The sequence below is a fragment of the Netta rufina genome (genome assembly GCF_964035555.1).
Source record: "Netta rufina genome assembly, chromosome: 2".
Classification (NCBI taxonomy): domain Eukaryota; kingdom Metazoa; phylum Chordata; class Aves; order Anseriformes; family Anatidae; genus Netta; species Netta rufina.
This window is the reverse complement of record NC_140124.1, coordinates 125,020,752-125,309,109: the sequence shown is the minus strand read 5'-3', so window position 1 is coordinate 125,309,109 and position 288,358 is coordinate 125,020,752. Positions and strand designations below refer to the sequence as shown.

Genomic DNA, 288,358 nt, shown 5'->3' with positions numbered 1-288,358 from the left:
ACAGATTTTTTGAAATGGAAATAAAGACTTATTTTTTTCACAAAGATACAATGAATGTCATATATGATGCCTCAAACATTTTATAAAAACTCATATGGAAGTGTTTAAAGGTTTAGAAGATTAAAAAATCTACCCTGAAGAATAAATGTATTAGATATGGAGCTGCACTAGTTTTGTATGTTGACCTCAGATCTCTAAAACTGACTCTCCATTGCTAGTGTAGACATATCCATAATAAATTTTATATAGAAATTTGAAAAGGTTCTACATTGAAATACTAAATTATTATATAGTATAGAAATATGGATTTGACTTTACATCTTTTCTTACAATGTAGATGTAATTTAAGGTTCTTTTCTCACCACTGGAGCTTTCAATTTTACATTAGAATAAAAAAATCTAAGCATTTTTTCCTCAGTATTATTAAAATCATGTGCTTCTGAAAGGTTCTTGAGGTTCATATAACCTGCTGGGGAAAAAAAAAAGGGGGGGGGCACAAAGAAATTCAGTGGTGTTGAAGCTACACAATGTCAGTGGGAACTTCTGAGACAAAGTATGGGGTGGCTTTCAGGAGGCTAGCAGTACAGTCTCTCTTCTCAGACCAGTCACTCTTCAACCTTTTTCACTTTGTAAGGTTGCTGAGACCTACCTCTGTAATGTCTTATCCCATGTTGGACATTGCAAATGAAGGTGGTGCTAAAGTCCCACATCTCTCTGAAGGCAGCTCCCTCTTCCTACAGGACTTGCAGTTCCTCACTGACCCCACACATGAGAATGACTGGAAGCAGCGATTCTCCACTATTTGATTTGAGGAGTGAATTAAGAAAAATAAAATCCAACCTGTGAGCTCTGATTTATTTCAATAAAGTTGTAGTAAAAGCCACAGGCTAGGTATGTCTGTAAGCTATCATCCCAAGAGCAACACTGAATTCCACCAAACCTACCACTCCAAATTCAAGGAAAGAGCGTTGCTCCCTAAAAAATGAATTCTTCTTTGCTCAAAGCTAATATATCACCTGCTTCATATGTCCTCTAGGGACTCGCAGTGCAACAAGCTTAGGAAAGCAACTGTGAATGGTGCTCACAAAGGCTAAGCAGACTGAGGCCTCCTTCTCACAGTTGCATCTGTTGTTGTGAAGAATATCTGTCACGGTTCTTTTGGGCATCTCAAATTTACAGGAAATCTGTGGATACAAATACTGAATATGTATGCTGTGAATGAGTAGTTTCTTATTGCTTAGGCAGAAGACTGGTGCCTGACAGTACTTCATGTCAGTAAGTTATATTTTACATTGCATTCCTACTCATTTTGGAAATTAAGGAGCAGTCTGAAAAGTAACAATTAAAGCAACAACATGGTGAAAAATATTACCCACTTTAGATCTACTTAAAGTTGTCACATTCAGTAAACATAGTGTAGAAAGAAGAGCTAAGAAATGTAAATAGTTCTGCAGTAAATTTATATTAGTCCAAACAGCTCTTTCGAATGAGGTCAGTAGGGCGTATTTTCCATTTAAGAGAATGATCCAGACTTAACAGAAGGTACTATACACACACTGGATCTTTCAAAGAACAAAACATTGTTGGCAGACAATTTAAACAAACACTAGATTGTCAGTTAATCCTTATAACTGCATGTCAGATATTTATTGTAAACTAGGGATCACTCTAGTTCACATTGTTTATACCTTATTTAATATTAATGTTTTTAATACCCAAGTAGCACTGGAACACAGACTGAAGAGTATATGTAGTACTTATCTGCATAAGCATCTGTGTCAATTTTTGGACTAGGAAATATACCACTACTTCAATTCTGCCATGAACAGTGGGTGGTCAAACAAAAGGCTTGGTGGTATTAATGCATTTAAAATTAAATCGTTAAACTGGCTTTAACTTAAGTGGCTAAAAATCACTAATAAACATGTAAAGTCAAGATATTGGTGTAAATTTGGAATAGCTCCAATTGGTTTAAGTGTATGGCTCAGGTTTACATAACTAGAAATGGAAGCTGAATGTTGCCCTGGTCTTATCATAAGTGAATGAAGAATCTGTTATTTGCCTTCTCTCTACAATAAAGTATTCCCAAATTATACCTCCTCAGATAAAAAATTAAAGTTTAAACTGTCAAGTCTCCTCTCACATCTGGGTAATATGCTGCCACTGTCCCCTACTCTGTGACCTCCAGAGGCATGTAGGCAGTGAGAATAACATTATTAAGCAATGTAAAGTGGAATGAAAAATGGAGAACTAGGTGATCACCTCTGGTGTGGCAGAGTAGGAGAACAGGAGCCAAAGCAGATGTGCAGGAAGAATTGCACTCTTTGTATTTGGGGAAGTGTGTTCTTCTTCTCTGTCTAATCCCCATGCAGCGTGTGTTGTGAGGAGGAAGTGTATGAGGCACAGGGCTGCATGAGAGACTGGGGAACAGCAGGGCCATGTCCTGGGGCTGAGTACTGGAGTTTCCAGACTCTGGACACCCAAAGAATATATGGAAGTGCAGGAAGTTAAAAGTAATGGATTTTAGTGCATACAGCTCATAGGTGCAGAGAGGTACATTATCTGTCCCCTGGAGCTCTGCAGAGCATTCTTCTGTAGGGGCAGCTGCAAACCAACTGCTGCTTCTTCTCTATCATTCTACAGCATCCACTGAATGTCTTTATATCTGAATTGTGTTTCTACAGGAGTTCCCACAGTGAAATAATGAACATTGCTGCATAGCTGTCTTTTCGTGCTTTTTAACAGATGTTTTATGTTCTATAAATATCACCTCATACTCTGCCCCTTTTCTATAATGCCACTAGTTTATTGGGAAATCTAAAGCCCCATCAGTCCTTTAACTCCCTTTTTACTCCAAATCCAAAGTAAATAGCATTGCATTGAGAAAGATTGTTTGAAAGATTAGGTTACTCAATTAGAGGGATTTATTCTACCTTACTAACTTCCTTATAAACATTTTCATTTGGATTTTCTCGAACAGAAGTCCATTCTCATAACAGGCATGAGCCAAGCTTCACATGCAAAATTGAAAGCTTCTTTTTATCAAGTCAAGAGCTATCATCAACACTAATGTAGACCATCATGGAAAGCCCAGACAACCTAGATCTCTGTCAACACATTTACACATCTACTTGGACTCCAGTAATTATGTGCTCTACATATAAGTAAATGTGAAGAGTAGGTGCTGCTGCTGTCTGGAGAGGGAACAGATCAATATTGCTACCCAGATTTAAGATAAACAAATTCAGTCTGAAAAACAGTGACATGGGCATCACAAGGTTGGTTATTAAAATTCTTCTTGTGTGATGGCCATCATGCCCTGGAAACCAGTGTTCAAAGATCAAGACAGCTCTGACCTGAACAATATTGTGCAGAGCTCCCTGAACTAGCTAAGATTCCTAATGATGTCTGTATGTCTTTCTTTATAGTTATCATAGATTTATAGATTTCAAGGTCAAAAGGGAGCACTGTGGTAGAATCATCTGACTTCCTTTGCAACATATGCTACAGTGCTTCCCTGTACTAATTAATTGTAGTAGATGACAGTAACTTAATCTCTGTTTGCACAGTTAGCAGTCAATAAATAACAAAATGTAATGCCTACAGTAGATGAGGAGAGAAAGAGTCTCCTGCCTGAAGCATGACTGTAGGAGCCAGCAGTCCTGAGCTCTATTCCACTCCCAGCTGCTAAGAACTTCCTACATGTCCTTCGCAGCCTTTGTTTCTCTCTCTGCAACAAGTCCCTGAAAAGCTTCTCCAGACCACAGGGCTCTTGCAGCCTTTCAAAGTAGAATCATAGAATCATAGAATCATAGAATATCCTGAGTTGGAAGGGACCCTTAAGGATCATCAAGTCCAACTCTTGACACCGCACAGGTCTACCCAAAAGTTCAGACCATGTGCCTAAGTTCACAGTCCAATCTCTTCTTAAATTCAGACAGGCTCGGTGCAGTGACCACTTCCCTGGGGACCCTGTTCCAGTGTGCAACCACCCTCTCTGTGAAGAACCCCCTCCTGACGTCCAGCCTAAATTTCCCCTGCCTCAGCTTAACCCCATTCCCGCGGGTCCTGTCACTAGTGTTAATGGAGAAAAGGTCTCCTGCCTCTCGACACCCCCTTACGAGGAAGTTGTAGACTGTGATGAGGTCTCCCCTCAGCCTCCTCTTCTCCAGGCTGAACAGGCCCAGTGACCTCAGCCGTTCCTCGTACGTCTTCCCCTCCAGGCCTTTCACCATCTTCGTAGCCCTCCTCTGGACACTTTCCAACAGTTTTATGTCCTTTTTATACTGTGGTGCCCAGAACTGCACACAGTACTCGAGGTGAGGCCGCACCAGCGCAGAGTAGAGCGGGACAATCACCTCCCTTGACCTACTAGCGATGCCGTGCTTGATGCACCCCAGGACACGATTGGCCCTCCTGGCTGCCAGGGCACATTGCTGGCTCATATTCAACTTGCTGTCTACCACGACCCCCAGATCCCTCTCTTCTAGGCTGCTCTCCAGCGTCTCATCGCCCAGTCTGTACATGCAGCCAGGGTTTCCCCGTCCCAGGTGCAGGACCCGGCACTTGCTCTTATTGAACTTCATGCGGTTGGTGATCGCCCAGCTCTCCAACCTGTCCAGATCCCTCTGTAAGGCCTTTACGCCCTCATTTGAGTCCACAACTCCTCCAAGTTTGGTGTCATCAGCAAACTTACTCAAAATACCCTCTATTCCTACATCCAGATCGTTTATAAAAATATTGAAAAGTACCGGCCCTAAAATGGAGCCTTGAGGGACCCCACTGGTGACCGCCCGCCAGCCTGACGCAGCCCCATTTACCATAACCCTTTGGGCCCTGCCCGTTAGCCAATTGCTCACCCATCGTATGATGTTTTTATTTAGCTGTATGGTGGACATTTTGTCCAGTAGGATCCTATGGGAAACCGTGTCAAAAGCCTTGCTGAAGTCCAAAAAAAATCACATCAGCTGGTTTCCCTTGGTCCACCATACGGGTGATCTTATCATAAAAGGAAATCAGGTTAGTGTACATTTACACTAGAAGTACATTTTAGACTTCAGAAAGAAGGTGCCAGGAAAGTGCAGGGCACTCATTTTCAGACAGTGTGCCTTTCAGAATAAACTAACATCATTCAAGAGGCTTCCAGTTAAAAGAAATCTGAAACATTTGATTTAAATGATGACACTTTTTAGACACTTGTATGTAACTGGAACATGAAGTATCTAGAGTATCCAAGAGTATTCTGTAATATAGTATACCAATACTATCCAAGAGTATTCAGAGTATTCTTCTTATTCAAATAAGTGTTTAGGTTTAGCTTTTTTTTTTTTTTTTTTGTTTTTTTTTTTACCTAATAACACTAATTCACTGCCCTTTATATTTTGACAATGTACATCATATCTAGCTGGCAGGCCATTAAAAAGGTCTGAGAAATATTTTACAGAGTAGTGACAGAGTATTTACTAAGGTGTCAGTGTCAGTTTTCAGTGTGAATTGAGCTGTCCTTTGCTCAGAAGTTTCCATCCTTGTAAGAATTAACGACAGAAGAGGTTCTATGAAATATACCGGTATTCTGTATTGTATGCCAAAGAGGCTGAATAGATCCAAGCAAGGAAATGTCTTGAATAGCCACATTTTCAGGCAGTTTACTACCAAGGGTGGCAAGAATCATTGGGAGTCTTGTTTCCTCTTAGGCTCTTCTGTGATCCAGAGATCTTAAGCTGCATGGATTTGTTATGGTACATGTGGTAAAGAAAAGTCAGAGAAAGAGATAGAAGAGACAGGCAAGGAGAAATGGAAAATAAAAGAAAATCCTTTTGCATTGCCAGCCAGCCTAACAGCTAAACAATACTTGCCTTTGCATCTCCTCAAAACAAGAGGATTTGTTTTACCAATCAAGTAAATTACACAATTTGGGTTAACCTTAGTCTGGTGTTGATACAGTGTCATTGCTCCTGTATTAAATGTCCTGGCATTGCTATTTTTTTTATTTATTTTTAATTTTGGTTGGAAAGATTTGTGGTAGATTCCTTAACCATCAAAAGAGTGTTGAATAATGACCATCTATGTGTGATGTGTCCACTTTACTGAACTCTGAACCCAGTGGACATCATATCAACAGAAGAGAAAAAAGATACATGGCTCTCAAGGGAGCACTCACATGCTTGAAGGTAAGCATGTGTATAATGTTTGCATAGTCAGGAGCTTACACAGTAAAAACAATTATTTTAGAGTTAAGATAGGTCATCCATTCAAGGTTTAATTAACCTGTCATGGGGAGAAGCCAAATTTGCATGTAATTTTTGGGATAGCAAGGTTCTCCATAATAGCAAGCCCATTTTGACTTATTTCCAAAAAATTTTCTTAAAAAATTGTAGTTGGCTTTGCATTTTCTGCTTATGAAAAGTAGTTTCTTCTGCTCATTCTTACACTCCCATCACCCACTCAAAAACATAGGACTTTCCATATTGTTTGTACCAAAGATCTGCTAACTCAGCAGTGTCTTTAATAGTGTCAGTTGCAAATACTTGAGGAAGAGTATGTAGAGTACAGTCACTGGAAACAATCCACCCAAGAGTATATTTTCATAGTTTACAGGAATTAAAAATTTAGAGTTTTCTGATTCTATGTTTCAATATAAACTATTATATTGATTGACTTAGCTCCCTAGGAACTTGTCTGGTCCCTTTGTGAGCCAGTTCAGGCCTTTGGCTTTCTGAACATCCTGTACCAATGAGCTCCATAATTTAACTACACTGTAGGTAAAAACATTCCTTCTCTAATTTGTTGCAAACATCAAGCCCAATAATTCCATTAAGTGCATTGGTATGATAGAAAACTATCATCCTTCAATTTTTGATGGGATGCCAGGAAGCAGAGAGTATTCAAAAGATGGGAGCATAGAGGATTTGGCATAACTGGGTTCTCTGCTTCTAATTCTTTCTCCACAATTAGTAGCATTGTATGGCATTAATACCAGTCCTCAACACTAAGTTGTTTTATTCATCTGTCAAATAGTTACTCCCAGACTTTTCTCTTGACTGCTCAAAGCTAGTTTAGAGCTTTTGTATGTACCATTCAGGTTGTCTATTTGAATATGGACAGCCTTTGCAATGTTGATTATATCTGCCGTGTTTCCAGGTGTGACTATGATTAAGGTTTGCAGCCTTATCCCTGTAGGAATTGGGGCCACAACTCAGGGACGGAAGAAAGAAGAATCATTTGTCTACACCATAAGGCATATATGATAGTTACCTGTCTGACCTGCTATTTCACGGGTCTAGGACAAAACATCATCTTGAAGATATTTTGAGATATCAGAATGTGTCTAAATTTTATGGCTATCATAGTTAATGTTCTCTGACATGCTGTACTGTTGGGACTTTTTCCTGTAAAGACCTTAGCTTTGGGTAGCCAAACGCTTTTTGTTGATCTTTGGGGCATGCTACAAGCCTACTTTTTTTCTTGGGCATTTGTGGTTTTCTGAGAAGCTGCAAGCAGTTAGAATGAGAGGAATGAGAACTATTAGTGGGTTGCCTTCTCTATTTTGTAATGTGGATCTTGGTTACTTCAATCTGTATTTTTGTTATTTTTTGCTGTTCATATGGGGTGATACTTGAAAATGCCCAAATTACTTGGAACATTACAGTGGCAACTCTTTCAGTCTGAACAAGTAAGGATAAACAAATAAACAGAACCTGGCCTACTACTTTCTGTGCTTCCTTGACATCTGGGGTTGGAGTTAGCAGGCAGCACACCAGGGGCTGGCCACACTGACCACCCCACCTTCACCAGAGCTGGGAAGTTGTCCCAGGGCCAGAGCTAGCAGGGTTGGCATTGGACACCATTCCTCATTTCTGTTCAGCCATGTCCCTGAGGGCCGTGTAATAATCTCCAAGAGCACACTACTTTGGAAATAGATTGGCATGGCAATGGATCTTAAGGCTTTCTTTGCTTGAACACTTACACTATTATTGAAAAGCTCCATGTTAAAAAGAAATATTTGTCTTGAAGGAAAAACATTTTACCGTTCCTCATCTGTTTTTACAAATGTACACTTACTCTGGCAAAGATATCCACTGTCATTTTAAATGAAAACTGACTGAACGTTACATCAGTTTAAAATTAACTCATACTGCAGTTAGAATTTATTGTAAGGCAGATGGTTTTTATTCTTATTTTTTGAAGAGAACATATGGATTATGACAGAACCTATTAAATATCTCTGGAGTGTATCGAGGAAGCTGTGTCACTTTACTCTCAGCTCTATCATTGAATTTCTGTCTGAACATCTCAGTCTCCTGTAGGCTCCCATCAAGTCACAAGAAGATAGAAACCAGAAAACCCTTACTTCAGCATGCTTGAGAATATGGGTGGGTGAACGGCAGAGTTTCCTTGTTCATTTTTTGTCTTACTTGCATAGGCAACATTTGAAATTAGTCCAGGCTGTTCTTCTTCTTGCCTCAATTAATCCAGATGACATGTGCACAGTAAAATGTGTGAACTGGGGATCATCAACTTTTCACCTCACCTTTGTGTTATCTCGTGCAGTGGATAACCTACTACACAGGGCTATCTTTTGTAGAGATTAATGGCCTGGTTTACAAATGCTTTTATTAGATTGCTTGCTGTTCCTAAAGTTTATGGCAAATATATTTCTGTCACTTAGTTCATTTTATTGTGTTATGGTAGCAGTGTTTTCATATTCAGCAAAGCAAAGAGCACTAAGACAGAACACAGCTGTCATCCTGCAGTTGGAACACCCTTGAACAGTTTCGGTGAAGGGGGGGAGTGAAAATAGCTCAGTCAGTTGAAGCTGGGTGGGAGATTAGGCAGGCTGAGGGCAATTACCTGGTGAGGAATTTGTTGAGGAAGCTGCGGTTAGTGCCCCTCCTCTTCTGAAAAGCACACAGGGTCTTTAGCAACCACAGTGGTCAAGATTTCAGGTTTTACTTTAATTACCAGGAGTTGTTCTGCACCTTTACAGCATGGGGGGAAGGTGAAGTAGAGCTCAGTTTGTATGTTGTGTGTGTTTTAAATGCCATTCAATAGGCTTTAAAAATCTGTGCTGGAGCAGCTCAGATGCTTCCTTGTTCAGAAAAAGTGGGAAGCAGAAATTGTGTTGAAAGAAAATTTACTGGAATACATTAAAATCTTTCATTTATTAACAGCTGACATTATGAATATTACTAATTTTTACACAGAAGGAAATTCAATCTTTCTTTTTAAATTGCAGAATTAGAGCATTAGTCTTACTTGCTGCACTATTAAAATATACTAAACTCTTTTACTATGTTTTATTATATGGTATGCTTTCCATTACTCTCTGGTATTGAAGACACTGGGTCTATAAACACAACCTTCACAACCTTTTTTCCTATGAGTTTCTACTGCATTTTTTAGTGTGCAATTTTAACACAATACTTAGTAATACTAAAGACAAATATTCTTTAATTATGAACTATGATTATGAAAATTTTTCATTTTTAACAGTGTATAGAGTGTTATGGGGGAGGAGGGAAAGGGGGGGGGGAAGCACAATTTGATTGCTATGTTCCAAGTTATCCAAGTTATTTGCAAAATAGGCAATAAAAATCACTTTCAGATTTAACAATATGCACACTCTTGTTCTGTGTGTTTCTGAAATTAATAATAATAATAAAAAGATATTTCTGAAAGAGAAAGCAATTTTCTAGTGCTGACTTTTAGGACAGTGGTAGTAGAACAAATCATCGGTTCATGGAAAAAGAGATGATTAGAGAAGTAGGAAGCAGTCAGAAGGAAATTAGTGACAATCTGAATATATGAAGTTTCTCTGAAAATGAAGCATTAGTGAAAGATTTCATCACACTGACCTGTCAACCACCACTTTTAGTACTGATTACATGTTTGTGATTTGAACTGGAGACATAAATCAGACTACTGCTGACAAATTCAATTAATTTTGTGATCGCAGAAAAGCAGCATGCCTTTCTGGCACAATTTGGAAATGCAAACAGAAAGGCAGAGAGAACCAGCATGTCTGGAAACTTACTTTTGCAAATTGAATGTACTTCTGAAGACCTACAAAGAGGAAATAGTTCTTAAATTTGCATGAAGAATAGCAGCAGATGAAGGATTTTTTTTTTTTTTTTCTTAAGGAAAAATATAAAGCCATCTTAGAAATGATACTCTAGGAAACTGGTGTGTTAAAAAAGAATTAAGGGTCCTATATACTAACCTATATGCGGTTAATAGAAATTTTACTGTGGGATGAAATCTCTGAATAACACTATTCACATTTGAGGTAATACTGTTCAGAATACTGTTCATATTGTATCAGTGTTTAAATGTGGTGAAAATAACTTTTTTGTTTGTTTGTTATGCCTCTGTAAGAAGCTCATTTTCTGCAGAGATTTCAAAAGTCAGTTTTATCCTTAAAATATTTCCTACTGTCTTTTACTGATATCAGTGGTCCAGAGTTTCAATGAAGGCCCAACAGACCAAGGTTTACATGAATGCAACAGTTGGTTATTCCCTCCTCATGATCAGGTGATGGAAAAGCATCAGGGAATTTATAATGATAAATCTTATGCTCTCTTTAGAGAAGCAAGGGTACCACTGCACAAGATACAGAATGATGAAATGAGGTGTTTCACATTTTGCAGTACTGCAAATGCATTCAGTTACCTAGAGTACAACATCTGCTCTCCCACCACCTTCTTCAATACCAGACCACCTTCCTAGTCCACCTGTAAGGGAAAGAGAAAACTTCTTGTATTCCAAAAAGCAACAAAATTTTGGATGTTTTTTATAGATCCAAAAATTGAAAATATTTTAATACAACCCCATCAAGTAATCCAAGCACCAAACACATTCCCAGTCCAAGATCACTCAGTGTTTTTCAGTCACAGCTCTTTGTTCCCTCTTCTATGAGCAAAGCATTCTCTACTAAGTGAGGGTGAAGACAACTTCAGAAACAAAGAAAAAAAGACATCATTGCTCTCTTGAGCTGTCTTTGGACCAGTGAGAAATAGGGGGTTTGAAAACCTCTCTTGCTTCGTCCAAAGTTACATATAAGTATCCATAACCTTCCCCATTCTTTGTAGCTTGCCTTTTGTAAGGCAGTTTATATGGATGCAGTGATAGAAATAGAACAAAATTGGATGAAGAAAGCAATTGGGGTGTGGATAAAGGAGCATTTTCATTCCTCAGTAAAATTAAATTACTCTTCAAATTGCTTCAGTTCATTACATCATACGTTTTTTTTAATTAATTAATTTATTTTTTTTGGCAATTGGTATTGATGTGTAGAAATATTTAAATTTTTGTTTGTTTGACACTGAGATGATTGTGTAAAACAAACAGGCACATGTGTGAGATGATAATTTTCTGAAATTGCTTTTAATCTTCTCCCTAATAAAACATTCTCTAAGAGAAATACAGAATGAAATTCAGCTTTGGCACGCCAACTGGAGTTACACCAGTGCCAAAATGAGCAACTTAATCTGTGAGTCTTAATTCCATTCTAGCTGTTCTCCAAGTGGCTTTCCATGCCACAATATGTGAGCGGACAACATAAGTAGAATGGGATAACAAGTCTTAATCCCTCCTCACTTACAGTATGAATTTCTATTGCTTTCCTTGTGGGCTCTTATGTGTCTACTGAATTTGTTAGCCCCTTCCCACTGCAGCTGTAGGGATATAGACAAGACCTAACTGAATTGTGTGTTTATTAGATGCAGTCCGTCTCCCAGGCTGTCTTTCTGACACATACTTCACTGTGGATCTTAGGAAAGGCTCTGTATCGTGGATGGGGAAAACAGACTGTTACACATATTCTTTTTTTTTTCCTCTCTCTCTTTTTCTCTCTCTTAGACACAGTGGACGTTTAAAAATTGTATCAATAGGCCTCTTAGGAGTTTTTGTCTCAATCCAAAACTAAGCCTAGCTGTTGTACTTGCTAATTCTCAGGGCAAAATCTCATTTGTTCCACAAGACTCTTTTTCTTGTTTGACATGTGTTTTCCAGTGGGAATTCTATCACCCTTTGATTTAATTCTTCCAGATGTTTCATGCATCCTATTATGAGCCTCTTCAAAGAAGGAATAGTCACTGGTCTAGAAAGCAATTTCATTTTCATTGTTCCAGGGAAGGTAATAATTTTATGTTAGGAAACAGAAGCAAAAAGTGTAGAAGGTAGTTGAACATATATGTGTCTATATGTGTATATATAAATCAGTAATAAAGAACTCCCTAAAATCTTGTCAGTTAAACCCAATGGAATTATACTACATTTAAGCAGTAAATACATACATAAAAAATACATTCTAACTGAAGGTAACTCTATCCTTGGGAATGGAAGATTTAAGGCTTTTAACTTCTCCCCTTTCCACATAATGATTTGCTTTGTGTTTATAAAGGGGTGTTGTTACAAAAAGGGGGTAGTTTATTGCACCTGAAAGCCGTAATGCCCTCATGAAAGACTGTAACAAAATAGACATTTGTAGAACAGATTTTAAATTTCAGCATTTAAAGTGTTATTACACTTCAAATAAAAAAGTCAAAAGCACAGCTGAATTTTTGTGCTCACTTAGAACTGAAAAAGTAATGAATTTTGAATGTTTCCATAATGGCTATTTGTATCTCCTACTGTCAGCAAATTCAGTATCCATATCATTCCTCTCCTACCACAAAGCTTACCATCTTCGCTATGTATCTAATGCTTGGGGATCATTACCTCTTTCTAATTCATTCATGACCTCTAGGTTTGGGAGGAAGGGTTAATTAGCTACTTTTTCAAGGATTTTTTGACAACATGTTATGCCTTGCCTGTTCTTTCAAATAGAAATCACAACCTCGTTTCTTGTCCTAAATGTATTTTGAGTACATTCAGCTCATGACCCCTCATAATTCACTGGACCACACAGGTTCAGATCATTGGTCTATTTATTAATTATTTTGAGGATCATCTTCAACTCAAGTTTCTATTCCTCTAGGGAATCCTGGAAAGACACAAATGTTCTCTGTAAACACCAAAATTTCTGGTAATAATTTATATCATACAAACTGTCTGAAAATAAAATTTTTCTTCTGCTGTTTTCAAATAATAATAATAATAATAATAATAATAATAATAATAAATAGGGTAGATATTCATTACTGTAAGTTATGTTACCCTGTCCTCTCTCTTTCCAAATTCAACAATATTCTTCCAATAACACTGTCTCAAGAGTATAACAGGGCAGACGTTGTTGTCCAGGAGTTTCACCTGCAAAGCAGTTCAAATTGTACTGGATACATGAAATTATGGTTAGATTTTTGTTCAGAATCCCTTATAACCTGATGACTTTACAAGCAGAAAATGTATCCTTCATTTTTATGTTTTGCTGTAAAAGGTGCCAAACTTGTAGTAACTGTGGAAAAGATATGCTGGAACAATTGCATTCAGCCTCCATCTCACTATCTACAGGTCACCCTGATCCTGTCCTCTGGGGTACAAGGAGGACCCACCTTTCAATCAGCACTATGAGAAAGGCAAAACTGCTGAAAACCACAAGTCTAAATATAACATAATACACAATTACACAAACTTTGTTATTTTAGTGCTGCAGTTCTACTGAAAATGGAACATGAATGTTTTTGGCTATCTGGCATTTACTGATGTAAGCTTCATGCTATGCATATCGATCTTCCTGAAAGGTGGTATACATGCCAGACATATAATTGTTCCCATAGAAATATATCAGAAAGAAGAAACATTTTTATTTAACTAACCTGAAAAAAATGTCTATAGAACAGCAGCTGGACACAGCATCTCTAGATAGCCATGTCTAAAATAATGTGCCCAGGGTCTCACAGAAGGTTCAGCATCAATTAACTGTTTAAGTATCAGCATTATTCTGTCTGTAAAAATTTGAAAGTAAAAATAAATAAATAAATAAATAAATAAATAAATAGATAAATTCTTTGTCCTCACAAACTATTTTGTAGCAGAATAAATAAATAAATAAATAAATAAATAAACCTTTTAGAAATCCTAAGTGAGTACACACTGTGTCCCAGCAATAAGTCAAGGTTGTGGTTTGACAATTATTGACTTAGATAAGGGAGGAGATGACTGAAACCTTCCATGTGTAACTGGCAGCTAGATTGTTATGGATTATTAGGTTCACAAAAACAACTAGATCACAATCTGTAATTACTTACACGTGGCAATAGGGACCTCTTTAGTCTCCAAAACTAGGACATAATATAAATATAAAATGGCTACAGGTGGGACTAAAATTACTTTTTAAGTGTGTAATTGCTCCCTGAAGCAGAATAAGGAATACGGTCTTTGTCACATGAAGCCTTTCAGCTGAACATCGTTCTTCTTCAGTCACAAGTTACTGAGTTTGATAATGTTCATTTATTTGAGTGCTGATCTAATCACTGTCAATAAGGGTGACACAAGGGAGAGCAATTCTTTACCAGAAAAGAATGAAATCCTGTCTTCTGGAAGGAGCTGCCAACTAGACTGCTCAACACATTCGTCCCTTCTGAACCTGAAATTTATGTGTGTAACCCATATTCACATTGACTTATCTGAAACCAATTTTACCACCAAAATCTTTAAAAATACATTTTATATTCACTGTATATGTCTGTTTATATGTATGTATTTACATACCCTAGTTATGGGGGGGGGGGGGGGATAGGGGAGATACTGCATTAGAGAACTAAACACTCTTTAGTTCAAATTCTTTTATAATGTAATATTAGTTCCAAAATGTGAATGTTGATATATTAGTGATTAGTTGTGGTGTAACTGTGATGATCTAACTTCTCCTCACTAACCTTGCTTCACATTTGCCATTCTCTTCTTGCCACTAACAATACTTTTATTGTTTAACTTATAGAAAATTAATGTGATGTACCTAGTTTTGGTTTGATATTCAATATCATGTATTTCTTCTTTTGGTAATAGTTGCATATTTCCTTTGTCTTGTTTTACTTTCTTTGCAGAAAGAGACTTTTTTTCCCAGAACGCCAGAATAATTAGAAATGCTATCACTTACAGCTTAGAGTCTAAATATGTTGGGGTTCCATTTTGCAAAAACAGAAATCTTTTTATAGAGGGCCGATGGACTAAATATTGAGTGGGCATAACATGTGCTGGTAAAGTGAGAAGAAAGAGGCATGTCACATAAGTGGATGGTTGCTTTCTTGAGAAGGACAAGCAGATCTGTACCAGCAATCCCCAGTTGTCACTTGTCCCATGTGTATTCAAGCCAGTGACTCTTTCTTGATCCCTCTGTGTTAGAAGAGGTTTACTGGGGCACAGAAAGAGATGGGATGACCTAGTGTGAACTGAGTAGGGGGTAAAATGAGTGACACAAGGATTCAGCAGTAATTCTGCATTTCCTTGATTTTGTCAGTTTAAAGTTAACCTCTTAACATTAATGTAGATTTTGTCATTTATTTTTTATGCCCGGTGTACCTACCTTAATACAGGGACAACAGTTCATGCTGAGTGTTTTATACATAATTTATATCCAGTACTAAAACACTTTGTACTGTTTTAAGGGGTTATAAATTCACTGCAGCCTAGCGGAAACGTTAATGCAAAACTGAAAACTGGCCTGCACATTTTACTTGAAGTGAATTGTCTATGATTTTCCACCCTAGACATTTTGACAGCAATATATATATATAAAAGTTACAGAATATATCCATGAGCAATAATAAAGACCTCCTTCCTGCGAATATTCGCTTCTCTAATAATTATTATCCAGCAACGTTTGGATCAGATATTCGTTGTTCACATTTTTTATTATCCATGAAGAAGCGCTGTTTCCAAGACTTGTACAACATCCAAAGATGTGGTTATAGAGAAGGGTAACAACACTATATCCAATTTTATTATTCCATCATACCAAGCTAACATCATGAGAGTTCTGTTATATTTTGTCTTGTTTGTTTACACTTTGGTTATGATGAGATAAATATGCTATTATGATACACTAAAGGCAGTGTATGAGTATTCTATTGGATTCTGTGAAATTGGAGCTAGAAAATACATTCACTATATCTTCACTGCCCTATTTATTATTGGCCTTCCTATCTTCATTCAAAGACATCAGTGGTTAAGATACTTTCTAGATGTGAGAAGCACAGCCCTTTCCCACAAGATCTTGTACTTCTAGGGCATGATTCTACAGACTGTGCCCTTGATGTACACTAGTTTTCGGAAGTTTTCAACACTAAATCTTAAATTATGACAAAGTATTAAAAAGAAAAATAAGAAAAAGCATGTGTAGAGCCAAGGTGAAGCTATGCATACTATCTAAAGGAGTTACAGTTGTGCACTGAGAGTTCTGGAGAAGATACTGGCACACATCAACATGCATGTATTGAAAGTATCATTTCTGTCACAGAGACACATAATCACATGTCAGACCTGGTGTGGATGTAGGGAGGTAAAGTGGTTTTAAATGGAGGCTGGAAAAACAACAATGAAAGATGTGGGAAACGAAGCTGTGTTGCATGTAACCATTTTGGTTGTGTTAAGATACTCCTTTTGTAGCAAGACCTCCTGGTGCTCTAGCTCCTGCTGAAGTTAGACAGATGAGATCAGAGTGCCAATCCAATCTCTGTGGCTACCTGTTTCCCCTTCCTCCTTGAGCTGTTTGACACTGCATAGGATCACAGCCTGCCTGTGTCCTTGGGGACAGCTTGGTCCCCCCCAACAACCCAGCTGCTTCTCCTAGAGAGGGAAAATAATGAATCCAAGAAAGTTGCAAGGGAAACTCAGGAAGCCAAAGCAACATTACTGATGTTATAGTTTCTTATGAAAGGCTGCAAGGGATCTTTAAGGTTTAAAACAAGCTGTCAGAGCTTCAGTTTTACATTCAAATAAAATAAAACAAAAATGAAATGAAAAGGGGATTTCCTTATGGACACAGCTTCTCTTGAAACCACACATGAGCTTTGATCAAACGCAGTCTGGAGAAAGTATGCTGTGCTGTGGACATTTCTAATAGGCCCCAAACTTTCCTTGGCAGTCTCTCCTCCAGGTGCTTACCAACGCAAAAACACTTCCGTTGTGTCTCCCAAGCTCCCAGTTGGTCATACCAAGGGTACAGACCTTTAAGAAATATATAAATCTGATGGGTAGGTGGTACAGAAACATGTCCAATCTTCCAGTGTTCTGTGTTCTGTGACTTGTAGTAACATGTGTACAGAAAAGCAGTCATTGAGCACAGGGTTAAAATAATATTGCTTTTTTTTGCCAGGGAAATTGTTTGTTTTTCTGAAGGGCAGCACAATCGTGAAGGCTGTTGTAAACTGAATCAAAATAGATTTCAACAGAGTTATATTTCATTGAATCATTTGTGACTGCTTTGATTAATCACAGATGTGCTAATCAGATTTTTTCAATTTCTTATTAACTACAGTACCTTTTCTGGGACCTGATTTTTCTTTTTTGCTGGTGATAATGTAAACCTGACCTGAAGGCTGGCTGTATTCCAATCTTGGCAGTTTGCAGTAACTGCACACAGGAACAGGTAGCCTCTGGGTCTTTGTTTGTTTTAAAGTTTTTGTGATGATTGCAATCTGGCAATAAGAAGGCAGATCCAGGTCTCATTTTATACAACTGCTATAACACAGGGAAATTTTGTAAAATCCCTTGAAGCCAGTGATGAAACAGGATGAACTTCCTCTGTCATTACACCTCACCAAACACCAGAGAAGATCAGAATCTGTCCTGTGTGTTTAGGAAGAACTCCCCCTGAAAATTAATTAAGACCTAGGGTTTTAAAATGTCACCAAAATATATATATTCAAGAGATAAAAGGAAAAAATGACTTTGAGGTTACAGTCAACACTTAAGTTAATTTAAGTCAATTCTGTTTATTTTACTTACAGGCAGTGAGGTGTATCAGATTTCAACACATCACACACCTGCATCTTCAGGGTTTGTTTGCTTTCTATCCCATGACTGCATTCAGTAGACAATAGTAACAGTCAGTAAGAGTACAGTATTTTCTAAGCTGAAATGAATGAAAATCCACATCTTAGTTTCTAGAGTTTAAATAAACATTAGAGACCATGGGGGAAATTTAGGATATTGCAAACACCTCGTAGTTATGCCCTCAGGTTGCGCTGAAACCACATTAGTTAACACCAAGTCATGATCAGTAAGCACTGATGTTCACCATTGGTCTGATGATGAAAGTCAAGTTGTCACCTTTAGGTTTCTGTAATCCTGCTTTAAAATGGAATTAAAGGAAATTTCAATTTTTTTTCAGGTCAGAAAAAAAAAAAAAGTCAGCAAGTACTAATAGGTTTTTGTTTCTTTTCCCTCAAATTGCTTTTGTATGAGGCTTGATCTCCTGAAGCCAGTAATAGAACTTTTTTTTTTTTAATAAAGCTTTGAATCTGCCCACATGAGCTGCTGAACAAGAGGGTACAGCACAAAAGTTCACAAGTGCAGGCATTGCCATGACCAGGAGAGCTTGTGTGTGTGCACATGCAGTTGGAAGATGTTCTTGGCCTTCATTTGCATTTTTGTTTTTATTTTTTTTTCCTTAAATGAGAAGGAGTTCTGCATTTCAGTCTGAATGTTATTCCTCAACGTAGCTTTAAGACAAGTAATATAAACAGTAATGAAACTTAAATAAAAAATTGTAAACTGTTCAAATCATTTCTGACTATTTGTAAAGAACTGAGGTCTGTTAGGAGGAGACTTCCACATATTTATCTATCCTTTTCAACTTTAAGTTAAGCTGCTTTCCAAGCAGTCCCTCTTCATCTCAGAGACATCTTGGATAGTACCACTGAGTTTCTATGGCATGCAACAGCAACTGACCACTACATGTTACAGCTGTTTAATGCAAGTACCTGTACATTCCCTTTTTGTTTCTACTTTTTTTTTTTTTTTCCCCCATAAAGTAGTTGAAAAATGTGGGAAACAGCTAAAAATAGAATGCGGAAGTAATTTCAAAAGTCTGACTTTAAGATTGTAAAGGGTTCCCTGGCCATTACAAGAGTTTCCAGAAAGATACATGGGAAGCTTCCCCTGTTGGGAGTTCATTTTTAATGTCTTTAAGCTGAAAATTTTATGAGTGTCTCTTTAGAAGGAAAAGGTTTGTTTTCTTGGCAGGAAGGGCAGGAGAGCAAATCCTCTAACACCCATGAAGCTGAAGGATCAATAGGGCAAATGAAGAACTGCTTGACTCTGGACTCCTCTGACTGCTGGCATCAGAGTTTTCCTTGGAGACGTGCTGCCACCAGCAGATAATGGCTTGGAAAAGGAGCTAAAATTCCTGTAAGGGTCTGAGAGATGTTGTCTGAGTCTCCTGCTACTCGTCATATAACATATTTCCTCCTCTCTGTGCTTCGTGGAGCTGCCAAAAGCATCGAGGAAGAAGGCACAGCATCTCCTCCTGTGATGGGTGCTCAGAGCTTTCCCTTTCTTCTAGCTATCATGTATTCATCAGTCCAAGACTATAGGGCCCAAAGAGAGAATACAATTACACAGAAATGAACTTCAAAAGCAAAATTGTTTAACCATTTTTTTTCTGTATGAACTTGCCATGACTTGTATGCAAGATATTTTCATTTCCTAAAATGTAGAACAAAGAAGACAAAAGGAACAGTTGTAGTGGAAACATGCAGTTCATTTTCTTAAATTTTAGTTTAAAAACAGACCAGAAAGGAAAGAGTTGCATAGGAAACAGTCATTTCTCAATCTTATCACCAAAGCCAAAGAGTATTGCATTGCTCTGAAATTTACTGGAGGGTTTGGTTTGTTTGTTTCCAAACAGCAAATAGAGATGTTTACATTTGAAGAATTTAGTCATTCAAAAGATGAACAGAATTGTGAGTACCTGTGTCTGACTTTCTGCAAAACAGAAGTTTTTGAGAGACAGATTCTTCTGCCTCTCTTTTCCTCTCTCTCAAATCTCTTTCTGATTCTGTTTGCCTAATTCCCTTTACTTCATTTTATTTTTTTTGCAACTGCATGGATGGAATTTAGCATTTCTTTTCCAGACAATCTTTGATATTTTCCATAGGAAGCACACCTTTTCTCTTTCTCATTTTGTCATGACAAAACATCTTACATGATCTCAGACCTGTCTCTTTCTTGCTAACACAAGCTATTGTTACCAAGAAAACTGAGTTTCCAGGTGAGAAGTGACAGATTTCAGCAATGTGTTTTAGACAGTGGATCTAGTACACGTTAGACCCAGATAAGGATATTTTGTTGAAGATTATCACAATGGAAGTCTGAAGAGGACTATTATCTAAACAGGAAATATTTACAATATTCATAACCAAGGCTTGATTTCAGCCACTTCTACTTGAAAGATTTGGGTTTTATGTTGGCAATAAAAAGAATATGGTCGTTATTTTAATTCTCTTATTGAACATTGGAAATTTTATTTATGGGAGACAAAAAAATATATCTGAACTTTTCCTCACCTGTACCTGTTCCACAGTTACTTAAATTCCTCACATTAGAAGTAAGCTGATAGTCTTGTACAAATATGTAAAAAGAATAAGAAGAATATGGATACTGGAGGATGCTAAGATATTCAGATGTATATAGACTTTTGATTATCAATCGATTATCCATCTTTTATTTTTATCCCTAGATTACCTCAAAGTTTTAGTACCATCAATGATGGATGATATTTTTCTGAATCTCTTTTACCTCTGCTATGCAGTAAAGTTCAGCCAATCTGCACAAAGGTTAGACCCAGTTAAAACAGCCGGTTAATTATTTATGAGACAGCAAGAAGACCAATGGGACTTTCACTTGTCCTTCTGGAGAAATAATGACACCATTACAACCTATTTAACACCATGAAAAACAATATCCACAGGTGACCTTCCAGAATCATTGCCAAGTTGGATTTATGGCCATCATGCACTGTCATCAAGTAAGCACATCAAAGATGAGGCTTAAAGTTAAATCGGCACTTCAAATGCCAACAGTACCTAGAGGTTTGATAATATTAAAATTTATTAATTTTCCATTAGTATATATAAGTGAGTAAATGTCTCTCACGGACCAGATCTGATAACCAGCATTGTTTTTTTTTTCAGTTCTGGGAACCTATCATATGCTTTCAGTAAGTGCTCTGATACAACAGAATGATAGTGGCTGAGATATAGCTATGTCTGTTAAAATGGTCAAAACTTCTGTACTTCAAGAAAAACTTCAGCACTCCATTACTTCAAACATACAGTCTCCCTGTTCAGTCCCTGGAAGTAATGTTGGATCTTGAAAAATTGAAAGCTTTTTTACTAGTACTTAGGTCACTGGTGTATAAAAAATAAAATATCATTGTCATCTTCAAGGAATGTTAACTTAAAAATTACTATACTTCAAGCTTTCTGTTTAATGAGTGACTAATTCAAAGGAAAAATATGGTTTGCCTGTGCTTAATGGTAGTAGATTATACCGAGGTAGATATAATTTCAGTCCCTAGGTGGGTTTGAAAAGACATGTACATATATCAGAATGGTGATTATAGGAAGAAATAATAACTTAATCTAAATGTTGTTGCTGAACAAAAGAGCAGCATGTAGGACACATGCAGCTGTGAAACTGCAGATGGTATAACATGGAAACAGGAGCTAACTGTGTATCTTGAAACAGATGTGAAGCAGAGGGGGCATGCTCCAAATAGCTGATTAATAATAATAATAATAATAATAATAATAATAATAATAATAATAATAATAATAATAATAATAATAATAATGCATTGAACTAATATAATTGATTACTCACTTTTTAAAACATACAATAATTACTGACACAGAATTTCAAGAGGTAGACATAGTTCTGGTCTAAATGACTGCACAACAGCATGGGTGCAACTTCTTCATACGATAAAAGAGAATGAACTACTCATGCTAGAGTAAGGGAAGCCAGACTGGCATTGAAGGAAAGCTGAGTGCAGGCAGAAGGCCCATGGGTAACTATATGATTATTCACAAGCATCTCAGTCATAGGATTTTCTTGGCCAAAGTAGCACTGTCTTCACCTTCTCCCTTATCTATCCCTTTCTTCTCCACCAAAGTGGTAACAGTAATTTTCTCTTCCCTCACAGCAAGGGAACAGTGAGAGAAGTTTCTTCATTATAAACTTCTGGTTATAAGAATTATTTCTCCTTTGATGTCAGAAGCCACTTCTTTGTGTTGTCTTAGACTTCGGATATCGTCAGCACAAACCCTTGGAGACTCCTCCTTTGTATGTTAAATAAGCCATCTGCCTATGCAGTTGGACTGCTTCAGCTGTCACTGTTGATGTTAGCTGTTGTGTTCCGGACTTGTCTTCTTAACCCTACCTGTAACACCACCCACCTAGGCCTTTGGTCAGTCCCATTCAGCCCATCAGAAAGGCTTGTACCCATGATTGGTGTATTATCTATAAATAATGATACAGAATTTAATTTCCAAAGCTTAAACTGCTACATGTCAATAGGCTCAGAGGAATTTTTTTGTGCCTTTTTTGCTACTGAGCACTTTCAAAACCATCACACCTTCTGGAAGTGAGGTGTTTATTGAATTCCTAGCCAGAAAGTGCTTCACAAAGAACGTTCTGAGAATAGAATTACCAGATTTTGCTTTCAGGCAACAGAACCTGTATTCCTGTTTGCCCTTCAGAGTTCAGAAGCTAGAACAACTGCATATCCTCCCATAACTCATTAGCAGTAAGGAAATTGTAAAATATTTTATGACCTTCTCCTTGCTCTACTTTTAAAATCCTTGAATTCTGCATTCTGGATTATTTTTTTATTTTTTTATTTTTAATACCACAGTAAATGAACTGGAGACTGCACACAAATCAAATATTAAATACACTAATATCCAAGATCACCTAACTCCTGAGAACAATGTTGGCTGCTTTCCAACTAAAGAGCACACAGTATGTGCATTTTTTCCAGTTCCCTTTCAGAGCTCTGTTAAATTCAGTGTATTCTGGTGGTCTTATACAATTCAATTTTTCAAGTAGTCAGCATATATTTTAGAAAAAAAAGTGAAGCAGAGAGATGCTTATTTGTTTCCTGTCACAAGCACTGTATTTGTGAACTGCTCTTGAAGCCCCCCCACATTCATCCTCTCTCTTCCACCCTCCTGAAGAATCTGATACACCATGTCAAAAGCAGAGCCAATGTTTGAGGAATAGTGTATCTGTCTAAATGGTTTCATCTGAGTTATCACTTTTGGTATGTAGAGTACCTGCTGACAGGGAGCAGATTCCTCATTTCCTGCTGTTCAACATACAACTGGATCGTAAATGAAGCTCTTGACATTGCCTCTAAAATCTGGCTGCATCCTCCCATCAAGTGATGTCTTCCTCAAGTCCTCATTTATCACTTTGATATTTCACTTTGAAAGAAACCAAACTTCCAGGGACCAAAGGACCAGAAGGGAACCATTAGGGGAGGATGTTTGGGGAGCAAATTATCCACACAGACCATCAAGTTTCGTCTATTCATTTTTATAGGTTCAAGACAAACCTTGATCAAAGAGACCCTCCCCACCCCCACCACCCCAAACTACAACAGAAGCAATTTATAAGGAGAAACTGATTTTTTGAAGGAATTTTGCTTGTTTATTTTAGAGGGACCACCACAAAATAGAAGTTCTTCAGAGGCCCCTCCAGTTTCTGCTTTGCTTATTCAAACCAGTGTTCTCACCAAAATCAACTACTATGTATTTTTGATCTGCCAGAATTTTCTCCTAAAGAACAGGGAGCTGTTCTGTCTGAGCAGGAGCAGCCACCCTTTCTTTCTAAGTAGTAGATACATGCTTTCAGTAATTGAATGCAGCTGCTTTCCTTTCTGTCTCTTTTTTAGCTTTTGAAGGAAATCCTGTTCAGAGAGATATCAGTGCCTTCAGCAGGGATGAGAGAAGGCCAACTGGAAGACCTGCCTTTGTCTTCCAGGGCCAGATACTGTATGACACATTCTTAAATCACAGCAGAGAATGTAGGTATGATATTACAGGAAAATATGATTTCACTGCCTGTCTTTTAGAGTCTATATAGATAGCTGGGTTTTCTTTAGAAGATGGTCTTCCCCAGTCTTCTGTTTTCTCGCATGGAGATATAATAACTTTTGCTAGTAGGATAATGTATCTGAAAAAAAAAAAGACTTCTATAGGCATGGCATTATCCCAATATGTGTTTTTGCTGTTAAACACCTTGTTTTTTGTCTTTATAAAGATTTCCAGGGACTAGAAGTGAGGGAATTTTCAATGGTTGAACCTTGAATCTATGTCCTCTCGGGTGAGCAACCAAATACAGCCAGAAAAGGAAAGAACAAGAATGAACTATAAAACTTACTGTGAATATAATTTCATGTTTATAGTTTTATATTTAGATGACACTTTAATGTGAGCCTTGGGCTTTCATATATATTTCAACACTGTAAATTTTGGGAACATGCTTTTAGAACAAAAGATAGATTTCCCATAAAAACAAATGAATATATTGTAGCAGATAATGGAAAGTGCAAAATTAATACAGAGAATTAAGTCTCAGGGAAGTTAATAACAATAGCAAGGCTTCAATGAATAAATAGCTGTACTCAAATTGTGCGATTCTTCACAGATATGCTAATGCAAGCATGAGTGACAAGGACAGTGGAAGTGCTATAACTTCTTAAAATGGATCTTAAATTAAATACATAGATAGTTTCATTCTCTCAGGCTACAGACACAGGATCCAGTAGATAATGTTCAAAGCATAAACCCAGATCAAATCTCACTGCAGCAGCAGTATACAAAGGAGCAGAGAATAAGCAATGAAAAGCATGCTGACCATGCATTGAAGAGACGGCACTTGAAAGCCCCTGTTTACCTTTGTTTCAGAGAGGGGTACAGTTCTCAGTGCATGGGTGATGCAGAAATAACTCTGTAGGATTGCATCAAGCCTCCATCCACAGAATTTTAAATAAAGATGAGCTGACGTGCAGAAGTTTGTAAGATTGTAAGCACTGTAACCATGTGTGCAGTGCTCAGTGGAGTGAAGAACAGGGGAGAAAAAAAAAAAAAAAGAAAAAGGCAGGGAAAAAAAGTTATAACTTTAACAAAAAGACACATCACCAGTCCAGTGAATCTGGATACCCAGAATTTCACATTGCTGAGGTAGGTCTGGCTTAGGCATCACACTACACAGGCTATAGCTGCTCAGTGTGTGCAGCATGTGTCTGTAGTCCTAAAGGAAAATTCTTCCACAGGTAGTCACTGATAGTTTTACTGGGTCAAAATGAGCCTGGGTGCCTGCACATCACTGCTGAAAGAATTTTGCCCCTGAATCTAAAAGCCAAATCTTCTGTAATTAGAAATCCAGGAAGAATTAGGGCAGTCTCTGAAGAATGAGGAACTTTCATGGCAGCTGCCCTCAAGGTTTTACGGACATCAGGGAGACTGCACAGCCCTAGGTGAGGAAAGATCACAGCTCTTGAAAACTTATTTATGGGAATAGAGGGAGAATCTGTGAATATAACAGCAGTACTTGGCCTCCGCTAGCACAAATGTTCTAAATGGCTGAGAACGATGCCAAATCACAGAAGCCAGAAGTTCTTGAAGGGAAATAAACATTTTTCCACTGTCTTTTTTTTTTTTTTTTTTTTTTTTTTTAACAACCTTTGAGAATCTTTTGGCTGTGGCAGCAAAACTGCAGGGGAAAAATTTACTAATTCCTTCTGTTTAAACTTTGGCATAAACTTTTTAAACCTTGACTGTCTTTATTACATTCTGAATTAAAGTATTTCTGCTGAATGTAGTGATTTATTTATATTTTTGTTGTTTCTGTTGGCATTTTATGTTCAGACATTTTTTGAAGTACTTAATATAAAATAAACTCACATGCAGATAACTTTGGAGCAGTGCAGTATTTTAAAAACCACATGTTTACAATAAAACAGTGAGAGCTTTGAAATCAAAGTTAAGCTCAGGATGAAACTCTGGGGAAAAAAAAAAAAAAAAAATGTTTCTGTATTCATGAGTTTGATTCTGCTCAAGTTGAGCCAAAATTCTTCTCTCATCAAAAATGACTTAAATCTGGACTTTCCCCAGTAAGTCAATGGAGATACTTCATGTATGCTCGTCTCAAGAAAAGCAGAATCAGGGCCTCTGTTTCCACTTCTGCTTTATGCAATGAAAAATGCCAAAATCTGAAGAAATTGGGTCCGCATGGATCAAAGATAGCCATCTGAGACTGAAGGTTTTAATCTATTCACTCAAAATGTTTTCACTGCCTCTATTCTTGATTTCTGGATGCTTTGACTTTCTATACTTTTTGTATGTGAGAGGAGACTTTAAAAAACATATCATCCTGGCTGCATGCAAAATAGGAAGTAAATGGTATCAGATCAACTCTGAGCTGATAAAGAACATTTTTTCCCCTTACATTTCTGACAAATTTATATTGTGTTTTAAAGCTGAGAAAATTACTGAAAAATGGTAAAGAAAAAAAAAAAATCTTTTATCAAGCCAGATCTTTCCTGGAAGATACAAACTAAACTAGTGTTCTCTGAAGATTTCATCTTGCTTCAATTATATCTTAACTATATTTTAGCTGCTTAGTTTGAGAAAGATGAGAAAAGTTAGGTAGATATCAGCTCAAAGATGCCTCACATTTTTAAAATGAATTGAATAATTAATGAAAGGCATATTGAGCATGCAGCTCTCCTAATTTTCAGTTACCACCACCTCCTTCATACAATTTAAAGCTTGGCCTGTGTTCTCTGTTCTGGCCACTTGAGGGAATCAGTCTGTAGCTGTGGTCCATAATTTTTGCTTCTACATTAAGGGAGTAAGAAAAATTATATTTGTTGCAGAAAGTTTTCCAACTTTACTTCAACATTAAAGACATCACAAAGCACCGGCTCAGAAATAAATTACTCCCTACATACTAAATATCCAGGAAGAGAAAAAAAAATGTTGATAAATGAGAGTCTTGGGAGTTGCTAAGTGAGGTCCCGGCACACAATTTATGATCATGCACTCTTGGACTTCAGAATGATTAATACAGCTAATTCTCAGTAGAATAAGAGCTGTTTTAGCCCAGGAGAGAACTGTACGTTATTGTTTATAGAAGCAGATAACATCAAAGTAGCCCACTGCTTGTGTTAAGCAAATACAGAATTCTGGGTCAGTGCAAATTAATCCTAAAGGAGTAAGAAAAAGTTCTTAATGACTACTAGATCAGTGTGTTATCACTTTTCATACAACTGAAAATGGTGGAACTGTTGATGAGAGTTACAAATGGCCTTGCTCACCACAGCATGCTGGCAGCTGTCTGTTAGCACGGTCACCATTAAACACACTGGTAACCTGTACACATGAAATTTGCTAATGAAGTATAGAAGACGTACATAATTTTCTGAGATAGAGCTTTTTCAAAATCATCTTTTGCAACAAACATGCAAAGTGTTTTATGCTACAGTTAGCTAGGAAGACTGAGAGCCCTAAAATTGTTATCTGCTATTCATGAAACAGGTAAAAATAATTTAAAATATGGTTTATAGATACAAATAAATTGAATTTACATGAAGTCACTGTGGGAAAGAAATGTTGTTGATTTATTAACAAGTATCTATTAACCTGTCTTTTCTAGCTGAAAAACATAGAAAGCACATGGTTTAGCTTTCTTTAGAATAAATAGGATACATTTCACGGACTGTAGTTAACTTTGCAGTACTGTCACATTGCCTTAGAAACATTACTCGGTTCCCTAAAGGTATAGTTTAATAGCTAGACCACAAGCAGGTCTAGAAAATAAACTTCCTTTATTTCTTTCTGGGAGGTTGTTGGAGTTTTATAGGAAATGATCTGCGCACCTCTGACCATATCCCAGGACACTTTAATTCTGTGCCAGCTGTGACCTACACCCCACACCATAGGCTGGGGCAGAGCTGTTGGCAGGGAAGGAGGATGAGCAGGCTGTAAGGTGCCACAGCCTTGAAGCTGTGGGCTCTCAGCTCTGCTGACCTCATGGAACAGCAAAAGTCTCCTCACTCTCTGTTGGTAGGTCTGAGTCTGCCTACAAGTCATTACTGACTATGAATACACACTCTGTAGGCAATTTAACTATCATAGTCATTGTGCAATTATTTGTCTGTGACGTTTGTTTTCAAATAATTTGTCTTGTTTCATGAAGGACCATCACACTAACAAACATTTTCAGTTAATTATTAGGTCCTCAGCTATATTGTCCTCTGACACAGTTGTCACTTGTCGTGGTTTAATAATAAAGTTCATGCACACATTTCAGTGCTTCTCTGAATAGTTGACTATAAAAACAAATTATTTTCAAATGCTGTGACAGAAAGAAATGTGTTCCCCTTTTGACTTGTGGCTTCCTTTTCTACTACTTCATATCTGGGGTGCATATGGAGACATATACTGATATAAGCCAAAGATGTGAAATTCCCCTGTGCAAAGGGAAAATATTTGTCCTTCACAAGACACCAAATCTTATTTTTGCCCCCATGACAGTGCTACATGGGAGAACTCTTTGCTTGGGTGATGAGACAGAGCTGTAGCAGCCTTGTTTTGTTCTAGTATCAAACTTTCCTGAAGATCCCCAAGATCTCTTTGTACATACCTGGGTGAAGGAGGACCCAGGTCCCTACGTATGCTATGAGGTGAGTCCGCTTGGGTAACCTAGCCAACCCTTTGGCAACACACAGATGGGTTCCAGGCCTTTGTCAAAAACTATGGTTGGTGGGAAAAGCTGCTGACTTCTGAAATTAATAGCCTCCCAAATCAGAGTTTATTAACAAGGAAAGAAAGAAGGAAAAAAAAATATATATATATCTTTTCTCCTCCTTAGCCTTCTCTCATGGTTTCTTTTAAGGAAAGTAACCAGCTTTCCCCATAGTACTAGGTGTACTGGGTAACATGGTCACTTGGCTGGGAATGCAGGCTGCCTGGAGGTGCATTGCTCAAAATTGCACAGCCTACAGTCTTTGTTCTACCTCATTCTGCAGGAAAGTGTCTGTAGGTGGCTCATTGCCCCATCATTGCTTAACCAAACCACTTGTATTTCATTTTTTAGTCTTCTCAGAGGAGTCTGTCCCTCCTCCCCTTTAATCATCCTTAATGCTTCTGTCTGAACTCCCTCCAGTATGTCTACACTTTTTGCTGGTATGTATCAGGAGCTAAACACAGTGTAATGAGTGCAGAACAGAGCTACAATGTAATAGGTATTCAAAATAAATAAATAAATCTGGATTTTGGTAACTACTGTGTAGCAGAGTTAATTTACAAAGTTTGTCTGAAAAAAGCAAAATATGCTATTTTTCATTTGCAGATAATCTTCTGAAACCTTCCACCTCTAATTCCTAGAAAATAGAAGAGCAAACGGAAACTAGTGTGAGCCACTGTTTCTATTTCAGTTCCACGGGGTCACATCTACCTGTCAGGACTATGCACAGACCTGTTAAAATGCTCTGCGGAGTTTCTTGATGCCTGGCTTATCCAGCTCACCCTTTCTAACATCATGCTACTATTGTGCTGTGCAACTGGCCACTCTGACAGCTTTCATGATGCCGAAGTTTATGGCAACTGTAAATCTATTAAGCCACAATTTGCACTTAATAAAATGAAACAGCAAGCAGTTAAATGAAAGCTCGATCCTAAACTGGAGAACATTTTTCAGGAAAAGTCACTGGGGCTGCTGCTGCTACTGCTGCCTGCCTTTGAGAAATTCAATCGTGCTGATTGAGGAAACCTGGAGGGAGCTGGCTATTCCTTCCTTCAGTTCGTAATTGCCCTGTAGACCATTTAATCATCTGCGGATGAAACAAAGGCTGCGCTGTGGAGTGCCGGATGCCAAGGTATGTGCTTATCAAACCCTTCCTACCCACAGAGCAGGGTGCGGGGCTCATCTCCATGTTTCAGAGCAGTCCTGCTGTCAAAGCAGAAAGCTGAAAGCAGGCTGGCTCTTCCTGCTGTCACTACAGTGGCCTTCCTGAGCGTCTTTGTTTTAATACAGTAAAGCCTGCACAAGCTCTCAGGAGCTGAGCTCAGAGCAGAGAATGAAGGTCTTCCTGCTGGGGACTGCAGCCAGGCACCGAGGCACCTGCCAGGAGAAACCTCTGGACGCTGCCTTGACAAGAAGAGATAAGCACTGGGAGTTAAAGGAAAGGAACGTGGATTTGCTGGCTTCTGTAAAACAAATTTCTCTGTCAATGTTAAAAATGACATTTTTCATATCCCTGTCCTTGTCTTCATTCCATACTGAGGTATTTCTGGGTGACCATGTGGATGGCCCTGGTTCATAGATGAATGATCTGGTCAGAAACACTATGCCTGGTTTCATTAATTAAACAAAAGCAAAAACCAACAAACAAACAAGCAAACAAAAACCCGGGGAGGCACTGAGAGCTCGAAAACCTGATCCAGCATACTAATTGGTTTGGAATATTAGCCTTTAGTTGAAATTTGAAATCCATTTCCTCCTGAATATAAGCAATTTGCCTGACAGTTCAGGCACTACATGTAAGTTTGACATGACACCCTTCATCCCTAGATCATGTTTTCCGGAATACACATTCAAAATAGTTACAAGAGCTGGTTATTCCTGGGAGGGTGCCTCTGTCCCCTTCTTATAAGTATTCCTCCTGACAAAAGTTTTAGGATTCGTAATTCACAAAAACTGCTCGCTGCTAACTAATGCATGCCAATTAAGTTCGCCCCTTGAATCAACAGTTTCCTGTTACCTGTTCCTTCAGGTAGAACAGCGGCTGATACCCCTGCCCTTTCCCAGGCTTCTGTGCAGGGACCTTTCCTGCCCGAAAACAGTGGGGACACCTGTTTTCCGAGCATGGAAGGCCAGTACCTGAAATCTTAGGAATGGGCCTGCTATTGAAAACAGGGGGCTTGATAAGGCAGCCACTGTGATAGGCAGCGGAAATTTGATGATGAAAGGAGATGCCTAATAGATTAATCTGGTGTGATTTGCCAAAACACAGGGTTTTCTGGAAGATTATCCACACTCGCAATAGGAAGCCCTTTGTTTTGTGAAAGTCCCCACTTATCATGGTATTCTTTATCTCAACAAGAAACATAATGGTTTACTTGTTTACATGCATGGCAGATATATTCAGAGCTGGGCTTAGGAACTGTGAACTCCTTTTCATTTGAAACGTTTCCAGCAGGCAGGTTATTAGCTGAGGGGGAACAAGCAGTTGGACACACATAAAATTTAAATCTGCCTTGCTTAGATTGGCAAAAATGAATGTTATTTCATCCACTGGGAAAATGTTTTACTTCCTGCTCAAATACTTTTGGAAGAAAATCACAAGCTCATTTGTAGCCATCATATATGTATGTATATATTTTCTTAGAGTTAAGTGTTATGTCTACAGAAATGTATTTGTTACTGTATACCGATTATTTTCCACTAATATTAATTATTTTATTAGCTTGTCTTTACTTCTTCAATTTTACTTTGCTTACTATAAAATGTGACTGATGGCTTTACATTATTTATACTGAATGTGTGGCTGGAATCTAGCCCTTGATGTACCTTGGATAGAACTTCTTTGGTTTCTGGAATTGATTTTTAAATACCTTACACATCCAGGACTGCAGAACTACCAAAGCACTGTGTTCTTGAACTCTGAAAATAAACAAAAACTACCATGTTAGAAAACAGTTTTATTAAAGCCCTTTTTAGCAACCTTGTACCAAAAAAAATTTCAGAGTGCAGTATTAAGCTTGCTAGATACACAGTGTGCATGCTATACAAAAGTGTGCACAGCAAGAAGATGCATTGTGTTAACAGAGCTGGGGCGCTCAAAGTACAGGAGTCTGACAAGGTTATTTTTCTGCAGTCCTACGCAGTAGCATATTGTCTGTACCATACAGGATATAAATTTTCTGCAGAGGCAGCCAGTTTCCACACTGGGATAAGTAAGTGGTGGAGGGTCACTTCAAACAAGGCTGAAAGAAAGGGAAGACCAAAAAAAAAAAAAAAAGCTACTAGCCCTGGTGCCACAGAATTAGTTATGTGGCCCTACCTAGGTATTTTGCTGCAGCCAGCACAAAAGCAAGGTAGGAACTGAAATTAAAAAGAAGGGGGGAATAGGGCTGGAAATCTGATAAATCCATCAAAAAGAATAGATCTCCAAAGATTTGTCTGTCTAGACCAGTGGACGGCTACAAATAAGAGTTAGTGGCTCATGCAAATGGATACAGTGTAATGAAAAATTACTGTGGAGTAATACTTGGCATAGACAAAGGATTTTATTTTACTTGTAGGACATATTTTATGGTTTATGAAGACATTGGAAATCTACTTTCTGTTTTCTTCTTCCATATTCATAGTTTACATTACTTATTTTACAATGTGTTCAGGCACACATCGTACTTTTTGCTGTCTGTTCTATACCTTCCTATAGTTCAAACAGTACTTAAAGCCAAGTCTTGCAATTCAGAGTAGTCAACATACAGCTGAAACTGAGAAGTGTGGAGAAAGCCTTCAGAATTTTGTTGGAATTAGTGTAAATTCATTACAATATTTTCAAAGTTTCTTCTTCACACTCACAGGAGCTCCAGAACAGTGTCCACAGCATCTCTAATGTGAACGCACCAGACAGAATCAAATATGACCCAAAATAATGATAAAGTAATAATAATGCTTTATAACGTAGTTTCCTCTTGTCAAGTTTGACACCAGTTTTACACAAGTGTCTGTATGCTGGAAAATAACAGCATCTTCTGGCAACGATCGATGGGACTACTTTCAGAAGGAAAGCACTGATCAGTAGTGGCTGAGATGCAGATGCACCTTAGCAAAGCAAGAGTGACAGCTTTACTATTAACCATAGCGGTCCTGACAAAAAGTAATTTCTTAATCTATTTCTTGGTTCATACCCGTGTTTCTAATTCCATTATCTTGAAAATATTACCACAGGCTTCTAAAAGTGTCATTGATTGATTTATTTTTATTTTTTTTTGGGGGGGGAAGGGAAGGGAGAAAGATGGGAGAGGGAAGACATAGGATTTTTTAGATTTTTTTACACCCAATTTTTGTTTGTTTGTTTTTTAGAAACTTATGATTCCATCACCAAACCTTAACAATAGGATATTTCATTTTGAATTGTGCTCCAGGACTGTACTCGATACACTCCAACAGCTAACAGGTATCTAACAGTTTCCGGAACCAGACAGCACGAAGAGATTTGCTCCACCAATCTGCTCCAGGTGATAGACCTGATACTGTGTGCACAGGTTCTGAGACCAGTGCTGGTTTTGCCATACAGGAGGAAGTTTACATGAGTAGAAACACAGTGGCAGATTTCAGATCAGTTGAAAGTTTCCTGGCTCATGAAGAAGCATTGTATGTTGAGTGGATGGTTTGTTGAGAAGTGAAGTTTCAGTTGAAGGAAAAAAAAAAAAAAGTGTCATTTTCTTGTGAACATCCTTCATGGGGAAATACCTATTAAAAATGCATGGAAAGAATTAATGGAAAAAAAAAAAAATAATAAAGAAAAGATATGTATAATGACAAAGTAGCAAGCAATGTCTCTAGATAGTGACACAGGACCTTCAGCATTTCTGGTTTTCAATCAATGAAGCACCAAGCAGACCTTTGTTCCTGGAAGCTCCTGGGTTGCTTTTGTGTTTTGTTGCTCCAGTTATGTCTAGTGAAAGACACTACCTTTCCTTACAAGCCTTGACTTGGTTGTAAACTTAGATCATCCAAGCTACAACAACAGGACAAACTCTGCATAGTGCAAATGTAATTTGCAGGGTCAGCATGAAACTGATCCTAGATCTTGGATGAAAAGTGAGCTATATATGTTTTGTCACATCCATGGAGCTGCCGGCACCTGCTAAGAACCTTCAACATGAACTGAAGCCAAAGTGAGCTGAGGTCACGCTTCAGGCACTCCAGCATGCATGAAGTCATTGTGTTCAGCAACCCTGGCTAAATGTAGTGGCAGTGTGTACATGTACATATTGCAAAACCATGGTCCTCTGTCCATCCTTTGTTCCTGTTGCCCTTGGGTCTGCTTCACATAGGATGTGCAGAAAGGTAGACTTTGAGCTATACAAAACAACCACAAAATCAAATTCTATGTTGTTGCGTTAGGTGCAGAATTCCTAAGCCAGAATTTAGCCCATCACATATTTCGAGATTTTGCAGAAGACAATAAATATGCCTAATATTTATCTTTGAAACAAAACTATGAAGCATGTCTTATGTTTTCAGTTTTACTGACCTCCCTAGTGGAAGACAAACATTGCAGAAATCCTTGCTTAAAAGAAAGGAAGACTTTGGCATGTCAACTCTCCACCAGTGGATCTGCGGCAACAGAACATTTATCGTTTTCAATTCTCTGCGATTTTTAATAGAAAATCTTGGATTTTTGGCAATTGAAAATAAGAGCTTTCAATTCAGACAAAAGAAGTGTTGTTTCTGGTATTAGTCCAAAGAATTAATACAACATAAAAAGTAATATACTTCTGTCTGTACCTTAATGACAATAAAGTGGGTACTCTAATTTTTTCCTCTTCCTCCTGTTCATATCTGGCTGGATTTGTCATCATTTGTGTCTTTGGTCTTCTTCCCTGCACCACAAGCAGGCCTGGTGTGTGGCATCCCAGCACTCTCTCATTTGGCTATACACATCCAGAAATTGATACTGTAGCAAAAGGTCAGCAGACCTATAAATTAGTATGATCTTTGTGTAGAAACTCATACTCTTTCACATTAGAAGGACAGCTTCCATTATCTAGTTCGGTGTCCAGCATACCATAGAAATAAATGCAGCTGATTCATTTTGGAGCCAGTAGACAGTTCCCAGCAGCAGCAGCAAAGACAATTTGATCCATGATATCTGCTTGTACCCTCCAAGTGTCTCTCCTTTTTCCTGACACTGACCTATCCATCTTGTCTATGTCCCATCACTATCTATGAAACTAGATGGAATTATTCTCAGTTATTCTCTGGAGAGGAGTCACCTTCCTGATGATCTTGTATATCTCTTCATTTAGAGACAGGTTACCACTGATAAATTGTTGGGGTTTTTTATTTGTTTTGTTTTTATTTTGTTTTGTTTTGTTTTTGTTATTATTATTTATTTTTTTTACCTCTCTATTCTATCCTGTGCAATATTGAAGGCAGAAGGATCTTGATTGTCTTCTGCCAGTTCAAACAAAGGCTGTCTGGGTGGAATGAGCATTCCTGTTGCCATCCTTCCCTCCCACACAAATGATGATCATTTATAGCAATTTACAATAATACAGCTTTGGAAAATATATATTGGAAGAGAAAGTGTTGTTTTAAGAACTATGTGGAATTTTCAACATAAAACTAAGAAAAGCACAGGCAATTTTTAGTGGTAAAATATTTAAATCCCTGCATATTTGACAGATTATTCCATGTGAATGATAATGATTTGTTGTAAATGTCACCATAGCAGCTACATATAAATATATTCAGTCTAGTCTGCACTTCAGGATAAAGCCAGGTTTATCTTTATTACCTGTTATGCCACCAGAAATAGAAACATCCCCCTCATATTCTTGAGAAAGGAGAACCAAGGTATGTCTTTTTTTCTTCTTCTTCTTTCATTTGAATAGTGAGAAAACTGTAAAGAGACCTAGCCAGAAAATGTTGGCAACTGCACACTGGATTAACTTGAGGGGTGAAATCTGAGAATCCCAGAGGCAAAAAAGGACATTGTCAGGAACAGAAACTTAAACTTGGTAGCCACCCTCACAAAGATGGTAAAGAAAAAAAAAAAAAAAAAAAAGCCACAAGAAGGAGCTAGTTTGCCAAGGGATGAGATGGAAAAGCAGAAAGAGAACAATGAAAGAAGAAAGCCTTAAGAAGACTATGAAAGCTCTGAAAGGCAGAGAGAGGAAACACAATAAAAGGAGCAGAAAATGTAGGAAAGAAAGTACAGGGCAGCTCCAGAAGCATTAAGAGGTCAGAGGTGGAACTAATTCAGTTGTCCAAAAAAAACAAGTGAACACAGAAGAGAATTTATGGAGAAGCAGCAAGAGAAATCCTCTTGGAGAAAGTGGTGATTGCCTTCATGAAAGCACTGCAGTAAAGCTGATTCAGGGAAAGACCAGCCAAAGGCTAGTCCCTGAATCAGGCAGCAAAGAGACAGAAAATGACAGAGACCTTGGTGGAATCACTGTCTGCTCTGCAAGTGGTCATTCCACCTCTGCCCCTCTGGCATGGGCTCCACGGAGAAGCGATGCTATAGTGCTCAGCTGTTGTGCAGCTGAAGGTCCTAACCATGTTCTTTAAGAGAGAAATTAAAATTATTTTGGTCCTCCTTGTGGGGAAAAAAACTCTTCTTACATTGTTGTGGTTGTTGATCTAGTGCTAAGGATGCTCTGAACAAGCTTCTTCATCACTTAAGCTATTTACACCATCCATCTGAAGGCATTTGAATGTAGTGTCTGAGTAGAGCTTTGGTCTCTCCAGTTTCGCACAGTCAGCAAAACAAGACAGATTGCTCTAGACAGCAGTTCAAGGCTCTGAACACAAGATCCTTTCCTTGGCCTTTGGAAGACACTTTTTCTCTCCTTAGTTTACAGAGGGGACCTAAGGTGTCCAACCTCCCAACAGGGTGGTGCTCCACGTCTCCCAAAACAGTTCTAGATTTCTTATGCTGAAAGCAAAATCTACAAGTAAAGACATGTTAAAAGCTTAACCCTGTATGTCTATTGGGATTCTTTTCCTTTTTTTTCTCTATTTACTTTTTTTTTTTTAATGGGTTATTTTCTAAAAATTTTTCATTCTAATTAAAAAGGTGTACATACCAAGAGGTTCTTAATTTGAACAATGAATAATAACACAGGCAAAATAGTAGAAAGAGTTGTAACAATAACACATGCACTCTGCAGTAAAAGATGTTTTTAAACATAAGTTTAATGTTTTGCCCTTAAAAAGAAGCTGATATATGTATTGGTGTGGAAATACCACAGATTCTGTTTCAATTAAATGCCTTCATTGAAAGAACCATAGCATAAAGATTGACTACTACTATTTATTGAAAGTAATAAATTATCCAAGGATTATAGCTCATAAACATGGGACTCAACATGTAAAAAAATGTAATAACTATATTTAAAAAACACAAGCTGTTCTGTGAGTAACTAACAGAGCCTGATCCCTATGCATGTTTGTCTCATAAGCTCTATACATTACTGCTGCATTAACCCTATCCATCTCTCACATTCCTACCTTATAATCCCTTTTGGCAAGAGGGAACATAGCCTGAGGTCAACCCAAAGCTATGGGCTTACTGATTAGCTGGACAATACGTGTCAAGGAGCATTCATTGTGCATCTGGCCACTGCCAAGCAAAAGCAAAGCTGACTGAACAAGGGCCAGGTTACCTGGAGGAACAAATACGTTTCTTCTCCTCCATCCAACTACAGATTTTCATGGCAGTTTTTGGAACTTAACAATGTTTGGGAATTCTCCTCCTCTCAAATGTGGTTGAAATTGGCTCTTTTTTTTTTTTTTTTTTTTTTTTTTTTTTTTTTTTTTTTTTGTGGGGCAGAAGAGCTGGGGGAGAGAGTGAGAGAGAAAACAGGGCTAAAAATACCATTTGGATTTTTCCAGACCCCTCATCCTGGAATATTAGAAAATTCAATATGTAAAATAATAACATTTTGTCGTTGTTGTTCAATAAAGACACAGAGTAGCAGACATAAATTGGTTGTTTTTTATTTTGATCCAGTAAACTCTTTCATACATGCTGACAGCTGCATTTTCTTCAATTCAGAATGCACACACTTTCAGCTCTGCATTTTTTGATCTCCCAGAAGGACAGATAACACACTAGGGAGTCATTTGGCAAGTGGGGGGTAAGAAAACTTTCCAGCGTGTAGATTACTATGGAGATAAATCCACAGCTGTGTGAGGAGTACATCAGTAGAATTACATCTGTTTACATCAGCTGAGGATCTATCACTTATCAGCAGTAGTATGTTTCCCAAGACAGCTTAACTGATTTGGACTTAATTCTTGATTACATGGTTATTTTGAGAACTCTGCAATAGCCCATAAGAGAAATCCTACCGTCTTCAGTAGTCTTATCTAATTTATATTCTAGGCCCAACAACTATTACTGATACTATGTGTTAACAAACTAAAGGGAATGTTTTGAATAGTCTGTGCCGTTGGCTTCACACTGTTCATCGGTAAGGATGTTTATAATTTTGAGGAGTTAACAAACTTTATTTGAAGTAACTGGACTCAGAAGACTGGTCCACAGGAATAACTGACAGTACTCAGGGGGTGGAAAGAAATTTGAGTCCTACATGCCAATGCCAAAATCAAGATACAGTAGGTCCAGGACAGCCCCTGGACTGCTTACTGCTTTTGGTAACCTGATGTCATGAATAAATACCAGTTATTATTTTCAAGTTCATATTTTCATACCAGTTTCAATTTGGATGACTGCATCTTAATTACAAATCTCAATTACAAATGGTTTCCATGCCTATCTCCATGGAATCCGATCAAATGCTACTGAGGGTGCAAGACACCAGATCAGTAGTGTCTGAGATGCAGATGCACCTTGCAAAGGCTTTGCTGTTATTTATGTTGCAATGTATAGTTTTCATCAAGTGTCACTCAAAGGAAGTATGTTTATACACAGACACATTTATCTCTGCTTTTCCTCTTGTCCCTCTCCCCTCCGCTTCCCCCCCCCCCCCCCCCCCCCCATTTTCTTTTCTTTCTTTGTCTGTTTTGTCTATCTCTTCTGTTCTTCTCTTCTTGTTTCCTTAAAGAATGGCACCATTTTATATGTTTAGACGTGTATGGAGAAAGAAAGCAAAAGAAAATTGGTTGGTGTAAACATTGCCTTTGTAGAGTACTGTAATGGGTAATGGCCAGGGAAATTCGTCTACAAAGTCACTGAAAAAGCCAAAACTCAAAATTCTATGCCTCCAACTCACATCAGCCTAATGTTCACTTCATCAGAGAAAATATGGATAACTTAGAAGTCCAATTATATTGACCTTTGGGGTGATTTTTATTTTCTGTCACTCCAAAGCCAGCAATAAAAAATCTCCAGATATGATCTTAGTGCCTATAGTCCCTTGTTCTTATTTTTAAAAATTAATGATAGTGTTTCTGTCAATAATCCAGATCGCAAGATGCCAAATTTTTCTTCTTTTTTGTTCCCACAGGAATGTGAGTGGATGCATGGATTGGGCTGAGAGTTTTGTTCAGATCAGTTTTTTACATATACAGTTTCACATTCAAAAAACAATTAAGAATCATATGTGTAGAGAATGAACAACTTCATAGTGAAATAACTGTTTTGTCTGTTCTTAATTTATTATATATTCAATTGCTTTCTGAATATATCATATGTGCTGTTGTACTCCAAATACACTTTGTAGACATCTACCAACACAATAATCAGCTTTGCTTACATTACAATCAGACTTAAGTCATGCCTGTAAAGTCATCACATTTTATGTATTTACACACAGACTTTCTCCCGGCTCTTTCCCTCAACAGACCACATAAAATGTAAGGAATGGTGTCACAAGTCCTGAAGTCAAATCTGCAAAAGTTACAAAACAGGGTAAGGCTGCTGCCTGAGCTAGAAGAAATGATAGTTGGCATTAGAAGGTGGTCATCCAGGGACTGGCTCTGGAGGAAGAGCTGGGGTGCTCTGCCATGGCCTTGTCACACTAGTAGTAGACAACAAAGAAAATCAGGTGGTGACCCTCAGGAGCTCCAAGTCTCATCCCAGGCTGTTGACCAGGCTAGGAAAATTGTTTTTTTCATTTGCTATAAATGCCAAAATAAACAAAGTTTCCACTGTTGTTATATTTTACATAGACAATGTGTTAAAATCTCTACCGATTAACATAAGGCTCAAACATGCAGCATCGGGAGCAGAGGTTCTGCTACCTGTACTCCAAATATCTGTCAGCTGAGTTTCAACACATTTACAACTGCAGCTCCTGCTATATGTGAACATGTTTGCTTTTGCAAGTCTTTTAAAGGTAAAAATTTATGAACAGGAATTTTTCATGAAATTTGGATAAAGTACCATTTGGATAATTTAATAATAATAATAATAATAATAATAATAATAATAATAATAATAATAATAATAATAATAAAAGATCAAAAAGGCAAACTGAATGAAAATAATATAAATAAATAAATAAATAGATTCCCTGAGGTACAGAGAGCAGACAAGACACTTGACATCTGTGTCCCTAGTCCTGCTACAGTACCCTGTGTAGCTGATGTGGAGGAACTGATATTTTTTTTTACACAGCTCTACAACAGTGTTATTTGGTGACTTAAAAAATGGGGAAAACATGTCACTTCCTCAAACACTTCTCCATCTATCAAGAAGTCTAAGAAATTTGACTCACTGTTCAGCAGCATACTAAAGATCCTGTGCCTTTTTAAACACAAGTGATCCCACTAATTTGTTTCAAAGCAAGAGGGAGAAAAAAATCAAACAGGCAAAGACAGTAAGAGTTCACAGGATTGTGAATTCAGTGGAAGTTATGTAGAGATTGAATTTAATTGGCAAAAACTACATAGTTTTTTCATGTTTAATTGTGCCTCATCATGCTGAAAATATAAATGCAATGGTATAGTAAAAATAAATAAATAAATAAAAATAAAAATATTAAAAACCATCAACAACAATAACTAAACAAATAAATCTAATAATAATAATAATAATAATAATAACAACAACAACAACAAAAAACTGCAGTCGGGAAAAACAACACCAAGACCTCCCAAGGAGATATCTGGCAGGAATGTGCTAAAAGAAACACTTTGCCAAATACTTGTTGGCAAGGACAAATGTTGTTTTCACTCAAGTCTATAAAATGAAAAAAAAAAAAAATCATTCCAGGACATATTATTTGTAGCTGTGTTTCCTCTGCAAACTTTGTCAGTATGTAAGACATCATCACTTTGTTGATTATCATTTTAAATTGGTGAAGTCTGGATTTTCTTCCATTCTGCTATGAACTGATGCTGGAGAACACTCGATGATTTTTGTCTGTGACAGAAAGACTTTTGATGAAAAGTAAGCATAAAGAGTTTAAGAACACAAACATCACAAAATGATAATTAATCTATGTAAAAAGCCACACTAGAAACACATCATAAAATTTTAGTGCTGTGGTGAACATATTTTTAAAAAATTAACACTTACAGCAGTTATCTTTTTTTTGTGTGTGTTCTCTAAATGTTCTCATTTAAAATTTCAAAATGCTTTCCTATGTCAATGACAATCTTAATAGAGTCCAATTAGTTCCACAAGGCACTTTCTGATGCACAAGCCTCTGGCTTGATTGCGGTGAATGGTGGGTATTTCCTGTGTTTAAGTCCACATATGGATTGAGTAAGGCAGTGGCAGAGAGACTACTGTTTTCCTTCACTACATCTTCATTTCTTTTTCACAGGCTAAGCCTTTTTTGTTTTTCCTGGCTCTGTTGTCAAAACATTGACCAGAGTTTTGGCTCATGGTCTTGGAATACGAGGCCAAAACAATCCTCTGGAAACCAGTGTGGCAAAATGTATTTTAAATCTATACATTCACCATTCAACCATGTGAGTAACCACGCCCACTGCCCCACTCTGTGGTTTAAAAACAACATGGGTTTGCCCCCAGAACGGTTTGATTTATTTGACAAGCTTTTTCAAGCTGGGTATATCAACATTTAAACTGTTCTGAGGCTTGGCTTCTTACGTCACTTGTACAGCAAGTATTAAAACACACTCTAATCATTTTCTGCCTCTATTAAACCAGACAAGGTGAATGCATTGTGCATTCTGCAGGATTGCTTTGAATGTCTCCAAAGACAGACGAGGTACAGTGATTCTTTTATTTTTCCCTCAATGCCATAGAATTAGGACCTTTTAAATATTATCTTTGTTACGACCTCTTTGGAAAATGCATCTTTATATGCAGCTTCCTCTTGTTCCCAACCTACAAAAATCCACTGCAAAACAGTAAGAGATGACAGATTTTAAAGGTTTCTTCCAAAAATGTAGCATAATGCACAACCACGTGGTGACAGTGCAACTTATTTACCTTCATTGTCAGGTTCACGAATGGACAGTCATTTCTCAGGGCTAACTGAGAACACAAACTGAAACTCAGCTGTAAAACTGAAATCAGGACCAAATTTATTCACGGAATCAGGAAAATTAAAGTACAGGGATGGTGTGTGGTAGATTAAATATTCTATCCAAACATAATCTAATAATTTAAGTACTGGGATGTCATTCCCCCGAACCAAGAATTCCTGTATGATTTATTTCCAAATTTTTCCTTCCATTTGTTGTGTATTATGTACCGCAGCATTGAGCCGGGCCTCTTTCAGTGTCGGTTGCATGGATGAGACCTACAGAACTATATGCGTAAGCCTAAATTTGGGGGAAAGGATCTGCTTCTACCTTGACCAACCTATAAATTATGTATGTGACACTTGAACCAGATTTAAATATCCCACCTGGATTTCCTCCCAAACTGCACAGCAGGAACCAAACAGCAGGCCAGAAAACGGCTTTCAGCATTCAATAAAACTTAAACTTCTCAGCCAACCCTGCTTCACTGTGCAGAAGGGGAAAGAAAAAAAAAATTAAAAAATCTGTAGATGTGGGGACCCGTTGCACCGTTGCCCTTTTACCCCTCACAGCACAGGACTTCTCTGCCCCATTTTCACCCCGGTGCGTGCTGGGGGAGCAGGAAAGTGCGCAGGCATTAATTGGGAGAAAAGCCACAGCAATTAGTGAGGGGGCGGGAGACGCTGGATGGGCTGCTGTTGATGGATCGCCCCTGGAGGTCGCGCCCAGCCTCTGCCCCGGCCATACCTCGGGCCCCAGAGCTGGTCGCATCCTCCGCACACGCGGTGCCCGCCCAGGGTACTCACCCTCACCACCTCCAGCATCCTCGCCGCCTTTTTTTTTTAATTCCCGTGCTTTTGAACGTGGTCCCGTCGGCCTGCATCATGAAAAGTGTAAAACCCCATCGCTGTTTTTTTCTGGAAAAAAAAAAAAAAAAAAAAAAAAAAAAAAAAAAAAAAAAAAACACGGAGGTTGGGGAGTGTAACAGTAACATAAGGCAGCGCTTCAGCAAACCCTATAAACTCGAGATGCAAGAGCTAGAGAAAAGGGGGAGGGGGAAAGGAAGAGGAGAAGCTTGAAAGTATCCGCGCAACTAGCAAATAGCACCCTTTTGAGTCCCAGACACCATAACTTGTTTTACGATTAGCGATCTGTTTAAAGATTTGTCCTGGAAGTACTTGCTATTGGGTTACAAAAGGTGACGTTAATTGCATTAAGCCATAATGACCCGTGAAGAATTGCAAAGATTTAGAGAAAAACACGCTTTTTCTTAAAATAACAGTTAATTAATTAATTATTAATAATAATTAATAATAATAATAATAATAAAGAGAGAGCGCATCACAAGAACGGGTTGGCCGGGGATCCCCGGAGGAAGGAGTGAAGGAGGGGGGGGGAAGCAGCCCCCCGGCCCCGACCCCGCTGGATGCTCTCGGCTGCTTCCTGGCCGCACCGCACCGCTCCGCACTGCACCGCACATCACCGCGCCGGCAGGACGCGTGTCAACTCCGGCAGCCGCCGGCGATGCGGTGCGGAATTAAATGTGTCTGCTCATAATCTATAGTCTCCCTCGCCGTGGCAGAGCAGGCAAACAAAATTGTCATTCCAAATGAAAAGAAAACACTATTTCTTAGAAGTGTTTAGGAGGGTGCACAGCGGGGCATATTTTCTTTCTTACTGGCAAGAGTTTGTAACTGGATCCTTTAACATTACTGAGAACATGAAAACATGAAACAAAAGTATTGATCCAAGAATTCGCAGAAGAAAAGTATCCAAATACACACTGGTTTGTTTGATTTTATTTTTTTTTAGGTTACATCAGATGTTTACTGGGTGAAGCTGAAGCTTGCGATATAGCCCTGCATGAGCCATTCAAGCATACGTGGAGGAAAGTGTTATTTGTGTTGTTAAATTTACATTATGTTCACTTTAATTGCATCAGCTGCTAGATAGACCTAGGAATAATGGCATTTAAGAGGGAAATAGCAATCATCTTCAGAAGACTGCAGCATAATGGAGGAACCTAATTAATTTAACCTTGCAGTCTTCCATAATGGCTGTACTTTATCATTTCCACAGATGGAGCTTGAAGGAATTAACAGTATTGTTTATCCCAGCAGACATCTCTGACTGTGGTTAGCCCATGGCAGATTTCCCACTTAAAGATGCATTTCTTCACTTGAGGGAAACCTATTCGAGTACTGGCAATAGCTGTCGAAACTTGCTAGTGTTATATGTGTGTGGCATATTGGAAAACTCTGAGAAAATGCACAATATCGGTCTCTTTATGGTCTCATCAAGTGACGCTGGAAGAAGATAGAGTGTTTCCTTGCCTACCAGAGCCAAGACTTTTCCAACATCATTTCAATTTCTCTTCCTTTACTTTTCCCCTTCACTATATTTTTCTTTAACGGCGTGTTCTTCAATTCTTTTTTATTATTATTATTAAAAAAAAAAAAAAAAAAGCAGTACGTGTCTATTTCTAGATTTTCAGAATTCAACCCAATACTTCATGAAGATGATTTGCAATGTTTACAGACTTGTTATACTTGGGAAACCTGAGTAGACCTGAGGTAAGCACTCCTCCACCCACAAAAGACAGCAAAAGCCGGATTATTTGAACAAGATGATTGTTTACTCTTTCAGGAAATAATGCATTTTCCACATCGTCGTATCCTATGGTGCACACGCATGCACACACTCAAGACTTACGTGGGTGTCACCAGAGTCGGGAAGGGAGAAATCCACCGCTTTGCATATTCTGGCCGTCAGAATCCTTGATACTAAACTGGGCATAAACTATAGGAGTAATATGTTCTGTACTTTTATTTGCATAGCTGAGAGAGTGTCGTTTGGCAATTTTGAGATGGGTATTTGTTACCTCACATGTGAAGAGTTAGCCATAGAAGCGAACAAGCATATCAGACAAGCACAGTCTCAGCACATTTCTCTCTCCCCGCTTTCGTATTTTATTCAGAAACGTTTGTTGGTGCCTGGAGGATAGTTCAACTTTCTATGTACAGTAACAGTGCTTCTGTGTTCTAAGATAGATCTTAAACTATTTTTTTTAAGGTTTATTGGTATCTGCTGTTTATTGTTGCTGTTGCCTTTTTGCTTTGTTTTTGTTTTGGTTTGGTTTGTTGGGGTTTGGGGCTTGTTTGGTTAGGGTATTTTATTGTTACTTTGATTGTTGCTGGGTTTGAATTTCTTTGCGCGCTTCTGAGTGTCTGGCAAGCAAAACCCCCTTCCCTGACCATGGTCCTTGCCGCAAATGATAACTTGAAACCATTCTAACACCCTAACACAGAAACTGCCTTTTCTATTCTTCCTTTGTACGAAGCATAATGCAATAGAAAACAACGTACGCACGGAAGAATGGGGTCTGCTCTTAAAATTCTTCCTATTATTTACTATAAAACGATAAAGGTGAATCTCAGCCGAGGAGCCACCCTGTCTGCTTGCGAACCGCCACCTTAGGGCGGCTTTGGATCCAAACCCCTCTTTGCTCATCCTGCAGGTCTCTCCGCAACCAGCCATCGGTATGACATTAAATATCTACACCGGATTAAACACTCCGGTGCGGCTTAGGTTCTCTCGCTGGCGGGCTAAGAAAGCCGGCAGCTTCCTTAGGGGAGCAGCGCGGCGAGAGTGAGAACTCAGTGATTTGGACTGATGACGTGAGCTGTGACGCTGCCAGCTAATGGGGAGCTAATGATGCCGCTTCGTTAAACAAAGGAGGCTACCCGCTTCGAAACCCTGTTCATTGGCCGCCTGGAAAGAAGCGTGTGCGGCTGTGTGTATAAATTCCCCGTGGAAAATGGGATACGAGAAGGAACCAGCCTGGAGAGCAGCGCAGAGGAATTCAGGCTGCGAGAGGTGCGCTGCTGAAGGCAACGCGCGGGGCAAAGTGTAAGGCAATGGACCGCTCTCTGTGGAGCACGGAAATCAGTTAAATCATCCCCAAATGCCCGGAAAAATAAATAAATAAATAAATAAATGACACGGCCGGTGAAGCCCGCGCAGTCACACCGACACAGTAGCTCCTGGGAGCCGGGAACACCTGCTTGCCCCGCCGACCCCCCTGCGCGCCCTCTCGGGCGAGCCAGCCCCGCGCAGCCCCGCACAAGCCCGCGCAGCCCGGAGCGCTGCTTGCAGAGGAACCCCTGGGTGCAGCCACGCACTGTCTGTGCCCGCACGGGGCTGGGGGGAGCCCTACACAGGGCAGGGAGTCCCGCCATACCCCTATGACGAGGTCGCTCGGGGATTTTAGGTTTTGCTTCAGGATTTAGGCGGAAGCGCCTTGCGAGAATGTGCTCAGCTGCAAAGCCAGCCCTTGTGAACGCGGCTTTTCAGCCCCCCAAAATTAGTGTATTTACAATTATAGTTTCTTTTTTTTCTTTTTCTTTTTTTTTTTTTTTTTTTTCCAGAAAACAAATATAAAAAGCGCACAGTGTCATTAACAAAAAGACAGAACACAACCCCCAGGGGGAAGCCTCATGTTGCCAGACCCCCCTCCGAGGAGGGGAAGGACCGCTGGGCTCCTCACCGCGGATGTTCCCCACGACCTCCGCGCCCCGCGGTGGCTGCGCGCTCGGCAAGGGCTGGGGTTTGGGGGCAGCCGGAGGGAGCTGTGCTCCAGGGCCCGGGCTGAACGGTGCTGTTGGCAGGGAGGCTGCAAAAAGGTCGCCCCGAGAGCTCCCCGTCGGCTCCGCTGCTCCCTCCGAGGGCGAGCTCCGCCGCAGCGCCCGCTTGTAGCACCGAGATCCCGTAAACCTTCAAATCTCCTATGAAAATTAATAAAAACATACGAAATCCTAGACGGTCCATAGCAACTGATTTTTATCTACCGTTTTACGCGCTTCATTATCAACCTAAATATAAAACTCCCGCGATTTAATGTAGTTTAAGGAGACCACAGGCATTTTTGGCTTTCCTTCGCCTTTTCATTCTAGCGCTGGCAATGGGCTGCCTGCAGACTTCTCTCGGGAGCCGAGTGGGATGAGACCAACGAGGGAGAAAACGACTGCCCCCACTGTACTTAATGCCTCTCCAAATCTACCCGGGGACCCCCAGGCGCATCAAATGCTACTCTACTGCGCATCTCCCCGGGCGCTCGCTCCCTGCCACCGTTGCGCCCCGGCAAGGAGTTTTTCTGGAAGCTGAAGACCTTGGCCGGGCTCGGGGGAAGGCGGGGGTTGGCTTTAATCAGCATCGTCAGAGAAGCAGAATCAGGTGTGGATTTGTTTCAGGCCATGTTTACATCAATCAGTATTTTCGTTACAATCTTGTCAACGGTTTTAATTCAAAGCGTATGCTAGAGCAGGAGAAATTAAACGGTACAAGGGAGAGCGTTATTTCTAGAAAAATGCAATTAAGCACACTGGCGTGGCCGAAATATGTTGATTGCACCAGCGGAGAACATATACATATATATATATACATATACATATATATTTATTTTATTTTATTTTCCCTAGTTTTATCAGCAAGGAGACGGCTCCATCCAGTGCCCCAGTTTTGGCGAGCTGCGGCCGTGGCCTGGCGATGCGGCGCAGCAAACGGTCTCCTCCTCGGCAGTTCTCCGCTTGTCTTAAATTACGCGCAAACACAGACCTGGGTTTTCAGCAGGCTCTGACAGGGGCACAGGAGGAGTGCAGGCAGGAGGGATGCTTCCAGCACCCTCTGCCCGCCCGGAGCCGCGCAGCCCCTTGCGCGCCTTGCGCTGGCTGCGCAGCACCCGCGCAGCACCCTGCGGTACGCCGGGGAGCGGCCGAACAAGGCGCGGAGAGATGCGCGGAGATGCGCGGAGCCGGCTCTCCGCCCTGCCACTCCTCCAGGAAGGCTCAATTCACCAGACGAAAGGCTAACCCGCCCCAGATGCGTTCCTACCTGCGCTGTATTTTTGGTTTAGCTACTTGCAAGGGGCGCAGATCGTCCGGCGGTGCGGGCGCCCTGCGTGCGTCCCGGCGGCTCTTTTCGCTCCCTCTCTCCGCCATCCCCGGCTCACTTTTCACATCAAATAGGCCATTAACTTTTGATCCTCGCTGTTACATTCCAGGTTTCCCAGTGATGTTTCCTGCACACCGAGCCCCCCCGCCCCCGCCGTTGTCCCACCTCGCATTTAAACACGGTCCGGTGGATCTTAATTTCTGCCGAAAATGTAATTTTGAACACATGCACTCATTTCGTCTCTCCGCACTTGGCCTCACGTTGAATTGCCTCTCGGAGGACGGACCTAACGTTTTAGATGCCCCGGAAGAGCGCTGAATTTTTGGCTTTTCTAAATCCTGCAGCAAGCGAGCCAGAATGAGAGCTATTAAAATACCGACTAATGCCTGCGAAGACAATTTCCATAACTTCAAAGCCCGAACGCTCCCATTGGCAATCGCTGCAAACAGTGAATCAGGGATCAGGGGCACATTAGATACTCGTGTCTGGGATATTACTGAGCAGGAGCAATGACTCAGTTTCCAGCCGAAAAGGTGGTTTTGTGGTTTTTTATTTTGTTTGCTTTTTTGTTTGTTTGTTTGTTTTCCCTATTTCATCTCCTAGTTTTCTCTGTGGCGTAAGAAGCCACTGATTGTAGTGCTCCAGTAGCAGCCCCCCCAAGGTGCTACCGGACATTACCTCTGCCAGACCACGGGATCGGCCCGGGTTGTGTGAAAACGGATAATTTCCCGGAGTGCCTGGTTGCCACCCCCAGCTCTGCCGCCCAGTCCGGCTCCGCGGCCGGGGTGAGGTGGAGGAGCCCCTGGGCTAGAGGCAGGGAGGTGGTGGCCGTCCCCAGCACATCCCTCCGGCCTCCCGCCCCGTCCCCGTGGCCGGTGCGCCAAAAAAAAAAAAAAAAAAAAAAAAAAAAAAAAAAAAAAACACCCCCCAGCCCACCCCCAAACAAATAAAACAAACGAAAAACACAAGAGAACTCTGCCGGAAGCTCTTTTGCCCAGCACAGATTTTTTTTCCCTGTTCCCTAGTTTGTTCCTAGTGCACTTGCAGGCTCCAGTTGGATCATGGGATCATTAACTTGGATCATTGACTTTTAAAAATTCACCGTTTCGTTAAATTTCTTCACTATTAATTCGCTTTCTGGAATAACTCCAGAAGTGCGCCGAGAAGAGACCTGAACAAATTCTGAAAAGGTAATCTTAAATTCAAACATTTTCCCCCAGACACCTGAGGATGTGTGTTGTTTTCCTTTTTTTTCCTATTAATCTGTCAGAAATGTGCTGCAATGACTTCATATCCTTTCATTTATTAAGATTACACTGTTCTTTTATTTTCTGATCATTACTAGAAATACTTCCATTGTAAATTTATGTTTTCAAGGAGTTTTGCAGGCAAAATGATAAAATCATTTGAACACACTTTTATAAACACAATTTTCTCGGACATACCATGCAATTTTCTTCCTGAGGGTATATATAATCTTTCTGAGGATACAGTAATGACAGATAAGCAAGACTTAAATCGTAAACAAGATGATTAAATTATACAGCCCAGCCTCTTGGACTGTTAGGAGTTAAATGGAGACATAATGTTCTGAAGAAAATGAGGTACATTAAACACAAAGAAGTTTTCCAAGATTCCAGATAAGGCACCTTTGATTGAAATCCTGTGTTTGGTAAACTGCCGTTCCAAATTTGCCTTAGTAACTGTGCTAGACTGCTTCCATGAGTAGTCTCACACAAAACTGATGTACAAGTCCATGTTTGCAGAATATGACCTTAAACAAGTGGCTTGTCACTCTGAACAGTTCAGCTTTCCATCAGTATCTTTGTTACATACACAGGCTTCTAATTTCAGGCCTTTACTGCTGAAGAACCTTGACTGTGATCACATTCTTAAAGGGAGGAAAGCTAAGGGTATTATTCCATTTCACATGCAGTAGTCAGCTTGAAGATCTTAATGAACATCAGGAAGAGCAAAGACACAATAAAAATCAGCAGAAATTTTAAAATATAAAAGGCAATAGAATAGGATTTCATTGATAATCTACTCTATAACATGGTTTTAGACAGTTATTTCATGGAAGGAACTTCTGTAAATCTATGTACTCAGAACTAGGTCCATAAACTGTTTCACTAAAATCACAAACACAAGTGTTTACAATGGTGGGTCTTAGAAAGCAGATGAATTTACAGACACTGAAAAAAAAAAAAAAAAAAAAAAAGTGCTCAAAATTCACCAGAACTCAGAGGAAGTAACAACTGCCTCAGAAAGCCTCAGAAAGGTTCCCATGTTTCATTAGAAACTCTCTCTTTGAATCCTGTATTTCTTCTATTAATAAAAATTCCATGTGTTGGACTTAGCTTTTAGTTGCATCTAGGTGTAGCTGAAGACGACATCTGAATGGAACTGAACGGTTTGGTTTTACTAGTCTACTGACTTGCATTGGTCATCATGTTTACACTCAAGGCAATACTTTTGTTCATAATGACTGTGCTGGGACAACATCTAGCTCATTCTCATACATTGTGCAGGGGGCTAGGGGCAAAAGCATGAAAATTTCCGTTCTATTTCGGAAAGAAACCAAAAGGACTCTGAGGCAGGCAATAAAACACTTACTAAGGAGGTTCCATTTTTATACTCCCTTTCCAGCATGAAAGTTCACTTAAGTAAAACAATGAGTATTTTAGAAACTGAGTGTATGCTCAAGTTGCTTCTAGAAAGTTAAACCGCATGATGGGCTGAGTGCTGTTGTTTTTACTGTTCAGGGCAAGGCAAGCAGCATGCTACAGAAGATCTGACACAGAAGGAAAAACATACAGATAGGCACAATAATGTCTATGGTAATGAACTCAAATCCTCAAGTCTGTAAAACCACATTGTGTTCCTGAGTGATGAATTTTGTATTTGGATCACTAACTTAGTTGAAAGAAGTGTAAAGACAGCTCCCTACTGGCAAAGTATCTGAGGAGGTTACAGAATGCTGTTTATTCCAGCTAGTGTCTGGAATAAATTATGTTCAAGAAATTGGCTCCTGATACTCCTATTTCAGATGAGAATTTGTACAGTGTGCTAAGTCCTAACACTTCTAGCCAAACCAGATCCCTCATTAGGATTTGCCGTTCATCATACCTGCCAGGAGCTCTCAGATCTGGAGAGGTGCTTGTTTTGAGGAGTGAAAGAATAACAGAAAAGGAACCGTTTACATTGGAGCTCCTGTCAGCTCTCAAAGGCACTGGTATTCTGATCTGCAGGACTCTGAATTGTCAGTCTGAATAAATTTTCTCACTATTCCTACTTAAATTCTTTAGCTGTATAAGAAAGCCCCAAATTGTTTTTAGATAAACTATAGGTTGTAGTAACCACTTAACATTTCAAAGGTTTCTACTACAGATAAGGGGGCGAATTGCAGCAGGTTACATGACAGCTTCTGGAAAGGGAAGGAGCATAACTTGTTTTTATTCCAGTGGATACAGCAGATGCTTGACAACTCCTGAGGCTGGACTCTAGGAAGTAGGAGGGCAATATGAGTGCTATTTTGAACAAAATTTAAACATTTTGATCTATAAAACATGTTTATCAATCAACCAGTGTGAATGATATTTATGCTGATTTTTAACTTAATGCTTAAAAATTATATAGGTTTCACTTGATTCTTCTTACAACATGAACAACTGTCAAACCTGCAGAAGGGGAAGGCTAACAGAAATACTGTAAAGTCAAACCTAAGGAGATCCAAAACACTTGCCACCACATTGTCCAGGGCAACAGAAAGGAGGTCTACACTTTCACTTTGATAAGCAGTCTCACACCTCTCAAGAGAGCATAGTCTTCTCTGGGGCTGTGTTTCCAACATCCTCACAGGTCTATGTAACACTTATACTTCACTCTGGAGCACATGCTCATTTTTTATTCCTAGGTTTCCCACACTAAAGTAAGTGCACCCCATGGGGTCTTAGATGTGCTCTGGCAAAGACTTTCTTATGTATTTTGGACACATGTAGGGTTGTTGCATATTCTACTACTTCATCAAAATTAGTAAATGGAATCTGAATCTCTGAGTTTGTAGCAGCTAAGACTTCTAGGTGAAAAAGGAGAGAATTTGGACTGATGCCCTACACCTGACTGTTAGGAAAGGCTGTATCACTGAGTGGATATTCAACCATCTGCTCAGTCAAACGTGAATTTCTGAAGAAATTTCTCCATACAATGTAGAATTTAGGTTGCAGACATCTATACCACGAGTCCAGAAGATAGGATGTTACAGAAGTCCTGTTGTCCTTCTTGCTTCCAGAGCTTTTTATAGGCCCATATGTGCTCTTTTCCTTTTCATGTTCCGCTAGAAGGGAGAAGGTAGACATATCATGTCACCTTCTCTTAAGTGTGGCTATAGACCACAATTTTTACAACCTGTAGATCACATTCTCCCCCCAGGTATGTTAGAACAATCTGTTCTGCTTCCCTGCTGTATAAAAATGCTCACCAAAGGTAGGGTGATCTTTTATTTCTTAGCATGATCCCATTGTCATGGATCAATGTGACTGCAACTACCGGATTTAACGTGAATTAGAGTAAGCTCAGTTTAATATCTTAAAATTGTGTTGAACTAGATATAGTTTAATGAAAAATAAATATATATACACATAAAAATATCCAGTATCTAATAAGTCAAAAGTATGGCCTAATGTATTCATTTATTAAAAAAAAAAAAAAAAAAAACCTGCACTTTGTCTCAGCTTGTCAGTGTGCTTGTACATGGCCCCATACTTGTCATTTTACTTCACCCTTTAGTTGACAGGATGGCTATACTAGAGAAGAAACAAGTGGGGGAAATCCCATAAAATCATTAAGAAGGGAGAATAGATTCCAGTTGATTGGTATCCTTTAAGAAAAACAGCTAGATATTCTATTGATTTGAAAGATGTTGCTTGTGTACCAATGGTTAAGGTACACATTATAAATGTTTGTGGGGACAAGATCTCACTTTCTCTATAGTCAGAGAGATGTTTTGTACTTTCTGAAATTGTCATAGAAATGGACTGTGAAGATCTAGAAAAGGAAAATAGCTGAGCAGTATGTACTGAAGACAAGGAAATGCTTCAAATATGTGGAAGAGCTTGAAGCAATGGCAACTTTATTATTATTATTATTATTATTATTATTATTATTATTATTATTATTATTATTTTGCTTGTCTAGGGAAGCACACCTTTCACTTCAGGAAAGAAGAAAGGCAGAATGAGGCCTGGACTGCAGTGCTGGTCTTTAATAGTACATGTTAAAAAATCACCAGCTGTGTTCCTTCCTCAGGGACCAACCTGCCGAATGGAAGAGGGCACTCATTAACTTTAGACTCAGATGCCAGTGCTTCATGCTGAGTTTAAGTTCATACCCCCTGCACGGACAAGCAAAAAGAATGTTTCACCACTGCTTTGCACTGACTTCGTACCTGAAGTACAAGACCCGGAGAATCAACCCCATACTTTCTCTCTTCGCAGGTACTGAGCAGAGGATGCTGCGCACCATCTCTGAACTTGGGGATAACCCGAGGGGTCAGGTGCCACGTTCATCACAACACAGCTTCCTACACTCTTCCCATGCTGTCCTTGCTCCCCGGACTCACTCTTCTCCTCCATCAGGGACAATCTTTCCCAAGAGCGGTGCATCCCCACCGGCCGGGGATGCTGCGGGTACCGCGGCGGGGCTGCACCCACGGCACTGCGGGAAGCCGGGATCCTCCGGTGCCCATCCTTCCCTTCCTCCGCACTACCTTCCCTTTCAAAACACCACTCATAACAATAAAAAAAAAAAAAAAAAAAAAAAAAAAAAAAAAAAAAAAAAAGCGGCTGACTATTTGCAGCCTCGGGAACGGAAAGCGGCGGCAGCGCGGCGCGGCCGGGCAGGCGCGGTGCTGCCGCCGGGCGAGGCGGCGGCAGCGGCGGGAGGAGGAGGAGGAGGAGGAGGAGGAGGAAGAGAAGGAGGAGGAAGAACAGGAGGCGGGCAGTCGAGCTGCACCGCTCCGCTCGGCTCCGGGGAAGTTTCCTCGGCGAAACCCCTCCCCGCCCAGCGCGGCTCCTCGCCACTTACCGCGCCTGGGGAGCCGCCGGGCCCGAGCCTCCACCCGGGAGGCCCCGCGGAGTAAGTGCGTGCCGAGCCATGCCGAGCCATGCCGAGCCGTGCCGAGCCGTGCCGAGCTGTGCCGGGGGCTGCGGGGGGCTCCGCGGGTGCGCAGCGCTGCAAGACTGGAGGCGGGGAGAGGCGCGGCTGCGGGAGCCCCGGTGGGAAGGGGAGGACGGGTTGGGGGTCCGGGGGGACCCGGGGGGCTTGGCTTCGCTGAACGCGGGTTTGCGGGCAAAAAAATCTGCGGGGGCTTCGGTGCGGTTCGCACGGCCGCCTTGCGCACTGTCCCCCGGCCTGCCGGCTCGGAGCGCGGCGAGTGCCAGGGGAGGTGTCCACGGCTCCTCCTCCTCCTCTTCCTCCTCCTCCTCCTCCGACGGACCGGGAGAGGCGGCCGGTGCCGGGCCACGACGGCCGAGCGCCGCGGCACGGTCCCCGGGGGCTTGGGCGGCCGCTGACGGCGCCCAGGTGGGCCGGGGGAGGAAGGGGGCGAGGAGGGGTGAGGGGGCTCCCCCAGTTCGCTGCCCTCCCCGCTTTGCCCAGAGGCTCGTTCAGGGGCAGAGGAGGCAGGGACGGGGGCTGCACCGCGGGCATCCCCCTCCTCTGCTCCCCTGCGGAAAGGTGCTTGGATGCGGCTGGCTGCGGGGTGCTTTCTGGCTGTTCTTAGTTCCAGGAGTCGAGGATTACTTTTGCTGGAAATACTTTAGAATTTCTTCGATTATTAAAAATAACATTGTTTTGGTTAACATTAGTTTGGTGGTTTTTATTTTTATTTATTTATTTATTAAGGCTCTGAGGAACATAGTGATGCATTTAAATTGCAAAGGGAAGAGTAGTACACATTTGCTTCTCGCAGCAAAATACTTTCATGGCCTCACATGCTCTAACAAAATGCATTAGAATCACATAACCATAGAATTATTCAGGTTAGAAAAGACCTCCAAGATCATCTCGTCCAACCTTTAACCTAGCACTGACATTACAAATGGCATCATTGCAGTCTCTGCCTTTGAATACTCACACTTTCCATAGTGTTTTTAAATAAATGAAAAAGGCTATAAGGAGAGAAATCAGTCATTCAGTGCTGCGAGGACTATGATTTCCCTCTTTTTTTAAACAGAGAATGTGGTGTGTGGAAAGTCCCTACGAAACAATTTCCAGATTAGAGCTGTTCATTCTCTGCCAAGAGCTGTGTAAGCATGAACCACAATGAGTGCAGTTGTAGGATCACAGAGCAGCCATGGAGCAGGTTGTCTGCACCAGAAAATAGGAGGCAGAAGGACAGTATGTATGGAAATGTCCCTAACTGAGGACTACAACTCATAGACAGAGCTGGCCTATTTAAGATTAGTCAGGACACCCCCCAGACCTTTGCGCTAGTCTGGAAACATCTTATTCTGCTATGGATTTGAGTGTAAAGTAAACTGCAGGTATCTGTGCCCTTGAGCAAACTTTCAAAATGTATAGATTAGTCTTAATGAATGGTTCAGCATCTTCAGCTCCCAGGCAGTACCCTTAAGCAGAATTTGTAATAGAATCACTAAAAATGTTTACAAGCCCTCTAAGCAAAAACTAAGTCACTGGTAACTGACAGCTCTGTTATTTCTTCCAGGCCTGACATTTCATTTCTAATTTCCTTCAGTATCTGCATGTAAACTGTGTCATAAAAAAGTAGAAAGAAAAAGGAGGAAGCAGGCCACTCTTTCTTGTTGATGGGTCTACCCTGCTTGTGCTGCAACTCCTGTTGCTTGGTGCTGGGTGAGGGGTGGGCTCCTGTGGCAGGAGAATTTTTAAATCTTTGAAGGTCATTGGAAAAGTTCTTCAAGTCAGACAGAAATTGGGGCCTCCTGCATCCTGTGCATTTAGAGAATTTGAGGCTATTTTCTCTGTTTCTTTCATTCAATTACCTAATTACAGAATCCATAAATATTAATGCTCAAAATAACCTTTCCTTCTAGATTTAGAGAGGGAAAGTGATATAAAATTAAGGGATTAAATTGGAGTAAGAGGCTAGAGTTTTTCCTTCCTTTCATCTCTATTCTTTTTATCTTTCAGTGTTTAACCTAATATATCAAACATCACTTGATAATGATTTCTCAAATGTCTAGACGCTTTTAATGCCATTTTACATTTTTAACCTCTTTATGACACAGCATCACTTCTCACTCTGTCTCCAAGTGCTAATCATACCACACAACCATGGAAACAGTAGCAATGAGTTTACCATTAATTTCTATGAATCAGGCCAAGATATCACCATCTCATAAAGAAGGCTTCAGACCAATGTTTGACCAGATCTGGAGATGTGACAGCAAGCTCTTGAGCTGTCCTGTGGCATGTGGGACGATTCCTGTGGCAGCCCAGGGGGTCTATGGGCAGTGGGGCCCTGTCGTGCCAGGCATCCCAGAAAAATCACTGGGGTGAGCTCCCAGCCTGGGAGGTGGGTCTGCATTTTTGCAGCTACCCTTATAATGAAGTGAGCTGTGAGAAAGCTCTTTTTATTCACATGAACGGAAATTGTGTGTAAAGTCCTTAAAATCAAACAAGCCACAGCTGGGTACTTCATATGCTTTTTAAAACTTTTCCAACTCTAAGTTGTTTCTCTGTCCTTCCTATGTTGTTTCCATAGCAAGTCACACCTACTGACACTTAGGGCAATTGGCCTAATTCCTGAAGTTTCTGACTTGCAATTACTCAGGCTTGAGTTCTTTGTCATTTAAATATTGAAGAGGATTGCATGGTATCGTGTAGATAAATTTATTATTTTGAGTTTCTATACAGTTCTCAAAGGAAAAAGAAACATTATGCTCAGGATTTTAATGCAATACATTCTTTACTTTCTCCTTTATTACAAAATACTATTTTATATAATTTATTTCTAACATTATTTGATAAATGAAGCAGTAATATTTTATAACAAATTGTACATCTAATATCATATGGACTAAAGCTATCCATCACCTGCTATGTTTTTCATTTGTAGTGTGTTACTTTAGCCAGTGATATATAACAATAACTGCAGTTTTATCATGAACTGTGATGGTAGAAAAGATTACAAGAGTATTAGGATAAGCAAACTTGTTATAAGTGTGGCTGTTGCTAGAGGAGAGGTTGATTTTAATGGCTTGAAGAACTTCAGTTGTGTTTCTCAATTTGTCATTTTTTCACGTGTGTACGTAAAAGTAATTTGTGTTGACCAAAACAGTTTTGAAATGTGGAGAGTGGGAACTATATACTGCCGTTTGACTAACCTGGTATATTTTGTGCTAACCAAAAACACAAAATACATCATTGTGTAGTTATGTAAGTAGAACCTATTTATCAAGGTTCCTAACTCTTAAGTTTTCAGTTTTTATTATGTTAAAAATGATGATTTATTGAATTCATTTGCATGAAAACAGAATTTGGCAGAAATCAGAGGAGCAGAACGTCATCTGTCAAGCAAGAAATATGACAAAGTTGTACAAACCATCATTTATAAATATTTTTAAGCATTGTTTCCCAAGGAACTGGGAGTCCTACAAATGCTCTCACAATCACTTCCTTCTCCTCCCCTCTAATATTCACACCAATTGTCCAAATTTGGCAAAGATTTATTAGTGAGGTTTTAGTTTCATAAGAAATGACTGCTGGCCAGGGAAGAGAGCTCCCAGACGGTGCCTCCACCCTGTACCCACTCAGAGCAGGGCAGCCCCACAGGCAGCTCCTTCGTGGCTCTGGACAAGGGACAACGGTCACTGCCACTGCCTGGGCAGCCCAGATGGGACTGCAGAGATGTGATGCGGATGGAGCAGGGCTCTGGGATTGCCTGCTGAGAGGCGAGATCCAAAAGTCTTAGCAGGAGGATCTGAAGGACAGCTTGCATTGCCGTTAGGTAAATATAACATCACCAATGTTTTAAAGATAACTTTTTAGTTAGTGGATTGTTGGTATTTCTGGTCACCATGGGTCAGGCTTCTATAGGTATTTAGGTAAGTAAAGGCACAGCTGGGTGCTTAATGTTATTCATAAGGGTTCTTGCAGTGCAAATAAATAAATAGGGATAAATGGCCATGGATGTTTAACTTCCCAAGGTGCCTTTAAATATCCCACTGGACTTCATGTTGACAACTTTGACAGTTCAGTGATACAGCCTTCTGGTTTTCACAGGCTTAGGGCTGTTCATTCACTTTCAATTGGACTTTCACAGAGATTGAAAGAGAAAAAATAATAATAATAAAATAGAAAAAATGTCTTCCTTTTTCCATTTTCATAGGTGGGTCCAAATGGAGAAAATAGGCTTCTTCCACCTACTAGTGAAACTCACACCCACTGTAAATAAAGATAGAACTTTACTGCATGATATAAAGTAGAAATATCTGTAGTTGAAAGCATAAATTCTAGCATTTGATCTGTTACATAGATTGCAGATAAGATGCTTTTTGCGGTACATGAAAGTTGTGATTTAGCCATGAACATTTGTCTTGACCTTGAGAGACAGTGAACATCATACAGAGCATGTAGGAAGGTAAACAAAACAGCAGCATCCTCAGCCTTACTCATGAATATGTAAGGAAGGCCACTGGTGCTTATGTTCACCTGAATCTCAGTTGTTGGTTGGTCCAGGGTGGATGCTGGAAGTGGCGTGCATGGGGGGACACCTGTGTTAGTCCCATGGGGAGGCAGCTGGGGTTTGGGTGGGCTAGGTAGCCCATGTGCATACATCTATGCTACTCCCAATGCCTGAGTGAGCCCCAAAGCAATATGGCTCCAGTCCAGTGCTTGGGTCCCATGTGCTGGGACATGCAGTGACTGGGGCACAGTCACCTCACCTGTGAGTTTTCTGGTTGAGTGTTAGCTTTCCATAACCAGCATGACTCACTAAAACACGTTTTCTCTAACCCATCCTATTTGGGTATATTCTTCTGCTTTCTGGGTATATTTCTTCTGCTGTGGCTTTCACTGCTGAAAATAATGCTGATAGTGTTCCTTACTTAAATGCTTTAATTAGAATGGTGGAAGCTTGGGCTTTAATGTAGGTTATTGTGATTTCAAATCCAAATCCATCTGATTTATTTTAAAAAATGAATAGAAGTTAAAAATATATCTATATTATTATTAAAAAAAATAAGGAAAGAGAATTACATTTAATTGCTCTGTGTAAGCCTTACAACTTTTACATGTGACTTGTGTTAATTATAATTAGCAAATCCTTACTTGTTTGTACTGTGATGTGCAGTAGTGGTACAGTTGTTTGTTGTTAGGCCACAAACTTTTATAGACTTGCATATATTTTACAAACTACTTTAAAAGCATGTGTAAAATAAGTAATGCTCTACCTTTAATCTAAATTTTTAATGGGTGTAGAAAGGCTTCCTAAAGTACATATATAATTATTACTTATTAGAAACACTGCACAGAACCACACAAGTTGAAAGTAAACTTTGTATGTGAAGCATCTTGCACTTCTTTCCTTAGCTAAGCAAGTATTCCAGTTGCATATTGTGGTTCGTAGCTCAACATTTAGCATGTGTGTATTTCATATTCTTAATTAACCATGATACTTAGTCTAATAGTTAGTGATAATCTACTGGCTTTTTTAGTATATTTGATACATAAAATGCAGAAAAAGATTCAATTGCTCGAAAACCTCACAAGCTAAGTAATTGGCTATTGCATTCTCTTTTTGTTCTCTTTATTAGTAATACATTGAAAAATCCAGGAAAAGTAGGGGCTCTTGTCATTTTTGGTAAGATCCCACGGATGCTTAGAGCAAAGTTATTTAATCCTTGTTTGAGGGACAGAATTTGGGTTGTAAATGGCGATTTTAACAATTTTTAAAAGCATAAGTGTCCCTTATGTTTTCATCTAAAAAGAATATTCTTTATTTCTCACTCTAAACTGTTAGTGTTTTTCTTTGCTGAACAGTTTCAAACTACATTTCAGATACAAATAAAGTCGATCCAACTGGGTAGTATAAACATCATATTAATTTTGTAAGTCATTAAAAAGAAATCTGGCAAGCAAGTTGCCAGTATAATTTTAACATTGTTTCACAGTTAGACTTTCATATGTATTCAGTGTTCAATGAAAAATATGATCTTTTGCTATGTTTGGAGAGCTCTACTTTTAGAATAACATTATTGCTTTAAAATTATATATGTATGTGTCTCTCTCACTTTGGCTCTTTGTGGAGCTTCTTAACACAGCCTGCCTGTTTGGTGCCTCTTCCAAGGAGATGCACGAGGCAGTTCTGTCATCGTTGGCACACATTTTGATACCTGATGCACATATTCACTAGGATCTCATTCCTCTTGGCAATTTAAACCATTCCTGGCCATTGTAGATGAAGCAATCAGAACTAAAACTTTATCAAGACATTTGCTGAACCAGTTGTATTTCAGTTGTAGAACTTGTAAAAAGAGTAGTAAAATAATAACCTCACTTTTGGAATTTTGCCCCACATTTTGCCCCTCTCTGATGTTCTGGCAGTTTTTGTAACTATTTTGGGGGTGTTTCTCTCTCTTCCTCAGGAGCAGTTTCTTTGTGTTTGACTAAGTCTTTTCCAACTTTAGGAGACCAGAGAGCTTTCATGAGCTTGCTGAAATTAGCAGTCAGAATTCCATTCTTTGATGAACATGCCATCTTGTCTGCTTATTTCTTCTGGAATAGAAGAAATTTCTTCTAGAAATTTTACACTATTCTAATTCCAGTTTCTTCAAATAGCTTAGTTTGAATAAGTGCGCTAATCAGGCACAATCTTTTTTTTTTTTTTTTTTTCTGGGTCTTTTCCACTTGAATGGAAGATATTTCAGGTTATCAATTTAAATCAGCAAATTATTCCTCAGCAACTGAAGTGAATAACAGTGAGAGCAGACTGTGAAGAACTATGCAAGGACATTATGAGACAAGTCACTAGCAAATACAAAGACAAATAAAATTATGTGTAGAGAAATGTAAGCTGCTAGACCTTGAGCCAACAGCTGTAGATGTACATGAAAAGTGATGTGTACTGAGTTGACCCTCACCATTCAGGAATGTGATCTAAGCACCAAAGATAGTTACAAGAAAAGAAGATTGGTGCTCAGAAATGCTCCTGTTCCCTGTTCCCCAAGAGTGAATGTTCAGATTTGTTAGGAATCCAAAAAGTTTACATGGGATCAAGAGGAAGACAGACGAGAGAGCTCTGTCAAGGGTGTCAGGACAGATAACTACATCAGGCTCAGTAAGTTCTCTGAGCTGAAATAGCAAGAAGATGGGAAAATATAGGGGAAATGACATATGCTTGTTCTGTTCTTGATCTTCTGTGCTCATTGCCAGAGAGGGGACCAGAAGGATTTTTGGTCTGAACCAGTATCTTGGTCCTTGTATTCTCAAAGCAAGCTTGTTAGACATAATGGGAGAAATGTAACACTAGGTCTATTGTCAAATGTTTTCAAGATATCCTTAGGGTACTGTATTCTAACAATTTTGTAAATATAACCTAGATTTGAAATGTAGTACAGTTATATTTCCCAGTCTGTCACTAATATAATTTGCCTGGGTTGCATTCCTTGTTTTCATAGTGCTCCTTTCCCATTTTCTTTCTTGCTGGTCCTCTGTCTATTATTTTGACCCAGTAACACAAGCTGTATAGGTTGATGAGACCTCATGTGTCTTCAGAAGTAATGTTTGTTTTTGTTGAGATTAAAAACATTAAGAAAACACCAAAATTTTGGGGTTTAATTTAAAATTTCTCTTTATTTTAAAGTTAAAAGGGATTCACCCAGATAGAAAAAAAATATCTAGATGTCTAATTTATAGTACTGACTCACAAAGAATGAGATTATTTTGCTACAGACCCAGATATTGCAGCAAGTGTTATTGCCATGGGATTAACACATGCCTGACCAGGGCACTGGAAGTGTTTATTCTTTGTTTAGAAAGGAAAGCTTACCAATAAACCAATAACATTCTATTTTCTCAGCATTCTTCTGTCGAAGTTTATGCCAGCCATGAATGCATTTCATGCATTTCTGGTCAGGGTTACTGGAACAAAGGTGAATTGAGATGGACGTGGATGTTTATGGGCATGCAAAAGCAGTGACCTACCTCATGTGCTGTTGTAGGGTGTTACCTGCAGGCTGCATGTCCATAGAGAGTTTTGAAGCTGGCCCAGAGTCTGCACTTAGGTCAACATCAGCATTGCAGATGGTGCGGGATGTCTTCCAGCAGATGTGCGTGTTATGTCCTGCACATCTGGGCACCTCTCTGTTTTATTGTAGTCCCTGAGGCTCACTGGAAGGGAGGATGCTGTATTGCATCTGCAGGAGTTCCAGGCTGAATCAAAGGTGGTCTTCAGTCCAAGCACTGGATTTAATTGTTTATAAAGCTGCTGAAATGTCTCTAATTTTTTATTTCTTTATTTATTTATTTTATAATATCTTTCCCTCTTCCTCTTTATTTCCTTTCTCTCTCACACACACTTTTTTTTTTTTTTTTTTTTTTTTTTGGTTTTTAGCTGTTACACTTGGCAAGTTACTTTCCTTGCATTTGGAAATAATTGTTTTCTAAATACTACGCAGTATATCTGCCAAATTTAACACCTTAAAAGGAAGCGGGAGCAAGAGACCTACCTGGGAATGTAGTAAATGTAGTGATCCTTTACCAAGTGCTAAAAAGGAAACTTCCCAAATATAGCACCTAAAATCAAAACCATCAAGTTCCCAACATTAACCATAAAATATCACAGGCTATCACCTAAGTAGTTAAAAATAAAAACTAAAAAAAAAAATCACATTTCACTCAGCCTTATAACTTCCTTCTTTCTTTCTACACACAATGATAAAACATGTGTGGCTATTATTTTATTATTCTCTTTTAGCAAATGAGTATGGTTTGGGAACATGCAATCTTTATGTAGTCAGTAGCAGAAAATCCTACCAGTTCATGAGAAAGCATGATTAGTTTGGCAATTTAGAGAAAAAAAAAAAAAAAAAAAAAGAAAAAGGAAGCAAAACGAAAAAAAGAGCACAGCTAATACTAAAAGTGACCTCATCTTGGAGAGTTTTGCAATGGCATGACTAGCCAGGAGGTTCTGCATCAGAGCAGCTCTACCGCTGTCACAGGAAAAGGGAGGAATATTTAATCTCTCCTTCAGGCGTTCTTGGAGATGGGAATTGGAAGGTGGCTCAAGGTATCGTTGTGTTCCTGCTGTTTCTGATTGCAGTTAGTTTCCGTAGAGGCTCACTGCAGCTGAATGTGTGTTATGGCAGCCCTGAGACAGCTCTGAGATGCATATGTTAATGGGAGAGTAAGGCTTGCATGGGAAATGCAAAGCTTTTATGGAGAACAGCTCGGCAAGCATAAGAAATCGTGTTAAGTATCCCTAAACATCAGCATTGGTAAGTGCTGGGAGTAAGCCATGGCAAGATACTTTTTGGTAAAACCCTTACTTTTATTGACATCTCTGCAAGACGTCATCTCCACCGTCATTGCCCAGTCCTCAGAGATTATTTCAGTGTGTCCGGAGTGTGCTTAATATTTGGTCAGATGTGCTTGGTTTGGTCAGATTTCCAGGTAGGTGATTAGCACACAGCAGAGGAGTGGGGACAGGGACAGCCGTTATGGGACAAGGAGCTCAGTGAAGCTGCTGGCCCACCTTGGCAGCCTGGACAGGGAGCTTTGGGCAACCTCACTGTGCCTGACTGCAAAGGCAGGCATTATGATCTGTGCATGCAGAGACAATCGTGCGGTGTTGGATAGCGTTTCGGAAAGAAGGGAATAAAACCCACAGTGAGCCGCTTTGTGTGCTTCTTTGCTCTCTGTTTTTATTCCCCTTAAAAATGGTAATAGCTGCTTGGAAAAGGGGGATGCTGGTTATCGCGCCTGGTGCATGAGTGGTCCTTTATCTGGTTGGACTCCAACTGCTACCATCATGTATTTAATAATAATATTTAACCAAGCAAATGATTTCAAAAGTAGTAGAGAAAAATAAAAGGGGATATATATGTTCATGACTTCCCTTCAATTTAGATCTTGTCTTTCTCAATAATTTGAGGTATTTTCCCTCATATTCAATGGCATATTTTGCATATAACAACTTCTCTGTAATAGATACTCTATGTAATTTAGATGTAATTTTTGATACATTAACAACCCAAGGGAATTTAATTAGTTTTCATAAAGCTTTACTAAGAGTTAAGAATAACCCAAAATGACAATTATAATAGGGATAACAAAGTTGCTCTTGTTTAAGTTTAAAAGTTGATTTTTTTTTTTTAATCAAAATTACTTAATTACTTTGTAAATCAGCTGTCCTGCATTAACGTCTAAACCCTCATGTTAATGCTATCTTGATTCTGCTGCCAGAGGTCTCTAGTATCTGCCGAGGAAGACAAGTCTTTGCCCCTAAAATGGGGAGGGAATATATAGGACCATTTCTCAAATCTCCTTTGTAATGACTTGGAGGGGCAAAATATGCCAGAGAAATAGTGGACTCTTTTGATGCTGATGTGTTATAGGAACCTCTCCCAGAGAGAGATAATGCTCCCCCAGCAGCTTCTGCAAGTCACGTTGTCTAATTACAATTGAACTACAGTATACACTAAAGAATATATGCTTTTTCCTTATGGGCTTTAATAGTAAATGCATTTTAAATGCAGACGATTACCAGTCTTGGTAAAGTTTTCTTTCCATTAGTAAAGAGAGCATTGCTGATCTGAAAATCTGTCAGGTCATCCACATACCAGCATTACATCAATTGACTTTTGAATATTTTTCCATTAGAAAAGGCTCCATTTTATTCCCTCGCTGAAGTGGCAGACTTTCAGCTAGTGCGGTTTTTCCATTTATTGAATTTTGCAATAAAAGAGTTTTTGAAACAGATGTCAGTCATTGCTTAGGAGTGAGGCATTGTCAGAGATCTGTTTTCTTCTCCTCTTTGCTATTTATTTATTTTTTAAGTTAAAAGAAATTTTTCTCTTTCCCCCCATAATTGTAATTGTCACTTTTCAAAGCCCTGAATCATTTTCTAACCTATTATCTGTTGTCAGAACAAATATGAGCACCAAATCCTGATCTCACTGAAATATTTCAGATTAGCCATTGTTCTCAGCAGGAGCAGGACTGGATTAGTCTCTCAATTGTAAACCAGAAATAAGGGAGTGGACGTGTTACAGAAACATGTTTCATATTAACATCTTCCTTAGGGTGTGGATTGGACCTGTTAACACTTTCTTAATGTTTAAATTTTATAAAAGTAGCTGAATTTGTGCAATGAATAGCGTCTGGTATAAATTTATACTGCACAGAACAACTTGTCCTGAAGGGATTTTTCTTTCTTGCAAAAAATCCCATTCAGGAAGAAAGATGTAGAATAACATTATGGATCCTGATCCTGAAACATACATGTATCTTTAATATGTAAGGACAAACTGAATATCTGCAGGCTATCAGATCGTCCATTGTCATAGACGAATAAAATGCTATAATCAAATCTCTGAGTACACAAGATTAAAAAAATAATAATAAAATAAAATAAAAAGCTTTACATTTTGATTATCCTTTAGCAGACTTAATTACCCCTATTAAAAAGTGACATTTTGTCTAAAGAATGTTTTTGTTAGATTTGATTGATTTATTTGAATGATTAGTTCTAAATTTTAGGAAGGTCACCTTGTATTATTCTAAAGAAAATAGTCTCTGTAAGGAAACTGTATTCTGAGCTGATGTCTGTTGAGGGGAATAAGCATTTATTAATTTACTTTAGTACTTCACTGTTATTTTTAACATCAAAGAACATGGTTTCCAAAGGTGAGAGAACACAAAGCATCCGGTATTTATAATTTACGGGGTTAGGACTATAACCTAATGTAAACTTGAAGAGATTTAGTATAATAATATCCTTTGCTTGAGGGTAACGTTTTGAAAACTTCATGGATTTTTTCTTTTATCCTGGCTCAATCTACAATCATATTTCTTTGATATTATTTCCTCTTAGCATTATAGTACAATTGACATTTATAGATAATATGGAGAAGCTGAACTTCACAGAAAGAGGAAAAAATAAGCCTTCGTGTATCATTGGCACAGAAATAATGGCCATGGAGGAGTTTCTGGCTGACTTTTATTTGTCTGCTGACAGCAAGCGCAACAGAGCTCTTGCTGACTGCTTTTGGCTCCTGTAGATCTGTAATAAACAGCTCAAGCGTATATATTTATTCTATAGATTAATCCAATTCGTTGAAGAAATCTGCTCCTAACTTATGAATATGTGCTAGTTAATGGAAATTTTTAGATGGAATTAATGCCAATTAATTAATACAGCTGTGTGGTACTGTCTTTTCCCCAGGTGTGGAAGGTGACAGTTTGAACCTCACTGTAACTAATAGTCCGTATGTAATTTGGAAGAACAAATCTTCAATGGAAGATCCCCAGGGAATAAATGGGAAGTCTGTAAGTAAACAGCGTGTCAGTCCTAAGAAAAAAGTGATTGCTTTTAAAGTAGTAATTATTTTTGTTGCAACCAAGTCACTGAAAGGCTTTAGAAAGCTGCATGCACTTTTAATGATTGGAAGCAGTGGATGATGAAATTATTTCAGTGGTGGAGGCCTATGTGAAAGCTACATTGCTTAAGAAAATATGTATAGATTTAAAAATATTTTTCTTCAATAGTTCACATTACAAGGTGATGATTATTGCTTTCTCTAAGAAATATTCAGGTTGCTGCATTTATATAATTGTTAACATTTCGATCTGTTAGGGTTTTCACTCCCTTATCTGAAGTTATTTCATTTTGCCTATGTGAACTCTTAGCTGCAGTCATGTGTACCATGGCAATTTTTTTTATCATTAAAAGAATATATATCTTTAGCATCTTTGTTTTTTTCATGTCAATGCCTGTTTAGAAAGTCGCAATGGTAATAATTTTTGAAAACTATCAGACATGGTTAATACCATTTTAAAATAATACTTCATGCACAGTCAAATGATTAGTGTATGTTATGGATTTGTTAGTTTAGTTTGTGATATCATTCTTGGCACTCGGTGAACATTATAATGCCATATAGATGGTTTTATGCTGGATTGTTTTAACAGAAACAGTACACATTAAAACTGCCCTATTTTTATGAGTTGTAAAATAACTCCAACAACTACTATTTGGTAAATTTGATTAGACTTATTTCTTGCATTTTTTCTGGCTTATTTTCTGCATTTGACAGTATTTTCTGTCATCTCTCACTGTTTCCCTTGTATAACCAGTTTCCCCAATGCTTGTGTTAGTTTTTCACATAGCAACAGAGTAGAAAGAAATCAGCCACCTAATAACAAGCCTGCTGTGTTGTGTTTTTGTTGCACTTCTCGTCTAGTGTCATTTTTACTGTCTGAAGCAATATGGTTTTGATTATTTTCCAATGTTCATTTATTCCACAGTCTGTCTCTATGTGTACATTTGGGTATTTATCCATCGCTGCTACAGCAATGTGTGAAAGGGACCAATTCAGCCCTAGAGAAAGGAGTGGCCATGGTTACTGAGTAGTGCTAAACAGGGATGGTCCTTGCTGAAGTTGCAGGCATGGAGCTTTCAGCACCACCCAAGCCCAGTCCTTGTTGTATCCCAGATCAGGGTTTTCTCTGTGCATGAGAAGCCTTTTCCTGAAGCCAACGGGGTTTACTGCGGCTCCCACTGCAGTTCTGTCCCTCTGGATGGCCAGCAGAGCCTGTGCTCCTGGTGCTGACGTGGGCTTGGGTCTAGTAATCATCTGCTGGAGCCATACGTAATGACAAATGTAACTGTCACTCTGTCACTTAACATAACGGGAGTATTAAGGGAAATATTTGTTCATGGTTTGGCACTACCAGCACTCCTGTTGGGGTTATTCATTCCATTCCTTCTTTTCACCACTTAGTCCAGAGAGCCTGTAAAACACTTCATCTGCTCAGAGTTTCCCCTCACATTACCCAAGTGGGTGGTAGTCATGAATGCTATCAGGATTATCAAAATCTAAAACAGTAACTGCTGAATAGACTTGCTGCATCAAAAAGCACTTAGGCTTTAGTAACTGCAAGAACCAGACAGCCCAAAGGTATATGACCCAGGGCAGGATTACCACTGTGGTATTTTGCCTATGGGCCACTGTGACTTTTCTTACTGCCTAGTCATTAGATAGGCTTAAAATTGGGGTAGTACACTGGTGGATCAAATCCTGCAATCAGGTCTCTCTTTAATTCATTCCTAATTGGACAGGCTGCTACTTTTGCAACAGTCAGTAGGTAAATGTGGAGATTTCTTAAAATTGGTAGTCAGAAGTGAGAATATTTTCTGTGAAAATGAAGACAATGGTGTGAACATTGTTTTTGTTTATTTTGCTCTTTGTGTGTGTATACACAAAATACAGAAAAAGACTGGGAGAGATAAACACTCTGCAATTACAATACACAAACCAAAAGCTGTTTGTGGCTTTAGATCCCTAACACATATAGCCACTCCTAAAGCTTCTTGGTAGTCTACATGAAAAGAGGAAATCTTTTCTGTGAGTGCCATTTGAAAGATACTTTGATTATGGAACTTGCAAATGCAAACTTCCAATGCAAATTTTGCTGTGGAAGCAATTTGAGGTACACATAGGTAAGGGAGGAGCTTTATTCAACAACTGAGAACTGAAAGTATGTAATGTTTTAGGAAAACAGAGCTAGATGGACAATGGGGGAAGTAGCAGAAGATGGAAAAAGAAAAGGAAAAGGAAAGAAGTTTATCTGGCAACACTGTGAAAGAATATATGAGTAGATACTATGACAGTTTCTTTGACCAAGATCTCTCTGTTAGGTACAAGACAGGATGGTGTTTCACCTGGGAATGCAGACTGTTAGTACTAATGAGCACAAGAGGATACCGCACACAGTAAGTCCAGTAGGCTAGATTCTGCTCCCTGTTATATTCATACAGCTGAGAGGGTATTTTAGTATCTAAGCAACACTCTCATCACCTGAAGAAGTGGTCCTAATGGTACTGTAATGCATTTGGTTCATGTTCTGTAGGAAGTGCCTGGCTAGTGCATCATAATGTGCTTGTAAACTTGAGTGCTGCATCTGCTGCTGCCTTTCTCTTACTAGGTGCCTGAGAAGGAAGCCCAATGCAGATTTGACGTTGCCTAGACAGAGGATATCAGTGTATTATCCTGCCTGAAAAGGTCACCGATGTTCAGTTGCTTTCTTTCCAAGAAAGAAAAGGCTTTGAAACAAAACCTTTAGTTACTCTCATGGAAGGAAAGAGTGTTCTCTTCATGTTTTTGCCCTTGGTCCATGCTGTTACTGTGTAAGGCAAAAGGTAACAGCAAAACAAGAAGTTCTGAAACATTTCTGTCAATATACGTAGTTTATATCCAAATGATTGATTAGTAATAAAAGAGGTACACAAGGAGTATAGTCTTAAGTCTACATCTTATTGACTGGAATTGGATATGAAAGTAGAAGCTCTACAGCTCATGCTTTAGCTGTACCTGTTCTTCCTGAGAGCTCCTCTGGAGAAACACTGCTACTGGAACATGCAAGCGAGATCAGGTTTATTGTTCAGCTAGATGGTCTTGTTGCCTGTGTCTGATATATGAAGGATAGGTTCTCTTAGGGCTTTGTCAATGGAGGGAAGGTTGTTTGCTGATTATATATGCATCTATTAAGGGTGTTCCATTCATGTTTTATCAAGCAAGAACTCTCAAATCTTTATTCAAGAACTCTTGAATCTTTAAAGTTTTCTATGGGTTATTTTTTTATTTGCGTCTCTGTATTAATAAACTGGTCATTAATTTCAACCCATTTTTTCAGTGAAGCAGAGATCTCAGTGACAACTAATGTCTTGAAAATTACTACAGTGGGGCTGCTTCAATGACTGGGCTGTTTGATCTCAAAAAATGTCAAAGTGCTTTGCTGCTCACTTTGCTGATCTTTCTGTGGATCCACCTCTCCAGCTGATTGAATCTGTAGCAAACATTAACAAAATAACATAATTTAGCTTGGTACTGAAATCTGCAAGTATTATACATAGTCAACATGGTTAAACCTTGAAGTTCCATGCATAGGGTTGAATCCCATGACAGATTTGCTGTACTAGTGCTTCAGACTCTGAGTTTGCAAACATTGCTCTTCACGGTGGCTCATCCCTGATCCTGCCAGTTACTTGCATTAAGTCCCATTGCTCATACATACCTAAGAAGAAAAAAAATCACACATCCTGTTTAAAAGTTTTTGTGATGAAAATTTCAGTTTTGGTGTTAGACAAATTCTGAATGTAAGGAAACTGAGAATGGGTCATTGCATACTAAATTGATTTCAAAAAATTGATTTAAAATTATTGTGGCTTACAATTGTGGTAGACTAAATCTCTACCAGTCCCAAATTTGGCATTGCTATGAATACTTTGCTCTAGAAACCCTAGAAGCCTCAGACACGTGACAAACACTGACAATCCTAAGATTCTGTTTTGATATGCTTGAGATAGACATATACCTGTATTAGAGGTACCTTGTTAACAGCCTTTTAAAAACTTGCAAAAGGGCATTGTGGAAGTAAGGAGGCATTTTAAGTCATTTGATTTGTCTAGTGGTTTTTTTGTTTCGTTTTGTTTTGTTTTTTAAATGCTTATTTTTCACGCAGTTGTAAGATTCAACACAAGGAAGTTTTCACAAGTAAATATTAGCATGTTTTCAGAAATTACTAGACCCTGTGGGGATATTTTAGAGTGTACTTCTTCCCTGTCAGTTGTCTTTGGTAGCAATGTTAGGTTATTATATGTAACATACAATACCTTTCATTCCTACCTATCCTGTCCAGGCTCAGAGTTGAAAATACTCATTGCAAAATTGTACTTCAAGAAGTATTTTCAGTGTTGAGTATTTCTGATGATCAACTTTGCCCATCTGGAAAACAAAGCGAAGACTCTGAGGCCCTCAGCAGTCAGGTTAGATCCCAACAGCGTGCACCCAATGAGCCAAGAAAGGAGATGCTCGTAGTCTGCTTCAGCAGTTAGTCTTCTCCAGTTCCCTCTGCAGCCCCCAAACCTCAGCTTTCAGTCGTCACTCTGGGCAGCCTGACTGCATACTTCCAACTTCTGGCTTCTCCTAGACACTGCTCTCCTGGTTGCCCCAGGCTGCGCAGCGGTGCCATGTATCACGGAACGGCGCTTGCATGGCAAATTCACTTCATTGCTCTGCTAATGGAAAGATGCAGAGCAAGTAGCTGGTTTCAGCAAGAAAAAGGAGAAGAGAAAAACAAAACAAAACCAACATCCAGCACCTGGCTGCAGCAAAATAATGAATTTTGCAGCAAACTTGCGAGATTCTATGGAATCTTGGAACAACGCCAGACTCCACAACCACAGAAATGCTGAGTCTATGGGGCCCAGAGAGAGATGGCTGGGGCAGTTCACATCTCTCTGTCTTTGTTTCAAGCTCTTTGCAGTCTTTCAGAGGCATCAGATTACACTCCCTTCACATTTTCAAGGTTATCTTTGCTACTAAGAGGGCTAGAAAGTTCATTTTGTTTGGAGGTGAGCTGAGGTTGGGAAGGGAGGCTTTCTAGGGCTCCGCTAGGGAGCAGTTGCAGAGGACACTGTCGCAGTGGTGGGTGACAGCCAGACACGGCCCAGCTTTGAACAACACCTTTAACAGCACACATACTCCTGTTACCTGTTTGGCACCTTGGGGGACAATGTCTACTAGGAAAACAAGTGAAAATACAAGTATTTTAACTTCAGTTGAAAACTTGTAGCATTGTCTCCAGCAAAGATTATGTACATGTATGTTCATCCTACCTGAGTTTGTCCCCAAGTATGACACAACACTGTGTCCTCTTCTGCCTTTCCTTGCTATTCTGAAGAAATATAACATGCTTCCTTTTTGGAAAGATCTTCAGGGCAGTAACCAACAAGCACCATACAATTGCAATCTGTAACTGAGACTATAAAAATGTAACTGCCTTCACCCTTCCCATTCCCCATCGCCTTGCTATCTGAAATTGGTCGGATATTGGAGACACAAGCCACAAAACCAACTTCTAACACTCAGTAAGTGTCAAAAATAACGAACAGCCAGAACTAGCTGATGTATACAAGTTTTAGAAATTGAAACGAGCAGCTGTTAGGCAGCCTGTGGTAGCTGTTCAATCAGGAACAATCATCAGAATTTTTTTCTTCAGAAATATTTTAGTGAAAATGCTCATGAAAACTGTAATTCTTTGTGGACAGTTTGTAGACAGAGAAGTATATCTTATTCATTGCAAACTATGCTGGGGTTTGGGATAACACCACAGAGGAATTCTTGTTACTTAAGACATGCTTTCCCTTATCTGTGGCACAAGTCCTGCAGTGCTGTAAGCAGCAATGCTTGTGTCACTGAAAAGTGTAGTTCTACTTACAGTTCGTAGTGTCATGCATACTCGTAAGTCATTGTGGGAGCAGAGCAGAAACACAGCATTCATCATACCTCTTATTCTTGTGTTTTTCTGCTAATAATAATTCTTAATAATAATTCTAGTTAATTCTTAGTGCACGCACATCAGTGCTGACTTTACGGTCACAGCTTTAGGAGGGAGATAGAGGCCTTGCAGGGGTTTGGTTGGGGTCAGTAAACACATATCATTGCTGGTTTTAGATGTACCTACTCAGAGAGATGCATCTTTGTCTTTTTTATGGTGCGAGGCATTTTTAGATTGCTTTATTAAAAATTGATATATATATATGTATGGTATATAATGGTACATATAACTAAAAGTATAGAGCTCATCTGATTCTTTCCAGCTGCTATATATGCACTATATATATGTGTGAAGTCTCCCCTTGAAAATCTTGATGAAGCTGTAGCTTAGCCCTTACCAGTAAAAAGCAAACTGCCAGTGAAGTTTATTTTCTTTTTTACTAAGTTTTCTGGACCATTGTTCCGCTCGAGGAGCCATGTTTGTTAGTTTTGGCTCTCTGACTTTTCTTCCTTAAGGATAAACTCTCCTTAGGCAGTTGTACAACTATGCATTAAAAGACTGCATAACAGTTTATTCACAGCCTAAGTTCCAGCAGAATTCAACTGTGTGACTTCCTGGCTTGAGCGGGGGTGCATCTGTAATGTAAATACCTACTTGATTTTGTGGAAAACCAGGACGATTTTTGTTTGTTCTTGTAAAAGATTCCTGCTGGAAGCTTAACTTTAAAGTTGGCATTCAGCCTTCTGTGCTGTGACTCGGATACTGATCTGATTTTGTGCTTTCATGGACATTTTTATATTTTAAAATTTTTAATTCAACATTAGCTTTGCTTACAAGCTACAGAGCAGAATAAAATCGCATTACAAACATTGTAGTATTAGATTTTATCACCATTTATTTCTTCTCGTCTGCCCAGGGATTTCTACATGTTCAGTAGAACTAATTTGCAGTCAGACACTGAGGTCTTCTAGAAGGCCAGCAGGCTCCACAAACTAATTTATCCAAATAACCAATCCCTCATAGGCCAACCATAGAAGGACACCAAAATGGCCTAAGCAGGCAAAGCCCCCTTTTGAAGTCTGGAATGTTTTGACTGACTTGAAACAGGCGGCAGGAATGAAGGGATAATTTTCAGTGACCCATGGGACTTTTTTGCCATTTTCAAATATTAGGTAAAACAAAGAGAAATTGCTTGTTCTAATTTAGAAAGACTTAGCAACCCGGAAGGTAACCAGACTCAGAATGGAGTACTGAGGTATACAGCTGAAGTTTACTCGGTGCATCAGGAGCTTGTGTCTAGCTGTATAGTATTTACACATGAAAGCACATGCACATGGCTCTATTTATTCATACACATATGTAAACTCATTTTTGAATTTCATTTTTATAACAAAAATTTGTAAGGAGTATGTCTGTAGTAGTGAGAGAACTGCCTATGCCTATGTACTGTTTTTCTTGAAAGGATCGTTTTTAATTAGAAGGACATGTTGCTTCTTATAAGGCTGGGATCTTCATTCAGCAGAAAATACTTCTGTGCCATACCTGTTTTCTCATACACCCTCTCCTAGTGCCATTCAAATAAGCACAGAATTTATGTTAAATTTTAAGTAAGATTCCTAGTCTGAAGTAGTCTCACAGACAGAAAGGGGAAGCATTTTGATGTGTATGTAAGAACATAATTCTTTACGGACAGTTCTAGGGTGAGAAAGATAATATGAATATTCAAAAACAAAGTTAAAACATTACAGATAAGTACTTCATGTCTATCTATTTAAAGGTACATGTTGAAGAAGGTGTGGGGGCAATTTCAGCAACTTCACAGATTTCAGCTGCTTTTTTAGATGCACACTCCTAGAAATTTTTTATTAAATTTGCCATGGAGATTTAAGTGATAGGTCCAATTCTGTATTTAGCAACACTAATGGCTCAGACCGACTACAGCTTTGAGCTTTGTCCCCATGACATTGATTCATAGATGAGATGGGGCTTCCTGGTGAAAAGAGTGTTGTCTATACAGAGGAATCACTAAGCCATTAATCAGGTTTCTCTACCCATGCTTAATAGAAATATGTTTCCTTAAAACAGTATTTTGACAAGAATACTGGTCACCAGTTCACTCTTGTCCTTCAGATATCTTTTGTGGCTCTTGGGAGCCATACAGAATATAACACTCATGGGTAAGGCAGATGCTGAACACCGTTCCCTATGTACTCATACTGATACTGCAGGCTTAGGGGTCTGCAAAACATCACTGTGGGGCACTTGTGTATGTCCTGATAACTTTACAGGTAGCAATTTTAATCTGGCAGTTTACAGTTGGGACTCTATGTTGCTTGATTGAAATACAGCTGGTATCTCTCCTACATGCACAACAAGCTCCTAGTTTTAGTTTGTGAGTTATTTTACAAGGCATATTCATATATAAGTCCCCCCTGGTTCCAGATTTCTCTAAAATGTTTGTGCTTAGTGTTGTGCCAGGGTAACAGACAAATGTGGTAGAATGACAGAGAAATCCTGTTTAAATGCAGCTTTCCATCTTATATATACTGTCCTCAGATTAGTGGATTTCAGAAACATGATGTTTAAATTAATGTTATTTGGTGTGAGTGTATATATGTGTGTCTGTGTGCATGGAATGTATTAGATTAAATTAGGTTATGTTCCAGCTTTTACTTGAGGAATATAATTTTGTTAGTAGTTAATAACGTTAATGCCAAGATTTTCTTGTATTATGTTTACATATGTGGCTAAAGTAAAATCAAATTATATTTGCTGGGGGTAAGATTATTCAGTCAAGAACCTGTTTAAAACAGGAGAAATTAAAAATACAGGGGTTGTAGGAAAGAGATGCTTCTCTATTTCTTTCTACTTTGCTTTAACTGTGTTGTCTAGACTGTCCTGGAAGTTTTAGACTCACCGGTCTTGTGGTCTGTGCACATAGCACAACAGCAGCGTCTGGCAGGGAGCAGGGAGGCTTCTCAGGGATTTCTCGTTAATCACGTAGAATTTGTCACCATGACATTTTGGTATTCAAAGCCTTATATTTTGCCAACAGCATTCATTCACACAGAGTGAACTTTCCATTATACCAACAATGCACCTATACAACCATGAAGCACAGCAGATGGGAAAAGACTTCTTTCCAGGTTCTGTGATGATCAGCTCATAGCCTGAAGCATGGGATTTGATTATTCTGATTATAATTTACAGAGCTATAAATGTTGTTAATAGTCATGAGTCAATGAATGAAATTGCTTGAAGACAAAAGTTGCTTATTTTTTCTCAATCTGTTTTAAAGGGAGTGAGTAGGAAAGTAAGTCATTTCAGACATGCTTTCATGTTACTTTCGTGCTGCAGAATTATTTTTAAATATAATCTGTTATATTTGGGCAAAATGAATGGGGATGAAAAAATACAGAACTTCCAAATAAGCACTACCTGCGTACTTGTAGATTCAGGCATTTGCTTTTGCTGAAAGTGGGTTTAGTACTTTAGATATTTTTAGGAAAGTAAGCATGATCTATATTTTATTTTATTTTTATTCTTAATATTGGACATATTTTTCATGTTTGACCACCCTTTCAGACCTGTAAATAATTTAAAAGATCTAAAAGTATCTCTGTATTCAGAATCAACTAGTTAAATGCTTATATGCCTTGCTTTCACCTTCTGTTATTTGTACATGGAAAAAGAATCTAAATTTAAGGCCTGTCTCACTTCTATTTTTCTGCTCTAGTCTGAAGCATAATTTTTATTTGAACAAAGAATATTTAGTGGCAGGCTGATAGGTGCATCAGATTTGTGTGATTTGCAACAACATTTTGGAAAGGGAGAAAGTGTAAGATTTATGTTTTATTTTTTCTCTGTTTTTAGCAAGACATTGTAAAAGCTAAGTGGCACATCAGGCCAGTTTATTTAGTGCACACACTGCATAAATCCTCTGTGCAGTCCCTGGAAGGGCTGTGTACTGCCATTATGCTTTCTATAAACAGAAGACAAGCACACTGCCAAATCTTTGCAGCACTGGACACCAGCTCATTCTGTTCTTAGCTTGTCTTGTTTATTGTTGCTCATAGACTATCTTCTATCTGCCAGTATTGCATCCGCTTTTGATCATGAGGAATAATGAGTGTCTTGCAGTTTTGATAGCTGGGCTCTCCATCTTCTCAATCTCTTCTCTATCTGCAATTATGTATAAACTGATTGCATCTGATTAATTTGACAGTATTTTGGTCTAACTAAAGACAGTTAAGTAGCTACTCAGAAGCAAACTCTTCTGGGGCTGGACAAGAAAAGAGAAGCCCTGTAGCTTGAAGAACACTCAGTTTTGGACTGGCAGAGAAGACCAAGAGGTATGTAAGTGCCACTATGTTGAATTGGACAAGATAAATCAGCTTGCTGTTCTGTATCTAACAGGGACCAGAAGCAGAAATTTAATGAGAGTAGGAGAAATAAAAGAAATCCTGCTTTTGATATCACATGCTTCCTGGGAATGGGCATTTAGGGGAGTTGGTGGATGGGAGTTACATCCAAACCATTGCATCTAATGCAGTCCTTCATGAAATTGTTTTTATCTGAACATGGTTATACTTCAAGATTCTGTAGCAATGAGTTCCACAAGTTAGTTACACATTTTCTAAGAAAGCATTTTTCACAGTTTTTTGTTGTTTAAAGCTTGCTGCCTAGTAACTGCAGAAAAGATATGGGAGTGTTAAGCGCCTATGAGATGAGAAATATTGAATTTTCAACTTCTGCTCACTTCCTACAGAACCAGTCATTATTCTATAGACTTCTGTTGTATCAGCAATGCTGAGCTCTCTCTCTCAAGCTGAAGAGCCTAGGATTTTCCTGAGGCTGGTGATGAGCTTTGTATGAGAGATGCTAGATGTGAGCACTCTGACCTTATGTTTTCTGTTTTACTCTGTTTCGTTGCTTCCATAAATATATTATAACCTTGCTGTTTGCCATTTTTTTCCAGGGCATTTATGGATATGTTTAATAGAGCAGGTCATTTTGGAATTCCACTGGTAACTTTGTGAAAACTACACGCTTATTCTATCACATCTTTTAAATAGTAATTCAAGACAGACCTTTTATTTTACCTTTTGACAAATTGTTTAAGAGCTTTTGGCTTGTGGGAGCTTTCCAGAAATCTAAATATACTACATTAACCAAATCATCCTTATCCAAATAATCATTAACTCCTTACAGAAATGTTAGTAATCTTGAAGCTATGACTTCCCTTTACAAAGCAATGCTTTCTCTTCCCCATTACATCATGTTCCCATGTGCCAACCAATTCTCTTGTTTATTATACCAGCTGATTTGATCATGCTTCCATTGTTTTAGACCTCTTGGGTGAACTCTTGCGTCTGGGTGTTTTGTGCCTCTTCATTTTATCAATCTGCATCAAAGCTTCCTCTGCTAATACCTTGGTTTAGAGCTGTTAAGATCTTCTCTTTTTACATAATGAGTACCATGCAAATAATTCATTTAGCTTTTCTGCAGTGACTGTGTCTTGACTGAAAATTTCTGTATTACTACACGCAAATATTGGCTTTTAACACATTTTTGATGATTTTTCTTTTTTTAACATTTATCTGTGCCCATAGTGAGTGGTTATTCAGTGATGGTTTTGTTGTTTTTTACTTTGACCTGTTTGTCCTGGCTTTGCATTTAAATCTACAAAGTTTAAGTCCTTTTCCTGTTTCAGATATTTAGCTGAAATGTATAGCACTCAACCTATATAACCCTCAGAATCTTCTCCAGGGAAGCCTAGGTCTCTGTGCAGGTCACCCAACCCTGTGCAGGTGTTTAGGTTGTGTAAAATAGCACTAGAAGCCTTGTTCGGGCATCAAAATTGTTTCCAGTGTATTTTTATTTTATTAGTCTTTTATCCCACAATTCAGTCTTCTTGTAGTCTTGTAATCTTTAGAGCATATAGAGAGAATGTACTGTTGTAATGTTGATCATTCACCTCTTACAAATGTTGTTCACTATTTTGTATATATAAATCCTTGGGTTAGCAAGATCTATGGATCACATGCATTTTGTATAAAAATGCAAAACCAGAAAACGGGTGGATTAATTGCATCTTGACTTCCAGGATATGCAGTTGTGACTTACGGGCCACCCTCCTGAAATTATATATCTAAAGTGTTCCTACCATGTCAATTGCCAGTACTTTGAGTATGTCTCATAGCATAGCCAAATGCATGCTTGCACCTTTGGTGCCTCTTCTTATTTCTTAGGAGATGAAGAAATATTCCGGGCAATGAAATATAATACTTGGTTATTAACTTTTGCTGGTTTATACGCTATGGGAGTCCTGGTATTCAAAGCTCTGCTATTGGAACTATTGGTCTGATTCTTTGTTTGTTGTTTAATTATGTGTTTCAGAAAGTCATCTCCCATAGAGTCTAGCCAAACTTTTAACTAGAAATCTACAAGTATCTTTAGATGGTCTAATACACTCTTTGAAATATTTTAGTGATTTGCTTCCTATAGGTGGGCAGCCATAGTTTTGCCCATGTCTAAGGTAGAAGGGGGTGGCAGTTTCTTGCACTCTGCCAAGGTGTTCTCAGGGCTGGCAAGCTCTTCTAAACTAAAAACAGAAAATTGGGTCATGCAGGCAATGACACTTTTCTTTCTCTCAAAGCTAAAACAACAAGAAAAACAACAAGATGTTTTGTATTTTGACATCCGTGAAGCATTTTTAAAATCCCAGAGTGAATAGTTTTTGAATTTCATCCTCCTGCCTTTTTTTTTTTTTTTTTTTTTTTTTTTTTTTACTTCAGGGAGAATTAAATCACAAAACTCTAGTATGTAGACAGCATTTTTGAGACCATTTCCTTACAGCATAAATAACCATTGAAGTGAAGCTGCAAAACAAGCAAAGTATACTTTTTGTTATTTGAGGCAACTGGCTCTCTTTATGAATCTCCTGTTTATGTGTGAGATTTTCCAAGTTTTTTTTGTTGTTGTTTCTCAAAAGTGTTCTGCATGAGACAAGAGTGCCCTTTGACGATGTGTAAAGCTTTTGTATTATGTGCCAATGACTTAGAACAGAACTTACTATCCCCCAGCAACTTCTACAGTGGGAGGTTTTATAATCTTTGCAGATGTGATGGTACAGCAGTTGTGTCAGATCTGTGCAAATCCTTTTGTTGTTGTTAGAAAGCATTGTTTGAACATGTAAGCTGAATCACCAAACATTTAACCTGAATCACCATTAAGCTGTCACCAATAGAGATCCCTTCTGCAGCTGACAACTGAGGTGACTGAGGTTTTCACATGATACAAAACATATTTGATACATGAACTGAACAATAGAGCTCATTATAGTGGATAATATGAGTGTTGTTATAGCTGTGATGAGCTAAAGAGGTAATAGAGATTTGCAGGAAAAAGTCATGTAATTTTCTAAAACGATGGAATAAGAGGGAGGAAAAATAAAATTGATTTTAGGTGCAAAACCATTCAGAATCTTTTTCACTGAATGTATTCAGTTTAAAAAACAGCTTTGAAATGGAAGCTTTCTGAATTTGTGTTGAAATGGCATTAGCAGTTTTAACTAAAAGCCAGGATCCTGGGGTGCTGGCATCAGTAGCAAGTTGTGAAGATGTCATTCCCCTGGCTTTTCACTCTGTTCCCTGGTAATGGTGCCGTGGGATGCATGGTCATGACTGATGGCTTGGGTCAGAGCAAGGAGATGAACCTCATGCTTGCTCTAGGCAGGCAGAAGTAGGGTTTAAAATCTGTTTTGCATTCTTTGGATTATAGAATAGCTAGGGTGGTAAGAAACACCATCTCTAACCACCTGTCCCTCCTTTCTTCTGTGATACCATCTTTTTGTCAAAGATATGATGAAAGAGTAAATATTACCAATGTGAGCCCATCTACTCAAGCAGCAGCTACTGAGAGCTGAATTACTTAATTTTTTGAAAAAATATTTACTGTTTTTATGAAAAATAAATATAATCAATATTAAGAAGTAAATCAGTGACTATTTTTGCTTTTCTTTTCACTGAACCGGTGCAGTAATTGAAGATTGGCTCTAATACAGGGCTTTGTTCCAGTTGTTGAGCATCACTAGTCAGTGACATTTATTGACCCTCAGGCCTCAAGTAGTTCAGCCACCTTGGCTTCAGTGTACTGTGTGTCTTTGGAGATGGTGCGTGCTGCAATGTCACTGGTTAAATCTTAGAGCTCAGAACAGTCTTTCTGGGGCAGAAAATAGAATCTGCATCACCACCCCTATCCTCTGTGGCCAAATACCAAACAAGTCTCTTGGAGTTCAAGATGTGGGGTTCTACTCTTAACTTAGCAACTGCTTTTCCTTCCTTGCCTTTATTCCTCATCTTTCCTATCTCTTACCTTATTTTCAAGAAGAACCTGTACTAAGTAACCAACATGATTTCTTTAGCAAATCGCTGTAAGTCCTTGAGTGGCAAAGCTTCTAAAAAATGACCATTTCATTGTCTGTTACCAGCACAGTTTGGTCAGTCTGAGAACAGCTGGTAAGGTTATGAGCTCAATGCCCCTCGTTCAACAAACTAGAATTAAAAGTGTGCAGGAGATACAGGAGTTATGTTTTTATCTTAACTGTGCTTCCCTCCCCTTCTGTATTTGCTTTGTTTAAACTTCAAGAATGGAAGATTGGACACCAGCTATGCAGCACCTCTGAATCTTTTTTTTTATTTCTACCCCTTCCTTGGTCATCTTCTGGGGAAGAGTTAATCCAACAACATCTGGATGACAATGACACCACATAAAGTTTTTACCCCACTCAGGACATTCCCCCTTAAATAGTAGAATGTACACGTACATGTAAGTAGAAAGAGAATAAGAAGTGTTATCACAAGGAAAGCAGTATGTAATACCTCAATGTTTTGAAAGCATTAACTCTTCTTCCATTTTAATTTATTTTTATTTTTATTTTTATTTTTATTTTTTTATTTTATTTTTGTTTTATTAAAAATTCCAGACTGTCTGCATGGGGATCATTTCCATGGTGGTATGATGGTTTGTCTGTACTTACAGTGCCAAGCTGTATTGACTGCTTGTCACTGTGTAATTGAGAAGGATCAGGCTAATGCTTTTGACTCCCTGGTCCTCTTTGTCCACCTTCATTTTTAATAAATGACGTGATTTCAAGAAACCTCCTATACAGAACACACCCATTCTTCTGTGTTTTACAGCTGTTGTCTGCATGTCCAGAGTCTTGAGCAGGGGGAGGCGGTGCTGAGCACGGTAAAGGTGGGAACTACCCTGTGTACATGAGTAGGTCGTGAAATGCTGTGGAAAATGTAAGGAAGGCAAGTAAGTTTGGAATAAAAGGACAAGTCATTTGATCCCTCCTTTTACTTCCAGATGAAAGTGTTCCTGCATCCAGCTCCCCTTCCTAGCCTTTGCCTTCTCTTCTTTGTTTTCACATTTCACAGCACAGTGCCGTCATTTTATTAGTTGAGGTTAACACATGACCAAGGAACATAAGTCATGCCTGAAAAATGATTTGTGCCTCTGAGCTCTCAGGTCTTATATGACCTGTCATAAAATGAGAAATACTTGTTAAACATTCTCCCAGAAATAAATTTGAGAGGTATTCATTATATACCTATCTTCTGCTGATAAGCTTTTTGACTATTTGCTTACTTCACACTAACGTCAGATTTAAACTGATGGTTTTTAGGTCACCCTGAGTCCTTTCCTTCAGTGCTGGTACAGCTTTGGCTTTCCTCCCATTCATCATGCTAATAATAATCTGTGGATTTCAGCTGGTTTTGAAAAAAGGCCAATGCTCTTCTTGAGATTTTCTTTCTTTTTTTCCAGCACTCATCATCTTCAGCCACTGATATTTTCTGCCACTCTAGTTTCTCGTTGTCAGTGGCTAAGTAGATAAACGTTATTTCCTCCAATCTCTGCAGGGGGCACATGGCATTAGAGGCAACTGCTAGAAATAGAACTTGTGTCCTTGGTTTTGCTGAGCAGTTGTTGATTGTGTCAAACTGACTCCTAAGTGCAAGACTTTATGTAGTTGTTACTGCTGTTACCTAGAAAAGATTATAAACTCTTGCTGTTGTCTCTATTACAGACGGGATGTACTGTTGCGGAGTTCTTTTCTTAGTATTATTTCTTTTTAGTTCTTAATATGGGGTTATTTGGCAAATGTTCCATGCTTAAATACCTTTAAGCACAAATCCTAGAGAGATAACTTGTTTAGTGTGTTTTATTACTTTGTCTGCAAGCCTTTTTACCCCAGTGAGGAATTGTGAGTTATCTTTGTAAGGCAAAGAGAATCATCAGAAACAAGTGGCACTGAAAAACCTGCTGTATTTTATAATGTAATATTTGTTTTCTCTAAGCCATTTGTTGGTATAAAAGTAAGTGAATTAAGTGCTAAGAAGTGTTGCACAGGACATGTGCAGGTCTGCCAACAAAAATAAACATGTGATGAAGTGTGTGATGCTCTTAGGGGCATGCTAAACAAGAACTGTCAGGATCACAAATAAGCTGACTGTGTAGAATACATGTGCTGGGCTTCTGAACCAGGGGTTATTTTCTTTCAGCACAGCCATTCAGTTTAATGTTCACAAAGGAGTTTTAAAACTTTATTATTTTTAATAGCCCTGAATCTGTCAAAACTGAAGGACTGGGTTAACTGGCTGTTACATCCGATGTGTTTCATACAAAATCTTTCTGTTATCCTACTGTGCCCAAGTTTTCACTAGAGATATCATGATTATTCTGGTGATGCTTTTTAAAGATTTGAGACTTCAGTGAGGAAGAAATTAACTTTATTTGCTTTGAGATGTCCTTGTCTGACTGAATGTAATGTTTAGGTACACGGAGGGTTTTGTGGTTAAGACGCAAACTTATTTGGGAGATTTGGGATATATGAATCCATGTCTGTCCTGCAAACTCTTTCCAATAGTGACACCATGCCACCTGTCTCTGCCTCTTCTTTGTCTGAAGAATGGGGTAGTGATGCTTTCTCTCCTGTCAGATTAGTCTAACTAATTTAGGTTAGTTGTGGTGAGGTTGTTATGTATACAAGTTGCGCTAAGCACTGTCTTCCAATCCTGAGTATTGAAATTGTGTTCCCTTTTGAAAGCTGTGTGAGAGAGTGCCAACACCAGTGCTGAACTTCTCTATGCTTTTGCTTTCAGTAATAAAGATGAAGAAACTCAAAATATTATTCTTGTGGACATTTCTGTGTAGATGCTCATAGCAGCTATGTTGCAGTGGACAAATCCAAAACACACAAGGAGTGACCCTATGCTTTGCAGTGATAAATATCTGAAGTCTAGATTTGGACACTATAGTCTGTCCCTGTGGGGGGAGTGGGAGTTATGTGTACACGGTTAAAACTGTGAATTTGATCCAGATTTCCTATACTCTCAAAACTCAGTAATTTTCCCTTAAAACATATTCTTGTGTATTATTTCTTCCTCTTTGTAAGTACATACACATTTTACCTTAAGACTGTTTTATAGTCTCCAGACTACTTGTGAACTATTTGATTTTTAGAACAATTACTTTCTCTATCAGACTTTGACAATTTTAAATACTGAGCACATATTTAATACACACTGTTCAATTCTTACACGTCTTTATTCTTATCTGGTCAGAAAGTTATATGGGAATATTTTCTGATAACCCAACATTGTAGTTTCTGATAACCCAACAATGTGTTTGGTAGTTTTTTAGTCTACTGAGTAGTTTGCTTAATACAAAGTGGTGCTGACAGATGAATGAAGGAAATGTCAGGATAAATAAAGCAAAATTTAAGCTTGATCTTCAGCTCTTTCTAAAATAAGACACAGTTTACTTTGTCTTACTTTAGTCATCTGTTGTTGCTTCTATGTGCAATAATACTACCTGACCAAAAGTATATGTGATACAATTTTAATAGTGACAAGAATCTATTATCTTGTAACTTGATGGCTTTTTCAACAATGCAAATTTTAGAACAAATATTTTTAAAATGATAAATATAAAACTGTTTGCCACATGTATTTCTTATATTTATCTTATCTTTGTCTTATATATAGCTGTTTTTCCTCTATTAATCTATGTTTCAAACATTAAATGCCTTCCTCGTGGCAGCTGTCTATTCAGTTGTACTATAACTACTGGCATGTTAAATTCAAAGTGGAATGTCGTGGAGAACGCAGATAATATATTTAGTTCCTGTCACCAGACAGCATAAGGCACCAGTACGTCTCGTTCTCAGAGGGGCATGCCAGCTACTTTCACTGCAATGTTCCCCTTCAGTTAATATATATATATATTTATTTTTTTTTTAGAGGAAGCATTAGTCAAGACTATCAGCATGATTTTTACTGCAATCTTGATAGTTATGAGTACCTGAAATAAATGTTTTAAACAAAATATTTTTAAAGCAATGTCAGAGAGGATATTTAGAAGAATATATGTTTGTTTTTCTAATGCTGTGATATGTGCAGTCTTTATGCATGTTTTAAAAAAAGATGAGTTGTAGCTGGAGTGGATATAGTAGGACTCGGTCTGAATGATCAGAAGCAAGCCATCTGAAAACAAATTATAGAAGCTTATGGAAGGGAAAACTTTCCCAAGAGCATAGTGTAAAGCTTAATCCATATTTCTAGAAAATTGCAGCTGTCAAGCTTTCTTTTATTACCCTAGCAAAATGCTGTGTCAGGTGTTACGAAGAAGTATGGCCATGCATTTAGAAAATTAATAGCTTCCTTACATCAGATGTGTTAAATAGAAACATGTCTGGCTGCATAGCCAGTTGTCATATTTTGATGTTCCCATTGAAAGTTATTACTTTTACTATATGATTTATGTTCTGTAATTAAGCTGAGAAGAAAGAGATATTTTGTTGGGACAGTGATCTTCATGCACATAAAAAAAACATTTATAGGATGAGACCAACATTTGCTGTGCCAGTCTTTCTATATGTATTGCAGGTATTCCTGAGAGCAGTTGTTATTCCGACACAGTGATTTCTAGTGTGAAACAATAAAGAATTGCCAATTTGCCATAAAGAAATTGGCATTGACATTAATTTGTATCACTGATAAATTGTGTTCAGTTTGTCAAAAGATCAAAGTGTCAGTCCATAGAAATATCTTATACTGATGCTCTGATTTTTGATACGTTTTTCATCTTTTTTCAAAATTTTCAATTCTTTCAACTAACTGTATATTACTACTGGCATGAACAGCTTAAACATCAGATTTTATGGAGTTGCTTTCTTCGTTCTGTGACACAATTAGTGTACTGAAAATTGGTGCTGCACTGGCTCTTGATAAACAAGGAAGAAAAATTGGACATTCTCTGAGAATGACTGAACTGAAGCAGTCTCTCATGTGGGGGAAGAATGAAAGCAAGTGGATTTATGTCGTTACCTCTCAAAGCAGGGGAAAGAATGATCACTGTTGCATGGATACTTTCAGCAGTCAACTGTTGAATCATGGGATAATTTAGGCCTGAAGGGACCCCTGGAGCTAGTCTGGTCTGCCCAGAGTGAGTCCAGCTACACCAAGTAGCTCAAGGCCTTTTCTGGTTAAGTTGGAATATCTCTGAGGATTGAGTTCATGCAGCTTATCTGGTCAAAATAGAGGGGAAAAATAGTGGGGATCATGTCCTCTGATCTGTTGCCTGCATTTTTGTTAATATAGTCACATATACTTTTGGCCTTCTTCGCTACTGCTGGCTCATGTTCTAGTTCTCTATCAGGTTCTCCTGTCCTTTTCTGTAAATCTACTTTCTATCCAGCTGGCCCCTGGCTTTGACTGTCACATTAAACTTGGCTTTTCCTTTTGTTGAACTTCACGAGGTTCCTCTAGGCCTATTTCTCCAGCCTATCAAGGTCCCTGTGGTGAATAGCAATTCTTCCCTACCGATCTGGGAGGGCAGGGTTGCAAACCTGAGAACTTCACAATCTGTGAACTTGTTGATAGTGCACTCCATCCTGTCTTCTTGGTTATTAGTGGACACTAAACAGTACTGGACATAGTATGAATACCCAGGAGATGCCACTGACAGCTAGCTGCCAGCTGCCCTTTGTATTGCTGATCAAAACATCATAAGTTTCAGCCAATTTTCCACCCATCTTATCATCTACTTATTTACCTGAAAATATACTGTGTGAGACTTGTAAATTGTTGTCTCCAGAACCAGTCATTTCATTGTAAAGATGGTAAGGCTGGTTAAGCACAGGTCTCCTTTGGTAAATCCATGATGGCTATTCCCAGTTATGTGTCCATTATGTGCCTGGAAATGTTTCCTGAGAGGATTTGTTCCATAATCTTCCTTGGAGACTGAAGTTAGGCTGACTGGACTTTACTTTCCCGCCATCTCTTATTCTTGAAGATGGTGTGACATTTGCCTTTTTTGAGTCTTTAGGAATCTCTTCTGATCATTATGATCTCTCAAAGATGATCAGTGGTGTTGGTTTTCCAATTCCACCTCTGTGCTCTCAGACCATCTCTCTATACTCCTTATGAATAACCTGCCACTGCCTCCACCTGTCATGTACTTAATTTTTGTGTTTGAGGTCAACCAAGAGTATCCTGTTCAGCCATTCAGGCTTCCTGCCCTGCCTGCTCAGCTTCATGCTCATTGGGAAGGACAATGGTAGGGTTATGACTGAGAGTCAACCAGCTTTTCTGGGCCCCATGGGATCCTGCTAAGTATGTCCCTGAACAAGCCAACAGCTACTCTTCTGAATGATAATATTAGGTCTGAGCCATAATCTGTAGGAAGTAATGTTCGGTTGGCTCTGTGGTTTTACCTCCATGGCTTAGGTCAGATGAGAAGGGGGAGACTGTAGGTCTGGTCTTCAAGCTGGCATCACTGTGAGGGAACATGGAGAGGAAGAAATGAAGGTATGCAACTTCCACTGAGGACTATTACTGTTGACATTGGAGCTGCTGATGGCACTTGCTGATGGCATTAGCAAGTTTGATTTTCAAGCTCTGATTTAGGCAATCCAAAAATGGAGAAGATCGTTGCTACAAAGAGCATATAGGATTTGTTATGTTTTGGAAATAATATCCAAATATTGTTTGGATCGAAGAATCCTCATATCTAAGAAAGGTAGAAATGAAAGATCTGCCAAAAGTGTTTCCCCTTTTTCCTCATAAGAAAGGTGATTTTATAATGCACTGTAAATGTGTTAATGTAAAAGGTTGTTGCTAAACTCTGTACAGCTAAGAGGTAATTGCATATTATATAATAATACCTATTTTTTTATCACTACGTTAATTTCCTTATACATTGATGGCATACCTGCCCCCAACATCAGTTAATATTTCTAGAATACCAATAAATATCAGACATTACAAAGCCCACTGAAAATCAAACCAGAAGAGTAGCTAGATCTTATAATGCTTGTTTTATCAATGTTTCTGGAACAATAGATAGGCATTTTTTGCTCGTTAAATGTGATGCTGAATCCAAATTCATGCACCTCTTTTTTACAGACTTAAGATAGGATGGAAAACTCTAAGTCTTACAAAGAAAAAGGACCTCACATAGTTTTTAATTTATTGCTTGAGTCAGGAGACATTTTAAACCTTAGAAAGTAATTGATTCGTTTCTCTCAGTTTTTCAGAAAAATCAGTTTATTTAATGTAAACTGACTAGAAAAATGTATCACAGAAGAAACTTGATGACAAGAAAACTAAAAACACTGGAGTTTGTGTTTTAATTATTGCTTAAACTAAGCAATAATAAGTTAAATTAATTAAATTATATTAATTATTAAATCAAAGAGGAAAAAAGTGTTTACAAACACTATTTATGTTTGATTATAATATTATGAAGTACAAAAAAAAAGTCCATATTCACTTTTTAATCTGCAGGTTTAGTGCATGCATAAGGCTTGATAGAACTTGTAAATGTGCAGCTTTTCGTTCAGTGGACGATGTCCTTGCTGAGGTCCTTTGTTCCTAGCTGAGGGAAAAAAAAAAAAAACAAAAAAACAAAAAAACAGTCTACAGGCTGTATTTTTAATAAGTGATCACACCTTCTCAGTGTTAGGATAAATGTAGATTTACTGGCACCAGGCAGATTTTATTAGAAAATAGTCATTGAGGTGCTTTTGAAGTGATATAGCAAACTGGAGCAGCTCCAGAGAGCAGCATGCACTGATCTGCCAGGGAGGTATGACTGGAGCAGGTGGGTGGCAATGTGATTTGGAGGGGCTGGGGGACCCTGATGAGCCAATGACAGAACAGTGAGATGCAGAACATCTGAACAATCACAGGAGAAGTGCTGTGGCTTTGCTGTATCTTCCATAACCGTGTTGTACCCATCGATAACTCATCCAAGGCCATGCTGCATTTGAACTGGAAGGATGCTCCCTATGACAGCTTTATCCCTGCCATGCTAATGGATTTGAGACAAACTCTTTTATCTCAAGTTGAAGGAAGAGTTTTTTCATGTCCATTTTTATCCATAAGCTTCAAAGGAAATTGCTTTATATAAGTGAGCATTTGCCTAGAATTGGCAAAACTTTAAGCTGTCTGAATGCCTGTTTAAATGAAAAAAGAAATAAAATAGTAAAACATGAGTGAAGATTGTAGATGTAAACCATGGTTTATTAGCTTGAAAGAGGAAATTGATTTATGTGGGTTCTTGTTTTTTTTTGTTGTTAATGTTGTTTTCCTTTACAAAAGAATGCAAAGTAATTATTATATTTTGAATTACTATTTTTTCTGTGTGATATTTATGGCATAAACAGAGTCCTCAACTTCTGAGAGCCTGATAGAATTTTATAAATTCCTGGGGGAAGTTCTTGCTTTTGAATGACCAGTAATTTCTACATCATTTCATCTATGTGTTAATATTTATGCTCATACAGTGTACAAAAGAGTAAACCACTCTTGTGGCAACCTTTAAAAGCTGAAGCTAGGTTACAAAATTTGATAACCACAAAAGCTATTTAATGCAGCTAAACTCCAGGGCCCAAATATTTTTCCATTATGCAATGCAGAAAACAAATTCAATAGCCACAACATTAAAAAAAATAATAAATAATAATAAATAAATAAAAAAACGCTGTTCTTATTTTGAAGATTGTTGTAACTGCTCCATTTATTGTCTTCAGAGAAAGACAATAATCAATAAATGAGTAAATTTACTGACAAGATGACAGAAAATAGTAACTCTTCAGTTACTGTCAGTAGACATTTTTATGCACACGTTGTGAGATAAGGTATGATCAGAAATACAGTGCTGAATTCATGATGATATGGGAAGAGGCTGAATTGTTGAAGAGATTGAGTCATATAAATATGTATGCTAAAATGTTAGTAATTGCTTTGTGTCTTGCACCTTAGCCAGGCTATGTTACTGAATGCTAGAGGCAACACATTTAATTTAGAAATTGCTGAGGAAACTTCAAGAACAATTACCAAAATCTAGTTTAAATTCTGTAGTCCTTTCCTACTTGCTGTCAGGTTTCCAGCAAGTAAACTGCTGCCCTGCTGACCTTAAACCTGGGGATCTCCTTAACACAAAATGCTATTTGTACTAAATTATGAAAACCTAGTTTTATAATGTAGCTTGCATCTAGGAATAAACTAGGACCATCACAGTTGCTTCTTCTAAAGTCCTATATTTGTTGAACCTAGAACTTACCAAAATAACTTTTTTTATTTTCTATTTATTTTCTAAAATTTGCACAAAGTTAGAAAAAAAAATATGAAAAGGACTTGAAGTTTCTTCTCTTTTTGATCCTTTAGCAGTAGGAGGTAGACTTTCCCAGTCTGTGGAATAGTCACAGTAGTTGAAACTCTGTTGAGCAACACAAATACCTTAATAAAAGGGCAGGTTTTTAAGACACAAGTGGGTGTTACTGAGGCTGCTTTTTGAAACAAATATTTCTATGCTAAAAGCATTTTTACATCCCATACAGCTATGATTTTTTTATTAATAAGATTTATACAAGTATTCAAAAAGGGGAAAGTGAGGCATAGGTAAATATTAGTGCAGTTTTGAGCTGTGGGTAATATCTGTGATGATGTGATTGATTTTAAAATTTTCATGCTAGGAAATTTTATTTTTCTGTACAACATACCTGAGTAAAAACATGGGCATTTTGTAAATATACATATAGAGATGTTATATGTGGGTTAAGTGAATTGGGAGGATGTGTCAAACAAATTTCAATTATACTGAAAGTATAACTATCATCTGTTGTGAATGGATCTCAAATTTACATACATGAAAATAGAACTATTAAAGTAATTTTTATTCTAAATGCTATCTAAATTTTAGAACTCTTTATACTGAATCCCTTGTTTTCATTCCTGTTGTATTTATCTTTGCAGGAGCAAAGTACTACAATCACTAAAAATCTCAAAAGTCTTGATTTGGCAGATTGCATATCCCAGAAGAAGGGTACTTGTAAGAGGGAATTTATACTTAACCTTTCTAGGTATCTGATTGAACGAAAACTACTGAGAAAACCCTGTGGGTACCAAGACTCCTTTTTAAGGTGACTGACATGTTTGAAATATGGACAAGGTGATGATGAGGCAGGTCATTCATCATACTGTTTTCCAGAGTTGAATGATTTGTTTTTTGAACTTTAAAGTTTATGGAGAAGATCTTCAGTATAAAGTGAGTGTACGTGGGACATTTCAGTGGTACTATAATTAGTATTACCACCAAATAGTGCTTTTGCAAACCTTCTGTTTCTATATTTATGAAGTATTATTAGTTTGTTGTAATACTAGCAATGTATAAATGGTTCACTGTAATGTCTAGAAGCCTCATCACAAACAATGTAGGTGAATGATGAGATAGGTAGTTATTTTTAATGATTGGACCTAATACAAAGATCATGAGAGAAATTGTGACCACATTGAAGTCTGGATCTTCAGAAGAGGATCACTAGTGAATTCAGAGGGGCCAAGCTCCCATTTTTCCATTTTTTTGCAATCATCATTTTTTCTTAATTGAAATAATTCCATGACCCAAATACTTTTTTAATAAATAATAATAATAAATTAATTAAAAAAAAAAAAAACTGTCAGAGTGTTACTGTACGGCATGCCTGTTTCTACCATTAGTCTAGAGTGGATTAGTTTATTAGTCTACTGTGCATTTCAAAGACTTACATCTTTTGACTTACATTTTGACTTACATCTGATCAAATGTAGACCTTTGAATGTTAATGTTATCAAGTTCAATCTTCAGTAGCTGTCTCCTGTGAGAATTTTCTAGTATCTAAAATCTGACTGAGGTTATGAGGTAGCCTTTGGCTCTATAGGGAAGAGCTAATCAGAACCACTCTTCTAGTTTGGGTTCTCTTTCCCTTATCACCAGAGAAGCAGCACTCTGTCTGCCAGGTTGAGGTGTTACCAAGCAAAGAATGAGATGCATGGCCTGTGAAATGCTTAGTATTTTTCTTTTCATGTGAGATCAGATTTAAACATATATTCACCATTATCAAATGTATATAGAAAATATAACTAACAGGTAAGTCATTACTAACAGGTAAATCATTCAACTTCATCCTGTGCTGAAGTGTACTTTTTAGTGAAAGAAAGCAGATGTCATGTAGCACTCCATAGGATCCTTTTAAAATTCAGATTTTTTAAAATCTAAAATAAGAATTCAGATCTTTCACAGAGTTTGGTCATAAAACTGATAACCTGGATACCATGTTTCAAGGAAGCAAAATTAAATACCTTCCAGCATTTAAGATGCTGGAAGATGCGAGATGGGAAGCGTGGAGGAGCTTAACAGGGAAGTGGAACCTCAACTGTTTGACTTCTGTGTCCTATATGTTTTAGTAAGAATGCATGTAATTGTCTTATGGGTACCATGTCATCCCTCTGAATTGAATTACTTATGTAATATCTAGTCTTAATAGTAGGTGGAATTTCTTGGTGTTTAATGACTGAACAGAGACTAAGAGCAGGATGATTCATAATTAAAAACAACAACAACAACAAAAACAGTTCCTAGCCAACACAAAAATGATACAGGTCCATAAAACTTTGGATATGTCTTTTAATATTTATTTATTTCAATTTTTGTTATATTAAACAGCATTAATAGACAACAGACTTTTAAAAGTCATCTTCAACTATCTATAACTCTCAGAAAATTAAAAGTGATCACACCTCATCCAGAGACTTGTGGGCCATATTCTTGCTTGCATGTTTCCATGTTTCATCACATACATCTCTGTAAAGGAGCATATATCTTGACTGATTTTATTTATGTTCTTTTAAAAACAGTTGATGTATATGTAAATGGCAATGCAAAGTGCAGAACGTTTGGATGAGTCTTCCAGAAAGATAGTTATAACCATCCTATTTCAAATGAATCAGAGGGGACAGGCTGCCTGTCTTGAGGACCAGAAAAAGTTGCACTAGTCAAGACATGGAAATTTAGAGGGATCAGTGACCTAATTAAAGAACAAGAATTCTTCTAGTGTTGATGCCTAAAGTTCAGATGTTCTTTTTATACAGGAAACTCGCCTGCCTGGCTGCTACACAAATATTAAAACAACTCTGTGTGAGACAAGTTTTTTCAGCATCTGGTCTGCAGCACCATGAGACAGTAGCTAAATCTTAGCTATGCAAGGCCTCCTTGTCAATCTTGAGCCTAAACATAGTAGCCAGTGTAATAAGATGTTTATTAGGGGAAACAAATAATTCATGTCTTGAGATAAACTCCTAACACTGACCGCATTCCTCCTGAAAGTTACAGTAAAATGATTACTGTGTTTTCTTCCTAACTACATTCCTTTCAGGAAGAGACACTGCATGCCTGCTAAAGTCATTTGTAGCCTTGTCCTCCATATAAATGAATGTCAAGGTTGAATAAGATAACTAATGAGTTGGACTACCTCATACTTGAACACCAGAAGAGAGGTAGCTCCAAGTTTCCTTCCTTAAATCCTTGGTGGGTTGCTCTGATTCTTATAACTTTTTCTCCCAACAAAATTCTTACTGTGTGTTTCTGGAACAAAATACCTTATCTAGGGCTTATCCAAATCCCATCTACTTCATTACCACATTCACCTTGGGACAAAAGCCGTTAATGCAAGACAGGTAAAATGTGAAAACAATGCTTTCCAACTTTTCTAACTTTACATTTATAAATCTAAATATTTTAGTATCAGAAATGTCACGAATGGATTGAGAGCTTTCAAAATCACAACCAGGAAGTATGTTGTACCCTGTAGCGCATGTTTTAAAAAGGAAATGACTGAATAAATTAAAACATTGGAAGACAATCTGAGTTACATAATAGTTATATGTATTAAATCATTCAGGAGAAGTTGCAGCTGAACTAACACTGTAAAAATGAAATCTCTGTGGTAGACTCTTCACTCACTGAACTTATTTAAAGTGTAACAGTGAGGAGTGAATGGTTTGACAAGATGGAAAATTGCTGCCATGGAAGAGATACATTAAGTTATTCCTTACAGAGGAGAAGATGATGATTCAGTTACATGCTAGAGAGAAGCAATTAACTACATCAGTTTAAAACTGATGCTTATTTGAAATGATGCTTAACCCAGAACCAGCCCTGTCCCTCTTATCTGAATGCTCATCTATAAAAGGAAGAAAGTATGACCTATTCATAGTGAAGACATAGATGCTATTACAAATTGTTTACAGTCTGTGTGAACATCAGGTCTAAATGTTTTCCCCATAAATGCTCACGTAAGCACCTCATTGATCATTTTTCTCTCAATATGTTCTTCCTGTTTTCAGTTCAAGTATATGACATAATTACAGGCCTCTTAAAATTAAATTCTTAATAGCCAAATATGCAATCCTTTATAAGGGAGGCCACGTAGACCAACAGACTATATGAATCCAGATCTTACTCTGTTATCTAAATTAGGAGCCAATGGCTTGGAAAACAATTTAATTTTCTGATGAACTGGAAATATTTCAGTAAGTATTCATACCAGACTGCTACAACACACAATCTTAGAAGGGTCTTTTATAGGTTGTATGTATGTTAAATATTTTAAAGAACAGAAGTTATTTGTTATCAGTAAATCTAGAAATGTTTTTGGTCTTTCAGCAGGGTACCTTTTCCATTTTTAAATAACTGAATTTGAAAAATACTTTGCTATATGTCAGACCAAAGTATTGTACTTGGTGTCCTGAAAAACAGTTATTTCACTTTCTTATATTTGTTTTTCAAAAAGATGACTTGACAGAGCTGTCTTCTAATGATCTTCCTGTTGTAGCCATTGTGAAAATATCAGGTTTCCTTCTGGTAGATACAGAAGCATAAACATACATTCTCCTATACTCATATGCTAAAAGTATTATAATTTCATTCTTGCACCTAGAACTTACCAGTTCAAGGTATTGTCCACTTGTGCATTCTGAAGAAAGAGTGAACTCCCTCATCAAGATGCATGCCATCATTTTTATCATTTTATCATTATACAATGCATTATCATTGTATAATGATAAAATTTTTGCTACCATAAAAATAATAAAAATAAATAAATAATAAATACAGAAAAAAATATTAATTGATAGGATTCCATTATATTTTCTGTTGTGCTTTCTATTCAGTGATCTAAATAAAAGCAAAGGTCTTGTACTGAGATCTCAGGGGAAGAATTTTACTGGTGCATTTCATTCCACAGGACTGCAGATTTTAGACCAGAGGTGGACAAACTTTTTCATTGCTGGAGCCCCATTCAAAAATCCTTCCAAATAAAAAGCTGCATGATGTTCATGGCATACTTGGAAAAATAAAGGCTAGAAGGGCTGTGATTTCCAAACAAGTAATGGAGGAGTCCCAGTGCTCAACAGGGCTGACCTATCTTGCTTCCGAGTTGCAAAGCAGTTGAGAAATGTCAGCTTCTGCAAGCTGAACCTTGCTAGCAATACAGATTACCTGGCAGCTCGATTAAAACCTTGCAGCTGGCCTTTCTATTTAGCTTCACAATAGGGAAATCCCTTTGAACTACTCTGAATATCCACTTCTGTCTAGCACCAGATTTTTGCCAGCCTTATCTGATTGCTTTAAGAATCTGAATCAGTTTAAGCATTAACCTCAGGAGTAAATGGTCTCATTATAATCAGTGCAGCTACCAACATGCTAAACTTACTATTCATGATTTAGGGCCCTCCATTAATAGATGAATAGAATGGATTCTAGTGGTTCCATATGTCCACTCTTCTTTCATTTATTGGGAGGTGCTGCACTAGCCACAATTCAGACCAAGCTGCTTTACAAAATATTATTATAATCTGTCGGAGGTAAGAATATGCAGTGAGGTAAGACACAGAGCTTTGTTCTTTTAGAATGATATGCTCCATGTAACACTGAAGTGAAAACATGTTTATTTGAAACTCTTGCATCCTCCCTTCAAGGATTGCAGTTTAATTCCTTCCCTAAATTTCTGAGAGTTTATGCTATTAAAACCAGTGCTTGAAGCTGGGAATTGTTATTTTTAGAGCTATAGAAAAGTGTTTTTCAGAGACTTTTGTCAGGAGTGGGACTCCTTTTTGTAAAAATACAAGGAAGATAAAGTTCATTTTCAGCTGATACTGTAGTCTAAGTGGTAATACTAATAATGATACAGGACAACTCCTAATCTTGTTATTGATAGTTTTACCATTAATCTAAAAAGGACATTTTTAAAATAAATGTAGAGACCCAATTGAGAATAATTTTCAATGATATATGAATAGGAATGAAATCAGCCTTTTAAAACTTTTAATGGACTTTTTCTTTCCTAATGATGTTTTTACTACATTAAATATTGACATAATATTTTAAATATGCTGACTGTAAATTGAACAATATTAATAGAAACAAAAATGTGAGAGAACTTCAGTGGATCATTTTGGTTATCACCATCTCTGAAGAAGGACTGAATACCTTAATTACCTTTGTACCAGTGGATGCTCATCTAACACACCCTTTGAAAACTGTGATTCTGGAGTTTTTTCCATTCCCAGTGCACATGGCAATTCTCTGCCCTGTTTGTGATAGACTTTTAGAAACTGGTAGAGATTTATCATATCTGTCAGTACACACTAAATTTAGAGCAATACCTCAACTAGAGCGGTCAGTCTACATTTTAAATGGTTTTTAAATCCTACATATCTTTTTTGATGTCAGAGTCCTGTAACTAAAATATTATCAATCCTTTTTTATTATATTTTTAGTGGAAATCTTGGAAAGACATTAATTTTTACTAATAAATTCTGTAATTTAATTAGCATTTTTATGTCAGATGCTAAGACATGAACTGCTGGCTTTGGAGATGTCCCATAGCACTGCTTTCCTAGACCATGTTATTGCAGACATACATTTGCAGGTAACTAATATGGTTAAAGTCAAGGTGACTGATTGCAGCACATACATTTAAATGTGTTTATATCTTTTGAGTATTAAGTCTTTCTTTTTAGGCCTTCAGGGAAGCAATTTAGTCTACTTTCCTCCCTGGAGAGTGTCTAATGCACAGTAATAATAAATAATAAGTAGAATAGGTGCATTTGCTTATTCCAGCATTCTGCTGTACACAGAGAAAACTAGGGTCTTCCAAATTTTCAGGTGCCCACAGATTTCTTTAGCAAATACTTTTGTTGCCTGATGACCTTTACCTCATTAGTATGAATTTCCCTTCAAGGCAGGCATTTTTCAATCAACGGTAATTTGCATATAATTTATCAAGAGAAAAGGAAAACAAAATAATTTTATTTAAAGATTTGCCTTTGTTTTAAGTGTCATTAGCAGTTCTGACTAATCAAATTTTTACAATCTCATCAGGCGCTTTTAGAAAATCTCTATGAACTCATCTGGAGGATGCATTTATTCCTAAGTGTCCTGTATTGCATTACAGCACAGTAACGAGTCACCAACTGCTACAGATGTTTATGTGAAATGCAATTAACACTCTGCCAATTTAGTTTTTATAGGGACACAATCAATTTTTATTCATTTTAAAGCTAGAATGCTTTATTTTATTGTGTGCTGCCTCTCTGCTGATTATATAGCTAAACAAATTATTCTTCTGTTTGTAGTAAATGGGAGTGTTTAGCCAGACATATCACATGGATCACTTGTAGGATAGAAAAGAAATATTTGGATTGTGTAGAATTTGTAAGAATTAAATGCTTATTTAAAGTATGTATTTAAGTTTGGTTTATTTTAAAAATATCACATGGAAAAGTGAGTGCTGGGATTTGTGGATATTTGTTTAATCATGAGCTTGGTTCTGTGATGCGCTTACTGTCCACAGATGCCATGGCTTTTGTTAGGGGAAGAGAAAACTCAGCCTGTTCACGGTCTCCTTTGACAATTATGTTTTCTTGGATATTTGACTTAGTTAAGCTAATTGTAAAGAAAAATATTAAATTAATATATGCTATTTTTTGCTATGTAAGGAGATCTTAAATGGTGCATTCAGCAAACATAGGGACATTGTTGTAGGCAAGGGACTACAACAAAGTAATAGTAGTCATTCTCAAGTCAAAGACTTGAGAAGAATGGAGATTTCTGGATTGTCCCTGTTTAGTAATACTTTTTGGATATTAAGGATATGTCAGTTCAAATAAACAGCAGAAAAAAAAAAAGGAAGACTGTAGGTGGTGTGAATATAAATTCCTATAAACAAATATGCTTAGAATAACCACCTTCTATACTTAGCAAAATTATTGATAACATTTTCTTATGTTGATGCAGAAGCCTTTTGTCTTCAAGAAATAGTCCTACCTTAAATAAGTACCTGTTATCCTAACTTTAGTAATCACATGCAGAATCTGTAAATAAGGCTTCTGTTCATTGATCTTCTCTTTAGACGCATGCCTGTATCATTTCCTATCCCATCCTATGTGTTTGTTTGTTTTTCTTCCTTGACTTTTTATCTGCTTTAGTAACAGCTTATCAAAGAGTTGCTCCCTGCCCACACTTAGTGTATATAGCTGTGTCATTGGGCTGGCCAGAACATTTGAATGTGAATGCATATCGGCCATTTGCTTGCACCTGTTGTTGGGGACAGCCATGGTCATCCCCCAAGCTATTCCCATTGGCATCCCCAGTATTTTGTACACCAGTGGTCTCAGTACCTTCCTGAAGACAATATGAAGGCTTCTTGTTTCACTTCTTGAGATTTGTTAGTATTCTAGTCCAGTGAAGCCCAGATGAGTAATTGTAGAAAATAAACACCCCTAGGAAGTATGAAAAAGTGAACTATAGAAGCTGCTCTTACACTTAATGCAGAAATGAGATGAGGATCACATTTGGTTCTCTTTCTTGTTTCTCTTGCTCTTTTCAAAGGAAATGGTACAATGACAATGACCATTTTTAGTAACATGCTGAAATTGCCACAATGTTAGGAGACAAACCATTGTGAAGCAGGGAAAAAAAAATGCTGAAAATGACCGGTAAGGACACTTTAATGAACACTTGAATGCACCTCAAATGAAAAGCAGAGGTTCTGTGTTAAATTCAGTAGTAAGTCTTCTGTTCAGGTTGAGGAAACTGTACCTTCATCAAGGACAAGAGAACAAGGATAGCTCTTCCCCAAAACAATATGTTTGTTTGTTTTTTTTTTGTATGTTTAATAGATAATACTGTGCAGGTATGTTTTTGTACCTTTCTGAACTGTTATGGCATGTTTAATATCACTGATATAAATAACGCATAGAACCATAATTTTACTGTTTGAATAGTAAAGTTCTTTATTTAAGAAAACTCTGAAACACAATTTGCTTGGTAAATGGAAAATACTTCTGCAAAATAACTACTGAAGAACTACAAAAGAAAAAAAAAAAAAAAAGTTATTTCCTTACCTTTCACTACACCAGAAGGAATACTGCAAATAAAGTGATACTGTAAATATAATTTGATTTTCAGCATACTTTTGATTTAATAGAGCATAAATACCTTTTTTAGCTATCCATTCTTCAAGTTCTAATGGGACTACCTAGGTCTGGCAAAACAACCACTGACAGGAAACTAAAAATTCCTAGAAGAATTGGTTGTGGTATTTATATGCATATGCGTATCTGTATAAATACATACCCAGACATACAGAGATAGATAGCATTGGATATAAAATATAGACCTTAAAATCATTATGGCTTGTAGAAGACCTACAGCAGCTAAGTCAGGTACTAGATGATCCAGTTACCCTTGCAGTCCTACTGTAAGTACAACTTCACACACACTGTTGGAGTGTAACAACGGTGAATTGTATATTCAGAACTTAGGGGAAAGTTTTGATCAAAAACATTCAGAAATTATACCGGAGAGCTATAACATTTTGCTTTAGCACTGATTTCTCCAGCTCTTCAGGCAGTTTTGCAGTACATAGTGTATGGCCTGCTAAATCCTTGATAGATAGTGAGAATCCCTGTGCTGCCTTGGAAAGAATACAAATAGGTTTTTTATATCATTCTTGTTAGAAGAAGTGGAACTTAAGGTAAAGACATGGTAGAGCTAACTTTTCTATATTTTATCATTTGATGGACTGTATATACTGTTGGGAGAGTACAAGTGAGCTCCTGTTTTTTTGTTAGCTGGAGGTCAAGAAGTTGGAGGAAAAGCCTACTTGTTGTAGTTGTCCCTCTCCACTGTCTGAACAAAAATTTTGGATTACATATATCGTATTATTTCATAAAACGCTAATGTCATATGAATTATTATAACTTGCTCTATCAAGGCCCACTGAAAGAGTATGTAATGTATCGTGCCACAATCTACATAGAGACATTATAATTTATGGATTATCAACTAAAAAATTGTGATAGTTTTCTTCTGAGCTTTTAATATATGCTGTGTTAGGATCGATGAAGGCTCTTGTTCTGTTATAAGGGAAGTACCAGATCTGAAAGACTACCATGCAGTGACTAATACCACGCGATATAGTCCATATACAAGTTCTTGCTTGTGTATGAATTCTCTAACTAATATTCAATTATTGAACCATTATCTGTTCAGATTTTTAATAATTTAGGATGTTAAGTTTATAGGAAAATTCAGTTTAGAATGCACCCCAGGAGGTCTCTAGTCTGACCTCCTGCTCAGAGCAGAATCAGACCAGGTTGCTCAGGGCTGTATCTAGCCAGGTCTTTAAAATCTCCAAGGTTTTCATTTCTGGGTGATAAAGGGTTTCCTGTTATCCACTCTGAGACTCTTCAGTTTCAGCTTATACCTGTTGTCCCTCATCACCCCACCATGCTTCACTCTAAAAAGCCTGGATCTTGTCTTCTTGATGATGTCTTTATAAGTATTGGAAAGCTGCTATTAGTGCACCTTAAGCCTGCTAAACTTGGTAGAGTTTACCTGATTTAATGGACTGGCCAAGCCTCATGTTATTTTGAGGATTAAAGACTATTTTTTCCCTCTTTAAACAGCTCCCAACAATTCACTTTTAGCACATGTTCAGGTCCTTCAGACTTTTTGCCCTCATTGTTTGTTAATGCAGTGCCTCTGCTCTGTTTGAGTGTTGGATTGAAATCAGTGAGAGGTTGTGAGCATTGTGCCCAGAGGTTCAATGTGGAGTGAACTAAAATGGTAGGGTTTTCTCTCTCTCTCTCTCTTTTTTTTTTTTTTTTAGGTTGTGGACACTCAGTGTCTCTGTTTCCTGCCAGAAGGGTTTTGGTTTCGAGTGCCTCTTCACATAATAGGAGTAATCTGCTATTTACATTAGTCACGCAAGGTTCCTCCAAAGGTCAGTGGATTGCTCCTTTCTTGTGTTGTTTCCACTTAATCTGTTCAGGAGGACATCCTCTCTTTTTTATATCCTTCTTGCTTTCTGCCCTTTTGTGGTGATTTAAACTCTCAAATAGGCTTTAAGTTTAGAAATTGAGGGTGAAAAACTGAGTCCACAGAGATCCACAAAGGTACTGGGAATAAAGTTCATCTTCAGAGAACTTCTCTTTAGTTCATCTTCACCAGACTTTACCACTTGCTTAGTTAGTAGTTTTTATGGAACACTTAGCTCTGCTCTTCTTCTCTTACATTCTTACCTAGTTTGCTCTGCCATTTAATTTTTACAATTAGGTGTCTGAAAATGTTCATACTATAAAAAGTGATTCATCTGTCGTTGAATCACTTTTTAGTGATAAGAAGAGTTCCTAAGCATGCTTAAAGGTAAAAGTGAAGATCTACTATTTACTGGCCAGCAGTTCAAAAACGCGGAACCAATTTGCTCAGCTTTGTTAACAAGTTTGCATAAAGCAGTTACAGTACACCAAAAATGAATGTGTGTAAAATGTTGGAAAAAACAGATTTATAGATATTTTCAGAACCTTGCTCATCTATCATGACTTTATCCTTCCATGTCAGTGTTTTTATCCATGCAGGGGAACTGTGGACTTGTAGCTGGGTTTCATGAAACTGAAGCTTTCATAAAGCCCTAGTGAAGTATATCCAACAGCTCGTTTGTAGTATCAGCAGTTGGCAAGAAACATGAATTCCTAGAGATTCTCTGGCAGTTTCATTCGTGGTATTTAGAGATTTTTTTTATTATTTTTTTATTTTTTTCACCACAATATGTATTATTCCTCCCGTAAAGACCCATTTTACTTTGGATAGAAGTAGAGGTAGAAAGCTTTTCTCTTTGCTTTCTGCATTTATGGGAATGTATGGCAGTTTAGTGTTTCATACTCACCCTCAGAAAACTCACAGGGCATTCAGTGCTTTGGGAGTCTGAAGAGAGTTGTACTAGGTGGATGGATAGAAAAACATGGGAAGGTAGGAGAGCAAGCAGATCACCAGGTCCTTCTGAATAGCAGAAATCAAAATCATTTAGATTTAGTTACTGATAAACAGTATCTACATAAACATAGATGGACAGTTAGCTCTTTGAACATATTTGCTATCTGCTGTTTGACAGTACCCCAGTAGTACATTGGGAAAGTTTTAGTTAGCAGAATGCACCCAGTCCAAGTTCTATAGGTTCTGACCAATTCCATTCAGAACATCCCTCCCAGGCTGTAAGCAGGAAAAATATTAGTGTTTTGGTTTCTTTCTATTTTAAGTAGACTTTGTCTCCAGTGTAACTGAAGTTCTTTTGTTCATTATGCCAGCTAGTATGTCTCATAGAGAACTGAGGTCATGGAAATCAGCTGAGGAAGGATTTCACATCAGCAGGAAGGAGTCCAGAAATGGACAGTAAAACTATGTTTTTTCATTAGTTACTGAGGTCTGTTAAAGTTATGTTTAGGTGAGAACGCTTACAAGATATGAATTGGTACACTGAGAAAAATAAAATTATTTTGGGATCCTTCCTGTATTTCAAGCTTTAGCAATTAAATGTGTAAATTCCTGTGCTGTTGCTTGTTGTTTTATATAAAAGCCAGTCTGGGATACTGATTCATGTAATTTTTGGAAATAATAAAATACCCGCTCATCTGGGAAGTCATTCTCAAGTTTAATTTTTATATTTTGAATAGGTCACCCAAAGTATATCCCAATGTCATCATAAAATAGACTCAATCCTGCTTTAAGTGATAGTAGTGCAATAATTATGCTTACAAAGGTAGATTCTAAAAGAAATTAAGAGAAAAAATAGATAAACCAAATATGCCCCAAATGCACAATAACTTAGATGCAAATGCAGTTTTCAGATTGTTTTGGAATACATTTAACAGGAAGAATATTTCACGTGTTTCTTCTGTTTCCTCCTAGTGCCTGTGTGTTGAGCTTCAGTAGTGCATGTATGTAAAAAGCAGAGCTTTATGAAAGCATTTATTGGCATACTCATTAGTGCCAGACACCAACTCTTTACTAGAAGACAGTGACGTATAGAATCACTAGTTAGAACAAAGTGGATTTGCAAGCTGAAGTTACGATATTTCCATACTGTGCTGTGGTTATTTTACTGTTTTAGAATAGATGGAGCCGCTATTCAGCCACATAGCAATGTTAAATCTTGAATATATAGGAGTGTTGCATGAAACCTCTGACCACCAAAGTTTGGAGTTTAAAGTGGCTGATGGGAATTTTAATAAGGAGCAGAAACCATGAAAAAGGGAATTATACTGCGTAGATATAGTTAGAGTTTTATTTCCCACTAAAATTTCTCCATGTTATTTTCTTATTTCTCATTTTCCCTTTTATGACTCACTGGAATTTTGTTGTACTGTCTGGGAAGCATTGTAGTGGAGTAAAAATCACAGATTATAATTTAAATCTATTTTATGATAGTTGTTGAAACATTGGACATAGCTATCTGCTTAGGTTTCAGTATAAGAGTACCTGGGAGGGGTGGGGTGAGAGAAGGGGGCAAATAATTTTTTACTTAATAGCAAAAATAAAAAGAAGGTGCCACTCTTAAACAGACGAAATACTTGCAGCCCTAACCCTTTAAAGTTTGAACATCATTCACAGCAATTCAGAATTAAGGTTATACTCCAAGAGGTAATTGTGGATTGCAATCTATAAAAGGAAGAAATAAACATCTTTTTTATTGGTACTGCATTTTATATAAAGCAAGGGAAAAAAAATCTCCATTTTATAATGCTTCATGTATTTTCAACTTGGTTTACTGAAGGTCTTCTTAGAAAAGCAGAGAAGTAGATGGAGAAGTTCATTAATTCTTGGAGGATGAGACAGATTATTGAATAATCAGCTGAGATTTTACCTCCCAGCTCTTCGAATTAAATAAACTGTAAATGTACACAAATCCTCCCAGAGCCTTACGCAGACAGTGCTTGAGGAAGTTGAATTACAGAAAAGAATATCTTAATTTCGATCCACTGCCTCTGAAACTCATTTCATAGTTACTGAGAATATTGAATTTATACAAATCAAGCTACTAGGCTTGATTTGAATCAAGAATTCTGGGCACCCAAGTCAGCAAAAGTAGTCCCCTGATATTGTCCCAAGACACATATAAATATTTTTTTTACATGAAGAGAAACAGATGGACGAGGCTATCTTATAAATAACAAAAAATAATTTGTGATATTTTTTCTTAGGAACCTTTTGCTAATTCCCACTAAAATAAAATAAAATTAAATTAAAAAATCCAATTATTCATTTCATAAAAACTGAAGTGTTATTCAGTGAGGCTATTAAACTGGAAGACACTAAATTAGTAGTTGAGAAGAAAAGAGGCATTATACCTCTATAGTGACTCAAGAATGATTCATATATGTTTGTGTAAAATTGAACACCTACTTTTTCTATAAAGTTGAGGAACCACTGCATTTACAATGGTAAAGGAGGTGCTAAACTAACTAACTAACAAGCAACTGTATTACTTGTATTTGCTCAGCTTAAGAGGGGGTTAGTTAAAAAAGAGAAACAATACTGGAAAGCACTGAGCTATGCTTTTGTTTGAGGTATGCAGAGACTATAGGAGTGTAAATCCTTGAAGAACATATGAGAGATACAATATGATTTCTGCATTCTTCATGTGTGTCACTGAGAAGGTGAACAAAAAACAGATACAGTATATTTGGATTTGTGAAAAGGCTTTACATTCTCACAGGAAGTAATTCAAGAAGCACATTAATGATAAACTTCTGTGTGGACTGCAAAGTGGCAGAGAGAATAGAGAACAAATAGAAACAGGAGATTGATATTCGTCATGCAGACCCCTCAGCTATAAGTATGCTATAAATATTTTGATAAATATGTTTATTAATCAGTTAAAAATAAGTTGAGAAAAGAGGAGGAAAAAATAAGACAGGCTTAGTTAAGTGAAGAAGATTAGGAAAGACTGAAGAACTCCTATGGGACCTGATACAACTGGCAAATATAATGTAAACTATTTGGATGAAATGTGTGAGCTACAGCAGTCAGAGCTCCTAGAGGGATTCAGGCATATTTTTGTGTAGCTTATTGTCACTCCTACTTAGAGCATATCAGTTGAAAATTAAAATGGTTGCATTGATACTAGCAATTGTGTTCTTTCAAGTAATAAGCCTGTGTTTCCCATAGAAGAAAAATTCAGAAGGATTTAAAAGGATATTGACAAAATAATACTGATCATATGAACAAATTACGATTTTTTTTTGATGTTACTTAACTCTCATGTTGCAGATGATAAATCTATGATCAATTGTATCCCTGTTGTTGTTCCAGAAGAGTGATTTTCATCTCTCTGGTAAAAGTGGTCAGTACTGTCAGATGAGTGAGACCCTCTAGAACGGACAGACCACAAGACTGAAGGCAATGTGTTCAGAGTTCACTAAGATAAAAGTTTCTAAATGAGAAAATCCTTGTGCATGTGCAGGTCATTAGTAAACGGAAGTTCAGATTGCAAACCCACTCCATTTAGCTTTTGGGTCTTGCACTTTTACTGTGTGCAAGATGACACTTGTCTTATCTGAAAAGATATAACCTTCACCATTCATATTAATTCATAACTGATCACCTGCAAATGAGCTAACTACTTAGACTTGTATGGTTTTAGTATCCTAGCCTAGCTAAGTGCTTCTGGAGACTTAAAGCTCAAAACTCAGCCCACTCAAAAAGCTTGTTAATGGGTCCCACATGACACAGCTATCAATTTTTTAGTATCAGATATACATGCTGTATCCATTATAACTTTCACTTAGGGGCAGACTTGCCCTAACTGTACAGTAGCTTGTAAGGTTTGCTGTTATTTTTGATATAAAGGAAGGAAAAAATTAACAATGTTAGATGAAAGTGAAAATGTGTAGTACAAAAGAAAATGCTCGCTATTTGTCTGCCAGAGTGGTGCCAGATGGCAGAAAGTTTCAGAGTTGCAAAATTCTGCCTGTGTTTTTAACATTTCCCAGGTTGTTTAAATGTGCATTGTAAGCAATGATAAAATGACAAGTTATCATTGATCTGTCCTTTCCTCCATCTCAGAGGGATTCATTAAATAATGCATGCACCCATGTGAATTACCCTTCTTCACTATACTATCCCTAGACCATTAGCCAAATATAGCAACAGCAGCATCTTTCAACCCCTAGAAACCCTTTGGCTTTCATTTAATTAAATTATCCCATTATGAAAACTCTTATAATGAGATTAAATTTAATTATTTATTAGACACTTATTTGCACTAGGGAACCTATCAATTATGCATGGTTGTGCTAAACATTTTTCAATCCATCACCTTTTCTTTTCATGGAAGGTGCAATTTATTAAGTGCATCTGAAGTACTGTAACAGAGGAGATCTAGTAGAAATGTGTATGCTATCCTACTTCATTTAATTACAAATGTGATAGGAAAACAGAGATATGAACATTTATTCTATCTCCTTTTGAAATACAGTACACTGACAGAATTGCACATTTTGCAATTATTTGGTGCAACTTGCATTTTACATCCTACCACGTAAAATTGATGGACTTTTTTTTTTTAATTATTTACATTTTCTGATGTATTTTATATGTTAATAGCTTCCAATTACACAAAAATTCGGATGTAATTCCTAATTAGAATAGTTCAAAGAAATATATGTAGCACAATGTAGCTTGTAGCTATGTACATACAAGAAGTTCTTATGAATTTATAGAAGATTCTAATATTCTTTTAATGTACATTAGTAATTTTAATAAGGATTAAAATTTATGAATATTGCTACTGTACATAGCCATAAAAACATTATCAGTTGCATATGTTCTTGCTAAGAATTTGGATATGAATTCAAAAACCTTAAAGATACCAGTAATTGTTTTAAGCAGAATGACATTTTCTGATAAATGTTAAGAAGATGTAAATGTCAATATAGCTCTGAGCTTTTCTTTTATAAGACCTTGTCAATATGTAATTAATTATTCAGCTGGAGTTCTGTGTGGCTCAAGGCAGGATTTCAAAGACCTTTCTCTTGCAAACTGCAAAGTCATCATAAGATTGTTTCTACCTTTTTTCTTTCCCTTTATTTTCATCACATTTTGAAATAGTGCATGTATAAAAGCTCACAGACACCTGCTAGGTGAGATATGCAGTGAAGTAATAAAGTTAGGGGCAGGAGGTTTTTTAGGAGCAGTAGGCTTTAGCAGATGCTTTTAATACATTGCAAAATTCTACCTTGCTTTGAGAGTGCTCATGTTTCATGTTCAGATGTGAATGAGGGTCAAACAGAAAGATTTATGTCCTTTTTTCCCTCTCTTATGTATGTAAGAGGATGTTTGCTTCATTAACTTTGAAATTTGCTGGCCAAATAGACAGCGTATTTTAAAGGATTTAAGTAAATGTGCCCTAAAGTTCAGACAAATTTCTATAGAGCATTTCAGTCATCATCTTGAAGGAATGAGACACGATGTGTCTGTTTAAAAAAAAAAAAAAAAAAAAAAAAAAAAAAAAGGGTAGTGCCTGTATTTGGCGAAACAGTTATTTCTTGTAATTGTGAATTTATCAGCATCACTATTTCTTATTATTTGGCACTTTCTGCCTGAGAGTCAAGACTGTTAATTAAATCTCAGTGTACCCCAGCATGCTTGGTAGAATAGTTTTATTCCTACGAGAGAGATTACATTCATCATGATAGGTCTCCAGATGATACTCAGAACTGAAGTTTACTTTTTGGTGTGCTGCTTGTGCCTGCTGAGGATCTAGCTCTGACTTGCCAGAATATTTCCCACCTTGCATTTGAATTGATATGCTCATTTGTAAAGCCAGATTTTGCACATATGAACAGATTGGTAAGTACTCACACACAATTATCTTTCTTCTGTCAAAGTCCCAAGATCATACATGTAGTGAGTTGCGGTGACATAAATAGTAATTTTGGTCACTGACAATTTCTCCACAGAACCAAATCTCTGTGTGAAGCTAAAAAATAAAAATAAAATAAAATAAAATAAAATAAAATAAAATAAAAATAGGAACTAGAGCAAAACTTTTGCAACATTACACTGCAATGAGATTACCAGCTGCAAGCACTTGGATGGTGAAAAGATGAGTTACATTTGACATCTTCTCAGATTCAAAGCAGTATTTTAATATATTTTTCAGGAAGTTGATAGTAAGCCAGTCTGAGAATACACAGACAGCTGAGAATGAAAGACTGATTGGAATAAGAGAAAAAGAGTGGTTGTAGGGAATCATTGCCGCAGACATCATTTAAAATATTTATAAGCTAAGGATAGAGTAGAATAAAAATCTAGTTTGCTAAAGAGCCCAGAGCATAGCAAGAAAGTGCAGGTGGTATTAGAGGCCAGTAATGGCTGGTGGCTTTCTTCTGTAGCTTGTGTAGGCAGCATTTATATGGCATGAGTATTTGTATTGTTAACACTTAAATTAAAGCACTGTACTTTGTGAAGATAAGCAAAGCTAACTATTAATTTGGATATAAAGTTTAATGATAATATTGGAGACAAGGAGTTTCCATATTTGTTGCTTGTTGATCACCTTCTCCTTCTATAGCTGCTTAACTAGAAATTTGATTCTGCAGAGGAGTTAACACATGAGTAAAAATAGTATTGTATCATGGAAATTATGTTAAAAAAGAAAAAAAAAATAACTTGGAGAGGAACACAGATTTTCAGAAAATTACAGAATACAAAAAAAGAAATTGTAGGATGGTTTAAATGAAAAGAGCCTTCCTTTTGTTTGTTTGTTTGTTTGTTTTAAAACATTAGAGCATTTAAAATATTTTTAGACAAGTGAGCCTTTGTTTAGCTCAGGTGGAAAAGCTTTGGAAATTTGGAATTCATTTGTTTCAGGAAAAGATTCCTTTTCAGCAGAACATAGATAATTTTCCCAATACAAATAACCATAATGCAAAATCATGAGGACATTGGGTTATTAAGACAGAAAGAAAGACTCTTCCTCCCACTATCCCTGATGCTGAGCTTCTTTGCGCCCATTTTAGGCTCTCAGGTTGACAACAATCTTTCCATTTTCCTTGAAACAATCTGATAATGTACGACTTCCCAGCAGGTTTTGTAATGAAGCCCTTTCAAGACCTATTTGATATAAAATCAGATTCATAATGAGCTCATACATGGTGTCAGTTCTTGTGGCTTTTACTTCCTTTCCAGTGATCTCATGCCTCACTATTACCCCTGTGCTGCCTTTTGTTTTATTTTCTATTATTCTTTGAAGTAGGCTGAAACAATGAGTAAAAAGGGAAGATCTTAACTGATGTCACTCTTACTTAGGACTGACTGCTAGGTGGTGAGGAAGAGAAGGTCAGGCTGGCCAACACATAAGGCAGGACACTCCAGCTGTGTACAGCTTCAAGGCTGAGATGCTGACTTAAAAAGAAAGCCCAAATGATAACACAATGTGAAGAAGTGACTTCTTGATTGCAGCCATAGCTGCAAGAACCCAACCAAACTGAGAAATTATTTTGTTTTCCTTCCTTCAGCAGGTCTACAGAATGAACCTGATTTCTTAAGGTAACACTCTGCTTATATGGGTAGGGTCTGAAAGGATTTCCTGTGACAACTGACAGATCTTACGCTCTGGGGAACTGTCCTTCTAAGTAAAACAAAGTTGCTCTGTCAGCAAACTGAAAAAGTTCATTAAAATAACTGAACAGAACTGTAAATGGAGGTCAGGCAGTTTCTTGTTACAACTTGGTTATCTAAGGAAAAGCTTTTGCAACCACATTCTTTGTATGTGTCTGCCTAGCTGTACGCCCTCCAATGATAACGTCTCAATTCATTGGGAAATCTCAACCCAATCTGATGGAGATCTGACAGTCTCAAAAACATCACACTCTTTCAAGTTTTTTAAACAGGCAGATAGGGTGTAGTTTAAACTGGCAGATGGGTTGTGGAGGATGTGAATAGATGTCCTTGGCTGGTGGTAGGTTAAAGACAAATGTATCTTTCAGTAGGCATCTGTAAATCCATAGGGAAAGGCAACCCCATACTGACCACAGAAAAGCTGGAGGCATGCGGGTCTTCAGTTGAGCTAGGGTTTTGTTAAGAGATGCGTAGCAGAATTCATTTCTGTCAACCCTAAGCCATATGCCCTCAGTGCTTTTCAGCCCAGATATTGCACTTCTAAACAACTTGCATCCCAGAATACTAACCCTCTCCCCTTAGGGGTTACAGCATCCTCATCAACAAACCTTCCCATCTTCTCTCTCCTGATTCCCCTCATTTAAGTCCATCCATAATCTTCTCTCCAATTTTCTCACTATGGTGCCTTCAAACCTATTGCAGCTGCTTCACCACCTCCCTTCAGCCTGTTTCAAGGTTCTCTTTTGAGCCCTCTGTGCTCCTGCTGGCTGCCCATAGTGAACACCACTGTCTCCCTTGCTGCCAAACCTTTCAAGGTTCTCTGTGCATGGAAAAAAGAAATCCTCCCTTCACCTATTCTTGGTTTCCAGGAGATGTATAAAAGTTGCTTAGAAGCAATAACTGAGAAAACTGAAGCCTACAAGCTGTAAAAATGTGGGAATCTCTGGCAAGACACTGTAAGTAACTCTAAGGCTGTAATTCTGTCTACTCACAGCCTTGCTCTAAAATACCCTGGCTGACCTTCCTGGCACATTTTGAGGAAAGCTCAAATATAGTCAAATGACAAAAATCTTTCATTTATAACTCTCTGTCATTAGCTTTTTAGGGAGGAATGTTAAAGCATGGTTTCTGGGACTGTATGATGGGTTACCAGGTTGATTATATCTTATTCTGGTTTTAGTGATGCTTTTGTTCATACTTTTTTTGGCATTTGTACTTGTAATTACGTCAGAGGTTCCCAGGATATTAATTTTCAATGTATCTAAATAAGCATTTCAGCAAATAAATTAATGGAAATATCTGTAGAGATGAGGATTAGGAGCAGCAGGAGTTTTGTAACTCTGATTAGGCTGGGGACTTTTCCTCTGGGTATAAAATGGCACCAAGGCATCCTGAAGAATCTGTATGAAAAGACTGCTTGTCCCTTGTGTATTTATAAATAGTAGATAGGGAGATGTAGACAGCACATACTTAGACTTATACCATTATTTTAAATAGTGGAAAGCAGGGGTGAAATTTTCAAATTAGAGTGTGAGAACATAACCATGTGACTGTTATTAAAATTAATAGGAACTGCATAGTTCAGTCTCTCTTCACCACTAAATATCCTTAGGTGTTTCTCTATGAATATTTATGCAATCAGAAATAAAATGCAGACTATGAAGCAAATGCCAGTGTAAATACAAAGTGATCACATAATTTACATGTTTTTAATTATTGACATAAACTCCACTTTTGTCCAGTAATAAAGAATGCATGTGACAAAGTACTTAAACACAAAAGAAAAAAAAGAAAAAAGAAAAAAAAAAAAAGCAATTATTGAAAAAAATTAATACTTCTCTGGTTTAGTTTATAAACAAGTCACTGAACCTGCTTGCATTTTTAACAAATGTATTTTTAAGTTAAATAAGTATTTTAACTTACGTTTAAAAAAAAAAAAAAAAAAAAAAAAAAAAAAGATGATGGAGGTGATGATGTCAGTTCAATCACCAGATATCAAACAGCCTTTTGGTAGTGTACTGATCTCAAGGTTGTGTTAAATGAGTTCTTTGTATTCAGAAGACTGTACTGAAGGCCTCTATTAGAAAGGTGCAAGAGGTAAAAGGAAAGGGGTATGCACTTGTTTAAGAACCTGCACATTTACAGTGTTCTCTGAACAGCTGCTACTGGCTTACTAAAATAAATAGGCGGGTGATATTTATTTGAGTCATGAATGGTGTTAATTTGATTATGCTTTCATTCAGCATCATAAATCCAAAGGAAGGTAACTATCAAGGTGCCTGGTTCCTGATTACCAGGTCAATTCAGGAAAAGAACAAAAGATGAAGCAGTTATGTTTGAAAAAATAATATATATATATATATACACATATATAGTGTGTGCTGTCTGCACTCCAGACAAAACTCAAAATCCCCAGAACAGCTGAATTGTACCACTGCTTTCCCAGGATGGGTATAGCTGGGTAAAAGAATAGTAATGCCTGAATAATGAGAATATTTCTAAATCAATATAATCTTTTTTTTTTTTAAAAAGTAAGGAAAATAGATATTCTGCAGCTTTCTTTGTGCTTGCATTTCCAAATGGTTTCTACATTTTGAAGTTCTGTCAAACCAGGTAGCACTTTTCTGCAAAATAATTTCATCACCAATTAGTCTGTCATAGACTTTGTCAGTTTATCTTCACTTCTCTGCCCTATGGACTGAATACTAGGTACCAAACAAAGATCAAGAGAAAAGAAATGTTATGCTTTCTCTCTGGAAAATACAGCCTTAACCCAAACATCCTCCTCCCCTGAAGCTGTGAAGCAGTGAAATTCTTCCCCAAAACCTCAAGTTGAAAAAGGAAACAGTCACATCTCCAATGGGACCAAGCTGCTCAAACCCTAGCAAGATAGCATAGGAGTGATTAAAAGGCAGAGGAGAAACATATAATAAATATAATAATATATATACTCCATATATAATATATTGTTATATTTATATTTTCTATATACAATAAATATATTTACTATAGCAGTACAATATGTAATAAGTATAGCAGTACTAAACATAAAAATGATAGAGAGTGATCCCTTATGTATCACAAGCAAAATATTAGCTCCCTCTTTATTCTGTGGAAAATCTAAGAGAACACATTGCCTTGGGAAATATGTTTGGTTCTTCTTTGTAAGATTAACCGGTTTATATAAAGACAAATTGTGAAAATTAATTAACCAAAGGATAAATTGAAGGAAGGCTGAAAAATCATGACAGATAAGTATGGGTATCATTAGCCTTTCACAGTGGCTCATAAACAGCTGGATAATAGAACTTGGTATGGAAAAACATTCTTGATCAACTATTGTCAAAGGATTGTGTCCACTGTGAATATAATTCAGGATATCTGCAATTCGTACTTTGGTGATCCAGATCAAGACAGCTGAAAGCATAAACACAAAAGAGATCTAATTGTCTTTTCCACTCCCTTCTCTCATCTTCATAGTTAAGAGAAGGGAAATAAACTTCCAACACACAATAAGACAGTCACCCCTGCATGTGAAGACTGACACCTCAGAAACTATTTATAATTTGGTTAGGGGCTAGGCACCATCAAGTTGAATGACGCATTGACCTTTCTGATTAACACTTTCTGAAAAGTAATTTCTGGAGCTAACAAGGAATTATGTAAACAGAAAAGTAATCAGAAAAGGTGATCAAGACTGAAGAAATTAAGAACTCTTTCAGGTTGCAATTATGAGAAGATGATGGGGATGCGTTTAGCAGGCTTCAGTAACGAAGTCACAGCTGTGACAGCTGTGACTGTAGGCAGGTGAGGAAAATGAAGAAATTTAAACAGTAAGTTTTTGTTTATGTTTTCTGTTTTTTATAGTCTTTAATGAAGACAATGTTTCATATGTTTCAGTCCAAATGGTTTTAAAAATATTACAGTAAAAATTGAAAATGAGCTTTCATGAATAGCTCTTTTGTTTGTGTGTTTTTAACTAAAATTATACTTTCTCACTTTCACCATCATCTCATCCAATGACTGATATACATGCAAAACATTCTAGTAAACGCATTGCTAACATTCATATTGATAAAGTCTTGTAGACACATTTGTGAAAATGGCAGGTGAGAAAAACATTGATTTGATCAGAATCTTTTTTTTTTTTTTTTTTTTTCAGAAAATGCTTCCTCTGTAGCAATAGATTAGCCAAGTTTATTAAAAGCTAGACTAAAGGCAGGTTCTACCAGTCAAAGGAAAGATGCAGAAATTCTTCTTGGGACTGATTCTACACTCCTCCTCTCACCCACCCAATCTCAGAAGTGCACTTGCACTAAGGAGATAATGTGGAGTTGCAGGTTTCTGCTGCCATATGGAAATCTGAGAGCTGCAGCTTCACCTCTCCATGAAGTGAGCTTCAGATTTGAACCCAAATCCTCCCTGTAGGTGCCTGCATGCTGCTGCTGCTGCTTCTCCTACAACTGAGTCATTAAAGTGCCATCTAGGAAGTGAGAGTGTCATCTAGGAAGCGAGGCACATGGGAAACAAGGAGGTGATTTGTGACATCCAACATGGTTTTAGTAAGGGCAGATTGCGCCTGACAAATCTGGTGGTCTTCTGTGATAGGGTTAAAACATTGGTGGATAGGGGAAGAGTAATTTACTATCTACCTGGACTTCTGAAAAGATTTTGACACTGTCTCACACAATATCCTTGTCTCCAAGTTGTTGGCATAAATTTGATGAATGGACCACTCAGTGGGTAGGGAATTGGCAGGATGGTCACTCTCAAAGAGTTGCATTCGATGGCTCAATGTCCAGGTAGAGATCAGTAACAAATGGTGTTTTTCAGGGGCCAGTACTGGGTCCGGCATTGTTTAACATCTTTGCTGGTGACATGGACAGTGAGATAAAGTGCATCCTCAGCAAGTTTTCCAGTGACGCCAAGCTCTATGGTGCAGTAGACATGCTAGAGGGAAGGTTTGCCATTCAGAGGGACCTGGACAGGCTTGAGAGGGGGGCCCGTGCAAACTTCATGAGGTTCAACAAGGCCAAGTGTAAGGTCCTGCATCTGGGCTGGAACAATCCAAAGCACAAATACAGGCTGTGTGGAGAATGGATTGAGAGCAGCCTTGAGAAGAAGAACCTGGGTGTTTTGGTTACATGAACCAGCATTGTGTGCTTGCAGACCAAAATCAACCATATCCTGGGCTGCATCAAAAGTGTGACCAGCAGAGCAAGGGAGATGATTGTCCCCCTCCACTCTGCTCTTGTGTGACCTCACCTATAGTACTGCATTCAGCTCTGGGGTCCCCAGAACAAGGATATGGACCTATTAGAATATTAGAATGAGTCCAGAGGAGGGCCACAAAGATGATCGGGGGCTCTCCTATGAAGGCAGGCTGAAGGAGTTGGGATTTTTTAGCCTGGAGAAGAGAAGGCTCCAGGGACATGCCTTCCAAGGGGGGGCTACAGGAAAGCTGGGGGGGGACTCTTTGTCAGGGAGTATAGTAATAGGACAAAGGGGAATGGCTTTAAACTAAAAAATAAAATAAAATAATAATAAAATAAAATAAAATAAAATAAAATAAAATAAAATAAAATAAAATAAAATAAAATAAAACAAAATAAAACAAAATAAAATAAAATAAAATAAAATAAAATAAAATAAAATAAAATAAAATAAAATAGTAGATTTGTATTAGATATCAGGAAAAAAATCTTCACTCAGGCTGGTGAGGCACTTGCACAGGTTGCCCAGAGAAGCTGTGGATGCCCCATCCCTGGAAGTCATAGAATCACAGAATGGTTGAGGTTGGAGGGGACCTATGAAGTTCACCCAGTCCAACCGCCCCACCAATCAGGCTCACCTAGAGCACGTTGCATAGGATGCATCCTGGTGGGTTCTGAATATCTCCAGAGAAGGAGACTCAACAACCTCCCTGGACAACCTGTCCCATTTCTCTGTCACCCTCACAGTAAGGGAGTGAAATGTTCAAGGCCAGGTTAGGTGGGGCTTTGGGAAACCTGGTCTACTGGGAGATGTTCTTGCCCGTGGCAGGGAATTGGAACTAGATGGTCTTTAAAGTCTCTTCCACCCCAAACCATTATATGATTCTATGATTCTAAGTGAAATACAGGGGCTAGATAGCAAGAGCTGGGGTTTGAGGGCTGCTCAGCTACCTGCAAGTAGGTCCTGAGACACAGGAGGGACCACTAACCACCACTCTGCCCCACATTCCATTTCAGGGTCTTCTCCACCAGTCCTTGTCCTAGCAGACTGTATTTCTTTGAAGATCTGAATGCCGTGATGTCTTCTGAATCTCATTAGGCTTCATAAAGCAGCAAATGGTAGCCTAAGTGCAGTGCATATCTCTGCAAGGGGAGAAAAGTCACTCAGTATATACAGTAGTACAAGTTAAGCACCAGAAAGAGTTCCTATCTGACATCACTAATTCTTTCATTTTTCTTAGGTTATGTCCAATATCATTATTTGGGTTGTGTTGTAAGTTAGATTGAAACCTTGGACAATTTATGGAGTCGAGAGCAGTTTGGAGGCATTTATTTCTTTTCCTGGAAGACAAGAAAAAAATATTCCTTTAACTTTATTGACTCAATTTGTAACTATCCAGTATAATCGCTCAAAATTTTAATAGCATATCATAATTTATTTATTGCAGTTTTTAATCAACAAACATTAATAAGATGTAAACCTTCACTTGGTATTCAGGTATTATAAATGTTTTAGTTCATGTTCAGTTTTAAAGACTGAGCTTCAATTTGAACACTTCAAAACATAGTTGTTTTTTTCTATCAAGCCTTTAGAAAAAGGTGGTTTAAAATTTCTTACATTGTGTTGTTTTTGTTGTTGTTTTAAATTTTGTAAATCCATTGGCACATCTCAGAAAGCAAGCAGTTAAGGTGTAAAGCAGTTCTTTGGATTTTTCAAATCATGGAGCTAATCCACAGTCCATTCAAGAGAACAAATTTTGGGGTTTACTTCTGTTTTCAGTAGACTACACCCTATGGAGATGTTAATTTGGGCATTGTCACATTTGGTGTTATGGAAGGATGCTTTGGCTTATTCTAGGCTGGGAACAAAGAAACATTTTTTCATATGACAGAGGAGATATTAAATGAATTTCCTTAAGCAAATGACACCTACGTGCTTATGTCATGTTGATATGTAGAAATCTTGCAAAGTCTACATGTTGCCATTTTTATTATTTATTAGGTTATCATGTTCCCATTGATGTCTGCACATGTACTTTCATGTTTGTTTACAGTTAAATGATATCACTGCTTTCTAATTGCTAATAGCTCTCATTACATTTAGTTGTCTGGTATTTGATGGAAGGTTATTGGTATTATACATGGATCTTTCTAGCAAGAGAAAAGCTATTATGTGCTTAAACAGAGCTACAGTTTGAAATTTGGCATGTATCTTTAAACCATACAGTAAAGTTTTATTAAAACAAAGACACTTATGTCTTACAAAGTTACAAGCAAGCTTAGGTGAGCATAAAGATTTAGCAAATCAGTGTCTTAAACCAATCTCTTAAATCACTGTGATTTATGCTTTTTTTATACATAGTCATGAATTTCTAAACCAAAAGTAAACAGCAGCGTTCAAACCTCTTATTCAGTGTCTCTGAAGTCCAGTTATCTTACTAAATTAATGGGAGACATTTTTATTGCATATTAACTTCCAACTATTTTTTCATTGATGTTCATGTCAAGGCATTTTATGCTACCCATTCAAATTTTGAGGAACCAGTGTTTGGTGGACTTCAGTGCATGCAGACATGAAGAGATAGATAGGACCTGAATCCTGCAACCTGAGCTGTGGGGGTAGGCTTTGAAACCCTTTTGAGATCAAAAAGATATTAATGGGTACCAGAGTCCACATTTTGGATCAGGCTAGGGGTGGTCTAAGCTGAAGGACTGTTAAAGACTCCAACACTAGCTGACAGGAGCTTCCCAATGTAGGGCCTGCTGAAACGTATTTCATCCTGAACATTCAGCAGATGTTAAAAAGAATTTTAGGCATCCCTATCTTAGATTACAGTTAACAATATTTGATCTGCCAGTTGTTACTTTATGATGCATACTGTATAACTATTTTTTTATTTACTTACTGACCAGAGAAAAACAAAAGCCAAGTCCTGGAACTCATCATCTAATAGAGAAAGATTTGTATAAAGCTCCTGCTGTGCTTGGTATACCACATATGCTTGAGGCCAATCCCATAAAAAGACTCAACATAACATCAATCCTATTTTAACTCAGGCTTTAAGATGCACGCATGATATTTTATAGTATTATGGAGGTGAAAATATTGATGGTGTTTTTTATTTAATGAAGGTTTACAACTATAAATAATAATTAGAATTTTATGAGAGGGAAGAAACTTGCAGGAAAATTAATGCATTGTAGGGGTGTCAGTGCTGGTTTGCAGCAGCTCTTTCAGGTCTTAAAGAGGGATGAGAGCCTTATGGTGCCTGAGCTGTACCCAGCTGCAGTGCTGGATCCTTTTGATTTCCCCCTTCCAAACTGCAGGCACCACGTGGTTCCTGAGATGCTTACTGAATTCAAAACCCTTTCTGATGTGGATTAAAGTTCTGGAGGGGGAGCTTTCTTTCTGTACACTTGTTTTTCTTCTCAGTGAGGGGCAGGGAAGCAATTCATCAGTGGCTGCTGGGGATGGTGATGCTCTCCCGTATGGCTGCAGCCCTCTGGGGCTTGGTGGAGCAGGCATCTGTGGCTGACACAAGAACAGCACCAGCGGTGTCCTCACCCAGGGCAATGGAGCCATTGTTTGTGTCCCAGGCACCAGGAAGCATCACTTGAACCATTCAGTCTCTAGCAGGATAATTGTGACATTATTTAAGTAAGTAGTCATCTGAAGTGGAATACATTGGTGGATAACACTTCAGGCTACTGATTTTTAGGCTGCTAAATCTACTACATTTTCCTGGGTGTATCTAACTTAGGTTTTGCTGCTTTGAAGAAGAGCTATTAAAAATCAACCCATATATACAAAGGTGCCCTGCTTACAAATATGAAGAAAACACCATCAGATGCACTAAGATAAATAAGCATTTTTGAGTTGTACTCAACACATTCCATATACTGTTAATGCTAATTAATATGGTTTAGAATCAACTTGTGACAGGTAAAAAATATTTATCTCTGCTTATCCAGCTTTGCTTCACATTCATACAGTTTTGTTCTGTTGTGGGTATCATTGTGTCTTCTTGATTTTCTTATTGCATTATTCTGGCATTACTATTGAAAAAGTGTTCTGCATTGTGTCTTTCAACATATAAATTGGCATCCAGAGAAAGGTGTTTTTTCATTTGTCTGTGTCTGTCTGAAATAGCAGTTTATCAATACTATTTAGTGAAGTGCCTTGTGTACAGAAATTCCAGTACTGTAAAAAGCAAGACATCCTTGAAGACAGGCTCTCAGAACTTCATCAGTTGAATCTCCAAGGCAGATAAGACTGCTTTAGCCTTTTGTGCATGCAATTGTGGTACAAGACAGAGGTGCAAGATACATTATTTTTTTTTATCTATTTATTTATTTTTTTTTTAGATATTGAAATCAAACTGTCTCTTCTTCTTAATTCTTGAGAAACCATCTTGAAATCTTTTTTTTAGTCTGCTTCCTCTAAATTAATATTGGGTCTGCAGAGACAAACATACTGACTGCCTTTTGTGTTCTTCTTTTCTGAGCCTAAGTCTGAAAGGGATCTGTCATTTTATGTTCATGGACTTAAAACACAGGTGTAATTATGAATAATTGGTTTAGGAACCAAATACTTCTTTGGAATGGTAGATTGTCAAGCAGGAAATACGTGTAGAAAATCTGTATAATGCATTTAATTTAAAAAAAAAATTAAAAAAAAAAAAAATCTGCATTAGCAGCCTGGAAGTATCCATGCAGTAAAAGGAGTTTAAGCTTTGTTTACATTTTGGCTGCAGGAGGTGCCTCTCTTTAAGTATTTAGATAAACAAACCAAAGCTGCTGTTTTCATTAGCATGTAACACAGAGCCCAATTTCCTTACCTCAGAGAACATTAAACTAAAATTCAGTGGCAGAAAGCAATTTGATCTCTTGCAAATACAAATCTTGATAAACCTTACAGTATGAGAAAAAAAAAAAAAAAAAAAAAAAAAAAAGCACTTTCAGATTTCGTACCTATTGACATTGCTTAATAAAAACATCTCGAGTGCTGGTGCTTCTGGGTGTGTTTCCAATAGCAATGTCATTGCAGGGCTCTGTGGATAAAGTTACCAATCCTTTGAATTCTGACCTTCAGTCTAAAACAGCTTTAGAGGTTACTCTTTTTCCGATTTGTGAGATTGCAGAGAAAAAGTTAATGCTGCTGGAAGGAAGCGGGGGAGGGCAGTGGGCTTGTCGATGAGAACTGGAACTTTGAAGCCATCTGAGAAGTTTTCCCCTGGCCTTGATTTGTAACAACAAATACTGGCAGTCTGACGCTAAGTAATTATATGAAGTTTCAAAACAGAGTATGCAGCAATTGAAATTTCTGTGAACACAATTATTAATGAGACCCAGTTGATTTTAAGAGAAACTGTACAAAGCCTGGAATCTTAGGGAACCCATAGCCATCCAAACCTGAAATCTAGCTTCAGGTGATCATCTATGTCTATAGGGAGAGGAAATTTCAAAATTGGGAGCCTCCCTAGACACATCAACTGGAACTATCTGTCTGTCTGTCTCCACCAAAGATAAGGGTTGGGATGACCATCTTAAGTTCTTCATTTTAGGTGGTTACAGTTAGGCAAGAGGAATCTAACCCGTGCTGAACAAATGAGGGTCATGGCATAATTACTGTCAAGTTCAAAACAATTTATTACGGTAAATTTCATATGAACAGTTTAATAGAAAAACAATTGATGAGAGTGTAAAATAAATTGTCCTTGTAATGATTATTTTAACTTAGACTTCCACTTTTTCCTTTTCATTACAAGGCCTAAAATGTGGAATATTTATGAACTTCACTTTTAGAAGAGACTTCATCATTCCCGATCATCGTAAGAAAAATATTGTGACTGAGTGTTTCAAGGTTAAGGATGTTCATATTTACTGTATTCAGCTAACACAAGGTTTGTAATTTTATGCATGTGTGTTTATGAATCTTGTCTATTAAGCTATAAATGCAGGATTTTCTTAACCATTTACCAGAGTGAGCTTGGATTCTTGTTCTGTTTTCTTCATAGTTCTAAATTATTTAATTAACAATTTCTTTATCTCTTTTTGTATTTGCTTGTCCAGTCTTACATGTCAGCAGCTGAAAAATTATGCAATAATTGACACAGATAAGTAAAATACAGTAACAATCTACTGCTCCATCTACTGTTGAATGGTGACATGCATAATGCTTCAGGAAAAAAATACGGAATGCATTTAGGAAATAACAGCAAAACGAAATTTACAACAAATAAACCTATTGTTTCTGTGGTTAGTGAACAAACATGTTTTTCTTGCAAAATTAAGAATTCTGAATACCACTTTAAATCAGATCTGAAAAACAGAGGAACTTTCCATTTCCCTTTTCACCTTATAAGAGGTGCTGACAAAACTGGTTTTGTTCATGTTAATGGAAAATAGTTGGAGAAAAGACAGTCTAGAATTACTGAGCTGACTCTTGTTATACAGTGAGTTGTATTTATACCACTGGCAAAATATAAGTTATTGCTAGAAAAAAAAAAAAAAAGCTTGCAATGATTTGTGAATTCTAACTTTTTTTTAGAAGCACTAAATGAAAGATGAGGAAGGCTTAAATAGTTGCGGGAATTTGAAGTACGGAAAAATTGCATCTGTGTGAAATGATATGTTTTATAGTCTTTACAGAACAACGGTGCTTGATTATTTTGTCAGCTTATTGGTAATCTCTCCTTTGTACTGCATTCTTCATACAACAGTCTTCTGAGGAACTACAGAGTATGTTTTTTATTGCCCATTAGAGTGATAGCAAGCTACTTCGCATCATCACTGGTGTATTTAATTTTGCTTGTTTATTTTTGTAAGAAAATTATTATTCACATATCACAGTGAAGGATGATTATTTTCAATTTTTAGGCAATTATTTTCCATGCTGAGCTGGCGTAAAATGTTTATGTAAATGAGAAAAATTAGCTCTCTCCCTAGGATGCTCACAGGTTGCAATTTACTCCTTTCATTTCATAACCTCTCTTGCAAAACTGCTTATTCTCCATATAAAAATAATTACACAGCCAGCCTTCACCAGGACTACTTTCATAAAGAGTTGCTAACATATTTATGTATCTTTCAAGCTGAGGTTTTTGTGCAAAGAAGTGACATTCTCGCTGATTCTTAGGTGCCACAGTGTTAAAAATATCCCTGTAAGGCTACTGAACTTTATTGGAAAACAGAAACTAATTTTCAGTAGTTCAATTTAATAGATAAGACACTGCCTAAATTAAGACTGTTGTAGTTAGAGCTACAACATTACTCTTAAATCAGGAGCAGATCTCAAAACACTGCCTCCAGAGTGTTGTGGACTCTGATTTCCCCCATCTTTGGGGAAAAGCAATGCCATCACTTTTGGGTAGAGCATCTACTTCAGATGTTCTGGGGACCAAAAGTAATCAGTGTCTTTGTGTGGTACCCATACGTATAATTACCTTGATGAGATTTCTAAAAGAAAAGTGGTGTGAGAGATGTATGTATTGGAAACATTTAAATCTTACCTTCACATAGAAAACCTTCCCCTTCACCTGCTAAAATATTTAATTTTCAGTAATTTTTATTGTGTATATTTATAGTTTACACTGGTTGTGTCTATAAACTTGTATATGCTATATATTTTTCCCTGTTACATAATGGTTTTAAGATGCAAACAATTAAACAAAACCAAAAACCAAAACAAAAACCAAAAAACAAAAACAAAAACAAAAAAAAAGAGCAAAACTCAAAAACACCACCACCTACAACAACACCAACAACAAAATGCATGCATACCAAGATCTTGGAAAGTGAAAAATTGAGGAAGATCAGTGTATTTGCTCTCAACATTGAGTCTGACCACTTGTGAGGAAAATCTCCACATTTTTTTATATCACAGTTGTCAAGAATAATTTCAGAATTGTGTTAAGTTATGAATTCATTAAAAAAAAAGCTAAAGCAATATCTACTCCACATTAATAAAGATTACTGTTTCCTATTTTAAATTATACAAAATGATCTTGCCATTCATATTGACTTTGCTGACTTAAAATAAGTCTAATTCTATGCAAACTAGCTAAGGTGTCATTTTGGCTAGCTGCTCATGCACACTTCAAGTAAGAACAGTTCTAAGCAGCAATGAATTACTCTTGGACTTTAATTCATTATTAATTTTATTTTGTGTATCTTGAAATAATCTAATTAAATTGTCCTTAATCACACTGTTGGTTTCTGGACAGAACAGCTAAAATGGTTCAATTCTAACACTCTTTTTGTTTGTTTGTTTCGTTTGCAATTACCAAGGTCTTCCTACTTATTGACCACATGAGTAGCGTGAGACAATAAGGGCTCCTGTCAAATGCTGCAAACTTCTGCTCCAGCCAGGGACGTCTCTAGGCAACAGCTGCTATGTGTAAGATAAAACTTGTATGGAGACATAGGACAGATATTGCCTGTGTCAGAGGCTTCTGACGTTGCATTGCAGTTGTTACAGGAAGAGCTGCACGGAACCTTCCAGGAGCAACAGGATGCACCTTTTGCTTTACAGTGGCCTTTCTGTATGTATTTATAATGTTAAATATTTCAGCAGCATCTCCTACTTAGAGACAAACCTTCAAACACTGTTCCATATCCATCTTATATATATTTTGTTCTTAATTATTAGTACATCTGTAATTCTGGCATCTAAGCAGCAGTCAATATTGCATCAGAATGTACCCATTTCACTGGTGCTAAAGTGAGTGTGTGACACTGCGTATGGAGTTAAAACCATATTGTGTGAGTAATAGTTGTAAAAATATACCCAACAGCTCATTGTACACTTGATGTTATGTAATAGTCCCCGTTCTTCTTATTACTCTTGAGATGCCAGCTAAATCAACAGGAATGCAGAATCAGGGCAAATTCATGCTTGATGTAAACAGATACAAATCCCACTGAAATCTCTATTCCAAACCCAGTGTTAGTGTAATTGTGATTTAAAATTTATGTGGGGTGACGGTGATCAACAACCCAGTCTGCACTGATTTGGTATGCAGTTAGTTGGAAGAAGAAAGCAAAAAGAAGCCAGGTAAACAAACTTTTGCTTTATATGTGACAAGCATATAACCTGGTTTCAAATAGGTGAAGTTGAAATAATAATGATAATGATAATGATAATAATAAGCAATAATAAACACTGACTTAAAACAAATGAGGATCTGTTCCATAGTATCAGCTGTATGGTAAGTTCATAGGTTAGACCATGCCATGGGGTAATGATATACACCAATCTGAAGTCTGATCTTCAGACATCAGATAAAGACCTTTAAGGTACTGTTTGATGGTTGTATAAACACAGAGGACCTCACTTTATCTTATATCCCTTCTCTATAAGTCTCATTTATATGACTTCAGTTCCCATACAATCTACGTGTGATACTACAGAAGAGATTAAAAAATTCAAAGCCGATTCTTTTCTTGCCATTGTCAACACCCTTTTTCAGTTCATCTTAGCCCCTGTGTAATTTATCCCAAGTTTATCATCACATCATCACTGTATGTGTTGGGAGGATGTCTCCTATTTTAATTAAATACAGAGACTGGGCACACTCCTAAAGTTATTACTTAGACAAAATTCCCATTAGGGACTGCAGTTTCCATCAGTAAACCTTTTTCAGTAAGCTTTACTTTCACAATAGTAAAATTTATTCATATATTTGTGATATTTATTTGTCGCTGTTAAGGTATACTTATGCAAAAATTCTCATGCAACAGTGGAAGGTACATTCGTTTTTTACTTATTTTTTCATCATTTCTGGATTTCTACAGCATCATTTAAATGTCGTTATTTTGGAGAGAGGGTGTTAGGTTACATTTTCCAGTGTCAGATAGTACCTCGCAGCAACAATACCATATATTTTTGTGATTTTTTCAGAAAAAAATAAGCTTCTGCTTCCTGACAACATGTCCCTGACCTTCTTCATTTAATGGTTAGAGGCAGGGAAACAAGACATATGTCTTTAACTCTATACAGGATGGAGTAGATTTTTATTTTAAATGGTCTTATTTACACTTGTAAATGCTTCAGCAGCAAGTATTTTCCAGAGGATTTGGAACAATAGTTCAGAATGACTGCATTTCCTTGAATTTGATTATTTCAGTGAATTTTACCTGACAAAACTGCCTGTCTCCATAATGAGTAATTTGTAGTTCTTTCACAGTTTAATATAGAACATCGTGGATAGTTTTCTTGGCATGAGATCTGTTTTGTGAATATAAAGAAGTAAATGGATTCTGTTTGTGCTGGCTACCCGGACGGGCCCAATAGAAATCTGCTTATTTTGACATGAGCTCCCATATATGGTATGGGACTATACCGAGATCCCTTTTCTGCACTAAACAAAATGAAATCTTAGGTGCCTTTTCAGCTAGAGGTTGACTTGTAGCCTTGCAAAACGATCTGCTTTCCTGAAGTATTCCCAATGTACTTTCTACAAAATAATGTATCGCTTACTCGGATGTAGTAGCCAGAAGATATTTCTCCTCTAGAAGTATTGCTTTCATTCGCAGATTAGTTATTTGAAGGTAAGGATATACTAGCAGTGAATAACCAAAGATTATTTCTTTTTTTTTAAGAAAAAAGATGTTTGAATCTATTTATACAAACTAGCATTGTTGGTTTGTTTCATTATTTATTTATTTATTTTATTTCATTTTATTTAGTACTTTAGACCTGTCATAGCATGAAGACCTTTTTTTTTTTCTTTTTTGGTACTGCAAATCATTAGGCTGTTTTCCTCATCATATTTGGACTACGTGTACTGAAAAACTGTAGAAAAATAAGTTACATGAATTGCAAGATACTCTCTACAAAGTGGAAATGCTCCAGAGAGCCCTGGACAAATGTAGTTATTGTGTACGTTATAGTGGTTTTTAACATAACGTATGTATTTTTAAAACAGTTCCTTTTGAATTAGGAGCAACTAAAAGTGCTGTAATAGAAATGTATCATAAACCCATTTCAGTTTAATGGCTTACTAATTAAGTTATTTAATTACTTATTGATTGGTAAAAGCTAAGCTCTAAAGAGTTACTGTTACTTAATGCTCAAATTTAACTCTATGCAACCATCTCTCTCTTCTATGGAAATATTTCTAAGGTCTACGGAAAAGGCCTTTGCACAGTTCTAAATATTAAAACTTTAGTAGTAACAATTTAAAATACAAATTTGACTGTATTTACGATTGTCTTTAGAAATACAGATATTTCATGTATCTGCATGGCTTAAACTGTTTAAAAAGTTCCAGACACTTTATTTAATAAATACCTTCAAATTGGAGAAGGCTGGCTTAAATAGTTTTAGCAGACCCTTTCTTTACAAGGTTGCAAGAATCTCAGATATTTGAGAACAAATCTGTTACATATCCAATCAAAACGGCATGTCCGGACGTGCATGCTGCTTGTGTGCTTAAGAGCCTCTGTGAGTATCCTTATTTAGCTTCTCTCATTGATATAATGTTGTTTTAATTCCAGTTATTCTATTAGGATGGCTTTTGTTTAAAGCCGGCTTACTAGAGGGGACGAAGCGACACACAATTAAGCTATTTAAATGAGGAGGGAGACGAAGGGGGGGGGTGAAGGGAGGATGGGGGGGGGGGGTCCCATTACTTGCTCGGGGCGAGGTGCGGGTGGCGGCCAGGGGCGCGCAGCCTCCGCGGAGCGGGAGCCTCCGGTGCACCTCGCCCGGGCGGGGAGGCTGCCTTCAGGGCCGCGTAAGCCTCGCCGCATTTTAAACCAATAAGGCCGGGACAAGAGAATAGCTGCGGTTTGCCTTACAAAAACAAAAACAAAACCCAAAGAGGGGGGATAAAAAAAAAAAAAAAAAAAAAAAAAAAGAGAGAGAGAAGAAAAAGGGGAGTGAGGAGGCTGAGCGGGAGCGGCAGCGTGCCTCCAGGCACTGCCTGGGCAGACCTACGCGGCTGAGCAAACAGGCGGCGGGGCCGGAGGCAGCCTCCGCCGAGGCTTTGTCTGGCTGTTTTGCGCTGCTTTTTGCGCTGCTTTGCGCGCCCCGCTGCGCCATGGCGGGAGCCGCGCGCTGAGCCCGCCGGCGCGGAAGCAACGCGCCGCCCCGCAGCGGAGACTGCGCGCCCCCCCCGGCAGCACCGTGAGTACCAGGCGGGAGGTGTGGAAGCGGCAGGAGGGGGAGGAAAAGATCGAGTAAAAAAAAAAAAAAAAAAAAAAAAAGAGAGAGAGAGAGAGAGGAAAAAAAGAAAAAAAAAAAAAGAGAGAGAGAGAAAAGAAAAAAGGGGAGAAATTGAAAAAAAAAAAAAAAAAAAGGAGGAGGGGGAAGGAGGGAATAAAAGTAAAATAAAGAGAAAGAAAATAGCCTAATTGCGGATCAGCCCACACTCCTTCAGCGGCGGCGATTAACCTGGCGTGAAGGTGCAGGGGTGCTTTCTTTCTGCCGCTGCCGGTGAGAGCGATCCTCGCTTATAAATCACTAGGTACGGCACTTAATTTTGGCCGTGTTTCAGGCTGGGGTTTGCAGGCTTGCCACAAAGCAGATGTTAACGTGGGTCTATTTATTGTGTTCAGCCAGGTTTGGGGATTCTCCTGTTTGATTTCCTCGAGTGCTAATGGTTCGTTAAATGTAAAGCCCGTGATGGCGAGACGTTACATGCCGGGGAAGGCAAGTAACACAGGGAGGGAATCTGCAGATCTTTCTAAAAGAGACACGAGAGCGTGAGAAAAATAATAAAAAAAAAAAAAAAAAAAAAAAAAATGGAGGGAAGAATGCATGACAGAGATTTTGACAGCACTTTCTGAAGCAGGAAATCCTTTTGCTTAATGTGTTTAAATTTTCCAAACACCAAGGAAAACACACAGATCCCCACAGGAGAACTTTTCAAGATGACAGAATAAACATCTACACAAGTGGAATATTTGACATTTATTGACATTTTAGGTGGCTTTTTAGAACTACGGGCTCAGAACGAGGAAGTTATGTGGCTTTTGAAGTTTCATGAAACTTACTTCTCAATCTTGAGATTGAGAGACCCAAAACATCCCCGAGTCCGTCTTTCTGTAGGTATTTTGGACAAACACCAATAAGAAAGATGACTGTCTTTTGCAGTGAAACATTTATTCTGGAAAAGTAAAGGTGCATTTTCAAGTGTTTCTCAGAAGGTTGGAGGGTTTTTTGGTGTTGTTTTTATTTATTTTTTATTTTAACAAGAATTTAAGAATAATGCACAAGCAGAAGAGTTAATAGCTTTCAGAGTGAAAAAAAAAAAAGTACGTTTCCTGTAGTTTGTTTAAATTTAAACTGATCACAGAGAGAAAATTTGGGAAAGAAATGGGAACATTCAGTGCATCCCTGGAAGTTTTGAACATTAGATACCACAGATAAGGAATTTTATTTTCCATCCCATACTGAGACAGTTTGCAAAGCATCTGCCAGGACACAGGCTACTGGTTTGACATGTAAAATAAATAATGCCTATATGTCTGCATACATGTGTGTGTGTACATCGTGTGTAATGTGTGTATATAACACATTATATACTTTTTAAATATACATAGGCACTTATGCATGCCTCATTTTATATGTTGCTCGCAAGCGCATGCAGCGCAGTGGTCAGCCAAGCACCTTTAAGCTGCAGTTTTCCCAAGGCCTGGTAAATGAGCAGCCGTCCCCTCAGAGGAGCCCAGTGCAGTGACAGACTGCTTGAGTCACGGTTTGCCTTTGGAGTGAGCAGGGAAAAAAAAAAAAAAAAGAAAAAGAAAAATGAGTAATCATTTTGTTTGAATTTCAATAAGTATGAAATATTTCTTGGGAGCCAAGAAAATCTTGGAGAAGCAGAGAGGCATTCTTAAATGTCTGGTCATAATGGGAGCATTGTCACACTGAGCACTTCTTTCTTAAAAGGGAGACATTGCTTGTGTTTCCAAACGTTTCATTCATAAGTGTGTGAACTCAGTATGCAGGAAAGCACTCTCAGAAGAATTTAAACTAGTAATTAAAAATTAAATAGCTGTAATTATCTGCTTCTGTTTTAAGAAGTGCAATTTGTCTTTGAAGTATCTAGCAAAAGAGTTTTGCCTCTTCACTTATAGTCTAGCGATACAATTATTTAAAGAGTGAAAGTATGATGAAGTTGCATGTGTTGTCAGCAAGGTGCCTTTTTGTAGCCAATTTGTATTTTGGTTTTGGAACGTTTGGGCTGCTGAAACCATTATGTCTGTAGATACTGATTGTGTAGCACTTGTAAGGAAGAAAAGAAGGCAGCTTGAGGAAAAAGTCTCTTTCCCTTCACTCCCTGTTAAAAATGACAGATTTTTTTTTCCCCTAAGGAGGAATACTGATTTCAAAATTGCTATTGTCTATAAAATTTGTTTCCTTAAGTAGAAATGCATTTTAAGAGAAAGCTCGTGTGCTGGCTATAGTTTTCTGGGCTAACTTCTTATTTTCACTTAGAAAATTTCTTTTCAGCTGGAAAAATGTTTTAAATTATGGCTATTTAAAAAAATTGCTTCTAGCAAGCAAAAATACTGTGGAAAACCTGTAATTTAGACAAGTACCTACATTTTATTTGCTCTGTGCTGCTGAAATTTAGAATCCCTTCCCATTTACAGTTTACTTTTCACAGAACATTATTAACTTTTTGGCTTCATACATGATCTTCTGTCAGATGCTTTTGATTTGTAATTTAGCAAAGTATAATAAACAGTGCAAAAGTCATGAATTTTCCTCCGCATCCTGAGCTCTGTGGTAGGGAAAATGTGATAAAATGTGTACCTTGAGTCTTGTTTGATGATCTCTCAAAGCAAGTTTGCCTTCTGGAAATAATTTCTGGGGTTGAAGAGCATGGTATTAACAGATTTAATGTGGCTATTCAATGGATTGGTGGAGTACTATGTGAGGTTTAACAAAATGAGAGAGACAAATTGAACATCAACAAAACCTACATCTGTGAAGAATTATAAATTTAATTAGAAAAAAAGGCAAACTTAAAAGACCTCATTAACTAATCAGAATTTGATGTTACTGATTTAAGATTCTTAAATGGATGAATTTTAAGTAGCCTTGCTATCATTCTTTTTTTTTTTTTTTTTTCGCATCATGTGCCCATGTAGTGCGATCCACTCTAAACAGAAAGATGTTAATGTTACTCACCACAATCAAATTATATGCGGTAATATTTTTCATGTATTAAGGAGAATGTGCATGTCATTTATCATATATGGCATTTTTAGTTTAAGCAGAGTGCAGAGAATAAATGGTGAGTGACAGCTTCTTTTTCTGATTTTTTTTTTTTTTTTTTTTAATGTGCCCCTTTGACTGGACGGGTTAGGCCATTGCATTTTTTTTTCCAGTTTTTGTTTGATATGTGAGTTATGTTGCAGAACTTCAATTACCCAGAAATCTGTTGGCAAAATGGGAGAATATACAAGAGCAAGCACACGCCACCCAGAAATGTTTTTATTCTATGAACTAGTCATCATAAGTGTGGTTCCTTACTACATTGTAATTTTGTACTACACATAAAAAACTGAAAGCATGTGAAGTGTAGCATTTTGTAAACTGTAACTAATTTCACTCACATCTGTGTCTAATTGTTGTCTGCATTCGCATTCTTGAGAGTAGATTTATTTTTCCTGGACCACTATGTGGATTCAGCTGACCAGCCTAAGTGAGGATTAGTTGTTTTAAAGTTATTTTGATTAAAGAGTCATTTTTAAATATGGTAACGTGCAACACATGGTTTAAATAATTCTTGAGACACAAAGGAATATATCTAAAGTATGTCTAATGAAAATGAAGATTGTGGATATGAACTTTCACAAATCATAGAGTGTAAGAGGACATATAAGGTATATATTTAATTCTCTGTGAATGAGTTGTTTTTTTTTTTTTTAACTTCTCCCATGAAACCTCAAATGAAATGTCTCACTGTAAACACACATGCATATTGATGTGTATATTTATAAGTGTACTGAAGTTAATATTTTTTTTCTAATTTAAGAAATAAAATAGTGAGGATTAAATGTATATTAGAGTTCAGTGAAGTATGAATAATACTGTAGGGTACGTCTGAAAATATCAGTTAATTGAAACATCTATTTTTAAGGGGAATTTTTTTCTATTATAAAAGATACATTTTAAAGTATTCTGTGCAAGAGGGAGTGAAGATAGCTCTGTAAGCAAACTTAGTTCTCACCTATAATTTTTTCCAGGTGTTTAGAAGTAACAGCAGAAACATATCCTAAGGCACTCTGCTGCAGTTTTGAGGGTAAAGGATTGAAAAAAAAACATTAAAACAAAATGCTCAGTTTTGAATGTAGCTGCTCATCTAGTTTGATTTGGCATGCTCTGATGTATTGAAAAGCACGTTATGCAGTACTTTAAGTGCCCAGTTATAAAAAGATTGATGTTTTTCAGCGTGCATTATTACATGCTTCTTGACATCATTTGTAACGTTATGCATTGCCTGGCTGCCCCTAGCAGTTGTTTACTCTTGCTAGTGGTAATTCTGTCTGTGATTAAAAATAACAAAAAAAATCTACAAACACATAAGTAGGATTTGCTTGGATGATTTTTATGGCACTTAAAATGCCTCATCTCTCTTGCCTTTGCTCTGTGATCACTTAAGAGATGTCAGTTCAGGTTGAATGGAAATGCACATGAAAGATTCTCAATGCAGACATTAGGATGATACATACCTTTCCCGGATAAGCTTTTGTGTACTTTTAGGCTAACAGTATCTAGCAGCATATCTTCACCTGAACTTTATCACCTGCTGACAATCCTTACTGGCCGCAGAGAAGGGTCTGTTAGCAGAGCAGCAATGTTTTCCTAATAGGATATGAAAATCTATTATTCACCTGAGTTATAAAAGGAGTCATTTTATTAAACTGGAAAATTATTGCTGGGCTTCCCAGTGGAACCAGATTCCTTTTTCGATGAGGGAGCTCAAGAGGTAAATGCTGCAGCTTCCTAACATATAGTTAGCCAAAAGTGTTCTTTTAAGTCATTTTATCAGAAATTTCATTAGCAACTGGAATTTTTATGAGTAAGACCTTGTGCAATAACATGTGCTTTATTTTAATTCACTGCGCTTGGTGATGGGCTCATTTTGGAGATGGTTGTGTAACAATGTAGTTCGTATATTGGAGATCTTCACAGTAGGCAGACCTCCCTCTTATTCTCCCTTCCCCCCCTCACACCTCTCCAAAAAAAAAAATAATAATAATAATAATTGTGTCAGCCTTGCTCTGCCCCTCATTTTTGGAGTGCGGTTACTTGTGGGGTCCCCAGAGGAAGCAGGGCTGGATGGCAAAGAGCAGAGGAAGAGGACGGCCAAGGTGATGAGGGCAAGAAGCTGTCAAGAGCTAAGGGGATGGGAGCAAGACAGGATTCAGGCAGCAGGAACAAAAGGGGAGCTTTAGAGCTGCGGAGGATGCTGGGGGGCTCGGTGCAGAGAGGCTCCCTCCCGCCGCCCTTGGGGGGCTTGCCCTCGCTGGGGTGCGCAGCGTCGGTGCTGGGGGAGGAGTGAGCCCCTCTGCAGCTGTCACGGCCCCTGATGAATCACTGTCCCGGCACTTGGCCGCCGTCCCCAGCGCGGGGAGGAGGGAGAGGGACCTGTCGACGAAACAACAGGCGAGCCTTCAATTTAAAGACAATATGCCTTTCACCGGCGCCGTGCCCTCCTCCTCTCCTTTTTGGTTTAAAGGACAGAATTGTCATCTGCGGTGATGGTCTTTGTTTAAATTAAGGCCTCGTATGAGAGCGGAGTAATAGAGGCTTCTGTTTGTCTCCCTGGTTTACAGGTGCAGAAGTCCCAAACTGGTTCAGATGTTGCTGTTTCCTCCAGTTGCAGGTAAGAATATGATTGAAAATTGCTATTTTTCTGCAACTTTTTTTTTTTCTTTACCTTCAGGTGATATGTTAAGGTGATAAGTAAATGTTTATTCTTGTTTTCCACATGGAGCAGATCAATAAGCGCAGGATCTTCTCTTGTATGTGTGTGCAACAAAGTCTGTCAGCTGTGAGCAAGTACTGGTTTTCACTAAATTGTTTTACTTTGTGCTAGGTAGTTTCTTTTTTAACTAACTGTGGAACCATCTTCTTTTTTTTTTTTTTTTTAATCTGCACATTAGTTTAAGCAACAAAATACAAAATGAGGGGTTTGTGTTTAGAACTTGCAATAAACTCTCAGTCAAAATATGAAAACTTCATAGGTGAAATTACACTTATGTTTAAGGATATTTATACCACTACAGTGGAAGGATTTTTTTATATATAATTTTAATAAGTCTCTAAAAGAGCCTAAGCATTTCTTTTAAACAGAAAATGTGTGGGTTCAAATGCCTCGGAGGCACTGTAACCTGTGAAATTTCTACTTGGAGCAATTAAAATAAGTATAGCAAAAACATTATGAAAAGTGTTAGCTATAAACAAATGAATATGTGGCACTTCATTTATAAGTTTCTCCAACATAAATGAGGGGATATGTCATAGTGGTGAGGTCTATTGTTTTTTTTATACGAGGCTATTAACAACACAAATCAGACATACTCAGCTGCTTGTGTGCTGTGTAAATGTTTAATTTTTGCATTGAATCTGAATTGCTCTCTTATTATTTTGACTAAACGACAGCTGCTGAGATACTGCAGAGTGCTAAGGCATACTAACGCCTATATGGATTCACTGTATGTTGGTCATATCCCTTTTCAATTGGGCACAGTTTATGTAATCCACAAAGCAAACAAGTGAGCAGACATAATAATGTTTTAATGCTGCGTTCGTTTCAACGGAAACAGAGGAACAATTAAGTAGTTTGCCAGAGTAAACACATACATCAGGAATATCTCATTCCCTGTCAGTAGATGACAGGTTTCAACAATTGCTTCAAGTGTTTTATTTGGTTTAGAGGCCCATTATATTGCCACTGAATGGTAAATCTTGAAAGCACAGTGTTAATTTGTTGTTAAGAGAATATATGGATTCATATAGTGGTGATTCCATCTTTGTGCATATCTTAAAAAAAGAAGGTGTCATGAATGTTTAAAGTACGGTACGTTGTATCTATATTTTATTCTGTTAGAAACTGCAGAAGTAATTGCCCTCGATGATCAGTTGTGTGTGGCACAACAAAGTGAGTTTAACATTAGAAAAAATCACATTGGGAGAAGCGGATCATTTTTTACTAAATGTGTTGAGGATGCCAATTAAGAGCAGGCTGCATGTCATACTGGTAATTCCTCTGTAATCCAGATTGAACATGCCACTAAAACTAGACGCATCTTGTTTTTAGGTCTATGGAAATGCAGGATCTAGCCAGCCCACATAGCCGACTAAGTGGTAGTAGTGAATCCCCCAGTGGTCCAAAACTTGATAACTCTCATATAAATAATAATTCCATGACACCCAATGGCACAGAAGGTGAGCTACCTTTTTTTTTTTTTTTTTTTTTTTTTTCTTTTAGTGTTTTGTAGTTTGTGTGTTCTCCTTGCTGCATCACTGCTCTTGCAGTCAGTAAACTATGTAGAGAAAAATGTTTTACTATTTAAGGTACTACTTGTTTATGCAATGTGGTTTATAAATCTGATGTTCAGTGTTTATCAACAGTTACTATTATCAAGTTTCAACAATAGCTTTCATTCCTGTTATATGTTCCTTTCACATAGTTTGAATGGACTGAGCAGGTAGTATGTGCAGAACTTAAAAAAAAATAAAAAAAAATCCATAAAACCTGAAAGGCTGGTTTAGTGATGAGGAGAAAGGAAGTGTTTACATTTGTTGTACTGCAAAATGCAGTCTTTCAGTCTTTTTCCCTATATCAGTGTTTTTTTTCATGTTCACACTTTTAGCAAGCTCCTAAGGCTATGAAAGTTTTGTCAAATAGGCTAATAAAACTGAGTGTTGAAATTTCCTAGGGCTAGCTTGCTGCTCTGATGGAGTGGCCAAAATTCAAACAGGTGTAGTAATTCAATGGGGTAAACTGATACCTATTTTTCAAGCAGCAGTCAGCCAGTTGATAAGTTATGTTTGTTCTCAGTAGAATACTAACAGCAGAACAACTGAACTGCTTTGTCAGTAATGACATATAATGAAATACAGAAGGATTTATATAATAAGCAGTGAAAATACTCTTTCCTGTAACGTTTCTATGGCTATAGTAGGAATGATCATACATGATGTTTGGCTAGCTTTGTGGACGGTGTTTTTAATGCATTACTTGAAATTTTTAAATAAAACTTTTCAATATAAATTTAGAGTTAAAATATTGTTGTAGCAGAGAAATGCCTTTTTTTCCCCTTTAAAAACTGTGTCATGTTAGTGCTGTCAGACTGTTGAGGATTGTGGACATGCATTACATTCTTCCAGGAAAGGCACATGTCAATCAAACAGATGTCGTCCCCCCTCAATTCCCCAAACATCTCTGTTATTCATTCTAATTGGAGTCCTCTGTAGTGGGGAGGGTTTATGGGTTATCAGATTAACAGACTTTTGTGCCAGGGTTGTGTATAATTTACTTTTTATTATTGCTGTAAAACTACTGCTGCAATAAATATTTTAGTAATTAAAAAACAATATTTTTTTAATTTTGTTTTAAGAATAAAGAACTAAATTGTTAATGTAGTTTAAGAAGAAAAATATTTCATGTCCACAGATGAGTCATCTTTGTTTTTAATGCCAATTTTATTTTTGTATCATATTATGAGGTATATACCAGTTTTGGTACAGGATAAAATTGGTCAGCACTTTAAAATCTCTCTTACTTGCAAAAGCCTTTGCAGTAAACCTCACTAGCTTTTGTACCTTATATGTAGCTTGAATGTAGCTTTAGCACAAAAATATGACGTGTTCCTTGAAACACAGAAAGACATCCACCATATGGCCAGACTTCTTGTTCTTAATAGCTGTTTTGTGTGGGCTTACATTCTGAAAAATTGGGTGCTTAATATTACTCTGTCAGGAAATTAGTTAGATTATCTATTCATAAACTCATGTAGCAAATAGTTCTGGAAATTATATCCCAACTTCTCAGTAGGTATTGGAGTTTATATAAATTAAAAAAAAAAAAAAAAAAAAAAAAAAAAGTAAATTAAAACAGAGTAACTTATTTTTCCTGTTTTTAGAATTTTAAAGTGCAGGCTTATTGGTTTTGGATGAATTCTACCAAGAAAGATAAAGCGTGAAATACGTGTTTAACTTCTGAGATGAAGCCAAATGGTTTTCTTTTGTTTGCAATTTTCCCTCAGGTGACATGACTCTCCTCAGCACTGCAGACTGGTTACTAAGTGCTAGCACACAGACCGCTGCAGGTTTGTGGAGCTGTGGTGGACACACTAGAAGTGTGCAGTCAGCATGCGTTGTAAGATGTTGTCCAGAAAGTATCTTGAGAAATAGTTTGTGCTCGGTGATTCTGGTCAAAACATTCAAAATTTCAAAAGCTTTTCATTATGTGCCATGTAAGAACAATCAGAGACAGGAATTTGAAAGAAACATAATTGAATAATTTATTTCTGAATTAGATGTGTTCCAAGAGACAAAATTTGTGAGCCTAAGAATCCAAAGGTGGGATTTGGCTGATAATCTGTTTTATGTTGACAAAATGTTTCTTTTGGGTTCCTTGAGCTGCTACACAGGCTTAAGAAAAAAGCGAGTGTCATCAGCAAGAGTTTATACTTTTTTTTTTTTTTTTTAATGAAGGAGGCTTTTTTCTTTTTTTTTTTTTTTGAGATTCTTTAAGTAGAACCCTGCTGAAACACAAATGACAGACTGTACGGATGCTGCCATATGGCTTGCCAAGCACTTTTCTTACACCGCTGCACCTTGACTTGCTTGTTTGTTGCACGTGGAGTGGAGATGTGGGTTGCTGAACATTCACATGTTAAATATAATATGTGAAACCAATTTCTGATCTACTATGCACTCGTTCTCACTAGCATGAAAGAGCCCTCCTTTTCTGGCATAAAGGACCTCCATGCGAGTGAGAAACAGGGCCTCCAGCTATTTGCATGTTATAAATGTGTTGTAAAGATATGTTAAATTTGATTTGACTATGGGCGTGATTTAGGCAAGTTTCCATACCCCAAAGTGCAGGATATGTTCACTAGATTAGGAAAAAGGAAAAAAAAAAAAAACTGTCCCAAGGTGAAATGGCCCTGTTTCAAACAAATGTACATTAATTCCTTTAAGGCACATTTTCAGACTTGTCTCTTATTGATGTTGTTCTACAAGAGGATGTGGTTGGAAGATAGCTCGCTATCATTAGCTAATATTTTTAGCTTCACACTTAGTGGTAAGTTTTCAAAGCACTGAATGGGGATCTACGTGTGTGATTGAGTCTGAGTGTGCAGCTTTGAATCTCTGTGTGCAGCTTTGATATAATAACTCTTTGTGTGCTTAATTTCCTCTTGGTAGAACAAAATTGCTGTGGTGTAGAACTGACCAGGTAGTAGTGGCCAAGGAACACAGCTGAAGATTTTTTTATTTTTTTTTTAGGTAACTGTTATGTAGTTCCTTCTCTCTAAAGATTTTTAAACAAGGTGGATTTGCAACTTTGCTTTTCAGGTAGCAATTCCTCATTGGGTTTCTTTTAGGACATAGTGATTTCTGTAAATCAAACACTGTTCGTTTAAGTTTGTTGCAAACCATGAGATGGTCTTCATAGCTCTGGATACATGCATGGTGAGGAGAAAATAAATCTCCTTAATATCGTGAGTAGAAAAGTCATAACCAAGAATAAGTAATTACATTGCTTGGTGGTTAACTCCTTTTCTCTGGGCCAGTTCAGGCAGCATGGTCTTCAAACCAGTAATGGGGAAGCAACAGGGAAATTACAGATCTTGATCAGTCAGAAATTTCTCAGGAACAAATACAGGAGAGTAACACTAAAATGTTTGGCTAACGACGCTCAGCAAAAGCAGTCCTGGCATGCCACCATGGAGTCTGATGATATAAGTAATGTACTGTTTGAGTTTTCCATGATCTCTTTAAGTGTTTTTCCACAAAATACCCTCTGTTGTAGGCAACAGCAGATGCTCAACACTATTAAAGTTTTGGTCTTGTATGACTTGCCTAAGAAAATCTGTAATAGAGTAGAGAATTGAAGTAAGGTTCAAAACATTCACAGTTGTGTCTTACCTCTAAATCTCCTTTGTCAGCGAATTGCAGTGGTAGGTTGATACTAAAGGACTCCAAGAAACAATAACGACAGAAGCTAAAAATTGACTTTTTTTTTTTTATTTTTTTTAATAAGACAGCTAGTGGCTACTCCAGCAATGGAGTTGTGGACACTACCAAGTGTCCACTTGGGTAGAAATGTATTAAGAGGAGAAAGGCTGAGAGTAATGTTTAAAAAAAAAAAAGAAAAAAAAAATATTTTCAGCTGAAAAGCTGTTTTTCACAGTGGACAGTCATATTCACTTTGTACCTACAGTGATCTTTACTTTTATCTTAAGAATGTAAATCGATTCTGATGGATTATATATAGGAAGAAATATCATGAAGATGTTTTGTTCAACTGGAATGGAAAAGAATAAATGAAGATTGGGAGAAGGAGACTTTATTCCAAGCAACTACCAATCATTTGCATTAAGAGTATGGAGATGCATCTACCCTTGTTTCTTAGTGTTCAGAAGGATGAAGAGAAGGAATTTTCATATCAAGTGGGAAGGGAAAATGGATAACAAATTGAAGATCAGATTTTCAAAGATACATAGGAAGGAAGATTTCAAAGAGAGTTGGACATCAAAATTCTTTTGGAAAAAAAAAAGGGCTCTTGCTCTTAAGTACCTGCTGCAACATGAGAATCAGATCCCACACAAAGGCATTCAAAGTTCCCCACTGTGTGAAGAGGGCTGGCCATTAGAAAGGTTGTCTTAAGTCTAATGAATAGAAATCCATCTTAAAGGTTTCAGAAGCACTGGGTAGTATTTTTGCTGGCTTGTTTCTGTATTATAGAATTCGGAAGAATTATTTCACCATTTTCTGAAGTTATGGTGTAGTAAAAGATTAAAGAATAGAGTGGGTATGTCCTGGTAGTTGTTATGGAACACACTGACGTAGCTTTCTGAAAGTAAACAATATGTTGAATATTCAATGTAATTTTAATGATACTTTGTAGCACTCAAAATAGTCTTTCATTATTGCAGTCAAGCTTTCACATTGGCAGTGAATTTCTTCTTTTTAATTTTTAGTAAGTAATAGTTATTTATTGTATGCTGTAGAGTGTAAAGTTTTAGTGATGACAATCAGACAAAATGTTCCTCCTTTGGGAGGTGCTTGGCTTTTGATATCTTTTTGTTGCTCATTTATGGAGTTTTTGCCAATCATATATGCTGACATTTCTATACATGTGTTTGTTATAAAGAGCTTGATGGTATGAAAATTGTAATTGATGCAGTGGTACCTCCACATTTGGACACCATAAAGTAATAGACCTATAAGGGTGAATCTAATATTTGCATTTCTAGAGTGTTAGTATCATGAACAATGGATGATAACTACTTTGCACTGGAAGATCACAAGAAGATAGTTCTGTGTCTGGAGGAAAGACTGCAGTAGTCCTAGGCTAACCAGACTGGTAAAAGTAATCTGGATGTCTGTAGGAACTGGTAATATTCTTCAACCTGCTGCCACTTACAGAGGATAAAAATGAGATACACATCACTCTGTTTATGTGAAGGCAATGGGATAACTTGGACTACCTTTTTCTCCCTGCTCTTTACTTTTTTTTTTTTTTCCCTGCTGTATTACATTGGCTTCCTTCCAGACTCTTTGTCTTATCTGTGCTTTTGTTCTCCAGCTTCACCAAGAGTCCTTCTGTCTCTTCTGAGCACTTGTAGAATAATGCTCTATTATTCCACTTTCCTAGCATTTTGGCCAGGGAAAAAACCTTTCTACTCACTTGCTGGCTCAGGCCAGCAATTCCCATTGCAAGGTCTTGAGTGAGGAGGAGACTAGCATAAATAAATATTCATGCATTTATTGTTTTTTCATCATGTATGTGCGTCTGGTTTTGGAGGTTTCACCATTTTCCCCCATCACATTTCACTGAAATAAAGGACTTTTTTTAAATGAAAAGTCTGTCACAAGACTGGCTGCCAGATCCCTTTGAGGGGCAAAATATTCTGCCCCACACTCCTCAGTCCTGCCCCACTCCCCCCTCTCCCGAAAAGAAGAAAAAAAAAAAAAAAAAAGAGAGAGAGAGAGAATCTTTAACATAATTTATTTACACAAGCTTCTCATAAAGACATCTGCAACACCTGCCATTCCTGACTGTGGATGGAGCACGGTAGTATGAGAACACCCTCTGAGTGTGCCTGAGGGGTCCCAGAGCCCTGCTGGCACAATGGCCGCACAGGCCACAGGATATCAAGAGCTGCAGGATGTTAAGAACCCATCAAGTTCACTGCTTCACTAAAAACTGTAACACATCCACAACTGCACAGTGTAAGACAGAAATATCATACATATGAGCAGTAATGCAGAAGAAAAGGAAATCCAGTCCATTCTTTTGGTGTGCATTCCAGGGAACAGGACTAAGGCATTTAAGTCTAGACTAAGATCACATCTTAATAAGGTGATATCTGAAAAGCCTTAACAACTTCAGGGACTTGTGACACTTAAGATGATTTAGCACTTACATTTGTATCTTGTAGTCTTCTGAGGAGTTTTGCTTATCATAGGGGAAAAATAAGCATGAAACTTGGTCACACTTCAGCGTTAGCCATCATCTGGCCCCTGGCCAGTGAGTGCAGAAACTTGGAGAGAGGTTCCTGCGCCACCTGGTTTGATTAGACAAGCTAGGAAGTTTTCTGCTACTGCTGAGTAGAGGGGAACACAGACTGGTGCTATCCTTCTTTGTCTGGATGAATTTGGCTTTAAGTCTGATAGTCCTGGAGTTCAGACCCTGGCCAAATGTTATGGATATTATTTCCTACTTATGAAAGGCCCCATGTACTTTGTCATTTGCCTTCTGCTTTTGTGTCTCAGTCACATGTCTTGTACACCTAAATGACACAGCAGCCTTGACTTCTCTTGATGTTCTGTCTCCTATGGAGGCACTCTTTAACCAAAGAAAGATGTAATGACCACACAATATAAAGAAAGATGTAATGACCACACAATATAGTTGTGTGGTCATTACATCTTTCTTTGGTTAAAGAGTCCAGATATTTTATGCACACAGCACATAATATTACACACATGTAGGGAAGTTTCAATGGCCAGATTCCCAATGGAGAATTTAGGAAGGAGAAAAATAAAAATAAAAAATAAAACAATCCATAACTCTAAAAGGGTTGTTTCTGGGTATATGTCATCTCTGTTTGGAAAGGATGGGTGATACAATCATTTGGTATAAATTGACATGTGAGTGTCATGGGGTAAGAATATTAGATCTAGTCTTATCTCCTAACTGTAATGAATGGAACCATGTTAACCCATGGGTGTGCTCCTCAGATTAAATCTTGATTAGCAGCTACAAATACTGTCACCATATGAAAGTTAACAAAAGCAAGTGCTGGATTCTGCACCTGGAATGAGGTAATCCTGCATACACATATAGAATGGGTAACAAGAGGTTGGAGAGCAGCCTCATGGAAAGGGATCTATGAGTTTTGGTTAATGGCAAGTTGAGTATGAGCCAGAAGTGTGCCTAGGCAGCCAAAAGGGCCAACCATTCCCTGGGGTGCATCAAGCATGTCATTGCTAGCCAGTCGAGGGAAGGGATTGTCCTGCTCTGCTCTGCACTGGTGCAGCCTCACCTCAAGCACTGTGTGCTATTTTGGGTGCCACAGTATAAGAAGGACATAAAACTGTTAGAAAACATCAAAAGGAGGGCTACGAAGATGGTGAAGGGTCTAGAGGGCAAGACATATGAGGAGCTGCTGAGGTCCCTGGGTTTGCTCAGCCCAGAGCAGAAGAGGCTGAGGGGAGTTTCCTCACAAGGGGGGGTGAAGGGGCAGGCGCTGAGCTCTGCTCTCTGGTGACAGCAACAGGACCCCAGGGAACAGCATGGAGCTGGGACAGGGGAGGGTCAGGCTGGGTGTCAGGAAAAGGTTCTTCACCAAGAGGGTGATCAGGCACTGGAACAAACTCATCAGGGTAGTGGTCATGGCATTGAGCCTGCTGGAGTTCAGGAAACCTTTGGACAATACTCTCAGACATATGGTCTGGTTTTTGGGTGGTCCTGTGTGGAGCCAGGAGTTGGACTTGATGATCCTTGTGGGTACCTTCTGACTCAGCATATTCCATCCTCCCGTGACGAAGACCTGTTTCCACCCAGATGGTTTTGATTTTGATTTTTTTTTCTAGTACTATGATTGTGCTGCCATTTCTTTACAAATCCAGCATTTTTACTGCTAGATGAGCAGGTACAATGAAACTCAATTTATTTTGGTTGCAAATCACAACCAAAAGAGAGGGAGACAAGGCTCTTGGGGAGCCATTCATGCAGTGAAAGCTGGGTGTTAGCCATAGCCAGAATACCACACAAGACTTCTGACATCAGAAGACAGTAGAGCAGGAAACAGTCTGGGCTTGAAATAGAATGTGCTTCTTTGAGCAGGGACTTTCTTTGAAAACTGAACATAAATTTAGGCTGGAAATTACCTTGTAGTAATTATCTTCTGGTAATTTCCAGACAAATGAGTTTCAGGAAGAGTTTCCCAGTTTGAGAAGCAGCAGCAAAGTGTATTTATTAGGCTTCATGGTCAGGAGCTGATGATTTGATACTCTGTGACAAACAGAGAATAATGTCCTGGATAGGTATAAGTGTAATTTAGTAGACTCTTTATAAGTAACCCGTAGTCTTTAGTAACCTCTTTATAATCACTATATTCTTAAGTACAAACAGTTTAAACTTTGAATAAAGTAACGGAAAATATTATCAGCTTCAAATTCAAGGTAGAATTTTTGTACTGCTCTTAGTGACTAATAATTATCTTTGAGCTTTATGCTTGTATTGGGTACAGAAAGAGGATGGCACCAAACAAAATAATATATGAATATTAATGGCTAAATGAAGTATTTAAGATATAGGAGGGCAGTAACTGTAGTGAAAATGCATATCAACATAGTGTTTAGATACTAACTTTATTTGAAGATGTCACCTTGAGAGAAAACCAAATAGAGCTAGATATTGCATTTATACATATGTCAGTAAGTAAACTGACAGACTCACTTCGATGAGATTTGTACCTCATGAGCACTGAGAACTGCCAGCCAGGAACTATTTCATTTTGCCCACTTATTCATATAATACAAAGAATATAACATGATAGTATTAATTCAGCTATGTTTACAGTATTTTTATTCTGGTGTAAGATATATAGCATAGCAGTTAACAAACTAAGACTAATTTAGTAAAGCATGATTTATATGTAAAGCCATGATTGTATGTATTTTAGATAATCAATATATTTTTAAGAAATATATTTGTGTTGTTTTCTTAAATGGTTTCTTCTTAAATCTGGATTTTAGAATCTCATAAATGACTAGAAAAGGAAAAGAAGGAGGAAAAATGTCTCTCCATTGACATAGCTTCTTGGTGTAAAACCAAGTCTATATCAGTGATTCAAATAACCATTGATTCCTTTTTTAAATCAGATTGGAATACATTAGATTTATCCTTGAAATTCTTGTTGATCATCTGTTAGATGAGTGATTCTACTTGCATTAAATCTTAGTGATATATTTCTAAATTAAAATCTGTCTCTATGATGCAAGTCTGATTATTCTGCACCACTGGAAATTTCTGTTTTGATAATGGAGCAGCAGAGAAGGGAACTCTTCTGTTTCTTTCTCAATTCTTTCTCAGTGGTCTCTGCCATTATTGAGCTTATTGTTGGAAACTCCTGGAAAACTTGCTAAGTGTTCCAGGTAAATGAGGCAATGTTCTGGCTGACTGTCCCTCCTGCCCCCCTCCCACCCACAGTGTCATCCTGCAAAAGCATAGGACACGTAGAAATGTTATGGTCATGGAAAACATGGGACAGCTGAAGTCCAGACCTGTCCCTTTCCAGAGCCGTGCTTCCTTGGACAGCTCCATTCATCCCTCCTGACAGACACATATCACTGAAGCGCTGCCAGGACAGAGTGGCAGACTTGTAAAATCCTTTTGCATCTCTCTTTCCCTGTGATTTTGGGGAAACTGTATTCTATTGCACATTAAATTTTGTCTTCAGCAAATAAGCAAACTTCTTTTGCAATGAGAATCCATGCAGTAAAAATTTCTAACTGGTAAAACCATGGCTGTTTTTTTCTCCATGTATTTCTTTCTATAGCAAAGCTTTCAACCTCTTGAAAAGGTTTTTTGTTCAGACAGAAAGAAATACACAGATATTTACTGGCATTTTGAAAAAAATGCTTGCAGAATTGTTTTTTTTTCAAGTTGTTATTCATCTTTATTAAACTCCCAACTCCAGCACTGGAGTTAAGCACAGTCTGTTAAGGTCATGGTTGTTCTTAAAAAAAAAAAAAAAAGGCATTATAGTGCTTATTTACTATGACCCTACAAATAGGTATCCAGATCAGGAGCAATGTGTACAGTTTTCTTATCTCCTTTTTCATACATTCAGGAGAGGAGACACATGGAACAGTTATGTAAATATTGATAGCACCTCAGTCAGAAGATAGAATATGCCACCATGAAGAAGGCACTGCAGAGAATTTCATTTTTTTTTTTCCTGTATCTTCAAAAGCAATATGTTTAATAAATGGTATTCAGTTTCAATCTTCTTCACACTGAAGTATCTCTTGTGAGTCAGAGATCCCATTTTGATGATTTTTTTTTCCAAAATTGGTATTTCTGAGATCCAGAAAGGTGGAAAACAATGCACATGATGTAGGTTTTTAAACCAATGGCAAAAGAGGCATTTACATCCACTTAGAAATTATCCTAAAAAAAATATCTAGAACAAAGGGTGCTAAATATGTGGGTGATAAATATGTGGGTGGCAGGGAGTATGGGAGGATATGGGCAGGCATCTAGACCAGTTGGCACCCCCAGTGTTTTGGAAATTCACCCCTGAACAACTGCAAAATCCTAAAAAACTGGCAGAATGCTTGAAAAAAAGGTGTCGCGATTCGGGAAGTTCCAAAGTAACACAAATCATTGTAACATGCTGGGGCCTGGCTCATGCCTATCGAGCTGCCATGGATACTGCTATCAACTTAGTGACAGACCCTGCGGCCACTCCAAGTCCCGTGACAGATCCAACAGCCACTGTGACCCCTACGGTGGACTCTGCAGCCGCTCCAGTCCCAGTTCCTGAAGCCGCTCCAGTCCCAGCTCCTGAAGCCGCTCCAGTCCCAGCTCCTGAAGCTGCTCCAGTCCCAGCTCCTGCAGCCGCTCCAGTCCCAACTCCTGAAGCTGCTCCAGTCCCAGTTCCTGCAACCGCCGCCGCCCGCGGTTCTCAGAATAGTTCTTGGAGTGGTAGTTTGCAGTGAGCCAAACTTACTCTAAATAATTATATTTTGTTTTATAATGAATAGAAGAATTGTTTCTCCAGCAGAGAAGAGGGAGAGAGTTTGGAGAAAGCAGATACTGAAGTCTTCCATCCCGTAGCCCAAGTTAGGTTGATCTCTCTCATAATCCTTTCTTTTCCTCCCCCACAGCTACCAGCAATAGAGAAAAGCATCTTCTATTGTTATTTCAAAATGCATAATTGCATTATGGAAATTAGAGTAAGAACACTTGCAAAGTTTTGGGAAAGCTGAAGTAATCTGTGGGGAAAGTATTAGATGTAAAATGTAGTTGTGATAAACTTAGAGGGAAAAGCAGGAGATAATGCAGATGCAGTTCTTGATATCTAAATAACAAACTGCACAGAACTTGCTGTATATATCTTGACCTATCATGAAGCCTAGACCTAGTACAAAGCAATCCCCCCTCCCAAAAAAAAAAAAAAAACAACACACCTAACTTAGGGATACTGGCCCCTCTGCTCCAACTGTTTTAGTCCATTAAACTTTTCTTACTGGGCTGCATTGCTTACTAATGTAGATACAGCAGGGTTTTGTGTGAAGCTCATTTTGATCATTGCATGTAAAGCCCTTGGCTGAGATCAGGTGGATGAAACAGCCATGCAGAAATAAGAATTTGTATTGGCAAGTAAAGGAAAGGTCCTTTGTCAGAGAGGAGAGTTCCACTTCCCTCATCCTTTGCAAACCTGGCACCAAAAGGGCATCTGCTAATGATGGCTGCAATTCTGAGAGAGAGAGATGTGCACACAGACAGGGCTTTATGTGCCAAACAGGGCACAGTTTACCTCACTTTTCTTGGATTCATTTTCTGCAGTGTTATTGAACTGCCTCCCTGAAAGGTCAGATACACACCAGCTCTGGTGCGTGGGAAGCAGTGACTGTGCGTCAACGGGAGCAAAAGCAGTGAGATGTTGATAGTAAGATCAGCTCTGTTGTTTTGTGAAACACCATCCTCAGTTGCTCTTGGTGTGCTGTAACTCCAAAGGCTAGATATGTAAAAATGGATTTGAGAGATTGTGGTGCTGATCTGATAGCTTCCTGGGAGTGGGGATGGTGCCTGTCTCTGTCCGCACCAGGTCAGCCCTGCCTTTGGTCTGTGGATCAGAATGTTGTTACTGAGATGGCACTGAAGCAGCACAGAGTGAAAATTGCTTATTTACCTGAGGCTTTGTTGAAAGACATTAATCTATAATTAATTATGAAGTAGCATAAGCCAGTAGAGAATCTCTCTTCTCATTTTTTTCTTATTCTCTGACAGATGTGTAGGTTCACGGGTGCAAAGGAAATAAAATGTAAAAGCATTCTTTGAAGTACCTGGCTGAGGACTGTGTGTCCTTTGCATATTCAGGGTTGCTGAGTGTTATGTTAATTTGGAAAAATCCACCCTAAGGAAATTTTTACTTTATTAGAAGTTTTCAATTTTCCTCTGAAAAATTATTTGGATGGAAGGAAAAAAAAAAAAAAAAAATAAAAGCATTTCTCAGAGAACCCCATTTAAAAATTATCTCCCTTTTTGTCTTATTCAAATTGCTGTCTTTCAAGCCTGTAAAATGACTATGTGACCTGATCTAAATGTGGACCCTTATTGTTGGGTCTGCAGGATTTAGAGGAGACAGGACAGGTGCAGAGAGTTGCATGGGGACTTAGTGGCTCTTATTCCTTGGGGACAGAAATAACCCTTGTGATCATTTTATATGTATGTGCAAATCATAGCTACCAGTACTTTGCATTGTTTGTATACACAAATTCACAAAATGCAAAATATTGATAACCATGATTTAAAATATTTTTGACAGATTTCTGTTTTGTTGAATTTGTGACTGTAATGAGTGTGTGCATGCGTGTGCAAGAATATTAGGTGCATATAGAATATATTTTATTTATATTTCTATAGTTAAAACAGAACCAATGAGCAGCAGTGAGATTGCTACTACTACTACCACAGACGGGTCTTTAGACAATTTCTCAGGATCAGGTAAGGACTAAACAAAGGTTTTAAGCTCAGCAATTTTCCATTTACTATTTTCTTTTCCCATGTGGTCTAAACCTGTGCACAGCTGCTGAAAAGTTTTGTGCATTTTGCAGCTTATGCCTATTTCTGTTCATCTTACTCAGATAGTGTAAGGCAACAGGAGCATTCCCTGAGTAACAAGCATTAGAGCATTGGGATTATTGATGTCCACTGGTGTCTTTACTGGGGAACTGGGGAGTATTCTGGCCCAAAGGATTTACTCTTTTTAGTTTTCTCTGTGTAAATATTACCTGCCTCTGTGCCTTGTGTTGTAATTGAGGAGTAATTGAGGTCTTCCTCATTTTTTAAAATTTGTTATTAGTGAGGTAGTCTTTTGTCAGTCTTTTTGCCTTTCTTGGAGCCAAACACATCTTAGCTGTTAACACACAGGAGACAAATACTGTGAGAAAATCCTAAAATGTTTGCACAGTTTTGCATAGCTGTGGATTAACTGTGGTATTTCTAGCACATCATTTTTATGGTACAAATCAAATGAAAAAGTGTAATATATCATGGAGTTTCATTGCCAAAGTAGCAAAATCTGTAATCTCACAACCAGTTAGGCTCTAAGTAGCCAACCCTTTTCTGATCTCATGACAGACTCCATTTTCTGTGCATGCTGCAGAGTATGAAAGTATCAAAGTTTAAAGGCAAAAAAAAAAGTTTTCTAGAGTAAGTTAAATTTATGAAGTTAGGAAAGGTAGCATGTTTAATCATAGCTACATTCATCTGTGGTGATCTGACTAAGGTGGGACTGTAATATTTGACATATCTGCAGTCTCCCTGGCCACAGAAAAGCAAAATATCAGGTGTGGAAGCAACAGAAAGCAATTATCTGCCTTGCTCCACACTTCACAAGCACTCTGAGAGTGTAAAGATGATGGATTTTCCCTGTAGTTGGCCAAGAAAGGGGTAGCTGGCAAAGGGTAATTATCCATGCCTTGTTTATTTCCAAGTACTTAGCAATAGGGTCTGTTGTTTCTCTGGCTGTCTGTTTTTACAGTAGTCTCATAACCTGCAGCTGACCTCTTCCTGGCAAAGGCTTCAAAATTGACCTTGGGACGTAGAGAAGAGATGGCACCCAAATGGTAACCAGAGAGGGAGGCACTATCTGTATGGCGCTCCTGCAAAGAACGCCAAGAGCAGAGCACATGGGTGCATCCAAGACAACCTCGGCAGCACCCAAAAATACTTAAATAAATTCATGTTTGCAAAAATGTCTGTATTAGCAGTGATTGGTCTGGGGAACCCTTAAGTTGCGGGAGGAGAAGCTCAGTTAGGTTTAAGTGTTTCCCTAAGTAAATTTGCACATTGATCATGACATCTTTATGGAATACTGGGTGTTTTAAAGGTGTGAGAGCATTTTAGAAAGCAGGTAACATGGGGCAAAAGAGAAGGAGGTGTAATATGGTAACACATCCTTACGCATTATGGAATTATTTTTAAAAGGTACGTGTTCTGAAGCTGACCATGTGTTTTCAATACAGGCATGTATAAAGCTCCTTCATAAAATGTAGGTCTTAAAAATTCTAAAAGTTAATAAAATGTTGCACTTGAGATAGCAATAATCCTTTAAAAATATGAAGAAAAATGTTTCCAATAGGATATAGAATGTTTGCATTAAAAATGTTGTCTGTGTGCAAGCAAAGAATAAACTATCGCTCAGGAGTTGTACAAAAGGGCAATTTAGTACTTGAAAGCTGTAATCAAGATTTTAATGTTAAGCATTCATGTATAGTTGCTAATAAAATATTATTTTCTACCTAAAACACCAATGATATTTGAATTTAATTAAAATCTTGTTAATACTCTGAAATTCTATTAGGAAAAATAATATTTATCTTAGGTGTGTATATTTACACTTCTGTGTGCTTTCTTTTCTCCTTGGTGCAGCAATTGGAAGCAGTGGTTTCAGCCCAAGACAAACACACCAGTTCTCCCCACCACAGATTTACCCTTCCAAGTATGATATCTTTTAAAAATAATACTACTAAGAGTAATAATAATAACTGAAATAGGCAGATTTTAACCTCATTTAAAATAATAATTGGGTCCATCTGTTAAGTCATAATTTAAACCACAGCAGCTTCAAGGAAAAAAAAAATATATATATATATATATTTAATGCTAAGAATGTATTTGAAAAATATTTGAAAAGTTATTATTTTACTTATTCTTTTATTATTAATTTATTATTTTTTTTGTCTCTATCTTACAATTTCTGTTGTCTAGCACATCTATGATTATTTGTTAATGAAGTAATAGGCTTATAATAAGGCTAAAAATAAATCCACACTTGTCTGTCTAATGCAGTGTCTGTCCTATTTTCTGTCATTTGTAATCAATAGCAGACCATACCCACATATTCTTCCTACCCCGTCTTCACAAACGATGGCTGCATATGGGCAGACACAGTTTACAACAGGGATGCAACAAGCTACAGCTTATGCCACCTACCCGCAGCCTGGACAGCCCTATGGAATCCCTTCGTATGGTAAGAAACCACATCCCTATGTTTTAATTCTCAAGGCAAATGATTCTTTTTTGAACAAGACTACATGACCTTGTGTCAGTGCTTAGTGGGACAGCTCTTGAGCATTTCTCGTGGAAGAGTGGTTATTTCCCTATTGGAATGAGTGCAGTTTAATTTATGTATTAAAGAGCTAAGAAGCTATTCAAGAGGATGTCTTTGTTCTGGGATGAAGGAGAAAGATTCATTAGGCTTTTAGTGGTGATTTAAAAAAAAAAAAAAAAAAAAAAAAACACAAACAAACAAACACTGAAGCACTGAAACAGGGAAAGAGATCTAGGGACTTCCATTAAACAGGCACAGCTCCTGGTAACTTGCCGAGGAGTTGTGCTTTCCAGCAAAGTAATAGGGGAAGTTGGCAAATAAAGGCTGATACACATTACTGGAACCTGAGTGTGTCAGTGAAGCTACAGTGATTTCCATCAGGTAAAGGATTAATTCAAAAAGACCCTCACTGGAAATCTCTCTTTTGGTGTTTCAGAACTCCACATAGATGAAAATTTAAAAGCAATCTGTTGTGGGTGAGACCATTTTGTTGCCAGACTGTCTGCTGGTAGTGCACACAGCAGTCCAGCAGCAAAGATACATTATTAGAAAATAGGTTTTATGTTTCTCTGGGGCAATATATTGAAAATGTATGTTCTACATGCTTTTAGCATGTTTTTAGTATGTTCTGTAACATATATTCAAGTAATACAGGTTTTCATACCAAGAAAAGAGAACTCATAGTATAAATAGTGTCCCTTAAAATTATTAAAACTTTTAAGTGCAATGCTGGTGAATCTTTCATCATGAAATCTGCAAGCTGAAACCCACAGGATCTCAAGTAAATCCCCCAGAAGATTGCTGTAGACAATAGGAGTAAATGTATTATTATTTCCCTTAAAAAAAAAAAAAAAAAAAAAAAAAAAGTTAATGATTATGATCCAAGGAAATATTCTTCCTGTGGCTACAGTCTTGATTACATACTGCCAAAAATGTTTATAAACATGAGCTGGATGTTTCTATTTCAGTTACACATATTTTAAACTTACACAAACAATATATATATATATATAAGTGTTTTTAAGTCTTTCAAAGAGTCTTTAAAAGTCTTTAAGGAGATGGGGAATCTTCCCCTTGTAAAGAAAAAAAAAAAGAAAAAGAAAAAATTATGTTCCTGATGCAAGCTTGCGAGCTTGTCTGCCATTTCCAGCTGGATCACGTGGTGTGATAACAGATGACCCCTTTTCCCACTGCTCTTTTGTTGACACATTTTTCCATTTCTCCTGTGACACTTCATACTGCTTGTCTGTCTGTGGTGGTGTGGGCAGCCCAAACACTGATTTTTTTGTTTTTGCACCATTCCTCTGGAAGAAATCTTGACCCTACTAAAGTCAACTATAAAACTCTTACCAACTTCAGCAAGACCCTGATTTCACGACTTGAGTTGAGCTGTCTCGCTGTTGTCGGAGCTATAATTGAGAGTTGCTTTTCTTGGCAGCTGCTTGCTAGGGGTTAACGTGCCTGCCTGCTCTTTTGTTTTGTTTTCCCACTCCATCCCCTGCACCTAGGACATCAGATATTTATTTTTTGCCTTAATGTTTTACGTTGCAAGAAGAGTGTTTTGTTCTCAATGTTTTATGTTATTCTTTCAGCCAGCGCCCCCTGATTGGGGTAAAGCTGCTTTTTGTTGATGTACTTTATCACCTAGCAGTAATATTTGAAAGCAAATAACTTGCACAAAGTTTTGGGAGCTAAGACCATAGCTTTGCATATTTAAGGTTCATCATATAATCCTAGTTCCCAAAATAAATTACATGGGGACCCCAGGGATGCTGATTTGCAACAGGCTGATTTGCAACTGAAACCTTGTTTAGAACCCAAATTCTCTTGGCTCTGCAGCATAGATCTCATGTATCATATACTTTGCCTTTCTCTCTTTCAGGCAGAGAGTTTGCAACAGGTATAAAGAGAGGAGACTTATGACGTATGAAAAAAAATGGGGGTTGTAGAGGGGAGAATTCTTTGGTTTTGTTACCGGGGAAAAAATAAAAATAAAAAATGTGCATAAATACACATACCAATTCCCCTCAACTTTTCTCTTTAGTGCAGAGTTTGTGAAGGTGCTGCCTTGAATGCACCTCTATCTGGGCATTTTTGCACTCCCACACCTCCACTGTGGTGCAGCCCAGACGGCAGGAAGGGGGGTGGAGGGGAATGCCAGTGTCAGCTGCCTCCTGCCGTTCCTGGCTCTGGTTCATCTGCAAAGCCACTGAGGAGGCTGGAGAATTTCCTGAAGTTCCCTCCTTCTGCCTGCCCTGGTACCAGCATCTAGCAAACAATTCGCTTACCCAAAGTTCCTTCTGTTTCCTCACTGTCCCTTCACACTCTCTTGCATATATCAAACTTGGGAGGAGAAAGGAGCACCAGGTTTAGTGAGTGCTCCTTATGGGTGAGAGCAGGTGGGAAGAGTAGGTCCCAGAAGTTGAAAGGCTCTTCACAGTGTGGAGGTTTGCAAAAGGACACTTCAGTGCCAACTTGTCTTCGCTCAAGTGTCATCCTTCAGCCACTGACTTTGATACTGCTTCATCTGAGATTGGGAGTTGAATCAGGCTGCTAGAGTAGGAAGTATAGATATATAATGCTTGAGTTAGTTAAACTTTCTCTACACAATATTTAATCAGCATTCCAGAAGTCCTTAAGCACAGAGATCGTTGATACCAAAGCATCCATAGCAGGAATTTCCCATTGAAACGAGGTGTCAGATTCATCATTGTGATTGTTTATTTGTAATGTGAAACAGAAGAAGCAAGCATCAGGGGAAAACAAGCAAACAGGGTTAGACTGGCAGCTAGTGAGTGTGGCAGATGGAATTAGGGATAATTAATGACACCAGCTAAAAAATAATAATTTCAACGACTAATTAAAGAAAATAAAAATTGAGAAAATATCCCACCATTTGTATGTAGGGAGATACTGAAGTTATACTGAAGTTTTGAAAACACGGTAGCTTCTCAGTCCTCTCATACCTTCAAACATCATTGAATATTATTTAAAAGGAAAAAAAAAAAAAAAAGTTAGTTCCAACCAGGCAATGGGTTTAGATTAACAGACATTTTCAAAGAAATGTTACTAATTCACACTTAGTTAATTCAGTTCAAATAACTGTGGCTTTTGAACAATGAGGTATCAATGAATGCCATAGAGAAATGTAAGAGTATTGTATTACTTTTCCATTGCTTTGGCTATAATTATTTTTAAATGTTAGTTCATGTTGGGACAACCTTATAATTAAAACTAAGAGACAGAAGCTGAATTGTGTGCATTTCCTAAGTATTTCATTTGCTGATATTTCCTTGTTTATTGCCTTACAAATTGGTGTAAGAATCACTAAAGTAGGGAGGTAAGTCATTCATTTAATTGGACTTCTCATTCTTTTATTAATAAATTTGGAAATGAGAAGGTAATGTAATGGACTTCCCTGTCAGTACAGATTAATGACTCTCTGCTGTGTTTTTCCTGGTTTGGGAGATTGGTTCAGCAATATTTCCTGTCTATTAGGTGTTTATTTGTTAAAAGACTAAATGCATTTTGTAACGTTTAATTAGCTTTGAAAATCCACGTTGTACTTTATGCTGCTAGCTCTCTATCCTCTTTTAAAGAGGTGCTTAATTCCTTAGAATGCCATCGCACTTGGAGCCATGTAGTTTTCTTGTAGAAATATTATACAATGTAAATCTCAGTTATGTCATTAAAGGGTGGATGGTAGGAGAGCTTGGCTATGCTATGCTTCATTAAAATCATATAAAGTTGCTAATCTACCTCTGTGAAATGTCATGAATATACGGAAAAGTTAGCCTCTGGCAGGAAAGGAAAAAAGGAATAATGCAACTTCCTGTTCATGTATAAATTTCTTTTGCAGTTATTGGAAACACAGTTTTGAATTTAACCTCTCCCTGGTGAACTTCAGTTTTATGTGTTCTTTTAGACTGCCCTTATCCCATTCATTTGTGCATACTCGGTATTCTTTTTCTCATGCATGCAATAGTATGTGTTAAAAGTGCTACTAATTAAGCAATTTTATTTTCCATCCCTGTTTGAATATGAACAAATAGATTTGCTGTCACTAACTGATTTAGGTGCATTGTGGGCAGGCATCAAGACAGAAGGTGGATTGGCACAGTCACAGTCACCTGGACAGACAGGATTTCTAAGCTACGGTGCCAGCTTTAGCACACCTCAACCTGGACAGGCTCCCTATAGCTACCAGATGCAAGGTCTGTATATATAGATGTTACCATTAATTAGATGCAGTTAATGCTGCATTTTGTTTTTCCTTTTTTTTTTTTTTTTTTTTTTTTCCCTTGTTTCTTTACATTCCTGGGATAAAAATGAAAGTTTGCTTGAGCACTTACCTCTGATGTTATTTCAGTTGGAGCTGAAATGATGATTGCCTTTGCTGAGAGCAGCAATGGGCCAGCTCTCAGCAGTTTGGAAGATCCCTCACTTAGTGACTTCATTAATTCTTACATAGTGAAGTGTTGTAGTGTTACTACAGTAAAAATGTTATCTCCAAATAGCAATAGTTAAAGAAATAGTGAATGTGACGAAGTGAGTCCTGGAAAACGTGTCAGGATTATGAATTTAGGAAGTGCCAAATATAATTTGACACCTGAGTGTATTCAGGGAGGGAAAAGAAGATAAAAATACCTACTGCAGCTGTGGAGGTAGCTAAGTAATGATTGAAGTCTGTTTCTTTGAAGTCTATTTAAAAGCTGTAAGTCTTTGTATGTGTGAGCTATTATTATCAATTATATTTTGTAGCTCTACTTGCCTGTTTAGTCTACTTAATATCTCTCCAACCTGTTCCTCTGATTCATTTTCCCCCTTCTGTACTGGGAAGCCCCTGGGTGTGCCTGGTTCTGAATTTTCACCATGCATTTTTTAAATACTAGTAGCTATTTTTGGAAGTTTTCTCCCCTAAATTTGATGGTTGAAATTAGCTGCATTGCAGATTTTAGCATTGCTGAAATAAGCAATTTGTAGAGCACTCACAGAGTTGGACCATGTTTTTTAAGTCCAGCAACTCTATTGTTGTGCACCATTCAAACTGCCTGCTGTCATATTAGCACTCTCTGAAATGACTTGACGTAGACGTGCATTCAAAGGCAAAGTGAATGAGGTTTTGCTTTTGTACCATGGTTTTAAGGGTATACTGATCTAGTCCTTTGCTTGGATACAAGAGAGTGTTTTGTTTTGATTTGTTTTGTTTTTGTTTTTAAGTCCTCTTTTGAACTGTGTATCGAGTAGCTCAGTGGGGCAGAAGTGACCATCTGACATCTGAAGTATTTCTTACTTGTAGTGTGCTCTGTCAAGGAAAAGGAAGGTGGAGTAAGACCAGCATGCTAACTTTTCTCTACACATCAATTAGGGGTGAACTTCTACTCATTTGAGTAAATATATCCATAACTAGTTCACTAGTTTTGCTTCCTGCAGATAGCCACAGCATCTTAAAACAAAACAAAACACCAGTCTGTAAGAGACCTCAAGGTACTTGACAGCAGCTATGAGGAACTCCTGGATAGACATTCGAGCTTTTAAGGAACTGATAATTCATGGCAATACAGATATTGAATAATCATGTCTGTGTTCCCTATAATATTTGTTGCAGTAGTGCCTTCCTGCCACAGTTATGTATTGGGATCCTGTTATGCTAACCTTATATAGAAAAATGAAAAAATAGTCCCCATATAAGTCAGAGGCTAATGTAAAACACTCAGGCTAGCAGGGCATAATGTAACAATAAAGCTGACACTGCTTAGGCAAAATAAATAGTCGTCACCACATATTGGTTATCTAACAACTCTAAAGGTTTATTTTGTAAGATACAGAGCAGAGGGATGTCAATAAAAAGGGATTTTAGGGAGGATAATGAAGTGGTTTTGCAGATGTCTACGGGAAGCTCATTTGCTGGAGGAAGGAAAGGGGGAGCAGCATAGAATAATGTGAGGGAGTGCTTGTTGGAAAATCTTAAGAGTAAGCAGTGAATTCTGGCACTAGTAAAGCAAAGCTCGGATTTGGTCAATTGACTAGTTAAGAGATCTGTCATAGGTGTTGCTTTGCTTTATGCAGCATGCAAGATGTGTTTAAGAACATAATTATCAAGGCCATGAAAGGGTGGCAGTTGTCAAGAGACTGAACAGTAAGATCTTGGAAAGCATTTCAGTTATACAGATTGAAACGCCAGGATCTAAAAATATTCTGCAAAAGAAATGTATTAAAGATGACCTTCTTTTTGAAGCTCTAAAGGGAGGAGGGACACAGGCATTGATTTTGTGATAATATTGTTCCCAGGGTTGAGGGAGGAGGTGGTCTGAGTCTGGGTCCTTCTCCAGCCAGGCTGTTCTTGGGCTGAGAACTGCACGTAGGAGGCAACAGATAGCCAGGTGTTTGATTTGGGCAGAAGATACACAGGTAGCAGTGGGAGAGCCTGGAGTCCTTGTGGTGCATGTATCAGTTCTGTCATGCTCATGAACGGTAACCACAGTGTATGGACAGGAAAAAACTAGTCTCCTGCAGAAACCTTGCAGAGCGTAAGAATGGAAATAAGGAGAATGTTTCCAATGAAATATTGGTAGAGTTATTACAAGCTAAGGAAGAAAACAATCTCATTGCTAACCAGGTTTTTCTTGCTGCTAAATGTTGACAGTATAATATTTATACTATATATTTGAATATATGCTTTTAATGGTTTTATATTTTTAATGGTTTCATTAGTCTGACTTTTGTATTTCAAATGACTTAATTCTTCCTTTTGATTGACCAGATGTTAAAAGTAAACAGGAGCTTTTGTTTCCCTTTCCTGGTTTAATTTTGGAAGAAGAAACCATTCATAGTTTTGACTATTATTTAGGGATACGATTGATTCTCTTGACAGAAGACTGGGGTAGTGCTACTGCTGTTTGGTTGTTTGTGCAGAAACCTCCCGAGAGTGAAATGAGTTTATTCTCCCTTTCCCTCAAGCAGTGTACGGGCAGGCAGCAGCCTCAGCCTTGTCATAGTCTGCCATAGCTGTTCTTCATCTCCTGCGTGTGGCTGCTGAGCTGCTAAATGAAGATAATGGATCCCACAACCTTCTTCATAAACAAGTGTTACATGCCAGTGCACTTGGGGCCCTGCTGGCACCCTTGTCTACAGCAAATGGGATTTCCTAGAGGCCTAGCAATTGCTCTGTTTATATTCCCTGATTCGGGTTACCTTGTATTGAAAAGCCTTGGAGGTATTCTAGCTCTTCTCCCTGAGGTGAATGTCTCTCTGAAACACCACAACACGGCATCGTGGTGCGTGTGCAGTCAATTAAACCCAGTGCGTTTCCTGACCCTGCTAAAATTACAGCATGATTAGTCACTGAACAATAGCAGAGGGAGAGGCTGCCAACTTCTGAAAATGATGAGGAAAATCACTGTGTACAACTCCTTGCTGAAGTTATTCTGGTAATTGGATTTTTGTTTGTTGGGAATTTATTATCCCTGTAATGGGGGGTGAGGAGAGGAGAGGATGGGAAGAGCACCTACACAGTTTTGCTTGCCTCTCTCTGCTCCTGCCCTTGCTTTAATGAGTTTGTTCCCTAAGCTTTTTTTCATATAAGTTGCTTCATAGATGTTGAAAGACCACTTACATGACTAATGACTGTGGGAATGGGCTGCTGTTCCTATATTGGCATGGTTACAAGGATTGCTCAGTAAGGATAAATGAAGTGGGGAAGCGTTGGGGGAAAAGGCCAAGGAGAGGGCTCCATTTGCAACTGTCTTCTTGAGTATCCCCTTTGCTGTGATAAAAACGTAACTTTTACTGTGCACTGGGGTAGCCTACTGCTGGAAGGGTGCTAAACCTGTGATGAACACCAAAATTGTTTTAGTTACAATGACTGTGATGTTTCAGAATATACTAACCAACTGGCTTGGGAATTCATCCTTAAAAACTAAATGTTAAGGTAATCAGTTATTATTATACAGTATAAAAATATTGTGCTAAATGGCTAAGCAGTTACTAGGACAACAAGGGGGAGTTTGCCAAAGATTTTTAAACACTGTAAGCAAATGGAAGAAACCTTGAGCTTAAATAGTCCATCTGGCCGTCCTCAGCTTTCCCAAGAGAGCTGCACTAAACTTCTGCCACATATATTGTGCCCTGATGATAGACGTAGCCCATGGCAAGGAGACTGAGCTAGGAAAGCAAATGGGCTTCTGTGGAAAATACACAGGGGAGGACTGCATCCTGCCCATGGTGGCAGCGCGGGGGCGAGGCCTGCTCCGAGAGCTGCCGCGCTGGGCCCAGCAGGGCCCGGCAGCCTTCCGATGCTGGCTGGGCTTCCCAGCTTTCATGTGGGCTCTTGCTCTTTGCCAAATAGACCTTTGACCTGAAGTTGACAGCTTTTATCACATTTTAAAGCTGCGTAGTTGGCCAACTTGCCACAGTAAATCTTGTGCGTTTTGTGGTTCTTATTTTTGTGTTTGTTCAGCTAATGCAGAGACAGCAGCTCTATGCCACACTGCATCTGGTTATTCAAAAAACAAATGGCAAAACCTTTTTTTAAAAAATATTTTAAAAGCAACTTTAGGCCAGTAGTTCTGGGTGGCCCACAGAGCCGTTTCTGAAAAACCTGCTTCGTGTTTGTTACGGTCTAGGAGACCCCCACCCCTCCTCCATAGGAGCCAGAACTGACCATAAGATGAAAGGGAGAGATCTGTGTGTTAGTATGTGTGTGTCTTTGTCTGAGGGCAGAGATGCTGACTGCCATGTAATTACTTTTCTCATTTGCTCCTGCAAATTATTTGCCAAACGTTCTGTGGAAAGATAATGTATTCATTCAAGAAAAGTTTTGTGGGTTGTAGTTGTGTTTTTTCTTCCTTATGACTGTGAGAGGCATTTCATATCTTTTCAGAATGGTTCAAACCACGCACCTATAAAACTGGTGTTTGAATGTATTACTGCATCACTCAGAAATAACTGCAGAAATAAAAGAGACACAGTAACTTACATTCTTCCATCCAAAGCACTCTTAGAAATAAAATAGCATTTCAAAGTTTTGCAATTTAAAATATTTTTCAGCTGTATTTTGGCTCTGGGTTTTGTTATAATAAAAAATAACATCTGTTTTCCAATTTTAAATTAAATTTAAAACAACATGTTTTTCTCATTAGTACTGTTTATCTGTACTATCTGCTAAACTTGGATGTCAACTCTTCTGCTGAAGTAATCTGATTTTAGTTCACAGGATTAGTAGCATCTATCAACAACCACAGAGCTTTAGTGCTAATAGCAAATACAAGAAAAATGTTTACAGTCATTATCACACATTAAGTTTAAACTTCATTTTTTCACTCCTACTGCTGTCGGACATACTTCACATCTCTTACTCTGAGGCTTAAGTGGTGTGCTTTTTTAGTAACTTTTGCAATTGAAGCATTTAAATATTTTTCGTTCTGACATGTTATAGCTAGGAAATTTTTGTTTGTTTGTTTGTTTAAAAAACTTATATAGCTCACAAATGCCCTATAAGGGCTGTGCTAAGCATGCAGTCCTGCCTGCATTCCTTGCTGTTTGGATTTGCAAGAACTGTCACTTTTCCCAATGAGTTGTGTAAGATGTGGTTGTTGAGTTGTGTTGGGCACACCAGAATATTGGTGAATCTGTATCACCTGGCCCCCTGTTGGCTTTCATCCTTCCTTGCCTCTTTTGTTCATCTGTATCTTTTTCTTCCAAGATCTCAGTGCTAAGCAGGTTTCAGTGGCAAGGGAGGCTGCAAACAGCTCGTGTGCTTTGATGCGAGTTCCTTGCTCACTGGTGCTCTCCTGCTGTATGAGTTCAATAGGTTGCCTCATTACAGACTTTCTGGTGGCTTACAGAGCTTCACCCTGTGCATCCATATGTCTCAGCTGGTGGCTGTGTCAATCCTGGGTTATAACCAGCAAGGGCAAAACAGCTGAAAGGGGGTTGCTGCCCTTTTAGTGGAACGGCTTCTCAGGTTAGATATTAAACAAGAGACCCATCTGTCTATTTTTGGTGGCTCATGAGGGGGATGTGAGAGGAGAGGGAGGTGAAGGCAGTAATTCAGTCTCTGGGCTAAATTCAATCTTCAGTCTCTCTTCTAAGAGAGGTACTTTTTTCCCTTGTGTCATGCCTGATAGACTCTATCAAAAAAGTAGTTTTACGGCCCAAGGCTGTCTATGATCGATTAGTGAATCCTAATGGCTTCACAGGAAGGCTAAGCATTTTTGAAAAGAGTGTTATGGCTTTTTTTTATTATTATTATTGTTTCGTTGAGGCACTGAGGTTCAGGGATAAGAGGTCGAAGATAAGAGGACAATGCTTGAAGGCAGCAGGAGAAACGGAGCCCATGGGTTCAGTGAGGGGAGATAGCATCTCTCAGGACAAGGCTCAAAGTTACTGTTTGACAAAAAAATGAAAGGGAAGAAACCCTGATTGCTATCTGATCCTAGGTGTCTGCAGATTCCTGTCTAACTTTTAAGTTTCTGTCAAAGCAGGGTGTTTTTTTTGTTTGTTTGTTTGTTTGTTTGTTTTGTTTTGTTTTGTTTTTCAGTAATGAAACATGGGGCATAGGAACAATGAATTATCACTTTCCCTGTATTAACATATTGCAGAGCTGATGACAACCAGATCATTCAGCATATGGGAAATATTACCAATATGCCATATCCTTATGATATAATCGCATGATGGAAGTTATTCTCTGATACTGTGTTTTAGTAATTCACATAATTTTTCATTTCAGGCAGCAGTTTTACAACATCATCAGGAATATATGCGGGAAATAATTCACTCACAAATTCTACTGGATTTAATAGTTCACAGCAGGTAAATTTGTACATATGACTGGAGGAAATTTTGACAAACTTAGAATTCTCATCCACTGAAAAAACATAGCTCTTAAATAGCTTTCTGGAAAGCTATTTTCTCAAGTTAAATTAATGTTTATAAATGTTTTTCTTCAAAATGTCAACTTACAGCATAGAACTAATTATCTGGGTTTGATGTCCTTATTCACACATCTTCAGTAGTTTGTCTAATAAGCTATTTGTATGAGAAGACATACTAAATTATTTGTAATTTAGATATAGATTTACTGCTTTGCAGTTTTAGGTCCTATAGCATCCAGTCTAGGAAGCATACGTGCTGAAAGCCTGACATGTGTTTGTAGTTATATTTTGGAATTTATACTAAAAAGTAGCAAAACTTTGATAGACTATTCAGTTGCGTATTTTTGTCTTGCAGGAATATCCCTCTTATCCCAGTTTTGGCCAGGGTCAATATGCACAGTATTATAATAGCTCACCGTATCCCTCGCATTACATGACAAACAGCAACACCAGCCCGACAACACCCTCCACAAATGCAACATACCAGCTACAAGAACCACCATCTGGCATCACCAGTCAAGCGGTTACAGATCCTGCAGCAGGTAATTACACGGATTTTATGGTCCCTATGAGGCACATTTTTGTAAGTTGAAAGGGGGTTGAATTGGATTTTTTTTTTCTGTATAGTCGTAGTCGGCTTTTTGTTGTTGTTGTTGTTATTATTTCTTAATCCTCAGCCTGTGACACATCTTGCACAGATTCTAACAGAACACAGACTAAAGAGAAATGGGGATCAGTAAAAGTTTAAGTCTTTTACAAAATACAAGTTTTTATATCTATTTGTAAAATGTTTGTGTTAAAAAAATTGCAGGATATAGGAAAGACTTTACACTAAACCAGAACCTGCTGCTTTTAAGCTCTGTATTCATTAAGATAAAATCCTTTGATTTTCCCAAAGACTGAAATTGAGAGGCCTTCAGACCACAGCCTGAGTGTCCACTTGAAAGGGAGCTTTTGTATTTTTCACTTTCAGAGGACATAATAATGCTTGTAATAGGTAGTTGAAATTGCACAAGTGTTTCCATTTTAAGTAAAGATTTTCAGTGGCTTGTCCCTTTTCCCAGTTGTTTTACCTTTCTTGACAGAATTTGGCAGTCGTTTACTGGTGGAGGCATTTTTTGAACATGTATGCCAAACTGCTCCAGCTGTTTTTGGAAATGAGAGGTGAAAAATACTTTTCCCATTATTTAAAAAAAAAATACATTTTTTTAACAGTTCAAGCACGTCAGTAGTTAGTAGATGGCAGTAGTTTCAAATCTGTCACAGAGAAGGTCCAAGTTTGCAGATGTATTTCTCAGTAATGTGGTGTGTTTCTCAGCTGTGGAAAAGCACCTATGATTTGGCAATGCTACCAAGAGCTTTTATTTTGGAGGTTTTGTGGGTAATATTGTTTTCAGTTTTCTTGATCTACTTTATAAGACCAGTCTTGCATGTGCAATGTCAGCTTCGATATAATTTCCTTTTGTTTTTCTGTATGGGTGTGTATGTGAAGAAAATGCATGCAGTGTTGTACCTTTTCTCACATTTTCTGAAAATAAGTAGGGAAGGAAATACAGTCAGGGCACACAAGATCCCACATGTGTGCATCAACGTATTTGAGAAGGGAATCTTTTTAAATATATGAAAGCATATTGGTGTCTGTAGCTTTCAAATATACAGATGTGTAGTGGAATCTGCATAATGATTCTGGTTTTCACTTTGCTTTTAAGTATTTAGATTTGTTTTCTTGTGGTTTTATTTGTTGTTTTCTTTTTTTTTTTTTTTTCTTTTTAACTTGGAAGCAATAAATTTTTCTTACCTTGAAAAATAAACATGATTAAGCTTTAGCTTTTATCAAGATACTTCTATTGAATCATTGCATTATCTGGGTTGGGGTTCTTGCAAGATCTTCAACTTTAAAAAACAAGCAAACAAACAAAAAACTATTTGATATTTCCTAAAAGCAGATATGTGTGGAGAGAGGAGGTGTATTATTCCCAAGCTCAAATTTAGTGGTTTAGTCAAAGTCTTTCTATTAGTTTTCTGTGCTCCATACTCCTAGACAGGATTTTTCTATCACTTTCCTTTTCGAAAGGCTTTCTTTTCTGCCTCAGGTCTGCTACATTGCTTTTAAGGAGGTTTTGTCTGAAAATTTGGAAGAAGATGATGGGTTTTACCATGGATGTATCAAGCTTATGTTTCCACGTGCATTCATGGGGTGTCCTGTCACTGCTCTGCTTAGACATAGCCATTGCTTAGTCATGTGCACATCTACTCTGATATTGCTGGGAATGCCTTCTCTTTCCTTTTATATTACTGATGCAATAATTCCCAAAACAAAGTTCCTTCAAATGGTTTGCAAGTAACAAGTCTTAAAGTAACTGATTTATCCATTTGTCTTTATGTATTTTGCTGAGGCATTTAAGTTACTCAGGGGAGAGACATCAGCACCTCTAGAGAAATATTTAAAGATTTGTTTAACTATAATCTTCATCCAGAGGCACCAAAGTCTCTCCAATGGTATGAGAGCAGTTTAGGGTGGCTGACTACCAGTGCTGGTTTCCTATATTAAAATTAGGTAGGATCATTTCACTGTCTCACAAACCCTGAACCCTGGTAGAAGCAGCGACCAGTCAGTGTATCTAGTGTTGTGTCTGACATCTTCCCTTGAATAATATTAATTTTTACTTTCTTCTTGCTTAGGCTTATCACACAGCCTCTGCTGAGCTCATACAGAGTATGTCTGGGAGATAAAGCGACGAAATGAAAGTGAAGAGGGAACAGCATGGGAGAAGGGAATTCTAGTTGAGTGGCACAAGTGAAAGGCATATTAGAAAGAAAAAAAAATCACAGAACAAATAAGCAAAATAACCAAATTTAATATAAATAAATAAATGAAATGGGCAAATATATTACAATTAGTCATTTTTCTGTAGAATATTTTACATCTGGTCAAGTTGGACTGCTGCGTTTCTGCTGTGATTGGAGTGCCATATGTACTCCAGTATAGTAGGAATAGTAGGGATATAGTAGGGATAGTAGGGAGCAGTGCAGAGCCATCGTGTTAGGCTGCTATACCCCTTATTAGGATGGGCAGCAGCTGCTGAATTGCAGCTGTTCTTTGTGGATGTTGACAGCCCTAGACATCTTGTGTATTAAATATACATATATATGTAATCTGTGCAGTTCTGAAATATGCCAGGACAAGCACAGAACAGCCTTCAGACTTCACAGAAGCAACAGAATCATTTGACAGACATAGGGGTTTCCCATGAATTTTTGCCAGTAAGTGAAACACAGTAGTTTGGTAACAAACAATGTGAAAAGAGAAATTATGAGCTCTAGACATTTTTAATAGAGTTTTGCAGACTCAGAAAGCACCGATATTTTGACTTAAAATGTATTTAATTCTTTGTTCAAATATAAAATAATCCTTTTATGGTTTTCCATAGTCCTTAGTTAAATATGCAGTTTTTCTCATTCGATCCAGGACATCCAGGGATGCTTGCAAAAAAAATAAGAGATTTGTCATGCTCGGTATTTCTTCTTTCTCTTCCCTTTGTGTATCTGAAAAAATTCTTGTACATCAGTCACTAAACCTCTTGATTACACAAAGGTTGATAGTTCCTGTCTCTGTAAATCATACATATAAATTAATGTTATTTTATTGGGAACCTGGGAAAGCTGTAATTTTGCTAGTGAAATAATCAGAAAATTATTAAACAAAACAATAAAGCTTATTATGCTATTTAACATTTTTAATATATATTTCAGATTTCATTGGAAATTTTGTTTTAATTCAAAAGTAAGAATCTTTAAAGGTTTGTGGCTTTCTTCACTTGTAAAATTCTAACTTTCACTTTACAGTAGAAAATGCTTTTCATCAGAGTAACAGTAGAATATTAAGTTCATTCAGGGAGGAGTTTTAAATCCCTATGTGAAGAAATTATCCCAGGTATGAACAGCAAATTGCTAGCACATAAGAGAAGTAATAATAACTGAAATTATAAAAATAGTAAAAGTACAAGTGAGCAATAATTCACTATCCCTTCCAGTACTCAAATTCATTAAAGTAGGTTCAGAGCAAACAAAAGGAAGTATTTCTTTGTCCTGCATATAGGTAAGCTGTGCAGCTCCTTCCTGCAGGATATTCTTGATGTGAAAATTTTATGCTGGCTCAAGCATTGTCAATCTTAGAAAAGCCCAAAGATTAGACACAGATACCAACTTTGTTTCAGGAGATTCTTGACAGAAAAAAATGCCTGTAGACAGTGGATGAGGGCATGTGTCTGGCGTTTTTACATTCTCTTAACTGGATTCTTGATATTGAAATTTATCCTGGACTAGTAGGCATTTTGCACCAATCCATGATGCCTGACCCAATGTTTTCAAATTTGTTTCCTCTCAAAGAGGAATGACCAAAGAGGAATGTGTATTTATAACAGTTAATGTAAAAATTGACTACTTTTTCTAAAGCTTTAATAATTTTCTCTTGCAGTATTTCAACTCCATCACCGTAGCTGGTAACAGAAATTTCTTGACTTGTGCAAATTTTGGTTTAGAGATGCAGACAACAAATCTGATTTTATCCTTTTGTTTCATAAGAAGCTGTATTTATGATTTATTACATAATATTTCTTATTTCTCACTAAGAGAGGGCTGCACTGTTCTTTAGATCTGATCTCTCAGTTTTCTTGGTTTCTGCAATATCTGCAATAAGTCTGTTTACAATATTACTGGAAGGTGGAAGGTTTTGTGCTGTTTTGTTTTGTTTTGTTTTGGTGTGTGGTGGTGTTTTTTGTTGTTATTGGTTTTGGTTTTGGTTTTGGAGGTGGGGGGGAGGAGGGAGAGAGGGATCCAGATTATTCATGTACTTCGCAATGCAGATTGAAAACCCCACAATTTCTTTGCTAACCAAAAATTGTTCTTAGCCATGGGTCACGATTTTGCTTTAAGGGCCAAACTTCTTTTTCCTTGAACTCTATATCCCAAAAGAATATAGTGTATATAGTATTGTGAAAGGGAAAGTACCTTTACAGTTTCTCCTAAGTTTCATAGCAATAAATTAAAGATAAGAAAATGGAACAGAGCAAAGATACTTTACAAGCAACTTTTCACTACTATCTGTGCAGAAATATATAGTACTTATTCACAGTATATTACTGGTGTTCTATTTACACTTTTTCATAAATAAAAGTAAAGAGTAAATCTGGAGTATATATTTACATAGGAAGGAAACAATGAAACTTCTGTAAAAACTGAAATGAGATTGGATACAGTAATAAATAGTAAAGTACAACACTGGTTTTGCTTTTCTGATATTGGTTGTTCTGTTTTTTACATTGACAATTTATAACTTTTAACTCTTGCATTGCATTCAACAGTATATAACCTGACTAATCATCACAATATAAAAACTTAATGCACCTTTCAGTATATATTTCTAATAGATAAATAGGATTTTTTTTTTTTTTTTTTTTTTTGTAGGATTAAAAGTAATAATTATTTCAAATCATTTAAAACCATACATAATGACTAAGGAAGAAATTGAGAGAGGTACTACCTGCCCATTATAGGCGTCTTTTCTTTCCTTCAGCACTGTAAATTGGAGAGAAAGCTCCAGACCACTGCAGGGGTTGTTAAGACAGTTGTTATTGCACATAGTCATACATAATGCCTACTGCTATTTATACTAAATACTGTTATTATTTTTTTTAATTATTTTGAATAATTTTGAGGCTTGGCTACCCAAGCCTCAGAATAAATAGTCCTTTTTGCCTATAGGTCTAATAGCTTTTTTATCAACAGACTATTTAGGATTTCTGTCAAACTTATAATAGTATGCTAATAGTCTTCAATAGACAAACTAGATTCATTTTTCACATGGAGAAGATTTTGGCTTTTGGTCAAAACAACATTAGAGATTCTTCGTGTAATATCATTAGCAGGCATTGTTGTATTTATTGCAATACCTTCTTAGTGCTTTTACTTACAACTAATGTAGTAGTCATATTTATATAGAAAGTAAATAAAATAAAATAAAATAAAATAAAATAAAATAAAATAAAATAAAATAAAATAAAATAAATGCATTGTTCAGTTTTTGTTTGGTTTTATGTAAGAGCGTAAAGGAAGAACTTGATATAGTGCTTATGAAATCTTTTTTAGCTTTATAGAAAAGTCAGAAAATCATAGCATGAGACTGACACTGAAACAATCTGTATCTTATATTTTTATTTTAGTATGCAGGAGTTGAAATAATGCTTGCCTGAGAATTTAAGATTAATTTAAGATAATTCAAAATTAAATATAAAATTTGAGGGAAATCTGTATGTAATGTAAATGGAAAATATTTACATATACCTACTTGCAGAGACATTTGGCTATACTAGCTATCCTAGACCCATCTTGTTTGTATAATTTACATTGTGACATGAGATAGGATTACTTTGATAATGGGGACTTACTCATTTTTGCATACTCTTGAAGTGTAGTAGGGAAAGTCTGATGAAATTTGCAATGCTTTTGTCAATAAATCTACCTACAGACTCACCAGTGAGAAATACTTAAATAAGTACTTTAGAGTAATTATGAGATTTTGAGATTTCTGGGACAGATAGTTTTCCCCAGATTTGTCATTTGATATTATTCCTGTTTAGTGAAATCAATAGTAAAAAAATACAGCAATTACTTATGGGGAATTTCTGTAACAAATGAAAAGAAGCACAAAATAGTGTGTTGCAAATGTGACTCTGTGACTCTATAGTCTATTAATAAGTAATGGAAGCATTCTAATTTATGGGGTGATGGGAAATATTCTTGTGTGACATAAAACCATCAAAATTGCATACAGTGCTGTGTGGCATGGAAGTATACGCTTGTGACACTGCATGTCAAGTTGCAATAATATGGTTCCTTGTGGCGTAGTTGATATTCTACTGTAGTATGATTCATGTATTTCAGGTAGAGCAGAATGAAAATATATTTTATTTTTCAGAGTTATGTGTTGTTTTTGTCTTGCTTGGGAAAGGAGATAGACACTTACAGAATCTGCGTTTATGACGTTAGTTGTTTTCTTTTTGTTGTGTTTTGTTTGTTCATTTGGTTGTTTTTTACTGTACAGAGAAGTCAAGATTGAGTCTTTTACACTTGGTCAAAGTCAAAGTTTGGGGAGAGAATTCAGAGTGTGGGAAGCAGGAACAAGCAGTAACACTGGTACAGAAAACCTGGAACAGAGTGCAGAGAGATCTAAAATTATATGTGTCAATTAATGGGTGCAGAATAACTGTTGATACCATATCAAAATAATGTTTTGAAGGTGTATGTAGCACACAGAATGTAGTCATTGAGACAGTTGGATCAACTGTCCCTGTACCCTACCTGCCACAGCGGCTGTAAGCAGACAGCCTGAGAGCCATGAGGACAGACAGTTTGTATAGGTTTCATCCTCAGCGCTTTTCTAGCTTCCAGATATTTTTCATCTCAGGGGATTTCCAAAACTGCCATTATTTGTATGTTTAGGATGTGACTACATTAGCATTTTAATTTGGAGCAGGAGTCTTTTCTGAATAGAAGAGCTTTGGCTTAGCAGAGCAGTCCTGGCACTGCACCAGACAAAACTGACCTGAAAGGTATCCTGCATCACTTAAATCCTCCATCCCCTAACGAGGGTCCTCAGGGCACCGGGCTGGGCCTAGCCTGGAATGATGTCCCAGAAACAGACTGTGTGGCCTCAGGGTTGCTGTCACCACCCATTTGGTCCCACAGACCCAACTGCACTACCTGCTAATTCAGGCATGGCTGTAGCACCCCTCCATGTGTCTCTTCCAAGGGTATCTCCAGGCTCCTCCTGAACCCTTGTAGTCTTTTGGGAGCAAGGCATTTTCTGGGAAAAGGTGCCACAAATCTCCTAGCCGTGGTCTGAACTCCTCCTTCTTTTGTTTAACCTGATTTCTAACAGCTCCCTTTGGTGACCTTGTACTCTGAATTTTGGGGCAGGCAGTGAAGAGCAGATCCTCTCCCACTCACGGTTCTATAGGGCTCTGGGTTTTCTCCTGTACCTCCCTGTGTTTGTGGTGCCCAAGAACAGGATAAAATTAAATTAAGTGCTTTAAAAACATAGTAATTTCCCTTAGCTAATATTACAATATGTTACTATGTAGTCAGCTGAGGCTGAACAAATTAAATACTCATATCAGGGAATGTAGAATAATAGGCATAACAGTAATATGTACTGTGGCTATACAGCTTGATTTCAGCAAGGCTTTCACTGTCCTGACAACTAGACCTTTTCACTTAACAATCTTAAAAGCAAACTAGGATAAAGCAATCTAGCCAAAACTACAGCAGAATGATATAAAGCTGTTTAGGAAACCATGTCAAGAGAGAAGCCAGTAAGAGCTCGCTGTTAAAATAGAAGGGTGGCTACAGCAGCATTCCTCAGTGTCTGTGTTGGGCCCAGTACCAGACCGCATTTTCATTAATCATTTAGATGACGGAACAGAATGTGTTTGCCTATTAAATATGTAGATGACACCATGCTGAGAGGGGCTGTGAGTTCTTTGGAGACAGGAGGAGAACTCAAAAAATGGAGATGTGATCTGAATAGGAGCAGGTGTGAGGTATACATTTAGGCAGGAATGATGAACTGCACAAATGTGGGATAGGGAATGTTGGCAGCTCCTTCCAGGCCCTACCTTTCCCCACAGACCGCTCTCAGTACTCCAAATACTAGTGGCACACCGAGTACCCTCAGCCGCTGTTGTTTTTCTTGCTCCAGAATTTGTCAGGGCTTGGGCTCGTCAAGGCTCAGAGCTCAGCTGGATACTGAATTCTCTAATTGGCTTTCCTTATGAGGACCTGCAAGTGACCATTGGCCAGTGAGCTGGTAACCCAGCCACGCAAACTGAGGCTGCATAGTCAACTAGCCTTAATCCAAAGAATACATGCTATGGTTTCCCTTTACATACATGAGCAACTTTCTCACACACACTGTCACGTTTTCACCCATCGGTTACTGCCATCTGTCGCGCTGCTGTGGCAGAATGGTTGCAGTGGCTGTCTCATAAGTAGGTGCATAAGTGGGTGATTATTAGCAGTGTTGTGTGTTCAGTTCATGTGTAGTATTTGGCCAAATCTTCGAGAAATAACCAGTTAAGTGTCACAGAAGTTGATCTGAGGATGGTGAAATTAACATTTATTAAAAATATCACAGGAAATGTAAACTGTCCCCTGTTAAGTGGAGTCCAGGAAAGGGTAGCCTGTGAGACACAGAAGCACAACTTTGCTCTACTTTTCTTTGGATTGCTGTGTCCACTCTGGAGAGATAATAGAACAATAATTAGAGCCTAGAAAAGAGGACCATCAGGGAACAACAAAGGGGATATGGGAACAATGTTCAAATACACACAGATTCAATAAAGGAAAGAGTTTTTCTCTGTTTTCCCAGAGGTTCAATTGCTGTAAAGGAATGCTAAAGTTATATTATTTGTCATGGCATGGCTATCAAAACAGCAGAGCAGATTGCCTGGAGAGATCTGTAAGAACAAGAGAAGCACATCTCTGTTGGGAACAATGCAGGTACAGTAGGTCCAAAAAAAGGCGGGCTACTGGTTGGTATCCTACCAACCTTAGGATACCCAGGTGGGGTTGGGAGCCTTTCTGTCAGGTTAGGATCTGGCCCTTTCAGACAAATGCCTTGCATCTGTAAAGGGAACATGAAAATGAATCTTCACCCAAAATTGCAGCCAAGTGTTTGAAATCTTGAATGCAGTATACACACATGAATATGTTTCTGTGAAAGTGGAAAGCTGTAAGGCTCCTATAGATAGACTACCTCCCCTGCACTCACTGTGCTCTGCTCTGCACATTTTTTCACTAGTTTTTATTTGTCATGAAGTTTTGTTTATAATTTTTCCATGCTACCCATTCCTTTTTTTTATCTAATATTATTATCACTATCCCAAGTTTAATAATTTGAATTTTTTAGGCATATCATGTATGTGAGAATAATTTAATAAACTGGGATCTAAAGTTACACTCCTAAAAATATTGCTAGAGGCCAAGAGCATCCCTAATTTTAATTACTCAATAGGAAATGCAATTTCTCATTACATCTGAACTTTAGAGCACATATATAAAGTATTACTGGGCAATATACCTGTTGAACAAATTCCGTTCTTTTTGTTTGTTTGTTTGTTTTTAAATTATCAAAAGCCTTAAGGAAAAAGAAAAGCAAAAGAAAGAAAACAATGCAAAAAAAAAAGCTTTGAAATAAGTTATAACCCAGAAAAATAATATATAGCAGACAAAAAACTCACTTAAGTTTAAAATGTTGGGAAATTTTCTTCTAGTTGAATTATTTTGATTTCTTATTCATGTACAGTAGGTGAGAGCAATCAACACTCAATATATTAATCTAAATAATTTTGAAGTGTTCATTTTCATGGAAAAAAAAATAATTATTGGAATGTACATGGTATTCTAAGATTCAGTTTCTGCTTTTAGTTATGTAGACAGCTGTGTCAACTTTTTTGTCATTAAGCACATACATAGAATCACTCTTCAGTATAGGTTGAGTGTCTTTTGAAGACTTTTATCTTGTGTTGAATACTAAGTTGTTACTCAGCTTTGTTTAACATAGTCTGAGAGACTTAATTAAAAGTATAATACAAAATAGGTAATATATATGAATTTTAGTTAAGTGTAGTTTTGAAGGCTGAACATGAGAACTTCGAGACCTCTTTCCATAATTGAGCACAAGCAAACATTATTATTTTGAGTAATTGTGAGTATGTGGTGTTACACAGATGTCCAGAGTCTCCTCCTTAATCTAACCTTTGACCTCAACAGGATGTTTTTTTTAGGAAAAAGGATCACTTGTGTGAGAATTATACCTGTCTGTTCAAAGTAGAATGCCATGGCTTAGGTTGATTGAAAAGTAAATAATATTAATAAACAAATATACACTTCTACTGAACTCTGAATAGTAGTTAATGCTGAGAAATCAAAATTTTAAATATATCATATGTTGAACATTCTAACTACCTTCACAGAAATATATTTTTATTTTCATTTTGGAAAAAAAAAAAAAAAAAAAGCCATCAAAATAAAATAAAGTTTTTCTGAATTTAAGGATGCAAAACAAAGTTATGAAAAAGAGATTTTAAAATGTGTTGTTGCTTTTCTGAGAGGCATTATATGAGAAAGGAAGGATAATTTAGGTTGTCTGATTTCTTAATGTTCAAGCACTTCACTGTTTCTGTCTCTGTGGATGTTAAGAATAGCAAAACATCTTACAATTGGCATGTTTTCAGGAAAATATTTTTCTTCTAACATAAGTAAATCATCGTTATTTTCTTACCTGTTAAATGACAGTAAACATTTTCTGAAGCATAGTGTACAATAAGGTTCTTGAATATACTCATTGAAAAAGTACAGTATTGATAAGCCTTTGAAGACTACTTTAAATTTTATCTCCATGGTTTATGCATGTTTTCATTGAACATGCCCTAAGAAAATAATAAAATTGCATGCTATATTTAGAAATAATTCTATTCATAAGATTCAAATATAGTCATCTAAAGCTAAAGTGACAAGCAATTTAAAATATTTTTAAACATTTACATTTCACTTTTTACATGTTAATTCTTTTAGACATGCACTTTTTTTTTTTCTACCAGTCATCATGATGATCATCTTAAAGCATGTTTGAAAACTTAGAATTGAATTAATATGAAGTTATATGATATATACATATATAATATGAAGCCTTAAAATTATTATTATTTTAGAGCATGATCTTCTCTAAAGAAGAATGGTCTTCTTTTATGATTTGAAGGAATGAAAATTTTTTGGACTTACTCATTTTTTATTTGTTTACTGAAATAAATTATTCTCTCTTTATTCTTATATATAACCTGTATTTGATCAAATTAATTTATGTAGTACTGCCATTTGCAGTTGTAATCATTTTAATGAGTCCTAACTAAAATGATTACAACTGCACATGGCAGTACTACATAAATTAGTTAGAACTCTTGTGAACATCTTGGTTTTAGTGTCACATCTCTAAAGCAAGTTGAACATTTTGAAGTTTAAACTAAAAGGTAAAAATTTTGTTTCTTTAATACAGCAGAATACAGTACAATCCATAGTCCATCAACACCTATTAAAGATTCGGATTCAGATAGATTGCGTCGTAGTTCAGATGGAAAATCACGTGGACGTGGCAGAAGAAACAATAATCCTTCACCACCACCAGATTCTGACCTAGAGGTATATTTTATTATATATTTTTGACATTATATCTTTTTTATCATTATTTTGCAGAGTTTGCAGAGAGAAATACCATTTACAAATGAAAAATAAAGTGGCAGTGGAGCCCTTATTTTCTTTCCTTTTTTTTTTTCCCCAATACTTTTGTAGTTTTTATTCTAAATAAATTTCTTCATGAAGACCATCTACTTTCTCTGAAAAATATTGGGCTTTTCTTTTTCCTTTTGATTAAAAAATAATAATAATAATTAATAATAAGAAGAAGAAATAATAATAAGAAAGCTTCTCCCATGTCAATGTTTCTCTTTGGGCAGGAGACACTTTTAGCGCAATAGCGGTTTTTATTCTTTCATGCTATGTTCACATTCCCTTCAGTGGCCATACTTTATGTTGAGAACACATCTCCAATGACACACCACAGCTATGAGTGTCCACACTGCATTACTTATCCTTTCCAAAAGCTTAACCCATTTGTCATCATGGGAAATACAATCTCACTAAGACTTTAAATACTTGTATTTGAACACTTTATTTTTCATTAAAACATCATTTTGTGTGTGGTCAGAGGACAGATTTAAAGCACATATTTTCCACTGGCTGTAAGCAAAATAATTATTTACTGATGCCTCAAATTCTTATGCATGCAACATCCGAATTCACAATTTTTATTCTTCAGGTGCATAAATTCCATTAAAAATGAAAGTAGATTAAGGGGATGTAACTGCTTAGCAACAATTTACTAGTTTACTTTCATGTTAGACAACATTTTCAAGAGTAGTTATATGAACTTTGCTTTGTAAGACTTACAGAAATACAGAATTCAAATGCAAAAGATTTAATTTTCAGAGGCTTCTCTTCACTTATTTCAGTTTCTATCTCACATCTGGCTTTAAAACAATATATTGTACAATCTCATTTTCTGTGTGTATTTGACAATGACTATAATTTTATTCTAATGGAATAATTTGATATAATAGCAATTGTAGTAAAAAGCTAACAGATTGTATTACCCTTCTCTGGAAAAAAGATGCTAGCTCTGAAAATAAATGGCAAGGAAACCATGGTTTTAATATATAACCATTTCAATACAATTTTCTCATTTGTGCGCTTACTGATTCAAATTTTAACTTTCCATTTCAAGTATCAGCTTCACAGAGGAACACATTGATTTGATTCTCTTTTTACAGAGAGTATTCATTTGGGATTTGGATGAGACAATCATCATTTTCCATTCCTTGCTTACAGGGTCCTATGCTAACAGATATGGAAGGGTAAGTGTCAAGAAACTAATGGAAATTTTCAGTAATATTTACTGTTATGGTTGGTATGCAGAAAGCACAAGAACATTCGTTTACTTTTCAGGGACAAACCACTACTGGTGTTTAAAGATATAAAAATTCAAGGAGTAAATTTATTTCAAGGAGTAATTTTTCTTTCATACTTTGCATTTACTCAGGTTTTATCTTCATCAAAAAAATTAAACAGCATTGTTTAATTTGTACTTTAATTGTACTTTGACCACTTTAGGTTTTGTTTGTAGGTATGGAGTTTGAGAAACCTGTTGATATCTTCCAAATCTGCAAAGAGTTAATTCCTCTGAGGTAGTGAAGAACTTCCACAAGTGAGCTCTAAAATAACATTTTAACCAGAGGAAGAATACTTCTGGATACAGACGGATTAGTCTAAAATATTTTAACTCAGCTTTTTTTTTTTTTTTTTATTTTAATCTATGTATTGACTGATGTTTTTGAAAGTCTGATTATGAGTCAAATCTTTCTATTATGCACAGTCTATAAATCATACCTGAACTTATGAATATGCCTGCAGACTGTGGGTTTCCTGGGTAATTCTCAGAAGAGAAACATGGTCTTAGGTGAATAAGAACAATTTATGACGGAATGCCCTAGTGAGATCAGACTTCGTTTTTCCAGGATTGTATTGAAAGCTAATGTCTCAGCTTGTGCTAGAATCTGTTTTATGCCCTTTCATGCTCACCTCAAGTGAGGTATAACAAGAATGTGTTTTTTTCTTTTTCTTTTTCTTTTTCTTTTTCTTTTTTTTTTTTTTTTGTTGTTGTTAATCTTCAAAAATTATCATATGAAGAATAACTGGTCTGGCTCTGTGTAATCACATTGTCTTCTTGTAAAACTTGTATTTGTCATTAAAAGGTTTTATTCTATAGATACCTGAGTGAAGGACAAAGCTACTTCTGATTCAGTCCAGTCTCTGTCTGGTTTGGGTTCTTAATTCCTTCTAATAGCTTTTTGCATTATGAAAATCTAAAGCAGTATTTCTTTGTAAGCCTTCTTGCTTGTTCAGGTGGTGTGGTATATTTTCAGAAGTGTTATCTGTAATAGCAGCCTGCCTGCTTGAGGAAAATAATTATTTTTTTTTCATTATGTACATTAAAAGCACTCTTTGTTTCTTGGGTTTCTTAGGTTAGTTAAAAAGACACTAGAACTTTAGATCTTTTGAAAATTATTCTATCAATACATGTAAACAGAAGTATTATAGACTATTAAACATTTACAAAAAGTTGTTTTCCATTCCTCAGCCTTTCTATGAGTATATGTCAAACTCCTTCTAAAACCAGCTTTTGTATGGCACTGCAAAATCACCAAATCTGTGACAGTTCAAAAAGAGAACAAATCCCAGTGTTCTCAAAATAAATAAATAAATAAATAAATAAATACATGCTGGAAAAGGCTAAATACTCCTTGCTGAGAAGTACTTGTGTGAGCATATTTTTCCTATTTCTTTCATTAATTGGATCATGAACATAAACACCTTTTTTGCTGGATACTTGAGGCTGAGGAAAGCTTTTGGTATTTAGCTGTAAGGACACATAGATATGCATGCTGCAAAGAGAGGGGTGCCTTCTGATGGCAGTTCTGTCACTGTTGACACTGTTTTCTTGAGATGTAGCCATTACGTGGCCACCTCTCGCTGCATGGTGTATGGCAGAATAGTAGTTACACATCTCTAAAAGACAGCTGTCTTTTTGCTGTACTTCTTGCTATACTACAGCACATATATACACATAACAAGGAACTACAGGATATCATCTCTGCTAAAAACAGAAACAAAGTTTGATGTTTAGAAGGTTTATGGCATTCGTGTTTATGCTAAGAATTAATGCATTATGCACTGTGGATAAACATTATAACTTTTTGGTGAAGGGCAGCCATGTGCATGTCCTTGACTTCTAGAGATAGTTATGCAAGCTTTATTTTTACGTTGCTTTATTTTCTTAAAGTTTCATTCATATCATGGCTTCTCTTGGCTTACTGACTGTCATATAAGAGTTAAAGTTAATTTGCAGCAGTGTGAGGTGCACATTTTTAGAGCGTTTCCTACTGATTTCTGGCCCTTAAAATCAAAACTCCAGGGAAAAAATTTAATGTTTTCACAATTTAACCTCACCCCTTAAATGTTTCTGCACTGTGGTGAGGGCTAGAAATGCTCTTTTAAAAATTAAATCTAAGCTTCTCACATAATTATTAAAATACAAAAGCTGGAACTTCAAACAAACAAAAATATCCTAATTAAATAGGGGATTTGGCAGCTTGGCACTCAGCTCTTCTCATAATGCCTGAGTGAGTTTCATGGTGAATGACTATGAATGATGAGCAGCCCAGTTGCTGAAGGGATAGGTTTTCTTTTCCTTATTCTCTTCCTCATTCCTCATAACATCTTGGTTATGCCACCCTTTTCTCTATATAGCCTTTTTCATCTCTATTTATCACCTGCTCTCCTTCTGCTGCTATTGTGCTCTGATTTCTCCCTGCCTTTGTCCTTCAGCATTGGAACAAAATAATACACTTCTTTTTTGGTGTTGCGCAGCAGTATAAACTGCTACGTTTTTATTTAAAGTTGTTTAGAATTTTTTTGATTTCACAGATATGTATAAAACTAGCAGAGGAAAATGAAGTCCAGAAGAGAAGAAAAAAAAAATCAGTTTGCTTTTGGATATTTCTTTATGTATATATGCATATATCTGCATACATATATATATATCTGTATACATATATATGTATGTATATTCGATCTGTTGATCGAATGTCATGTTATCAGTTACTTTACTTGACTTCAGGGCTTTCAACACCTACAAACTTAGTTTTGAGCCAGATGTAAACTTATGAAATTTTGGAATTTGGGAAAAAGTTGGAACCATTCTTTAGCATCTTGAAGCAGGTGGAAATTCTGCTATGCATTGGCACTAGAATGTTGTGGTCTTTACATTTCCATTTTCAGTGAAAGCATATATATATTCAGATGCTTTAAAGGAATTCTCCTTTAATTTTTAAGCTATTTTAATATGGTTTATTATATTTTAGAGACTGAGAAAAACAAAGCCTGGTTTCACTTAACCCTTCATTTGTGACCTGTAGGCTTAAGTGGAAAATAAGCCTTGTACCCAAAGTGAACTTTCCTGTTTTTCAGCTTCTTGTTTCTCCGCAAAACAAAGAAATCAAGTGGGTAGAATTTAGAAATGACATACAGACAATGTTTTGGCTCCAATACCAGTATTCAAAACAAGAGGCCTGCTTAAGCAGTTTGACATTGGTATTTCTTTTCTTTAGCTAAACAGTACCTCCCCCAGAGATTTGTACCTGATTTTGACCATACCTGAAAAGACACTCAGATTGAACCTGCAAATCCTGATAAACAAGAACAGATTGATGGCTTTCCTCCTCATTGTGTGACACCTCACAATAATTAGTTAGCAATTAGTGGCTTAAAACTGCAAAAGAAGGCTTGGTATGGGATTTATTTTATTTTTTTAAATCTTATTCTAGCCTTGTCTTCTTTAGTTTTCAGCCTTCACTGTAATGACTGGCAGCAGAGTATAATCTACTGCAGTGCCTTAAACCAAGGCTCTTGTGCTTTTTACAAGAGCAGTTGCAAGATTGTAACTACACAGATAATTAAAACACAGATAAAGCTTTTGCATCTGTTAAATATGTGGTATCCAGAGCTGCAGCTTAACTAATTTTTTTATGCTAGTTGGAACTTTCTATAGAACAAGATTGAGTTTAACTAAGGAATTAGGACTTCTTTGAAAAGAAACCTGCTTTGTTTCTTCTCTTCATTTTTATGGTATTTAATCTGACATTTTCAGTAGGTGCCGATGATTTTCTTATTTGTTTTTCTTCTAATTAAATTAGCCTAGTAAATGACATTGTTTTAATATTACTTTAGAGAAATCCACATTTTTTTCTGTCAACCATTTAAAAATACCTTTAAGTGACACAGTCTACAATTTAAAAAAAAAAAAAACAACTTTTTCAGACTCAAATATGTGATAAAAAACTTAACAGAAAATTTTACTGTAAGTAAGGCACAAGTTGAAATTAGCATATATATTCACAGCTACTCATTTAAAATTAATTCTATGGGTTCATAGCCAATGTTCTGCTGTGTCTGCTGATTTATCCTGCTTTTCAAAATGATGTTCCTATTTACAAATGTAAACCAAAAATGGGTGTCATTGTACAATGTTGTGTTATCACTTGATGATCAAGATGTAGATCAAGATTGTCATTTGCATGTTAGACACTTAGTCCTGGATCTAACTCCTGTTAACTAGAACAGAGCATTCTGCAGTGTGAATTCTATTAGTGCTTAGGGAAAATAGAAATCCTTATTTGGTTTAATAAAAATGGTTAAGGAGCTATGAAGAATGGCAGGGTTATAGCCAGGCTCAAAGATAGGCAGGAATGTGACAAGGAAGCAACCTCAGGCCTATACAGGGAGAAAACAGCACCTGCTTTCCACCTCACATGCCTACAAAAGTAACATAAAGGAAGACAAATAAGGGGATACGAAAATAGAGGGGCAGAATAATTTTGCTCGTATTTTAAAGTATTTCCATTTGAATTAGGAAGCCTTTTTTTTTTTTTTTTTGGGGGGGGGGGAGGGGGAAAGGGGGAGACTTAAATAGAAGGCTTATTTTTAAGAACTTTGTCATTATAGTGGCATTATGGATTTTTTCTGTCCTATTTATGAGGGTTATTTTTTGATACTAGAAAACTTACTTACTCTTAGTGTGTGTGAGTTCAAAAATAGTTGTTTTGTCTGTTCCATATAGCTTTGTTGCTAAATGCTTCTTTCCAAAATTCTTTTCTCTGGTTAATTTTACTTGGGTTTTGGCATTTCTAGAAGGTAAACAGGCTGCCAGATTGCCATTCTTTTTCAGCTGCTTGCTACTGATATATCTTACCTTTTGACCAGCAGTTATAGAAAAATGTTTGAAAGTTCAGAGATCATGTTGAAACACCTATTAATTTGATTGAGAGGTGGAAAAGGAAAGTACGGACCGCATCTTTTGGTTTTAAATCTGAGTTGTCATCAGTTTTAGAATATTAACTTATTTTAAGTAAAGTATGGGTTGTCACTTCTGCAGTTGTATTTAAAATATGACTCCTAACAAACTAACATTGGTAATAGATGGTGTCATGAGATAATACAGCATGTTCTTTCAAATTCATGCTTCTTTGTGGTTGGATATACTTGGTATTATAAATGAGAAACTGTATATCAAATGTATATATTAGGTTTTCTTTTCAATTTTTTCAGATTGAAAATACATAAAACACATACAAAAAATATCAAAACAAGACATACATCTGCAATGCATTTGGTAACCACAATGCTGAACATGCTTTTTGAGTTTATTAGCTCAGTAAGGAATAAGTTGTTATGGTAATTTTTGTAGAGAAGTTAAAGTGTGTTATATATTAATAACAAACAATAGATTTGTTCACTCTGCATGGGTGGGCCCAACTGAAAGCATAATTAAAATATGGTTTTGTGTAGAATCAAGGAGTGGTTTTAAATATAATTGCTATTTGCAAATGAAATATTAATAGTGAATTTCTTTAAAGTCCCTAGGTATTCACAGGGCCAAATCACTTGTGGCCAGTGAGAGTTTATTTTCAGTACTGATAGTATTGTCATGCCTCCAGTTACCATAAAACTTGTAAACAGTTGTAAAATCTGGCTAAGTTTTGGGTGAAATGAATTTGCTGCTGGTAGAATCCTTCCCTTTCTCATTCTGCCCTTTTTCAGAGGGCAGTAATTTTGTACATGGACTCACAAGCGTGACCACAGAAGGTTGTATCAACACAAGTGTGACCACAGAGGTCCCTCTGTAGAATCATGGTACTAGTTGGGCTGGTCATATTTTTTAGGTTTGTTTTAACATGATTAGAAGACTAAAGAGTAGCTGAAATGGTAACGAACATGTGGATGTTACTTTTCATATATCTGGTAATTTCTCTTGAAAAACAGTTCCTGTCCTTTGTATTCTAGTATGTACGTGTATATTTACATACAGTATTGATGGTATACTCTCTTAATTTCTTAAGGATCCACCGACCTCAGTGTCTCTTGGACTCCGAATGGAAGAGATGATTTTCAATTTGGCAGACACTCATCTATTCTTTAATGATTTAGAAGTAAGTGTTTGTTATTTCAAAATAGAGTTTAATTAACATTTGTTTCTTTTTATGTATTATTAGAAGGTTTGACAATTCTTTTTTGGTTTCACAGTTTTAATATGAAAATGTTTAGAAAATATCTGTATAATATTGTCATTTAAATATACAATAACATCTACACTAAATGTGTTGGCATTCAAAGGTTACAATAGTTGAAATGGTAGTGGTTTTTTTTCTCACGGGTCTTTGTGTTTATGACCACAGTAGACAAGTTTTAGAAGTGGATACACCAAAAGCTATAAAATTTCTATAAAATTTCTATTTTATAGAAATAAATACTAGAATGCAACAGTCTGCACAGACCATTAAATATTAAACTTTGGCTTCTATAAACAGTTAATGTCTGGGTACAGATTTCTCACATCCCACTGTGGGGAAGTATTACCTTAAACCCAAGGGAAATCATTAACGTCATATATACTATCCTTCTCCATGGCCTTCTGGGTCTCTGCCTTCCCCAGTGGCAGGTACAATTTGTTATGTAGTAGGGTTTCTCTGCCACTCATGCCTCTCGCTTGTGGCATGCTGTGAGGAGTCGGTGTCGGCATGCCAAAGGCTTTTTCAGCCTATGTAGACTATGGTTTGGCGGTTCTTGCGAGATTGTTCTAAAACTATCCGAACTGCTGAAAGAGACTGTCACCATAATGCCTGGGTGTTTCATCTTAAAAGGGAAAAAGCAATTTCTGATCATATTTTAATAACAAGAAAACATGAAAACGGTCAGTTTTCTTTCCCATCATAATGAAGACAGCTGTTTATTTAAAATCCAGCTGTTAAGCAAGCTTGTGGTGGTGCTGCCAACACACATTAATCATCAAGTTGTTGTTTTGCTAGATTTTAGAATAGTGTGTTATTCCAGACAGGCAAAAGAATCTAAAAGATTCAAATGCAACTTTTGCTGATCAAAGTTAATTGGCAGCAATTGGCCTTTAAATATTTCCTGATGTTTCCCTTTTCAAAATCAAGCAAAATACACCTTATTTAATAGATGAGCCAAAATCATTTGAAAAATGCCAGTGTGTGATAGACCTCAAATGTGGTTTGTCCAACATCTGTCCTATATTTTGATTTCTTTTCATCTAAAAAGAAACCACTCACAGATGATTTGGCATCTTTCAATGTAATGAAATTATTTAAATGTGCTTTATTTTTTATTCCATTCCATAGCGGAGTATTTTATATATATATATATGCTTTCAGTAAAATAGATGATTTCTTTAAATTTTATAGTAATATTTTCTTTATTTTTCATCAAGGTAGCTATATTTAACAATGATACTTTTTGTATATAAGAAATGCCATTAGTGAATTACATGTATAGGACTGATTTTTCAGGTCTGTTGAAGAATATAATAATGCTAGTTATTTTCCAAATCTGTTTCTGATTCCTGGTAATATTTCATTTTATCCAGCACAGAAAGAGAAAGTGCTAATATACCTTACCAGCATATTTAATAAATTTCAATGTATTTTCATTTGATGTGCATGACCAAATGCATAGTACACTGATAGCTACTTCTTGACACGTGAATGTTAATGTCAGTGATTGTAATGGAAGTTAATCAACCACAGCTTGGGGATAGTAGATTATTTATATGTCTTAACAGTAAGTAAGTGAGTAATCTTAGCAGGTTATTCACTGCAGAACTTTGAAGTATGGAAAAAACTACTGATCCAAATTGTTCATAGAAGCAAGAAGCTCAGAGGATAAACTTGGTTCTTTGCATTTGCCCCATAGCAAGCCACTTTATCTCATGTCTCCCAACACATTGTAACTGTCCATACGGTAGTCTATCTTCATACATGAGAGAGCAGTTGTGCTTATAACGGGTGGTACATCAAGGCAAAGTGCTGGAGCCTTCCCTGGGTGTGCTGCAGAGAGGCCCCAGAATAGGATCCTTCCTGTGCTGGTCTGCGGGGCATTGTAGCAACAAGCTTCCCCTGCTCCTCCTACTCTTAGAACCTTTACCACAGGAGTGTTCAGATCTGAACTGGGATCTCCACACAACTAGACAACAGATCATGAGCACTGAGAAGGGGAAAGCTGGTGTTTCTTCCTGGTTTGCCACACAATTCCAGCAATGTTTCAGTGCTCCTAAGACACAGAGAACATAGTTCCTGTCCTTATTTCTAAGGAACTTGAGCTCTAAACTGAAAGATTGTGTCATGTCCAAGGGAGGGGAGGGCATGTCAGAGCAGAGTGGCTCTGTGCTTGTGGATCACTATAGCTCTTCAGAGAAGTATGTAGGGAGAGGAAAAAAGAGAAAGAAGAGAGCCTGAATTTCATGTAAGGATGAGACCTGGCCAAAAATTGAGGCTTTCAGTTCAGCGGAACTTTTTTTTTTTTTTTTTTTTTTTTTTTTTTTTTTTTTTTTGGTATGCCACAGACACATGTTGTTTTTGAAAGAACATGGCCTCCTGGACCTGCAGTTTGTCATTCATTTGGGCATCACGATTATTAGCAGGGCCTGCCTGGCTCCCAAGGTCTGTGGCTTCAGAGCAGGTTCCGCCCATCCATCCCAGAAACTCAAAGTTCTGGTTTGGTGGTTTGGAAGTTTAGGCTGCCCAGCATCTTGACGAGCTTCCACCAAAACTGTGGGCAATTTGGCTTGGCTATGCCTCAGGCTCAAAACATCTGCTCTTGCTGACAAAGGACTGAGTCTGGAAGATCTCCTGGTGACCCTGGTCAGGCCTAAGGATTGTCATGTACGTGACAGTCTGGATCAGGCTATTATGGATCAAGAGGTTAGTAGGCAATTGCTCCAGTGAGCTGCAGAGCTTGGACATTCTTGCCCAGAAATAGTATGAAGACAGGCAAATATGAATCTGGAACATCTGACCTGCGTGTAGAAACACGTCTTTGGGTTTAGGCATAATCCAAAGCGGGAACCTGAAAACTGATGCTCTCCTTACCCAGACTCAGAGGGAACCCTTCCTGACATATAGAGAGACTGGGTTTACAGGCAGGCAATTATCTATCATAACTTTGGCCTATGATGCACATTTTTCCAGATACCACAAGTTAATGTTTTTTAATCTTCTTTTTATCCAATGCTTTCCAGAAAGCTCTAATCAGAACAGTTCTCTTGTCATCCAAGTTAGAGGGAAAGTATTTTGTCTTCTTATAAACTGCTGAAGGCTTGATTTACATTTTGAATACAAAAGGCATAGTTACAGTTGTGATCTCCAAATGATCACTTGCTTTGTGTATTACCTAATTGGGTTTTCAAATCTCAACCTAGAGACATACTTATTTTTTTTAGGTTAAACTCTAAACTTAAGCAGTCATACTTTTAGTTTGTATAAAGTGAACAAATGCAAACGCATACCAGTAGCTCTTAGAACTTCATTTTACCCATCCTAACTTAATACAGGACATAGACAGGTAAACGAATCAGCTAATTTCCTATATGTTTTTCTTTATGTAATAATAGCAATAATAATGATGATGTTACTGGTATTTTTAAAACTCATTGAAAAAGTTCAGTCTGATTTCATGTCTAGCTCTGAAGTCAGTATTCTGCTTATGAATGGGTGAGTTGCACTTAGATTTACAATCAGTTATTGAACCCTGATTTTGTAGTTGTCCATAAACTGAAGGAAAAAAAAAAAAAAAAGTAAGAGATGATCTGTTTGCTTCACTTTGGACAAATTTATTTGTAGTAATTGATTCCAAATTGATATAATATCAGACAATTTGAAATCTTGAAGGAGCAATTATAAATTCTTACATAGAGTGTTAAAGATATATGACAAGTATTTTAACACACTGAAAAGAAAATATTGTTTACTAGTGTACAATATGATTTAAGTGCCATCATAATCAATGATTTATTGAGTTAATAGTAATTTCACAATGGAATTATAGCACTACACTAGGCCAAGCATTAGAAAATAAGTACAGTATTTCCAAAAATTAGATTCTGAAGTGTGCTTTTGGCTGCAAGATAAGAAGTTTAGGTTTTCTGTATCGAAAATCATGATTTAAATGTCATACTCTGTTCTGTAGTAGAATTTTAATTATGCACAGGAGGGAATAAATAAATGTATATTGATGTAGAGTCCTCGAGAGAACCAGAATTATCTCATCAGGGAAGAATGTCTGAGTTTTACATGCTGATTATGTTGTGATAGGGATAATAAGGTATAATATTTTAATGGCATGTATGGAGCAATTACACATATTAGGTATTTTAGAATGTATGCTCAAGTGTTTTAGGGAAATTAGCAAGCCGATGATAGGACTTAAATGTGACATCTACCTATTGCATCTATAAAGATTGTATATATTTATGTATGTATACTGATCCTCTTAAAAGATTAGCTTTTTTATTTCCTTGGCATACCAGGTGCCCATTATAACTAGGTATGCTGAAGGAAGAATTGCTGTTGTGACTGTTTATGAACACCTTTTTTTAAAAAGTGAGTTCAGTGCTTTGTAAACTTCGTTCCAAGATGATACCGTCTTGCTAGATCTGTACCTTTAGAGACTTAGAATTTTACTTACTGCAGCTGGAAATGCCAATTTATTCATTTTCCAGGCACACAAAGCCTTTATTTTTTAACCTTACCTAACACTTCTTATGACTGAGATATATTTTTTAAGTGTTTAATTTTATAAAAGTAATTAAATTCCAATTAGTCTGTAGGTTTTTGTCCAGCTTATTTGTTTTTATTTTTTTAATTTTTTTATTGGATTTTTATTTCTGTATTTTGTTGTTGTTGTTGTTCTTGTTTTTTTCATTTCAGGTTTTGTGGAAGGGCTCAAAGTAAGATTTTATGTATTACAAAACTACTAAAAATTAATTTCACCACCAATGAAATGAAACCATTCATAAGGGCACGGTAACAATGATTGGCACTCATTTTCTTCCATCAGTGAAGAATACGTAACCCATGCTCACAGCTTCACAATTCACTTTTATTTGTGAAAGCTTTATATGCAAAATATTATATGTGTATGGGAGTCATTTGTGATGATTGGCAGTATGGTATGAGATTTAAGCTACTTTAGGTATTTCTCTTAATGGCAAAAGGAAAGAATGATAGCAGGCAGTACTGTAATACAATGATTTTGGTTCTTCAGGAAAATAAAAGAAAAATAATCAATGTTAAAGTTCTAATAAGTGGGATTACTGTTGTTGTTGTTTTTTTTGTTTTTGTTTTTCTTTCTTTCTTTCTTTTTACATTTGCCACTTTAACAATAAAAAGAAAGAAGAAATAAGGACCAAGGAGCAGGCGTTACAACAGGGATCTATGTTAATTTCTTTTAAGGTTCTTACTTAAAATCCACCTGGATGCTCTTTATAGAATCACAGAGTATCCCATGTTGGAAGGGACCCATGAGGATCATCAAGCTCAACTCCTGGCACCACACAGGTCTACCCAAAAGTTTAGACCACGTGACTAAGTGCACAGTCCAATCGCTTCTTCAATTCAGACAGGCTTGGTGAAGTGACTACTTCACTGGGGAGCCTCTTTGTCTACCTGATGGATGTTTAGATCATAGTCCTTTATGTGTGGTGAAAAGAGCTGCATAAACTTTATGGTTAAGTTTTTCACTACTTCAGATTACTGAACCTTTAAGGCATGAGCATATTACTACGTGGCAACCCCTCTGGAAAGTTGCCTGCCTTAGTTTTGCATGCGATTCCCATGATGTCCATCCTTCTGTTGCATGTGGAGCCAAGGCAGGCTGGACCCTGAGACGGGGCAGGCAGGGGCCAAAGTGCTGGCTTCCCACTCTCGGCTGCTTTGCTGCCCACCAGCCTCTCCTCCACTGCACCCTGGGCTCAGAGAGCCCTCCCCACCCCAACCCCCCACCTCCCACCCCAAGAGGCTCTGCCTGGGAGGCTTAATAAAGTTGGATTCATATGGGAACATTTTACAAATCCTACACTTTATATGCAATGTACCCTTATCTCATGAAGCAGTGAGACGCTGACTTACATCAATGCTACTTTTCACAGTTTGAAGCAAAGAATAAACAGTGTTTGCATCTTTGCACTCCCATAGTCATTGTTTGGTCTTAAATCTCCTCTTTCCACTCATGTGGCAATAAATCCTTCCAGGATTCCTGCATATCTCTAACTGCTAGCTTGGATTTACTCAGATCTGGAAACTGATAGGGAGCAAATAATTGTCAGGTATTTTTTATGAAAACTGCACTTCGTGGGTTGTTTCCTGCATAATTTACTATGTGGTTATGTCTGCTGTCTTTGTAGCTCCCTGTCACCGGGCTATCAGTATTATCAGCACTACCACTCCCTCTTATTCCTTTACAAGCTGAAGGCAGTTATGAGGTCATTTTTTTACTGCTTTAAATGCAACTGAGGTGTCTGACACCCAGACACTTGTCTGACACTCCAAGCACTTCTGTTCACTTAAGAAATGTAAAGGACCTCTAAGGCCCACATTGCAGTAGCTGGACCCGAAAGCAGAGTCTTCAGGCACTGAAGCAGGAGGTGATACTGTTTGTGGTGACACCAAGCAGTGCAGGATTGCCCCAAGAAGAGATGCTACAGGGAGATGTGTAGAGAGAGCTCAGGCTTAAGAAAGAGAGCAGCTAAAGCTCAGCATGGAAACCATGAAGTCTGATCCCAGAGCAAAACTTCTACAAAATTAATCCCTCTTTGTCCTTTGCCTTCAATTCTTACAGGTGAAACTAGGCTGACTCCCTGCTGTTGAAAGCATATGCACCATATAAATCACTTCTAGGCATCAAGGAGACCTTTTTTTTTCATGACAGGGACATATATTCTTCTTTTCTTCAGTCTGAGAATTTTCTCCTTTGTAGGTCTCTCAGTAACACCACAGGAGACTAAGTGACTTTCCTCCCAGGTCCTTCAGTGACCATGCACACAGATATGTCCCTCGTGTACCATGCAGTGCCCTGCAGGAATGCCTTTGAAGCAATAATGCCATATGTTCTGGTTCTTTAATCTGAAGGAGAAAGGGAAACTACTTCCTCTCAGATCTGATACTTTAATATACCACAGACTCAGGCTGGTAACTTAGCACAGTAGCACTCTGAAGCATGATTTGGGATTGCAGGCATTATGATAATACACATTATTGAATAATAACATTCAGCAGACTTATTGTGTGCAGGTTACTGCACATCTCAAAGAACCATGACCACTGTAGGGTAAAACACTGTGTTTTTTCTCAAGGCATTTTAGCACATCTGGTCCTAGAATCGAGTAATCTAACAATTGAACTGCTTGGATGCAAGCCAGCCCTTAAGTGCAGACTTTAAGCAAGCTCCAGAGCAAGCTGGGAAATCAGGTTGTCTGCTATTAGCAGTTTGGAAGTCCATCATTTTTTCTCTCACACCTTGTGGCAATGTCATAGAGCCAGCTTCAGGCAGGTGTGTCAGGTCTGTTGATGTCTAGATTTAAGCGTAACTAAGTTGGGTGGAGGTGCACAGTCAGTAATGGGAATTGGCAGAGCTGCACAGACATAGCCAGGCAGGCTGAGGAAGTGGAGAAGGAGGAGCACGAAAACATGATCACCAGAGGGAAAAACTTTCTCAGCTTCTCTGCATAGAAAAAAACAAATCAAGACAAAACTGTTTTGTGTCTGAGGCTATGCTCCAGACTCTGCACATATACAGGGTAAGCCTCTGCTGACTTTATTCACTAAACAGTTGTCTAGTGCACATATTTTGCATACATATGTGTGTAGAATGTAGTGACATGAGGTCCTCTTTTTGCTGACCACTTCTTTGTAATGCCTGATAAGTCTTTCCTCCTTTACGCCTTAATCCCCTTATCTGTAGATAAGGACAATGATGTGGAGAATGGTATCTACAGATAAAAGGATGATAATTCCATCAGAAAGTACTCAAGAGGGAAAGGAGACAGGAAAATAGGGCATCAGACTGGTGGATACAGTGGTTGTTACTATATGCAGTTGTAGGCTCTCTAACAATGCTACAATTTGGTAATGTGCGTATGTGCACATTTGTGCACAACTTGGTAATGTGCATATATGAATGATACCAGACAATGTTTTAAAAATTCTTGTATAATAAATAATGAAACAAAGTAATTGCTCTAAAAAAAAAAAAAAAAAAAAAAAAAAAAAAAAAAAAAAACTTGTTTAAGGCTTGGTGGAAATTTCCATGCTTTTGTTGTCAATCCGTTAGCAGATGGCAAAACACTGACTTGCTAAATTGTTGATCTACATAAACTGCTGCCCATAATGAATTCTTATACATGAGGGGTTGCAGCATCCCATATAACATGCCTTATAACATACCAGAGCTCTTCAGCTGGTGCAGATCATAGCATAAGTACAAATGTGATAGGAGCAAACATTGCTTGATGGTTCAGCACGTTAGTTACAAAACCAGGTAATAATCCTTCAGGGATTCATCTAGAAGGCCTCTTAGTGCCAGAATTGTCATTTCAGATTTGAATAGGAGCTTTTTATTGTTTAACTTATCCCAGAAGTCTGAAGTAATAGAACAGTGATACCAAATGAATGAATAAATAGTTGTTACTAATGGTGAAAGCAGTTAATATTGCTATTAATTAATTTGCTTTTCATTTATTGTTAGATAGAGAGGCTTCTCTTTGGCTTTTAATATTTCAGGGATCTGATTTGAACAAAATGTTTTTTACATATCCCCAAACATTATGAGTATCATTGGAACAAAAGCTTGTCTGCTACTATAGATATAAATGCACTAGTTATGACTAATCCTATATAATGCATTCATAGGTTTCTGAAGTAATCCATTATTGATTTATGATCTAAAAATCTAAAAATGTTTCACAAGTTAAAGTAACATTCCTGACCAATAGATCTTGTGTTTGGGTTTCTGATTTAGCTGACAGATTTGTAAAATCTCATACAGCCAGTTTTCTCCCTTGTGAAGCTGCAAATACTGAAAAGTGCAGGTTATTCCAGCTTGGATCAATATTAATTTACACTCAGATGTCTTTGCCAACCCCCCTCCCCCTTCTGTTCATGTAACACGGCTAATTTGTGCTTATTCCACCACTTACAAACAAATCTTCCCCCTCGACCCCCCAATAATTGGACTTTTCCAATGCAAGAAGATAAATTGAAGAAAGAACATAATAGCTCCTTTCAAAAAATTCTCTGCTTCTTTGACACCATTTACAAGAGCAAACCTCAAGGTTGCATTATTCAGATTGGTGCTTTAAGTTTCTTAGTCTCTGACAATTTTGTACCTTTTATTTTAGAAAAGCTATCCTTACTTATCATTTTGTAGGCTGAGAGCATATTAGACAATCCTCATATAAGTACAAAGATTTGAAGCCACAAAATTAGCATCTCAGCAGTGTGCATGGTAGGTAGTTTCAATCAACCACAGTGTAGTTTTAGCATGAATTTGCAATGTAACTAGTGCAGTTTTCTAGTATCTCAAGAGCTATCATGCAGTTTGTGCTGCTGTGGCAATTTTATGACTGCTAGAACTGTAATTTAAATTATAAGAAAATATGCACACACTTGTATTTTAAGTAGATTTGTTTGTGCCTTTTCAGAGGGGGGAGAAGAGGGGGAAGAGGGTCATATTAAAATATTGCTACAGGAATAAAAATTAATAAATGTCTTTCATTCATTTTCTTTTAAAAACACAAAAGGAGTGCTTGAAGTTGGTTCCCAAAATGTTTGAGTTTCATGGTCTCAGGAGATTTCTACTGTTTCAGTGTGGTTACAATAAGGCCTCTATCTGAATTTCATCCAGTTCAATGGTCTAATGAAACTTTAAAGAAAGGGGGGAGGGGATTATTCCCGTTACTCATTGCAGTATCACTTTTATTTTTCTGTGTTTTAAAGAAAAATTTGATTGTTATAAATTGCATTTCAAAAGTTTGTCTTTAAATGTGGTCAGGAACCTGGGTGATTCTAACTAGTAAACTAATGCAATCTTAATGCGTGTTGTTCGAGTGTGAGTATTTAAAGAGGAATGTTAAAATGTAAGTGGAAAGCTTGTAAAAGAAACAATGAGTTATTGAAGTAACAAAGTATTTGCTTTATTTTTTTCCAAGATCCTTGTTCAGTCAGACCAGGGCAGTCCAGGCAGAGACACTGCGTCCTTTCTGAAAGTTACCTGAAGTCCTATGCAGATATGAGATTATAGTTCCTAAATGTTCAGTGACAGCAGAATACAGACAGATGACATGAATAATAAGCTCAGCTGATATATTATTGCCACAAGAAAGATCAGATATATCTAAGCAAAAGATCCTTTCTGAACCATAGAAAATCATTGCAATCAGTTGAAGGATCTCCTCTTTTTCTTCTACATATTTTACATATGCACCATATCCACATTGTGAATGTGAAGTATGGATACACAAGGGAATAACTTGCTCTATAACATTGGTAAGAATGGAAGAGAGACAATTGTAACAGCAATTATAACTCAACAGACTTTCTAAGATATTTTTTTTCTGACTGAAAAGTTTAACAATACCAGTCAAATACCAGTCAAATATTCTGATACTCACTTATTTGGGGAAAAAAAAAAATAAAATAAAATAAAAAAATGTATATATTTTATATATATACATACATATATGTGTACATACATATATATACACACACACATATATATAAATGTATATAAAGTGTATATCAGTGTATATATTTCTTAAAAGTATGTATATAAATCCAAAACTCCCATTATGGACTTCTTCAAATGAATAAAGCATAAATTAAGCCCTAATTAGCTACAAATGAGGGTTGACAAAGAGAACAAAAAAGGAAATGAAAACATACACCAACTTTTTTGCTCCATCACTTTAATAAATTCAGACATAAATTTGAATAGAAACAACCTCTGACTCCCAAAGTATCAAGAGGAGTAACAAAAGTAATGTCTCTTTCCTGAGTCTAATCTAGACTAGTTTGATACAGATTTGCTTTTAACAAAGTAAATATAATGCGTAACAGAATAATCACACACACACACACCAGTGATTTTGTTTTAATTGTTCCATTATATTGTAAATAAATGCATCTATTCTCTTACCACACGAACGTAGAAAAATAGAAAAAATAGAAAAAGGTTTGTATGAACACACATCTTTAGATTATCATCAGAAATGCACCCAGGAGTCTATGCTAATGTATTATTTCAGGTACTGGGAAAGAATCTATAAATGTAAATACAACTTAGTAAATTAAGAGAAAAGTCCTGAATGCTTCTTGGTTGATTCCACATTAGTCTTTTTTTCTTTTTTTTTTTTTTGTCCTTTTTTAATTTATTTATTTTTTTAAATAAAAGAAAACATACCATGAAAGTGTTATTTTAAAAACTTGCCAACAGCAAAAATGCCTGGCCTAAAGCATTAAATCAGTAGTGTGCTAATATAGATTTTATATATAAACTTCATATAGTCATGTGAAGGGTTAAGCTATGTGATTTCAGGATAAAAGGTTTCCTGAGTTGACTATTATTCCTATGGTCTGCCAACAACTTTGCAATAAATGGAATGATTTTTATGGGAATGTGGTTATTCACAGCAAGACTACAGTTGGTGTCAGTATGAAAAATTCTTCTTTAGTAGATTCTCTCAGCAGGGATAACAGATCTGAAAGAAAGGCAAAAAGTAGTTACAGAGAACTCTGGCTGGTGTTGGTGACAAATTATGTTTATAAAATGATGGGGTAACCCATTAAAAAGAAGAAATCAGAACAACACTAAATCAGAGCCTTGCTCCTCTAAGTACTTCTGTTCCAAAGCAAGTTACTTGTGATAGCATGTGTGTATTGTTTAATAGCTCCTATTTCTCCTGTCCATAAAGCAAGTGAGACTTCTAGCTTTTCAGTTGCAGGGATATAAAATAATTCTTCCAAAATCTGTAAAATTACTGTAAATTTATACCACTGTCTTTGAGATAACATACAATATATTTGTATATATGACTTAAAATAATTAGTAGAAAATGTTTTTTTTCTTTTCACTAGATGTTTAATATTATTTTGTAGTTATAATATTTCTATATTTTTAATTTTTTTATTATTTTGGTTATAGTATTTATAAATATTGATCATTATTATTATTTCTCGGTATCACTTTAACTTGTTTTTTGAAATAATATTTTTAGGAGGAAAGTGTAACAGATGATGCATTAATATATTAATTAACTTAGTTGCCATTAACAGTTTAGGTATGTAGGTACTGTTTTTGATAAGCTTGCAAAATGCTCTGAAGATTAAACCAATGATTTGGTCTGCAGCACCTCTATTAGAGCTGGTATTATCACTCATTCAAGATGAGTTGCAAAGTTGTATAGAACTAATGAGTCGCTTAAAACCACGTAGCAACTCTATGAGTTTTAATCATTCAATCATTCATAAAGAAAGCTGTTGAAAGATGGCAGGGGATGTTACTATTTTGATTAGGATGGTTTTTTTTCAGCAACGGGTAGCAGCTGCTTAAGGGGTAAACATGACTTGAAGTGCTTCCTGCTCTTTGTTTCTCTTACGCACAATTACCCCAGTTCTATTTAAAACATTTCACTTGCTAACTGGTCTCTGAACATTACAAGAACTCAGTGTAGCATTATGGTATGAATTTTCTTTGTTGTGCTGAGATCACCAATGATGTACCAGCAAAGAAAATCAACCTAGCTGTGTTGATGTCAGTAAAAATATATATATTTTCAGTACAGAGGAACAGAGCTGTTGATGACTAGACTTTATCTCCTCTTGAGGTAAACAGGAGACTGACCCAAAAGTAAATATTGACAAAGATGATGCCAAAGTAAATGTATTTCTTAAGGACATTATATGTCCTTATATTCTCTGACACTAGAAAAAAATAGCATGTGCATTCTTGCATAATGTGAATGTCTTTCTTAAAAATATGTAGATACCAGTCTATGAAAGAAATATATTTTGTATGAAAGTACATTCCATAGAGCCTGAGATGCAGATAAAAATGGAATGAGCTCTTTATGATTGTTGAATGTAATCATTCATGTTGATCATATGAATAATGATTGCTAAAAATACAAAAGTTGAGAATATAATAGTCCAACCTGTAAGAAAGTGATGGGTTTTGCTGAATGAGCTTTATTTAGCAATGAAGAAAAGGACAGAAGTTAACATTAAGGCCACTAGGTCTGGTTCTACAGCTATGAGGCATCAATCTGATTTTCGCAAAGTTAGCCTGATTTGACTGGTATTGGAAGATGGACCTAGCAAGTGTTGGTGGACATTTGGCCTTTTACTTCTTAAGTGGTTACGTGGATGATGAATAAGAAACAGCTTTAGTCAGGTGTTACAAAAACAGGTAGGAAGGTATGTAAAGCATGGTTAAAATAGATTTCTGGGCCATCAAATTCAGAAATAGACAAATACAAGACAGGTTGATGAAAAAGCTTTTTTTTTTGCCAGTGAAATATAGTGGATGGTTGCAGAGAGAGGATAACTTCAGATAGAACTGGCTGAATTATCTCCTTCCAATCCCCAAATACTGTAAGGACAGCAGCTGAACTTTTCTGGTCATCCAGAGTAGTCAGAGTCACTCAGGGCCTCCAAAGGAACATCTGTTTAGAAAGGGGATGAAACTTGGGCTGAAATAAGAGTGCACCTCCTCTTGATGTCTGTGCTGTCTGTAATGGGAACTTCCAACTTCCTGACCAGGCTGTGGCTAGGTATGTTCAATGAGGATCCCATGATTTGCATTCAGTAATAGAGAATTCTAGGAAAATAGGATATGATTATTTCAAAAACTTCAGTAAAGGTTGGTTTGTTTGTTTGTTTGTTTGCTTGTTTTACAGCACTATATTTATTCTTAGATGTAAACCTAATTTTTAAGGTACTTTAAGTCCTACTAAAGTTAGGAGATTTTGCTTTCTAATGAACCAATGATTGTGAACTCTATTCCAGCAGGCACTGCAGTAGAGTTATCTTAGCAGAACGCCCATCTATTTGCATTTGGTTTTTCACAGTAGCAATCCAAAAACAGCTCAGTTTCACTGCAGGAAGTAAAGAAAAGAAAGGAAATACAAATCAGGGTAAGGAGTTTTCCCTGATAGGTATACGAAGGAGTGACTAGAAACAGTTTATCATCTATGTGGCATTACAACCATGGGTGACTTGCAGAAAGCTCATGAAGTTCCTCTTCATGAATGTGGAACTAAATTAGACTGTATATGTAGCTGTAGGTAAATGAACAGAAAAACAAGACAAAGTATTTATTCGTAGGCAGAACTGTGGCTTTGCTGGTATGTGCAAAACCCAGCTAAAAGTTTTGACCCATCTGAAATGTATGATGCCTGGCTGTTGTGGAACGTGTTGCTGTGCTTCATGAGTACGAGTTACAAATAATAACAAATACCTCCATAGTTCACTTGAGAAAATCATTCCTATAGGCTTATACAATTATTAATCACATAAATTATTTCATATTACCACTGATGGTATTACCACTGATTACCACCTTCAAACTAGGTGTCACTGAAGATAAGCCTTGTATGATTTCCTTTCTCAAGAAAATCAGATGGAGTGGTCTTTACATCTATACAACTCAGCTGAATTACCAAGTCTACCAAGCTCATAACATCACTTTGTCACTTAATTTACATTCCTGTTCCTTCCCCTTTTTATAAATGTAAGGCTGTAAGGTGACACTAAAGCTGCCAACTAACATTTCCAGAGATTTGGCAAAGCAGATAGTCATCCTCTGCCCCAGATGGACAAGGCAGTTTTGCCTCAGCTGACTCCCTGCTTCTGCCACAGAACATCTCCCCAACAACATCTGGGGAGGGAGAAGAAAGGAAGGGAGAAAAATGCAAAGTTTTGTGCAAAGCTCTTTAGGTTGCCTATAGAGCAAAATGTTTAGCTGCCTGTAATGAAAAAAAAAAAAAAAAAAGAAAAAAAAATTGAGAGAATTTTAATCCCAGTCTTTGTCCCACTAGCTTTTTTAAATGAATTGATCACACAGAAATGAGAGAGGTCACATCTTCTTGTGAAAAGTTTCTATGTAAACTAAAAGAGCATTCTCATTTCCTGAGATATGAGACATTGTTTTAAGGCTTCTATGGAAAGTTCAGTCATTGCATAAGTTTAATTTTGAAATTGTTTGAAATTTAAATGTATTTGAAAAACCTTAGTATATAGTTTCAATAAAATGTATGTATTCCTAAAGTATAAAGTATACTTTCAAGTTAATACATTTGGGAATAATTCAGGACATACTGACCAGGTTCATGACTTTTGTTAGTTCTTTAAACACATTTTTATTTTATTTTCACTAGCTTTCATTAGTCATAGGTGGTTTTAGTCATAGGTTTTGTTTTGTTTTGTTTTCAAAACTATATATCTGTAGATAACATGAATCATGTCGTAAAGAAGGTATTTACAATGTGAAGTGCTGAACTTTTAAAATAAAGTGGATTTGACATTTTGAACTTAACACTGCCCTTCCCAGGAGTTACACAGGCTCTTTAAAAAGATAAACTTGAGTAGTATTTAGCCTTTTCTGTCAATTGTGTGGTTTTGTTTTTTTTGCGTGGTTTTGTTTTTGTTGTTTGTTTGTTTTTTGTTGTTTTGTGTTTTTTTTTTTTTTCTCTGATACCATCCTCTTGCTCTGTCTTATCCTGCAAAATGTATGGAAATAGAATGGCAATTTTTTATATTGGAGTTCTAGCAAGAGTCTGTTGTTGGCCTGGCACTCTGCACCCTAGTGCAAGTGAGAAAGCTCCGGGTTTTAGAGGACTACACTTTCTGCAATTGTCCTGAGCTCTGCTGACCCTTTGACCAAGTATGATTTTACATTTTAATCTACCTTTCCAACAGAAAATGGAAAGATCCTAATGTATTGCTGTCAGTTCTTGAAATACATGCTTCATTACACTTGTAAGGCAAAGCAAACTAGCAAAATAGTGTTTTCTTTTGCTGTGGGAACATAACTGGCACATAATAGTTGTTATATAGATATTTCTTAAATCATAGTTTATTTTAAGTTGAATTCTTCTAGTTACAAGGTGCAGCTGAAAAGAAAATATAAACCTTGATTTTAGTGTAGCTACTGCAATAAACACAAATTGCAGAATGAGATCTGTATTTATTTTGGAACAAACACTGTTTACTTTGGGAGTACTGCACTTGTTCATGTGAGCAAGCAGAATAGGATTTAAATCACTTTTTCTATTAGAAAATAATGGACTCTGTTGTGTATTTTACAGCAGTTAAATGTCCAGTGCATTAGAGAACTTCTGAGTCATCAGCTCCAACAATGAGTTTGTTAAATAATTTGAGTTCTTAGTCCCCCATGCTTATTATTTTTCCATCTTTTTATGGCTAATAACCTAACTTTATCTTTGTTTTGATTTGACATTTTAACCATGAAACATGTTTTTTTTTTATTGTGTTTTGCTTTGTTTGTTTTTGTTTTCTTTTTTTTCTTTTTGCTTGTTTGTTTTTTTACACTATAAGTTTCTCTTTATAGTCTTAAATTTAATATGGGAGTGTTTTTAAAGTCTTCACTGCCTGATTTAGTTCCTTGACTGTTCATCCACAAATTGTCAGACAGAACGAAGTGGATTTCAAGAACTCTCTTTGTTCTTCATATCCTGTGCCTGACCCACAGGTAATCTGCACCTTTTTTCTTCAGTGACGAATAATTGTGGTGGGAAAGAAGAGAAAATGTTAGGGTCACAAAGTGCAGGCTAGACAGAGATGACAGGTCCTGCCAATTGAGTGCCAGTATTGAGAACCTGCGAACCGTAGTCTCTGCTTTTTCACATGGATTTATGTTGTATGTTAGCAGGCATTCCAGGATGATGGGTTAGGAAGTTCAGCACTTAAGCCTTTATTGCCTCAGCTTGAAAGGAAGTGTGGAGTTCTTTTGTATGCTTAGCAAGTACAGTAGAGGCTCATTTGCTACAGGCTGTGCATATATACAGGTTACAGATGTGGTGTTGTTTTACTTTATATTGATTTTCTAACCTGCACACGTACTAAAGAGTTTGCTGTCCTTCCAGTCAAGAAAAAAATGTAATTTACTTTTTGAATTTAATTACTGTAATTAAATAACATTGGGATCCTTGCGTGCCATTTTTCTAAAATTAGAATAGAGATTAGTTGGAGTAATCAGCTATAAGTAAAAAGATGGAGAAAGCAAATGATTTGTAATAAAATAAAATAAAATAAAATAAAATAAAATAAAATAAAATAAAAGTCATTCACAATTTAGCAAACTGTCTTTGGAATTTGTATGCACCTTTGTCTCCCAAAGACACACATTGTGATGGTTTATAGAAGTTCCAAATATTTGTGGAGCAGGTATAAAAACCTAAGACCTAAAAAGGGATATTTCTGACTGAATGACATGATGATGAGACATACACAGAGATATTCCTGTTGTAAAAAAAGTACATAACACATAGCAGCATACACGAGGATTTTATTTTTTTTTTAATTAAGGGTTTTCAGATACACCGCATTTATAAAGGATTGCAGCTTTAACTTGTTATGCCAGATCTGTTCTCACATGTACATGACCACATTTCTCTACCGTTCAGTAGGGAAAATGTAGCAGTGGATATAATTGCGTAATGACAGATATGAGAGGAACAGAGAATCCCAGCAATCATTTCCTGTGAGTTGGCCAGCTTCCAGGTTGTCTCAATGGACACGCTGATGTAAAGGCAAAATGAAAATAGCTTGTTCTAAAATTTTGGGGTTGTTGGATTTTTTTTCCTCTTTTTTTTTTTTTTTTTTGTTTTCTTTTCCTGTCATTTTACTTCGCAGACTAAGGTATTGAAACAGTTAGTTGACAGCACGGTGTTAGTTTTCTCACGGTAAATTAGGAAGATTAAGCAAATGTGGAAATGTATTCTAGCTATAGTCAGCAGATTTGGGATGGTAATACTGTGGCATCCTCTGAGGTTATGTTCATAACATTATTCACATTATTCCTTTTCATAGTGTGCAAAGCTGTCCAGTTATCTTACACTCAATATTTATTCAAAGGCAGAAAACTTAATAGATTTATTCTGTTAGTTTTGTAACACTGAAATGTAGATCAGCATGCTAGCCATTACGTCACTCCACTTGGCATGTGGTATTGGCACAGATAAGAGGAACTCCTGTAGCAGCCTTAATCTCTTTTTTTTATTGTTATTATTATTAATTTTCCTACAGTAAATTGAGTAGTAAGGCATATTTTACATAATTATGGCAAAAGTGCACAACTTGACGGGTGGTAGTGAAGGAACAAAGTAATATAAATATTTGCAGAACATTTCTGCCATAACTTAATGCTTTGCATATGAATCTTTATAAAAATCCAAAGTTAGTTTAAAGGAACAATTCCAGAAGGTTACATAGGTTCAGACATTTTAAGAGCTGTGAATGATGACTGGAGCATCTCTGGGAGTTTTTGGCTCATCATACAAAAACAGAAAAGAGAAGGAAGAAAAGTGAGCAGGAAGGAGTTAGCAAATGCTCTGGGAATGGAGGAGAGAGAAGACAGAAGCTTTCCATGTACAAGGCTTAGGGTAGACTCATCTAGTCATTCATTTTCAGTTGTTTTTCTTTGGCTTAGTGCATTTCACTGGAGACATTTTTTGACTTAGCAAACAACTGCAGCAATTTTAAGGAGCTCCTGCAAGCATATATCTGTCGTTGGTCCCAGCTCCAAAGCAGAGCTGATGGAAGGGAATGCAGTAACAAGCCTTGATTACTATGTGCAACATCTGTTGGTTTAACTTAGCTGCTGCAGGAGATGTGTTTCAAGCTAAGCTACCAGTTGTGGCATTGGAAGGTCTGAGGGATACAAAGCTCATATTCCCCTAGGCTATATGATAAATCCTAGTACCATCACTAATGACGTATCTATGCGCACGCTTTCAGTATGCTTTAAGCATGTTAATAGAGTCCTACCTCACCCACACTTGGACTTTAAAAGTATTCGGAAAATACATTCTTTCTCTCCACAATTGCTTATTTGGGGTTCTAAAGGCTTTTAAATCTTCCTGCATTTCACAACTTGCTCTCTTTCATGGTGCCATTTCTGTAACAAAATGCCCTGCTCTCTTTCTTTGCAGAAGATGAATTAAATGCAAATGCAATCAAATACAATTCTTCCATGAGGCCTTTTGAACAAACCTCCCCAGCTCCCAGGCAGTGCTTCCTTGAGACAGCTCCGGGCTGCTGTGCTGAGCACAGTCTGGCTGCTATCCTGAGCACCAGTCCTGCTCCTGCCATCCTGCCACACTCCTGCCTGTCCCTGTCACAGCCATCAAGTCAGTGTGCTGGCCTCTCAGAAAACTGACCAAGGAAAAGCACCAGCTTGGGTGTGACCCTCTAATTGCTGGCCTTGGCTGTAGGGGAAGGGGGAAATGCGTGTGCAGGGCAGCAACTTGCTGTTCCCAGCCTGTGCAGCTTGGCTCTGCTCCCTGCACACCATCTCATGCTTATCTCTCTAAAGGGCAGCATACCTCCTCCTTGTGGAGCATGTTTTCAACACTGAGCAAATGTTATGGCAATAGCCTTCTTGACTGTCTAGGAAGTTATTAACTAATGCCACGTTTTCAGCAAATGTTGCTGGCTCCTCTGGCTTGTACTACCGTAGCTGCAGGGGAGTAAATCTCCCATGGGTGGGAGATTTGAGATCAGGGTTTCCACTTGAGCTGTCTGAGTCACTCTGAACAATTCTGTCTCCCCTGACTGGAGGGGAGTCAGAGCAGAGTCACTTAAGTAGCCTAAATTGCTTTTTGAGAATACCTGTCCTGTCCTGTACCTGCTTCTCACGCAGTGAAGTTGCATATGGCACCATGCATAGTGTCTTTTATAATTTCAGTACATTTTATTCACTCAAATCTTTTTTTCAAAGGTGAGTTAAGTGCTTTGGCAGTGGCTTTAATAATATCAGTGCAATTTAGGTGGACCTATGTGAGAATAGGATTTAGGTGTCTTAAGATGCTTTGCACTTCTGAACATATTATCCCTGAACTATACCAAGTGCATTTAGCTTTCCAGAGAGATCTCCCAAAGCACAGAGCTGCATCTCAGCCTGCCTGCCTGAAATCTAAACCTTCAGTGCAAACATGTCATCACTTGTAGTCCCTCATGAAGATTTCAAACTGGATACACTGAAGTTGCAAGGTCAATACCTTTAGGAGCAAAACACAGCTTGCTGCATAATCTTTATACATAAACCACGGGATACTTTGCTCCTCACTTGCCAATTCAGGCTATTTTAAAAGAGAATCCAACAATTTTAATGTTCTGCTTTGGAGCTGACTACTATACTGATTCTATCATAATAAAATACATCTGCATAAATAACATGTATTTGTAGTGTTTCTACGGGGACTTTCAATATTAATTTCAAATATTACTTCACCAGAGAAATTAGAGGGACAACACTAGTACTGTATTTCCTACAAAAGTGTTACAAAAAGCTTTAAATATATTCTGTAAATGTTTAAAATGATAAACCTACAAACAAGCCATTTTGTTTTGTTTTGTTTTCTGCATTGTTGTTTAGCCCTAAGCTGGTACCCACCACAAAAGCTATTTTGGGAAGTAATTGAGGAATTTATGAGTCTTTAGATTTTCATTATCTTATATGTAAAATGTTATATCTTTGCAAAAAAGTAGTAATTGGAAATGCATACTTTATCTGTTGATCAATGTAAAACTTCATTTTAGTATAGCCCTGGTTATGATGAATATTGAGTGAACTGCTATTTTAAAGTGTTGAACATGTGGGTACTTGCTTATACCTAGTCAGGGAACTGGACAGTGTCTCAAGTGATTGTCTTTGCTCAAGAGCAAAATGCTCCACAAAAAGAAATCAGATGCAAACAAACACCAGGTGTTCAAAAAGAAAGTTGGACCAAATCAATTAACAGTGGGCAAGTAATTGGCTTATTTGAAGAGCTATTGCTAAATAACTTCACTCGTAAAAAAGCAATTGGTAAATGAGTGTTTTTCCTTTTTATGTTCAGGGGTTGAAAAATGCACCCCATCAGTCATTACCACAAAGTCCAAGTCAGCTAGACAGCATGAAAAAATACCTGGCACTCCGATCTCACATTTAGCCTGAAAGCAGTGCCCTGCCACTCAAGAGGAACAAAACAGTTGTGCACTGTTTGTGACCTTCCTTTACTTGTAATGTAGTGTCAATCACATTTGTCTTCAGTCCTTTCCAAATTATAACATGTATTACTTGTGCTTTAAATTTTGCCAACTTGACTTTTTTCTTCTCACAAATGAGGACGCTCTCCATTATATGCAGTATTTCACCTGAAATTTGTGAGGTTTATGACCTTTTCTTCACTTTACTTGCTTTCTCGACATGGTTTCTCAGCCTTTATATCACCAATTTCGGTCTTTATTTGTTGTTGATGTTGTTTGTTTTGTTTTGTTTTGTTTTGTTTTCGCTCCAAAATCTCTTTCTTTCAATACTGTGATTTATATCATTTGTATAATTTCAGTTCTCACATTCTGCCTACCAAAGAGCAGAAGAAAAGAAATAAGATCTGACATATCCCAGAGCTTGTGATGGTCCCAAGACCTTGCACTTCAATATAAAGGTCCACATCCTCTCTAACCGTGGGATCTAAGGTGTAATGGTCTCATCCGTCATGCTTCTGATTTACATCTGAGTGAAATTCAGAAGTTTGTAAACTTATTCATTCTTTCAACCTCTCCTTTAAGATGATCTTGTACTCCTTCTTTTAGTTTTATGCTTGCTAAAAAAAAAAAAAAAAAAAAAAAAAAAAAAAAAAAGTCACTTTCTCCAAAATTTTTGTTTTGAATCTTTTTCTCCAGCAACTTTTTCCAGTTGTCATTCATCATTTCCAAGCTGGCAGAGGAGGCTCTTGACTTGATAATTTTCACTGCTACATTGGCAATTCAAGCTTAAGTTTTTGATCCATGGAGACCCAGATAGAATACACTGAGCGCAATGGAAGAAAAACTAAAATGGGTAACTTTGGAGGGTGTCCTTTCTACAGCATATACTCAGTGCACATTCAGTTGTTAACTTCACAGGCATTTGGACAGAAAGTTACTTTTGGTTTTAAAAAACAACAGCACAACTTATTTTATTTGAATTTGACACCTTGCTGAAGAAGCTTCTGAATTTTTTTAGTCTAGTTGCGTTTCAAAGCTTTGCAACACATGTTCATACTTGTAGTTTCAGCTGTGTCTGTACATCTAATACATTTGGTTTGCCTTTGGAGGAGATTTACTGTATGGTGGTTAAATATGAGCAACTGTACTGTCGTCTTTCCTGTGCTGGTTATCATTTTGCCTCTATTATGTTACTACTGTATATAAAATATACAAGAGTGTGTATTAGAAGAATTCCATGTTGTAGAAGTGCGAAAGACCACACATTACTCTTCTAAATCATTTGAAAAGTTTCTGGGGTATTTTTTATAGACCCATGTTTTTAAAAATCTAAAATTCACAGCCATCATGTGAGGCCAAATTGATTTCTTCAGCTCTTTTCTTATCTGAGGTTGTTGACCTCAGGAGAGGAGGAGAAGGTTACAGGGTCAAAGTCTTTTCCTCCTTGGAGCTTGCTGCTTGCTGGGAGAGGGTTGGCTGGAAAATAGATGTTTTAGAAAAAGGGTTGAGGGTCATGATTTTAATTCTGTTAGGGAACAGCTGGTTTGAGTTTCTTTCCACTTCTATCTTCCCTCCCTTCCTCAGAAATCCATGGAGAGAGAAAAATTTGTTCAGAGGAAAGCAGTAACACAAAAATAAAGGACTGAAATATTTTCATATTTAAAATAGATCATGTTTGTTATAGGATTTCACATTAAGTGAGAAAAGAGGAAATTATTAAAATAACTCAAATCCATTATGTTCCAGTCACTGAATTGAGATTGATCTACAGTGCCAGAGGTCTATTTGTTTTCCTGCCAAAAGTTAAATTGTTAATAGTAATGTTTTAAAGTTTTTAGTGGATAAAAAATATGCATTATGATTTTAAATCTAGTGATGGACAAAGCTAATTATAAATATGCTGTGTTAGTTTGCATGCAAGTTGCTGAAGAAAGATGGTTTCATCTGGCTATTTCTGTTCGGATTTTCTTCATCATTGCATGCTGCTTTCATGCACTAAGACCAAAGAGAGAGAAGGAAACTCACAACTCTCAAATGAATGGCAAACTAGGAACAGATTTTTCGTCTGCAGTCCTCTGAAACACTGGCCTCAGGCTGTGTTGGTGTGTGGCTCAACAGCAATCAGAGGTCATAATTTCATTGGCGGTTAGCATCAGGTTTAATTTTTCTAATATGTTACATTTACCAAAATGTCTGGTTTCAGTTACACTTATGCACTGACTGAATCAGCTTTGAGCAGCCTGATGTTTTAAGGTACCTGAAAGGCTACAAGAACATTTATGGAACACATATGCTAATTGTTTTTAACCACTTTCCTTTCTAAACACAAAAATGTGTTTTTGGAAAGCCATTTAACAGTAGTAGCTAATCATGGTGTGCATTTATTCTAAGAAATGAGCACAAGGAATAGGTAAAATAGTTGTTTTAACAAGACTGCCATCTACTGATTTCCACAATTAAAAATATCCCTGATGAGTAGATTGCTCATGGCTTTTTATAGTTTTATTTTTAAGATTTGCAAGATCAAGAAAATCCTAAAGTCTTTCTTTCACCTTAGGAATGCGACCAGGTTCACATTGATGATGTGTCTTCAGATGACAACGGTCAAGATTTAAGGTACAAGAGAACTGACAGAGATAAAATGTTGCTTTGCAAGTTTCTCCCTGGAAAGTGATAAACTGCTGTAATGCTTACAGTAGCCCATTGTCTTTTTAGCTGTTTTAGCCTTTGCAAGCCAGCAGTGAGTAGCTGATGGTTGAGTATAGCCTTTTGCATTCAGTTAACTTTGGGGTTTTCTTATCTCTAAATAGCACATATAACTTTGGAACGGATGGCTTTCCTGCAGCCGCCACCAGTGCTAATTTGTGCCTCGCAACGGGGGTGCGTGGAGGAGTCGACTGGATGAGAAAATTGGCTTTCCGTTACAGACGAGTAAAAGAAATATACAATACCTACAAAAACAATGTTGGAGGCAAGTGACTATGAAGTATATAACAAATATAAATGAGAAGCAACAAAAAGGAAAGATTTTTGTTTTCTGTTACTTTTTTAACATCGTAATATTTAACTAGCTGTTTAGTTTGCACTGTGTGGAAACTTGTATCTGAACTAATGAAAACAAAGGAAAATGACAGAATGTCACTTAATTTTGGTGCAGACATGCCCTTATCTACTCCGCAGGTCTTCTTGGTCCAGCAAAAAGAGAAGCATGGTTACAACTAAGAGCAGAAATTGAAGCTTTGACGGATTCTTGGTTAACACTTGCACTGAAAGCACTCACCCTTATTCATTCAAGGTGAGTATGAAGAGCATGGAGCAGTTAAAAAACATTAGGATGTCTGCTGGTGATTTAGAAGAGGCTGCCTGGTCAGGTGGACAAAACACTGACCTGGGGGACCTTCTCATTCCTTGTTCTGGTCTGACCCTGATGTTCTATACTTTGCTCTCCCATAAGGTGGAGAAAAATAACTTTCTTCACAAAGTGAGTGACAATAATAATGGTGAAGGTTTCTGATGGGAGGGATAAACTTTTATTTGGTTTGGTTTGATTTGATGTTTTGTTTCATTTTGTTAAAAAAAAATTTAAAAAAAAATTGTGTTTTCTGTTCCACAGGACAAATTGTGTGAATATTCTTGTAACAACTACTCAACTAATTCCAGCTCTGGCAAAAGTCTTGTTGTATGGATTAGGGGTCGTATTTCCCATAGAGAATATTTACAGCGCAACTAAAATAGGTGAGCTATTTTTATAACGTTGTGCTATATGTGTAGCTGTGATTCTAAATAAAAAGCTGCTGTAGTCTCTATGTATTTTTTCTTAATACATATTTAGAAGTATACAGATTAATAATTGATCTCATGAAATACGTTTCATGCTAAGGCACTTTAAAAGTGCTTATTTATGTATGTCATGATCCAGCACAGAAAACTTTATTAATCTCTATAAACACTGATACAGTCTCTGTTAGGAGGAAATATAGTAACTTTTTTTGTGTGTTTTCTCAAAATTGTGAATGCATATTGCTGCTTAGATGGCTTTTTGGTAGGTTGTCGGTAGAGACCACTGCAGTCATCTCAGATTAACAGAAGAAATTCTGTGAAGGTAAGCCTTGGCTGCATTCATTTTCATGTGCTCTGGAGCAAATTTTGGTAAACAATTTACCAGAAGCAAGAATGTTTTGTTGCAGAATGTAATTATTTAAGTTCATTCATACTGACTGTAATAAGCTTCAGCCGGGCAAATGTTTATTTCTGTTTTCTGGTTCAATATAAAAGATGTTATTATGAGCATATAGAGGTACATGGTACCAGATGGCAATAGTGCTTGTAGTTTTTAACATGATTATGACGTATCTGTTCTGTCTCAGATTCCCTCAAAATTGTGGGCTACATGAAAACATTTTTAATGTGTTTTTAAGTATCTATAATACAGGAAGCTCAAATGGCCAAGAAAAAATGGTGGGTTACTTTTGTTTGGTTTTGTTTTTTAAAAAACTTGGTTGAGAATTCTGTATAGAAACAAGATAGCACTGCCGTAAAAGATTTAAAACCAATTCCTGGGTAAAAATGTAACTGTACCTGTCTGTAGAATCTTTAAGGTGAATTAGGACATTGAATCATAATATTTTAAATACACATTTCAATTAAAACTTCGTAGTAAATATTCACTTATAACTTTAAGTATACAGGGTGGTGGGTACTTTTGGAATACCGTGTCCAGTCACTGACTGTCACAGAAAATCATGAGATTTTTGTAACATGACACAACTCATAATTTTCAAGAATGTTTTACCTAGTTAGTGTTGCAGGTTTTTTATGCCTAGCGCTACTGTTAAAGGGTGTCAGTGAATGGTTTGGTCTCTATTGTCCTATAGCTGAAATAACTATTTTGAAAATTACAATTCTTCCTGTCAGTTGCTCTAGACACCCAGCAGACACACAAGTAAGCATGCATTATGACCAGACTGAAGGGATCTTTCAGAATGGGAGCATTTAAGAAAATTTGACTGTAAGCATTCACTTACATTCTGGCTTCCCAGTATTGGTACCTTGTATGTACAGAATTGGGATCATTTCCCTAGGTCTATGCAGTGAACTAATGAGCCAAGTTAATGGATCCCATTGCAGGATCAAGGATCTTACCCATATATTGGATTAGAGGCATTTAAATCCAAATCTTTTTGGCGACCTCCTATGTCAGGATACTACTGCTCCAGGAGCTGTGATTAATGCTGTCACAGGTTGCAGAGAGAAAGCTAGAATTTCTACTCAGATTCAATCAATTTACTCTGTTGAGGACACTGGCTGTACACAGCTGGTAGAGACTTCTCCTGGTGGGGAAATACCCACTGAAACTTGTCTCAGGTTAGTGCAGGAGACAAGAAAGGTGATATTGCAGACCTCTGGTATGCTACATCTACCATGTCATGCACATTTAAGGACCTTTCAGGGTAGATTTGAATGCCGCCTGTCAGTTGCTCTGGCAGAAGCAAAGCTTCAGTGGGTTTTGGACCACCAGGAGAGGTGCCATCCTGCAGGAGAGGCTCTTCTCCCTTTTCTCGCAGTAATTGTAATTATGTATTCAAAATTTCGGGGGGTCCAAGCTAAAATAATAGCAGGTGATTTCATGATATCCTGTGACCACCTATCCTGAATAGTCTGTTTTGTTTTGTGTTGTGTTTTTTTTTTGTTTGTTTGTTTTTTGTTTGTTTTTTTTTGTTTGTTTGTTTGTTTTTCTTCCAGGAAAGGAAAGTTGTTTTGAGCGAATAATTCAGAGATTTGGAAGGAAAGTAGTGTATGTGGTTATAGGGGATGGTGTTGAAGAAGAACAAGGCGCAAAGAAGGTAATGGCTCTTTTTCAAGATTTCAGGGGTCTGAAAGTAAAATTGTCCTTTTGTTATATGTGAAACAGTGTGCACTGGCATTTGATTTTTGTATCTTTGCTTTATGAATTATAATGTTTTGATCATATCTGGTAGAAAGCTGCATAAAACTGTAGATAATGATGTGTCCTGCTGTTCTCCAAAAGACACATTATGCTGGCTATGCATGTTTGGTGTATTTCAAAAAGGATCCAGAAAATGGGTCCTGGCTTCTGTGCCAAGAACTAATAGTTCTGTTTTCATTGGCATCCCAAAATACCACATCGTGTGTTATGAATGTAAGCAAAAAATGGTGAATCTCACTGATCAAAAGCAGTGTGCTATTTGACCGTATGAAATACATATATGTCACACCTTGAATAGGTATGTAGGGCTGGAGCACTTATACATAAATTTCAGTTTTCTTGTGGGTCCATAATTTTAATTCAGGTAAATACTCATGGCTTTCTCTGGGAGAAAGGGAAAAAAATCACATTTTCCCCAGTGTGGAGTAAGCTCCATAAAGAGCAATACTTCCTGCTGGCAAATAATAAGCAGTATTACTAGACTCACTCTTTTATCAAAGAGAAGAAGAAATGGAGTCTTCACTTGAAGGAATGAGGCATAATTTTGACTATTGGAACAATAAGAAAACAAATATGAAAATGGGCATTTTTATTATTCCTTCCTTTTACAGGTAAATTGTTTTTACACAACTTTTACCAAAAAAAAAAATCTCTGTGATACTTCTATATCTGTTTCCACTGTAACTTTCTAAATTGGCAGAGTAAAACAAATTAGCCTCGATGGCATTTTACCAGATGCACCAATGACTGGTTTTGCTTCATGAAATCTGGGTTTTGTGCCCCTGGAGCATTTCAGGCAGGTTCCCGGCTTGTCCCGGCACTTTGCAGAGCATCAGTTTCATATATCCCTTTGGCGGACGGACGGGAACAGTTTGCTCCTTTCTCCTTCAGAAATGCCTTTCATCTTTGTAGAGAAATGTTTTCCCGCTGTAAATGATTACATTTTAAAAGCTGCATTTAAAATCAGTAGAAAAAAAATCTTCTTTGTTCCTTTTCTGTTGCTCGGTGAAATAGTGTTGTATATGATAATGGCAGGAGTAGTCCTTTTGGTAACATTATCTAATTCACTGCTTTTTTCAACAGGAAACATGATTCAGAAAAGCATAAGAAAAAGCCTTTCCAGTTGCTAAGAGGTGTAGCAGCATAGAAAGTTCCTTTGTGCCATTGCTTCTGTATATTCTTTCTTGGTGGAAGGAATTTTCAGATTTAAAGCATGTTAGACGCTCTGGATTAAATTATCTCTTACAGCAATGCCAGAGAAGTCAATAAGTGTAGCAGCAGCCCAGCCTTTCTGCAGAAACTATTAATTTGATTAAGGGAAATGCTTCTTGGGTTGTTGTCCTGCTCCACCTAAAAACAATTCACCATTGCAAGTTGTGACGGCAGGATTTGCCCTCCGATGCATCAAGAGAAAGAGCCACGTGGTGCCTTGCTGTACTGGAAGCTGCTCCCAATTCATATGATGCCTTATTATCTGCTCCTCAGATTGTTTTTAGCATTATAAGGAGGAGCAGGCATGGGAATGCACCCTAAAGTATGCTTAAGGTTAAGACATATGCCCTGCCTAATGAATAAATGGTATTGCTGTATTAGAAAAAATGTAAAAGCCTAGATCTTCTCCAGTGAGTGTGGAAACAAACGAGTATCTACCCCCACAGAAAATACGAAGCCCATCAACCCAAACTGACATGACTGTCTCCATTACCTTTCTTATCCCCCTCACACTGTAGCTGCTTCCTTCCCATCAGCATATTGGATTTTGAGATATTCTAAAGGCAGGGACAGATTTTATGTTATTCCTTTGTACTGTGCTTTGCTGAAGGGCTTTAGCCTGTGGGGAAACCCTTAGTATATGTGCATTTCTTTACATGGGACACAGAGAGTAGGTCCTTCCTACTTTAATGCTAGAATGGCCCTTCACTGATTGCTCTAGTGAGTATTTTTAAGTGAGCATATAAATTCAAATCTATTTAATATGAAAGATTTTTATTCTGTTTCTTTAGTGAAAAGATCTGAACTTCAAGCTTAGGAGGTGATAAAGATAAGGGTTTTTTTTATTAAAAAATAGTTCACCAATAATTTAGTTGATTGCTTAGTCATGAAACAAGGTTTTTCATTTTTGTCCTTTATTTAATCTAAATATTGAGTTAATACAACAAAAGAAAAAATGCATTTAAAATCTTTTTATTATTGCCTTTGTTGTAAAAATTCAATAGTACATACTTTTTAATACAGGTGAAAAGGTCATTGCTGTTTTGAAAAAAAAGAATTAGGACAGACATTTTTAGTAAATTGCCTCCTTTGATCGATGAAAATAAATACAACACACTGAGGAAACCGCATACCCTTACATTTCATGCAGCATGGGACAAGCCATGGTATCAACACCTTGGCTGAGCTGTCACTTCCTGCAAAATATTTTATAAGACAATTAAAATCCTCAGGACGTTTGCATTACAGGCTGAGGAGAAATCTTACCCTTCTGGATCAGTTCAGCAAGCAGTCAGGGCAGCTGTAACTCCAGGGTTCACATGGAGGTTGCTACCTTTGGATCTGCTTCCCCAGGAGAAGAGGGAGAGGAGGGAAGAGAGAAGAGGGGGGAAAGGCAAGGGGTGCATGGGGACAAGGGGTACAGTGTGGGGACATGTGCCCATGTGCCCGCAGCAAGCACAGGCGTGGGGCTGCCTTCTTGCCCTGTGTACATCTGCATGCCACTGCAGTGACATAAGTTTCTACGTTTCCCTGCCAGAGACTCTGATGTCCTGATTTCGTTTTTTTTTTTTGTGGTTTTTTTTTTTTTTTGTTTGTTGTTTTTTTTTTTTGAGCTCTTCTTTTGCATTTGCATTTAGAGACACAGTTGGGAAGTATCCATAAGGCAGAAAGAAGTCCTGTATTTTCCTACTTAGGAGAATCCTCCAAAGGGTTTCTCATTTGCGAGATGAGACAAAGGAGGAGGATCTCTCCATGGAGGAGCTGGATTTTAAATCAGGTGATTTGGGAGAGCCTAGGCAAATCAGTTTCTCCCTTTGTCTCTGAAATGGTTGCATTGCTTTGGAGGAAAATTGAGAGGAAAAATCATAAATCTTCGTGGAGCAATAAATAGAATATAAATGGGTATCCAATCTGCCACTACTTTAAAGCTTGCAGTCACACTGTGCTGCTCAGGTTTGGGGTAGGAAGTAAAGACGACTGCTTAGCAAAATCTGGCAGAAACACAACAAAAATACTGTTAAAGATGACAGAAACTTATGAGTTTTCTATTAAAATGTGTCACAAATCTCAGGAGTAAGGTTTTTTTAGAAATATGTATTCATTTCAGGGAAGGAGGATAGTCTGCACTTTTCAGTATTGCCATCAAAAAACGTCTTTGTTTTGTGCATGTGTTGAATTGAAACACTTTCATTTATTTTGTTGAATAAAATAGTTGCAGATTGGTTCTTTTAGTAAATATGTGCTGAAAAATAATACTGTTTCTATTTCAGAAATTAATTACCTTAATATTTTTAGGTTATTGAATGATTCTATAAAAATTAGATTTGCTAAGTTAATTTAATTTTTCATGTTTTTACCAAACTAACACAAAGTCAAACTTTCACCACCACATTTCATTTCAAAATATCATTAAAACAGTCATAAATATATTTATTATCAAGTATGATATGTTATTAAATATCTTTGAAATGATTCATGCCTTTCAGTAGAAAAAAGCTTCATATATACTTTGAAGATACTGAAACAGTAAACAAAATCCTTGCTTACTACCAGTCTAGTCATATGTTCCTCCAACAAGCAATAAGAACAGCTTTCTCATAGTTTCATTAGCATCCAGTTACACTGCTTGTTTATTAGTGGTTAGCATTTGTCATCCGTTCTCGCACAGTAGTAAATGAGATATTAGCATTTTTTCATGTGCCCAGAATAGAAGACACGTGTTGTGCATGACATGTGTGGTAAGTGTTGGCAGAGACGCTTTCTAAAGGCAATATGTAGTAAATATATATCCAAAGAAACTCTTGTCTGCTCATTTAGTAAGAAAAAAATGGGTCTCTGCCTCATGGCTGTGTTGCCACTGTTGACAATAGTTGTAGATATGTGGGGCATGGTAATACAGGAATAATGTTCAAGGTTTTGTAAGATCGTTTTGTTACTTCAAGCATTTTTCTTTTGTACAGTCATTTGCTTTCTTAGATAAAGTGAAAATTATTGTATATACCTAGTAAACACACATGCACATATATGGACACGTGTACGAGATTGCATATACACACACAGGCACATGCATGTAGCTATATATAGATCTGTATCAGATTTGTTTCCCCTTCTCTTAGCTAGAAGTCTCAGAAGTCTGTGCTGTAGGGTCAAATTGACAGAGATCTGAATCAGCCACATTCAACCCGTGCACAGAGCGCCCATGCAGATTCCAGTCCCTGTGCAGCCGCTGCGTTCGTTGCATGTTTCATTTCTTGGGAGTACACTGCCAGTCCTTTGACCTATATGAAGAAGAACTGAAAATAATTATAATCCTGAGATTTACACAACTTCTTTGTTTTCACGGGACTCTCCAGGCTCTCATTCCACACCTCACTCATAACTGAATGGTATAAATGGAGGTATACTCCTTTCACAGACAGATATAAATAAAGCAGAGGACACTTAAGTGAATTTCATTCACAAAGATATAGCCAAAATAATGACCACTTAAAGTTTTGGTTTAAAATCTGACCATAAACAGCTGAGGGTAATCGAAAACTCAATATTGCATATGGGCATCATAGCAAGAATCACTGTGATTTGATTTAGCAGAAACTAAAGCTTCTGTTAAAACAATCAGGATCTTTAACTGCCCTAGACGCCTGGTGTGTGTACACTCTGTGATGCTGAGGTTGTTACTAGGGAAGCAGTATAATGCTGGAACTGCATGAAGTGGGAGCTGGAAGCCAAGAATTTATTACTTACTACAATTCTCCCTATTCATTAGTTTGCTATATGACCTTGGAGGGCTTCCATGTCATTGACTCTTGGCTTCTTCATAGACACTATTCAAAGGCAGATGTCCACCAAACCCCTCACCACATGACAGCTTTGGTATGCAATTTACACCCTTCTGACCCAGCAGCTGAGGCACAAGTGGTGCCAAGCTGACAGCGAGAGCTGGGAGACCAGGTACATGCTGCCTTGCAGCTTGTGAGTGGAGAGGGAAACTGCAGCAATGCAAGAAAGGGAGGTAGCACTGCTGAGTGCCCCCAGTTGGCAAACATGGCTCAGATCAGCTGCAAACACAGACTTGTACCTGTTTGTCATTGATGTAATGCCCCTATCAGATGTTATAAGTTCTACCAGGAAGTTCTTGCAGCCTCAATAAGTGATAGACAGACAGAAGCTTTTGGAGATCCTGGAGAACAGTATGATGAGGATTTTTTATTTCTCTTTGCTATTGTTCATTCATTTCCTGAGCATGATGCAATAAATGAATCTGTAGGAAAGATTTGAGCTGGAAAACAGTGGTGCCTGACCTGACAGTGAAGAGGACAGACTGTCTATGTGGTGTAATAGGAAAGACACTGGGAGCTGTAACTCAATGAGATAATTGCATCTAGTTTCTGTCACTGGTGGAGCATAGAAGCAAATCAATAGAAGACTAGATTAAAGATGCTGAAATAGTAGATGTCTTGTTTAATGCTTCCTTCTTATGGACAAGAGTAATGTGTAAAAGTGTTTTGAAAATAATCTAAGAATTTGTTCCAACAACACTTGTCTCTGAATTATTATTTTTCCCCCCAAAGCAGCTGTGGCTCACTTATTTATCTTTAAGCTGAGACGTAGCTCTTTCTTAAGTCTTTGTGATAATCCAGAGTAAAACAAAGTAAAAGAGGAATTGTTCCAGTGGTGCTTTCTTGTCAGTCATTTTATTTTCTTCCTGTAGAATTTTTGTTATTGTAAAAGGACATATTGTATATGTCCTCTGCATGAGGACATAAGTTGACACATCCATATGATATTTTATTCTAGATCATGAGTGTCATACCGAAGCAGATCATCCTCTTCACTGTACTTTTACTAACATTCTGGAGGGTTTTTTTAAGGAACAAAAAAAAAAAAAAAAAAAAAAATATTTTGGGCAGAGCTAAACAAGAGCTAAACAAGAGCTAAACAAGAGCTAAACACCAAATGCTCTCCAGCTGTTAGTGGGCATCTTTTCCATGGTAGAAAACCAGAGTTATTCTGAAATAAAAACCTTGAAACACGGACACTGGGTGCTCAGTCCCACATTTATCACTCTGCAGTCCCTCCTATTTTGCAATTCTACTTGCTAATACCTGTCCTTAACTTGGTGCATGCTTTCCAGATTCCTTAGAGTGCTCCTTTGTTGGTCATGCACCACTCTTTAGCAAAGTCTTGCTGATTAATATTAATTAATCCAGCATTATCTCCTCCATCTTTCACAAAAGCAACTGATGATTATTCCTTAGCAATTGCCATTTGATTTCAGAGAGACTTGCCAATACTCACTTAATTAAGTTTCTTTTAAGAATCTCTGCTTTATTCCATAAGTTGAACCCAATTCATCATCACATTGATATCTGGATTGAAGCATTATCCTCCTAAAAATAATTCATGTTTATATCATGACAGATGTTTACCTGAACTCTAAAGACAAATTTATCATAAGCTATGTGCTAAGGTGTTTGATTGATGGGGGAGGTTTAGAGCAAATATGCAGGGTTCACATTAAACATGCGCCTGGAAACAGTGTGTTTCACATCGCGCTTTTATGCTGTTTTCAAAATTGTTCTCTATTCAAAACTTGAGAATGAAAACCTGAATTAAAGAGGAGGTCAACATAGAAGTGATGATCAGAAGAGATGGAGTTTTGCTGCTGATTTAAATAGAATTAGGAATTTCCTCAGGAATTGCTGGGGGAGGATGAAGAAACCTTTTCTGAGAAATTGTCAATAAAGTGACTGGGGACCTCAGAAGCTATTGTGATAGCAAACTGCTTGTGGTTTGCCTCCTAAAGATGCTGGACACAAGCTGACCCACTGAAATGGTGAATATGGCTGTGTGCAACCTTAAGAATATTGTTGCATGGAAACTATTTTCCCGTGGGATTGATAGAAATTTTCCCAAAGAAAGCTGATGGTTATTATTATTATTATTATTATTTATTTATGCAAAAGTTCTTGCTGACAGTATAATCCTTGTTTTACAGTTTAAAGATAATAAAGATAATAAGTAGTCTTTATCAGATTTTTCCCTTCATGGATGAGGTAATGTGTGCTTTTTCCTGGTATTTGTTTTTGGTTTCTTCAGGTTCTTTGTGAACATAGGTGTGCTCCAGAGTGAGATCTTATTACAGTTAATAGGAAAAAAATATGTATTTATTTTTCAATTGTCCCATATGGAAAATGTGTTTTAAGATCAGTGCTAACAATGACCGAAGTTGTAAAAAAACACCAAGATAAAATTCCCTTCAAAGTGATGTGAGCAACATATGAACTATTCTGAATCATCTCTGCTATGTTCATAACTCACCTGCCAGGGATAGTTTCCCAAAGAATAAATATGTTTTGATAGTAAATATTACTATCACTTCCTTTTTTTTTTTTTTTAATTTTATTTTATTGAAGTCCTGTTCCCTTCCTCAAATTACCCATTTGCTTCATGTACAACATAGTTTTCCTATTTTTTTCCTAGAAACAGCATTTTCTTCTGTAATATATCATAATTTGATTTTCTGAAAAAGAAATGAGAAATCCCTCCCTTCCTTTAACATCTCATGACATTGTTATTTGCGTTGGCAAATAGATGCGCTGTTATTGATAATTTATGCTGGGGGTCAGAGAAACCAGAGATAAATGTGAAAGGCTTGGGGGTTTAAGAACTCTGACTCTTGCTTTTTCCTTGCTGTGTTACCATGTTCTTGCAAAAGACAATGGGTGGGTCTAAATACCAGAATGCTTTGGGTTATTTTTACATGTTGTCTGTGCTGTTCACAGCATGCTATGCCATTTTGGAGGATCTCGAGCCACTCTGACCTTATGGCCCTTCACCATGCCTTGGAACTGGAGTACTTGTAGCAGCTCAGCAGCACTTTGAAACCCCAGAGCCTCCTTCTGCCCGTGGATGGTATGCCTGTGTCTTGTGTCAGCATTGGACTACAGAACTTTGTGATTTCAACATGTTGACGTACAGCTGCAATTGGTCTTAACCCTTGCCCTTTCAGTAAATGGAGGAGCATGTCTCTTTCTTCAGAACAGCTGTGGACTCTGGTACTGCAAGTCCAATGAAAATAAGCCATGTGAATGTTTTAACAACTCATCTTTACCGTATTTGCTACCAAAAAGAAATGGAAAAGGAAAAAAAAAAAAAAAAAGAAATAAAAGGTTCGTACCTGTGAAGAAAAAAAGGACCTGCACGTGCTTTGTTGTTTTTAGACTCTTCAATGTGACACACACCGTTTCTTCAACACAGCGAACTTGATTGCACAATGAAGACTGAGATTTTTCAAAATACCAGTGGAGTAATTTTCTTGTAAAGAAGGTTTACTTTTTGGTTTCTCATACCCAGGGTACTCTGTACATCTTTACTTATTTATGAACAGACTATATTTTGACATCGTATAACTGAGGATATGTATAATAGGAATAAAGGCTATTATAAGCCTTTGCCTTATGGTACAGCAACTACTTTTGATTTTAGCACATTACAGAGTAGTTTAAAATATGTCTAATTTAAACAAATAGGTACATCACTGAGACAATCATGTACAGGAAGAATTTTTTGTGTAAATTTGTAATAATGAATGATTCTTTTACATATTGTTAAGGTAAATGCTATTGAAAGATAGTAATGCCTTGTTGGTAAAGAATGAGGCCACATGTGCACAAACTGTTGTGCAGTGCCTTATCAATGCGTTGGTTATAAATATGTAGATAATGGATTTTTTTAGATAAATTTGTCAAGACCAAAAGCATGGATGTCAAGTGTCAATAGGAATTGGGTTTTGTTCTTTTCAGCTACTTCTCTACCTTTTTCCTCACTCACCTACTCTGATTATGAAAAGATAAATTTCGTTTCCCCCGCTAAGGAAATATACATAATACACAACCAAAGAGGAATGCATTGCTGTCTTCAGTTTCCTCTTTTAATGTCAACATATTAACCCTTTTTTAGAGTATTGAAAAATGAATTAACAGATTCATTCCATAAAGAAATAAGAGAGAGAACACAAATATATTGTAAGACATGACTTAAACTGGCATCTAGGTACCAAATAGTTTTTGTCTTGTCCAAAAATAAAGGAAATTATCATCATTATTTTTAGAAATTAGAAATGGGAATATTTTGGAGAAACTGAACAAGGATACTCATATACATTTAAGTTTTTTAATCCTCTTCCACCAGGAGTCAGATTTTCCTAAGATATAACATCCATTGCCGGCAATGGAAACACTGAAATATCATCAAGAAGCTAAAATTTGCTTTTGTCTATATCCGCTTACAGGACAAACCTAGACTGTGTCTGTCTGTGACTTGTGACTTTTCTAATCTTGAAGGCCATGAGCTACTTGGTCAGATAAACTGTCAGTCTGACTTTCTGGCTTGAATTGTACCAATTCCCTTTGCCTGATTTAAATCTCTTCATTTAAAAAAAAAAAAAAAATCAGCTTTGTTGGTTCATTCTCCAGCTTTTCTTCTTGTTTTCTTTTGCTAAAAACACCAGCCTTGAAACAGCTACCTGCAAAGCTACAAAGCACCAATGTAGCTGCAAAGCAACGCCCTTCTCTACTGGAGGAATCATATTGCTGCTAGAATTCAATGTTTGTGGATTGCTTTATTACCAACAAAGAGGTTTTTACTCTACCAAGACTTGCACATGTGCTTTACTTTACCCGGTATGAGTACTAGAATTCACATGGTACTCACATACATACATAAAGCACGTTGTGGGTAGTTTTTAGAATTGAGACTATAATTAGCCTTTTTTTTTTTTCTTCAAGCAAATTAGACAGTGATGGGGAGTTGGTTGTATTTTTTTTTTTCTTGGTCTCTTTTCAATTTTTAGTCACTTGCCGACTGAAAAATAAACAGTTTATCTGGGCCTTATTGTACAAAAAGTGTGTTGTGTCCACAATTGTGTACAGAATTTTTCTTCATTAATTTTGTTTTAAATTAATAAATTTGATTTGTGAACATATTAAACAATCCTCTTGTATGCAAGTCTATGATATTTTTGCTCTCTAGGTTTGGAATGGGGAGACATCTTTCTTTTCTGTCCCAAGGCAAAAGTTGTTCACCTGCTTATGCCCTGCTGAGGTGTTAAATAGGATAACAATATTTGCACCTAGTTTACAAAAGGCTCAGTTAGATGGGTTGTTTTGCTTATCTGGGGGACCTAGAGAAGATCAGTGCAGAAATGCACTGATGCACGGTGTCCTGGAAATCTGTGTCTAAGTGACTTACAAAAAGTGCCTAAATGTTAGGTACTGTGGTGCCTCGGCTGGTTACCCCCAGTGCAAACATGTCCTGAATGGATTAACCCCATCGCTCAGACATCTCACTCTGGGCTATGGCAAGTCTGCAAACCTCTGATGATCTACAGGCCCAGGCATCTCTGGGAGTTAAAGATTTTCATTTGTCTTTTACAAGCATGGAGCAGGATCACCCTTTAAATCAGGGAAGAAGTGGTAATGCCATCTTTTTAAAGCAGACCTAGGTTGGTTTACCATAGACCAATGAGAGTTGACTCAGGAGGTGGGTTTGATTCTCTCTCTTAGTGATGGTGAGGGGTATGCCCAAACCCACATCTAGCCTTCCAGAAGTTCATGTGAATTAATGGCTTTTAGACTAATCTGCCCAAGAAATACTGTATTCCTACTGGTACTGCCATGCCACCTGCACAGAGGTTAGTCAAGCTGAAGACTGTAGAAAAGTAAATGAGGAGAAACTCTGCTATCAACCATGTATGATTTTTTGCACTGGCTGGTGTAGAGCACTCTCTGCTCCTCCAACAACACACCATGACAGGAAGCTTTCTGGACTAGTGAGATCCAAGTTTTGTTGCTGCATCATAGCATGGCTTCAAAGGAGAGAGGGACAGTGCTACAAGGTGGGAAGTGTGAGGCTTAGTTAAAAGTGAGTTTGTGTCTTCTCAGGGTAAAAGGGAATTAAGTCTACAAAACTTCCTTTTTGAACTAATTGCCTGATTACAACAGCAGTGACCAAAAGGAGTGCATTGCAGCCATTCCCAGCATGCTGTAGAATTAACTGATGTCTGACACGTTATCTGGGACATTTGATCCTACTGGTGTCTGAGGTGCTGGAATTGCCTGGCAAGTGAGGGCATTAGAAGATTTATGAGAAGAAATGTCTACTTTCCAGCTCCCTTCCGGCCCTGTGAATAATCTGGGAACCAAGACTGGATATATCTAAAGAGATCAGACAGCTAAATACAGGGAACTCCAACTCTGAAAACTGTTTTATTTATATCCCATATCTCTGCTGGAAAATGAGAGTAAAGGGCTTTTTATTTTGCAAACCATTTACAGTAAAGTTGTTGGGACAGCAGGCTCAGTCAAATCATCCATCTTTACAACTGTTTATCATCATTTCATTCTGTGTTACTGCAAATAAACTTTCAAGTTCTGATACACTAGGGAAAAATATATTTTTCATTTTATACTAATAATCTACATTGCCATCTCTAGTTTTTAAATGGCTATTGGTTCTTGTTAATGGTGCTAGAATAACAGCAGAAGGAAAATAGAAGTACTGGATTTAACCAAAGGGAAAGTATGTATCTGTCAGCTCCCATGGAAGCCACCTGATGTTGCCAGCTAACACCTTGCAGAAGTCAGCCCAATGCATGAGTGAATATGTTATTTGTGACCTGCCTTTTCCTTTGCTTCATCACTGCTGGCAGTTACTATGCTAGGAAGAGGTATCTGTGGCTTGGTCATTGTTTCTTACCCACACTTTGAAATCTTCTGCATTGGATCCTGACAACTACTCCCTGGAGCACTGTTTTTTTCCAGTCTTATGCATAGATGAAGCATTAATTTTCCAAAGTGGGGATTGAAACATATGCAAAGGAAGCCCCCGACTGCTTCATTTTTTCATTACCAACTCATGTCAGATCTAACATAGAAGTGAAATGAGAGCTAGAGATCGCACTGAGCTGAGTGGGTGAGACTGCAGAGACAGGAGATAAAATGCAGAGGAGGTGGAGAGCAGTTAGAAAGAGAACATGTAATGTGATTTAAAAATGTGAAATAATAAATCTGGGAAAAAAACAATCCAAAGCAAGGAACAGGAAGAATGAAGAGTTGTCCAACATGGAGTTAATTAGCTTTTGGTTAAGAAAAGCAAGTTTCATTTCCTGGCTCTACCACAGAACAACCCAGGCACATCATTAGGTCTCTGGCCCAAAAAATGCCTCATGCTCAGCAATGCTAAATGTCGCTGTGGGTGGCCACCCAAGGGGCACCCCCCCGTTTCACCTGGGCAGGTGTATTCTCCATGGAGAGGTCTGGAAGCCTCGGCAAGGAACCACTGAGGTCCTTCCCAAGTACTCAGGTACCACATCTCATAGTCCAGGTATCTTGTCTCAATGTCCTGACAGCCCTTTCTCAAAGGAAGCTGCCCACTTGTTTTCTGACTTTCTACTCTTTCTATCCAGCTCTTGGGAGACTGCCAATATTAGAGAATCAGAGAATTTTTATGGAAGTGGTTTAATACCAATAAGTACCACCACACTACCATCTCTTCCACTCCTCAACAGAAGGGGGCGGGGGGGGGGGGAAACACTTTGTTGCAGGGGGACAGCCTGCTCCACCAAGGGCCTCTCCACAGGCCACAGGGAAACTGCTGCTGTGTGCCCAGATCACCTCCTGCCCTCCTGCTGCACTGCCCTGGGGGCTGCAGGGCTGCTTCTCCCCCTTCTCTCAGCTGCTGTTGCATAGCAGTTGCTTTTGTTGTTGTTGTTTGTTTGCTTGTTTGTTTCCTCCTTCCTTCAATCTGCCCTCCCAGAGGCACAACCAGCATCACTCCCTGCCACAGCTCTGGACAGTGGTAGGTCCCTTTGGAGCCAGTTGGAGCTGGCTTTGGTCTGACATGGGTCAGTTACTGGGCTCTGCTCACAGAGGCCACTCCTGAAGCCCCCCTGCTACCAAAACCTTGCCGTGTAAGCCCAATACAGAGTGGCAGCTGGTACTTGACTCAAGGCTTCTGCCTCTGCAATATGTGCTCATGACACTGAATTATAATTGTGCCCATTGCTCTCCTCAGAAAAATCCACTGAACAAACTTAAACAGATGCAGCAGTAACAATACATATTTTCCTTCCTCTCCAGAGTACATAAATGCAAATTTCTTTACAAAGATGAGCAACTGAATTGAAAAACAAAATAATAAAATAAAATAAAATCATGTAATTCCCTTTTACCTCAGTAAATGTTGTAATTCTAGAAGGGATTAATAACTTTGCGCTAAATTCATGTTCAAGCTCTTAAATCTAACTATGCAGTCATTATCTATATGTTACTCACTTATCAATCAGTATAGCATCTGTGTCACAGTTTCAGAAATATACTTACATACCACTTTGAACCTACTTCAGGGTCACAAGAAGTTAGTCCAGTCATATCTCTGCTACACAGCAGGTAAATCTTCTAGGACTGCTTCTGCTATCTTCTTATGAAACAGGAGTTTAAAATTCTACTAAAAAGACCTATATTCACCCCCAATAATAGAGAAGAATTTGAATAGCAATTGAAAAAAAGTCCTATTATATTCTTAATTCTCTAGAAGACAATGAAAAATAAAATGAAAAACAAAGCAAATATAAATGAATTTGCAAATTAAAATGGAAACAGATGTACTTAAGGTTGCAATATTTCTTTTAAATATCAATTGTATGGGAAAGAGATAAGCTCTTCTGAATGTTTGCAATGCTTTTTTGTGCTCTTACAATCCAGCTGAAATCCAGCCTTCTATAGCTCCTTGGTCTAGCTCTTTATCCAATTTCATTCTTTTTTATCTGATATATCTAAGATATTTCATCCTCTGCAGCCTGATTTCTATCCCCATTGCACCAGTTGCTCTGTGAAGTAGCAGGTCTGAGGATATTGCTGAGGATCTTTGGATATTTCCTTTCAGTAGACCCAAGTCTACTACCCAAGTGGATGCCCAGGACAGTTGACGGACCCAATGTCAGTATCTTCTTAGGAGCAAAGGTGGTTATTGCCATAGTCTGTTCTTGCTTAACCTAGGAAACGGGCTAATTGCTAAATGACTACTGAGAAGTTTTGACAGCCTTTTTACCACTACTTTTGGTATTATTTTTTTCTTACAGGTAAACAGAACTGGAATTCATTTATGGTGCCTAAAATTTACTTCCATTAAATCCAAAGACTAAATTTCCATCAAAACTTAAACTTAAATTGACTATGACAAATACTACATACTAGGATACTCGTTAGTGTCTGCAAAAGTTAGGGGAATCTGTGCAGATCTGTAACAATATATTGTCATTTGATTGACATTTTCCTAAATAATTGCTCTTTTGTTTTTCCACTACAAATAATAACTATATAAACCTGACCGTTGCTATAGCATCCCTGAACCAGAGCTTTTCTGAAGACTTTTACTTGGTTCTTGAACCTTATTTTGCTTGAGAACATGGTTTGATGTTATTTCCTCCTTCCTGCTGAGCAGTCCAAGTCCTGAGCTGGGCCACTGGGTGATGAGAGAAGATACTGACTTCAGACTACTTTTTTTTTTTTTTTTTTATCATTTTTTCTCCTACAATGTTTTTTTGTTTGTTTGTTTGTTTGGTATGAAGAACTGACTTCTCTGATACTGTTCTTGCCATTTGAATGTCTTCCCACTGGGTGCAATGTCTTCCTCCATATTCTTTGATACCCCAATGTTTTAAACATTGACATCTGAGACAGAAGCTATTTAATACTTCCAAAATAGTGTATAATACATTTCCTTCTGCTATGAGATTGAGAATATTGTACCTGAAATGTGCAGAAGAAGTTACAGCTCAGATACTAATATTTTCCACAGGCTTCTAATTGCTCTTTCATCTGTACCAAATATAGACTGATGTTCAAACCTTGTGTAGGTCTCTGGCAGGACTTTGAACACTTATGTTGTCTCTGGTCAGGTTTCTAAAACCATTCTAGTAATTTTGAAAACATGCTGGCAAAAGGAGTCTGTTCCACAAGACACCGGTTTAATTCTTAGACAGTGGCTTTCTGCTGAATATTTGTGGTATTGTTCTAAAGCATGGAAGTACATGGGATTTCTAAAGCCTCAGCTTCCTGGTGGGAATAGTTCTGGACAGATGGTTTTGCTATCCAGATGACAAACTAATTGCCAATAATTTTATAGAAATAAAAATTTTATTTGAAATTACCTAATTGTTTTGTAAAAGAAGAATAGACTATTGTAAATGCTTCATTATGTAACATAAATCTGAAGGTGAACTATGAATGCTGCTTTCAAATCAGCCTGTTAATTAGGTTTTATTAGACCCAGAGGTGAGATTCAGAGGTTCGTGTTCTAATTCAGTGGCATAAAATGTAGGGAGATTTTGGCTCTCATAGATGGAAAAAATATATATATTTTAATCCGTTCCTTTCTAACTAGAAATGGAAAGTAGAGCCCCTTCAGTCATATTTAGAATCAAAAATGGACAGCTGCAATCTGATATTCAGTCCAACTATTCCCACAGTTGAGCATAAAATTGAGATTTGGATTTTGGCCCTTTGATTTACTAATCGACCTAAATAACCAAATGACATTGCTTTTAATCTACAAGGGGAAAACTAAGTGAGAAAATGGCTGAACTGGTATACAAATATGTCTAAACATATCTAGCAATTATGCTTTAGGTCTCTAAACAATGTTTCTGTTCCTAGTCACTTGGATTTCACTTCCACCATCAGTTGCACAGGGAGTATCAGTGTGGGCATGAGGAGTTCCCAAATGGACCTGAGGCCACAATGTGTCTTTCCCACCCATCCTCAGATAAACTCAGTTGTGAACCTACCAAGATTGTGAAGCCACCAATCACCTTCTTCTGTTTTGTTAGTTGTGTGCCATGATGATTCAGGAAGCAAAGGCAGCAGTGTATAGACCCATGCCCATGTTACTCATTAAAACTCTCAACATCTTATATGCTTATATGAACCTGCCACAGCTAGGTTCAAGCTATTGCATGTACTGCCCTAGTTCATATATCTGCAGGACATATTCCTCAGTTCCTTTGGCTCCAACCTTTTGGTATTACACAATACTAATTGCATATGTTCACACTCACTGTAGCAATGCTGCAAGAATGTGAAAAGAGGAATAACAAATCCACATCTTGTTGTCATGGCACATTGACTCTTCTGTGCAGGTTGTTTCCTGTTTATTAAATTCAAGTCAAGTTACTCACTCACTTGTCAGATCCTCATGTCTCATCCATTTTATATCTTTGCTTGAAGGAGAATTTTCAGTTTCTTCCTCCTACTCAGTGTATGCCAAAGGCGGCCTGGGGTAAAATAAACAAAATATCATGTATTTATATCTATGGCTAGAAGAAAGGCTATGTTTCAAACTCATTATAACACTTGTTAACAACAGCGTACAAAATTTAAACCTGTCTAAACAATGACAGGAGGAAACAATTGCATTAATTATATAAATAAAATTAATCATTGGTTCTCCAAAACATACATTAAACATGCTGTTAGTGATATAGCCCATGAAAAATAAACTATGCAGTCCTAGCGGTCAGGCTATAACCAACTCTGACATCCCTATATTTTCCTGTAAACCTGCAGTGGTTTGTAGTTTTCTTTGCTGCTTGGAAGAAGGCAAACAAATATAAATTGAAAGGCACTGCTATGATTTGAAATTACTCAGCCAAAAGTTGAACCCATACAACTGTCATCTTATTTATCCATCAGCACAGATATTTTGTTCTGCCAGAATTCCCCAAATCCTCAGTTCTGTAGTGCAGACAGTAAATCCTAAGGAACCATATTTTAGTAACACTAATTGGCAGAGCTGTTGAAAAAGACCAAAGACCTAAAAAAAACAAATAGGATAATGGTAAAAGCCTCTGCCCACAAACCTAGCTTGTGGTCTCTGTGACTTTGCCACGGCACTTCAGCTTGCCAGATGCTGACTGCATCAGTCTGCAAATATTCTACTATTCCTTCTTTTAAGAGTTGTCGAGGTTGCTGGGTAGATAAGTATTCTGGACCTCTAAAAATAAAATAAAAGTATAGGAAGGGAAAGGATTAAAAGCAGCAAAATAAATAAATGGTTTTGGTTGAATAACACAACTTTTGGAAAGGCAGCAATCATTACTTATCTCCCAGAAACTAAATGGTGGTCAGCAGCCTGGGAGAAAGGATTGGCCAGGCTAGGAGAAATGGCTTGGCTTAAAGAGCATCTTGTTTGCCATGCCAGCACCTGTGGTTAATTTTAAAGTCCATGTTAGCTGAAATATCTTGTAATAATTTGGCTGGGGCTTAACCCATCTATCTCCAGAGTTGGAAGGAGAGCAGGCAGTGCGCCACGGCCAGACCAGCTATCAGGCCGCAGTGTGGCTATGCATGGCCCTCTCCTGAAACCAGGATCTCCACTCCACTTCTGCTGTACTTGCAGGGACACCTGAACACCATCAGAGCTAGAGCTAAATATACTAAACACTGCGCAGATTTGAACAGCTTGCACATGTCCTGGACACTGTCCTAGGGCCCATAGGGAGGCAAAGCATGAACATGGCCAGCAGCCACAAGTCTCTGCCCTTATTGCCTGCTCTTCCTCAAGCCAATGCACATCATGAAAAAAACAGTTTCCAGACAGAGCTGATATCTTGTGTGTGAGTGAGCAGTAGTGTATTGGAAGGCAAACGGTGGCTGTTGGAGCTCCGGGATCCAGGATGGCTGGGAAGGCTGGGCTGTGTGCTCTGATCCCATGTCATACTAAATGACCTAACAGCTCCATCTGAAGTCTGTTACTTCTTAGTAACATCATACACAAAATGGCTCTTGTGACATTGGCATGATTGCAGTTGTGAGGCACTATGAGCTTCTTGAACCTATAATAAAAGGCCGAAAGTTATCAATGGTATCAGTATTTTATTATACATACATTTGTATTTTAAATTCAATCTTATTTCTTTTTAAATTGTTTTTCTTTACTCCCCACACTTCCCATTAGGTCAGCCAGATGCTACGTTGGGTTGGTTTTATTATTTGTTTTTTTCTTGGGAGAAAAGAAAATTTTCTTCTCCTTCTTCTCCTGCTGAATATCCTTGTCCCTTGAGAGGGTTTCCTTGTGTCCCAGCTCCGTCTCCTTCTCATGCACAGGTTGCGGTACATAGTAGAGAAAATAGTTATCCTTGGTGACTGCATAGCAAAAGCATACAGAGATGGCACTGCTCATTTCCCACCCCTCTAAATTCAAGGTTGGTGGTTCTGCAGGTAGGAACATCATCTCCTGTGAAATGTGGTAAGGTATTCAGAGGAGAAATGCTTCTACAAGCAATGCTTGTACCTCCACCTCTGCCCCTGGACATGGCTCCCGCATTGGATACCCTCAAGGTGTGTGCCAGCTAATTACAGCCCAGCAGCCTTCATGGGTCATGAAATTTGAACTGGAATTGAATCCTAGAGCTACTGTGCCAGCTGAATGGTAATGGTGTTATGAAAGGTTTTCTTTTGTCTAAACAGTACAATCTGAGTGTGAGAGAGGGAGGAAGAAATCCTTATACAGAAAAGACTGCTTCATTTCCAGTGTTATTAAAACTGCTTTGAGGTCACTTTTGTCACTCCCTTACCAAAAATAATGCTAAACTCTTCATTAATCTCCTGTTCTTCCTCATATTTTCATGTGTGATTCACTACCAAATAATTAGGATGGATAAGGAAGGAGTGGGGGATCTGTTTTTTTTTCCCCCTTGGTATTTATTGAAAAAAAAAAAAACTGTGAGAAAAATGTAAATGAAGCTTTGACAATAAAAGCATGTGATTGAGAAAGTGTTAATGGTAATACGTAAACGGTTTTCAGCAAAATTTGTATTAAAATACATATCTAGCAAGTCAGCTACACTGAAAGATGTAAGTGGATCATAGTGATTTATCTCAGTGACAGCTAGTGCTTTTGCAGGTTCTACTGAAGAATGAAAATTTGTTTCATAGAGATTTATCCATTAAAGAAATGTGGACCTCTAAACGCCTGTCAGGTCCTGGCAGAGGTTGCAAGACCCATGAGCAGTCAGGAAGACGTTACCCATCTCCATGTGTCAAAGTAGATGCCGCTGCGCAAGTGGTGTCTAAGGAAAAGATTTAGCTCCGAAATCCTACCTTGTCTCTCTTTGTTTTATTGTCAGCTCCTTTTGTAGACACCACAGGCTGGGTCTTTGAAGGAGGTTGGGATGAGAACACCTGTCTCACTCAGGATGATGTCATTTCTGCCTTAATTCACGATAATACAAAGAAGCCCAAATGCAGTGAGCCAAGAAGAATATTCTTGGGCTGTAATCCAAAAATAGTGATTGTTTTTTTCCCTTGCTGAGAAGCAAATGAGGAGCAGAACTGGAATGTGAAAGAATGTCTCTAGATTTTCTGAGATTTCTGGATTTATCCAATTGTCTAATGATTGTTCATATAGCATAGAATGGTTGGGGTTGGAAGGAATCTTCAGGGTTCATCTAGTCCATACTCCTGCTGCGGGCTATCTGGTTCCTAACCTTTTTGGTTTAAATCCCTCTTTACATTTGATTTGGTTATATATAATGTCCTATCAATATTGCTGTGTATTTTTTGTTTCCTCACTTACTATCAATCCAGGCTCTTCTGCTTGCAGTAGATATTAATTCTACTGATATCTACACTTCTCAGCTGAGGGACACAAAACGTCTCTTACACCAGGTGCGATTTTGCATTCCCATCTGCCCACCTGCTCTACAGTCACTGCCCACTGCACCATACCCATCCCTCTCCTCTCCACAGAAGCCATCAGCCAGCTCAGGGGCTGCTCTCATGCCTTCCGCCAGAGCACTCCCAGGGAGCTGCAGGGGTAAGGTTCTTGGTCTGCTCCTTTTGCCTGAGGCAGGATATCAAGAATGCACTTTTGGGCTTGGAAAGCATTGAGTCAAGCAAAGTCATGTCAGTTATTTTCTCTCATACTCAAAAAATTGATGATTTTTAGAAGGAAAGGATATAAATCAGGTGGAAGTTACTGGAAATGTTTTATTCTTATCAGCATGGAGTAGGAAAATTTGTGGCCTGATATTGACAGAACATGGCTTTTCTGGGTTAAAATATACATTTACTTCTGCTACTGGTTTAGAAATGCTTTAGGAATACACAAAGGATTTTTTTAAAAATAAAAGCATGGTGCCTCAGGGAGTACCGCTAGTTTAAATAACACATGAAAAGTATTTATGAGCCTTTTTTTATGAGGTGGTCAAAGCAAAGACCATCCAGCATGTAACATAAGACTGGCTGAAGAAGAAAGGTTTTTCAAAACCACACTGGAGAGTTAAGCATGAATGGAATTTTATTTCAGTCTCTATTGCTTATTTAAATTAATGATGTTTTCAGATGGAGTCTAAATGATAATACAGAGGAAGGTGAGTTTTGCCAGGGAGCTGGACACTAGTCTATTATTCAAAGAATGTTACTGACTAATGTTGAAATAATCCTAAATAGATAATAGGTTTATTGAAAGAGAATTTTTAAATAGGACTTTCAAACATTTTCTAATGCACCTGAATGGTGTAGACACATTCTTTAGCAATGGAGTTTAATATTCAGGCCCAGGTACCATAGTGACATTTCTCCCAGTATTTATCCAGTGTGTCCAACCACAGCAAAGTGCAGAGTAAAGGTCCTTGCCTCTTGTTTAGTTAGGCAGTACCTGCTCAGTAGTTCCTGCTGTGCTGTTGTAGAGTTAATGAAGTTATCACCACTACAGGAAGAATGTCCAGTCCATCTCCATGTCAGGGAATATATCACCTCTAGGTCTAATTCCTGAGGTCATCAAGTCCTGGCCCCTTTCCTTGGAAGGGTTTCAAGAGCTACCACTCCAAACAGGTATCACCATATAGTTTCCTTCCACTTTATACACACTCGTTCACACTTTAGTTCCAACTCCTCTCTTCCTTCCCCTAAGTCTCTTATCTCCACACAGGTCTCTGAGTTAGAAGACAGATTATGGAGACTTGCAGTCCTATGGACTGCTATCAGTATGACCTCCTCAGACTTGCTACTGCTTCCATTTCCTGCCATCCTGACTTCCACAGCCAACTTTTTCAGTAAAAGTATGTGTGGTTTAGACAGCCTGCCTTTTTGAGGTGCTTTGAGTCCAAATGTACCTACTGGCCTAATACATCATTCTCAGTGAAGTGAGCTTTGTACTTCTTGAACTATGCCTCACTTCCCGCAGCGATAGCACAGACTTCGAGTTTTAAGCTTCACTGCAACCGTATAAGTACTTAAAAGGTTTGCAGAAGCACAGGTCGAGGAAGAAAGCTTGTGAATTAACATTGTTTTGTTTATGTCTTAATAATTCATGTGCATACGGCACTAATTAGGACATTCATTAGAAATTATTTTTGCAATTAGTAGGCTAGTAAGTAAGGCAGAATTGAACCTGATTAATTACATGACCACCCTTAACCACTTAAAGTTAAATATAGACATAAAACCTCAATATATTCAGAATAAACATCATTTGGAAAGAGAGAGAGAGAGAGGTTCTAGCATGCTAGCAATTATTTGTGCTGCTTCACTGGGAATAAAATTGGAGGACTGATCTGGCCAAAAAATCAGTTTGAAAAAAAAAAATAATAATAAAAGCTGTTTTATATTTTGTTCTGTTTGTTGTTGTGTTGTGTTGTTTTGTTTTTAAGTGAGGAAGTTTCTTTTAAGCTGCTATTGCTAGTGACCATTTAGAAACATCAAACCACAGCCTCACACAGGAAATGTAAATAAATCCTGCCAAGGGTGGCATGGAACTTCAATAACTTTAAACCATTTTACACCTAAATGAGAGCATCTGTGAAAGGGATTAGCATGCTGTAATTTATGTGCAGTGACTTCCCTCCTCAAACTGGTTTGCCTGAACTTTCCCACGTGTCCCTAGGCAGATAAGCAGACATGGAAAGAGTCTGAGCTGTGCTGGTTTAGTCACTTCATGGACTGATTCCATGGATCTGGGTGTTTGAAATTGATACTGCACAGAGACTCCTTGATTTTGGTGTAGGAGCTTCACTGAATGAACTCACATCACTCACAGCAATGTTCTAACCATGTAGATTGTTCCGCAATTTATTGTTAGTAATGATGGCAGTGTGTCTGTCTTGGTAACCATTGTCATTCAAGAACATGCTGTTGGCTTTGCTTGTGGAGATTAAAAGCATCTTAAAATGAAACAGCTGCAATCTCAGTTGTTATTCATTAACATTTCATTGTTCAATCTGTTTTATTGATTTTCATAGTGCATAAAATATACAAAACATGCAGCAAATCCAATACCAAATGAAAGAGCAATGTGTAGAGGGAATCATGCAGGCCAAGCAAGGGCTACACTGAATGAAGCAAGCAGTCTGAAATAGGCTGGGCATGAGTTCACCAAGGGAAGTGGACTAAGCTGCCCCCCTGCATTTAAAAACACTGGGAAAAAACATTAAGCACCATTGTAGAAGTGTATAGCTCAAATAATAACAGCCTCTCAACCCAGAGCACAAACCAACGGTTCCACTCAAAGGAATGTAAGAATGTAAGATTCTTCTCAGAAACTTAAATACACAATTTGGGCAGTGGGTCTTCAGCCCTATATTGAGTACATTAACTACTATGTATTTGGACATGTGTATATATGTTTGTGAGTGTTTGTGCGTGTTTCTTGTACAAAAGGCTGTGCAAATGTAGTGACAGAAAGGCTCAAAGGAGGGAGGAAGCTGAAGAATGGCCTAATTCAGTAGTGATCATGAGGAAAAAGATCTTTTGTGGGATCCCTCCCTCAGTATTACCTGTATTCAAGAATGCAGGGCTCGTAGCCAGGGAGAACTGCCTACAAGCTACCTGACTCCATCATTAATTTCTCTTCTTAAGGAGAACAGCCTTCAAGCCCCCAGTTTTCTGTCAAGGCTGATCAAGTTGAAAGGGTAACACTATCATCTGCATGAACTGTGCCTGCATGCATTGTCAGGGAGCCAAACTGGCATCATCCAAATCCCAGGGAGGCCAATGGGATGATTCTGATTTCACCCCAAAGGGTATTCAGTAGCATTTTTATCACCTAAATATATATTGCAGGATAATTGTTTTTTTAATTTTAAATGGTTACAAAACAGCAACACTAATAGGAAAGATGTTAGCCCTGTCACTCTGCTGCTAGTTAAACGTGGAGAAGAGACTTTGCTTCAATGAAGCCCTTCATCCTGCTGAAGACCACTCCTGCTTCACACAGTATGAGTAGCTCCAGTGCTGCATCTGCCCCTGCCAGGGGTCAAAGCCATGCATGTATGCAGCTGCTACATGTTCTGATGGGGACAAAAACATCTAAGGCCTCTGGGCAAAACTCAAGAAGTTCCATAATATGATTCCCAGGCCACTTTGGACACTCTCTTCCTGTAGACTTCATGCACAACAAAGCTGAGATGGGATTCACAGTGTGCTTGGGCTCAGTGCCATATGAATAGCAGCTGTATCCTGGCAGAGGAACAGTCCAGCCCTGGGCATTGATTTCCTGTGCTTTGGTAATATCTCAGGTCTGGCACCTCTATGTAATTGGTCAGAGAATGGCATTTGGCTGTGTCACCTGTGCTGAACACATTAATTAACATTCTTCTTGAAGCACTGTAGCCATGCAAAGTTAGTTTGCGCTGTCAGTTCTCTTCCATGGGAGCCAAATTCTGACCTTCTTCTATTTCATTCTCCTAGAACCTCTTTTCCTGTCATTTTCATTTACATTGCTAAGCAGTCTAAGCATACTTAGACTACTATTTATCTGTCTCTAGAATACAACAGGCACTTATCTGGCACAATAAACATAATAATGATAATAACAGAGCTGTCTCTTAGTGTTTATTTGCATGCACCTGGTAAACTCAGGGGAAAGACTGAGTGCAGTGATGTATTTTAGTCATTAAAAGACAACTGATGTTTTATTTAACTAAATAATTAAAAGTTTTACAAAGATCACCAAAGGGGGCTTTTATAATAGCTCAGTTTCAGCTGAATGCCCAAGTCAACAGGTATGGTAATTGTCCAAGAGAATAATTTTAATATAAGCAGCAAAGGTTTTTAAAGATTCAAATATATTTCCCTCAAGAAAATGAAAAGTGTTTCCGTAGAGATTATGATGACTGCATAATTAGTCCACCATTCCTCTGTGCACAAACTACACCAGGATCCCAAAAGATTTGAGTAGATAATTTCTTGCAGCAGGTCATTGATGGTATGGAGCTGTAAAATGATGGTACTCAGCTGGTTTAGCTGCCATTCAGAGATGATTTGTGCCTATAGGAAGGACAGTATTTTGCTTAAAGTTGAACATGTGAATAAGAAACATACAGTCCCTGCACAGTGATAAGAATGCTCTTCTTTAAAAAATAAATAAATAAACAAATAAATAAATAAAGTTATTTTCTCTGAACTGAGGATTTTTGGGGGGCACACAAGAAAAGCAGTTGGCAAGGCAATGTCTCAGGAGTAGTTAATTAGTGAGAATATGATATGAAAAGAGGGACTAAACTCTCCCTTTCACTTGACAAAATGGATACTAACTCCTGCATGGTCCATTCCTAGCTTGGTAGAGAAGCTTGACAGTTCTTCTAATATATTCAGTGCTATAAATATGTTCTTAAGCTGCTACTCCAACTACCAGCATTAACTTTTCCCTTTTCTTCTCCTCCTAGTATTTGCCTTTTTACTCCTCCCTCATATTGTCTTCTAGAGGAAATAGCTTTCTATGCTTTTTGTGAGAAATCACTTCTCACTTTTGTGTCCCTGGGGTAAGAGCCAGTGTCATTGTCATTGGGCTCATTTCTCATATGCATGACACATTTACCTTGCAAACCTTGTGGTGCCAGAAGATGTTACTCAACTTATGCCAACACAGCCTCCACTTTAGGAATGGTTTGTGTTTTCTAGTCTTCTTCAGCACAGGGTTAGAGGATTGTCTCAATCCATTTTGATGAGTTTTGAAGTTTATCTGGCTGTGTTGACCTTAAGCAGCCTGCATAATATGAACCTGAGGGCTGGAGAAGGACCAGAGTAACGGCAGTGTGTAAATGGGGACAGTAGGTCTTCAAGTACTCTAGTGGGATCTTACCAACATACCCTGATCCCTTATGCCTTGCCTCCTAGATGCTTAAATAGGAAAGAGTAATATTTGCAAGGCAAGGACTCCATGAAAGTACATGGGCTCCACCTGGTATCTGTCGGTTATACAAGTATTGAGCAGCTAAGAGTTTGGCCCTTGGTGTTTTAGATGTGTGTATAATGCCGTAAGTAACTGCTTGAGCACTGCAGTGCAAAGAACAATTATAATCTTAGTAAAGTATAAGCATAAATTGTTATACAATTACCATAATTATGTTTATATTACTAAATGTACTACATGGTACATTATAAATGGTACCATGAGGCTGATTAAAGCTAAAGAGCTACTTTCCTGCTCACTGATTACAATTAGCTCTTCACTGAATTGCTTGCCAAATGACTCCATTAAACTACAGTCAATTGACCTTACATGTTGTATTTTTGGTATGCATAATAGGAACAGTTAAATTTTTTCACACAGAGAACTCTGCCATGGGTATATTAAGGTGAATGGAAAAATGTACCTTCAACAGAAGGAAAAGCTGGGGCTTTTTACATACTGCTACATTACACATTTGCAAGCTCTCATAAGCTTTTAAAAGTCCAAATCTATCAGCTCTCTCTCTAACTTGTGGGTAAGTCCCCATCAGTCTTCTCTTTCATTTTGGTATGTCATGAGATTGCATTTCAGGAGCTCAAGGGAAGGGAATAATTTCTGTATCCCTAAGGGCCACCAATTGAAAATGTGATCTGGGTGTTCACTTTCCCAGAGTGCATACACTACTCATGCTAAGTTTTAAGACACTGTTCCTGAATTTGATCGGTCCTTATTTTCAGCATAACAGCAGAGCCTTTCACCTCACAAATCTCACTTTCTCCATTTCTTTCCTTCAAACAAAAACTCCTCCCCCCTTCTGGTAACAACCACAATCCCTGATACTATGGTTGATATACAGCCAGCTCTGTACTTTGCTGGTATCTGCTTTTACTTTTGTAGCTCAGCAGGGTCTTTTGCTTCCTCCAAGCCCCACCTAAATTTAACATAGATTTTCATGCCCTCCTCTTTGTTTTCATGTTTGACACCCTCCCGGTCTTCTTCCTTGTTGATTTCCTTAAAGCTGATTTTGATCTCACTGTGAATCTAACCAAATAAGATTGGTATTAACAAAAAAAAAAAAAAAAAAAAAAAAAAAAAAAAAAAGACTTTTAGAAAAAAAGCTCTGAAGACTAAATGTAATCATGCTCATTCTGAGAGCTGCAGTCATTTGTCCTTGGCTCGTTTTTCCCAGAAATGACTGGCACGGAAATTTTTTTTCATAAGGGTACTTGGCTCTGCTCTCACTTGGCTGGTCTTGGGAGATTATTTCAGTTACAGTTTCATCTGCCAAGTCCCATATTCCCTTGTGACCTAGTTTGGATTTTAGATTTCTAGCTAGACCACCTGCCTGGTGTTAATTAGTTATGGTTTCCTTTTTATATGCAAAATTGCTTTAACTTCATGAGCTGGCACAGATTTTCCTGGGCTTCCCTCTTGGTTCTACTGTACAAGCAGCACTGCCTGCCTAGACCTGTCATCTGCAGTACAAAATCAGCCAACCTCAATCAGATATGACAAATTGGTCAAGGGGAAGGGGTGGGAGAAGAGAAGTTGCAATTAACTTTCATGTTTCCCACTTTGAGACTGTTGTGCTCTGTGGACCTGGAAAATCATTTTATCTGACTGAGCTGCTGGACTTCTTTCTAAAAAGTCACTGTATTTTAGTCCTCAGTAAAAGGAGAGGTAAAATGTCTTTAATAAGTGCTAGAAGTCCATGTGCCCGTCTATTTATAATCGAGATATACAGCTCTGTCAGGGCTGTTCTTTCACACCCAGACTGTTTGCTGTCTACTTGTTACTATATCAGGCTGGACTGATTATCCTGTTACTCTAATAGGCGCTGTCTGTAACCTCTGTACATCCTGCTTGTTCTGTTCCTCTTGTAACTGGTGCTTTGGGAACCCTTGCAAAAACACCATGGCAGAACACCTCCAGCCAAGCTGAAGGTCATCCTCACCAGGATGTTAGTTCACATCTTCCTGGGCTATCTCTGATCTGAATAAACAGTCAATCTCCTATTTTCTTAGCTGCTATCCTTTCTTGGCTACAGTTCACTTTTGGGGGGAGAAGGGGTTGTCATTGTTGATAAATGATGATAAAGGTGGTAAGTAAATGTTTATGTTTTCTAATCCTCCATCAACTTTAGCAGATGCCCTTCTGATCCATTCTAACAGAATATTCTTATTTCTTGGTCAGGATTGTATAGCTTGGTTACTGCAGTGAGTGTTTGGCTACACTCTGTCTGACGGAGTTGTCACCATATCCAGAGTTTCATATAAATAAGTGATCACCAAAGCTCAGTTGTCTCCATAGGAATTCTTTTGTGTTATAACAATGTTTCTGCTGATAATTCTTGCAGAAGACAAGGGCAAACAGGCCCCACATTAAAACTAAAGTTGTTATTTTGACTGCTTGGCACAAAAATTGTACAATATAAAATGATGCCATGTCAAGACTGGTGTCAAGTATATGTCTTTGGATTCTGGTAGACACAAGAATGAAAAGCCATCTATGTTTATACTATGCTTGCTTATATGGCTTGCTTGTTTCATTCAATGCATGCCATCTCTGCAAAATTTCATTGACCGGTAGCTTTGAAACCCAGAGGTACCATGAAATTCCTCTAATATGAACACAGCCCACACAATTTAACTGAACAACTCCAGGCCCATTATTTCTATTTGAAACAAAATATATTTTTTAGAAAGATATACAAATACTCATATAAAGATTTAGATTATAATTCACTTCTCACTATGTAAAAGGTGCCAGGTGTTCAACAACCTCTTTCAGAAGCCACCCAGTTTAAGACCACCATTTGAGGTACCAAAATTTCCCTTCGGAGCAGTTTCTCCCTCAAAAGAAACATGTCAGGTTAGATCAGAGATCTAGCTTTCACATGGTTAAAATTAAGCTTTCTCTCTTTCCATCAAAGTGACAAATGCACCAAATTCTCTGTTTGACAATTTAAAACATGAATGACACCTGACAGTTTTGAGTCAGCCATGTTGGTCTCCATCTGTATGGGCCTTGTCCAAAGCTGTGCAATTATGAAGATGCAAATTTGTATGACAACACAGGTCCTGTGATCAGTCTGCTGATACAAGAGACATGAGGTATCACTGATGCCTTTGCAGTTTCTATACTGTGCAAGTTAGATCTAGAGTAACAGTATCAGTGGCCACAAGCTGAATATGTCAGAACAGATAAAGAGAGTGGATGCACTAAAAAAAAAAAAAAAAAAAAAAAAAAAAAAAAAAAACTAATTTCTGAATTTGGGCTGAGTTTGTTTCTCCTCAGATACTTTTCATGATGTAACAAAAGACTGCCCTTAGAACACCCAAGTTCAGTGAGGCCAGACAGCTCAAAATTACATACTTTAGGTTCCAGCCCAGAGATGTCACAAGGATGGAGCTAACCTCAAGTGTATGATTTACACTGCTGACTGTCACAGGAGTACTTACTTGGTTAAGTATCATGGTACATCAAAGTTCCTCTGAGTCCATTAGCAGGTCCTTTGAAATGAGAGGGATATTTTATAGATCCTTCATGTATCAAAGTCATAGACTAAATTAAATGTCCTTAGAAAACCACTCTCTGGCAACTGGTACTTGCACTCACACTTTCACACTCTTGCCCTTCAAATCAGGGTCCCTGCATTCAGGTTGCCCACTCAGAAGAGTTTCTACCCCTTGCTAGCCCTCAGACCATGCTTGAATATTGTCTGGGTGAGTGCTGTTTGACATGAGCCAAAGCCATCCCTGGGACCTCTTTAAAAATTTAGCAGCACAGGCAATTGAAGCCCTGTGCCTGGGAACATTCCTTGCCACTTTTTAATTTAGTAGAATAGTTGTAGCCTCGGAGACTGAACATTCATCTCAGGTTACTTACACAAGCACGCACAGAGGCAGGAGAAAATTGAGAGGCAGATAGTCAGGGAATCACTTTGTGCTTTCTACAAAGCCACATATACTTAACTGTGATAATCTGGACAAAAGAAAATGGACTTTCACCAATGTGTTGAAATGCAGGAACATTTCGGACCATGGCATTATTTGTGTACCAAATTAAAATCTATCCAAGTACTTAGAAGTTACATATATCCTAAAAATAATAATTATAAAAATATTTTTTATAAAATTAAAAATTGCACTTAAAATGGTTCACTTAAAAACGACTGGACCATGTTTTGTAAACTAACATGTTTTGTTAAATAAAAAAAAAAATAATTAAAAAAAAAAAGGCAAAACAAAACAGTCCCTTAGATGTCTAATCCAATTTGAAAGGTGACCCTTTAAGGAAAATAATAGTAATACAAAAGGAGAAAATTCTTAGGCAGCCTTAAGAGCTTGCTAGGTATCCCTTCCCCAAAACTGTGGCAGTCTTCTCCACAATGCTTTCATTGCATTTTCAAATAGTGTAAAGTATATGCTGATGTGCAAGCTTCAAATGCAGCCCTGCTACTGTAGGCACTGAAGTCACTGCCTAAATTTGCCTTCTTTCCTATTGATTTATGTACACTTTTGTGAAACTAGATACACTCATCTTCACATACTTTTAAAATATCCGTTCTTTTGAAAACTGTTCAGAAAAGACACCGGAGGTAAAGTACCTTACAGTATATGACTCTACTGAGAATAAATGAGGGGGGAGTGAACTGAAAGGAGGGACAGAGGATAGCTGAGAGTCTCAGCAATAGCACAGAACAGGCAGGAAGTGGCTAATGAAACTGAATCCGACAGCAGCTGGGCTGTGTTGCATACGGTGTCTAGCAGAGATTTCACTGGACTGTCCAGAGGATAACAGGAGGATGTGCAGCCTCACAGTTCTTTTTCAGTTTACAACTGAAAAATAATTAGAGTTTTTGCATACTAATATATATATAATGATAATTTATTTGAAGTAGAGAGAATAATATTGCCTGCTTCATAATTTTTCTTCCAAAAGCATGTGGCATTTGTCAGTTCAGCAGCACTAGTAAACTTGCATACAGTCCTTTACCCAATGCCTCTGGCTTTAGCTCAGGTGGATGCTAAATCAGAAGTCTCCATTGTGTAATGTATACATACCCTGTTTCTATCTGAGTTATGATGGTGCCTTTTCAGAAGGTACAAGTGTCCACTGAAATCTGTGTCTTATCTGAATGGGAAGGCCATTATACTTCAATGAGTGAACACAGGCATAGGAATTTTAAGACAAACAAGCCTGTTTGGAAAAAAATAATAATAATATAAATGTAGATATCTGTATATGCAATTTGTGTAATTTCCTGGGCATTTTCAATAAAAATTTTGTCAGGATGATTTGCCCTTTGCAGAATTCATACTGACATGAATGTTCAGCTTGTCCATCTGAATTATTAGAAAATAAGTTACATTGTTTTACCAGCTAAAATCAAGTAAGTTATCTCTGTAGTTCCAGCAGTGGTGCAAAATGAAAACAACCTGAATGGCCCTGAGATATGCTTCAGGAATTGAAAGTGGGGAACAGTGTCACTTTTTAAATTCACCAGTTCTTGAAGAACTACCAAACTATCACATGAACAGGACAGGCTTTGAAATGCTTTCCAGGTCTGTAGGTTGAAAGGGAGGAATTTCTCACAAAGAAGAGTAAAATGAAACCTGTAGAGTGGGGAGGAACCACACCATTTTCTAATTCATCACAGATAAAAGCCAAGCACCAAGCCACAAATTGAGCTGGGATTACTGTGGGTCTTTTAATAAATGATACCCTTTCTAGGTCAGAATCATTAAAGAGAATCTGGAGCCTCATTTGAGGGCTGACGGGGAGTAGGATCATGCACATTTCATTACTTTCATTTTGTTACTTGTGTATTGCAGTCTTAGTTTTTGTGTAGCTGCTGGATAGTGCCATGGATGCAGCCCTGCTTAGAAGGAGTTCTGGCATCTGCTGGCATTGGTATTTGATACAGTTTTGGTAAGGGCAGGTTTGGCAGCCTGGGCTCAGCTCCCTACTGCTGTAGCTACTTAGTAATGTTCTCTGATCTAACTGGTCGGCAAAAACAAGTATAGGCAAGTTTATAACCAGCGTGGCCATGCCTATGCCATTTTTAACCTTTTAAAATGCAACTGATTTCCCTATATTTTAATCATCTGAGATCAGAAAGATAGTCAATTCTGGCCACTTGGGATAGAGCAACTTTACTCTAAACAGAAATAATTGTAGTAATAACAATGAAAAGTGTGTTCAGTGGCATGGGAGGGACAGAAAGTCTCCCGTCCCAGTGCAGGTCTGAAATGAATAAGGATTTCTAAGACCCATATCAATGAGGAAGACACACCCTAGATGAATCCGTTTCAGGGTATTCACTGGTTTTCACTCTTCACTATTCAGTGTTACTGAAATCTGGACAAGATATTGTCATGAAAAATTTATTGGGTCCCTGGATGTCCAAGGCAAATCCATATAGCCTGGTTGCTAACCTGTGCTTTCACCATCATCTAGGGTGATCTGACAGTCAGATGAGTTGTTCTGAAAGCACATAAGACACATACTTAAGATGTGAAATTCCATCTCGTGGTTCCTGCCTCCTTCCTAGACACCAAAGGGGTATTAGCTCATGAGCTAGGACAAGCTCCTAACTTTTAACTAAATCAATGTTAAGTGAAACAACTCCAGTGTAGCTGAAGCCTTCCAGGTCAGTGTTGCCATTAGCTAAAGATAGCTATGGTAGGCAAATGAAATCAACTGCAAGCAATGCCCAGCTGCTTGCTCCTACCCACCTCCCCCAGGCCATTGCCTCCTCAGTTCTGCTGGCTGAATTAGTTGTCAGTGCACTTTGGGTTTGTGAAAGAACCCTTGGGAAAAACATTAATGGATAATGGAGGTTTTCCCAACTAGGGTCTTGGAATGAGCTGCTGGAGTTGGGGTGGAAAACCCCAAACATGAGTCAGCAGCAGCTGGACTGCATCAGTCAAACATGACTGAAGTTTCTGGTTTTTGGGTTTGAGCCTCAGCCCTGCACTACCAAGTATTTTGTATGTTATAAAAGTCTTCTTCTCTAAGAGTGTCTCTCCCCTGTACGTTATGGGTTAGCACAGGAGAGGAGCAGAGAAAGCACGTGGTGGTTTCAGAAGCAGACACAGTGCAGCAACAACCCAACCAGGGCTCCGCAATGGGAAACCTGAGAAACCAGCAGTGTGACCATGCTGGCGACTCAGTGCCATGGGTAATAAAGGGGTGGGTTAAACCATCTCAGCAGTGAGACCCTTCCAGTTAGTTATACTGTGATGGATTTCCACAAATGCCTTCATATCATCCTCAGAGAAAAGTGGTAGGTCAGAAAGAAAATAAATATTTGGGCATATTCATTTCCGGCTGAATGGTTTATTTTTTCAAAAAGTTTCTCTATATACATGATGCTACAAATAGCATTCAGATGACATTATGTAGCCCCTCGTCCCTTGAATCCCTGGTGGCTTGAGAGCTGCAAGCTGTGTGTGTGCTCACATCCCTTGGAAGGACTACAGTAATATGCAAATGGCACATGTCATCACTAATTCCTGGGAATGAGAGAGAAAATATACAAAAAGTTTAATGAACGGAAGAAGAAAGGAAAGTGGTAACTGACATTTCTAGCTAGGGAATATGACAATCAACAGCAGGGCTACCAGCCAAATCCTCTTATAGGCCCAAAAATGCTAAGAGCTTTAGCTGAGTGTAAACAAATGCCATGTTCTGAGGAAAGCAGTCTTTGGGGACAGATCTGTTAACCATCAGCAGGCATGTTTCATCTCACCGCTCATTTTGAGGAAGTTAAAGGGAGCTTTGTGTACCTGCTTACAGACAGAAGCTGTGAGTCCATGATGCAGGAAACCATTGCCTTCCCCTCAGGCCTAAAAGTGGAGACTATAGCTGCTGCCTATATATATAAAATATAATATAGATCATTTATAAACACCAAGTTCTTCAAATGCCTTCCCTTAGGCTACCACTTTGCAATTTATACACAAAGAGAGTAAGGGAAATGTCAAGTTCAGGTGAAAACTGAGGACAGATTTATTTTTTAATTTGGCATAAAAAGTGAACATGTCGTGTTATATCAGCCTGTAATAGTATGAAGTATTGCTTAATGCTTAAGGAAAATTAACCATATCTTTGAAATCATGCCTTAAAAATATATGCAAGGTAAAGCACAAAGCCAGGAGAGCATTTAACTGTTCATTTAACCCTCAGCTCAAGAAAAGTCCCACCAGAGGCAATGGCAATGCTCATGTGCTTGATGTCCTGCCCAAGCTCTGATGTACCTCTGCCTCAGGTCTCAGTAGCCTTCCTCCATGAAAGGAGAAAATCTCCTGTGAACCTTCAAAGAAAATTGACAAGAAGCTAAAGCAATGCTGAAAATTCTTCTGTCTGAGGAATTGCTCTGATTGTGTTTGCTCTGCTAGGATGTCTCCTTCCTGCAGGAATAGCTTGCTGTCATCAGACATGGCACCTCACTGCATCGGTGGGGATCTGTGGACTTGAAGAGGCCACAAGTGCCTGGTATTACTCCATCACAGTGAGGGAGCACCCCAGCTGCAAGCTGGTTTCAGTGACGGCACAGCCCCTCACCCACTGAAATTTGGTGGGTTTGCTTTATTTTCCTATAGCAGCAATAAATTTGTGGTTAACCTAGTGTCAGCTCGTGGCTTTTGATGTTAAAATAATTACAATTTGATAAACAAACTCCTGAAGGAATGTCCTTGGCAAGAAAAAGATATGTTTGAAAAATAACACAAGCCATGGAGTCAGGTCAAACAAATTTAATTTTATGGGTCTGTTTGGCAACGTTAAAATGGTGCAGTCAGTCGCAAAGTCTCTTTGCTTATTTTTTTACATTGTAATTAGAACATAGCCCTCTGGTAGTTGTGATCATTTTCATCCCACAAGTGCTTTTGGGATAGCTCACCTACAAATTAAGAATATTAACAGGTAGCTGTCTTTTTTTTTTTTTTTTTTCCTGTGTCCAGGATCCTTGACCTTGCTGCTGGCTGGAGCTGTGCCATCAGCTGCATCCCGGACTGTGCCCCAATCTGGGCAGGTGTGGCCTTCCACCTTCCCACCTTCCTCCCCACCTCTCCTGCCCTTCCTTGGGCTTCCCAGGCAGTAGCTGTGCCAGCCATCACTCCTACAGGCACTTGCTTATGTGGATGCCAAGAATTTGCACTCCCTCACTGTCTGTCAGGTCTCTAGAGAAAGGATGAATGTGTTTGCTTTACAAATAAAGTCTACCTGCAGAAGCAGTGATTCTGTTTTAAGGTGTTATAAATATAGACTGGTTTTAATAAGTCATAGACCTACCTCAGGATTAAAGTAAAGTTTGAATCAGTTATTACCTGGGTTATAGCCACTAATCCATCTTTCCTAAAACTCATTCTAAGGGCTGGAACAGCTCTGAGCAATCTCAAACAAACGTTTTCATGTACAAGAATTATTAGGTGACAGAAAGTATCATAGAATCATTAAGGTCATAAAAGACCTCCAAGATCATCTGGTCCAACCATCCCCTTACTAGCAATATCACCCACTAAACCAGATCCCTAAGCACCACGTCCAACCTTTCCTTAAATACCCCCAAGGACGGTGACTCCACCACCTCCCTGGGCAACACATTCCAATGTTCCCACATAGCAGGACAGGCAAATGCCCTCTTCCCCACTGAACCTCTGATGTAATGCTTCACACAGGACTTCATGCACTTGTATGGGGCATATTCTGCAATGAGAGGGAGGAAGCAGGATGTAAAGACTTTCCCAAACCAGTGAAATTTTGATTTGTCCATAAAATCACACAAAATACCTTCTGTCTTCTGTTTCTTACTTCAAATGTTTGTGAAGACACAGTCCAGTGACTCACATTCAAGAATAACCATTAAGTCAATTAAAAAAAAAAAAAAAAAAAAAAAAACACAGGCTCAGAAATGATACTAGTCTCACATTGCCCATCAATTTTTTTTTCTTGTCACTGGTAATCTTCCTTTAGGAGTCCTACCTGTATCAAAGAGAAAACAAGTCACATCATAGTAAAATATCTTCCTAAATTAATTGTAAACATAATTACGTTACCATAAGCTTTTTTTTTTTAATTCCCTCTGTCTGGGAAGGGGACTTTTTTCAATGGCTTCTGTTGATCTTGTATTCCTGTTACCATTTTTAGGTGTATCAGCTGTATGATTTTTGTTTCAAGTTTTCTTTCCTGTATAAAAGCTTAGGAGCTATAGAACCTTAATATAAATTGAATTTCATTAGAATAATTACTAGAGAGTATAGCACAGTATTGATACAAACACTTCCTACCTGCTCTATGAATAGAAAATCAGCAAGGTACAAGACCAAAAGTGTTTGGAATATGGTCATGAACTTTGATATTTGATTAGGCTTTTTCTTATTGTAGGTGCAGAACTTGAATAGGACAGAAATGATATCTGAAGCTCAGGCTACTGTAGTCCAAATGATGAGGTAACCTTAAAAAGAAATATTTATTTCAGGAAAGCTCTACTTTAAAAAGCTGCAGAAGTAAGGAATAGGTCAAGGAAAATGTGGGATGTGCTGGCAAATGGTCATGAAATGTGTACAAGTATGTGTTGGCTTTGCTCTGCAGACTTTCCAAGTACCTGAAGCCATAAGTGATTGTTCTTGGAATGCATTATTAAATTATAAATACATAGTTAACAAACAGAATAAGTATTTGTGGATGTCAGTCATAAGTGTAAGGAAATATCCAGGACAGCATAGCCAGAAGGAAAGTGCCTGCCATTGTAGAGTAATGCATGTGTGTGGTATTCAAAATATATTATTGAGGTAACACAATACCATACAGCATATGACTAGCAAAACCATAGACTTACGCTGCTACTGATCTGGCTGAAAATATATTTATCAGAGATCTAGAACGTTAAATAAATGAAATTTTGGATCTTAAGCCAGTGAATCAATTCAGCATCTTCCATTCCAAGAATGTATCAAATAGGAAAATAAAATCACTGTCTAAACAATAATTAATTTTATTGTGGAATACTCTAACTGAAAAAAAAAAAAAAAAAAAGGTTTCATTTTCATGTCTAAAAACTGACATCTTTCCATGAATAAGATTTATAGGATTTCAAGGAAAAAAAGTTCATATTAGTAGTACAGAGAATAAGCACAATAAAATACAACTCTCCCTTCCTATACATTAATTCTTAGCTTTGGTGAATTTTGAAAAAGGTAGCAAAAGATTTTGGAACAGAGGGAGGTATGATCTTCCTCTGAATCTGGTCTCCTATGAAGTGCCCAAAGATGTTTCTGAAGTGCATGGAACTACAAGGTAACATTTTAACATTTCATTCAGTTAGGGGAAAAAAATGATGAGGAGTCCCAGAGGGCAGGGTAGGTGATTGTGGCTTTTACAGAGGATAATGGAGAAGCACAAGGACTAAACTTTTGGTGAAATAATTGGGGATTTCATATTGCAGAATTTGCAAAATTAGAAAAGAAGTACCATTAACACATCAGAAAAGGCAGTTTTTAAGAAGCTGCCCAAAATAAGGTTGGGGCAGTCCTGCTGTAGGAATTTTTATTGTAGAAACAATCAAGCAAAGACAGCTTCTACTTATCATATTTAGCTTCTACTTATCATATTTGGGATGTCACTACAGCCTTTGAGAAATGTGGTGGGTCTTCTGACTTCAGAGAAACAAGAAAACTGCTGTTTTGACCCATCCCGTTTCCTCACCTCCAACTCTTTTTTCCTAAAGAACGAAACAGGGTTCAACCAACAGGTAGCAGCAGCAAAAAGACTTCCTTTTACAAGGGAGCAGTGGGGAATGTGCGCCAGTGTTGCCTGCTCCTGTGCAGGTACTGAAGGCTTACATTTTCTTAGCAATTGGCACATGCAATTTATTCCCTCTGTATTATAGTGTCTTAGCAACCAGAACAGTAATTGATACAAAAACCTCAGTGCTTTCCATGGAAGTCCTGTGAACTGAGGGCTCCTGGGCCATTGGCAAGTGGGATATTTCGATCAGATTACCTGAAAGGGTACTGGGAGCATGATAAATGAGGGTAATCAGTCACTGTCCATGCAGCCCTGCCTGCTCTGTAAAGCACGAGGCAATGCTGCTCCTGCATGGGAAATCACAGAGAATCCCAGCTCCTTGTTAACTAGGTGTTTAACACATCATGTCCAAAATAAAATACCTCCAGCACAACATGGAGAAAGGAAGGAATGGGGTTGGTGAAAAGAAGCCTTTTAATGCTTTAGAAGAAGCCTTGAGGCTTTTTCCTTATTTATAAAAGCAGACAAACTTTTGACACAAGTGATTCAGCCTCAGGTCCCTGATTTCATAGTTATGGTTTTCTGTTATAATTATTCTGTTGGCATTAAAGGTAGCCTTCAATTTTAAACACTAGATTGTAAGTGCTACTATAGAAGTGGGTGTTTCTGTCTTTTACTAAATTATCATGTCGCGTTTTTTTGTTGTTGTCTTGTTTGTTTTTTTCCTGAGTAACACCTACCCATGCCTTTGATTTTTGTGTACAGCACGCACGGAGGCAGTTGTGGCTGGAAATGGGCCTGACCTGTTGGTTCAGGTTGAGGATTGGACCCCTCAGCAATTGGTAGCATGCAGACTGTGCCCACTGCTAATTGCTGTGTGATTAAAAAGGGACTTCTAAAGCCAATGCTGATTTAAGGCACATATCCATGTAGTAATAAATTTACAGATAAAGGAGCACTTCCCATCGATTGTGTTAAAGCAAGAATTGTAGGTACATTTCTTTATATTTAAATTCCAACTAACTAGGAGGTGAGAGTAAGTAGTAATCACTCCAGCTGGTCAGCTGTCCCTTTATGGCTATCGAGCTGTAAAGTTCTCACTGAGAAAAGGTGTCAGCATGCCTAGAGACAGCAAATCACATAGAGGCATTGAAGAAGGTGAAGATTTACTGCAGATGTATGCAGCCAGGAATTAATTTGGCTGGAAGTAGCTGATGCCATTGAAGGAGAAAGGGTTTGCTCATCTCATGGGCTGTGGTATTTTACACATTTTCCAGTGTTCTTCAGAGCAGAAAACCATATGTAAATCTCTTTAAAAACACGATAAACATAATTGCAGCTAAATCCATTTTAGCTTGTAAAGGGCCAGTCACAGGCAAATCTCTTGCCTGTGATTTTAATTGGGACCAAGTTTGTAGACTCAGGGCAAATCCTGAGTTCTTCCTTCTCTGTCCCTGGGAAAGAAGGTACCCTGGATCCAGAGGACCTGTGTTTGGCCAGGGAGGAAAAAAAAATCTCTTAACTGGCTGGCAACTCTCCCCTGCAAGTTTCTGTGTTTTCGCAGCCTGTTCCTTGCAAGGGTATCCTGCACTGCACTGTGCAGGAAAAATAAATAAATAAATAAAATAAAATAAAATAAATAAAGCTGTCTCTTATCTGCAGTTAATAATTTACCACTGCAAATGATCATTTTACCAAATGATCAAATTAGGACAGCAAAGTGTTTTATGATCCACACAACTGCCTCTCCATCACTGTGTGCATGTCTCAGAGGTGAAGGAGAGCTGTCAAGGAGGATGCTGGCTGCTTGCACAACCACTGCAATCAGTTGGTGTGGAGCTGAGAGGTGAAGATTTTGTCCAGAAATATACAGGCATTTATTCCTGGAGAGATTCCTATGCCTGATATAATGTATGCTTTACAGGATCAAGATCACTGGAAGCCCTCTCAGCCTGGCCATAGTACACGCAGATTCAGACATCTCTTAACAGAGAATTTGGTGGGGTCAGCTCTGTTATGCACAGGTCTGATTTTAAGATCCTCTATTTTATCCTCTCATTTTGCTTTTGCTCCCACCTACAAATAGAAAAAAGTCCTTTATTTATGTTATGACTTTGGCCCATAGATGTACCATTTCAGCAATATGATAAAGTGGGTCTACAGGCATTGTTGTACTAATGCACAAAAGGATGTTTACAAACTGAGTACGGTAGGAACTGACTGGGACTTGCTTCCTTGATCTCACCACTGAGCTGCATGGGTGCTATAGAAAAAGCAGAATATGAGAACACAATTTATATTATTTATTTTTTAATCAACTGAACACTTACCACTGTAGCTTTGGATTCTCTCTTATAAGAGGTGACATAGTGTACATTTGGCTCAAAGAAATTCACAGTGCCTATTGCTTTTTCCTCTCAATATTTTTAGGCGTTAACATCCTTGACACATTTTTTTGCATTTCTCTAATGTCACTATTTTATTAAACCCCTTATGTAAAACCACATCAGTAGTACTGAGGGAAAATAATACCCCTACCAATTTAGATATAGTCAAATCAAAACCATTTTCACAAATGACTGACATATTTTTGCATTTGGTTTACATGCTTGGGTACATTTGTTTTTAGTACTTACTTGTTTTTAACGAGTAAATTTGTTTACACTACAGAGAACTTAAATAATTGTAAATAGTATCTGAATGTTTTTTTAAGAGGACTCAAAGACTTTTCAGAATGTTTTGACTTACAATGATCATAGCAGCCTTTATTTTTTCTCTACGGGCTTCAACATGTCATATATACCGTATGTTTTTGTTGTTGTTGTTGTTGTTGTTGTTGTTGTTGTTTGTTTATTTGTTTTTGTTTTGTAAATGCCACCCCCCAGGACTTTTCTGCAGAAGTTCCTGCTGAGGATAAGGGATATGGGTGGAATATCTGGGAGAAACCCTGACCCACCATTCCAGCCTCCAGTGCAGCCTGGACACAGACACTCAGAGCTCCTTTCAACATAATCCTGAGACCACTCAGTTTCACAAGGGGTTTCAACCAATTGCAGATATGAAGTTGTCTTGGCCTGGTCCTGTTTTTCCATCTTGCAATGAATGTAGCTTCATAAGACTGAATCTAATTTGTTTGCCACAATAAAATTATCACACACACAAAAACTGTCAGACTTAAGTTTTGAAATCTTTACTCAGATTTAATTAGGCAAAAGTCCTGGCTTTAATTAGAAAAAAAATATCTTATACTCCCAATTCATCTGCAATACTTCACACAAAACACAATTATGTTCTGCAGTGGAAACAAATTTTAGTCTTCTACCACAAATAATAATAATAAAATAAAAATAAAAAGCATGTGAAAAGTGATATGTTGAAATGAAGAGCTCTTCAAATGATTTGAGTTCTAAACTAACAAAAATATTCTTAATATTAGATTTTATGTAAGAAGTAAAACTTCTAAACCATTTAACTAACATCAGATGCCTGAGAATTCTTGTGGTTATACACCATATTTCTGATGCTTGTCCTATACATCAGGTTTCCCCTTAACTTCATTGGAACCAGGATTTCCCTGGCAGTACCCTTTGTGGTACATAGCAGTTTCCCTTGGTTCCTTTCCCAGTTTTGCAGCTATGTCACATTCATTCACAACAAATGTAACAAAAACATAAAGTCTCAATTTTTCCTTATATTTACCCACATGGGCATGAATAATAAGCTCACAAAAATGATCTCATTGAAATTAATTGAACTGCTCATATGAGTAAAAATTTTGCCTTCTGATTTGTATCAGATGTACAGAAGATGGTCTCAACATTTCATCACTCTTGAAATTGAATAAAAAATTCTATATGCTGAAGAGAAAAGGCTGAATACAAGAGATTCCTCTGCCAGACTGGTGAAAGCTTAGAGCAAGTGTACAGATTTAAGATGAAGAAACACACAGGCACTTGTGCCATGCTTCAGTTCATCTGGTATGTGCAAGGAACCATAATTACAAACACAGGAATGTCTGACATGTACTTGCCCACATAGCACTGTTGTGTCTCTGCCAGAGCAGGCAGTAAATATATCACTGTAGAGTTACAGTACAGATAATATGAAAACAATTATCATGGGTAATTTCAGGCACTTCTGCAAGGCAGTCAAGTTTGCTGGCCTCTGTGTAGTCTTCCCCAAATTCCAGCCAACTTGAACACGATGGGTTTGAAAGTTCAGCTTAAACTCAAAAATTATCCCTCTTTTATAACTCTTCAGTTGCCAGGGAGTGATTAAAAGGACAGAGAGAAGAAAAACAGAAGGGATAGTAAAGACAGTTGATCAGAAATTTGCTATAAATTAGGCTGTAAGTCAACTTCAACAAATTGAAAACTATGTTTTCAACAGTGCTAAGCTCTACCACAAGAAAAATGATCTAGACAGTCATTGTACAGCCACTATAGATGTAGTTCTTACTGGATTGTGTGAGCTCACCTGTGGTTTTTTGTTTGTATCATCATGTAAGCTTGACTTGACTTACCTTAATAATCGCCATTCATACACACAAAAATTAATGTTAAGAATATTCACCAAAGCAAATCTAAATGAGAAAGCTACTGAATATTTGCAGCTGTCTCTCAAAATATATAAACATATTCTTATGCATCTATAGAATCATATTCAATCCTCACCGCAATAACCAGTGGGGAAAATGTGGGGAAGGGGAGATATTTTTCTCTTTTTACTAAATTACAAAGTGCTAATTTATAATTTACTATACCCTTAATACAGACACTGGTTCTGCAGCATGTGAGATATTCGGAGAATGATTGAAAAATATGCACATCTGTGATTTGTACAGGTGTTACAGGTATTAAAACTTCCTATATGGAACTTTTTAGGACTATTTACTGCCATAGCCAAACTCTGCTGTCAGTACCCTGGTCTGCCTTTCAGCATGTGACTACAAAAAAAAAGAGTTTTATGCAGGAGCCCAAATACTTATGTGCCTTGTACTGAAAAGAAATGTGGTGAATGCAACTCTGAAATCATGGTGCAGGGAATTCTCTTCTGAATCTAATAAAATGAGCCTTAAGGCTTGTTGGGCTTATCATCAGGTGGGGTGGGTCATGTTGCAGGACCTCCAGCTACACAGCATCACCTGTTCATGGTCAGCCCAAGAGAATACAGCCCCAGCAGGACTCTGCGGCCCTGGGCTGCCCCAACAGCTGTGACAGGCTGGGGGGCATGGGGCGGTCACCTCTCCCAGCAGGGAGGTGCTGGCCTGACAGCCAGGCACTCAGCTGGCCTGAAATTTGGCTTGAAGTCATTCTTCCCAATATTGCTATTTAATTTTCTGTTTGAAGCTTGTTGCTAAACAGGTGGAAGAACACCCACTGAGACCCAAGTTTTCCAATGTTTCTGTATCTGATGTTGGGGCTAGATTTGGGTTCAGACACCAAGTTCTTACAAATCCTCAAAATATCCTACAGCCCTACCATATTTTGTTTACAGCTAATCTGTAACAGGAACTCAGCACACAACACACCATCCTCTACCAGACATTCAAAATGGAAATAGCTTTTTTGAAAATGTTCCCCCAGTGGATAGGAGGATGGGAGAAGGAGGTAGGCATACTATGTTCAAGAATTTGCCATCAAGAAATATATAAGTATGGACTGTGAAGTGTTATGTAAAGAACCATAGTGTCCTAAATTTGTATCAGATCCTCCACACGTTTACTATACACATAGTCCGTGAACATGTGTAGTAGGTCTAATGTGACACAAGTATTCGATTTACTGTGCATGTGCTGTAAAGCTGACCTGTGTGCATGTAGTGGAAATATTTGGCATCTGAGGAGCAGAACTTGGATAAACAGGAACATACAGTCCTCCTTATGTGTCAAACCCTTGAAAAGTTTTACCACTGTGATCCAAATGGCACAAAATACCCACTGAAAATCTGAATACTGGGTAGAAAATATTGTGCTTGCTTGCAAACAGAAGCTACCTAGCAATGGGGCAGTCATTCCAAGCAAGAAGATTGTTAAAAGCTTTTAGAAAGTAATACAACACCTTAATAGCACCTCCCATACTTAAAGATATATTACTACCAGAATGATTAAACACTCCCAAGGTTGACAGTAACAGTTGACATCTCTGTTGAAACTAACACGGATTGTGTTTATGGCATAGACATGTCTTTTCACACTGGAAATGGCTTTTCCACTTCCTTTGCCTTTATTTAGAAAAAAAAAAAAAAAAAATAGCATACTTCAAGATTGGGATATCTGAGCATTGATCCTGAAATCTAAGCCGTCTTGGTATGGATACAGGGTTGCAGTTAGTGCAGAGCCTTGTTGGTTTTCAGGATTTGTACACAAATATCTGATTTGAGCTGTGGGGCCTTTTGTTACAAGTTCACACAGAAATATTCTGCTGGGAAAAATCATAACAAGTGCTAGCAAATAGTTGTATGTGGAGAAAAAGGCTCTCATTTTGAGAGTTTTTATCAGCTGCTGTCCAGATTATAACACTCTGACTGATGTACAGCATGCCAGGGGAAAAAAAAAAAAAAAAAAAAAAATGTCTGACTTTCAGGGGAATTATCTTACCTTCTGTTGCTGTCTTTTGTACTGGGAATCACTTACAGTCTCCTCCAAGATACTGTAATTCAAGAAAGAGAAATCAGGAGGGTACACACATAAACCATCTAGTTTACAAGCAATTAAGTCTATTTGTTTTCTCTCACAAATCCATATACTGTGCTAAACTGCTCCATGATCTGTGAAGAACTGTGCACCACATGTTCATGTATGGTTACATTTTTTTATTAGACGATGGTCTTTCTACGGGTTATGAACTCTAGAGGAGAAACTGTTTCAGTTCATAAATACTTTGTGACTCTTTGGATTAACTGTATTTAAAAAACTGATATTTGTCAATATAGTTTTATGCAATCTGGTACAGTGAGGGCTAGTGGATTTCTGTGGCTCACATGACTCATCTGGGCTAAGATGAAAACATGCAAGAGGTTATGCTGGGTGCAGGTTGAGACCTCCCTCCTCGGAGCTGGAAAGGCCAAGTGAGAAAGGCTACTAATCTGAGTACTATTTTGTGTTTGATCCCTCAGACTCATAAAGAGTTCAGAGATCAAGACAATGAAACCAATTTGTCCCATTGGCTGCTGAGTGAACATGAAGAACATCTGAACACAGAGATGTTCACACAGATCAGATACTTGTTTAGGAATTCAGAACAAAATGGAACTGTAAACTCATAAAAAGTTAACCCACAAACAATTGTGGTTTGGTTTTGAATTAGCGAATCTCATAGGAAAAAAAACAATGCACAAGCTGAAACATCAGACTAATTTTTGCCTTCATGACAGACTTGTTTGCTAGTCAACTGGAAGTTTAACAAAAGATGTGGGGCTATGTAAAACAAAACCCTCTACAAATCATTTTGCTCAAAGCTATTAAGTTTGTGCCTGGGGCATCACAGTCAAATGGAGATTTTCCATCAATTAAGCAGCCATTGGAGACAACTCTTTCTTTTTAAGACAATGTTTATACAATTTCTATTCATCTGACATCCAACAGCATCATTCCTACACACAATTTTGTCTTGAGTACTATGGCAGTACAAAGCAGAATGAAATTGAGAAATTCAGGATGGGTTTGGGGACGGTTATGAAAATGCTAAACGACTAATGTAAGTTACATTATGGTTACAGGGAGAGGGTCTCTATGAAGATGCCTGTTCAGTGGTCTGCGCTCTGAATTGATAAATAATTTTGAATACTCAAAACATAGTGAAATTATACTTTTCTTTCTAATTGAAAACTTTATTTCTCATAAGGGAAACTTCTTTAGAAGGAAGCTTCTAAAGTAGACTTCATGACTTCTTATTTTCTTTAAGTAGTGGGAGGCACAGAATTGAAAAACACTCAACATGGAAATAAAAGTGGAAGGGAAGAATGGGAAAAAGGAAGTAAAGGTCTCATTGTAAAGCAATTCCATTCGTTATCCAACCATGCCTGAGCTGTGTCTTAAAAAAGGGAGCTGAACCAAAGTCATCTGTTTGGATTATTATTAACCCTCTAGTGCCAAAAGTCACAGCAGAAATTTAACAATCTTGCACAAGGCTTGGCCAAAACCTTCCCTTCCTTACACCTTAGGTCTCACAACACACTTATGGCATGTTTCTGCTCATAGGTGAAGTTTCTGCTCCTACCAGTGCACCTGCTTGAGTAGAACCAGTTTTTTGAATCAGGGCTGAGATTCAGGATATGGCACATGCAGCAGTGCAAATTCCTGCAACCATTGTTCTTCACACTGCCACACTTCTAGAGCTGCCTTTGTACCTTTGCAAATCCCTTCTGAAAATGTCTCCTTCACCTCTGAACATGTAAATGCTCTTCTTCCATCATATCTTTTTCTAGGTCTACCCATTGGTAATTTGTTTCTGGCTTGCATTAGATATTTCTAGATTTCTGTGCCCTTCAGCCACTTTCCCTGGCATTTAACTGGAAGTCAGATATAAACAAAATGTAGTGAAGGCATTCAAGGCATTTGCATTATCCTTGGCACCCAATTTCTTTTTGAAATCAACACATGCTCTTTCCTTCTGTTCACAAAGCTGATTCAGAATAGCAGATCAAAAAGGCTGACAGTGAGACAAAGAACTGGCCCACAAAATCCAGCAGCTTAAATGAACTTTCCACCTTTCCACAATAAAGCATTCATAAGCATGGTAGCTAGATACTCACATCATTAATGATTCACTTGCAGCATATTCATTAATAATAAGCACCAGTGTCATGTCAATAGTGCATCTAAATTGAGCTAATTACATTACTCGATGCCTCATATTTTATGAGTATAATTTATTCCCCATGGGAAAAATCCTTGACATCCCTCCAAAGTCAGGCAAACAGGGCTGGCACTTTATTCTCCATCACAGAATGCCCGTCATCATCCATGGCCTGCAGTTTGCAGTAGCTGTTTCCCAGTTTTTCCTGTACACAAGATGGTGCATGGTGGTGCTTCTACTTCACCTTTGCTTTGCATCCTCACTCCTTAGCCTCATCCCCCTTGGCAGCTGCCAACCATGTCATCTTTATGCTCACAGGAGATGGGCCACCACTGGCCACACCACAGATGCTTCTGGGAAGGAGCTGGTCTTGTTCTTGCTCAGTCTTTTGTGTTGCATTAGGATTGCCCTAACTCCCTGTGAGTTGCTGTGACCTTTTCAGTACATTCAAAATCCATTAAACCTTCTGAGGCATTGTCCTACATTGGGTAAATCCTAAGCACAATTCACGTTATACTTGGATTGTTTTCAAGTTCCTCCACAGACTGATATGTGGCCAGGGACACCACAATATGAACGGATGGAGAAATATTGTAAAGTGCCCAACCTGGTTCACTGAGGGGATGGCTTCCACTGTGGGACACAAGCATTGCATTCACTGAGGGAGCAGGCCACTGTGGAACACAAGCTCTGCTCTTCCATGTCTCAAACCTCTGGATAAAAGCAACTTTTTGTCATGAGTAAATCAAAAGAGGTAAAACTTCAGGAAGAAATATCCTTCTCTATGAGCACAAAGAAATTATTCCCAGGAGGGCAAGTCTTCAAAACAACAGAGTTTTTATTAAAAATAAGGATATGTTCTTTTGTAAATATTTTGGATTTTTTTTCCACTCTGGCTAGATGTGGTTGCTAATGTCTTTGCATCCTCAGCTGATGGTTGCCCACCTTTAGAAGTCTAACCCTAAGATAAAAGAGCTAGGCAAAAGAGACATTTACACTAAGTTCAGGAACCTCATTTCAGTGAATAATTTATCCCAGACAATTAGCCTGGATTTTTTTCTCTAGTCAGTGGAAAAAGATACTTCCAGGCATATAATCAAATCACTTCACTTATATTCCTAAGGTGACATATCAGATGCAACCTTCCATTTATTTGCATTTGGGGAGGGTGATTTGCTTTCATAGGAAAATTCAGAAAGCTTATGTACACAAATAGCCTTATGCATAGTTCATCATCTCTCTTTTTAGGGTGCCTTGATAGGTGTAAGTATAAGCAGAGTGTTCTTTGGCCATCATTAGAAAGGGTCCACTGACTGTATTTAAATTAAAATGATGGACTTCTGAAAACATGTCACATTATTTCCCTCAGGCAGACATACACACTCTGTAGAGGGCAATGTGACAACAGCAAGGATTTCAGGATCAGCCATGTAACTGGTACATAATGTAGGGTTTATGTGCCTTCTGCCAACATAGATTTTAAAAAGATCTCGTATGAAACAACATGTCCATGCAGACTTATAGTTGCCTTTGTCTAAGGGCTTCATTCTCTCCACCTGTTTCCTCAGATCTCCTCCTAACTACATGACAAAGACATGTATGTTATTAATCATCTGTCCTGGTTTTCCACACCTGTACTGAATCTTTGCTGGTGAAATCCTCCTGGGGCTCTGAGTAGGACTTCCTGCTCTCCTGAACTAGCAAGAACTCTGTGAGGGAAAAAATCCTAATCAAGCCATGGGGATGAGCCTTCCCCTAGATACTTGGATATTCAGCTGCACCAGGACTGAACCCTGAGGACTATGGTACATATTGTGCACTACAAATATCAAAATATTTTATGAAGGTTCAAGAAGTGGTTAGTAGAATGGTTTGTGGTTAAAAAAAAAAAAAAAGAATCAGTTTCAGTGGTGGAAAGAAAAGCAAAGGGCAGATTTACACCATAGCTGCCAGCTGCCTGCTATACCTTGCTGAAGATCATGATGTTTGGGACCCCCAAAAACAAAGGGCTTTTGGCATTGCTGGCATAGGGGCCAAGATTTTTTTTTTTTTTTTTTTTTTTTTTTTGTGAGGCTCCTCTCCTCTCAAGCTCTGTTTCTCAAAGCACTGGAAACAAAGGAACAAAGTGCTTAAAGTCACTCGAAACACAAAAGAGATTCAAGACAGGTTAGAAAGAAAAACCATTCATCAGGGAGTCTACAGAAAAATTTGAAGGAAGCCTCGACATAAAACAAATCCAATACCTATCCCTACCAGAGATTCATATTACAGTTGTACTGACTGACATATTATAGCTGGTGGAGACTAATACTACTGTAAAAAACCTGTGATGCTAGTTTGACTGTTCAAATACTCATGAAAATCATTTTAGAAATATCTTTCCCTGAAAATTTGGCTACAAACACAATATAATTATGTTAGTACTATTATATAAATATATATATATTTTATTATTATTATTATTTTTTACTTAAAAATGCTAGCACCATTCTGGAAGTGGGTAAATGATTGTTTCCCTTTAATTGAAATAATATGAAAATACCATAAACTGAGGAATAAAAGAATATTGTTCTACAGAAACATCTTTCAACGTAATTTTATTGTGTCTATTTTGCTGTCAGTTTAGCAACATTTGAGACCTCATAATAAAAATATTTTATTTGATTTATCCATTCTACTTGAGACCATGAATCTTGAATTAATGTTGCAAGGTCAGGGAAGTTTAGGAATCCAATAGTCTCAAATGAATGTCAGTTAGCTAAGAGGTGCTCGAGGAGGGCCTATTAATAATGAAAGCCCCAGGCAAATGTATAATGCAAACCCTTCAGATCTCAACACAGAGTTCATGTTCTCTTGAGAGTCATCTGATGAAGAGACATTTTGTTATAATGAAGAGAATATAATATACAGTAACATAAAAATAAGTATATTGTTCATTCTATATGTGTGATTTTATGTAGCAGTACAGCTATTGCTGCATATGTAATAGTAAAAGAGATCAGTGGCAGAAGAGATAATGAAGACTTCCATAGTAAAACCATTTTCTTACCTAGATATTTTAATATTTTAAAGTAATTAAATTAAATTAAAATATATTTCAAATAATTAATTTTACATTAGTATTTTAAAATAATTAAATTAAGAAATAGAGTGTATTAAAATGTATATAAAGTCTGAGTAGAAACTACTGTATGTTTGGTGATAATCTAAATACAGAAAAAAAAAAAATTGTTAGTGACCAGTCCTTCATCTGAGTTAGCAACAAAACTGACTCCCAAGAGAGGCACAAAAATGTGCTTAATCACTAGTATTTAATATGTTCAAATCAATTTATAAACCTTAAAATATAGTCCCTGTGATTTTACTAACTAGGATTTTTTTTCTGTATTTTATGAGGAGAGTGTGTCACATTTTTCTGTATTTTATGAGGAGAGTGAGTCACATAGCAAATTAATAGGATAGTAGAATTAAAGTACAGAGTTTGCTGGTTCCTTAACCACCAGTCAGAACTTGTGTTAGAATACAATTTTAATTTAGGATGGATAGCGAGAGATGTAGAAGGGCAGAAGTTACGCTCATGTTCTTTTGTAAGGACACATAACACAACACTCTCCTGAAGACATGTACAGGACCCCTGTGTTTTCCAGCGCCATGTGTGGGTCATCTTGCTGCTTGACTGGACTGAGCTACCTACAGGCACAGATACAGAACAAATTCAGCCAGAGTTGTATACAGGCATAGCTCTTTGGTTTGAGGACATGGCACGAGGTGTGTTGATGCTGAAGAAGGACTATGCTCTTCCCTCTTTGCACACAAGTTAGGCGATGCAGGCGTGCAGCGCTGTTGGTGCCCACAGGCTTGTCCATGTGGTCAGGGCTGCCAGACTCAGGTGGGATCAGCACTGATGGAAGCAGATTTAGGCTGCCAAGGTTTGGATGGGTTTACTGAGGGATTTACATAGTGTGGATGAATGGATGTGGGATGCTGGCAGACACATCAGCTTACACATTTTATGCATCCAGCTCGCACATCTGGCCCTTATTTCCATCGGCTACATCTGGTGTGTGGGCTTCAGGCACAGGAGGCTGGCTGCAGCACTCAGCTGCAGCCCAGGACTGTGTATGTCCTTTTGGCCATGGCCCAGCAACCGAGCTGGGGCAGCATGCCTGTTTCTTGTGACCCAGCACGATGGGGATATCCACACCTGTGCCATGTGAGAAAATTGCAGCAGCCCACTGCCACCTCCTGTCACCTTCCCAGGTCACTTTGGGCTGGGGGTCATGTCAGGGTTTCATCATCTTCACCAGTGACAAACTGAGCCCATGTGAAATATTTTCTGGTGCCAAGGAGAGGTGTAAAGATCAGTTTTGAGAATGACTGCTGAGTTCAGCTGTTTGTGTCTCAACATAATGGGTTGGCTTTTTTTTTGTTTCTCTTTACTGACTTTCAAGAAGGCAAAGAGGTACTTCAGGCAAAGAGCTGGTGGTGCTCAAACACTTGAGGACGTGTTGGACCCAGCCATTTGGGCATTTTTTCAGGACTGTTTCTTATGAATCTTCACCATTTTCTTTCTCCAAAGATAAGAAAAATTAAGACCATATTTTAAGCATTAAGCAACAAATAAGTTAATAATAATGCTACAGTCACATCCATCTCATAAATACATTTTGCATAAGGTATAGTAGGCATCACCTGTTGTGTAAGTGTAACTCTAGTGGCTGCAAGTCAGCAGCACTATCTTGCTATGTAACTATAGATTAGCATTACATTTTTTTTCTTTTCTATTCCTTGATGGTAGATTATGACATGGGCAGTATTGTACATAATCCTTTGGCGATGGCCAATCTTCCACCTTATTTTATTGCCTTACTGACCAATTTCTTATTGCTCCTTTTTTAATAGCAGTCCACAAGATAAAAGAGTGAAAGTTACTAGGGATGCAGTTTATCAAAGTGAGTTATATTCAGTCAGCCTGAATTACTTTAGTCTTGCTGGAATTCTTGCCCTGCACAGCATTTACTTGGGCAACTGCTAAAACTTCCTATGTGTTTCATTCCTTCAACCTCCTGTTTTATCAGTCTGCCCTTGTTAAGACAGAGAAAATGAGAGATATATCATTTAAGATAGTTAATTTTCCTAACAGCTTCTAGTCCTCTACAGGAAAGGATGCTGCAAGGCTGTATTTGCCAAAGTACATAAAAGGTCACCTTCTCGAGTCCCATGTGGTTGTCTTCTGGCTGGTCTTTAAAGAGAGGTTCCTATCATAGTTTGGGGAAACAGAAGGAGTTTCTCTCTTGGGATTTAGTAAGAGGTTTACAATACGTTTATGTCATAGGGATCAGAACAAAGCAAAGAACAAATGTTTTTAGCTGGGATCAAATGCTTGGGAAATGTCCAGAATGGTGAGATATCTGAGAAAGACTGCTTAGAAAGCTATATCTTTCCCTTTACCAGCTTGTGAAAGAAAGCCAAGCACTTGTCATCTATCTTTATGTGATGTTTTAAGATTTTTGTGCTGTTAGTTATTAAAGTTGGTCCTAACATGAACTTGTGAGATGGGACTTCATCGAGGTATGTCAGCTGGAGAATGTGCCTGCCAGCTTACATCTGCAGTCACAGAAACCATGGTTACTATAAAAGTAAAAAAAAAAAAAAAAAAAAAAACAAAGCAACGATAATCCTATTCAACGGTCTATGTAAATGCACAACATCCAACACAGACTACTTACATAGACAAGAGTTGTATGTAAACATCCAGAATGGTGAGGTTTTCACAGCACGTGGTAACACATGTACTTTATTAAGAGTAGGGACCATGTCAGCCAGACCCCTGCACTAAATCCTGAGAATCAAGTGGGTTACAGCCCTCAAACTACTGAGTACTGATAAACAACTGAACTGGTTTTAGCATTTCATGTTGGTTCTGAGGCAACTTATTAAATTGGCATCTCATGGCATTTTGGAATTTAATTTACAAACTCCATACTTCATTGCGAAATTCTGGAAGCTTTCACCTACTTGTGGAATACCTTGTGTAGACTTTGCATCTGATGTCACACACATAAGAGATGGTGTGTTTTTTGTTTTGTTTTGTTTTGTTAGCTGTTGTTTGTTTGTTTGTTTTGTTGTTGTTGTTGTTTAATGTTTCTGTTGCAGCTGATTAACACTTTTAAATGCTGTGCTTCGATTATGATCACCCAAGGGGACACAAAGTGCACTTCCATGGTCTGAAGGTTTTGGGCTGCATGATACAAATCCATTTCAGAGCAGACTTTAGTCTTCTTCCCATGGCCTATTTTTCACAGTTGCTGAGCCCAGAAGGGTTCGCTGTCACTTTCCAACATGTGCTCTCCTCTGAATGCAGTCACCACTGGGGCCATGATTAAGGAATGTGCCACAGAGTGTCTCTTCCTCATAGACTAGACCAGACTTTCAAAACATCCTAAAACATGGGTTTATAAAGACAACTGACTTTTTTCCCTGGGGCATAGATAAGACAATTCAGAACTCATTGAAGCAAACTGACAGGATGTTTAACAACAAAAAAAAAAAAAAAACATGCATTATGGGGAGACAATCTGTCACATGCCACCACAGGCATGTCATTTAAATTGTATAAGGAAGTTCTTCATCACTTTTAATGGGGGAAAAAAAAGGCAATTTGCCCACATTTTCCCCACTCTCATCTGACCCCTAGTTCAGAGAGAGATTGGATCTAGGAACCAAGACTTTATTTACATATGGCACAATAAAACCCACATAGCAATTGATACTGGACATGTTTTTCTTGACCATATTCCTCTACTTGGTCTAAAAAAGTAAAGTCTTTAATAAGTAAATAATTAACGTCAAGCTAAAGCTTCATATAAAAGCTTCCCTAAAGATCTTTACTGAAAATTCCTTGCTGCTTTTGCCTTTGGCTATATTATAGCCATTGCTTTTCTTTCAGAGTTTGAATGTCCTTGGTCTGCAAAATGTTGCTGACAGGACAACTTAAATGTAACAAATGTAATACAAAGAAGTCTGACTTTGTCATGGTCATTGTCTTGTTTCCACTGTGACTTGAAATTAGAAATGAGAAGGAGGTTTATGCTGGGGTTTAGTGAGAGATTTTTCACTTAAAAACATAAGTAGGATATTGAAAAGTCTAACAAAAGATGAAGATTCAAATAGCATGGAGTTGAACAGCAGTGAGCAGAGAGCACACTGGGGCATGGCTAATGAATAGCAGTCCAAAGAAAAAGGATGGATTAGAAAGACCAATAGTTCTCTTCATACTAATTTCCCAAATTTCTGTATATTCTTTAGAAATAGGATTATTATTAATTAGGGTCTTGCTGCTCTTTTTTTAACTTTTTGTCATTAACTTGGCTAAGAAATGCTGTAATTAAACATGTTATGAGAAATGTAACATTATTCAAGTTACTATAGGCTATGGCTGCACATGTATAACTATACTGAAGTCCTTAAGAAAAATAAATTATATATAAAAAAAAAAAAAGTAATTGAATATTTATTGTAACCTTTCCATTAAATTATTAGAACTCCAGTTTTCCCAGTTAAATACTTTCTGGGGACGGAGAGAGACAGCCACGTAACTGGCACTGCAAACCAAATGCTCTCAAGCTGAAGTTGTAAAGGTGAGAGTACCATTGATCGATGCGGGTTAGGATCAATGCTGGAACAGAACAGGGCAGTAGTAGTTCTCCACCAATATTTCTCTGTTAGCAACCCATGGTGTCCATCTGTGCAAATGCCTCAGGCCTCTAATAGATGTTCATGCCATGTTCATTGGGTCTTCTTCTCTACTTCCTGAATTCCTAAACAAAACAAATAAACAATAAAAGAAAGAGGGAGTTAAATGTGTATGGAAAAGAGACAAACTCCCAAGTATGTTGTGAGTCTGGTCACCTTTCTCTTCACCCTGATATGGATCAGCTTTCTCAACTGGTAATGGCCTTAAATAAGGAGACCTTTGCCTTCTCTCCCACACCATGACCAGGCCTGCATGGGTCCAACACCCAAGGAGACTGCAGTAGCCTTGCTCTGGGGTAGGGATTAGTTTTACATTAATCAGACTCAGATCTTTACAGAGGTTTGTTCAAACAGTACCTGATTCTTCACTGAAGTTATGGTCTCATTTTAATCTCTAGTTTTTGTATTCAATAAAAATCAGTGGATTTATTTTAAAAGTTTCTTATTACATCGGAATAACTGAAAGATCAGATCAGAATATCAATCACTGAATATGTACTGTTGGTCTTTTTTGCTCCTGTAACCCACTCAAAGGGTGGAATAAAAGACTTCCTGAGGCTGGAATGCAGCATTTAAACCTTTACTGGTATGAAACATTTAGTTATAGACAAGATAGTGGGTCACTTCAAAAAATTGTAGCTATCATAAATGTTTAAATTCTGCAGTTAAAAATATTTCATAGGTAAATGTCTAAACAGAAAACCTAACACTTCAGAATTAGCTGCAGATATTCAAAATTATTCAACAATCACATTTATTTAGACATCAAAATCTAGACTATAGGAGCCCAAATTTATTCACTCGTGTTTTAGTATTTGTAGATGGAAATTCAACATATTTAGAAAAGAAAAATAAATCCAAAAACTTGTGCCAAATCAAATTCATTTAGAATTTTCTCACATCTTCTCTTATTAACAGATGGGTGGATAATTGGAATGAGATACCAAAGCAGAGGATAAGAAAATGATTCAGAAACAAGTGTGAGAAATTAAGTACAAAGAAGAGAGAGAAAGGTTGAAGACAAAGGAAACAAGATGAAATGGGATATGGTCTGGGAGAGAAATCTTTTCTGGCCAGACCTGTGGAAACTGAAGGCATGGTGATTGTAATTTCATTTGTAGATTGTTTCTGAACCACTGCCAATATCAGATAATTTAGCAATGGTAGGAGTTTAGGAATGACTTACCTTTTTCCTCTGTGGAAGGAAAATCACTTTGCATTACATTTTTGTAGTGTTATAGAGCCTTTCATTGGATTCAGGTTGTAGTTGAAGCTCACGCCTAACAATAGCAGAAATCTGTTCTTGGGATCTGGCCACAACACAAAAAAATCAAAAGAATTAGCAGAACAATATATATCTTCAGAAGACTAATGCACACTCATGAAAATATAAAGATACCACTTATATAACCAGGGAACAGAAAAACCTGATGTTTTAAACATACCAATATTTGAAGAAGAGGAATCAAGCATAATGAGTGAAACAAGGAAACAAAAAGCTTAATTATGCAAAATGAGTAGGACTGCTGGACTATTTTGACAACTCTTTTGGAAAGAAAAGGATAACCCCTGTAAATTGAAGAGTAAAACAGGAGTTGTTTATGTAGTTGTTTAATGTAGGGGTTGTTAAGTTAGCTGCATTAGCAGTCATCATGTTCCATGGCAAATGGAAAAGCTGACTTTACCTGAGAGTAGGAAAAGCTTCATGCCTCAGAGTATAGATGAGATCCAATTGGGCCCTGCAGGGTGATAACTTCACTTCAGGTACTTTGTGATAACTTGGTGGTGGTGTGCAGGTGAAAGGAATTACAGGCCTCCCAACCTCAGCCTTGAAGAGTCACAGGGATGGAAATGCCCTTTTGGGTCCTGTGGAGTTTTAAATAACAATCTCTGAGAACATGGGAAAAATATTCAGTGAGACAAGAATTAAACCCATACGCACTTCAGCCTCTATTTATGACACTCTATTTCTGCAGTTGTAGGAGGGCTGCTGTCCCTCATTGCAAGAGGCATCTTTCCTTGGATGTCAAGCTACTTTGCTCCAGATGTTTTTGTGTCATTTGCAACTCTGATTTCTTTCTCAAATAATAATGAGCTTTAGATAACAGGTGACCTTGTTAAATGCTGAACTGATTCCAGTTTGACTCATTCTCAAGTACTTCTTCCCATACCTTCTCTATTGTGTTCAAACTGAGCATGACAGTTCAGCATTGGGAAGCTGAAGTAGACAGTGCAAGCAAAGAAAAGTTGTAGCTATTATTGTTTCAATCATTAAAACCATTTTGGAAAACCTCCTAGGCTGTTCTAAGCTGTCTCTTCAGTCAATAGAAATGGAGGCCAAAAAAAAAAAAAAAAAAAAGCCTGGGCTCCTGGGCTCTGCATCAATGCCATCTTGACTATCACCCCTTGCACCCTTCACTCACACTTAACACCAGATGGAGAGCTCTCTGAGACAATCACCTGCTTTGACCCTTTCCTTCTGTTCCTTCTGAACGCTGCAATATTAGAGAAGCCTGGCACAACGTGCTTTGTGTTGATGAGGCAGTTTCACAGATGTATACAGTATCTCAATTTTCTAAAAATATCCAAGGACAGGAAATGCTGAGCTAACTTCTTCCCCCCTCTATCTCACTACATTCAGTGGCATAAGTGAAAACGAGAATCTTAAAGCTACATCTTTGATATAGATGCTCAGGGGAGTGGTTTAGTAATATATACTGCATTTTTTATTTGATAAAAAGTCCAGATTTCTTAATGTCCTGTTACATATCTGAAACATTATGCACACATGCCTGAACAATTTGTTTAAGTCTATACATCATGCTGTTTCATCACTTACTTAAACTCAGTGAATTATTTCCCAGCCAGATTTTATTTTCAGATGTGCCCAACCATCCATATGAGGGGCAAAGAAAGCAAAGGAAACATGTCATTTCCCCACCCTATTTTCTGTGGTGGAAAAAAATAGTTTCATAAGTGTGAAACTTAAATACCTTTGCTCTGAAAAATATTCCCACAAAGTTTATTTAACTCAAACCGAAGTTGACTTCTCAGGATGATTCCTGAGTCCTGAATCTGTGACCTAGAAACCTGAGAAAAGCAACAATCTCTGATAGTAAAGTGAAGAAATATTTTTATGCTTGCTAAAAGTAATCAGGCAGGGATGATAGACTAGCTCCGCAAAATTAGTTTTTATGGGAAGAGGACGTTTCATGACAGTTATGGACAATATCAGTGTTCATGGCACTCAGTAACAGCTAGCTAGGCTAAGAAATAGCCATAGAGGGAAATCCTGGTGTGCGTTACAGACACTTTGCTTTGCTTCAGCACTCACAAGGCTTGTGTCACCAACTAACTTTTTTATTATATATTTTTTTTAAGTATTACTATATCTCAATAAGGACTTTTCCAGTCTATATGAAACTCTGTCTAAGTGGTAGGATAATGCCTGGAAAACAGGCACAGTCCTTAGTTTAGTTTATACATAAAATATTTTTTTTTACTATTTGGCTGTTTTCTCCAGGAAAAGGATGCTGAAAGGCTGTGATATAGCCTTTCCCAAGCATAGGGCAGTAAATAAAAATAAGGAGGCAAAAATAAATAAACAACAGCAGCAAAAAAAGCATCAATGAAATTCATGAAGCTGTGCAAGGATTTGAGAAAATATTTGATTGCTGCTCTAGAAAAGTATATTACAGCTTGTGGGAGGATCGGAAATGATGATGGCAACTCTTTTAAATTGTATTTAGGAGCAAATGGTAGAGCACATATGTAGAAGACCTAACCTGAATCAAGAGGTAACTTGTTATGTCTGTATTTTTATATCAGCTGCAGAATTTGCATCAATAGAAGATACAGATAATAAAAATAAAAACAAGGTTTTCTTCAGCACGTACTAATAATCTTAGTATGCTTTCATTTTACATCTACTGTGTTTCCAGTTTACCTTCTTGGCAATCAAAACAGAAGGGGCACTTTATAACATCTGCAGGCAATTTTTATAGACACTAACGATTCATAAACTTTGATTTCAAAGACATTTCCTACAAGTCTTTTTTGCTCCACAGGCCACATGAATTTCCCCACAAAAAATCCTTGATTTGTTTCCAGAGTTTATCTCACAATTTCAGTTGTCTTGGGGATGGAGTGGTTTTGTTATAGCTCAATCACTGTGAGATATTAACACAGCAAGCTCAAACAAATTCCCAAGCCAGGAAAGGGTCCTTTAACCATTTTTTTTTCCAGAGATTCTTTTGTTGCTTTTGTTGTTGTTGGAAAAAAAAAAAAATAAATAAATAAATAAATAAAAAACAACTTCAATTTTTCACATATGAAGAATAATATGATTTGAACCTTAACCACGTTGTTTCCATGATGTAACTAAAAGATACAGTAAGATAAGGTGGAAACAAGTGAGGAAAGAAAACTGTGGTGGGTTCGGATAAACTGGAAAAAAGTTTTTCTAACTGTAATAAGATGTTGATATTGTCAATGCTACTACAAATCTATACATTAAAATTCCATTGGGGTTGTGGCCAAATATTGGTAACTTAAAGCTTAAATACATTGCAAAACTTTCTTAAACATCTCATGTAATTTTGTAACATCTGCTGATAAAAACATTATGGTAATACCAAAATCATGCAGCCTGGCTGGAACAACTGCTTTGCTGAAGATGAGTTGCAAGAGGATCTTGTCCGATCTGTGCTGAATAAAGCAGCATCGGGGTAATGACTTAGAAGTAAACAAATGTGGAACGATCTTCTAGCAGTTATCTTTGCTGTGAGCTTGTTGCAGGATCTAGTTCATGTCACATGAACTATTTTTTTTTAAAGCAGCAACAGTTAAAAGAATGTATCCATGGTGGCAAGACGTGTAATTCCAGTAATTGTTGGCTCAAGAAAAACATTACAGGATAATGACAGATTGTAGACCCTGAGTTTTTATTGGAGTGGTTTCAGACATTGCTGTACTTTCAAATGGAGTGCAATAAAAGTATTTGAAAACAAGAGGAAAAGGAAACCGTCCTCCACACACAGCAGGGATGTGGGTTTTATTAGTCGGAGCAAGGAAAGATCAGGTATAGTCATACAGGTATCTTTGTGGTTACCATTTTTAAGGAGATTTTTAAGGTACTAAACAAGGTATTGAAATCATGTCTATGCTTACAACCAGTTGTGAGGTCTCACTCAGTTCTAGTAATTCAAAGAAAAAGCCCAAAAGGAGGACCGGGGCTGTTAAATGATTCAGTGTATCTTAAAGATCCCACATTTTTCCACTCATTTGTGTAGCTGACAGCTAGCAGATTCATCTTCATTTTTTCAAACCTGTTCTTAAAAGTGTCTTTCAGCAGGTGGAAGTGGATTCAAAATACAGGGGCAAGAGCATTATCAGTGTGAATGTTCTGAGTTTAGCTTGTATTATTCTCTTAATAGCTCTACATCACCAAATAAGCTATTTCTTGATATACCATGTGGACGGTTTTGAATTTGGTGCACACTAACTATATCCAGAGTGAACTGATGAACTTACAGATAGTTGTGATAAGATTAAGCATTTCAGTTGGAAACGTTATCCAAAGAAATGTGAGCTCTTTCAGAAAGAGGTCACCTATCTCAGGTGCATGATCAACACAGAGAGAATTTCCACTGCTAAGTGAAAATATGAATGGTATAAATCTGGTTAACTTCCCTGGCATACTGAGACTTAAAGTTTTACAGGGCTACACTACTAGAACAGAAGGTCTATTTCCATGTTACCAAAACTGCTACCTGGTTTGGGATAGAAGAGAAAAATATGACATTACTCCCTAATTCTGTTTGGAACCTGTAGAGGTGAAAACTTTGTTCCCAAGGGGTTGGTGCTGGGGTCCATCTTGTTTGATAACTTTATTGATTATTTGGAATCAAGCACACCCTCAGTAAGTTTGCAGACCACACCTAGCTGTGTGGAAGTGTTGATTTGCTGGACAGTAGGAAGACCCTGCAGAGGGACCTGGACAAGTTGAATTGATGGAAAGAGGCCAAGGGGATGAGGTTCAACATGACCAAGTGCCAGTTCCTGCACTTTGGCATTATCCTGCATTTCAAGGCATCCTGGCTTGTATCAGGAATTGTGTAGCAAGCAGGACCAGGGAGGTGATTGTCCCCCTGTACTCTGTTCTAGTGAGGCTGTACCCTGAGTACTGTGTTTTGGGCCCCTCAGTACAAGAAGGACATCAAGGCCCTGGAACATATCCAGAGAAGGACTACGAAGCTGGTGAAGGGCCTGGAACACAAGTCCTGTGAAGAGCGGCTGAGGGAACTGGGGTTATTTAGTTTGGAGAAGAGGAGGCTCGGGGGAAACCTTATTACTCTCTACAATTACTTGAAGGGAAGGTGTGGGGGGTCAGCCTCTTCTCACAGATAACTAGTAATAGGACAAGAAGGAATGGTCTCAAGTTGCACCAAGAGAGGTTCAGGTTGGATAAGACAGATTTCTTCTCAGAAAGAGCAGTCAGGCATTGGAAAGGGCTGCCCCAGGGAGGTGGTGGAGTCACCATCCCTGACGGTGTTTAAGGAAAGGGTAGATGTGGTACTTTAGGACATGGTTAGTGGGCTATTTTTCTGATAGGTGGGTGGTTGGACTAGATGATCTTAGAGGCCTTTCCCAACCTTAATCTTCCTGTGATTCTATGAAAAATGTTCTCAAGTGTCTTTAGAGTCACTTGAGATGCATTTTGAAATTCTGTCCATATTGAAAGCATAGGTAAAGAGATGTTAGAACTGAGAATACTGAATTGTGGGATAATGAATAATAGTGGAAGTCCTTCTTTCACACAAAAAAATATTGAGTTACCTGAAATAGTAGTCCTTCAGAGCTAGCTATTGATTTATTTTTTAATTTACCTTCATCAGGCAAAATTCTAGTCAAAATACATTTTTACAACGGTTCCACATAATAAAAATTAATTGTTTGTAGCTAGGATGCAACTTCACAGGCAGACCAATAGTCTTGGGAAGGCAGATACAATTTGCACAGGTGGTCATGTAGAAGCAACAGCTGCAAACACAGTTACCTCATGAAATAGGGAACCGGTTGCTCAAAGGGAGTTGTTCCCCTAGGTTTTCACATATTCACAGTTCCTATTTCTGCTCCTAGAACAATAGAGAAGGGTGTTGTTGGAGTATAGCCCAGAGCAAAGAGGTTGCTCAAACAGAAGATCTTGATGTTAAAATTGTGTGTTACTGGAATTTCAACTGGTAGTTGCCAATATCATGGAACAGTTTATTCTTCAATATAATATTGAAATGATTTTCAGAGTGAACATCTGGAATATAAAGATGTTATGTTGCTTAAGGAAAAAAAAAAAAAAAAAAAAAAAAAAGAAAGAAAGAAAACAGGGGAAAAGATGGGAGAAGGGGAGAAGGTATCACCTTATTATATTGTGTGACAGGGTGGTCTCCTGAAGGAATGTTGTGGCAGGGGTAGGGGTGAAGGACTGGGATATGCATAACATGGAAGATTAGTATTGCCTTGTCATACCTTATACTTTTTTTTTTTTATTGTGTCTACATGCTGCCACAGCTTTTCTGTTCCCCAACCACTGCATAGTCTATATAAGAAAGAGCAAAGCAGGTTGTGTGGGTTAGCCTTAGATACAAAAGACAATTGCTTAAAAATCCTTCAAAGCTGAGTTGAAGAAGATAGAGACTTTGCAAAATTTCTGTATTTTTAAGTCCCTGAGATCAGGGACTGGTACTTTGCAACAGAGAAACCTATGTGTTGGAAGTATATCTTTTTCCTTCTTTGATACAAGGATTTCTTAGCTGTAGTAGAATAGTGTTTTAGGTGCTCTACTCAGCCTGGTGTCATACCACATACACCTGGAACCTAAAAAGGATTAAGATCATGCTATTGTTGTAAGTCTTGGACACCTCAAGATTGTGATATAGGGGAACAATTCTGATACACAGAACTAGTAGAGGAAATATAGTATCTTTTTTTTTAGACATTCTGTTATTTGGGACATTATATTTTGGGTATTATTTGTAAGAGGGAAGTTATCTAATTCTTTTAAGCATCATAATTAGTTTCTCTAACACCACAGAATGGCTAGTGTACAAGATTGTTACATGGCTGTCTGAAGTCATTTGTTTTAGCATCTGAAAAACACAAGTTCTATGTGGTCAAAAGTGAGTGGTTTACAGCACAGAGTTTCTCCTTGTAAATTGAATATTTACCTGGATACAGGGAAGATACAGACGAAAAGTGTTGAGAGCAAAAATCTTTACTTGGAAGGTGTGAGAGAAAGGGAAAGTCTTACTGAAGAAACAATGTTTTTATAGAGAGGATTTCTCCTCATAGAACTAGGACAAGTTTATGACAAGTTGTGCCACATCTTTCAATATAAAATGGATCTGTGTCCATTCAGTAAATTAGTATGTGACCATACAAAATATTTTCTCTGCAAAATGGTGCACTCTTCTCCACTGGACAATGGCAAACCCTAAGGAACAGCTGAACATGGACAGGAAAACCAAGCAACACATTTCAGTTCTTTTCCCGTTTGAGTCTGGGTGAAGAAATGCCCAGCAGAATCACAGAGGAGGAATAGATTAGCTGTACAGTGCCTTCATTTCTGTGTAATATTTTATAATCATTACCTTGAAGCAGGCTTGCTTTCAAGTTCCCAAGAAGAGCTCAGGGCAGAGTGTGATATTTAAGCCTAGACATCTTTTCTCATCTGTGTTTCCTGTCACAATGCCAGTGTCTGTGTGTGCAAAGTTCTGGCAGCCTGAAATACTTTGATTTTTCCTTTCCCAGGCTTCAAAAGACAAGGTAAACAATGGGCTTGTGACTCCAGGGCAAGCATTGGTAGCAAAGAGTTTACAAGGTAGCTCATCTTCTTTATGTTTCTGGCATCACTTTAAATATTTTGCTGTGTAGAAGTGATGTGTGTAAGAGGAAAAAAGAAAAAAAAAAAAAAAGAAAAAAAAAAAGCAGCTTATTTCGTGGTTTTTGAGGCTGCAGGTTTGATGCCTAGAGGTGATTTCTGGTCCTCACAGGTTTTCTGCTCTTGCTACAGGTAAAACAGAGGGCAACTCTGCATCAAAGGTTTTAAATGTGTATTTAGAACCAAAAAGTGATGAATTTTTAAAAGATCCTTGAAAGACATTTGCATTTCTTTGACAATGAAATCAATATGTAAGTTTAAAATAAATAAATACAATAACAATACAATACAATTAAAATAAAATAAAATAATATAAAGTAAAATAAAAGTGTCAGATAAGGTGTTCAGCTTAATAGTGTTTTGGATATTTATCTTAAATGCTTTAGATTCACTATCATGGCTTGGCATCCGTGGGATAAAATTAATATGCATACACTGTGTCATAATACAATTATAATATATTCAGGCAAGTATTGTGTACTGATCTATGTTGAAATATAACCACAATACTTTTTAAAAACAATAACTGTGTTCTTTCAGGAGCTGTTCCTTTGAGAAAAACATCACCTCACAAAGACCAAAGATGATCACGACTCTCCTGTGCAACTATAGTGTAATTGTTCCTGAAAGCCTGTGCTCAACTTTGGGGAAGTTATTGCCAGAAGAATAAGAACAAATTGGAGAGAGTTCAGAAAAGTCTAGTAAAAATAATAGTGGAGCTGGTGAGACCTACACATGAGAAAAGATTTTAAAAATCTGTACTATTTAGCCTGAATGATGACCAATTTTAAAGTCTGCAATTGTTCATTGACACTTACTATGTGTAGCATAATAATCTGGGGAAGGGGATGTAACATTTAAGATTTCTAGATTGAAAAGGGAATAAACGTTAAGAAAACTGCAATTTAGGGCAAAGTGAAAAACAGCTCTCTCAGAAAATTATACAGAAGCCGAAACAGGAAATACGCTAACAAAACGTCAGGGAGATGTTCTCAATAGGCAAGTGCATACACAATGCTTTATTTATTCAGAGCTCAATCCTTAACTTATTGAAAATTGGCAAGAACAGTCTGTTCTGCTTAAGTTAGTTCATTGCACTTGTAGTAGTAGCCTACCAAATTATTAGAACTGCTGTAAGCAGCAGTGCTGCTATGTAGAACATATTGTCTTTCTTTTCATTTTCGTTACACTGAGTGAAAATGAATTTATGTAAACATAAGCATCATATGTTTCAATCAATCAATCAATCCAGTGCACCCTAGCAAAGTAGACTGGATGACCATATAGCAATTTTAACTTTCTGTTTCACATCTCTGTCTCTGCTTAGGAAATGGCATCTGGTTTGTAATAAAACATTGCAGAATATAGATCATGTGACAAAAAGTCTTTTGGAGGTGGGATAGCAGTCGTAACAAACACTTGGTGGATTCAACAAAGCATCAGATCAAAATAGTGGAAAAAACTCTGCTAATAGAAATATTCCACTTCCTCTTCCCCTTCTCCTTCCCCTCTCTCTTTCCTTTTTTTGTCTCAGTGCAGTTTCAACAAAAATATATTACCCCTCTAGTATATGTTCTTAAATTTAGAATTTAGGTCAAAGAGAAATAAATACTGATGGTTCCAGTATGTCATATCTGGATACCAATAAAGTCTCAGTCTATTTCTACTGTGAATATTCCAGCTCATTATATGGTTGATGTCATGTGTTACGATGCCCAGTTCTCCATTGGTTGTCTGAATTACATTATGAATTTCATCTGTCCTATCCCTCATGTTCTTAGAAAGAGAATATCTACGTCTATGTCTGTATCTATGTTTATGAAGACAGATATGATCTAGATATTTATTTCAAATAGTGAATTTGGGTTGCATTTTCCTATATTTTCACATTCTGATTATATAATTTTTTAAAGTGGAAGATAGTGCCCAGAAAATCATCTGTGACATCAAATGTTAGACATTTCTCTGATGGATTAAGCTGTGCTTTGCTGTAGGCAACTAACTTCTTTAATCCCCTGGATTTATACAGCCAGGGAACTCTTGTATTTTACTTGAGATGACTGCATAATACATTCCATTACAATCATATTTCCATGCTCACTTTATTTGGTGCCAAGCAAAGAAAAACTGGTGTTTTCATTTGTTTTCTTGAGTATTTATGTAGAACCTCCACCTCACAGCAGACAATTGGGCAAGACAATAGTAAAGTGAAGTTAATGCCAACATCCTCAGTTCTACCATTAACTCTATATTTGCAAATGTGTTTGTAAATTGTTTTTTCTGTGTAGCAGAAAAATAAAGTCACATATCTAAATGCAGTTAAAACACATAAGACTGACCATATCAGTTTTGAAAAGCCGTGGGGAATTTGACAGGGAGAAAAGGAAATGAAGCTGTTCCCAGAAATCCGCTGCCATGTCTAATTTGTTACACAAGGCTTGGGGATCCAGTAGTTAAAAGCCTTCCTAATTTAGATAATCGGATAGCAGAACCAGTAGGGTACGTGGAGTGGCTTTTCTTTGCATACAGCCCACTGAAGAAAATGGATCACTTTTGCTCAAAATCTCGTGTTCACAAAATTTCACGTATCAGTTTTAAGTGCAAAATGAGTCTCCTGAGATTCTGAGTTTTGAAATATTTGTGGAGATGTATAGGCGCTTTCACAGAGCTTTATCTCAGTACTGTAAAATTCCCATGGTTTCTACTGAATACTCTGTAACTGTATAAAATCCTGAAACTGTTGAGGATACAGATCAGCCTGCTGCTGTAATGGGGACAGTTCAGACTACATCTGTTCCAAAATTAATTAATTAATTAATTAATGTAGTGTATTTTCCTCAGCTAAATATAGCATTGTGAGTCTCTCAGTCATTAACTTGAGGTTTCTTCAGCCTTTTTTGGAACACTTTCTTTCAAAAACTTTTTAGTACCTCTTAAGTAATCATTTCTCAGGCTTTTTTTTTTTCTACTTTACACTACCACTGAAAAAGAAAGAGTTTTGTCAACAGCTAAAGCCCCTTCTGGTTCTTTCTCCTTGAGATTTATGCATCAAAGAGCACTCTGCTCCAGGGGTAAAGGTCACTTTTACAGATACATTTCCCCATATATCGCTGGATATTTCTACTCTTCCAGAAAGCAGCGGGTTCCTTCATCTCAGCTCCATTTTCATGACTATGTCCAAAAAAAGTAAATTGCAGTAGTTTGGGAGAGAAATTTACTCCATTTGGTTCTTCCGTGAGTTTTTATAGATGGATGATACTATTGTGTTTTGTTTTTTTTTTTTTTTTTCATCTTTTGCTACTTGTTTGAAATGCATTGTGTTACTCTAATGGCTGTTGTCATGTTCAGGAGTTTGGCACTGTAGACACTGAATGAACCTTGATGTTGTCTTTGCATTTGGGGCTTTACCTTCCCTAGAGACCAAGCCAAGGAGGAGAGAGAAGAGTTTGAGTTGTCTGGGAGTAGCTGGTTAACTTCCATCATGTCAGTGTGAGCAGAAGCGCTGGCAGACAAAATGGGAATGTTCTTGTAGAAACTGGGATGAGAGCTAAAGAGAAAGAAGCAGGAAAGAAGGCAGGAAGGGACTGAGCAGAGCTGAGTGAGGCAAGCAGAAGACTGATGAGGAGTCTGGAAAGAAATTACTGCTGCTGCTGCCAAGTAGTAAACTCTGCTGCCAAGTAACTCTTGATAAACTTATCAAGAGTTGACTTAGTTCAAGCAGAAACATTAATTATCTGTATTCAAAACTGCTACTATGTCCATTTTCACAGCCAAAACTTACTGACACAAGGATTTAGGGAAGTCAGCCACTATGTTTTACAGAGACTGAATCTGTTGAACCTTTGAGTGTATAGGGATCTATCCTTCATTGGAATAAGTCAAATCAGTGTGAAAAAAATATGACCTCTCTTTTTGAAATTACCCACAGTCACATAACTGCTCTGTGAAAATCAGATGATAAAAAACACACTTTATTCTTTCATTATTCAATAAGCTTGATTTTACCTATATTTCTAAGAGCTATTTCCTTGGAATGGCCTACTTGGTGCAATACAGAAGGCTTTTTAACTAGTCAAATTCACTAGTTATACATTTGTAAGCCCTGTCTCCAAAAATTACCACCTGTTCACTGGATCCCAGGAGATCTTGACAAGAATTCCATGTATTTAATTATATTTTAAAAACAATAAAGGTCCAATTGTGTATTAGTAAGATAGTTGCTCTATGATTAGTCACATAAATCACAGTCAACAAAATCAAATAGCAATCAGCTAGCCATTCAATAACTATCAAGAGTTCACTTCTGCCCAAAATGTTCATTGCAAATTAAAAGTTTATCTTCAAGCAAACATCAAACTTCTATTGTTTTTTTCTTACAAGCAACATTTTATTCGTGCATCTCTTATTCTTCATTAAATGAGCAAAACTTACAAACCAAGACTATTCTAGTATGACTTTGACCTCCTTATTTCAATGACCTTTTTAGAGGGCATTCTGGTTTTCATTTTCTGTGTGCACATTAATTTGACAGCCCACAGATATATATATATGATATATTTCACATATATTTCACCTCTATTTTAAAGACATGGTTTCATTTTCCCCTTCTTCTATTGACAGACTTGTCACTGATTCTGATATTCAAAAAAGCAATGATGACAGATAGATGTCTGTAACTGAACAACCCACAGTGGTGTTCACTTGTTCTAGTAGATGTTTCTTTTTGCTTTTGTCTACTTACTTTGTTTCCCTTTCCCAGAGCAAGTGTTTTTAGGGATTTAAGGATTATTTCTACTGAACAGATGTCACAGACACAGCATTTTGTTGGGCAGAAAAACTTTTTACTATTCTTCCATCCTACATATATTCATGTCTGTTTTACTTTCCTGAAATTAAAAAATAAATAAATAAAATATTCTAACTGATCTCACATTTTGTTTATTTAATATTCCTCTGTTTTACAAGGGAGAATAATAACACTGATATTCTCTTAAGAGCTCCTAACTGTCTTTGCCACCATACCATATAATATGCTAGTTGTTACACAATAACCAGTTACCTGTTTATTTTTTCTAGATAATTTTTATGACACTCAGAAAATCTTTTACTTGCATTTCTTAAATGCAGCTTTATGAAACACAGAATTTTAAAAGTCACCATCTAGGGCAAGGTGGCTATGGGATAAGGAACAGCAGTCACAGTGTTAAAGCAGGGAAGCTCTGGCTGACAAAATGTAAGCTTTCTAAAACAAAATGCAAGTTGGCAGCTTCTGAGACAGTTTGTAGAAGAAGTTGGAGACAAGTCTAGGTGCTTTTCCAAGAATTTGAGTCAAATATGTCAGATGGATTGATTTCACCTGTTAGCACAGATAGTTCAGGGAAAGACTGAGTCCTCACTCTTTGTCCCTATTTTTTGCTGTATAGATAGCCCAATTTAACAGCATAAAACCTGCTGTTCCCCCTGCCCCCCACCCCTTTCCTCTCCCCTGTTTTATTTGTCTGGCAGTTGCCAGCAGGGATCAGACAGTAGGAACAGTGCAGTCAGCACCTTTTTCTGGGGCACAAGCACCAGACCAGAATTTATTGGCTTTATTCACTGCAGGGAAGATCACTACATCCAAGACAGAGCCTCTCATGCAGAGTAGCAATGGTTTACCACCAGTCCCATCAGCCAGCTCCAGATGAAGTTTTAAGCTTTGTTTCATGCCCCTCAGGCTGAGAAAAGGCTGTCTCTCATGGAACGCTAACAATCCATTTGGCCCCAAATGCCTCCATTTGATCAGATGATAAATTAGAGAACTCGCCTTGGACTGGAAGTGACCGTTTCACCTAGGTGGACATGGGGATAAAAATACCTGGGTGAGCTCTGATTTAAAAGAACAGCCAAGCATCGTATTTATCAAATGGGTCTCTATCCATCTTCAGGGTGGAAAACAGTAGCTGAAGTACTTCCCCTGCCAACGCATACTTTATAAAGCCATGGGGGTGTCTTTTGGGGGGGTGTGAGAATGGGAGGTGTGGGGGTTGCTTTTGTGGGGCAGCCTGCAGTGACACAGCAACCCAGACATATGGTGTCATTATTCAGCCGACACAAATTTGACACTCAGTGAATTTATTATATTTTGGTTTGCTCCTGGTGCCTGAAAGGCTTTGCAACTGTCTCTTCATAGGGCCTGTCACAGATGTTGATGTATTTTCCTCCTCCACAGCCAGGTTTTACTGTGGAAACTGATACAACTTCACGATAGAATTTCTGGATGAATTATTCACGCATTGCATGCTTTCTGCACATAGGGGGTTGGAAGAAATCCATCCTATTCAATAAATGGTCTCTTTAATCCCCTTTAACAGAGCTTTTTCCCTGAGTTTAAACCATTTCTATTATCACCTTTGTGATCCTAATGTTTTGGATAACATATTTACAGTTAATAGCTTTGTTAAAATTTTCACTATATTTCACCTTAACATGCAATTAAATTGTCCAGACACAGTGATGAAACTGATACATTGATGAGACAATAAACCATATGGGCCAGATTCTCATCTTCTTAACTCTGGTTGTCTTTTTTTTTTTTTTTTAATCCTGCAGATCATTCCATGTCCAGTGATTTATAGGGTAATTCCTGAAATATCTCAATATTTGTTGTTGTAGAAAGAAAGGACTGTTGCTAATGCCAGTACCATCTGTGGAGATGATTTTTTAATTGAAAAGAATTTTCAGTCTTGAGAGTAGAGAGTTGGATGAACTCATCACTGCCCCCTGAGAGAAGATTAATGAAATGAAAACATATCATACCCCTTTAATACCTGGAGAAGCAATAAGGATGCATCAAGTGACAATATAGAGCATGGTGCGTGGGGGTAAATTGCTTTAACATAACATGGAAAGGCTATCCAAGAATTAAAAATTGAATTTACAGTTTTAAAAGCTATTGCAGCATTAGTGTTTTTTACTAAAACTCTCAGTTCCATTTTCTTCCTGACTTCTAGCTCTAGAAGCAAAGCTCATATTCAGATTCCTTTACTCTTGACCTGATACACAATAATACCTATTCCCAGAATAATCCTGTTTAATTCAATATTAAATATTTATATACATATAATAAAAAAAAAGTTTTGAAATCAAATGGCTGCATGAATATTAATTTTCCTGAACCAATGCAAGTAATATTACTTTTGAAAGGCTCAACCAAGTAAAAGTAAGTAAATGACTATTCACTATCTTTAGTGTTAGAAACATATTTTTGTTTTAGTATAAAACTTACACTATGTTGGCAAGAATTGGCAATTTAAAGTCTAATAATATTTTCCTCAGATTGCTGTATTTTACATATTACTAATACAGCCTGCATTGCTTTATTTCTATCTACATTAGGTCACCAGTAGTTAAAACGGGATTTATATTCATATTTTGGAACAGTGGCTTTTCTTGATAAAGCTCCATATACTCCTTTACTCCATATACGCCCTTCCTTCTACCTTCATGGCTGTATTCAAATGTCAAGAATACAGAGACTACCTGTCCTTCATCTTAGTGTTTTGTAGAAGGTTTAAAAGTATTAATAATAAGCATTTCCCAAATTTTAATTTTAATTCACACCATAACTTATAAAAAAAAAAAAAAAAAAACAGGTTTTGGTTGAACTAAATTACATTTCATGTTCTTATTGAAAATAGTTAAAATAGTTATATGTTTTGGTTTTTTATTTTTCTTCCTAAACAGTTGTGTATTATTCATAAAATTACTGTATTTTAGAAATATACTTTGACTGACAAATTTGTGTCATTACTACACTACATTTCTATGAAATAAGAAACAATACATCAAACTATCTTTTGATATTTAAAAAAATATATTTTTTTTTTAACAGCTTGGGGCTTTCTCATTTGAAGTAGAGCAGGAGATGTCTTTACAGAAACAGGTCAACCTGAGTTGAAATGACACAATCATTTGTACCCCAATATATAGTTTCTCCTGGTCAAGAGAGTAGATCTAAACAAGATAGCACAATTGGAAAAAGAATATAATACTCCAGAATATAGGTATAGTTTGGGACTGCACTTTTCTCATCAGTCAACCACAAACTGGAGCAGATACAGAATTCAAGTATTTATTTGACTTTACTTTTTGGTGACATTAACACAAATACAATACTGTTTGGATTTCAGTGAACTTCCAGGGATTTGGGTGCAATCTTTGTAGCAGAAAAATTAAGAATGTAGGATGTCGTTTGTTCTCTCCAAAACATATACACTTGCCATCCAAGCACCAGTACAGATGAATTTGCAACACAAAAGTTGACATGTGATTGTGCCCCTGAATTTACAACACCATGCAACAACAGACAGTCCCACAGCTAGTCCTTTCTGGCAAATGAACAACTGACTCTTTTCACCTCGTGCCATTCATTTCACCTTTACATATTCGCAAATTCTTTTGCTTGTACATGCATACATAGAGGTTGGATCTGTGGAGTTGCTGTTAGGACAGGAAATGCCATTGGGTTGCACAGGCCAAAGGCAACTACAGTAAAGCTCTGGCCAAAGAGTAGCCAAGATATGCTATTAAATACATAGATATAGTGATTTGCGGACATACATCTTTGCATCAGACAGAAAGCTCTCCATCTTCGTCTCCATTAGTCAGTCTGTGTGCACATGCATGGCAGGTGCGAAGAGCAATGAGCCAGAGTGAAGTGCCAGATGCTATGCCTGGGAAGCCTCTTGAAGCCTGTGATCTTTCCCCTCCTTCAGCTCCCTTCTGAAAACTCCTCTCTCAATAAGGCATGTGTTAAATTATAGGTAGATAACAGCTTAGCAGGTTGAGAGCTACCTAGAAATAGTGTGCATTAGAGCTGTTCTGCCAACATGTCACAGTGCACCAGTTCCCTCTTTAGCACATCCCAACTGCATACAAAGGCTTTTATGGCTCTAAGTGGAGCCTCTGCCATGTATTCATGCTTCCAGACAGAGCAAGATCAGCCCTCAGGAGCTGGGAAGCCCTGCCTAGGAATATTAGTATTCCCAACTCCCTGACACACCGGTAGCCTTGTAGTCTCTCCAGTGCCATTGGTATGATATAAAGACCAAAAAAGCTTCCTGCAGGGTGAAAGGATTAAGAGGAATGATCTGTAGATATCATCTTTGTGACCACCATACATGTTGAATTATAGTTTAAATAGTCAGAAAAATATTTTGGTAGATACTAAGTTTTATTGATAATAAATATTTCAGCATTCAACCCTCTGTGTAGACTACCTTTAAAAATCTTGCAGTAATGCTGTGCAGTCTGATTCTCCCATGCTTTTTTAGGCTTTAAATGGTGACTATTGCAATGACTGCAGTAAATACAATTCTCTGAACCTAAAAAAAGAAATGCAGGTGGCAGGTCTTTAAAATCTGATATTCATAGCTAGCTATTCTCCAGGAAAACATGGTTCTAAATTTATTTCATTTCCCTGTTTTCTAAAAGAGAGCAGTGAGGGGAAAGGAAGAGGGAAGGAACTGAAAATGTTTCCAGGGAATTACTCAATTTTATTGAGTTGTTGTTGTGTGCTTTACTTAACAAGCCAACTTTAAAATTATAGGTGGCCTAGAAATGGATGATGTGATACAATGGGAAATTGTTCAAATTCAACACAGCTGAAGGATACTCTGGTACTTGGCAGGTATTTTGGCATTTTCGAATACTTTTCCTCCATCTTTTTCTTATGCAATATTTAATCTTATTGTAACATTAATTCCCACTTCATTCTGCTTGTCATTGCCACCTTGCCAGTTGTGTTTTCAGAGACTGCATTTTAAGTAGGATTTTTATATTTAGAATTTGGAAGTAATTTTTTTTTTTTTAACGTGTCTGAGAACAAGTCAGTTTTAAAATCTTCCATTCACCCTAGAGAATTTTCTTGATTTTTTATGGCTAGTTTATATGTGCAAGAGCAGATGGACAGAATAACAAATACATCAGGTGATAAATATTGCCTGGCTTACTATTCAGAATAGTGGGCAATATAAACTTTTTGGCATGTTTTTTTGACCTAATAATATTAAAGAATTTGGAAGGTGGACCTCTAAAGTGCTTTCATTTCAGGGAGAAAAGGAAGAAAGGATCAAACTTGCAGGAAGAGTACTTACTGATTTCCATGTAAGCAAGAGCAGTCTCGATATTTTGTGAAAATAAACTAATCTGGCTTTGTCAGCATTCAATGTACACTTTATGTCCCCATTACCCAAAGACAGATGTGTAGTTTAATAAGCTTTAGCCATATAAGGAGAAAATTTGAACCTAAAATATGGCCAGGAACTTACCTCACTCTTTTGTTATTCTAGTAGCTTCTTTTAGGGTTGGGATCCAGAGGGAAAATGAAAAGAGTGTGAATTAAATTAAAAATAATAATAAAAAAAAATCTTTCACCATCCCTATTTTGAAATTTATGCCCCTGACATCCTCAGTCAATTGTTTTTGCATTAGTCTGTAGTCATATCTGTGTTCTGGTCATTGGGTTCTTTTGTTTTGTTTTGTTTTGTTTTCTGACTGAAAACAGACTGAAGTTGACCTGCTTATAGAAATTTGGGAAACCTTTAAACCTTTAAAGGCTGTTTAATCCAGTTCCTTGGATCTTTTGCTAACTTCTGACCTCAAAGGAAATGAGCTGAAGCAAATAGGATTATTAATATAGGTTTCAATGCTTTCTCTTAACAACATACTACCAGTTTTACCTATGACTTCTGTGTTAGTCCACTGGAAATACAATTCTGTGGGACAGAGAGGGCAGTATCTGTGGAGAGAAGAAAGAGGAATCGGTGTTCAGTTTTGCTGGTTATGATTTTTATATGTGGCTAGTGAATTCTGCTTAGTCAAGCCCAAAGCCTTTCTAAGTGTTTAAGAACATGCAGAGTTGAAGACTATAGGAATAGTCTTTATTCATACGCACCCTTGTGATCAGCAATGAATATGTATGAGAATGACACTTTTTACAAATTTGCTACAAGGGCATAAAATAGACTGTGTTAGCAAAGTCTGAGGTGATTCAGAAAGCAGCTAGAGGTCACTGAAAAGGTTTGGCAGAGCTTTTAATGAGTTTTCTTTGGGAATTCAGCAGTCTCTGTGAAGGCCAGACCTGTTTAAAAATACCAACTATTTACCTTAGGGGTTCTCAAAACATGAGCCAGGCTTTTTGGTCTCTGACTTTGAGTGTACATACAAGCAGAAATATTTTTCTTTTTAAATGGAAAAATCTGCAAGCATAGGGTAAGTACATCTATTTTTGACGGCAAGATGCACTTCAAAGTGATCTGGGATATATTTTAGGAAGAGCAGGCCATTCTTTAGCACTCACAGTGCCCAGTAAGTTCTTTCCACTAGCACTGGAGACAACTGTGTGTGTCAGAACATACATGTACAGTAAGAAAGCAGGAAGTCTTTATTTTATGGAGGAAATTATAATGATGGACTCTCAGAACAGCCTCACATGCAACAGTTCTTTCTCTAAAGAAATTAATTTTCTCTGCATATATCATGTGTGATGCTTCTTTTCTTATTCAGTCACAATCTTTTACTTCTCCCAGATAAAAAAAAAAAAAAAAAAAAAAAAAAGTGTGGAAAATGTTGCCTTTAAATGATAGACATTATGGAGAAAGTACTGCATTTTATTTATTTTATTTTATTTTATTTTATTTTATTTTATTTTATTTTATTTTATTTTATTTTATTTTATTTATTTCAAAAAAAAAAATCGAGGATAAATACCAGCAATTTGTTTAGCTTGGTTACATAAAAGAAACCTATTCACATCAATACCCTGTGGCAGTGAAACATTTTGTAGAAGATTATTTTAAAAACAGTGCATGTTCTTTACGCACTTCAAATTTTTGCTGACCACATGATTAGGAGCAAGATTTACATGTAGTCTCATGATAAGTTCCGCAGATAGCAAAGCATTATAGCCATATGCTTGCATTTATCCCAGTACAACTGTGTCCACACTCAGAGGTAATGACAGTATGGATATCAGTAAGACATTCCTAGCACAGACTAAACCTAAGATGCTGAAAGGAGCTTTGTTTGTCACATCACCTGTCCTGTACATGTCCCAGTCAGATGTGCTGGTGCACTGTGCAGGCTGCTGAGGAAGCTGGGCAGAGAGGTGGCCAGCCTGCTATTGTCCTCTGTGCAAGGTGCCTTGATAACTATAAAACAAAAGGATGTTAGAAGCAGATATTTTTCCAGCCTAATAACTGAAGTGGGTCCATCACTAAGCATTTTCTCTGTACTTCATGAATTGTCCAATAGCTATAGTATCATATATAACTCATTGTGAGTGCTGGTAAAAGTGATGTCCTCTGGTCATTGCTCACTGTGTGTCTGGAAAAATGTGTGCATGTGCTAAGACATTTCTCTTCAGTTTTCTCTGGGTGTCCCTGAGAAGCCACGATGAGTTGAAATGATCTGGTGAGAAGCGTGTATCCATGTGAATCTGTATTTCTATATCTAAATGCTCACTATCAGATTGGGTTTACTGTAAGCTCTCATTCTGCTACGTGTACAAACTGGGCAAATAAAATGGAGCCTAAATTAGAAGAACCAGCAAAAAGGGAAATTGATTGACCCATGGGCATCCAGATGAGACAGATTTTTGGAATATCAAGCAAAGATCCTAGTTCTGTTTTGTGGTAAGAAGTTGTTGCCATCTACAAAGCCATGATGTAAATCAGCAGCAGCACAATACTGGGGACATTCCATATTGCAGGTGCAGAGTAAGAGCCACTTTTGCCAAATGCTGATTTTGCACATCATAAAATGCAGCTCTCTAAGGTGACTCTGCCCTTCAGTCTGCAGACTAAGAAGAGTTGAGGAGGAAGCTTGTAAGAGGTCAATTACTGAATGTTTTCCACTTACCACTCTGGAACATATCATCACATATTTTAAAACATTCAAAAAGAAGAGGTGCAGTTCTTTTGACTGCACTGTAAGCAAGGTAAGTGTAAGTAAGATTGAGGACATACAAAGAGATGGCCAATTACTGAAATCAAACAAGTGACCAGAAGAAATGGTATCAAAATATTTCCCTGAATAGTATAGTATTTCATTACTTAATTGAAATTTAAAAAATCAACACCAATGAATGATACTTTTGTGTGTGTGTGTGATTTTTGAGGATCTGTAATTAAAAGAAAAAAAAAAAAAAAACTTTATATTTTTTATAGTGCTTCTAGGTCAGACAAATATTTGAGACTCCCAACTTTCATTTAAAAGATACAGTCACTTTTAAGACTTCTGGATTTGAAGACTGTCTCACAGATGTATCCTAGTATAACTCTACACAATCAGGAGCAAACAGATGAAAGAGTTTTAAGTAATTTATTTATAAATCCCGTGGGATTTTGCATCACAAATTTTGAATGCTTGCCATCAAATCCATTTGTCTCTGAAGGAAGCCAGGATTTTCCAACACTTTGGAGTTGGTAATATTTTTATAAATATATCTAAAACAAAAATATCCAGTCTAAAATGGCAGCCACTAAGTTAACCTTGTTTGGTTAATGATAACATTGTGTAGTGGATCTTGAAGAAATATGTGTTGGATTCAGAGGACCTCATGTCACATAAGAAATATATTGGACAAAGATCATATATACACTACTAGGTTTTAAAGCTGGTGATAGGAGATGGTAACGTATGTGAGGATCAACTGAGGAGGATAAGCAAGACCTGAAAGGTCTAATTATATGTTTTCTGGATTTGGTGTAATAGATACATAGTTTGAGGGAGCTCTGTTTTCAAACAGCAATTCTGCATTGTTAACATATTAGCACTGCTAAAAGAAGCCTGCCCAAGACTCTTCAATACAGCTAGGAAGCAAAAGAGAAAGAAGATATATGCATGATGCACAACAGGAGTGCTGTTATTTAGCCTCAGCAGGCAGCTGAGCACCACCCAGTCACTTGCTCACTCTCCCCAGGTGGAGCGGGGGAGAGAATGAGAAAAGTGTGCAGGAACTCATGGGTTGAGATAAGGACAGTTTACTAGGCAAAATAAAAGCTACGCATGCAAGCAAAACCAAACCAGGAATACATCAACAGGCAGGTGTTCAGCCACTTCCAGGAGAGCAGGGCTCAGCATATATAACAGTTTCTTGGGAAGACAAACGCCATCACACTAAACATCCCCCCTCTTCCTCCTTCTTTTCCCCAGCTTTTATTGCTGAGTATGACACCAAACAGTATGGGACATCCCTTTGGTCATTGTGGTCACCTGTCCTGGCTGTGTCCCATCCCAGCTCCTTGTGCACCCCCAGTTTCTTCCTTGGCAGAGAAGAAAAGCCCTTGGCTCTATGTAAATGCTGCTCCTCAACAACTAGAAGCATCAGTGCATTATCACCTCTATTCTCATCAAAAAAATCCAAAACACAGCATTGCGTAAGCCTCTATGGAGAAAAATAAATAAATAAATAAAATTAACTCTGTCCCAAACAAAATCATGACAAGGAACAATGTAGCATACATGATGCCGATGAGACATATTTGACAGATACAGCAAACATAAATCTGACTCGGGCAAGTATAAAAATAAACTTTGGTACCATGACAGCAGATGAATGTCAAAGTCTCTTTACCTCATCAAGCATAGTGATTAATTATTCTGGTGAACAACACAAGGAAAGAAAAATGTAAATTTTCCTTACCTCTTCTTTTGCTATGACAGCAATTAAAATAATGTGGTCTGTACTGAGATGTTGAGAATGTAGTGGTCTCTACACATCTCATTGGAGAATAAAGACCCAGAATGTATTTGGGTCTTCAAGGACAGTGCAGACTTGCTCCTGCAAGTGCAACTTGCAGTCGCTGTAAAGCAACTGCGGAGAAGAGCAGGGCTGATGTTGTCAGTTGATCTGATCCCCAGCAATGGTTTTCATCAGCTGACATTAGCTCTCTCCCCCTGCTGTGTGTTTGCTTATGGCTGCTCCAGCTGTTGGATGCAAGAGTAACTGCAGAATAGGCAACAATAAAAGTCAAGGCCCAAGTCAACATCTACAGCTGAAAAGTGCACTTTAAGAAGGCTTCAAAGAGGTTGCACTAATAACATTTGTATTCTTTTTATTTGCAATTGCTGTGTGCCAATCCTTTTCTCCAGCAGAAAATCTGATCCACTGTAATTCCCACCACCTACTGACAACACAAAGGGAATTAGCACTGTGGGAGAAAAGCCCTGCACAGCTTCAAGACATTTATTCTGCTGGTTCTGGACTGCTAGATGTTCTGCTGTGGTAGGACAGATGGGTCACATGCCATGCGAGAAGTGTAATAGCTTACCACAGAGCAAGCAGTGCCAGCCCCTAGGAGCAAGACACTTCCACAGACATCACGGGCCCCCACTGTTAGGACCGTCATCACTTCCATGACCATCTTGACCACTTCTAGTGACATGAGTCAGCCTTCTACTTTAGCTTCCCCTGTCTCTTTAAGATATTTCTTCAGCAAGTCTGTTACTTTATTAATTTTATTTCTATTTTTTTATGATTTTCAATCTTGTATCCAGAAATGGTGTATTATTTTAACATATATGTTAGGTATTCTACAACATTTTTTTAACTGCCCTGACTTCTAGCCCAGAAGCACAGCAATCCTGATCTGTCTTAATTTCTTCGTGGTCAAGATACATGTTTTTGCCCAAGAATTCTGATTTGCTCTAATTTAAAAATGCAAGTGATCGTTTACACACTGCAAAAAAGTTCAAAGTGGCATTGCATTGCTTCATTTTCTTACCTCTTTAATTCAAATGCCAAAATGACTATAGATAAGTGTCTACTCTGTAAGGAGAAGAGCTTCATTGCTTTCAAAGTTGTTTCTCAATTACTTGTATATGAACAATACCCTCTGATAGAGCCCAATCCAGTTCTATCCAAATATTCAGAGCTGTTATGTTGACCTTACTATGTCTTTGAAGTCACTATATCTCTCTCACCTGCTTGGACTCCCTTGTACCCTGCATCATACATCTCTTCTCTTGCCCTATTCCAACGCTATAGCCAATGTCAGTTTGTTTCCCTTTTCCTCATCCCTCCTACACCAACCACCCCAGCAGTGCTGGAACAGAGCCCATACTAATAAACACAGCAAAGAATATTAGCTTGGGCTCTGTGCCATGCCTCCTCTCTAACATCATTATGCTTCTACAGTAAAACATCTTGCTATTTGGGATTTGGTGGCCTAAAGCAAGGAAAGAGTAGGAAATGTGAGATAATTCTGAAATGTGACACAACACAACTAAGAACCTCTAACTAGTATATACAGCTGTTGGCAGAAGGCTCTTTGCAAAAGTCATATTAAAGAGATATATCTTCCAGTAAATAAATCACAACTCAGTGCTCATACCCTCTCCTGAACACCTCTTAGCATACAATATTAAATAGGGACATAGTAATAGTCCTATTTCTCCATGGGACCCACTTCATATGATCTTAAATGTTCTGAGGGCATGAATTAAAATGGCTGCTGTCTTTAAGAATTTTGATTCCCTTTATCAATCCATGTCACATGAGACTTGTTAAAAGAATCCCATGGGATAAAGACATGTTCCCTCTGATGATTGAAGTGATTAGTGCTCTATCAGCATCAATTAAGTCTCATTCATATACTCTAGCAGAGGATTTGGCCTCAGACCTGGATTCAATAAGCTCTGTTGACAGTTCATCCAAAATTATTCCTAGAAGACTGATATGTAACAATTTTCCTCCTCTGTTCTGCTCTGCTCTGCTCTGCTCTCCTCTCCTCTCTTCTCCTTTTACCACTCACCACTACACACCGGGCCCAGATGTTCAGCCACTTTTCTATCCACCTCACTGTCAGCTCATCCAGCATATAGTACAACAGCTTCTTTATGAGGATCTCATAGAAAACACTGTAAAAGCCTTACTGAAGTACAGGCAGACAATATCCACTACTCTCCCTTTATCTACCAGGGTAGTCATTTCATCGTAGAGGTTTATAAAGTTGGTTAAACATGACTTCCCCTTTGTGAAACCATGATGACTACACCTGATGATTTTCTTGTCTTTCATGTGCCTGGAAATTGTTTCCAGGATTAATGGCTACATATCACAGATATATATGTACGTTAGAAATAATCTCTAGCTACACACTTTCTTTCAAATTCTCAAATTAGAAGGGGTTACTGGCAGAATAAAAGTGTAATGAAAATCTCTTGTCCTCTCTGACAAGTGAGTTTTGCATCCACTGCCACAGGAGTTAATCAAATATAATTGTGCCTGAGCTGCACTCAGAGAAAGAATTTGTAATCTTCCCCAAGCATCATGCTATTTCTATAATGCATGCTGTACACATTTTTTGCAGTAAAAAAAAATGTTTGCAGTATATGTAAGCTCTCCTGTCTGCCTTGTTAAAGGAAAAATCTAACAAAAACACAATTCTGTGTATTTAATATAGTAAACAGATGGTAGTCTCTCACTGCAAAACATTTTTGTTCAGTAGTCAAATACGACTTTTACAGAAAGTTATTGTCTACAAAGATTTGGGATTTGGGGATTTTATTTTTGTAGATGAAATGGTTACTCAAAAGCTTTACAAGTCTTGGGCAATATTAAAGTCCCATTAGAAACTCACTGCTTTGAAAATGAGTTGTTCCCATTATAATGTCACAATGGAGTACATGTTAACATCGTTAAAAAAAAAATAATAACAATAATTCTTCTGAACAATGTAAATGGCAGAATTAGGTTTTGGAGGAAGGTTTTTTTTTTTTTTTTATTTCTTTTTACCTTTATTTTATTTATTTTTTTAC

At 37.6% G+C, this 288,358-nt stretch overlaps 1 protein-coding gene across 5 annotated transcripts; it reads left to right on the top strand.

Annotated features, from left to right (window-relative positions):
- Window positions 1-66,561: 66,561 nt before the first annotated feature.
- On the top strand, window positions 66,562-218,039 carry EYA1 (EYA transcriptional coactivator and phosphatase 1). 5 transcript variants are annotated; one of them, XM_084306991.1, is made up of 19 exons: window positions 66,562-66,579; window positions 120,926-121,060; window positions 132,954-133,003; window positions 134,441-134,568; window positions 147,521-147,601; window positions 149,531-149,600; window positions 149,986-150,131; window positions 154,289-154,426; window positions 160,945-161,027; window positions 161,445-161,631; window positions 173,202-173,344; window positions 174,532-174,615; window positions 180,715-180,804; window positions 204,485-204,543; window positions 204,738-204,898; window positions 205,108-205,222; window positions 205,541-205,662; window positions 207,670-207,770; window positions 215,872-218,039. In XM_084306991.1, exons 4-19 carry the CDS (start codon window positions 134,445-134,447, stop codon window positions 215,950-215,952), a joined length of 1,785 nt encoding a protein of 594 aa, XP_084163117.1. In that variant the 5' UTR covers window positions 66,562-66,579; window positions 120,926-121,060; window positions 132,954-133,003; window positions 134,441-134,444; the 3' UTR covers window positions 215,953-218,039. The 5 variants fall into 5 exon arrangements, with proteins under 5 accessions (XP_084163117.1, XP_084163121.1, XP_084163120.1 ...); XM_084306995.1 differs by lacking the exons at window positions 66,562-66,579; window positions 120,926-121,060 and adding an exon at window positions 127,190-127,287 and having other exon boundaries at window positions 149,989-150,131; XM_084306994.1 differs by lacking the exons at window positions 66,562-66,579; window positions 120,926-121,060 and adding an exon at window positions 127,190-127,287.
- The last annotated feature ends 70,319 nt before the right edge of the window (window positions 218,040-288,358 follow it).

Bases quoted from the DNA above. Each gene is read 5' to 3' on its own strand.
- EYA1 (XM_084306991.1), top strand. From the start codon at position 134,445: ATGGAAATGCAGGATCTAGCCAGCCCACATAGCCGACTAAGTGGTAGT. The intron at 154,427-160,944 runs GTCTGTATATAT...TTTTCATTTCAG, and splicing joins CTATAGCTACCAGATGCAAG to GCAGCAGTTTTACAACATCA. The intron at 161,028-161,444 runs GTAAATTTGTAC...TTTGTCTTGCAG, and splicing joins GATTTAATAGTTCACAGCAG to GAATATCCCTCTTATCCCAG.